This window comes from Coregonus lavaretus, assembly GCF_964263955.1.
Source record: "Coregonus lavaretus genome assembly, chromosome: 8".
NCBI lineage: Eukaryota > Metazoa > Chordata > Actinopteri > Salmoniformes > Salmonidae > Coregonus > Coregonus lavaretus.
The window spans coordinates 40,765,831-41,048,428 of NC_139995.1; the positions used below are offsets into that span (position 1 = coordinate 40,765,831).

At 43.5% G+C, this 282,598-nt stretch overlaps 2 protein-coding genes across 5 annotated transcripts in view; one reads left to right on the plus strand and one right to left on the minus strand.

Moving 5' to 3' along the window:
- Window positions 1-13,745: 13,745 nt before the first annotated feature.
- Window positions 13,746-242,883, plus strand: LOC311134172 (receptor-type tyrosine-protein phosphatase gamma-like). Its single transcript, XM_084167783.1, has 29 exons — window positions 13,746-14,245; window positions 63,767-63,868; window positions 157,478-157,657; window positions 171,853-172,001; window positions 199,353-199,448; window positions 201,972-202,038; window positions 205,733-205,890; window positions 208,064-208,262; window positions 211,106-211,290; window positions 215,909-216,017; window positions 216,155-216,204; window positions 216,449-217,217; window positions 218,757-218,895; window positions 232,541-232,632; window positions 235,888-235,979; window positions 238,079-238,175; window positions 238,289-238,371; window positions 238,510-238,644; window positions 238,858-238,992; window positions 239,308-239,480; window positions 239,697-239,832; window positions 240,022-240,168; window positions 240,389-240,482; window positions 240,765-240,841; window positions 241,241-241,369; window positions 241,519-241,665; window positions 242,099-242,241; window positions 242,324-242,459; window positions 242,729-242,883. Exons 1-29 carry the CDS (start codon window positions 14,161-14,163, stop codon window positions 242,873-242,875), a joined length of 4,251 nt encoding a protein of 1,416 aa, XP_084023909.1. The 5' UTR covers window positions 13,746-14,160; the 3' UTR covers window positions 242,876-242,883.
- An 11,779-nt stretch (window positions 242,884-254,662) lies between these two features.
- LOC311133706 (calcium-dependent secretion activator 1) overlaps window positions 254,663-282,598 on the minus strand; it is a gene marked incomplete at its 5' end in the record, with an annotated part of 153,962 nt that continues 126,026 nt past the window's right edge. The window contains 17 exons of one of the 4 annotated variants that reach the window (XM_084167241.1): window positions 254,663-256,011; window positions 256,489-256,593; window positions 260,244-260,351; window positions 260,721-260,753; window positions 260,897-260,980; window positions 261,144-261,218; window positions 261,328-261,475; window positions 261,727-261,882; window positions 263,185-263,349; window positions 264,675-264,816; window positions 265,249-265,405; window positions 268,407-268,513; window positions 277,998-278,121; window positions 278,325-278,388; window positions 278,502-278,603; window positions 279,606-279,793; window positions 280,670-280,806. In XM_084167241.1, coding sequence (XP_084023367.1) covers window positions 255,835-256,011; window positions 256,489-256,593; window positions 260,244-260,351; window positions 260,721-260,753; window positions 260,897-260,980; window positions 261,144-261,218; window positions 261,328-261,475; window positions 261,727-261,882; window positions 263,185-263,349; window positions 264,675-264,816; window positions 265,249-265,405; window positions 268,407-268,513; window positions 277,998-278,121; window positions 278,325-278,388; window positions 278,502-278,603; window positions 279,606-279,793; window positions 280,670-280,806 — 2,072 coding nt within the window. In that variant the 3' untranslated portion in view covers window positions 254,663-255,834. Of the gene's footprint in view, window positions 256,012-256,488; window positions 256,594-260,243; window positions 260,352-260,720; window positions 260,754-260,896; window positions 260,981-261,143; window positions 261,219-261,327; window positions 261,476-261,726; window positions 261,883-263,184; window positions 263,350-264,674; window positions 264,817-265,248; window positions 265,406-268,406; window positions 268,514-275,142; window positions 275,212-277,997; window positions 278,122-278,324; window positions 278,389-278,501; window positions 278,604-279,605; window positions 279,794-280,669; window positions 280,807-282,598 lie in introns of all 4 variants that reach the window. The other 3 variants (XM_084167242.1, XM_084167243.1, XM_084167244.1) reach the window with 3 other exon arrangements.

A 282,598-nucleotide genomic window follows, 5' to 3' on the forward strand; every position in this document is an offset into this window, starting at 1 on the left:
CTGAGACAAGGATACATACGGCCGTCCACTTCCCCCGCGTCCTCGAGTTTCTTTTTCGTGAAGAAAAAGGATGGTGGTTTGCGCCCATGCATCGATTACCGTGGTCTCAATCAGATTACGGTGAAGTATAGTTATCCACTCCCGCTGATTGCGACCATGACTGAGTCGTTGCATGGGGCGCGTTTCTTCACGAAACTAGATCTCAGGAGCGCGTACAACTTGGTGCGCATCAGGGAGAACGATGAATGGAAAACAGCCTTTAGTACCACCTCGGGCCATTACGAGTATCTGGTCATGCCATACGGGTTGATGAACGCTCCATCAGTTTTCCAATCATTTGTGGATGAGATCTTCAGGGACATGCAGGGGCAGGGGGTGGTGGTGTACATTGATGACATTCTCGTGTACTCACCTACCCGTGTCGAGCATGTAGCCCTGGTGCGCAAGGTGTTGCGGAGGCTGGTGGAGCACGACCTGTATGTGAAGGCAGAGAAGTGTCTGTTTTTCCAGGAGTCGGTCTCCTTTTTGGGTTATCAGTTGTCTGCGTCAGGGGTGAGGATGGAGGTAGATCGAGTGTCGGCCGTGCGTAATTGGCAAACACCAACCACTGTGAAGGAGGTGCAGCAGTTCTTGGGTTTTGCAAATTACTACAGGAGGTTTATCCGGGGGTTTGGACAGGTGGCAGCTCCCATCACGTCTCTGTTGAAGGGGGGTCCGGTGCGTCTGCAGTGGTCGGCCGAGGCGGACAGGGCGTTTGGGAGGCTGAAGGACCTGTTTACCTCGGCCCCAGTGCTGGCGCACCCGGATCCCTCTTTGCCGTTCCAAGTAGAGGTGGACGCGTCGGAGGCCGGGTTAGGAGCCGTGCTTTCACAACGATCTGGCGCGCCACCTAAACTCCGCCCCTGTGCCTTTTACTCTAAGAAGCTCAGTCCGGCGGAGCGGAACTATGACGTAGGGGACAGGGAGCTGTTAGCCGTGGTACAGGCTCTAAAGGTGTGGAGGCACTGGCTTGAGGGGGCTCAACACCCTTTCCTCATTTTGACGGACCACCGTAACTTGGAGTACATCCGAGCGGCGAGGAGGCTGAACCCTCGCCAGGCAAGATGGAGTATGTTCTTGACCAGGTTTACGTTTAAGATCACGTACATCCCTGGGTCACAGAATGGCAAGGCAGATGCGCTGTCTCGGCGGTATGACGCGGAGGAGAGGTCCGTGGAGCCCACTCCCATACTGCCTGCGTCGTGTCTGGTGGCGCCGGTAGTGTGGGAGATCGATGCTGAACTCGAGCGGGCGTTACGCACCGACCCTAGTCCATCACAGTGCCCGGAGGGTCGGAAGTACGTTCCGCTCGAGGTTCGGGATCGATTGATTTATTGGGCTCACACGTCACCCTCCTCTGGACATCCGGGTATCGGCCGGACAGTGCACTGTCTTAGTGCCAAGTACTGGTGGCCCACGTTGGCTAGGGATGTGAGGGTTTATGTTTCCTCTTGCTCGGTGTGCGCCCAGTGTTAGGCGCCTAGACATTTACCTAGGGGTAAGTTGCTACCCCTGCCCGTTCCACAACGGCCATGGTCCCACCTCTCAGTGGACTTTATAACAGATCTTCCCCTCTCCCAAGGGAATACCACCATCCTGGTCGTTGTGGACCGGTTCTCTAAGGCCTGTCGTTTGCTCCCCATGCCGGGTCTTCCTACGGCCCTGCAAACCGCAGAGGCACTGTTTACCCATGTGTTCCGGCACTACGGGGTGCCCGAGGACATTGTGGCTGATCGGGGTCCCCAATTCACCTCCAGGGTCTGGAGAGCGTTTATGGAGCGGTTGGGGGTCTCGGTGAGTCTCACCTCGGGCTACCACCCGGAGAGCAATGGGCAGGTGGAACGCGTAAACCAGGATGTGGGTAGGTTTCTCAGAACATACTGCCAGGACCGGCCGGAGGAGTGGTCAAGGTACGTTCCCTGGGCCGAGATGGCCCAGAATTCCCTACGCCATTCCTCCACGAACCTAACCCCATTTCAATGTGTGTTAGGTTACCAGCCGGTTCTGGCACCCTGGCAGCAGAGCCAGATCGAGGCTCCTGCGGTGGATGAGTGGGCGCGGCGCTCGGAGGAGACTTGGAACGCTGCACACGTCCACCTGCAGCGGGCCCTCCGACGTCAGAAGGCGAGCGCTGATCTCCACCGCAGTGAGGCACCGGTGTACGCACCTGGTGATCGAGTCTGGCTCTCTACCAGAAACCTGCCCCTCCGCCTGCCCTGTCGGAAACTGGGTCGGCGGTTTGTAGGGCCATTTAAAGTCCTGAGGAGGTTGAACGAGGTTTGTTATAGATTACAGCTACCTGTGGAGTATAAGTGTGTTAACCCCTCGTTCCATGTGTCCCTTCTCAGGCCGGTGGTAGCGGGCCCACTCCAAGACGATGAGATCTTGGAGACTCTTCCGCCCCCGTTGGACATCGAGGGGGCACCGGCGTACTCCGTGAGATCCATCTTGGATTCGAGACGTCGGATGGGGGGTCTCCAGTATCTAGTGGAGTGGGAGGGGTACGGTCCGGAGGAGGGGTGCTGGGTGCCGAGGAGAGACGTGTTGGACCCATCGCTTCTGACGGAGTTCCATCGGAGGCATCCGACGCGCCCTGCGCCGCGTCCCCCTGGCCGTCCCCGAGGCCGGAGTCGGCGCGCGTCTGGAGCCGCGCGTCAAGGGGGGGGTACTGTCACGGTTTCGGCCGAGGCTGCCTCTCCTCCTTGTTCGGGCAGGCTTCGGCGCTCGTCGTCTCCGGAATTCTAGCTGCCACCGATAGATGTTTCATGTTCGTTTGCTTTTGTCTGTTTGTGTCACACCTGTTTCTGTTTTACGTGATTAGTGTCCTATAAGTTTCTCGTTGTGTTTGTCATGTGTTGTGTATGATTGTTTTTCGTCAGTGTTGTGTTTGCTTGGTTGAGCATATTCTCTCCACTGCGCTGGAGCTCGATTGCACTTGTTTCGTGCACTACTTCATTTTGTCGCACCTGTTTGTGCGCATTTTGCCTATACGCCTTGTGCGTAGTTTAGCTGTTGGGCTTAGTTGCCCTGTTGCCTGTGTTTGGGCCGGAATACAGCATTTGGAACCTACCGTCTGCGTCCTGCATCTGATTTCCTACACTACACCTACACACGCCCTGACAGTGAGAGCCAAGGTACGGAGGCAGGCTTTTAGTAGAGGAGGAGGCAGATGGCCCACATTGAAAGCAGAGGGCCCTCGTGATAGTCCTCAACAGCCCCGCAGAGAACAGGGAGGAATTTAGATTCCTCAAATTAAATGTCCTGCTGATTTCCACCTTTTCCTTCTCTGCGTCTGTGCCTGCATCCCAAATGGTCCCCTATTCCCTATGTAGTGCACTTCTTTTGACCAGGGCCCCCTATATTGACGCATCCTCTATCTGTGGTGCTGTGGACCTAGGGTGTGTCACACTGTGCCTCAGAGACCTCTCTGATCAATATCCACTCATACCTGATTATAGTCAGGGTGATAAATGCTTATAATGTATTCCATTTACAGCTCTGAAAGTGGGAGACTGGGAAAGGAAAGGACCATCACACTATGGGGTCTCCTGAGGGTCATATTCAAAGCGTCTGCTAAATGACTGTAAAAAAAAAAAAAAAAAAAAAAAAAGGGTTATGGGTGGGAAGAAACACAGAAGCACCACTAGGAAACATTACACTTTCACTCCAAGATGTTACACTATAGTGATATAACAAATGAGGTGTAATTGAATTACCTAGCATTCATCAACACATTCTCCCCCAAGGAATATTGGTATTGAGGACAGTGTGGACCATGTCAGGTAAGACAGTAGGATGAAGGACATTGCAGTGTGTAAATTAATTGATTTAAATGATTTTGGACTCCAAGATTTCAAACGGCATTACTATGAAAACTAGATGACACAGACGGCAGAATAATACTAGCTCTGATGGAAACCAAACATTTTGAATGTGATATCATTGTTCTAAATATATACATTTTAATAATGAGTGTGCATCTGTGTAACCACCAGTAGGAATTATCCTGGCCTTATTATTGCCACCACTGCAGCCATAAACTCATTATTTGACAATCAGCTAAATGACAAACACACAATGTCAAACAATTAATTCATTACGGATTTCTAATAAACTATAAATTAGGCCTACTATTAACCAAACTATAATCATATTTTTTCATGTCACTTGGTATGGATCGACATGGTTTACATTCCAGACTTCTCATGTAAACTCTGGAGAAAAATGTATACATTAACATAGCTTTAATGTTCACAATTACATTGCTCTGATGAGGCTTCTGTTTGAACAGTTTAGTTTAAGTTTAATTTTAGTTACATTTATTTGCACCAAAGAAAACGGTGTGCAGGTGTAGTTGGAAGTCCAAGGGCTTCTATGAAAACCACACCACAAAAAAACGATATACAGTGGGGGAAAAAAGTATTTAGTCAGCCACCAATTGTGCAAGTTCTCCCACTTAAAAAGATGAGAGAGGTCTGTTATTTCCATCATAGGTACATGTCAACTATGACAGACAAAATGAGATTTTTTTTCTCCAGAAAATCACATTGTAGGATTTTTAACGAATTGATTTGCAAATTATGGTGGAAAATAAGCATTTGGTCAATAACAAAAGTTTCTCAATACTTTGTTATATACCCTTTGTTGGCAATGACACAGGTCAAACATTTTCTGTAAGTCTTCAGAAGGTTTTCACACACTGTTGCTGGTATTTTGGCCCATTCCTCCATGCAGATCTCCTCTAGAGCAGTGATGTTTTGGGGCTGTCGCTGGGCAACACAGACTTTCAACTCCCTCCAAAGATTTTCTATGGGGTTGAGATCTGGAGACTGGCTAGGCCACTCTATGACCTTGAAATGCTTCTTACGAAGCCACTCCTTCGTTGCCCGGGCGGTGTGTTTGGGATCATTGTCATGCTGAAAGACCCAGCCACGTTTCATCTTCAATGCCCTTGCTGATGGAAGGAGGTTTTCACTCAAAATCTCACGATACATGGCCCCATTCATTCTTTCCTTTACACGGATCAGTCGTCCTGGTCCCTTTGCAGAAAAACAGCCCCAAAGCATGATGTTTCCACCCCCATGCTTCACAGTAGGTATGGTGTTCTTTGGATGCAACTCAGCATTATTTGTCATCCAAACACGACGAGTTGAGTTTTTACCAAAAAGTTATATTTTGGTTTCATCTGACCATATGACATTCTCCCAATCCTCTTCTGGATCATCCAAATGCACTGTAGCAAACTTCAGACGGGCCTGGACATGTACTGGCTTAAGCAGGGGGACACGTCTGGCACTGCAGGATTTGAGTCCCTGGCGGCGTAGTGTGTTACTGATAGTAAGCTTTGTACTTTGGTCCCAGCTCTCTGCAGGTCATTCACTAGGTCCCCCCGTGTGGTTCTGGGATTTTTGCTCACCATTCTTGTGATCATTTTGACCCCACAGGGTGATATCTTGCGTGGAGCCCCAGATCGAGGGAGATTATCAGTGGTCTTGTATGTCTTCCATTTCCTAATAATTGCTCCCACAGTTGATTTCTTCAAACCAAGCTGCTTACCTATTGCAGATTCAGTCTTCCCAGCCTGGTGCAGGTCTACAATTTTGTTTCTGGTGTCCTTTGACAGCTCTTTGGTCTTGGCCATAGTGGAGTTTGGAGTGTGACTGTTTGAGGTTGTGGACAGGTGTCTTTTATACTGATAACAAGTTCAAACAGGTGCCATTAATACAGGTAACGAGTGGAGGACAGAGGAGCCTCTTAAAGAAGAAGTTACAGGTCTGTGAGAGCCAGAAATCTTGCTTGTTTGTAGGTGACCAAATACTTATTTTCCACCATAATTTGCAAATAAATTCATTAAAAATCCTACAATGTGATTTTCTGGGGAAAAAATTCTCAATTTGTCTGTCATAGTTGACGTGTACCTATGATGAAAATTACAGGCCTCTCTCATCTTTTTAAGTAGGAGAACTTGCACAATTGGTGGCTGACTAAATGCATTTTTTCCCCACTGTACATTACACAAGTACAAAAATAAAAAATGTTTGTTAAAACAGAAAACAAAACCTACTAATTCTGAATGTAGAAATGAATTGATCAGTAATCACCAAAAAAATAACAAATAAAAAAGGTTTTGTTTAAATGTGTGTGTGCATGTGTGCATGTGAGAGTGTGAGAGTTAGGCTATATGGAGGAGATTACTGAGTAGTTTGGTTCATCAGGCTGACCCCCAGTCTTCGCTTGAAGTTATTGAGGGATGATGATGTTTTGGCAATGTGAAGATAAGAATTCCAGAGTATGGTACCTCTGTATCTGATAGAGAATTGACTATGTGAGGTGCGACAGTTGGGAGGGTGAAGGTTATCGCAGTGTCTTGTGTTATATACTGTAGATGGATTTCAGAGTTAACCTGGAAGAATCCATTCAAGGGTTTAGGTGAACTGTCTGGGAGGTATGAGTATTTGTAGATGAAAGTGCATAATTGGCGTACATTAATGTCGTAAATAGACAAGATATTGAGTTTCTTAAACAAAGGTGCAGATGGAGCCAGGTAATTAGAGAAGGTGGCTAGTCTTGCAAATGTATTTTGTATGATGAGTAATTTGTGTAGGTAGTGAGAAGTAGAGAGAATGCCAAGAGTGTGCAAAGCTGTCATCAAGGCAAAGGGTGGCTATTTGAAGAATCTCAAATATAAAATATAACTTTTTTGGTTACTACATGATTCCATATGTGTTATTTCATAGTTTTGATGTCTTCACTATTTTTCTGCAATGTAAAAAATAGTAAAAATAAAGAAAGACCCTTGAATGAGTAGGTGTGTCCAAACTTTTGACTGGTACTGTATATACGTGTTTGTTTTGGGCTTCGTCCCCGTCATTGTTCATGACGTCCCTTGTGTTGGGTGGAGAAAATAAAACCCCTATTATGTATTCCTGTGCCTGTCTTCAAATCCTTATACAACGTGACAGTGTGATAAAATCAAATTGGTGTCATCAGCAAAGAGAATGGAAACTACGGTAGAAGACACAGCAGCAAGGTCATTGATATAGATTAAGAATAACAAAGGTCCAATTATCGAACCTTGTGGCATGCCACAGGATATCTTGGCTCTGGTAGATGCACAGCTGTTTGCATAAACAAATTGTTCTCTATCATAAACATAACTATATAACCAATTATATGTATAATCATGAAAACCGTAATAATGCAATTAAGAAAGTAATATTTCATGACCGTGTCAAATGCTTTGGATAAATCTAAAAAGATGCCAAGAGCGTATTCATTGTTGATCAGGGCTGTAAAGATTTTATCCACAAGTTGCAAAAGAGCCATATCTGTGGAGTAGTTTTTATGAGAACCATATTGGTGCTCACATAGAATACAGTGTTGAAACCATATTGGTGCTCATATAGAATACAGTGTTGAAACCATATTGGTGCTCATATAGAATACAGTGTTGAAACTATATTGGTGCTCATATAGAATACAGTGTTGAAACCATATTGGTGCTCATATAAAATACAGTGTTGAAACCATATTGGTGCTCATATGGAATACAGTGTTGAAACCATATTGGTGCTCATATAAAATACAGTGTTGAAACCATATTGGTGTTCATATAGAATACAGTGTTGAAACCATACTGGTGCTCATATAGAATACAGTGTTGAAACCATATTGGTGCTCATATAGAATACAGTGTTGAAACCATATTGGTGCTCATATGGAATACAGTGTTGAAACTATATTGGTGCTCATATGGAATACAGTGTTGATTTAAATGTTTCAACATTCTCTTATACACCCATTTTTCTAGGATTTTAGAAAACATGGTAGTACAGATAATGGGCGATAATTTGTAAAATATCTTGCATCCCCAGATTTATAGAGGGGGGATAACTTTGGCAATTTTGTAATATTTTGGAACAATACCAGTTTGCATAGATTTGGTGAAGATATACATTAGAGGCTCAGTAATCGAGGAAGACATTGATTCCACCAAAGAGGAACCAATCTCATCATGACCTGCTGCTGATATCTTTAAGTTATCAATTACCTCCATCACCTCCATTACATCAGGAGGATCAAACTGAAGCAGACATAGGAAATGTCCCTTAATGTAATCCAAGGGATTTCCATCAGTTTTCTCAATTATTTTCTGACAGAGAGGAACCCACATTCATAAAAAGGTTATTTAATTCACATGAAATAACATCAGGATCGCTATAAGGCCTTATTTCCAACAATACATTGAGATGTGATAGTTGTAGATGCCTTTTTCTTATTCAACAGCTGATAGATGATTTTCCAAGTTGACTTTATATAATTTAAGGATTCTTGGAATTTGTTAGTAAAATATATTTTGGGGGATATCCAAAGTAGATGAGTAAATTTGTTCTTATACTTTTTTTAATTTACAGAATTCAGGGGAGTGGGATTTGTGAGAAACTTTTTTACAACTTGTTTTGTTTAACTGAGGATTTTTTGAGACCGGTTGTAAACCAAGGTTTCCAGAACCCTTCCGCTGCTCTCTTACGTGATTTAACTAAGAGAAAGCAGTGGTGAAATACAGAATTGAAAGATGTGAGAAAAGTCTAGTAAGCAGACTCCACATCGGCCTGATTATAAACATATACCCATGAAACGTCATCAATCAACATCTTAAAGCGCTCACGATTACCTTTGTTAAATATTATACATGTAATGCTACTAATCATTCCCATCTGTTCATTTCCAGCTGCCAAAGAGAAGTGGAAAATTGGAAAGTGGTCAGAAATGTCAGTATAAAGTATACCTGTATTAGCCACATTATTAGTCAAAATATTATCAATAATTGTGGCAGATGAACTGGTCACTCTTGTGTGCTTATAGATGAGGGGATACAGGTAGCTGGAGTATAAAGTATTCCAAAAGTAATATGTCAGTGAGTGGTTCATACATTTAAATACGTTTATGTTGTAATCACTCAATAGAAAACTCATTTTATCTTCATTATTAATCAAATCCAAGGTTGATGCAAGGATTTCAATGAAACTACATTTGTCCGAATCGGGTGGCCAATAGATGCATCCAATTACCACTTTTTTACCACCAAAAAATTAACAGGAGGGAATTTCTATGAAAAGAGATTCAACATCAATCAAGTGTGAGGTCCTCTCGTACAAAGAATTTAAAACGTTTATGAACAAAAATGGACACTCCTCCCACTCTTGATGTTCTACTGTGGTGAACAACATTATAAGGAGACTTCTCTTCAGTCAACCATGTTTCTGAAAGGGCAACAATGGAAAATTAATGACTTAGAGAAGACAGACAATGAACAAGGTGGTCATGATTTTTAGGAAGACTGTGAACGTTCAACAGTGTTGAAAACAGTTTGTGCCTAATCATTTTCGTCTGTTTGACAATGTAAGAACTCTGGTCAATTCACCCGTCAATGGAAGTTGATAAAATGTACTCATATAATATTTGCAAAGGTTTCATTAACTTTTTGAATGGCATGTTTTGTTGTGGTATTTTCTGCTGTTCCTTGCAGAATAAGATCATCATCATTACATATGTTTATCGTAGTAATTAGTACACGCATGCACGCGCACACACACACGCACACACAAACCCACACACAGCAGTCTTACCACCCCCCACCACAACGCGTCAGCGTAGCTCCCGAACTCAGTGGCTCCATTGCTGTCCACAGCATCCTTCTCTGCCAGGTACACAAAATAGGAGGAGAAGATGAGCCCAAGGAAACCAATGTACAGCGTGGTGATGAGCTCCTGGAAACACACACACACACACACACACACACGAGAGACAAGTTATTAAACATAGTTATCTAGGAGGAATAAAGTTATTAATAACAAACAAAACAATTGACGCTCAAGTGTTCAGCATTAAATTACGAGTGTGTGTGTTAGTGTTTGTCAAGTCTGTTTCTCAGTGAACAACTCATAATAATAAGAATGCATGTTATTTATACGGCGCTTTTCAGGGACCCAAACTGACCTGCCTGTGGATGAAGACCACAGAGCCCAGCAGACGCCACGTCCCTCCCTGCCGGTCCACATGGAGCATACGCAGGATCTGCAGGAAGCGAATCCCTCTGGAACAAACACACACTCTCTGTCTCATGATCGGGACTCCAGACAAACATTTTCACCTGGTGGAACTGCTGGCACCAATTTCTTTCCCGCAGCATCACACAATAGAAAAAAAATGTTGTAATCATCTTATAAAGTCATTCAGTTATAGACAGACTACTGAGATGATATTCAAGAAATAAGTTGTTTCATCTAACATGTCCATGCAGGGATGCATGATTCAAGATATTTTAAAAAATAATTTAAAAAAAAAACGAATCCAGTGATGTCATGAATTTTGGGACAAATAGGGTATTGTTGTTACATTATACTGTTGAAATACGGCTCCAAAATGTCCAGATTTTTATTTTGTTCAATAGAGATACAATAATGTGCAATAATATCATAGGCTTATTTATTTGGGGCTATTTCACCACCTGAGTAAGTAGAAACTCAAAACACAATAGCTAGATCACTAACTTGTTGATTATGGGCTTGTAAGTCAGCATGTCACCCTAATGTCTACACCTGTTGTATTCGGCGCATGTGGCAAATAAAATGTGATTTGATTTGATTTGAACTCTAAACATAATACCCACTGCTGGTGGCAATGTATTAATCTAACAGTAAATTCAATGTCCTAAAAAAACATTGCAGTTGTAACCTACTACCCAATAAGGCTATGCACTCACAATGGCCGAAGCGCAATTCTCAAGCTGCATATCTCAAAGCCATATCAAATATCTTGGTTGTAAAATAGTTGTGCTATAGAGCTGAATACTGAGAGCGGAGAAATATAAACTATATCTACAGAAAGCTGAGAACCTCCTCTCTTCAACAGGGACAACAGCGACAACCATAGTGGCTTCCAAAGCTGTGTATTACCCACAATTTGATTTTGAAATGTTACAGCCTATACAATCAGAAGAAAATAAAAAATATCCCGGAATGCGGGGAGAGAGTGAGTGAGTGGCTAACTCATTACAGCAGCAGGCCCCAGCAGAACAGGCACAGGGGCAGAGCAGGCACAGGGGCAGAGCAGAGACCTTCATTACAGGAATCATTTGACCAAATCATGGTTTTAGCCTCCTAAAAAGGAAGTTTGGAGTGCGGTGACCATGTAGAATGTGCAGCTTGCACCAATTCGACCAATAAAAAATGGCACTCCCAATAGCCAAGTCAAAGGGTCGCAAAATGCAACTAAATGGTTGCAGTCTGGAGCCCTGCATAATAATGTTGTAAACTTAGAAAACGTTGGACATGAGAGTCGAGGGCCAGTGTCTTACCTGACAGCAGACGTGGCAAACATCTGTCCATTGGAGCCTACTACCAGCACGATGATGGAGGCCACCACTACAATCAAGTGGAACCCTTTCCCTAATACAAGGAACCCTTTCACCACTAAAATGTTCTTAGTATAACCTTTTTCACCACCAAAGGGTTCCACCTGTAACCAAAAAAGCTTATCCTATTGGGACAAACGAATAAGAGTGTACCTCACTGTGTGACTGATGAACAAACAGTATCTTTCCACCTGATTACTCCTGACACTTACACTCACTGTGTGACTGATGAACAAACCGTATCTTTCCACCTGATTACTCCTGACACTTACACTCACTGTGTGACTGATGAACAAACAGTATCTTTCCACCTGATTACTCCTGACACTTACACTCACTGTGTGACTGATGAACAAACAGTATCTTTCCACCTGATTACTCCTGACACTTACACTCACTGTGTGACTGATGAACAAACAGTATCTTTCCACCTGATTACTCCTGACACTTACACTCACTGTGTGACTGATGAACAAACAGTATCTTTCCACCTGATTACTCCTGACACTTACACTCACTGTGTGACTGATGAACAAACAGTATCTTTCCACCTGATTACTCCTGACACTTACACTCACTGTGTGACTGATGAACAAACAGTATCTTTCCACCTGATTACTCCTGACACTTACACTCACTGTGTGACTGATGAACAAACAGTATCTTTCCACCTGATTACTCCTGACACTTACACTCACTGTGTGACTGATGAACAAACAGTATCTTTCCACCTGATTACTCCTGACACTTACACTCACTGTGTTACTGATGAACAAACAGTATCTTTCCACCTGATTACTCCTGACACTTACACTCACTGTGTGACTGATGAACAAACAGTATCTTTCCACCTGACACTTACAGCTGGTAGGGCGAAGAAGGAAATGGCAAAGACTGAGAAACATGATGCAATGGTCTTGCCGATCCATGTCTGAGGCACCTTGTCTCCATAGCCTATAGTGGTGACGGTCACCTGCGAAACAAAGACTGCTAGAAAACTCATCCCAGACACCCGCCCTGTTAAGTGAAGCCAGACACACACACACACACACAAACACACACACACACACATACATGCAAACACACACACACACACACACACACACACACACACACAAGCAAACACACACACACACACCAGTGGAGGCTGCTGAGGGGAGAACGGCTCATAATAATGGCTGGAACGGAGCACATGGAAACCCTGTGTTTGATGTATTTGATACCATTACACTCATTCCTCTCCAGTCAATAGAACGAGCCCGTTCTCCCCAATTAAGGTGCCACCAACCTACTGTGACATACTGTATCATCCATTTCAATGGCAGTTGCTTTAGTTGGTATTTATTCTCCCTCTAGTGGGCAAAGTTTGCACATACTGGCCCCTGCAGAAGCCAGGGCATTCATACTTCTTGCGCTTCGCCAAGCAGCGCAGAGCTGTTGAGCAGAGCTCTTGTGAGGGAAGTTGTCAAGGAAGTGAGTTTGTGTTTATACAGGACCTCCTGCCCTCACCTACTGTCAACCAATCATGTCAATGTGGAGCTGTATGGAGCCCTCCACATTGTTAGAGACAATGTATGCTTGATCCGAAAAATGTGGTCAAAGTGTCCATATGGAGGGTGTGACGCAGTTGCATGTCCTCCAAATTTTGTAACAATGCTCTCACTTCCTACACAACAGCTCTGCTCAACAGCTCTGGACTGTCCCGCAAGAAGTGTGACTGCCATGACTTCTGCAGAGGCTGTTTCACCGTAAATGCTGCATGGCCAATGCAGATTCAAATTGACCATGCAGCACCTTTTACAAAATTCCATCCACAGGGTAGGGAAGTCCCAAGGGATCACTGATAGTGGGCTAGTACAGTACTAGGTGGAATAAATAACTGGTATTCAAATTCTAGCCTAAAGCCAAAGATGTCCATAAATAATTTCACTTTTCAAAACTATTGACAACCCCATGTCTATTATGGATATGTGGAATAGACAATAAACAAGTTTAGGACAGAATTCAAATTATCCAAAAGAGGCATATGAGGCATATATAACAAACCACTCAACTGACAGAGCCAGTTTACATTTTTTTTTTTGTGAAAAATAAGAATTTGACACAATGTTTTAGTGCTGCTGTAGGCTTTTTGGCGCACGAAGTACGGCGCTAGGATCCAGCGTCCCGAGCTCTGATTTTCCCTCCCGCCCGTGCAGCTCGCTCTATTCTGAACGGTCCGCCAGAACCCTTACATGATTGCAGCTACTTCCTGGATGGAAGAATGGAACGCTTCCAGCACTGCCTTTGCCTTTGCAACATTCTCTCTACAATCAATCTAAGTGACCCCGCGAGTTACCGCTGAATGGACGAACACATACAATCAGTATTATTCGAACACTTTCTCTTCAAGTTTACGAAATTGAGTCGGACTCGTTTACTTTTACCTCTAGGATTCACTTTTTCTCCGTGAAAAGAAAGCCTTTCTGCATGTGGCCGACTATTACAACTATTTTTCTGCGGTCCGCAGCCATAGATATTCCTTGAAACAGATGCTGAATTGGTTTCAAGTGAATTGCCATCAAACTAAACTCCATTTGGGGCTGCAGTTGCGTTCACATTCTATGTGGTTTACGTGTGTTTTCTGCAATCAAGTTTATGTAATTTTGTAGATCTCAAACTTTGTCACCCGTTGCCTTCTTGTTGCTCTCGATGAGTATTCTGACATGCGGCGAATACTGGAACCTAGTCACCGGTGGACCTTATCCTTAATGTTTTCAGCCTTGACGGTGTTTACCCACTGCTATCCTGGTAAGTTGTTGCATGATTTGCAATATTGTATAATATTTGACAATGTTCATTGCAGTGTGTGTCGTACATATGTAGGCAACAGTGTTCTTATATTTGTCATGTAATCAAGGGGAATAACATTGCCGATGTTATGATACCCCAATCACGAAAAGATAACAGGACGAGAAGACTTGCTGCTGTAGCCACTGCCGCATGGAAGAGATGACATTCATCCTAAATACATAATGTGACTTAATGAAATGGGCTACTCCTGCCATCAATTCAACATGGGCAGAAATTAAAATAATGACATTAGTTCGAATGGAGAAGAATGAGTCTATGCGTTCATCGTGTTTAAACTAGGGGAATATTAGGCTATAAAATGTTGCAATGGTTTCAGTAAAGCACCCGAGCAGATTTTGCGCGATTCTTAGCTCATGTAGGCTACAGAAGGTGACAGGGCGGCGGTGTCTGTCCGGTGCTTTCGCAGGTCTGACCGATGCACACATACAGTATGTAGACAGTGATGTAACAGTGGGACTGGAACCTGACCGGTGTCCAGAGAACGAATCGAGGGATCACTTCTCCTAAATTCCTTCGCTCCCACGCATGGCCGTCCAGAGCCGAGGTTTTAATGCACCATCAAAGCCTACGACTTTGATAGGCTAGACTATAATTCTGAGTGCAAAACATAAATAATGGCATTTTTGAGTGCATATAGCCTTTAAGTACACAAACAATTAATGGAGCAGTTCAGTCCTTTACTCGTGTGAATGGTGAAGATGATTTCACAGCCTAGATAATACTAGTCATTCAGAGAAAAAAAAAAGCCTACTGTTGGTCTCCATGTAATTCAGCGCTAAAGGTCAACAGTGGTTTTCGAGTATAGACTTCTTAACGTGAGAATGTGGTTGCACACCAAGGGGATGCACTCATGCCATGACATTACATTGCTGCAACTTGTGGTTTCTAGATTAAACAGTGTAATATATCATTGTTGATGACCTTGATGGAAAGTTACAAACTCCCATTATGAACTTTAAATGAAACATGCCTGTCAGCTTATTACAGCTTCATAGCTACATTGTTATAACATTGTAATCATGTTTTTAATGCAGTGACCTGTTGTCTGCACAGCTGCACTCTGAGTTAAACTCTGCTCTTCTTTGCTCGGTCTCCTCAGTATAGGAGGCAGAAGAAGTCACATATTGAGATTCAGTCGTCAATCATGTAATAGTTTTCCAATGTGATTGTAGAGTTGGTCCCAGAGGAGCTATTCAGGCAGAGGGGTGAGAGATGAAGAAGTGAGGGATGAGAGAGAGAACACTAATGACTTTTTAGAGGAAAAATCAGGGAGGGGCCCAGCCCACTGGACAGACACTAATGATGCTGCTGCCATGGATATGCATATCTTAAACAACATTACTCAACATTCGTCACACAGCATAGTTACATGGTTGCAGTTTCCATATGTTGTGTCCTGTCTGTCACAGGTTCTATTCAGCAGGTCACTCACAGCCACATAGAACTGAAGTTCAACCATCCAGAATACTTGTATGTCAAGATGATCGCCATATCCCCCTGGTCACATCTGGTTTGCACCGTCCCCATCCCATCACCTGTCCAATCAGAACCCAAGCTACAGAGATGAGGAAGAAAAGCAGGAGGATTCTGGTACTGTCTGAGACACATTCAGATTAGATCCCGTTTTCATAAAGTGTCTCAGAGTATGAGTCCTCAACCCCCTGTCCATATAATCTTGTTTATGATGATCTAAAAGGTCAAACTGATCCTAGATCATTCAGCACGCCTACTCTGAGACACTTTATACAGGTCCAGATCTCCAGTGATAGTGAGAGAGGAGAGCCATACTCTAGCCAGGAGAACATGCTCTGTGTTCCATCCACTCTCCTCCGTAAGCTTCATTAGAACAGTGATGAATGTCCAGGCAATAAGGCACTCTTACTAAAGGACCAATACTGCTGCACTCAAGGACTCAGCCATATCAATAACTGTCCCCGTTCTCTCCATCCCCTCCTCCATGCTTCTCTTAAACAATCTCTCCCTGACGTGAGCTATCAAGTTAGCTGAACTTACGGCTGAAGAGTCAGTAGCTACTACTCTGTGCAGGTAGAGGGCAGTATAGAGAGTCTAAAGGCTAATTCTCTGGCAGGGTTTTACCTAATATACATCCTGCCCTTTGTCTGTCCCCTCATGTTATCTATTTACTGTGATTTTAAATGTGCTATTGTTGCCGTCATTCAATCACTGTAGATTGCCCTTGGCATTTTAAAGACCTAGTGCCCATAAAAAGTGTGTTTTGTTATTGTGGGCATATCCCTAATGGATGGGTAATGTTAATGTGTTCATTTTCAATGTGTGTGAGCTATATGTTACAGAATGTGTTGTTGTGATGGAATGCTATGGGGAGATCGCACACAGCACTTCAAAGTTCAAACAGTCTCAAAAAGAGGCACATTCTTGTCACTGATGATGTTTACTCTTCTGCTACTGTAGGCTATTGTCTTTCTCTGCAAGACCCTCTCAACATATTCTTACACAGTAACCCCTCTATTGATTTGAATTAGATATATATACTCTTTCTCACTATATTATTAGAGCAAAGCTGAAACCAAGCTACAGTATTTCATCCCATGTTTAAACAAAGCAGGGTTCATGTCTGAAGTCCTTCACTGGTTACACAACACGTTGACCTCCCCTCACACCAAACAATGGAGTGATTGAAGGGACATGGAGGAGTTGGTACTCTCAGTAATCCAAGCTGTTCTCTGTATGGATGAGAGCAAAAAGTAAGGTTTTTTAAATACTGACACAAATACAAATCAAGGGGCCAGTCATGTAGGAGTACAGTACATACAAGCCCTGTCTTATAAATGCATGTCTGAAGTGAAAAAGGCACATCTTATATTTTGGCTTTTTTCAAGGTTACTACTGTTTTGCCTCTGTTGATATGATCGACCCTATGTTGTCCTGGGATGCAACAGTCCCTTGATGTTGGCTGTGTTTAGAAGGTTCCAGAGTCTTTTTGATATGGCCCAGCTCTGCTGAGAGAGTTGAGCACAGTGAAGGGCCTGTCTGCTAATGTAACTCTCAACACTGAATCCGTTTCCCACATGTTTAAAGGAGGCTAGAACAAAATGGAGTGTTGTTGGATTATTTTGTCAAGGAAGGGTTGGGTTTTCCGATGACATGATTCTCCTTTGTTTTGGAATACTGTTTGTGTTCCATTGTTATATTTTTACATGACATGAGAGTTTCTTATGTAAATCGCATGAGAAAGTGATATTTAAGGAGATTTGGAAATTCAAAAAGTGTGCTTTATATAGTATACATAAAATTAACCTGATATTGTGCATGTGTGTGTAAGACATTGTGAAGTGTTTCCGTGTGTGTGCCCGTGTGTGTACAGCTGTGTGTCTGCGTGTGCTCTCCGTCCTATGATTGTGTGTGTGTGTGTGTGTGTTCTCCATCCTATTAGTTGTTGACAGGAAAAAGGCTGAACCTGTACAGAGTGTTGTGATGTGTCAGTCTGACAGACTGATAGCTTAGACGGCAAAATAGCCTCACATGCTGACCACACCGTGCGCGAGCGTTGCAAAATAAATGTACACATACATGTTATTCAATCATTGCACCCACACTGCTCGCACGCGTAAACGAGCATCTGCGTAGCCAGGCGCTGCAAGTCCTGCCTCTCCCATCTCCTCATTGGTTTTTAGGAGCATATACCCATGTGGGTGATTGAAAGATGAACTGAGGTCCACACTCCAGTCCAGTTGGTAGTGGTAATGCAACTTAAAGTTGGTTGCCAACCGCCATATAAAGTCCAAAGAAGAAGAAAAAGAAGCCTGAAGGAGGAGAGATTACTAGAAACGAACTCGGTTTACCCTTTTATCTGTGGATTAATTGTCATATTAGAGGACCTTGTGCATTTCAGGTAAAATAACAACCCAATGTTTATATCCCAGGACAAATTAGCTAGCAACAGCAAGCTAGCTAGCTAAATTGCCATACATGTTTAATGCTTTTCGACCTGTCCCCAAATTAATATAGTTGGTTCAGAGTTCGTTTTGATATTTCAACGTGCGTGTCCTGATCGCGTCTGGTGTGGGTGGACAAAATCAATATGCGCGCGATGGCACGCGGACGGTCTGGTCAGCATGTTACACACACACACACAATACCTTGAAGCTTAATGGTGAAACTGCCACGTTCGTTTGCGATATTACAACAACAAAGAGGTTACTGCAAACAACGAACACTGTTTTTTCCCCTCAGACAACATTGCACACGCGATAGAACATCACAATATGTACCGTATTTTCCGCACTATAAGGCGCACTTAAAAGCCTTTCATTTTCTCAAAAAACGACAGTGCGCCTTATAATCCGGAGCGCCTTATGTATGGATCAATTGGTTAATTGGTTGATCCATACTGGTTGTACACGGCGCTCAAGGTGCTCTGTCAAAATGTTTAAGTATGAAAAACCAATAAAAACAATTTAATAATAATGAAATGTTTCAGTACGACTGGTAAACTACAAAGCCGCACCACTTGCAGCATTACGGTAGCCAGTACACACCGGTATTGTGCTTACTCACAGTCCCACACCACTTGTGTGTGTATAAAGACCCCAAAATGGCACCTTTCAAGAGACACGCTTACGACGCAGAGTTCAAGCTCAAGGCTGTCGGTCATGAAGTAGAATATGGGAATAGAGCAGCAGCGAGAGAATTCAACATTAATGAATCAATGGTACGGAAGTGGAGGAAGCAAGAAGATGACCTGCGCCAAGTAAAGAAGACTAAACAGAGTTTCCGCGGGAACAAAGCGAGATGGCCACAGTTAGAGGACAAACTCGAACAGTGGGTTGTTGAACAGAGAGCAGCAAGTAGAAGCGTCTCTACAGTCACTATTCGAATGAAGGCAACAGCGCTAGCACGGGACATGACAATCGATGAATTTCGAGGCGGTCCTTCTTGGTGCTTTCGTTTTATGAAAAGACGTAATCTCTCCATCCGCACACGAACTACCGTCTCGCAGCAACTGCCAAAAGATTACCAAGAAAAGCTGGTCACTTTCTGCGCATACTGCAAAAATAAGATCACTGAAAAGAAGATCCGGCCAGAGCACATCACCAACATGGACGAGGTTCCACTCACCTTTGATATTCCCGTGAACCGCACTGTGGAGAAAACGGGGACCAGTACGGTGTCTGTACGTACCACAGGGAATGAGAAGTCATCCTTCACTGTAGTTCTCGCCTGCCAGGCTAATGGCCAGAAACTTCCACCCATGATTATTTTCAACAGGAAGACCTTGCCAAAAGAGAACTTTCCAGCCGGCGTCGTCATCAAAGCTAGCCCGAAGGGATGGATGGATGAGGAAAAGATGAGTGAGTGGCTGAGAGAAATTTACGTCAAGAGACCGGGTGGCTTTTTCCACACAGCTCCGTCCCTATTGATCTACGACTCAATGCGCGCCCATATCACCGATGCTGTCAAAAAACAAGTGAAGCAAACTAATTCGGAGCTTGCCGTCATTCCGGGTGGATTAACTAAAGAACTCCAGCCGCTAGATATTGGTGTCAACAGGGCGTTCAAAGCTAGACTGCGAGCTGCGTGGGAGCAGTGGATGACAGAAGGCGAACACACGTTCACCAAGACGGGGAGACAGCGCCGGGCGACTTACGCCACTATCTGCCAATGGATCGTGGATGCCTGGGCTGATATATCGGTCTCAACTGTGGTCAAAGCTTTCACGAAGGCAGGAATAATATCTGAACTGCCAGGCAACAGCAGCGACACTGACTCGGATAATGACGAGAGGGAGCCGGGCAGGTTGGATGCCGTAGTCGCCCAACTGTTCAATTCGGACACTGAAGAAGAAGAATTCGAGGGGTTCGTGGATGGGGAATGAACTGAAAAAGTGAGCTTTACGTGTTATATGTAACTGAACAATGTTGAGTTATGCACTAACGTTTGATTTAGTGGTATCAGACTGTTTCTTTTACTACGTGTTTACTGAATCAGGGAAAGGTTCCCCTCCACGTTTGGGAGAAGAGTGAGCAAGGCTGGGAGATATTGTTAATATGCACATTAACGTTTGAACAACATTACCATGGGAGTGAACGGAGTTGTCAGAACGCTTAATAAAGTTTGACTTTATCTGACTGTTTTGTTGACATTCCTTTTAGCACAGCTCCATCTAGTGGATGCATAACGCAACCCCAGTCAATTCGTTTGACTACAGTATCTTCTATTCTATGCGCCTTATAATCCGGTGCGCCCTATATATGAAAACAGTTCTAAAATAGGCCATTCATTGAAGGTGCGCCTTATAATCCGGTGCGCCTTATAGTGCGGAAAATACGGTACTGCATTTTTTTTACCATGCTGCGTGATGCTTGGCAACAAAAACAATAACAATGGTGGTGGGGCGGCCAGTGGCGCTGATCTTTCGCGGATCTCAGCTTTAAGGAGCTCTTGTAAACAGCCTACATACATTCTTTGTGTAATGCAATACTGTGTATTTCAGTCTTTGGAGTGTCTGCTTCCCTCATGCCTAATGAGACCTAAGCTCCGTTGTGTTTGAGTGGCTGCCAATATAATGAAATCAGAAAGGGGTCGTTCTTCCTCCCATCCCATCTCTGCCTCTCTCTCCTCTCCAATCCCTGACCTGCATATTGAGAGGTAGTAAATCATTTAACTGAAAGCCAAAGGGATCTATAAAACAAAGGCATTAAAAGTAATTGGACACATTGATCGAAATGCACATTTTTCTATCAGAGATCAGTTGGTCATTATTTTATGTCTCTTCCATGCTGAAACAGAAACACCATTTACCATACTTTATCAGTAGGAACATCAAAGAGATGCACCCAAGCTCTCCGTCTTTGGAACAAGATTGTGGTCTGGTGATTTATGCTAACTATTGTTGTGTTCCCTCCAGAACAATGGATTTTCCAAAGACTGGCTATGAAGGTTAGTGACACCTGGACTCACCTTGTTGAAAGCAAGTCTTTTCAGGAATATCACAGTCCTCTTAGAAACCGTTTCAAATAGTTTGCCTTGCCTTAGCAAACTCTACTTGTCTTTGTGGAGCCAGATGAGAACCCCTGATCTGGACAAGTGGAAAACCCTGCATACTCTGCCTATTTGATTTGAATTAAAATAAATATTGCCAAGGCAACAGTGGACCTAGAATTGCTCAAAGTATCTGTAGGCTACTCGTTCATTTTCAAAATTTGACTACGCAGTGTATATGTATTAACCCCAGAACACACAGATTAATTAAAGATTCTGTTCAACATGAGGTTATGGCACTCAAGCACACTGTCACCTGATGGAATATACAGTAGGCCTATCTTTCACAGAATGATGCAAGATGGGAGTTGGAATGAAGTGTAGAATTATCTCGCTGAAAGCTATAAGCAATGGAGTACACAGTTCAGTAGCTAAGTGCATTCCTCCCCAACACAATTCATGAGTGTTGCATGAGGGACAGGTGTAATGAAATAAGCATCTTAGCCTGAGACCTCGAGCCTGGCATGTCTCTGACTGTACACCACAAGCAAAAAAAACTGAGCTGATTTCTGTTGATTTGATGTCCTTGTTTTCCTAGTAGAAGGCGTATGTATAGAGCAGCAAGCAAAGCGTCTCACTCCGACAGTGCAGCCTCTCTTAGTCCGAGTGAACAGCCTCCTCATTAAATCCTAGAAGTGATGTTTGTTTTTACCACTTTAAAGGTCCAATGCAGCCGTTTTTATCTCAATATCAAATCATTTCTGGGTAACAATTTAAGTACCTTACTGTGATTTTTTTCAATTAAAATGGTCAAAAAGAAACAAATAGCTTCTTAGCAAAGAGCAATTTTTCAAGCAAGAATTTTGCTAGGACTGTCTGGGACTGGTCCGAGTGGGGAGGGGAAAACTGAAAAATAGCTGTTATTGGCAGAGAGGTTTAGAACACTCTTTCTTATTGGTCTATTAACTAATTTACCATCTAGTGATAGCACCAGGCAGGCCAAAACTCCATCCCACCAAAACAGGCTGAAATTTCAGGCGGTCTTTTAAAAATTAACATTGCACTGTGCTTTGAGACATATCTGTCCCCGAGGGCCTGTGGTACTTCCAAGGCTGAGAGACTTTACCTTGGAGAGGTATTATTTGTTGCATGCTTTGTAAACAACAGGTGTAGACTAACAGTGAAATGCTTACTAACGGGACCTTTTCCAATAATGCGGAGTTAGAAATAGTGAAGATTTTTTTACGATCAGCCTAGAAAAACCCCCACACAAAATAGCAGAATTGGTCAGGAGCCAGTAAAGGCGTCGGCATGCTTCGGTTCGGGTGGCACCTAGCCGAGTGTGCTCGCATACTCCCTTAAAAGTGAATGAAAAAAAGGGCGGAAAGGGGCAATATTACCCCAGGACAGTAGAGGGCGATGAGTTGGTAATAGCCATCTACGGTCAAACAAGGAAGTGACAACACACCCAAACAAGGAAGAGACGTGCGGGAGAATATAGTAGTGTACACAGAGAGACACTTGACTGGCGAGGAAATTGAAGTTGTGCGAATTGCCCGGGATCTACAAGATTTGCTTTACCTAGCAAGACATAGGTGTGAGATGGAGACTGATGTAGGGGCATGCAGCCGAGAGAGCGATGGTGGAGTGTTTCAAGAGTTATTTTGGATCCAAACTGTTGCAGAAGACCCTCAATTTACCACCGCGAGCTGTCCTGCCAGGGACCACACCGCCAATTCAAATGTTTTCCTGGGAGATGCAGCTTTCCCCTACATGCGAACCTCATACGCCCTTATCCAGGTATGTTGATAATAGTGTTTGAATCAATTTCACTTTTTCTCTTTCTAATTTCCCTTGTTAATGCATAATGTATGCAACTCTATATGGGATATTCTATTTTATCAAGGCTTTTGGAATATGGTTCTTGGAAAAGGGTATGGTGTTTTCTTGTTGTTGACCAAATAGGCAATATTTTATATCTGACATATATTCTCTTGTTACCTTTCATTCACAGATGTCCATCTCAATGAACCTGGGCGTACCTACAACTACCGCTACGGTCGTTTTTGGAGAGTCAGAGAGAATGCATTCGGCATCATGGCTGCAAGGATGAAGCTTCTTGGTCGGCTGATCGAGTGTACCCCTGAAAAGGATAAGGACATTGTGAAGGCATGTGTGGCCCTCCACAACTACCTGTCCTCCACGGATAAAGCTCATGAGCTGAATGCCCCTCCCTTCTGGCAACTACCAACCTGAAGGGTGGAGGAGGGTTGTGGCAGGGGACAACAATCTCTAAGAGCCAGGAAGAATCTCTTGTGCCAGGGCGACACTGCTTGCAAGTGAAACAAGAAACAAGCTCAGGGACTTCTTCCTCTCCCCCCCTGGACCTGTGTCATGGCAGGAAGACATGGTAAGGAGAGGACAACTCAACCCAAGGCCAGCCAATCATGCAGAAAAGGCCTTTGTTTGGACTGCTCACACACCCCCTTGATGGACACACACAGACTCACAGTTCTTATTTGTGTGCACTGTGAACCAAAGTACTTTGTACTAAAATGTAGAGTTTTAATCTTGTTAATAAAATGAAACTTGATCCTATGATGTCTCACTGTGCTTTAATTAAGATTAGATTGAACTACACCACACAAGTAGAAGAATGCCTGTAAAGTCTGTGGCACACAGCTCTTCTCCACGTTGTCAGCACTTGATGTTCAAATAGAACACATTGAAACACCTTGTATTGAGATGAAGAAACAGAGGTTTTTCAGCAGACAAAAAAATAACTTTATTCTTGCATCTGGGCTATGAAAGTAAACCACAATACAATACAGAAGTGTCTGCTAAGAACAGACATGTAAACAACACGTGTCAATTACATATAATTAAAGTGTCAGCCAAATGTAATTATTTGTACAATACAAATGTCTGTGAAAAACAGACATGTAAACAACAAAAGTGTAAAACATGAAAGTGTTTAGTGTCTGACTCTTGAGATGTCTGAACAACACCAGAGCATGTTGTTCATTTCACTGTGGTCCCAGTCGTTTGTTCCATGTCCTCTTCCTGAAGTCATGCTTGAAGTCATTCAGCTGGTGATAGAATTCCTCACAGAGTTTTTGTGATAGTTCATCCATTAAATCAGCTGTAGGTGCCATGGCTCTGTGAAGAGTGGGGGAAATTAGAGGAGTGTATGTGGAGAGCAGTGTGCATTATGAGGAAAGGGGATCAGAGTAAAGGAGGAGAGTCTGAAATGTTTTACCACTGGGACAAGCTGGCTCGGTGCATGACGTTCTCCAGATCTTGATCTGTCTACAGTCATTTGCAATGCCTTTGCGAGTGATGTGTCAAGGCCGGAGTCTGCAGCTCTTTTCTTCCTTCTTCTCACACCCCTGCTACTACTGCTGCTGCTGCTGCTCTCTTTGTGGCATTGGTGAGGAGTAGGTCTTGGAGGTAGGCCCAGGATAGAGCTTCCCTGGTCCTGCATGGAGATGGTTTCCCATTCTGCACTGCAGCTCAGTGCAGGATATGGGCTGGGGGGCGGTGAACAGGCAGTGCTGGGGCGCAGAGATCAAAAGCTGGTGCTGTCCCCATTCACTGGTGTTTGCCTTTTTGAAAAATAAAAAGGTACAGGGCTATTTAGTACACATATCCAAACCATCCAAAACGATCAATGAACCACATATCAAATATCATTAACTGAGACTACAATAGACTACAATGTTGCAAACGTTTGAGAAGAGTTGAGTAGGCCTGGCCTAGTTAGCTGGACCTGGCTACTGAACTTTGACTTCGGTGTTACCAATGAGGGAAGCTTATGATTTTCTTTCTCTGACAAAATGTTTTTAAAATCTTTAGGTTAGTTGGTTGGCTTGCTTTCTCTGCATGCGTATGCTGCTATGCAAGCTAGCCAGCCAAGTAGCTAGCGCTAGCTATTGTTAGCAAACAAATATTTTCCTCGACTACAATAAAAATACAACATACCTCATCCTCTGGTGAAGACTGCATGTTGCTTTCCTTCTTCCCATGCTTCACATGCCGAACAAGCCAGGGAAGCTGCAGCGAACATTACCTCACTTTTTCAAACAAGTGACTGGGTCCGAACCCAGCGTCTCCGCAATCTCCCTCCATCAATTGGACTTTACATGCTGGTCTTTATATAATGCATGGCTAGAATCGTAGTGATGCAGGTGTAACCGGTGTGAAATGGTTAGCTAATTAGCGGTGCGCGCTAGTAGCATTTCAATCGGTGAAGTCACTCACTTTGAGACCTTGAAGTAGTTGTTTCCCTTGCTCTGCAAGTGCCACAGCTTTTTTGGAGCGATGGGCAACGATGCTTCGAGGGTGACTGTTGTCGATGTGTGCAGAGGGTCCCTGGTTCAAGTCCAGGTTGGGGCGAGGAGAGGGACGGAAGCAACACTGTTACACAGGTACTTCTGTACCTCCTCCGCCAAGCGATGCTCGATGTTGTTGTCATTTGCCATGTGGAATCAAATCAAATCAAATTCTATTTGCCACATGCGCCGAATACAACAGGTGTAGATCTTACAGTGAAATGCTTACTTACAAGCCCTTAACCAACAATGCCGTTTTAAGAAAATAATAAAAGTGTTAAGTAAAAAAGAGATAAGTAAAAAATATGAATAGCAAATAATTAAAGAGCAGCAGTAAAATAAAATAATAGTAGGGAGGCTATATACAGGGGGTACCAGTACAGAGTCAATGTGCGGGGGCACCGGTTAGTTGAGGTAATTGAGGCAATATGTACATGTGGGTAGAGTTAAAGTGACTATGCATAAATAATAAACAGAGTAGCAGCAGTGTAAAAGAGGGGGTGGGGGGCAATGCAAATAGTCCGGGTAGCCTTGATTAGCTGTTCAGGAGTCTTATGGCTTGGGGGTAGAAGCTGTTAAGAAGCCTTTTGGACCTAGACTTGGCGCTCCGGTACCACTTACCGTGCGGTAGCAGAGAGAACAGCCTATGACTAGGGTGGCTGGAGTCTTTGACAATGTTTAGGGCCTTCCTCTGACACCGCCTGGTATAGAGGTCCTGGATGGCAGGAAGCTTGGCCCCAGTGATGTACTGGGCTGTACGCACTACCCTCTGTAGTGCCTTGCGGTCAGAGGCAGAGCAGTTGCCATACCAGGCGGTGATGCAACCAGTCAGGATGCTCTCAATGGTGCAGCTGTAGAACTCTTTGAGGATCTGAGGACCCATGCCAAATCCTTTCAGTCTCCTGAGGGGGAATAGGCTTTGTCGTGCCGTCTTCAAGACTGTCTTGGTGTGTTTGGACCATGATAGTTTGTTGGTGATGTTCCACTACAGCCCCATCGACGAGAATGGGGGCATGCTCAGTCCTCTTTTTTTTCCTGTAGTCCACAATCATCTCCTTTGTCTTGATCACGTTGAGGGAGAGGTTGATATCCTGGCACCACACGGCCAGGTCTCTGACCTCCTCCCTATAGGCTGTCTCGTCGTTGTCGGTGATCAGGCCTACCACTGTTGTGTCGTCGGCAAACTTAATGATGGTGTTGGAGTGCAGTCACGGGTGAACAGGGAGTACAGGAGGGGAATGAGCACGCACCTCTGAGGGCCCCCCGTGTTGAAGATTAGCGTGGCAGATGTGTTGTTACCTACCCTTACCACCTGGGGGCGGCCCGTCAAGAAGTCCAGGACCCAGTTGCAGAGGAAGGTGTTTAGTCCCAGGGTCCCTAGCTTAGTGATGAGCTTTGAGGGCACTATGGTGTTTCGGGCTGAATCGAGAAAAAGAAACTTGCGTTACCCGAACTGTTGACCAATCACCGCCGAAGGGGTGTAGACTTCGGCTACCGAACTTTGGCTTGCCTCAAGAAATGTTTTTGTGTGCACCAAAACAAACAAAAAACGTAAAATGTCGTAAAAATACATTTTGGTTTGTTTTGGTCTTCGGCAAGGTTTTAAAAAAAGTGTTCGTGCACACAAAAACATTTCTTGAGGCAAGCCGAAGTTCTGTAGCACAAATTGTTACGAACTGTTTCGGATAGGAAGCATGCTGACGCCTTAAGACTGCTGCTATCCACTGCAGCACCCTCTTTTGTGTGTGTGTGTACGTGTTTGTGTGTGTTGTTACTGTATTTGTGTATGCCTGTGTGTGCGTACTTTGCGCCAGTCACTGTGAACAGCTCAAGAGTGGAGAAAGTTTGTGAACATTTATAGACGCACATTTCAGATGGCAGTCATCACAGTGGGGAAGTCTGGAGATGTAAGCAGCAAGGCATTTGCGTGATGTCATGATATTATCACAATGACATCATATCACAGGAAGTAACTACAGTTAGATGGACCACACCTTTTCCTGGACGAGTTGGACCCAATGCCTGTCACTTAGTAGATTTAGAATTCTCTTTGAGAAGTTAACTTTTTGTTTAGTTTTTGTGTAATATAACTTTACTGATGATGAAGTTACAGTAAAATATTATATAACCATGAATGACAATAGCCTCTGTTGTGAATATTTGTGTCCAAATTGTTAGGGAAGAAGTGCTGAGTGAGTTAATTTTTGAGGCAGAGAGAGCAGTGTTTAGTGTGCAGCAGAGAAGGTTCCATATCCATGCTGTTGACAACCCCTTATGGAGATAATGCAAATGTTTCACTTCCCCCAACACAAACATCCAACCCCCCTCTGGTAGCAGCCATAATTAACCAGACATTTGAATATCATGGCCTTTTCTTCTGACATTTTCTTATTTCAATGACATTTCAAAAGACAGCTCTCATTTATTGTCAAACTGTCAAAACGTGGCAGTTGCTAACCAAAAAATGGGATCTGGATTCTGGAAGTGAAATAGTAGAACAGTAAGACTTTGAAAGAAGCAACCTGTTTTGTAATCCTTACTTCATATCCAGTTCAGAATAAGCCTGACACCAGATTATGGGGGGACAAGTAAGCAGGTTGTTAGTCACATCTCTGTGTGCATCGCTCCCTGCCTTCCCATCACACTGTTAGAGGAGCTACTGGCCTGATAGTGGACCTCTGTTGTTGACAGGATTAGTCCCCAGTCATGTGACACGTTTGTTTATCACAGCAGAGACAACCTCTCCCCTCCCCAGCCAGATGATTACCTAGCTAGGGGATTCTACACACACACACACTAACGTCAGTGTTGAAACCTATGGGCTGTTAAAACACAGTGGTGGTTCATTGAGGTGTATTGAATGAGCTGTATTAAATGGGTCTCTTTCTATTTCTATTTCTTAATTGGTCACGACGGTCGTTGCCTTTCACAGTGCTACTGTCCTTTAGAAATGGAGCAGGGAGGTCATTGCTCTTATAGAAATGAAGGCTGTCAACTCTCCAGGGTCGAGGTATAATAATTTTACATTTTACATTTACGTCATTTAGCAGACGCTCTTATCCAGAGCGACTTACAAATTGGTGCATTCAACTTATGATAGCCAGTGGGACAACCACCCAATTTGTTTATTTATTATTTTTATGGGGGGGTAGAAGGATTACTTTTTTACTATTCCAGGTATTCCTTAAAGAGGTAGGGTTTCAAGTGTCTCCGTAAGGTGGTCAGGGACTCCACTGTCCTGGCGACGTGGGGGAGCTTGTTCCACCATTGGGGTGCCAGAGCAGCGAATAGTTTTGACTGGGCTGAGCGGGAACTGTGCTTCCGTAGAGGTAGGGGGGCTAGGAGGCCAGAGGTGGATGAACGTAGTGCCCTCGTTTGGGTGTAGGGTCTGATCAGAGCCTGAAGGTAAGGAGGTGCCGTTCCCCTCACAGCTCCGTAGGCAAGCACCATGGTCTTGTAGTAGATGCGAGCCTCAACTGGAAGCCAGTGGAGTGTGCGGAGGAGAGAGGTGACATGAGAGAACTTGGGAAGGTTGAACACCAGACGGGCTGCAGCGTTCTGGATAAGTTGTAGGGGTTTAATGGCACAGGCAGGAAGCCCAGCCAACAGTGAGTTGCAGTAATCCAGACGGGAGATGACAAGTGCCTGGATTAGGACCTGTGCCGCTTTCTGTGTAAGGTAGGGTCGTACTCTGTGAATGTTGTAGAGCATGAACCTGCAGGATCGGGTCACCGCTTTGATGTTAGCGGAGAACGACAGGGTGTTGTCCAGGGTCACGCCAAGGTTCTTTGCACTCTGGGAGGAGGACACAATGGAGTTGTGAACCGTGATGGCGAGATCATGGAGCGGGCAGTCCTTCCCCGGGAGGAAGGGCAGCTCCGTCTTGCCGAGGTTCAGCTTGAGGTGGTGATCCGACATCCACATCATCAACTCTGTGCGCTGAGATCTCTGTCACTTTGGCTGTTCTCTTCAGGCCAGCCCACCCATGGCAAGGTCAGACCTTTTAATCTGGAACACAATCGAGTCCAGGAGGATCTAGAGCTCTCATCCCTCTGCTCTGCTATGATCAACTAACTGAGCCATTCACCTCTCAGGAGCCATGGTGCATCAGACATGCAATTCATTCAAGATTCTTGGAAACATTTAAAAGCTAATTTTGTAGCCTCGTGAAAGGATGGAGGGATCGGGTCAAGGTTTCTGTGATTAGTCTGGATGATGAAACAGTGAAGCACAGTCTCATTATACACTGAACAAAAATATAAACGCAACATGTAAAGTGTTGGTCCCATGTTTAAAAGATCCCAGAAATGTTCCATACGCACAAAAAGCTTATTTCTCTCAAATGTTGTGCACAAATTTGTTTACATCCTTGTTAGTGAGCTTTTCTATTTTGCCAAGATAATCCATCCACCTGACAGGTGTGGCATATCAAGAAGCTGATTAAACAGCATTATCATTACACAGGTGCACCTTGTGCTGGGGACAATAAAAGGCCACTTTAAAATGTGCAGTTTTGTCACACAACACAATGTCACAGATGTCTCAATGTCACAGTCATGCTGACTGCAGGAATGTCCACCAGAGCTGTTGCCAGATAATTTAATGTTAATTTCTCTACCATAAGCCGCCTCCAACGTCATTTTAGAGAATTTGGCAGTACGTCCAACTGGCCTCACAACTGCAGACCACGTGTAACCACGCCAGCCCAGGACCTCCACATCCGTCTTCTTCACTTACGGGATTGTCTGAGACCAGCCACCCAGACAGCTGATGAAACTGTGGGTTTGCACAACCGAAGAATGTCTGCACAAACTGTCAGAAACCGTCTCAGGGAAGCTCATCTGCGTGCTCATCGTCCTCACCATGGTCTTGACCTGACTGCAGTTCAGCGTCATAACTTACTTCAGTGGGCAAATGCTCACCTACGATGGCCACTGGTATGCTGGAGAAGTGTGCTCTTCATGGATGAATCCTGGTTTCAACTGTACTGGGCAGATGGCAGACAGCGTCGTGCGGTCGAGCAGTTTGCTGATGTCAACGTTGTGAACAGAGTGCTCTATGGTGGCGGTTGGGTAATGGCATGGACAGGCATAAGCGATGGACAATGAACACAATTGCATTTTATCGATGGCAATTTGAATGCACAGAGGGACCGTGACGAGATCCTGAGGCCCATTGTCTTGCCATTTATCCGCCGCCATCACCTCATGTTTCAGTATGATATTGCACGGCCCTTGTCGCAAGGATCTGTACACAATTATTCGTAGCTGAAACTGTTTTAGTACTTCCATGGCCTGCATACTCACCAGAAATGTCACACATTGAGTATGTTTGGGATGCTCTGGATCAACATGTACAACAGTGTGTTCCAGTTCCCACCAATATCCAGCAACTTTGCACAGCCATTGAAGAGGAGTGGGACAACATTCCACAGGCCACAATCAACAGCCTGATCAACTCACGAAGGAGATGTGTCGCGCTGCATGAGGCAAATGGTGGTCACACCAGATACTGACATTTTTTTTTTCAAGGTATCTGTGAGCAACAGATGCATATCTGTATTCCCAGTCATGTGAAATCCATAGATTAGGGCCTAATGAATTTATTTCAATTGACAACGATGAGACAGCCTATAGGGAGGAGGTCAGAGACCTGGCAGTGTGGTGCCAGAACAACAACCTCTCCTTCAACGTGATCAAGACAAAGGAGATGATCGTGGACTACAGGAAAAGGAGGGCCGAGCATGCCCCCATTCTAATCGACGGGGCTGTAGTGTAGCAGGTCGACAGGTTCAAGTTGGTGTCCACATCACCAACAAACTATCATGGTCCAAACACACCAAGATAGTTGGAAAAGGGCACAACAACGCCTATTCCCCTCAAGAGACTGAAAAAATGTGGCATGGGTCCTCAGATCCTCGAAAAGTTTTACAGCTGCACCATCGAGAGCATCCTGACTGGTTGCATCACCGGTATGATAACTGCTCGGCATCCGACCGCAAGGCGCTACAGAGGGTAGTGCGTACGGCCCAGTACATCGCTGGGGCCAAGCTTCCTGCCATCCAGGACCTCTACACCAGGCGGTGTCAGAGGAAGGCCCTAAAAACTGCCAAAGACTTCAGCCACCCTAGTCATAGACTGTTCTCTCTGCTACCGCAAGGCAAGCGGTACCGGAGTGCCAAATCTAGGTCCAAAAGGCTCTTTAACAGCTTCTACCCCTAGGCTATAAGACTGCTGTACAGCTAATTAAATGGCTACCCGGACTATTTGCATTGACCCCCCCCCCCTCCTTTTTTACGCTGCTGCTACTCGATGTTTATTATCTATGCATAGTCACTTTACCCCTACCGACATGTACATATTACCACAATTACATCGACTAACCTTGACTCGGTACCCCCTGTATATATAGTGCATTAGGAAAGTATTCAAACCCCTTGACTTTTTCCACATTTTGTTACGTTACAGCCTTATTCTAAAATGGATTAAATTAAATGTTTTCCTCATCAATCTATTGTCCGTAGAGCTCCGAGACAGGATTGTGTCGATGCACAGATCTGGGGAAGGGTACCAAAAAATGTCTGCAGCATTGAAGATCCCCAAGAACACAGTGGCCTCCATCATTCTTAAATGGAAGAAGTTTGGAACCACCAAGACTCTTCCTAGAGCTGGCCGCCCGACCAAACTGAGCAATCGGGGGAGAAAGGTCTTGGTCAGGGAGATGACCAAGGCCTTTCTCCCCCGATTGTTCAGTTTGGCCGGGCGGCCAGCTCTAGGAAGAGTCTTGGAAATGCTCTAGGAAATGCCGATGGTCTCTCTGACAGAGCTTCAGAGTTCCTCTGTGGAGATGGGAGAACCTTTCAGAAGAACAACCATCTCTGCAGCACTCCACCAATCAGGCCTTTATGTTAGAGTGGCCAGACGGTTTTCTCTGGTCTGATGAAACCAAGATTGAACTCTTTGGCCTGAATGCCAAACGTCACGTCTGGAGGAAATCTGGCACCATCCCTACGGTGAAGCATGGTGGTGGCAGCATCATGCTGTGGGGTTGTTTTTCACCAGCAGGAACTGGGAGACTTGTCAGGATCGAGTGAAAGATGAACGGAGCAAGGTACAGAGAGATCCTTGATGAAAACCTGCTCCAGAGCGCTCAGGACCTCAGACTGGGGCGAAGGTTCACCTTCCAACAGGACAACTATGCTAAGCCCACAGCCAAAGCAATGCAGGAGTGGCTTCAGGACAAGTCTCGGAATGTCCTTGAGTGGCCCAGCCAGAGCCCGGACTTGAACCCGATCGAACATCTCTGGAGAGACCTGAAAATAGCTGTGCAGCGACACTCCCCATCCAACCTGACAGAGCTTGAGAGGATCTGCAAAGAAGATTGGGAGAAACTCCCCAAATACAGGTGTGCCAAGCTTGTAGCGTCATTCCCAAGAAGACTCAAGGCTGTAATCGCTGCCAAATGTGCTTCAACAAAGTACTGAGTAAAGGGTCTGAATACTTATATAAATGTAATATTTCATTTTTTTATTTTTAATACATTTGCAAACATTTCTAAAAACCTGTTTTTGCTTTTTCATTATGGGGTATTGTGTGTAGATTGATGAGGGAAAAAAGCTGCACTCCTCTCACTAAGAGATCCTTCTTTCTTTTTACACTTGCTCATGTTTATTTCCCCTTCCTTTGTGTGTGTGTGTGTGTGTGTGTGTGCGCGCATGTGTGTATGATGGATATTAACTGTGATTTTCAACATTGGCATTCATGTCCAACATGCACCCTGACCTTGTCTGTGTTGATGTGTTATTGATGTAGACATCCTTCATCGATACACCTTTTGAAACTGTACAATTTGCGCATCGATGAATAGGCCTGGATTAGAACATGGGCTTCCTTCCTTCAGACATGCAGCCATTCAACATTATCAGACACTCAACAAGAAGGTCTGATTTCATTATTACTGAAAAAGGATACAAGTGGGAAATATAAAGATCCAGTCCATTTAACCTTATTCTAGCAAAATGTATAGCGCATATAATTAAAAAGGTTGTGTCGGACATTATTCATCCTAATCAGACAGGGTTTTTACATGGACGATACATTGGAGATAATATAAGGCAAGTACTGGAAACAATAGAACACTATGAAAAATCAGGGAAACCAGGCCTGCTATTCATAGCTGACTTTGAAAAGGGTTTTGATAAAGTACGACTGGAGTTTATATATAAATGCCTGGAACATTTCAATTTAGGAGAATCTCTTATAAAATGGGTTAAAATCATGTATAGTAACCCTAGGTGTAAAATAGTAAATGATGGCTATTTCTCAGAAAGTTTTATACTGTCAAGAGGAGTAAAACAAGGTTGTCCACTATTGGCATACCTATGTATTATGGCCATCGAAATGTTAGCTATTAAAATCAGATCAAACAATAATATCAAGGGATTAGAAATCCAGGGCTTAAAAACAAAGGTGTCATTGTACACTGATGATTCATGTTTTCTCTTAAATCCACAACTTGGATCCTTCCACAGCCTCATAGAGGATCTAGATAAAGGTTCTAACTTCTCTGGATTACAACCAAATTATGAAAAGTGTACTAAATTACGTATTGGATCACAAAAAAATACAACCTATACATTACCGTGTAGTTTACCAATAACATGGTCTGATGGTGATGTGGATATACTCGGTATACATATCCCAAAATAAATAAATGATCTCATTCCAATACATTTTAATAGGAAGTTAGCAAAACTAGAAAAGATCTTGCTACCATGGAAAGGTAAATACCTGTCTATTTGTGGAAAAATCACCCTGATTAACTCTTTAGTAATATCGCAGTTTACCTATTTGCTTATGGTCTTGCCTACACCTAGCGAACAGCTTTTTAAATTATATGAGAAAAAAATATTCCATTTTATTTGGAACGGCAAGCCAGACAAAATTAAACAGACCTATTTATATAATGAATATGAATTTGGAGGGCAGAAATTATTAAACATTAAAGCATTAGACTTCTCACTAAAGGCTTCAGTCATACAAAAGTTATACTTAAATCCGAACTGGTTCTCTAGCAAATGAGTAAGAATGTCTCACCCTATGTTCAAGAATGGCCTTTTTCCCATTATTCAGATTACAACCACTCACTTTCAGTTATTTGAAAAGGAAATAATCTCCCAAATATCACTATTTCTGAAACAAGCTATAGAAAGTTGGTTTCAATTTCAATTTCATCCACCAGAAACGACAGAACAAATAATACAACAAATATTGTGGTTAAAGTCAAATATACTAATTGATAAAAAATACATTATTTTTGGATAAAAAAATAAATAAAAGGTATAATCTTCGTAAATTATATCATCGGTAGGACTGGTGGAGTTATGTCGCACATGCAGCTAACAAAAACATATGGAAATGTCTTCTCTAGCCAAACTTACAACCAACTAATTGCAGCATTATCGCAAAAATGGAAGAGGAAAGAGGAAGAGGAAAAAAGTAAGGAACTTGTCTGTCGGCCCTGCATTAAATACCATAATTTGTTAAAGAAAATTGTAATAAATAAAAAAGTATACCAGTTTCATTTAAGGACCAAAAAATTGAAAATAGTTGGGAAGAGATTTTTGACGTACCGATTCGATGGCACATGGTTTATGAACTGATACGCAAAACGACGCCGGATTCAAAACTTAGAATTTTTCAATTTAAATTGTTATACAAAATTCTTGCAACCAATATAATGTTATTTATATGGGGAATACAACCTTCCCAGCTCTGCAGGTTTTGCTGCGAAAAGACAGAATCATTAGATCATTTGTTTTAGTACTGTCCATATGTAGCTTTTTTTTGGTCACCTGGAGCTAACCCTGGAGAAAGCACTACTGGGTGATCTGAAAAGTCATAGTCAATCGATTAATACTTTTAGTAAAAATCTTTATTTTCAATTTATAATCTGTAGAAACAATGAGAATAGAAAGGTTCAGAACTTTTATGAAACATCACAGCAGAGTTGAAAAATATATGGCAAATAGAAATCCAATATGGATGGTGTTAAGAGAGAGGGGAGGGGTTGAATGGAGCTGAAGGTTGGGACTAATAACAACTAATAACAACAAGATAACTAATATAAAACATACTTTGTCCGTAAAACGTATATAGGTTAAGAACTGTTATGAAAGAGCACAGTTTGAAAGATATGGCAAATAGAAATAAAATCGGATGGACATCAGAAATAGATGGGAGAGGTTGAGGGTAGAGGAAGGACAGGAGTAAAAACAAACCAAATAGAAATATTGTAAAATAGACTGTGTCCATATAATGGATATAGTATGTATAAGCTGGAAGTAGAGGCCTAAGCATTGTTGTTTACTAGTTTACTCCAATTAGGGGAGGGGTAGTAGGGTTAGAAAGTAATAAAGGATTATTATTTTTTTTTTTAAGGATATGTACAGTTGAAGTCGGAAGTTTACATACACTTAGGTTGGAGTCATTAAAACTCGTTTTTCAACCACTCCACAAATGTTTTGTTAACAAACTATAGTTTTGGCAAGTCGGTTAGGACATCTACTTTGTGCATGACACAAGTAATTTTTCCAACAATTGTTTACAGACAGATTATTTCACTTATAATTCACTGTATCACAATTCCAGTGGGTCAGAAGTTTACACTAAGTTGACTGTGACTTTAAACAGCTAGGAAAATTCCAGAAAATGATGTCATTTAGATTTTTTACATTTTAGTCATTTAGCAGACGCTCTTATCCAGAGCAATTTACAGGAGCAATTAAGGTTAAGTGCCTTGCTTAAGGGCACATCAACAGATTTTTCACCTAGTCGGCTCGGGGATTAGAACCAGCAACCTTTCGGTTACTGGCACAACGCTCTTACCCACTAAGCTACCTGCCGCCATGTCATGGCTTTAGAAGCTTCTGATAGGCTAACTGACATAATTTGAGTCAATTGGAGGTGTACATGTAAATGTATTTCAAGGCCTACCTTCAAACTCAGTGCCTCTTTGCTTGACATCATGGGAAAATCAAAAGAAATCAGCCAAGACCTCAGAAAGAAAATTGTAGACCTCCACAAGTCTGATTCATCCTTGGGAGCAATTTCCAAACGCCCGAAGGTACCACGTTCACCTGTACAAACAATAGTACGCAAGTATAAACACCATGGGACCACGCAGCCGTCATACCGATCAGAGATTAACGTACTTTGGTGCGAAAAGTGCAAATCAATCCCAGAACAACAGCAAATGACCTTGTGAAGATGCTGGAGGAAACAGGTACAAAAGTATCTATATCCACAGTAAAACGAGTCCTATATCGACATAACCTGAAAGGCCGCTCAGCAAGGAAGAAGCCACTGCTCCAAAACCGCCTTAAAAAAGGCAGACTACGGTTTGCAACTGCACATGGGGACAAAGATCATACTTTTTGGAGAAATGTCCTCTGGTCTGATGAAACAAAAATAGAACTGTTTGGCCATAGTGACCATCGTTATGTTTGGAGGAAAAAGAGCATGGCTTGCAAGCCGAAGAACACCATCCCAACCGTGAAGCACGGGGGTGGCAGCATCATGCTGTGGGGGTGCTTTGCTGCAGGAGGGACTGGTGCACTTCACAAAATAGATGGCATCATGAGGAAGGAAAATTATGTGGATATATTGAAAGAACATCTCAAGACATCAGTCAGGAAGTTAAAGCTTGGTCGCAAATGGGTCTTCCAAATGTACAATGACCCCAAGCATACTTCCAAAGTTGTGTCAAAATGGCTAAAGGACAACAAAGTCAAGGTATTGGAGTGGCCATCACAAAGCCCTGACCTCAACCCTATAGAAAATGTGTGGGCAGAACTGAAAAAGCGTGTGCGAGCAAGGAGGCCTACAAACCTGACTCAGCTCTGTCAGGAGGAATGGGCCAAAATCCACCCATCTTATTGTGGGAAGCTTGTGGAAGAATACCTGAAACGTTTGACCCAAGTTAAACAACTTAAAGGCAATGCTAACAAATACTAATTGAGTGTATGTAAACCTCTGACCCACTGGGAATGTGATGAAAGAAATAAAAGCTGAAATAAATCATTCTCTCTACTGTTATTCTGACATTTCACATTCTTAAAATAAAGTGGTGATCCTAACTGACCTAAGACAGGGAATTTGTACTAGGATTAAATGTCAGGAATTGTGAAAAACTAAGTTTAAATGTAGTTGGCTAAGGTGTATGTAAACTTCAGACTTCAACTGTACAGTACCAGTCAAACGTTTGGACACACCTACTCATACAAGGGTTTTTCTTATTTTTTAAAAACTATTTTCTACATTGTAGAATAATAGTGAAGACATCAGAACTATGAAATAACACATATGGAATCATGTAGTAACCAAAAAAGTGTTAAACAAATCAAAATATATTTTTTATTTGAGATTCTTCAAATAGCCACCCTATGCCTTTATGAAATCTTTGCACACTCTTGGCATTCTCCCAACCAGCTTCACCGGGAATACTTTTCCAACAGTCTTGAAGGAGTTCCCACATATGCTGAGCACTTGTTGGCTGCTTTTCCTTCACTCTGCGGTCCGACTCATCCCAAACCATCTCAATTGGGTTGAGGTCGGGGGATTGTGGAGGCCAGGTCATCTGATGCAGCACTCCATCACTCTCCTTCTTGGTAAAATAGCCCTTACACATCCTGGAGGTGTGTTGGGTCATTGTCCTGTTGAAAAACAAATGATAGTCCCACTAAGCCCGAACCAGATGGGATGGCGTATCGCTGCAGAATGCTGTGGTAGCCATGCTGGTTAAGTGTGCCTTGAATTCTAAATAAATCACAGACAGTGTCACCAGCAAAGCACCCCCACACCATAACACCTCCTCCTCCATGCTTTACGGTGGGAACTACAGATGCGGAGATCATCCGTTCACCCACACCGCGTCTCACAAAGACACGGCGGTTGGAACCAAGAATCTCCAATTTGGACTCCAGACCAAAGGACAAATTTCCACCGGTCTAATGTCCATTGCTCGTGTTTCTTGGCCCAAGCAAGTCTCTTCTTCTTATTGGTGTCCTTTAGTAGTGGTTTCTTTGCATCAATTTGACCATGAAGGCCTGATTTACATAGTCCCCTCTGAACAGTTGAAGTTGAGATGTGACTGTGACTTGAACTCTGTAAAGCATTTATTTGGGCTGCAATTTCTGAGGCTGGTAACTAATGAACTTATCCTCTGCAGCAGAGGTAACTCTGGGTCTTCCATTCTTGTGGCGGTCCTCATGAGAGCCAGTTTCATCATAGCGCTTGATGGTTTTTGCGACTGCACTTGAAGAAACTTTCAAAGTTCTTGAAATGTTCCATATTGACTGACCTTCATGTCTTAAAGTAATGATGGATTGTCGTTTCTCTTTGCTTATTTGAGCTGTTCTTCTCACAACACAACTGATTGGCTCAAACGCATTAAGAAGGAAAGAAATTCCACAAATCAACTTTTAAGAAGGCATACCTGTTAATTGAAATGCATTCCAGGTGACTACCTCATGAAGCTGGTTGATAGGGTGCCAAGAGTGTGCAAAACTGTCATCATGGCAAAGGGTGGCTATTTGAAGAATCTCAAATATAAAATATATTTTGATTTGTTGAACACTTTTTTGGTTACTACATGATTCCATGTTGTGTTATTTCATAGTTTTGATCTCTTCACTATTATTCTACAATGTAAAAAATTTTTAAAATAAAGAGGAACCCTTGAATGAGTAGGTGTGTCCAAACTTTTGACTGGTACTATATATATATATATATATATATATATATATATATATATATATATATATATAATACCATTCAAGTCTCCCTTAAACTTCTTAGAGAATGTGTAATGGAAGTTATTGAACGTCGTAGACAACTGTGCTCGGTGCCCACTGCCTAGAGGTTACTGGATCTGTAGAATACTTCAGCTCTGTAAAGGTACATGTAAGCTATGCTCTGTGGTGGCATGCACTGAACATGTGTGATGATGCAGAAATATATACTTCCTGTAATGTTCACCATGTAATATTCACAATATTCAACATAACAGTTTAAGAAAAGGTTACTTTTGCCAGGGCCTAAAACAAACTGTTTTGTCTACCAGCCACTGTGATAAAAGAAATGTACCAGCCACTAGATTCTTTACGAGCCAAAATATATTTTTCACTTTAATTACACCACAAAATTAAATGAATGAGTATGCTTAGTAATGTTTCTAAAACAAGGAATGTATTACTAGTAAAAATTAATGTGGTATATTGCTGAATTAAATTGAATATCTTGTGACCTGAGTCTTTTAACCAAAATATCCAATGAGACAAAAAATGTCAACTGCCCCGTTAAGGTTAAGGTGGGAACGGGGCCACTCAAGTCTTCATGTGTGCCTGTGAGAGTCTGAATAGTAGTGGCCGAAGACGTCTCTTCTCTTCGCTAGCAGTGGAAGCATTTTCAAACTTTGAAAAATAACCTAACTTGTGATCAAAACAATATAAATAATCAAGAAAGACGAGGATAAAGTCTCAGTTTAGTAGTTAGACCAACTTGTATGCCTTGCTTCTAAAAACGAGTCTTTCAGCACTTCAGTGACAGTGCACACAGCCCCCCAGCCAGGCAGTGCTGCTGAGCGAGGTGGGATAGTTATAACGTTAGGATTCCTATTTCTTTGTGCATTACCAGATATGAAACAAAACGGCAGAAATACTTTGAAAACAACTACTGCAGCATTTATTTTGCTATAAATCACTACTCGCACATGTGCCCACACTTGACTTTTGATTATTTTAATGAAATGCTCGCACTGTAGAGCCCTGAGTGTGACAAAGATGAAAGGACAGTACTGTAATTACTGTCACTGCTTAGCGTACTGAAATAAATATATTACTCGCTGTGAAGAGGATCTCGTATGTTCTTTCTTTCAGAACATAATGGCTCCTTCCCTTTACACAACATGCGTCATACAAAGGGCGTTCAGTGGAACGTTCAATTTACACGTACATTTTTTTTGTTGTTGTCATTTAGCAGACGCTCTTATCCAGAGCGACTTACAGTTAGTGAGTGCATACATTTTCATACTGGCCCACAGTGGGAAACGAACCCACAACCCTGGCGTTGCAAGCGTCATGCTCTACCAACTGAGCTACAGGGGACTTGAATCAGCTGGAGTGGTTAGTGCACACTGTAGGCCTACAGTAACTGCCTTCAGTACAGAGCTGTACAGAGCCATCAGTTGAATCCCTCTTCATGGTTATATTTATCGTGGCCATAAGCCCAGCCATGCAGTATCAATTCTCCACTAACATCAAAGGCCAGTTAAATAGGAAGGGAGGAGGGCTGCAGGGCAGGCAGGCATAGTGAAGAGAGATAGACTGACAGTGTCCCAAACGGCATCCTATTCCCTATATAGTGCACTACTTTTGACCAGCGCCCATGGGCTCTGGTCAAAAAGAGTGCAGTATGTATAGAACTGTGTTGGACTCTTCTACTGTATTGGTATTGTATTATAGTATGTATGGCCATAATTGTAATGTAAACATTTTGCCAGTTGGCAGCCAGGCTAAATACCTCATCAGCAGCAGCAGTGGAAAAAGAGAGGCTGTACTTGAGGAAAACATTTCTTAAATAGATTCAATTAGCTTTTTAAGAACCACATAATTTAGTGTTACTGCAAGGTCCAATTGGCTAGATGGTGCTACAAGTTGCTAAAGGAATAGGCTATAATGAGGAAAGAAAAACCTGTAATTGACCAGTTTCACATTTGGTATAGTGGACTGGCTTAAACGTTGCAATGATAATGAAGAATGAAAGTGTAATTGGCAAACACAAGGGCCTGTTGTGGGTGTTATTGACTTTCCTTATTTATAGACAGATGCCTACAGTATTTACAGTTTTCGTCATTAATGTCAGTCGTCCGGGTTAATCATAGACTGCAGGCGTCAAGAACATCTCAAAGATGTGCTGTGGATGTGTGATATTATTCACTATAGGGTAGTCGCTACAGCAGAATTATTTTCTCAATCGATAGCTGTACAATTCACACAGGGGGCCATAACTCCTGACAATGGCCCGAGAAATGACCTGGGAAGCACCCAGCACTTTAGCACTGTAATTGCTACACTTTGACAGCATCATTTTACTCCCGATAAATTCACTGTATGTGATGCTGTGTACTGTACGTATGCCCAGGAGCATGGACTGTATCCCTCTACTGTGTGATGATGATGGGGGACACAGAACAGGCTAGGGAGTGTACTGTACAGTACAGCACAGTTAAGCCCAGGAGAGTTCAGTACAGTACAGTCCAGTAGAGACCTGTAGAGTTCACTAGTAGAGAGCCTGCTGAATGATTCTGGGCGGTTCGCACATTTTCTGACATAAGACACTAGTTTAGGATTTAAATATTTTATAATGATCTATAATTGTCTATGACTGCGAGATCAATAAAACCTACTACTACCTACTACTACTAGAGTCCAGTAGAGTCCACAGTACATATAGTGCTGGGCGGGCTGAAGTGCTTGTTTTGAATGAAAGCAGGGAGATGTATGTGACTTGTCATTACCCCCCTCTGTGTCTAATCTGGTTAATGGCTTTCACCAAAGCCCCCGATACACTTAATCACCGAGCTGAGCACAGCACACCATTAAAGCGACAGTTTGGGATTTGCGAAGCTGTTCAATGGTAATTTTAATCAGTGAGCAAAACAAACTGGCCTTTTAGCTGTGGCTGAATGAATCCACTGGGTGGACCAACGGCTGATGCATATCGTTAGTTAGTTATATGACTGCAAGTCAAGACCAGGAGACGTGGGGTCCTTTAATATGTTAGACCACTATCAGTAGATACGCAGTGCATATTTAAACAAGTATGTTCTGTTTTTAGAGTACACATTGAAGTGTGTAGTTTAAATATAACTTAGTTCAACATTGACTTCTCCTCCGGGTCGTTCCATGTCATTTCAGCAAGCCATGACACCCACCATCTCAGATTGTTCTGAAATCATTTCTGTAGTTAGAAACATATAATATTAGTATTGCTGCAACATTATTTTGTTGAAATATAATTTGACCTCTTAGAAATTAAGCTAATTGATTGCACCGAAATTGGCAATTTTAAACCCTCTTTCTTGTGCTTTTTGAGGTGGAACGACCCCTCAGGAAGTCTTACAGTGGGGCTGGACAAAAGAGGTCAAGTGTTTCCTCAGTCACACAATGGAACACTGGGTCATCCACAGGACCATGATGAATTCAGAGGAAAAGACAGGATGTTAGGGCTTTTCCCACCACACTGTGTGGAGAGGGGAGAATGAGCTTGCTGGAGACTACATTACATGACTTACATACCAGCAGAATGTTCTGGAATGGACACCTTTTGGGTCTCCAACAGGTCTCCTATTGGGTCTGATGGATGGACTTGTGATGCTCCTGGTGTGAATTAGATCCCTGTCAGAGAGATTTAGTTTCAGAGTAGTAAATCTGGTCATTGTTTACAAAAAGTGATCTTCTCAGTAAATGTATTTTGTAAACAATTGTCTTGACAGTGGAACTAATCTAACATTCTCTGAGGAACAACAAAGCTGCTGCTTTGCCCTAGTGATCTTTGACCGGTCAGTCACTCCTGACCTGGGGTTAATCCCTAGTGGAGGGCAACCATACTAGGGATTGGTCAGGTAGCAAACGTCCAGGTCAGGGATTGGTCAGACGCCCAGCTCAGCTCGTGTCAGCTCTGTGTGTCGTTGAGGTGAAGATGTAACACTGATCTGAGTGGTTGACTAGCTTACTAAACTTCTTCTTTCCTGAAGCTTGATCTTCCACAAACAACAACAGATGATGGATCTCAAGAAGGGATAACAGTATCTATAAAATAATGTAACGTAATATAATAAATACTATGACTGTGACCAAGACTGTTTCTTTACAGCATTGAACCTGTTTCCATTGAGGTTGGTTGTGAGAGCCGTTTAGTGTTTATTTGACTATTAATTCATTGTGGTTTATGTATAAGTCTTGGGGCTGTGTTCCCATCGCCACATCTTTGGCTGATCTCAGCAATCTCGGCTTTCCTGGCAGGCCTATGGCTTGTATAGTTCTGAGGGTCAACACATACACCGTCTCCAGCTGGAGATGGAGAGGAAGAGCCTGAGGAATGAGAAAAAGCACACACACTTCTTTTGGCATCTCCTTCTCCCCTCAACTCACTCACTGTTCATCATACCGTGTTCTCACTTTTCAGCTCAGTGAGGTTTTGTCTGTGGAAATGCATGGGATTTAACATAGTGGCCTTTCCTCTTATAAACATTTACCAAAGTACAGTAAACACAAGCAGACAGTTTCTAACCATGCAAAAATATAGACTGGGAACTTTGCCATGTAAACCTGTGCTAGCTGGATGTGATGTGCTGTAGCATTCGGTGTGTGAGTTGTTCAAAGCACAGTGGGCATTCTTCATTGGAGACAAACTGGGATAGCAGCTAGGCTAGCCACACAGACAGCAGCTGCCAGCCGGCCTGGGTCTACTGCACATCTGTTCTCCACATGGTGCCCAGGAATTCAACAAGAGCAGTCTCTCACAGTCTGATGCTTTCACTAAACATCTAGCAATGTTCTGTGGAGAGGAAGCTATGTATGTCTCTGGTTGGTAGGCATATATGTATGTTTGGATTTAAGTCAGTTCTTAAGTCAGGAGAGTACATTAAACTTGATACACAATAATTAGACCTGATTTCCATCATGGTAACACTTTATTTGAACACATAAGCTAACGTTTACGTACAGAACATAGGGAATGCTATTGTCTGATGTGTTTTTAAAGGTTTAGCTTTTGGGGAGATATCCTCTCTTCCTCTGTGTTTGGCTCACACAGAGTCTGTAATGTAATTAAGTAATGACATCATAGCTGGAGATGCTGCTCTCAACTGGATCATGTCAATCATGGTAGGTTAGAAGTGTCCAACAGAACTACAGACAACCAACAAACCTCTTAGAAGCTTAAAGCTTTGAATGAAGGAACAGTGCCTGTGGGTATACGTACAACATGACCTACCACCCTGTACAGTATATGACTGTCTAAAACATTGTAGTGGGTGGGAAAGACTTTGATCATGGTACATGATGCTGCTTGCTATACTATAGCTGGAAGGCTTCAAAGCCACTACTGAGTTATTCAGACAGCAGCTTGATGTGATTCTAGCTGAGATGGAAGAGAGTTGGATGTGGTTATGTGAACATGAAGGATTGAGAAGCAGCACACACATGCGCACACACACTCAACTCTGACTTTCCTTTGGCCTTGTTGTTTTGGGATATTATTTTAATTGTAAACAGTATTACAATGGAGATTTACCCTACAGAGGACATCAACTAAATATAAACCAGTAGATTTTTGACATGTCCCCATAATACACTCTGCAGTCCACTAAGCCACTACTGTTGCAAGCCAGTGTACTGTAACTAAAGCAGATTATTGTGCCAGTTTTTACCATGCAGATTCAAACAGAGAAAACAGAAGTCAACTCTATCTGTTGTATTATTTACTGTATGATCACATGCTCCCTCCCGCTTTTACAGGGTGCATCCCAAATGGGTACTCGAGGACTGGAGTTGGGAAACACTGATAAGGTATAGGGTGCCATTTGGGACACAGCCTTGCAGTCATGCCCTCAGGATCCCCCTGCAAGGCTAATACTTAATTAAATAATCCCTGCCATGGTAGAAAGTGCTTACTCATAGCAGGCACCATGCTGAATATTTTGTAGAGATGTATTCCTGGGCGGGCTGAAGTGTTTTGTTCTGTATTTGTACTGTATTCCTGACATTTTCTCTTCCTGGTCCTGAGTGTTGTGAATTCCCTCATTGGAAGGGAGAGCAGAGCTTGCTTTGGAACACTGGCACTGTGTAAATGTCTTTGTTAATATTCAGAACTGCTTGAGTTCAACTGAATACGATTTGTGAGGCGGGGTGAGAGGTAGACTAGGGGATGAGCATGGTCATCATACCCCTCAGGTCCATGCCCACTAGGCTATACCTGGTAACCATGCTCATGGTTAAGAGAGGGAAGTATGGCCTATTATGGATAATGAAGGTGTAGTGGTCCCGTGGTGGCTTTACTGAGGTATTTGTTCTCCTCTCCAGGGTAACGCTGCTTGTTTTTGAACACAGTGTGAGGTCTACAGGGAGAACTGTGTGGAGCTGGAAATAGAAAGAGATAGTTGGATAAATGGTTCAGGGGAATAGGAGGAAAATAATGAGTGTGTGAGAGATACTCTGTGTTCATGAGTTGAAGTTTTGTTCAGGAGTTGTTGTGTTTTGTCTGTTTTCCAGTCTATAAATCCTGCATACTGGTATTTAATGGGTTGCACGTTGCATCACAAAGATTCTCTTGAGGACTGGTGCCCGCCAGACTGAATGTTCTACTTGAAGGATTCTCATTTAATCAAGTGCACTAGAGTGTCTTGGAAACACGATGACATCTCAAAAGGAGGTAAATAATTAGTATGGAAAGCTTTTGTCATCTTTGTGATGTCATCAGATTGACATAAGATGCAGTATAACTTTAGCTAGCTAGCTAAGTTTGAGGGGAGAGCAGCGGATTTTAGCTAGCCAAAGTTAGCATTGCTAGCTATTTTTGACAACATTTGCTAGCTAATGGCAACATTGCCATCTCTCTAAAGTAAATTTGATGACATCAAAATAATGGCAAAGTTGTTTCCTACTAATTATTTGCTTACTTTTGTAATGTCATGGCATTTTCAAGCCACTAAGTAATTTAGACAAAACAATCATTAACCCCCTTTTAAGAATGACCGGGCACCACTCAACCTTCAGGAGTAACTATGGCTGACACCCTGACCAGACAGGCCGTGCGCTGTGTTGATTTTGTCTATTTACACCAGACGTGATCATGGCACACAGGTTAAAATACCAAAACCAACTGGGAATCAATTATATTAATTTGGGGGCATGTCAAAACAAACATTAATGGACATTTAGCTAGCTAGCTGTTTGGTAAATCCATTTGAATTCAATCACTTTTTGACAGCCTCCATTTTGATTTAAACAAAACTTTCCGTACTTGTTTGCCCATGGAAGAAGTGGTCAGAAAGTGAATTTTTTGACCTGAATGCCAGAATATTCAGGAAATAAAGGTGCTCAAAGTTGACCCATTTTGCATACCCCACCATACCATGAGACATCCATGTAAAACACTTTTCTAAAAATCGAAAGTAATCCGACGATGGGTAGTTTATGCACGCCACCATGTTTTTTGTTTTGTGTCAACTAAAGATAAGAAGAGAAGTCAAGATGAATTTGGTCTGTTTGCAGTATGCATGTTGAAGGGGGTGTGTCGTCTACGATCATTCACTTCCCTTTTTTCACTTCTGGAAGTTTACTCGAAAGATGAGTGAACCATTGCTTCACCTCATTTTGTTATAACATCTTTAGTCTGACAGACGTTTACGTGACACCCAGAATGCATTGTATAATGTCAATAAACATGGCACCACACATAGCTGGCAAATAGCTTACCATTATCTCATCATAATCAGTACAACCTTCAAGAAAATATTTTACACACATCATAGGTGTCCATTACAATCTATGCAATAATCAGAATGCATGATTTGTCACCAGTACTTGAAAACGTGAATAAAACAGTAAATACATACATACATACAGTGGGGGAAAAAAGTATTTAGTCAGCCACCAATTGTGCAAGTTCTCCCACTTAAAAAGATGAGACAGGCCTGTAATTTTCATCATAGGTACACGTCAACTATGACAGACAAAATGAGAAAAAAAAATCCAGAAAATCACATTGTAGGATTTGTAATTTATTTATTTGCAAATTATGGTGTAAAATAAGTATTTGGTCAATAACAAAAGTTTCTCAATACTTTGTTATATACCCTTTGTTGGCAATGACACAGGTCAAACGTTTTCTGTAAGTCTTCACAAGGTTTTCACACACTGTTGCTGGTATTTTGGCCCATTCCTCCATGCAGATCTCCTCTAGAGCAGTGATGTTTTGGGGCTGTCGCTGGGCAACATGGACTTTCAACTCCCTCCAAAGATTTTCTATGGGGTTGAGATCTGGAGACTGGCTAGGCCACTCCAGGACCTTGAAATGGTTCTTACGAAGCCACTCCTTCGTTGCCCGGGCGGTGTGTTTGGGATCATTGTCATGCTGAAAGACCCAGTCACGTTTCATCTTCAATGCCCTTGCTGATGGAAGGAGGTTTTCACTCAAAATCTCACGATACATGGCCCCATTCATTCTTTCCTTTACACGGATCAGTCGTCCTGGTCCCTTTGCAGAAAAACAGCCCCAAAGCATGATGTTTCCACCCCCATGCTTCACAGTAGGTATGGTGTTCTTTGGATGCAACTCAGCATTCTTTGTCCTCCAAACACGACGAGTTGAGTTTTTACCAAAAAGTTATATTTTGGTTTCATCTGACCATATGACATTCTCCCAATCCTCTTCTGGATCATCCAAATGCACTCTAGCAAACTTCAGATGGGCCTGTACATGTACTGGCTTAAGCAGGGGGACACGTCTGGCACTGCAGGATTTGAGTCCCTGGTGGCGTAGTGTGTTACTGATGGTAGGCTTTGTTACTTTGGTCCCAGCTCTCTGCAGGTCATTCACTAGGTCCCCCCGTGTGGTTCTGGGATTTATGCTCACCGTTCTTGTGATCATTTTGACCCCACGGGGTGAGATCTTGCGTGGAGCCCCAGATCGAGGGAGATTATCAGTGGTCTTGTATGTCTTCCATTTCCTAATAATTGCTCCCACAGTTGATTTCTTCAAACCAAGCTGCTTACCTATTGCAGATTCAGTCTTCCCAGCCTGGTGCAGGTCTACAATTTTGTTTCTGGTGTCCTTTGACAGCTCTTTGGTCTTGGCCATAGTGATGTTTAGAGTGTGACTGTTTGAGGTTGTGGACAGGTGTCTTTTATACTGATAACAAGTTCAAACAGGTGCCATTAATACAGGTAACGAGAAGAAGAAGTTACAGGTCTGTGAGAGCCAGAAATCTTGCTTGTTTGTAGGTGACCAAATACTTATTTTCCACCATAATTTGCAAATAAATTCATAAAAAATCCTACAATGTGATTTTCTGGGGAAAAAAATCTCAATTTGTCTGTCATAGTTGACGTGTACCTATGATGAAAATTACAGGCCTCTCTCATCTTTTTAAGTGGGAGAACTTGCACAATTGGTGGCTGACTAAATACTTTTTTTCCCCACTGTACTGTATGCTTCAGGAGAAACGACAACACGATATACAGAAAATAAGGCACTTACTTTGATAGGAATGCACACATGTCCAAAGTTATTATTTGTAAGGAAAACAACAATGAAGGCAATGCGAGCGCCAGCCAGAAAATGTGCCAGGGGGAAACAGTTTGTGCAAGACTGTGCAATTGTCTGCATACTTGATCGGCGAAAACACTGGGGAAGTGCTTGGGCTCTTCTCGAAGAGAGAAGTTTGTCCGGCTCAGTAAAGCCTCAAACATAAATTGTCCGCAACATTGAAATGGGCTACTTCTATGTGAATTAATGAGGAGGTGGAACACACGTCAATTCAAACTGTTGTTAGAAATTATTTTTTGTTAGAAAATATTTAGAAATTGACAAGTAGAAACATAGCCTATAGATAATTAGCAGGCAGTGTGTCTTGGTTTGAGGGCAGCGCAGGTTACTGTCCTGTTGCGTAACAATCACATTTTGGAACAGTGAGTGCATTCTGACATCACGTACATAAAAAAACTCACGCTGGGGCGACCGTTAGAGATATTTGAAACTCACACGTTAAAAGATGAGACACAATAATTATAATCAGAAGATAATATTGGTAACAGAATAAATGGCAGAAGAGTACTGCAGATTAAATAATGCTATAGTTTAAAATTGTACACCCAATGTAGTCTACTGCCCCTTTAAGAGCTATTATTGATTTTGTACCATATGTTGTGATTCTAACCAAATATGTTGTGGTCTTCTCACACTATTCAAACCCCACAATCGAATAAACAGCATATGAAGCTGTCTTAGCCTATAGATCACATATTGCAAACAAATAATCTATACATCGTGTCAGTACAAAACTCTACACATATTTTGGAATTTCTGTGCATCCTTGACAATTGCTAATCAATATCCAAAAATGGCACACGTTGTTTCCACAAACCTGCACATCATCATGTGGCACCAATGTGAGGAGTTATAGCAGGGGAAACGGTGCTGCAGTCTAGTGTGTGGTGCGATAATAATTACAAGCGAACCTTTTTTATTTTTTATTTTTTATTTCACCTTTATTTAACCAGGTAAGCCAGTTGAGAACAGGTTCTCATTTACAACTGCGACCTGGCCAAGATAAAGCAAAGTAGTGCAATAAAAACAACACAGAGTTACATATGGGGTAAAAAAAAAAACATAAAGTCAGAAATACAACAGAAAATATATATACAGTGTGTGCAAATGTAGCAAGTTATGGAGGTAAGGCAATAAATAGGCTATAGTGCAGAATAATTACAATAGTATTAACACTGGAATGCTAGATGTGCAAGAGATTATGTGCAAATAGAGATACTGGGGTGCAAAAGAGCAAAATAAATAACAATATAGGGATGAGGTAGTTGGGTGGGCTAATTTCAGATGGGCTGTGTACAGGTGCAGTGATCGGTAAGGTGCTCTGACAACTGATGCTTAAAGTTATTGAGGGAGATAAGAGTCTCCAGCTTCAGAGATTTTTGCAATTCGTTCCAGTCATTGGCAGCAGAGAACTGGAAGGAATGGCGGCCAAAGGAGGTGTTGGCTTTGGGAATGACCAGAGAGATATACCTGCTGGAGCGCAGACTACGGGTGGGTGCTGCTATGGTGACCAATGAGCTAAGATAAGGCGGGGATTTGCCTAGCAGTGATTTATAGATGGCCTGGAGCCAGTGGGTTTGACGACGAACATGTAGTGAGGACCAGCCAACAAGAGCGTACAGGTCACAGTGGTGGGTAGTGTATGGGGCTTTGGAGACAAAACGGATGGCACTGTGATAGACTACATCCAATTTGCTGAGTAGAGTGTTGGAGGCTATTTTGTAAATGACATCGCCGAAGTCAAGGATCGGTAGGATAGTCAGTTTTACGAGGGCATGTTTGGCAGCATGAGTGAAGGAGGCTTTGTTGCGAAATAGGAAGCCGATTCTAGATTTAACTTTGGATTGGAGATTCTTTATGTGAGTCTGGAAGTTGAGTTTACAGTCTAACCAGACACCTAGATATTTGTAGTTGTCCACATACTCTAGGTCAGACCCGTCGAGAGTGGTGATTCTAGTCGGGTGGGCGGGTGCTAGCAGCGTTCGATTGAAAAGCATGCATTTAGTTTTACTAGTGTTTAAGAGCAGTTGAAGGCTACTGAAGGATTGTTGTATGGCATTGAAGCTCGTTTGGAGGTTTGTTAACACAGTGTCCAATGAAGGGCCAGATGTATACAAAATGGTGTCGTCTGCGTAGAGGTGGATCTGAGAGTCACCAGCAGCAAGAGCGACATCATTGATATACACGGAGAAAAGTGTCGGCCCAAGAATTGAACCCTGTGGCACCCCCATAGAGACTGCCATAGGTCCAGACAACAGGCCCTCCGATTTGACACACTGAACTCTATCTGAGAAGTAGTTGGTGAACCAGGCGAGGCAGTCATTTGAGAAACCAAGGCTATTTAGTCTGCCAATAAGAATGCGGTGGTTGACAGAGTCGAAAGCCTTGGCCAGGTCGATGAAGACGGCTGCACAGTACTGTCTATTATCAATCGCGGTTATAATATCGTTTAGGACCTTGAGCGTGGCTGAAGTGCACCCGTGACCAGCTCGGAAACCGGATTGCATAGCGGAGAAGGTACGGTGGTATTCGAAATGGTCGATGATCTGTTTGTTAACTTGGCTTTCGAGCGTGTGCTAGCGGGCCAGGAACCTGGGGAGCTTTGTGTTCACATTGCCCTAAAAAAGGGAACCGGACCGCGGAATTCAAGCGAACTGAACTCAGACCACCTCTTGAGATGGTCTCTGTTCAGTTTGCTTCGAGGGCTTTTTTCAGGGGTCTGAGTTCTTTTGGAGTGTTCACACTGCTCAAAAAATGTATGAACCACACTGAGTTCACAAAAAATTGGCTGAAAGGGACCAAGTGTGATCTTCCATGCACCTACGTTGGTTTGTATGCTCGTGAAAACCAATGAGAAGATGGGAGAGGCAGAAGGCTGCTGCGCATCTAACGTCTTAAATAGAAGCAAGTTATATTTTAGCGTTCGTCAACTCAGACGCTCGCTGACTAGGGCTGGGAATTGCCAGGGACCTCACGATATGATATTATCATGATACTTAGGTGCCGATAGAATATGTATTGCATTTCTCACAATTCTATATGTATTGCGATTCGATATTGCGATTTGATGTTCCAAACATATTGCTCACTCTATGTCTGCTGCAGAGAGACAAGAGAGAGCACAACAAAACGAGTTTTGATCAATCAGGGAAGTAAAAGTGCTGAAAACATGTTGGCTAACTATTTAAAAAATGATATGGAAGACAAGTTATAAGATGAAAAATACCGTAGCTTGTGCGCAGGTACAGCCGACTATCGCTAGCTAATGCTACCGATAGTAGCAAAAAAACTAACACATACAGTGCATTCGGAACGTATTCAGACCCCTTGACTTTTTCCACATTTTGTTACGTTAAAGCCTTAATCTAAAATGGATTAAAACAAATTATAAACTCATCAATCTACACAAAATACCCGATAATGGCAAAGCGATAAAATGTTTGCAAATGTATGAAGAATAAAAAACAGAAATACCTTATTTACATAAGTATTCAGACCCTTTGCTATGAGACTTGAAATTGAGCTCAGGTGCATCCTATTTCCATAGATCATCCTTGCGATGTTTCTACAACTTGATTGGAGTCCACCTGTGGTAAATTCAATTGATTGGACATGATTTGGAAAGGCACACACATGCCTATATAAGGTCCCACAGTTGACAGTGCATGTCAGAGCAAAAACCAAGCCATGAGGTCAAAGGAATTGTCCGTAGAGCTCCCGGACAGGATTGTGTCGAGAAACAGATCTGGGGAAGGGTACCAAAAAATTACTGCAACATTGAAGGTCCTCAAGAACATAGTGGCCTCCATCATTCTTAAATGGAAGAAGTTTGGAACCAAGACTCTTCCTAGAGCTGGCCGCCCGGCCAAACTGAGCAATCGGAGGAGAAGGGCCTTGGTCATAGAGGTGACCAAGAACCCGATGGTCACTCTGAAAAAACTCCACAGAGTTCCTCTGTGGAGATGGGAGAACCTTCCAGAAGGACAACCATCTTTGCAGCACTCCACCAATCAGGCCTTTATGTTAGTGGCCAGACGGAAGCCACTCCTCAGCAAAAGGCACATGACAGCCCGCTTGGAGTTTGCCAAAGGGCACCTAAAGACTCTCAGATCATGAGAAACAAGATTCTCTGGTCTGATGAAACTAAGATAGAACTCTTTGGCCTGAATGCCAAGCGTCACGTCTGGAGGAAACATGACACCATCCCAACGGTGAAGCATGGTGGTGGCAGCATCATGTTTTGGGATTTTATTTCAGCAGCAGTTGCTGGGAGACTAGTCAGGATCAAGGGAAAGATGAACGGAGCAAAGTACAGAGAGATCCTTGATGAAAACCTGCTCCAGAGCGCTCAGGACCTCAGACTGGGGCGAAGGTTCACCTTCCACCAGGACAACGACCCTAAGCACACAGCCAAGACAACGCAGGAGTGGCTTCGGGACAAGTCTCTGGATGCCCTTGAGTGGCCCAGCCAGAGCCTGGACTTGAACCCGATCTAACCTCTCTGGAGAGACCTGAAAATATTGTGAAATTTACATGGTGAACATTACAGGAAGTATATATTTCTGCATCATCACACATGTTCAGTGCATGCCACCACAGAGCATAGCTTACATGTACCTTTACAGAGCTGAAGTATTCTACAGATCCAGTAACCTCTAGGCAGTGGGCACCGAGCACAGTTGTCTACGACGTTCAATAACTTCCATTACACATTCTCTAAGAGGTTTAAAGGAGAGTTGAATGGTATTATATATATATATATATATATATATATATATATATACAGTACCAGTCAAAAGTTTGGACACACCTACTCATTCAAAGGTTTTTCTTTATTTTTACTATTTTTTACATTGTAGAATAATAGTGAAGACATCAAAACTATGAAATAACACATATGGAATTATGTAGTAACCAAAAACATGTTAAACAAATCAAAATGTATTTTATATTTGAGATTCTTCAAATAGCCACCCTTTGCTTTGATGACAGCTTTGCACACATTTACATTTACATTTACGTCATTTAGCAGACGCTCTTATCCAGAGCGACTTACAAATTGAACTTGTGGCATTCTCTCAACCAGCTTCATGAGGAATGCTTTTCCAACAGCTTGAAGGAGTTCCCACATATGCTGAGCACTTGTTGGCTGCTTTTCCTTCACTCTGTGGTCCAACTCATCCCAAGCCATCTCAATTGGGTTGAGGTCGGGTGAATGTGGAGGCCAGGTCATCTGATCCTGGAGGTGTGTTTTGGGTCATTGTCCTGTTGAAAAACAAATGATAGTCCCACTAAGCGCAAACCAGATGGGGCGGCGTATCGCTGCAGAATGCTGTGTTAGCCATGCTGGTTAAGTGTGCCTTGAATTCTAAATAAATCACAGACAGTGTCACCAGCAAAGTACCCCCACACCATCCCACCTCCTCCTCCATGCTTCATGGTGGGAACAGCACACGTGGAGATCATCCGTTCACCTACTCTGCGTCTCACAAAGACACGGCGGTTGGAACCAAAAATCTCACATTTGGACTCATCAGACCAAAGGACAGATTTCCACCGGTCTAATGTCAATTGCTCGTGTTTTTTGGCCCAAGCAAGTGTCTTCTTCTTATTGGTGTCCTTTAGTAGTGTTTTCTTTGCAGCAATTTCACCATGAAAGCCTGATTCACGCAGTCTCCTCTGAACAATTGATGTTGAGATGTGTCTGTTACTTGAACTCTGTGAAGCATTTATTTGGGCTGCATTCTGAGGTGCAGTTAACTCTAATGAACTTATCCTCTGCAGCAAAGGTAACTCTTGGTCTTCCTTTCCTGTGATGGTCCTCATGAGAGCCAGTTTCATCATAGCGCATTTGAAGAAACTTCAAAGTTCTTGAAATTATCTGTATTGACTGACCGACATGTCTTAAAGTAATGATTTCGTTTCTCTTTCCTTATTTGAGCTGTTCTTGCCATAATATGGACTTGGTCTTTTACCAAATAGGGCTATCTTCTGTATACCAACCCTACCTTGTCACAACATAACTGATTGGCTCAAACGCATTAAGAAGGAAATCAATTCCACAAAATAACTTTTAAGAAGGCACACCTGTTAATTGAAATGCATTCCAGGTGACTACCTCATGAAGCTGGTTGAGAGAATGCGAAGCGTGTGCAAAGCTGTCATCAAGGCAAAGGGTGGCTACTTTGAAGAATCTCAAATCTAAAATATATGTTGATATGTTTAACACTTTTTTGGTTACTACATAATTCAATATGTGTTATTCCATAGTTTTGATGTCTTCACTATTATTCTACAATGTAGAAAATAGTAAAAATAAAGAAAAACCCTTGAGTGAGTAGGTGTGGCCAAACTTTTGACTGGTACTGTATATATATTTTTTAAACAAATCGTATAACTTCTACTTGTGAATATGTTGTACCTGTGATAACTTGTACACGCTCGCTCACACAATGCAACCGGTCTGGTTAGGGTGTGAGACGTCTTTAGAACGTTCATAGCAAAGACGACTGAGTGATGGAGGTGCAATCCATGAATAGGTATATACTGTTTCAGGTGTGTAAAGATGTATGGCCGTAGCATGCCGTACCATCCTTTCCCAGGCCTATAAACCTAAGCCAGTGTGTGTCAGGGGTGTTGAGGTAGGTGTATAAAGGTTCAGGGTCTATGTGTGCTCTACTCAGGCGTCTGCAGGCCTAAGCCCTGAGCCCTGTGTTGTTGTCTGCTCTGCTCTATGGCTCCAGCTGGCTGCTTTAATCCTGGGGCCACAGGGGACTCCCTCCCGGCTGAGGCTGACAAGGATGAGTGTAAACTGTTGACATGGTGCTGTCTCACTTCAGCTCTGCTCTCTAAGACTGACTGGCTGACTGGCAGGAACCCTCCTGTTCTGTTCCACTACCTGCCTGTTGCCTTCAAGTAACTATGCTGCTGCTGTTTCGCCGGCGTGCAATCCTCCCACACAGACGAACCTTCACTCTCTTTCTTTACCTTTATGTCTGTGATCTCTCTCTCTCTCTCTCTCTCTCTCTCTCTCTCTCTCTCTCTCTCTCTCTCTCTCTCTCTCTCTCTCTCTCTCTCTCTCTCTCTCTCTCTCTCTCTCTCTCTCTCTTCTCTCTCTATTCATCTTGCCATACTATCATTTTACAATAAAACATTTGCAGTAAACATTACACTCACAAAAGTTCCAAAGGAATAGAGACATTTCAAATGTCATATTATGGCTATATACAGTGTTGTAACGATGTGCAAATAGTTAAAGTGCAAAAGGGAAAATAAATAAACATAAATATGGGTTGTATTTACAATGGTGTTTGTTCTTCACTGGTTGCCCTTTTCTTGTGGCAACAGGTCACAAATGTTGCTGCTGTGATGGCACACTGTGGTTTTTCACCCAATAGATAAGGGAGTTTATTAAAATTGGATTTGTTTTTCGAATTCTTTGTGGATCTGTGTAATCTGAGGGAAATAAGTGTCTCTAATGTGGCCATACATTTGGCAGGAGGTTAGAAAGTGCAGCTCAGTTTCACATAGCATGTCATCTCTTGAGAGCCAGGTCTGCCTACGGCGGCCTCTCTCAATAGGAAGGCTGTGCGCCCGCTCTTCTCTCTCTCTCTCTCTCTCTCTCTCTCTCTCTCTCTCTCTCTCTCTCTCTCTCTCTCTCTCTCTCTCTCTCTCTCTCTCTCTCTCTCTCTCTCTCTCTCTCTCTCTCTCTCTCTCTCTATTCATCTTGCCATACTATCATTTTACATAAGCTGCTAGCCCTTTCACCTCCCTTCATCACAGACAGGAGACATGATGTGTCATGTTCAGGATGTTTCAAAGGAAGGCACTTTCTGACACCTGTCAGAATGTCTGAACATCTAAGAACAGTCTTGATCACTGACATCTGTCTGTCTGTCTAAAGTGCTAGGTAGCACTAGCACTTTAGCATACCAACTGCTTTGTACCCCTCATATGCTCATTAATGCTAACAAAACATTAGTCATAAATGTTCTTATTCATATTGAATCATTGACTTTCCCCCAGATCAGCATTGTGGTGCTAAAGTGCTAGTGCTACCTTTTTGATGATAACAGAACAGTGCACCACCTGAAGCCAGAGAGAAGAGTCTTAATTAATCCCACTTCTAATGATGCAACTATTAGTAATAACTGAGCTGGGCAGAGGAGAGGCAGCTGTGGTGTGTGTGTGTGTGTGCCATCCTTTCCCCTTAACCAAGCTAAAGCTATGAGTCACTCTCAAGAGGGGGCTGTAGAATAATAAAGGAATCCCCCTCTGACTCCTAAGGCTAAAGTTACAATCTGCCCCCTACTCCCCAATGACACAGTACTGGAGAGGAGTGGGTGTTCTCAATCAATAGGCATGGTTACACTTCCACAGCCCTATCCTGGGTACATAAGCTGCCATTTGTAGGAGGGGTGGTGGGTGGTATTATTATAGTTCTAAATGTTCTTGGCAGATGGAAATGTTTACCAAGTTGCAGCAGGCAGCTAAGCTGTTTGGGTCTCTGAGTGCGTGTTGGCCTCGATGATCTTTGGTATCTGGTAATTGGGCTGAGGTGGGCGAGAGAGGAGCTACTGAGAACAGAGCATTAAAGGTTGCAGGGGAGGATGGATGAGTGTATTTGATGACTGATTCACTGTAACATGGAGGCATTCTGATATTGCCTACCTACACCACTACTGTAGTATTGAGCTCAGTTGAGGGAGAGAGAAGTCAGATACCTTTGTATAACACAGATACACACACCCAGGGTAGGCTCTCAGAGAAAATTTAAAATATTTACTGTGTCTGTGGCTAGTCTTTCAAACTTAGGGATGGACAGCTTCCCCTGTGTCCTCTCTCTCAGTGGATAACCTGGTTCAATGAGGTACATGGTAAGAGCATACCACCCCCTCACATGCAAGTTCATAGCCTACGCCAGAAGAGCCCAGCATCTCTGTTACTGGTGCACTCTGGGAGATGTGTTGGGCTACAGTGTATCTCTCCTTCTCCCTCCTGCAGACAGCAGCAAACAAACAGTACCTGACCAAAAGTATGTGGACATCTACCTGTCGAACATCTCATTCCAAAATCATGGGCATTAATATGGAGTTGGTCCCCCCTTTGCTGCCATAACATCCTCCACTCTTCTGGGAAGGCTTTCCACTTTTGGAACATTGCTGCCGGGACTTGCTTCCATTCAGCCTCGAGCATTAGTGAGGTTGGGCACTGATGTTGGGCAATTAAGCCTGGCTCTCAGTTGGCGTTCCAATTCATCCCAAAGATGTTTGATGGGGTTGAGGTCAGGGCTCTGTGCAGGCCAGTCAAGTTCTTCCACATCGATCTCGACAAACCATTTCTGTGTGAACCTCGCTTTGTGCACGGGGGCATTGTCATGATGAAACAGGAAAGGGCCTTCCCCAAACTGTTGCCACAAAGTTGGAAGCACATAATTGTCTAGAATGTCATTGTATGCTCTAGCACTAAGGGGCCTAGCCCGAACCATGAAAAACAGTTGGCACTGTGCATTCGGGCAGGTAGCGTTCTCCTGGCATCCGCCAAACCCAGGTTCGTCCGTTGGACTGCCAGATGGTGAAGCATGATTCATCACTCCAGAGAACGCGTTTCCACTGCTCCAGAGTCCAATGGCAGCGAGTTTTAAAAGACTCCAGCTGATGCTTGGCATTGCGCATGGTGATCTTAGGCTTGTGTGCAGCTGCTCGGCCATGGAAACCAATTTCATGAAGCTCCCGACAAACAGTTGTTGTGCTGACGTTGCTTCCAGAGGCAGTTTGGAACTCGGTAGTGAGTGTTGCAACCGAGGACAGACGATTTTTACGCGTTTCAGCACTGAGTGGACCCGTTCTGCTCCTAGACGTTTCCACTTTACAATAACAGCACTTACAGTTGACTGGGGCAGCTCTAGCAGGGCAGATATTTGACGAACTGACTTGTTGGAAAGGTGGCATCCTATGACTGTGCCACATTGAAAGTCACTGAGCTCTTCAGTAAGGCCATTCTACTGCCAATATTTGTCTATGGAGATTGCATGACTGTGTGCTCGATTTTATACACCTCTCAGCAACGGGTGTTGCTGAAATGGCCGAATCCACTCATTTGAAGGGTTGTCCACATACTTTTGTATATATAGTGTAGCTTCTCAGCCTGTAACTGGGCATAGTGAATGGACAGTAATCTAAAACTCCCTAAACAAGCTCTTTCACCTTATCAGAAAGAAAAAGCATGGATTCGCTTTTTCTATTTGGATATTACCAAATTGCAGTTTATATTTCTGCGCACAGTACATCCTCCTCATCAATTTCCAGAATACAGTTTGTTCAGGAAATCCAGGCAACGTCTGAATGCAGTTGATGGATGATGAGTGTATGTGAGAGCGGCCTCAGAGTATCAAAGGGCTCTGAGGGTTTTCAGATAAACTATTCCTGTTGTTGTTCCACATTCCCCTTGGATCAACCCTGATGGTGGTGATCATTACTTCTGATTAAGGTCCACACAGAGGGAAGACATACACATACTGTAGGTTAAATGATCCACACAGGAGGCAAGTTGTGTGTAGCAATGATGACACCTGGGCTGTGGTTACTGGGTAGGCTGGTCTCGTGGGGGACTGGGGGGCAGTCTTTTCCTGCTTTTGCTGGTAAGGCCTGTGAGCCAATCAATCTATCATATGGTTCTCCAGGTCTCTGGCTGTATACCCCCAGAGCCTGTTCTGTTTCTCCAGGTCTTTGGCTGTTTAACACCAGAGCCTGTTCTGTTTCTCCAGGTCTTTGGCTGTTTAACCCCAGAGCCTGTTCTGTTTCTCCAGGTCTTTGGCTGTTTAACCCCAGAGCCTGTTCTGTTTCTCCAGGTCTGTGGCTGTATACCCCCAGAGCCTGTTCTGTTTCTCCAGGTCTTTGGCTGTTTAACCCCAGAGCCTGTTCTGTTTCTCCAGGTCTTTGGCTGTTTAACACCAGAGCCTGTTCTGTTTCTCCAGGTCTTTGGCTGTTTAATCCCACAGCATGTTCTGTTCTGCCCTAACTGAACTCTCTCCATCTCACTCTCCCTCTATCACTACAAAATGGATGGCAAAGTAGGGTTATTTCATCAAAGGGGAGTTACAGAGAAAGTGCATAGAGTATATATTGTTTGGTTCACCTTTGAGTCAGTGGATGATATACAAGAAGTACAGTATCCTATCCGTGTTTTGTTGCACCACAAACCCCCTAAAAACCTTTGACCTCTCAGGAGTTATCCCACCCAGACCCACCTACAAGCTCAACTGTTCATAGTTGTGGTGTAGAGGCTCACAGAGTGGTTTCTTTCTTTCTTTCTTTCTTTCTTTCTTTCTTTCTTTCTTTCTTTCTTTCTTTCTTTCTTTCTTTCTTTCTTTCTTTCTTTCTTTCTTTCTTTCTTTCTTTCTTTCTTTCTTTCTTTCTTTCTTTCTTTCTTTCTTTCTTTCTTTCTTTCTTTCTTTCTTTCTTTCTTTCTTTCTTTCTTTCTTTCTTTCTTTCTTTCTTTCTTTCTTTCTTTCTTTCTTTCTTTCTTTCTTTCTTTCTTTCTTTCTTTCTTTCTTTCTTTCTTTCTTTCTTTCTTTCTTTCTTTCTTTCTTTCTTTCTTTCTTTCTTTCTTTCTTTCTTTCCTCTTCTCTTCATCTCTTTGGATGTTTGCCCAGACTGTTCTAGCTCCTACTCAGCAGATTTGCTTAATTGACCTGCCTGAGGCTGAGATGGCAACATCTATCCCATTCCCTAGAGTTAAACATACAAAGACCTGGAACACTTCTTTAGTATTTTATAACTTTGTATTGCTGTTAGAATTATATATATATTTTTTATTAATCCTAACGAAAGATAGTTTTTTTCTGAAAGACTTGTTGAAATACTGTAGATCCCAAAACATATTTTTTATACAAGTCCATTCAATGTAAATACAGCAAATATTAGACAATAGGATAAGTGTACCTATTAAGCCCACCAAATTCTAAGTTTAGACATTTCTAACATACACTGAGTATACAAAACATTAATCCCCTAAGGTCGATATCCGCACCCCTGTTGGAATCTAATTAACGTAATAATAAAAATCCCCATAAAATCTGTCAGTTTAAGCTAGAGATATTAGTAAGTAACACTTCCGCATTTGCGGTGAAAGGTGATAGAGCAAGAGCTGTGTTTTTCAGACCATGAGACAGCCCGAAAATCGGTCTTCTCACAAGATCATCTGTAGCGTCCAAACTATTATAACCCCTCTATGGAAAGATGAGACCCTCACGAACACGATGGTGTTCTCCGTTTGGCTCAAGGATGCCCACAGGCCTCACAAGACTCGTCTGAATGTCCCCATGTCGGTACCAGTTGAAAAAAATCATGGAAGTATACAGTATATGGAGACTGTTTCGTGACAAAAATAAGGGGTTAATTCCATGTAAAAAAATAAATAAAAAAATAGAAAAATAATCCTGATCTTTCTTATTTCTCTCAGATATACAGTAGGATAGACACTTCAGAACAAACTTCCTTTAGAGTTTTTTTGGGGACTGTCTGTTGTTCCATGTAGTGAATCTTTTATTCAATGCATTTGTATTGGCAAAATGAAAATGTTCATCAAATAATTGTTTATATTTGTTTTGCTTAGTAGAACCTCCTCCCTGGCTTAGAAAGGTCTTAGACAGTTTAGTGCCAAAAATAAGGGTTAAATACATCTCAATAAATAAAATTTTTTCCTGATCTTTGTTATACACTACAAAGTATGTGGACAACCTTTTCAAATTAGTGGATTCTGCTATTTCAGCCAAACCCGACAGGTGTATGAAATCGAGCACACAACAATGCAATCTCCATAGACAAACACTGTCAGTAGAATGGCACGTACTGAAGAGCTCAGTGACTTTCAAGGTGGCACCGTCATAGGATGCTATCTTTCGACCAAGTCAGTTCGTCAAATTTCTGCCCTGCTAGAGCTGCCCCGGTCAACTGTAAGTGCTGTTATTGTGAAATGGAAACTTCTAGGAGCAACAACGGCTCAGCCGCGAAGTGGTATGCCACACAAGCTCACATAACGGGATTGCCGAGTGCTGAAGCGCATGGCGCGTAAAAATTGTCTGTCCTCGGTTGCAACACTCACTACTTAGTTCCAAACTGCCTCTGGAAGCAACGTCAGCACAACAACTGTTCGTCGGGAGCTTCATGAAATGGGTTTCCATGGCTGAGCAGCCGTACACAAGCCTAAGATCACCATGCGCAATGCCAAGCGACGGCTGGAGTGGTGTAAAGCTCAATGTCATTGGACTCTGGAGCAGTGGAAACGCGTTCTCTGGAGTGATGAATCACGCTTTCACCATCTGGCAGTCCGACGGACGAATCTGTGTTTGGCGGATGCCATGAGAACGCTACCTGCCCCAATGCATAGTGCTAACTGTAAGGTTTGGTGGAGGATAAATAATGGTCTGGGGCTGTTATTCATGGTTCGGGCTAGGCCCCTTAGTTCCAGTGAAGGGAAATCTTAACACTATAGCATACAATGACATTCTAGATGATTCTGTGCTTCCAACTTTGTGGCAACAGTTTGGGGAAGGCCCTTTCCTGTTTCAGCATGACAATGCCCCCGTGCACAAAGCGAGGTCCATACAGAAATGGTTTGTCGAGATTGGTGTGGAAGAACTTGACTGGCCTGCACAGAGCCCTGACCTCAACCCCATCGAACACCTTTGGGATGAATTGGAACGCCGACTGCGAGCCAGGCCTAATCGCCCAACATCAGTGCCCGACCTTACTAATGCTCTTGTGGCTGAATGGAAGCAAGTCCCGCAGCAATGTTCCAACATCTAGTTGAAAGCCTTCCCTAAAAAGTGGAGGCTGTTATAGCAGCAAAGGGGGGACCAACTCCATATTAATGCCCATGATTTTGGAATGAGATGTTTGACAAGCATGTGTCCACATACTTTTGGCCATGTACTGTATCTCTCAGATATAGGAAAGACTCTTCAGAACAAACTTCCTTTTGATTTTTGTTTGGGACTATCTGTTGTTCCGTGTAGTGAATCTGTTATTCAATGTGTTTGTATGGGCCAAAAATAATTGTTAATCAAATCATTTTTTCTGATTTCTTGGGGTTACTTCAAGGGGTCTTAAAATTCAAAATCAAATAGCAAAATGATCCTTGGTATGCCTTTCTTAAAACAATTCCATATATCTTAGTAGTACTCCCACAGCTTAAACAGGGCTTAGACTCTTATGGGTTAAGAACACCTGCTCTTTCCATGACACAGACTGACCAGGTGAATCCAGGTGAAAGCTATGATCCCTTATTGATGTCACTTGTTGAATCCACTTCAATCAGTGTGGATGAAGGGTAGGAGACATGTTAAAGATATTTTTTAAGCCTTGAGACAATTGAGACATGGATTGTGTATGTCTGCCATTCAGAGGGTGAATGGGCAAGACAAAAGATTTAAGTGCCTTTGAACAAGGTATGGTAGTAAGGGCCTGGCGCACCGGTTTGAGTATGTCAATAACTGCTATACTGCTGGGTTTTTCACACTCAACAGTTTCATGTGTGTATCAAGAATGGTCCACCACCCAAAGGACATCCAGCCAACTTGACACAACTGTGGTAATCATTGGAGTCAACATGGGCCAGCATCCCTGTGGAACGCTTTGGACACCTTGTAGAGTCCATCCCCCGACGAATTGAGGCTGTTCTGAGGGCAAAAGGGGATGCAACTCAATATTAGGAAGGTGTTGTTCTTATACATAATTTTTTACCACTAACCTCTGTCTCTCTATTTCCCTCAGCTCTACAGGGTGGCCAGTTGGGGCCAGTAGGAAAGGAGCATCATGGGAGCATGGTGAGGGAGAGGAGGGCGGCAGGAGGAGACTCTTACTGGGCTTATTCAGGTGAGTCATTTTCTACTCCATAGAAATATAACTATGTCCCCAGGCACGGTGGTGTAACTCGTGCCACAGATTCTAGCCCTAATTCTTCTCTAGGATTCTGTCTCTTGCTCTACTCTGATCAATTAATGAGATGGGTCAAAGCTAACTGGACTGTGGCGAGGGAGGGAGAGAGGCTGGCGCTCTATTGCTGCAGCTGCGGAGGGGGCGGTGTGTGTGAGATGGGAGCGAGCCATACAGTCATTGGAGGGAGCAGACTGAGGGAGAGAGCGAGATGCCAAGGAAACTCGGCTACAGCCAAGACTAGCTAACTTTTAGTAGCCAAAATGTTATTTATCATCCCATATACAGTGGCTTGCGAAAGTATTCACCCCCCTTGGCATTTTTCCTATTTTGTTGCCTTACAACCTGATTTTTGGGGGGGTTGTATCATTTGATTTACACAACATGCCTACCACTTTGAAGATGCAAAATACTTTTTTTTGTGAAACAAACAAGAAATAAGACAAAAAAACTGAAAACTTGAGCGTGCATAACTATTCACCCCCCCAAAGTCAATACTTTGTAGAGCCACCTTTTGCAGCAATTATAGCTGCAAGTCTCTTGGGGTATGTCTCTATATGCTTGGCACATCTAGCCACTGGGTTTTTTGCCCATTCTTCAAGGCAAAACTGCTCCAGCTCCTTCAAGTTGGATGGGTTCCGCTGGTGTACAGCAATCTTTAAGTCATACCACAGATTCTCAATTGGATTGCAGTCTAGGCCATTCCAAGACATTTAAATGTTTCCCCTTAAACCACTTGAGTGTTGCTTTAGCAGTATGCTTAGGGTCATTGTCCTGCTGGAAGGTGAACCTCCGTCCCAGTCTCAAATCTCTGGAAGACTGAAACAGGTTTCCCTCAAGAATTTCCCTGTATTTAGCACCATCCATCATTCCTTCAATTCTGACCAGTTTCCCAGTCCCTGCCGATGAAAAACATCCCCACAGCATGATGCTGCCACCACCATGCTTCACTGTGGGGATGGTGTTCTCGGGGTGATGACAGGTGTTGGGTTTGCGCCAGACATAGCGTTTTCCTTGATGGCCAAAAAGCTCAATTTTGGTGGGCGGTCCTCTCTTGGCAGGTTTGTTGTGGGGCCATATTCTTTCAATTTTTTAATAATGGATTTAATGGTGCTCCGTGGGATATTCAAAGTGTCCGATATTTTTTTATAACCAATCCATGATCTGTACTTCTCCACAACTTTGTCCCTGAACAGGTGTACAGTGAGGGAAAAAAGTATTTGATCCCCTGCTGATTTTGTACGTTTTCCCACTGACAAAGAAATGATCAGTCTATAATTTTAATGGTAGGTTTATTTGAACAGTGAGAGACAGAATAACAACAACAAAATCCAGAAAAACGCATGTCAAAAATGTTATAAATTGATTTGCATTTTAATGAGGGAAATAAGTATTTGACCCCCTCTCAATCAGAAAGATTTGTGGCTCCCAGGTGTCTTTTATACAGGTAACGAGCTGAGATTAGGAGCACACTCTTAAAGGGAGTGCTCCTAATCTCAGTTTGTTACCTGTACAAAAGACACTTGTCCACAGAAGCAATCAATCAATCAGATTCCAAACTCTCCACCATGGCCAAGACCAAAGAGCTCTCCAAGGATGTCAGGGACAAGATTGTAGACCTACACAAGGCTGGAATGGGCTACAAGACCATCGGCAAGCAGCTTGGTGAGAAGGTGACAACAGTTTGTGCGATTATTCGCAAATGGAAGAAACACAAAAGACCTGTCAATCTCCCTCGGCCTGGGGCTCCATGCAAGATCTCACCTCGTGGAGTTGCAATGATCAAGAGAACGTTGAGGAATCAGCCCAGAACTATACGGGAGGATCTTGTCAATGATCTCAAGGCAGCTGGGACCATAGTCACCAAGAAAACAATTGGTAACACACTACGCCGTGAAGGACTGAAATCCTACAGCTCCCGCAAGGTCCCCCTGCTCAAGAAAGCACATATACAGGGCCGTCTGAAGTTTGCCAAATAACATCTGAATGATTCAGAGGAGAACTGGGTGAAAGTGTTGTGGTCAGACGAGACCAAAATCGAGCTCTTTGGCATCAACTCAACTCGCCGTGTTTGGAGGAGGAGGAATGCTGCCTATGACCCCAAGAACACCATCCCCTCCGTCAAACATGGAGGTGGAAACATTATGCTTTGGGGGTGTTTTTCTGCTAAGGGGACAGGACAACTTCACCGCATCAAAGGGACGATGGACGGGGCCAGGTACAATCAAATCTTGGGTGAGAACTTCCTTCCCTCAGCCAGGGCATTGAAAATGGGTCGTGGACGGGTATTCCAGCATGACAATGACCCAAAACACACGGCCAAGGCAACAAAGGAGTGGCTCAAGAAGAAGCACATTAAGGTCCTGAAGTGGCCTAGCCAGTCTCCAGACCTTAATCCCATAGAAAATCTGTGGAGGGAGCTGAAGGTTCGAGTTGCCAAACGTCAGCCTCGAAACCTTAATGACTTGGAGAAGATCTGCAAAGAGGAGTGGAAAAAAATCCCCCCTGAGATGTTTGCAAACCTGGTGGCCAACTACAAGAAACGTCTGACCTCTGTGATTGCCAACAAGGGTTTTGCCACCAAGTACTAAGTCATGTTTTGCAGAGGGGTCAAATTCTTATTTCCCTCGTTAAAATGCAAATCAATTTATAACATTTTTGACATGCGTTTTTCTGGATTTTGTTGTTGTTATTCTGTCTCTCACTGTTCAAATGAACCTACCATTAAAATTATAGACTGATCATGTCTTTGTCAGTGGGCAAACGTACAAAATCAGCAGGGGATTAAATACTTTTTTCCCTCACTGTATATATACTGAGATCATGTGACAGATCATGTGACACTTAGATTGCACACCGGTGGACTTTATTTAACTAATTATGTGACTTCTGAAGGTAATTGTTTGCACCAGATCTTATTTACATATGCACGTACCACTTTTCCGTTATTAAAGTTTTTATTTTGTTTGAAACAATATATTTTTTTCATTTCACTTCATCAATTTGGACTATTTTGTGTATGTCCATTACATGAAATTCAAATAAAAATCCAATTAAATTACAGGTTGTAATGCAACAAAATAGGAAAAACGCAAAGAGGGATGAATACTTTTGCAAGGCACTGTAACAGTTTCTGTCTTGACTGGAGTAGCTTATAGAGGCTAGTTAGGCTAAATGAGGCCACATGCTGCGCTTTCTCTCCAACCCCATTCAGTTAACACAACAGCCTACCTGTTGGTTGCTCGTTGTAGCCTACTCCTTCTCATTTCGCTAACTTTTAATCCTGTAATTATATTCCATCTTGCATTAGTGAACTCTCACTCCACTTGCAACACAGTGAGCCTCTTTGCCGCTTTGATTGGCCAACATAAACAACAAGCTACACACATGAATGCTACTGGTCGGCTACCAGTCCTTTTATGGTGAGCATGGTGCATGTCATAAAAACTAAATTGAAAAGTTTGTTTTATTTAATTAATACTTTGAAATGTCTTGGTATATCTTTCTATGTAACAATGTCACATTAATATTTTTATTAATTTAGAAAAAGCCTTTTCAGTGTTAAAATAGGCCTATATATATATATTTATCTCAAATGTATACTCACACAAGTACTTGAGGACTAACATCCGTTTGGATATTCAAATAACCGCACACATCCCTAGCTAGAGCTAAATTAGCACATTTTACAGTACAGTTGGGCCCAGAAAACTTTCACAAGGTCTAATGATGAGTTTTATGTTGCAGGGCAGCCTTAAATAAGGTTTCACATCATGCATACATTTACTTTTTGCCTTTGGTTATTCACGACATGCCATGTTGTGGGTGGGTGTATGTACTGTATGTTTGTGGGTATGTACGCTCCAGCAGTGTTTGTGTGTAGGCCAATATGTGATTCATTCACTGAATATGTTGTTTTTTTTAAAACCATTGTGCTGCTAGCCAGCTACCTCACTGTGATCCTCAAAAGCAGTGGCTTGAATTTATATCGAAAAGCTAGAAGTAGTGTCCCTGGTGCTATTGATATCCACTAACTGTGCAAATTTCCCATTAGATGAGGACATGAACAGAGTGCTCTCGGCCATCTGAGTAGGACAAGGCTGAAGTGAGATGGAAATTGGTGATATTCTGCCTCTCTGGATTGTATATTATGCTTGAAAAGTCACTCTCACTACCTCCCTCCTGCTTATTTTAGCAACGCCTGCAGTCCTGTAAAAATCACTCATATTTAAAAATATTTAAAAAGGAAAAGATCACTAAAAAACATTTTCAAACCTCTTTCACATTCCACTTTGCCTTTGTGGAAAGAGCTATCCAAATTAACTGATTTAACGGTTATGTTCCAAATGCTGTTTCCCCTGGAGAGTAAAGTAGGAGGAAGTTAGTCTTTGTACCCTTCCTCTTCTCCTTAATCTCGGTTAACCCAGAACTAAAGTGTTGTGTAATTGGTCAGGTGCTCGATTAAGTTCTGGGTACATTTTAACCCCTTACACTCGTGGGAATTGGCTATATAGATAGGGCTAAATTGAAATGTTTCTAACAGAAGAAATATGGAAATGCATAACCATGATAGCAATCAAAGGGAACAGTTTGGAGAATATGGGAAAATTATTAGACTAAAGGTGAGGACAAAACACTTAATCTGACTCAAGACTGAATCCAAACGTTATACTGTAAATTTTATATGCATTTTACATTTACTGTACTTTTTTGCCACATTTGTTGATAACGAAATCTGAAAATACTCTGGATACATTCAATAACATGATAAGAATATTCATGGACCATTTGGGGTAGGTGCAACATTAGATCAAAAGAATGACAAGGGTTTGAGTGAGAGGACTAACTGGTGTCTCCAAGTAGCCACACATCTCTCCAAAGTGCCTATGTATTTTCAATGCACTTTTATGACTCAAAGAAGAGACTTCAACTATAAGGTGCTATTTTGAGCTCTCCTAGCTGTGCTGTTGAGGAACTAGAGCAAGCAGACTTGTATTTGTTTTCTTTGGAACACAGCCCTGCATCCCCGCCATCACACAATTACTGTTGTTGTTTACGCATTCCAAAAACAATGTTAGTGTTAGGCTTTCACAAGGCAATTCAGAGAAGCAGATCATAATTTTGGTGCACATAGAATAGAGTCACAAGTAGGGCTGGGCGAGTCACAAGTAGGGCTGGGCGATATGGCCTAAAAATCATATCTCGTTTTTTTTTTTTTTTTTTTTTTTAAATAAGCTTTGTTGCACAATTAAAGGTCAATACACTGCATTTCAAACAGTCAGGAATACTGTAATCTAATACATCCAGGGCTTGTAAAATTATACCTATGCTAAATATAAGCCTTCCACCATAAGACAGGTGGTAATCATTTTATTATTTTATCAAAATAGTTGAACCTGCTTTTTTGCAATAATCACTGATCTGGCTGTCAAGTCTATGAAAATGCCCATTTTGTTACAAATGTAACCAGAACCATACACAAAGCACATCCACCAATAATGACCAACTTCTGGTATCAGGCATTATAGAAAATAAACAATCTCACAAGCACAAGCCCACTGCTAGTGAGTAGCCAGCTAATCATTATATTTAAAGGCTAGCCAACTTGGATCTATTTGCTTGCTAGCTAGGTAGAACAGTTGAACTGTTTATGAATACACCCTCCTGTCCGTCTCCAACTGTTTTGAACAACAGCCTGTTCACTTTGTTTAGATGTTGAAATCAAGTGGCCTAGCTACCTGGATAAGATTGAATTGCTTATTTCTCAGAATGAGATCGAGTTGCCAATTCTTATACAAATGCATATTTTAACGCTCACTGCACATTTATAAACACAGAATACACAGCTAGCACATAATAGTCAGTGGCTAAAATGTTGGTAGCGGTACAACAATGCCGCGCTCGACAGAAACTGAGCATTCATTTTCCACAATCATGTTCATTGTTGATACTCCCGTCTTAGTAGGGTCTGCTCTGTTCTAAATTCTGGGAGTTGAGACATAAAAAGGGTATCGTTACAAAGGTTAAGTTATCATCTATTACAGTAAAATAATGTGTTTCGGTGTCCATATGACCATTTATGTCTGACCAAACCTCAAATGGAAATTGCGAGTTGAAACTGCTTTTTGTCAGAAAGGAAGAAGTGATCTTTCGTCTCTTTGTTGTTGTGAGTGGCAGGGGCTTGGTTTCTGTGTGCGAGTGGGAAGGTGCACAGTGCACACAGCACAGAAGGAGTGAAGGAGACAAGACCAAAAAGACAAACGCTCATAAAAAATAAAATTACAAAATAAACTTCATTCTTGCAATACAGGCATTTGGAGCATCGTGCTAAAACATACATTTGAGTTAATCAAAATAATTTGATATATCACCCAGCCCTAGTCACGAATAAATTTAGATGCGTGTTCCCTGCCAAATGTCTTCACAATACAACAACCATAGGCTCATTCTGTTCAGAACAACCCAGCGATGGCGCCATGTCATCTTGTAACTGTATATCAAGCATAGTGATCATAAATGTTGACACCGTATATTACATGAGTTTTATGATATGGAAATGTAAAGACTAACAGGTGTTTGGCTTGCTTGTGTGAAATCAAAGCTGTATTTATTATAATCCTCAACGTCTCATCTTTCAAAATACATCGAGTCCTCTTTATTTACAGCATTTACCTCACTCAGACAACAACACATTTGCAAAAGTTGCCCAGTTAGTGTGAGGGATGGGGGCAACTTGTTGTAGCGTGCAGGGTTCATGTTCAGAACCGCTTTCATTCAAAACCAATACTTTGCTGTGAAGCGGAGACCTTGAGTTTTGACGTCATGTATAGCATGTTACTGTACATCCACTGCGTTCCAATTTAGGCACTTATCTATTTCAAAATCTGCTATTTTGAACCCGTATACGTGTACAAGTGTAAAGTGTTAAGAGAAGGGATCAAGAAATGCTAGAACGAGGATCGGAACCGGAACAAGGAGCTCTACCCTCTCTCTTTGCAAGTTACAGGCTGAATGTCCCCTCCCCTTCTGAAATTCAAAAGATGGTAACAAATAAACAGTGAAGAAAAACCCAAACACTGGAAATATGCTACGCATCCCGTTCAATCCTGACAGATTCTACGCTACCAGTTATGTTTGTAGATCTGTCCATGAGAGATTATCTTCTCCTTGATGCTGTACCTCCTAGGAAAGGAGATAACCTTTATTTGGGAAGTCCCATTGAGGTCAGAATACCTATTTTACAAGGATCACTACCCATAGATCTTTGATAGTAGCTTTTACTCACATTTCCATGTGTTACATTTACTGCTGTAGTGTCAGCTCAGGGGGTGACTGTAGTTATTGTCCACACTGTTCTGACATTCTTTGTCTAATACACCTAAACACTTAAATAACGTTTTTGGTTATGTAGCAGTTCAGAATATGGAAAAGATAGTTTCACTGTAACTGTAATTGCCTTTGTAGTCATAACACTTAGCACATAGCACATAGCAACCCCTAACCTCTGCAGCCTGTCTGCCAGGCCTCTCTCTGTGCTCTCTGAACTTTTAATGTGTCATGCTCTCTATTCAAACCTGTCTTAGTGCTTTGACACTGAACCTGTGTTGACACTGAGCTATAGGGATTCAGACAGCTAAAATGTATTTTGCCTCAGTGTGCTTGGTATTGTTAGGGGGAATATGTAGTCAGAAGCACTGTGAGTAAATGACAGCAGGGTTAATGGTGAGGCAGCTGGCTCATTGTGATTGAGGTAAATGGAGCCATTGAAGAAAGGGAAGACAGAAGAGAAATGTTACCCAGTGTTGCTTTAGAGAAGTAATTAGTGTCTATGGGCTGTGAATGGGGGAAGGACAAGCGTGCCATAGCAGCTAAATGGTTATTAAGAGCCACGTGGGAGTGAATGGAGATGTATACAGGCAGTGTAGCAGCCACTACATGCTAGGTCTTCCTTTAGAAGAGGTATGTTGGCCCTAATGCGTCCACCTGGTGAATAAAGGTTATAAAGAATTAAAAAGGACAGACATGGTTGGAATAACTCACTTTCTCTCGTATGCTGTAATTGACTCCAGCCAGCCTCCATCCTTTCCAAGGCCTTTGTGCCATTCTCCTGTAGTAGTGTTCCTCTGTGAAGAGCCCTTAGCTCTCTCACAGTGGTGGGGCAAGCTAGCATCTGTTACTACTGTTACTACGGTGTCTCTCTGTGTTCAGCTTAGGGTTGTCACGATACCAGTATCGCGATACCTGATTTTCCATGGCAAAAAGGAAAACAACAAAGCAGACTAAACTATTTGGTCCTTTACAAAAACCAACAGTATGTAACATATTGTGTGCTATTGCTTGGAAAATAAACCTGTGATTCTGGGTGACAGCATACAGTGAGGGAAAAAAGTATTCGGTCCCCTGCTGATTTTGTACGTTTGCCCACTGACAAATAAATTATCAGTTTATAATTTTAATGGTAGGTTTATTTGAACAGTGAGAGACAGAATAGCAACAAAAAAAGAAAACGCATGTCAAAAATGTTATAAATTGATTTGCATTTTAATGAGGGAAATAAGAATTTGACCCCCTCTCAATCAGAAAGATTTCTGCCTCCCAGGTGTCTTTTATACAGGTAACGAGCTGAGATTAGGAGCACACTCTTAAAGGGAGTGCTCCTAATCTCAGCTTGTTACCTGTATAAAAGACACCTGTCCACAGAAGCAATCAATCAATCAGATTCCCAACTCTCCACCATGGCTAAGACCAAAGAGCTCTCCAAGGATGTCAGCGTCAAGATTGTAGACCTACACAAGGCTGGAATGGGCTACAAGACCATCACCAAGCAGCTTGGTGAGAAGGTGACAACAGTTGGTGCGATTATTCGCAAATGGAAGAAACACAAAATAACTGTCAATCTCCCTCGGCCTGGGGCTCCATGCAAGATCTCACCTTGTGGAGTTGCAATGATCATGAGAACGGTGAGGAATCAGCCCAGAACTACACGGGAGGATCTTGTCAATGATCTCAAGGCAGCTGGGACCATAGTCACCAAGAAAACAATTGGTAACACACTACGCCGTGAAGGACTGAAATCCTGCAGCGCCCGCAAGGTCCCCCTGCTCAAGAAAGCACATATACAGGCCCGTCTGAAGTTTGCCAATGAACATCTGAATGAATCAGAGGAGAACTGGGTGAAAGTGTTGTGGTCAGATGAGACCAAAATCAAGCTCTTTGGCATCAACTCAACTCGCCGTGTTTGGAGGAGGAGGAATGCTGCCTATGACCCCAAGAACACCATCCCCACCGTCAAACATGGAGGTGGAAACATTATGCTTTAGGGGTGTTTTTCTGCTAAGGGGACAGGACAACTTCACTGCATCAAAGGAACGATGGACGTGGCCATATACCGTCAAATCTTGGGTGAGAACCTCCTTCCCTCAGCCAGGGCATTGAAAATGGGTCGTGGATGGGTATTCCAGCATGACAATGACCCAAAACACACGGCCAAGGTAACAAAGGAGTGGCTCAAGAAGAAGCACATTAAGGTCCTGAAGTGGCCTAGCCAGTCTCCAGACCTTAATCCCATAGAAAATCTGTGGAGGGAGCTGAAGGTTCGAGTTGCCAAACGTCAGCCTCGAAATCTTAATGACTTGGAGAAGATCTGCAAAGAGGAGTGAGACAAATTCCATCCTGATATGTGTGGAAACCTGGTGGAAACGTCTGTCCTCTGTGATTGCCAACAAGGGTTTTGCCACCAAGTACTAAGTCATGTTTTGCAGAGGGGTCAAATACTTATTTCCCTCATTAAAATGCAAATCAATTTAAAACAATTTATAATGCGTTTTTCTGGATTTTTTGGTTGTTATTCTGTCTCTCACTGTTCAAATAAACCTACCATTAAAATTATAGACTGATCATGTCTTTGTCAGTGGGCAAACATACAAAATCAGCAGGGGATCAAATACTTTTTTCCCTCACTGTAAGGCTGTTTGTTTCCAACATTAGGACTGTTTTCCTCAGGAAATTCTGTCCGCTTCATGTTTTGTATCTTTTCCACGATACTTCTGAGTATCGCGATACTGGTACCATAACAACCCTAGAAACTTCAGCTGTAGCTTTAGTACATTGGGGAGTGGAGACCATGGATAACACCAGGTGCAACTGGAGCATATCAGTTTGGATTGCAGGCTAATTGATAACTGCAGTGAGAGGAGGAGTGCCTTCAGGAAGGATACTGCACCCTCACCCTGTTTATCTTTCTCACACAGCTCTCTCACTTGCCTCTTTCCCTACCTCTTCACCTTACTCTCTCCATTCCTTCCTTCTTCGCTCTTACGCTCCGGCTTCACCATTCCCCCCTTCATGCCCCCTACAGTTCTGTTCTCCTAATGAGCTTTGATCTGGACTTTCTGCTATGGAGACTTGACTATTGTAGAAGAAGCAGTATTCCTCAGCCACTGTTATGGAGAGCTAGCACGCCTCCATCTACCTACACAAACCTTTCAGTCATTCACCCAATGGTGTGCCTAGTTATTGAATAGGATTCCACACAGTCTGAGTTAGACAGCCATTCTTGCCTATGTAGTGGACATGAGTTGGACTCATGGTCTCATGAGGTAAACCCTGCCTTGGATGGTATAGTGTCTGTCATATGTTGTGATTCATATCACCTGACACCAGAGTTTGAGCCTCCTCTATATTCCACTCAGTTCTCAGGAGAATCCTTGTATTATTTACCAGTCCGTATCCAAGGTTCTATAGCTTTTTAGCCTTTACACTTTCAATACACCTCTCTTGTGTTGTGTAAGTCATTCACTGTGTCAATCAGAGATCTATATTTCACATTTTTTATGGACTTTTTCTCTGCCAGGGAGACTGCCTAATGCCGATACAGAAAGTCGCAACGTTGCAGATGCAAATGAAAGGATAGAAAATGTACAGATTTTAATATTCTAATCTACACTTTACAACATTAAGAGAAGGTTAACCTAAACTACTTCTAAATCTTTCATATTTGCTGTACAGAAGAGAGAGATGTACTGTGTCTCACTCTCCTGCAGTGTGTGTACTTTAGTTACGAAACACTAAATAAGTTAAACAGAAACCCACACCCTGGAATGTGATTAAAGGTTATTCAAGGCGTGTGTGTGTGTGTGTGTGCCTGTGTGTGTGTGCTCGAGCGTAGGCATTTTTCATAAGAGTGATGATATCTCACACCACCAGACCCCCGCAGGAGCTCAGATCTGCATCATTTATCAGTTTTTTTGTTTTTACTCTTTCTGCAGCTTTTTCATTATCCCCCTTTTCACTCTCTCTCTCTGTGTTTGTTTCTTGTTTGCCTCTGGCTCTGAGTGTGTAGATCTTACTTTTTATTCTGAACTTTTATATTGCCCCACATTGGATGAAACCAGTTGGATTTGACATTAAAGTCATATTTACGTAGACATGGCATCTGTCTCTTGATACGTTGATGGGCATGTATTCCATTTCTGTATCCAGGCACTGTATTGTGATAAAAGCTAGCTACATTAGCCTTGGTGTAAGTAAATTAACAGAATGATTCATTTTCCTAACACTCATTCAAAATGGTGCTGAATTCTTCTGTACAACCCTTGAGTCCATGATATACAGGTAACTGCCAAAATACAGGGCTTCACCTCCACTCCACAGGGCTGAGTGTAACTTGGCTTAGCATGGGGCTCCCTGCTGGCTACATCTGACTCTAATTGGGTGGCTCCTAATCTGGGAGAGGAAGGGGGAGAAGGGGAAAGGGGGGGTCTTGCTTACAGCTCTGTGCCCCCTGCCGAAGGTGAGGCGGGGGGTGGCGGGGGAGGGAGTGAACAGGGGAAAGGGAGAATTGGGTGATGTTGACATGCCCACCGCATGAAAGGAACTGTGCTTCCTGAAGTTAATGATTTGAGGAGAGGAGAGGAGTTGCTCTGCTCTGCTTTGCTCTGCTCTGCTTTGCTCTGCTCTGTTTTGCTCTGCTCTCTCCGGGCCTGGGCCTCAACTCCCCTCTGCAGAGAGAGGTACAGTGGAGCACTAGGCTCCTCCGCTCCTCCTCCATTACCTTAGAGAGAAGTACAGTTCTCTTCTTCTGCTCCTAGGAGACTCAGGAAGGGAATGTGCCTCACAGTTAGCAACCCCTCACCTCACTTGGTAATGCAGTACTAATAGAACTGCCAATTCTTATGGCTAGTGTCCAACTACCTACAGTGCCTTGCAAAAGTATTCATCCCCCTTGGCTTTTTTCCTATTTTGTTGCATTACAACCTGTAATTTAAATGGATTTTCATTTGGATTTAATGTAATGGACATACACAAAATAGTCCAAATTGGTGAAGTGGAATGAAAAAAATGACTTGTTTAAAAAAATTATAAGAAATAACGGAAAAGTGGTGCGTGCATATGTATTCACCCCCTTTGCTATGAAGCCCCTACATAAGATCTAGTGCAACCAATTACCTTCAGAAGTCACATAATTAGTTAAATAAAGTCCACCTGTGTGCAATCTGTCACATGATCTCAGTATATATACACCTGTTCTGAAAGGCCCCAGAGTCTGCAACACCACTAAGCAAGGGGCACCACCAAGCAAGCGGCACCATGAAGATCAAGGAGCTCTCCAAACAGGTCAGGGACAAAGTTGTGGAGAAGTACAGATCAGGGTTGGGTTATAAAAAAATATCAGAAACGTTGAACATCCCACGGAGTACCATTAAATCCATTATTAAAAAATGGAAAGAATATGGCACCACAACAAACCTGCCAAGAGAGGGCCGCCCACCAAAACTCACGGACCAGACAAGGAGGGCATTAATCAGAGAGGCAACAAAGACACCAAAGATAACCCTGAAGGAGCTGCAAAGCTCCACAGTGGAGATTGGAGTATCTGTCCATAGGACCACTTTAAGCCGTACACTCCACAGCACTGGGCTTTACGGAAGACTGGCCAGACAAAAGCCATTGCTTAAAGAAATAAATAAGCAAACACGTTTGGTGTTCGCCAAAAGGCATGTGGGAGACTCCCCAAACATATGGAAGAAGGTACTCTGGTCAGATGAGACTAAAATTGAGCTTTTTGGCCATCAAGGAAAACACTATGTCTGGCGCAAACCCAACACCTCTCATCATCCCGAGAACACCATCCCCACAGTGAAGTATGGTGGTGGCAGCATCATGCTGTGGGGATGTTTTTCATCGGCAGGGACTGGGAAACTGGTCAGAATTTAAGGAATGATGGATGGCGCTAAATACAGGGAAATTCTTGAGGGAAACTTGTTTCAGTCTTCCAGAGATTTGAGACTGGGACGCAGGTTAACCTTCCAGCAGGACAATGACCCTAAGCATACTGCTAAAGCAACACTCGAGTGGTTTAAGGGGAAACATTTAAATGTCTTGGAATGGCCTAGTCAAAGCCCAGACCTCAATCCAATTGAGAATCTGTGGTATGACTTAAAGATTGCTGTACACCAGCGGAACCCATCCAACTTGAAGGAGCTGGAGCAGTTTTGCCTTGAAGAATGGGCAAAAATCCCAGTAGCTAGATGTGCCAAGCTTATCTAGAGACATACCCCAAGAGACTTGCAGCTGTAATTGCTGCAAAAGGTGGCTCTACAAAGTATTGACTTTGGGGGGGTGAATAGTTATGCACGCTCAAGTTTTCTGTTTTTTTATCTTATTTATTGTATTTTGCATCTTCAAAGTGGTAGGCATGTTGTGTAAATGAAATGATACAAACCCCCAAAAAATCCATTTTAATTCCAGGTTGTAAGGCAACAAAATAGGAAAAATGCCAAAGGGGGTGAATACTTTCGCAAGCCACTGTACCTATCCTCAGACAGAGAGAGGTTGTACTATTGTCTGTTTCTCTGTGTTTACCTCTTTAAAGCAGCCATTACATGTTGTTGCTGTTGTTGTGGATGAGAACATGCAGAATGGCTCCACAGATCAGACTACCTTCAGGAAGCTAGTTTTGTCCTAGAATGCAACAGAGCATGTGCCAACGTGTGTTGGCTCCTTCTCTCTCTTCACTCTTTTCTTGTTCTCTCTCTCTCTCTCTCTCTCTCTCTCTCTCTCTCTCTCTCTCTCTCTCTCTCTCTCTCTCTCTCATACACACACATTCTCTCTTTCCTGTATCCCCTCTCTCCCCACATCACCCTTGTTTCAAGCCCTTTATCTCTCCTCCTCCCTCCTCTCTCTCTCTCTGATGGTGGTGCTGCAGTGGTCACTGAGCCAGGAAAAACCAAGCCGTGGCAGAACAGAACAGAGAGGAGAGGAGGCAGACTACCTGCTCTGTTTAAACCCTGTTCCCCCTTATGGACTATGGAAGGCCAGTTAAAGGGGGGTTCCATACAGCCCAGTCAGACAGGGAGCTCTCTCTCTCAGGGTAAGGGACTGAGGTAATTCTCAGCTCCCTGGAGAGAGGGGAGACGTATTCACCTGTCTGAGAATAAGGCAGCCATGGCGGCCGTGCTCCAATGTGCATTTACAATCACACTCTGTGGCTCAGACACACACGGCTCCCCGTGATGATATCAGCTTAACACCTGTCGTTTATAACCCTCCGGTGTGTGTCATTGGTGTGTGTGTCTGTCACTGATGATGTGAATTATCAACCAAATAAAATCAAATAACATTTTATTTGTCACATGCTGTCACGATCGTTGAGAGACGGGTCAGACCAAGGTGCAGCGTGAAAAGCGTACATGTTTATTTAACTCAATAAACAAAACAAGAAACAATGTAACGTGAAGTCCTCAGGCTATACACATACAAGCCTAACACAGAACAAGATCCCACAACTAAGGTAGGCAAACAGGCTACTTAAGTATGATCCCCAATCAGAGACAACGAGCGACAGCTGTCTCTGATTGGGAATCACACCTGGCCAAACATGGACACACAACCTAGAACTGCAACATAGAAAATATAACATAGAAACTCACGCCCTGACCAAACCAACTAAAGACAACAGGCCTCTCACGGCCAGAGCGTGACACATGCATTGTAAAGAACAGGTGTAGACCAGCAGTGAAATGCTTACTTACGGGTCCTTTTCTAACAATGCAGAGTTAACATTTAATACAAAATTGAAATAGTGACACAAGGAATAAATACACAGTGAATAAGGAATAACAATAAGGAGTAAAAGTAACTTGGCTTTATACAGGAAGTACCAGTACCGAGTCCATGTGCAGGGGTACGAGGTATACAAGGTAGCTATTAACATATCGGTAGTGGTAAAGTGACTAGGCAACAGGATACAGTGGGGGGAAAAAAGTATTTAGTCAGCCACCAATTGTGCAAGTTCTCCCAATTAAAAAGATGAGAGAGGCCTGTAATTTTCATCATAGGGACACGTCAACTATGACAGACAAAATGAGGAAATTTTTTTTATTTTATTTGCAAATTATGGTGGAAAATAAGTATTTGGTCAATAACAAAAGTTTCTCAATACTTTGTTATATACCCTTTGTTGGCAATGACACAGATCAAACGTTTTCTGTAAGTCTTCACAAGGTTTTCACACACTGTTGCTTGTATTTTGGCCCATTCCTCCATGCAGATCTCCTCTAGAGCAGTGATGTTTTGGGGCTGTCGCTGGGCAACACAGACTTTCAACTCCCTCCAAAGATTTTCTATGGGGTTGAGATCTGGAGACTGGCTAGGCCACTCCAGGGCCTTGAAATGCTTCTTACGAAGCCACTCCTTCGTTGCCCGGGCGGTGTGTTTGGGATCATTGTCATGCTGAAAGACCCAGCCATGTTTCATCTTCAATGCCCTTGCTGATGGAAGGAGGTTTTCACTCAAAATCTCACGATACATGGCCCCATTCATTCTTTCCTTTACACGGATCAGTCGTCCTGGTCCCTTTGCAGAAAAACAGCCCCAAAGCATGATGTTTCCACCCCCATGCTTCACAGTAGGTATGGTGTTCTTTGGATGGAACTCAGCATTCTTTGTCCTCCAAACACGAGGAGTTGAGTTTTTACTAAAAAGTTATATTTTGGTTTCATCTGACCATATGACATTCTCCCAATCCTCTTTTGGATCATCCAAATGCACTCTAGCAAACTTCAGACGGGCCTGGACATGTACTGGCTTAAGCAGGGGGACTCGTCTCGCACTGCAGGATTTGAGTCCCTGGCTGTGTAGTGTGTTACTGATGGTAGGCTTTGTTACTTGGTCCCAGCTCTCTGCAGGTCATTCACTAGGTCCCCCCGTGTGGTTCTGGGATTTTTGCTCACCGTTCTTGTGATCATTTTGACCCCACGGGGTGAGATCTTGCGTGGAGCCCCAGATCGAGGGAGATTATCAGTGGTCTTGTATGTCTTCCATTTCCTAATAATTGCTCCCACAGTTGATTTCTTCAAACCAAGCTGCTTACCTATTGCAGATTCAGTCTTCCCAGCCTGGTGCAGGTCTACAATTTTGTTTCTGGTGTCCTTTGACAGCTCTTTGGTCTTGGCCATAGTGGAGTATGGAGTGTCACTGTTTGAGGTTGTGGACAGGTGTCTTTTATACTGATAACAAGTTCAAACAGGTGCCATTAATACAGGTAACGAGTGGAGGACAGAGGAGCCTCTTAAAGAAGAAGTTACAGGTCTGTGAGAGCCAGAAATCTTGCTTGTTTGTAGGTGACCAAATACTTATTTTCCACCATAATTTGCAAATAAATTCATTAAAAATCCTACAATGTGATTTTCTGGGGGGTTTTTTCTCAATTTGTCTGTCATAGTTGACGTGTACCTTTGATGAAAATTACAGGCGTCTCTCATCTTTTTAAGTGGGAGAACATGCACAATTGGTGGCTGACTAAATACTTTTTCCCCCCACTGTAGATAATAGACAGTAGCAGCAGCGATGTGTTTAGTGTGAGTGTGTGTGTGTGTGGCGTCAGTATGCACATGTGCGTGCTATGTGTTTGTGGGAGTATGTAGTGTGTATGTATGTGTGTGTTGGGATGTCAGTGTATGGGTAGAGTCCAGGGTGTGTGCGTAGAGTCAGTACAAGAGATTCAAAAAAGTTTCAATGCAGGTAGTCCGGGTAGCCATTTTATTAGCTATTTAGCAGTCTTGTTTAGTAGTCAATCAATCAATCACATTTATTTATAGAGCTCTTTTTACAACAGCAGTTGTCACAAAGTGCTTATACAGAAACCGAGCCTAAAACCTCAGAGAGCAAGCAATGCAGATGTAGAAGCACGGTGGCTAGAAAAAATTACCTAGAAAGGCAGGAACCTAGGAATAAACCTAGAGAGGAATCAGGCTCTGAGGGGTGGCCAGTCCTCTTCTGGTTATGCCGGGTGGAGATTATAAGAGTACATGGCCATTTAGGCCAGATCGTTCTTCAAGATGTTCAAACGTTCATAGAAGATCAGCATGGTCAAATAATAATCAGTGGTTGTAGAGGGTGCAAGAGGTCAGCACCTCGGGAGTTAATGTCAGTTGGCTTTTCATGGCCCGGGGGGGGGGGGGGGAGCCCGGCCTCAGTGAGGTACTGGGCCGTACTCACCACCCTCTAGTGCCTTGCGGTCGGATGCCTTGCAACCCCTTCTACCTACCTGCGCTTATTTCCTGTAGAAGAGACTCCGAGGTGCTCGCTGGAAGTGAACACTAATTATTAAAAATGAATTCCTCCGGCGCTGGCACTTTGCAAGCTGACACAGGATAGGAGGATCCATCTTGGTTATCGCCGGTCAGATCAGATCAGCCCATTGTGGAGCTGTGATTGGTCCATCCATCTCTGTCTCTGTCCTGGGTGTCGCACACACACACACACACACACACACACACACACACACACACACACACACTACACACTACACACTACACATCACACACACCACACTACACATCACACACACAGTCTGTCCTGACTGGGTTCCTCTTTCCTCTCCTGACAGATGTGCCAATATGGCTGTCGGCCGCTCAGGTTCTGGTGTGTGTGTGAGGTGAGACCTCTTAATTCTCCATGATGTATCACCCTGGCAGGAACTAATTTGTGTGCAGAATCTCCTAATCATCTTCCGTCTCTACCTGCCTGCCTTTGACAGTCTGTTTCCTCTCTCTCTGGATGCAGTAAATATATTAGGGGTGTAAATACATTGGGGATCTGTGTGTGAGGACACTGAGCTAATGTTGTTGAGGAGTTGTTTTGGTGGCTGATTGATTGATTGGTTGCAGTATTGCAACGAGGGCATATTGAGATGAATATTCTGGGCCAGTGCTGCCTAGCCGAGCATCCAGTAATGTAGATCACCTCATAGCCTGAGCTGATGTGGGTAACTTGCCTATCTTAACACTGGCTGGCTGAAAACTCCAGTTTAGCCTAAAATAATCTGTCAATAAAACTGAAACATTGCTTGAGGAATAAGCTTGTTATATGTGGATAGTGAGTCGATTGCTGTTTTACTGTAGTGGCTATATAGAGTATTGAGACCTCAGCCTCTATATTAGTATAGTGGGTCTGGAGCATTGAGGTGTCAGTGGCAGACTAGCTGTTGGTGCCGTGCCATTACTCCAGTCTAATAGATGAGGACATGCCTGGTCTGATGGGATGGGTAATAAGGAGAATGTGGCTCAGATTGCCAGCCCACAGTGATGATGATGTGATGGCCCGATGGGATGGTAATGGCCCGATGGATGGTAACATTGTGATTGCCAGCCTGAGCACACAAGTTCTCTCTTCTCTGCTCTAATGTTGTTATGCTGTCTGAACTGCAGATGAAATATATGAAATAACATTTGCTACCTTATTGTGGTTATAAGAGGCCTAAGGAGGAGCATTATGATAACAGAGACGTCTTCATCATAAGAAATGTGGCATAAGTGCTGCATAATGCTGTCATAAGAGTGGCATAGGCTAACTCTGCCACTAGAGATCCTGGTTCGTATCCAGGCTCTGTCGCCGCCGGCCGCGACCGGGAGACTCATGGGCGGCGCACAATTGGCCCAGCGTCGTCCAGGGTAGGGGAGGGAATGGCCGGCAGGGATGTAGCTCAGTTGATAGAGCATGGCGTTTGCAACGCCAGGGTTGTGGGTTCGATTCCCACGGGGGGCCAGTATAAAAAAAAAAAAATATTCACTAACTGTAAGTCGCTCTGGATAAGAGCGTCTGCTAAATGACTAAAATGTAAATGTAATGTAAACTCTTTATGGATCATTAGCTCAGCGTCCTTACACACGAATCCCCCATGTATTTACATTCCTAATATATTTACTGCATCCAAAGAGACACAGACTGTCAACACCTGCAAAATGTGAAACTTGTTGAATCCCTGTTGATCATTGTATGAGTCACCTTCATACCTCAACCTCTATTGCATTCACACCTGCTAATGTACAGTACTGGAGAATGGCAGTGACTAAAATAAACTTATTGGAGGTGTCATCTGTAGCTTTAACAGGTACTGTAGATATTTATCGACCCAGATGGCAGTGTTCTTAGTAAGACGTAGGCTTGGTGGGATTTAGTTTAGGATGACTGCTTCCTGGCCTGCATCTTCATCCCTTTTACCACGTCTTGATACCTTCCTCTGTTCATTATAGTCGTTTTTCCTTCCTCTGTTATCTCTGGCTAAGTGAATTACACCACTAACTATCGATTTGTGGTTCGAAATTAGCAGGATGCTCCGTGTGTAAACCTGAAGCAGCCATTGTTGTCCACGATTACCTTGCAGGACCAGAGTAGGAGTGCTAATCAGGTAGCAGTTTTGCCTTTGAGATCATATTGAAGAAGATTGTTATGGATAGGGAGGACCTGATCCTAGATCAGCACCTAGAGACGCTTGATAAATACAGGCCCTTGACAACAGGCTATAGTCCACAGCATGTAGAGACTGGAGGAGTACTCTGATCTGTTCTTAAGTCAGTGGTTTGGGGGACTGTAGTTTGTACCGATGGAGAGTCTTGTAATGGCACTTACGGGCTGTACTGAGATGATGTGTGATGACTGTCATTGTAATAAGATGATCGTTTGTTATGATTACAGTATAGCTCACTAGTATAGCTCTTCCTCTTTTTCTCGTTTGGGGAATAAATTTTTTTTATTTAATTATGTAACCACCTCCCACTCCTTCTGTTCTCCTCCTTCTCCTCCCCAGATTTCAGAAGCTCTTCTCATACCTCGTTCTTAATGCAGACCTTATCTAGATTCAGAGCAGGGTGTACAGTGGGGAAAAAAAGTATTTAGTCAGCCACCAATTGTGCAAGTTCTCCCACTTAAAAAGATGAGAGAGGCCTGTAATTTTCATCATAGGTACACGTCAACTATGACAGACAAATTGAGAGAAAAAAAATCCAGAAAATCACATTGTAGGATTTTTTATGAATTTAATTGCAAATTATGGTGGAAAATAAGTATTTGGTCACCTACAAACAAGCAAGATTTCTGGCTCTCACAGACCTGTAACTTCTTCTTTAAGAGGCTCCTCTGTCCTCCACTCGTTACCTGTATTAATGGCACCTGTTTGAACTTGTTATCAGTATAAAAGACACCTGTCCACAACCTCAAACAGTCACACTCCAAACTCCACTATGGCCAAGACTAAAGAGCTGTCAAAGGACACCAGAAACAAAATTGTAGACCTGCACCAGGCTGAGAAGACTGAATCTGCAATAGGTAAGCAGCTTGGTTTGAAGAAATCAACTCTGGGAGCAATTATTAGGAAATGGAAGACATACAAGACCACTGATAATCTCCCTCGATCTGGGGCTCCACGCAAGATCTCACCCCGTGGGGTCAAAATGATCACAAGAACGGTGAGCAAAAATCCCAGAACCACACGGGGGGACCTAGTGAATGACCTGCAGAGAGCTGGGACCAAAGTAACAAAGCCTACCATCAGTAACACACTACGCCGCCAGGGACTCAAATCCTGCAGTGCTAGACGTGTCCCCCTGCTTAAGCCAGTACATGTCCAGGCCCGTCTGAAGTTTGCTAGAGTGCATTTGGATGATCCAGAAGAGGATTGGGAGAATGTCATATGGTCAGATGAAACCAAAATAGAACTTTTTGGTAAAAACTCAACTCGTCGTGTTTGGAGGACAAAGAATGCCTAGTTGCATCCAAAGAACACCATACCAACTGTGAGGCATGGGGGTGGAAGCATCATGCTTTGGGGCTGTTTTTCTGCAAAGGGACCAGGACGACTGATCCGTGTAAAGGAAAGAATGAATGGGGCCATGTATCGTGAGATTTTGAGTGAAAACCTCCTTCCATCAGCAAGGGCATTGAAGATGAAACGTGGCTGGGTCTTTCAGCATGACAATGATCCCAAACACACCGCCCGGGCAAAGAGGGAGTGGCTTCGTAAGAAGCATTTCAAGGTCCTGGAGCGGCCTAGCCAGTCTCCAGATCTCAACCCCATAGAAAATCTTTGGAGGGAGTTGAAAGTCTGTGTTGCCCAGCGACAGCCCCAAAACATCACTGCTCTAGAGGTGATCTGCATGGAGGAATGGGCCAAAATACCAGCAACAGTGTGTGAAAACCTTGTGAAGACTTACAGAAAACGTTTGACCTGTGTCATTGTCAACAAAGTATTGAGAAACTTTTGTTATTGACCAAATACTTATTTTCCACCATAATTTGCAAATAAATTCATTACAAATCCTACAATGTGATTTTCTGGATTTTTTTTTCTCATTTTGTCTGTCATAGTTGACGTGTACCTGTGATGAAAATTACAGGCCTCTCTCATCTTTTTAAGTGGGAGAACTTGCACAATTGGTGGTTGACTAAATACTTTTTTTCCCCACTGTATGTGTACACATCATGGGTTTATGTGTACACATTATGGGTTTATGTGTACACATCATGGGTTTATGTATACACATCATGGGTTTATGTTTATACATCATGGGTTTATGTGTTTCAAGGGTTTGTGTGTATACATCATGGGTTTGTGTGTATACATAATGGGTTAATGTGTTTCATTGGTTTGTGTGTAGATGGACATCTAGGGCTCTACAGTGTGACCATTTTACTCGTGCATAAATATTTTGCTGTGCAACCTGGAATCGAAATTTAGGAGCATCAGTGCACCTAGAAACATTAAGGAGTTTAGCTTGAATACCTCATATTGTGCTACATTTCTTTGTGTGCGCCTACATTTTTCAACTTAGGCGTACACGTGCTCCTTGTAAAAAAGGTCAGCGTAGAGCCCTGACATCATGGGGGTGGGGATTGGACGGGACAGGGGCAGCAGGGTTTAGACTGGACTGGGTAGCTGTAGTAATTATCCAGGGATGTGGTTTGTGGGTTTTGCTTGTCTGTGATTTGTGGCCTAATTAGCTGTTTTGGGGCGCCCCAGGCTGAAAACCTGCACTGTTTCCTTTCCGCTTCTGCTGCCCACTCTCTCCTCTCCTCCTGTCCTCACTTCCTCCCGGTTTCCTCCTATTCCCCCACCATTCGACACACACACACACACACACACACACACACACACACACACACACACACACTCCTCTCCTGGCCAGCCGCCAAATGACTGGCTGCTGGAGTAAATAAACACACTGCTGATTTGTTTGCGTGTGTGTGTGTGTGTGTGTGTGTGTGTGTGTGTGTGTGTGTGTGTGTGTGTGTGTGTGTGTCTTCAAACACAGTTCTCCTTACCTTCCATCACTGATGACCTCGTTGTTTTTCCTCGTCTTCCTGTCCTGTCTCTTACCCTCCTCCCTCTGTCACTTGTCCCCAAATACCATGACCACCTGCTGCATGTGTGCATTTGTGTGTGCGTTTTTGTGCATCTGTGCGTATGTGTATGGATTATAATGGAATGGAATGGCTGCTAAGCCTGTTTGAGATAATCAGATTGTCATAGTTCTGAATAGAGTTCCATCAATCCCAGAACCCTCTTTGTCTACCTGTTCATTTTCCAGCTGGCCTGGTCGGGCCTCACTGAGCCCAGCTCTGCTTTGTGATGAGAGACGCACGGCTCAAATCAGTTACAGCATCGGCCAGACTGACTCTCTTATCCAATCAGTTAACGCATACCTGGCAGACTCTCTTATCTAATCAGAGAGTTTACTCACCTAGCGAGACTCGGGGAAAGCTGTGGAGACAACTGACATTCTAGTTGAGAGACGATTTTAGAGCCGATTGTCTGGACAGGAGAATCTGCTTCATATGCCTGGCCTGATGTGTCACTCCCTACCTAGGTGTCACTGTGTGTGTGTGTGTGTGTGTGTGTCACTTTGTGTATGTGTGTGTCTCCTGTGACCCGTGGCCCTCTCTCCGGTGTTATCGCTGTGTCCCCAGGGCAGGGGCCCCTGCTGCAGGCATGCACCAACGCTCACACAAACCCTCTCTGAGTGGCAGGTGCTCCAAGTTAATATTCACACTTGCACTGCAGAAAGCACACCTCAGTGGCAGACAGACAGACAAACAGATGGACGGACAGATGGAGAGGGAAGAAAAAGAGGGGAGGGAGGGTGGGAGAGGGGATGAGGAGGGATAGAGAGAAATGTGGATGTAGCAAAGTGAGAGACGGAGTGTGAGGAGAGGGTGGGAGAAAGTGAGGGATGCGCAGAGAGATAATGGCTGACAAATAGAGATATTACAGAGCTAAAAAAAAGAAGGGATGAGGGAAAGTAGAGGGATTGAGAGAAAGGAAGAGACAGGTGGATATGGGAAGGGATGGAAAGCTAGTCACACCTTTGCACTCTCCTGGTTCATTCGCTACCACACACGCACACAGTTAGAGAACAACTGATATTCGGTCGGGCCGATACTTTTGCCGCAGCCGATGTCCCCTATGAAGTGTGAGCGCACAAGCCGGTGCCACTCACTCATTCATTACTAGTTGTCCTCAAGGAACCTCTGGCTGGACTGCATCTTGTTAGCTACTCACTCATGCTGCATATAATTTAGCTGCTAGCACACTTAAATAATGAGACTCAAACAGATTGAAAGTCTTCATTAATTTACTGTTCGGTCAAACAATGTCCATAACAGGTTACAGAACTTTACAAAACAAGATTCCGGTAGCCAGGTAGCTAGCAAAATCGGTTATATTCAGTCACAGAAAGCTAACCTTGCTAGCTTACAGCTGAAGCTAACGTCAGTTCACTACCTTAGAACTTTATTTGTAATAATATGCAAATCATGACGCCAAGCTTGCCGATTTCAAAGCTGATTGTCTTCAAAAATGTTCACTGGGTTAAATGAGTCGTCTTTGTTGATTAACTGTTTGCATGTAATGTGAGTGATTTGTGGTCGTGAGTGACTGGTCTGCACAAGTCTTAAAGATACTTTTTTTATAAAGGAAGAGATGAGGCTGCTTATATGTGAATGTTGTTGATCAGTAGGCTAGTATATAAGTCCTAAATGGAAGGGCAACAGATTGTTTGTCATCTGTACCCCAATAGACTCCACTGAAATCAGCCAAAACAATAACTCAACCAGCTCAATAAGTCAATGCATGCACACAATCCTATTGAATATGCATTCACCTGTATTGTGAGTAGGCCTATGCCATCTTGATTTACCCAGTTTATCAAGAGATTAACCATTAAAATGAAATGATTACCATTGTTATTTTATGTAATTTAGATTGGCAAAACAAAGACAAATTAAATGTATGATTAAAACATTGATTCATTAATGCATACATGGCTGTCTCTCAGAAAGGTTGTTATCGAAATGTTCAAGTTTAATGATATTGAATATCAGCATAAAATATTGGCCTCTTTGACTTCCAAAAATCAGCCCTAAAACATTCCATATCAGTCGTTCTCTACACACAGTAGCATGGGAATGGATTGCTGCAGTATTCAGGCTGGTTGGTTTATTCTCTCTGCCCTCCATCCTCCCACCCCATTCCAGTGACCAAAGTCCCCCAAACATATTCAAATGCAAACCTCTCTCTAATTATAGTATTATATGTGGTAATGTGGGAGCAGCACAGACAGAGGAACGGAACATAACTACAGATCTTTGTCTCAACATACATTTTCCCTTTGTAAACAGAGAAAAAAACAATCCCACTGATGAAACACTTGTCAATAATTTTTTTCTCACTTTTTATGGTAATATTACAATAAGAATAACCCGCTTTTATATTCTAAATTCTACAATCCATCACACTTCAGGATAGCTTCAGGATATTTGCTTGTGAACACTTAGGTAAGGTTAGCTAGCTGCTTGGTTTCCATGTGAAACATGCTCTTTGTTGATGTGAAACAGTTCCCCTTGGACAGGGAGAGGTAAAGTAGAGTTGCTAATCAGCGTCTCACTCCGCGGCTCCATCACACACACACACGCACATGCACACATGCACACACACACACACACACACACACACACACACACACACACACACACACACACACACACACACACACACACACAGGAGGCAGGAGATCTGTGTTCTGCTTCACAGCATTCACCTCTCTCCACCTTTTACAATTAGCAAGAGCTTCCCTTGCACTGATATGCAAAATGTGCCTGTCTAATAGCCTAGTCTAGGCCCTACACTGTTAAACTAACTAACATTGTGCCAACAGTGGCTCCTGGCTGATGGCTGATAACACAATGTGTATCAGTAGAGGGGGTCCTGATTGCCTGTGCCCAATATGATACAGTGTGTCTGCAGTAGCCTATGCACCTTGGCATAAGCAATGTAATTCAAACTGCACATCTGTGTACTCTACATAGTACATTTACATTTACGTCATTTAGCAGACACTCTTATCCAGAGCGACTTACAAATTGGTGCATTCACCTTATAGCCAGTGGGATAACCACTTTACAATATGTTTTTTAAAAACATTTTTGGGGGGGTGGGGTAAGGGGGGGGTAGAAGGATTATTATTATTATTACTTTTTGTTTATTTACATATTTTAAACTTTGAAATAAAAAATGAAGAGGAACAATGTAATTGTCTGTAATTGTCTGAGATTGTGTAGCTCAGTTGGTAGAGCATGGTGTTTGCAACGCCAGGGTTGTGGGTTCAATTCCCACGGGGGGCCAGTATGAAAAAATGTATGCACTCACTAACTGTAAGTCGCTCTGGATAAGAGCGTCTGCTAAATGACTAAAATGTAAATGTAATGTAAAATTACTTTATCCTATCCCAGGTATTCCTTAAAGAGGTGGGGTTTCAAGTGTCTACGGAAGGTGGTGAGTGACTCCGCTGTCCTGGCGTCGTGAGGGAGCTTGTTCCACCATTGGGGTGCCAGAGCAGCGAATAGTTTTGACTGGGTTGAGCAGGAACTGTGCTTCCGCAGAGGTAGGGGGGCCAGCAGGCCAGAGGTGGATGAACGCAATGCCCTCGTTTGGGTGTAGGGTCTGATCAGAGCCTGAAGGTACGGAGGTGCCGTTCCCCTCACAGCTCTGTAGGCAAGCACCATGGTCTTGTAGCAGATGCGAGCTTCAACTGGAAGCCAGTGGAGTGTGCGGAGGAGCGGGGTGACGTGAGAGAACTTGGGAAGGTTGAACACCAGACGGGCTGCGGCATTCTGGATGAGTTGTAGGGGTTTCATGGCAAAGGCAGGGAGCCCAGCCAACAGCGAGTTGCAGTAATAATAATAATAATATAATAATAATAATATGCCATTTAGCAGACGCTTTTATCCAAAGCGACTTACAGTCATGCGTGCATACATTTTTTTGTGTACGTGTGGTCCCGGGGATCGAACCCACTACCTTGGCGTTACAAGCGCCGTGTTCTACCAGCTGAGCTACAGAGGACCACACGTAATCCAGACAGGAGATGACAAGTGCCTGGATTAGGACCTGTGCCGCTTCCTGTGTAAGGCAGGGTCGTACTCTCCGAATGTTGTAGAGCATGAACCTACAGGATCGGGTCACCACCTTGATGTTAGCGGAGAACGACAGGGTGTTGTCCAGGGTCACGCCAAGGCTCTTTGCACTCTGGGAGGAGGACACAACGGAGTTGTCAACCGTGATGGCAAGATCATGGAATGGGCAGTCCTTCCCCGGGAACTGCCTAGTACTGCCTAGTCATACATACATTTGAAGTCGGAAGTTTACATACACTTAGGTTGGAGTCATTAAAACTCATTTTTTAACCACTCCACACATTTCTTGTTAACAAACTATAGTTTTGCACGACACAAGTAATTTTTCCAACAATTGTTTACAGACAGATTATTTCACTTATAATTAACTGTATCACAATTCCAGTGGGTCAGAAGTTTACATACACTAAGTTGACTGTGCCTTTAAACAGCTTGGAAAATGCCAGAAAATGATGTCATGGCTTTAAAAGCTTCTGATAGGCTAATTTACATCATTTGAGTCAATTGGAGGTGTACCTGTGGATGTATTTCAAGGCTTACCTTCAAACTCAGTGCCTCTTTGCTTGACATCATGGGAAAATCAAAAGAAATCAACCAAGACCTCAGAAAAGAAATTGTAGACCTCCACAAGTCTGGTTCATCCTTGGGAGCAATTTCCAAACGCCTGAAGGTACCACGTTCATCTGTACAAACAAAGTATAAACACCATGGGACCACGCAGCCATCATACCGCTCAGGAAGGAGACGCGTTCTATATCCTAGAGATGAATGTACTTTGGTGCGAAAACTGCAAATCAATCCCAGAACAACAGCAAAGGATGCTGGAGGAAACAGGCACAAAAGTATCTATATCGACAGTAAAACGAGTCCTATATCGACATAACCTGAAAGGCCGCTCAGCAAGGAAGAAGCCACTGCTCCAAAACCACCATAAAAAAGCCCGACTACGGTTAGCAACTGCACATTGGGAAAAGATTGTACTTTTTGGAGAAATGTACTCTGGTCTGATGAAACAAAAATAGAAGTGTTTGGCCATAATGACCATCGTTATGTTTGGAGGAAAAAGGGGGTTGCTTGCAAGCCGAAGAACACCATCCCAACCGTGAAGCACGGGGGTGGCAGCATCATGCTGTGGGGGTGCTTTGCTGCAGGAGGGACTGGTGCACTTCACAAAATAGATGGCATCATGAGGAAGGAAAATTATGTGGATATATTGAAGCAACATCTCAAGACATCAGTCAGGAAGTTAAAGCTTGGTCGCAAATGGGTCTTCCAAATGGACAATGACCCCAAGCATACTTCCAGAGTTGTGGCAAAATGGCTTAAGGACAACAAAGTCAAGGTATTGGAGTGGCCATCACAAAGACCTGACCTAAATCCTATAGAAAATGTGTGGGCAGAACTGAAAAAGCGTGTGCGAGCAAGGAGGCCTACAAACCTGACTCAGTTACACCAGCTCTGTCAAGAGGAATGGGCCAAAATTCACCCAACTTATTGTGGAAGGCTACCCGAAATGTTTGGCCCAAGTTAAACAATTTAAAGGCAACGCTACCAAATACTTATTGAGGTATGTAAACTTCTGACCTACTGGGAATGTGATGAAAGAAATAAAAGCTGAAATAAATCATTCTCTCTACTATTATTCTGACATTTCACATTTTTAAAATAAAGTGGTGATCCTAACTGACCTAAAACAGGGAATTTTTACTAGGATTAAATGTCAGGAATTGTGAAAAACTGAGTTTAAATGTATTTGGCTAAGGTGTATGTAAACTTCCGACTTCAACTGTACAAACAGAGCGTTATATCCATAAACCTTTACTTTATGAAATCACAAGTTGAACCAGACTGTAGTGTCAGACACAATGTTTATCTCCTGGGGGTCTGAGGCGTTAGCAGCTAGCCTGACAGGTCCTGGATAATGGTGAGTCTACTGGCTGACTGAACCTGGCCAGGTGTGGATAGATAGGATATAAAGCCCCATGTCAGAGCAACAAAAGGCTGTTTTAATGTGGATGGATGGATTATTCATGAAGCCAGAACATTGCCTGGATGAAATTTACATTTTACATTTTAGTCATTTAGCAGACGCTCTTATCCAGAGCGACTTATAGTAAGGTAGTGAGTGCAAACATTTATTTGTATTTATTTTTTTATACTGGCCCCCCGTGGGAATCGAACCCACAACCTTGGCGTTGCAAGCGCCATGCTCTACCAACAGAGCTACACGGGGCCCAATCTAGCAGTAACAGTAGACACATGGGTCTCATATAGCCTGAAGGTGACTGAGGATAGGGACCAGGAGACATTTACTGTGTATGTGCAGACACATGGGTCTAGTCTAGTTCCTCAGACCAAGCTAAGCCAGAACATTATAGCCTTGAGGAGATAGCGGCTCAGTCACAGTAACAGGAGACATTTACCGTTGACAGACATATGGGTTAAGTCTACTTCAGCTCAAGCTAAGCCAGAGCATAGCCTTCAGGTGACTGAGGGAACAGTAGACTTTATGCGCATTGGTAAAGTCGTTCTAACCAAGCTGTTCTGTATGGATCTCCTGTAGTAAATTAATATTTCCCCCACTGGGCCATTCCTTTCACCACATCTATAGTCACATTTCTGTTTGAGCTCTACCTGCTCTACCTGCGCTACCTGAAGCCATTTTATTGGCCAGTTTGACATACAGTAGTTTAGGGTGTCCGATCAAAAACGCATCTTTTGACTAATGGGTAAAATAGTATGTTCATTGTGTAGATAATTCTATGAAAACCAATGGTCCAAACCTCATGTCTGTATCATAATCCGTTCAAAACGTATTGAAGTTTTTACCCTGGTTGGTCAAAAAAATGTTTGCCCAGGATGGTCAAAATTAGAGCGACTAAATCAATGGAGACCAGTGGGGAAAAAAGTGGTCAAATCACGGAAATAGCATCGCTACCTGACAGGCTTACCATTGAACTCGCCATCTTTCTTTTCAAATCCGGAGAACATAAAACAATATAGAGGTAAGATATCGATTTTGAGACAAGATGTAATATTTTAGTAATATTTCATATTTTAATGCAAAGTTCCTGTTCTTTTTCGAAGACTTCTCAGCGTATCTCTGTGAAATGTCAACAGAGCACTGAGCGTACCGCAAACTTTTTATTTTCAAAGCCTTTTGCATTTAATTCAGCTGGTGTCATGATAATTTTTATATATTTGCGACCCATGGAAACAACTTGGAAGAAGACGACCACAAAATGTAAAATCCTCTAACGTTTCGGCGAGAAACTGCACCGCTCTGTCAACAGAACTCGGTGCTTATTATCGGATGTGTTAGGTTACGAAATCCGACTTTTTGGATATAATGTTAATGATATGTTAGATAAAGACCCCACTGAACGATTCAGAACATAAAGAATCATATTTGTCTTGGTAAAATATTTTATAACATAAGGAAGTGAAATGTCATCACCAAAGCGCATTTTCACCCAATCTGGGCAGAGTGGGTAGACACCCTAATTAGTTAACTATTAACTTTAGTCAGTCCTCCTACTCTGTACCTCTCTGTTCCTACATACCTCTACACGTCTGCTGCTCTGACTGCACTTATTCCACCTGTTTTGTTTTTGAGTATATAGATACTCCATTTCCTCATTTCCCTCCATTGCAATATAATTTCTTCTATATCTGCTCAAACCATACAATCCTTCTGCATGCTTATTTCAGCGCCTGTTTCATACATTTGTGGTTTATTGAAGAGACAGTCTTTGATCTACTGTAGCTCAGAGCTTACTGAAAATGTATGTCTCCATTCCATTCATCTGAAGCCTTCAGTTCACTTTTCCATAAGGCACTGAACAATTACACCAGATGAAGAGAGATTTAAGGTAATCTTTTTTTTAAGCATCTTTATCTCAAGCATGTTTTTGTCCTGTATGCTATTACTGCAAAATAAAGTTAATTTGTTGGCTTTGTATAACCATGAGTTGTAGATTGAAACAGTGATTAAGGAAATCTAACGTTTCCTAACAACCATTTGCAGGAAGTATGTAACTAATATTTCCCAGGAGGACTACATTTGCAGGAAGTATCGTAGCTAAGAACTGCCATTGGTTTAATACGTCTCATAAACTTCCTCTACGATTGCTTTACAAATGTTACTTGTTACATACATTTTATAGGCCCTGTAATATAGGCAACCGGTTCATTTTATTGTGCCCTTATAGACAAAACTTGTAATATTCACAGTTTGAGACACTGCCAGTTTGTCTCAGAGTGCTAATAAATCCCCAAACCATCTGAAGAGTGGTGACGAATAATCACGTGCGCTAGCTAGCTACTTGATTTGATTCTGGGGCAGAAATGTTCAAATTTGAACTAACCAAAAAAGTTATTTATTTATGTTGATGTTAAGTCTGTCATGAGAGACTAAATTAATATGGCCTCTAGTCGAAAACCACTGAACACATTAGAAGTGATCTTCCTCGACATATCAAAGGGACCTCCACATCTTTAAAGTGATAAACACATAATTAAAGTGATCTCCACATTGGCAGACATTGCCTGGGAGACTGATTGACTGACCTGACTGAAATGAATGCCATTAAGCAGATGCTGTTATCCAAAGCGACTTTACAGTCATGCGTGCATACATTTTCCATATAGGTGGTCCCAGTGGGAATCGCACCCACAATCCTGGAGGAGAAAGCTCCATGCTCTACCAACTGAGCCACTGCTGACACATGTTATTACACATGCTAGAACACATGTTATTACACATGCTAGAACACATGTTATTACACATGCTAGAACACATGCTAGAACACATGTTATTACACATGCTAGAACACATGCTAGAACACATGTTATTACACATGCCATTAGACATATCATTACACGTGTGTTCAGACAGAGATAGGTCATCTCTCAAATGTTTGCTTCGAAAAGATGACCAATATCTCAATATACAATAAACATATTTATCATACAAATGTTTCAAATGTTTACTCGGCGAAGATGTCCAGCTGAATACATACGTTCAATACAGTGCAGTGCCCACTTATAGCCTGAGCTCTCACCACCTCCCTTCCACAAAGATGTACTTCAGTACTTTTCCATCACCCAGAATTTCTCTGTGCTCCTCCACTCCTCCGTGTATATCACAGCATTTCTTATCAATCATGAGAGGCCTTGAGTTATTGGAGTACACATTCCTACAGTCCACTGCAGTCCACTAAATAATTACTCTTCTCATACATAAAGAGCTTCAACCAAACACTACTTTCAATCTCTAAAACAATCTATTCATACTAAGAGAATATAATAATATAAAACGGTAATATAAAACAGTAATTTACAATCAGTCCCCCCTTTTAAATTATATTCTTTATTGTTTCAACTTTTGATGCAATAGGCAATAACATTCCAACTGGAGCTTTTGACCTTTTACTCCTCCTTCCGTCAGGGATCTTAGAGTGTAATAGCAGAAACGGAGATATGTGAATCCAGGCTTTCTTTCCCATAACCTTCACGGCCGTGTCGGTCCCCATTAGGATTGTATGGGGTACGGTCCACCTGGGTTCGAGGCTTGCCGGCTGATGGACCTTCAGGTACACATCTTCCCCAGGGAGCAGTGTGTGTAGCTTCCAGTGGGCCTTTCTCACCTGTGAAGACATAGACCTAAATACCAGAGTGAGTTGAATACAGTAGTTCAAGAGTCTATCTCCCATCACCTGGAGATCACACTCTTCCGTCTGAGATATGAGTGCCCCTGGCACTCTCATGGGTCTGCCCATAGCTATCTCAAAGGGGGATAAATGTGTTTTGGCATTTGCTGCTGCCCTGATGGCCATCAGAACAGCTGGTAGATAATCTACCCAGGAGCCCTGCTCCATTAACGCCTTGGAACGTTTTTTTCTTCAGATTCCTGATTTCATGACCCCAGATGCCTGCGGGTGATATGGGGTGTGAAAATATTTTTTGATCTTTAGAGCGCGACACACTGCCCCTGTCAGTGCCCCAGTGAAATGTGTACCACGATCAGAGTCCAGGGATTGGGGAACTCCCCATCTGAGGATGATGCCCTTTAGCAGAGTGGCCTCTACATTCTCTGCTGTCGCTTTAGACATAGGAAATGCCTCGACCCACTTAGTGAAGGTGTTTACACACTCCAGCACATTTATTTAAATGACTCCTTGGAAATGGCCCGATTAAAACACTCCACAGCTCCTGGTGTAGTCTTTAAACTTTGCTTGGGCCCCCGGCGCCCACCAAGTGTGTTTGAACTTAGTCATTATGCTAGTAGGGATCTCATTAGCTATTCCATGATGATTCCATCACATCTAATCCTAATATAGTTTATTTGACTGGAGCTATTCTTGATTGAGCTGTCACTGCCACATAGCTGGGACAGTGATCTGTGCATTTTGTGGCACTCCTGAAACCCCATGAAAGGGTGCTTTAGCGTCAAATTCGAATGCATATGTGATGGAGTTGTGAGGTATGAGTGAAAATTCAGCACCTGTGTCTATAAGGAACTTGAATGTAACACGGCCTCCAACGTTACCTTCCATATAGAAGCCATCTGTGCCTTTTGTTACCACTGATCTTAGGCCAGACACCCCTATGCATATGCATAATTTCACCTGCACCCAACAGGGCCTTTTGCTGTGCTTTTGGTAGGCGAGCGAACTGTTCCACCAGTCGGCTTCAGCTTTTGGGCCTCTGCATGAGGGCAGTTCAGATTCTGATGTCCTATATCCCCACACCAGAGGCAACCGTCGCCCTGTCCCCTAGTGTGCTCCCCCCCCCCCCCCCCCCCCCCCCCCCCCAGTACCGATTAAGCAAACACTGCAGCCGCCACTATTTCTTCCCACCCATTCAAGGTGTCTACCACCCCAATGATTGCTGCCTTAGTGTTTGGTAGGAGACAGCGATAAACTGTGACTTCCCTACCACAGTGTTAGTGTCGTCAATTCAAAGGTATGTTCTCAGAGTGTTCTGTAGGCAGTCAGCATATTTGTTCACCCACTCGTCCTTCTTTTGTATACATGCCGTAACTTTATTGGGAACCGGTCTGCACAACAGGATACAAATATTCTTAACATCCCAAGGACTGAATTGGTTGATGCACAGCAGCCTGATGTGGATGGTATTGGATGGGAGTACCTTGAGAGATAGTGGCAGCTCCCCCGGGTGGAATCTACCCCGGCCCATAGTTTAACATATGGGTTGTAAATCACACTGGACGGACAGCCCCCCCTTTTGAATCATACCCACCATAAATCCTCTGGTGATTAGCAAGAGTTCCTGGTTGTGGGATATTAGGGCTGTTTTTGTTGCTTCGCCTATACACTCTTAGAAAAAAGGGTTCCAGAAGGGTTATTTGGCTGTCTCCTTAGGAGAACCCTTTCTGGTTCCAGGTAGAATTATTTTGGGTTCCGTGTAGAACCCTCTGTGTAAAGGGTTCTACATGAAACTCAAAAGGGTTCTACCTTGAACCAAAAAGGGTTATTCAAAGAGTTCTGCTATGGGGACAACTGAATAACCCTTTTTTTCTAAGAGTGTATGGTTCATCAACATAATCGTCTCCTATTATTGAGAGGACATGTGGGCTAATCCCATGGCCGGCTTTAGGTCCGGCCCCAGACCCCAGGGCAGTTGGTGCGTCCAACACTGGCCCATACTTTGCTTTGAGTGCTGATAAGTCAGGATAGTGGACAGGCGGGGCACTTTGTTTCCTCTGCTGGCTGCAGAGCACGTCTCCCCTCTTCAATCGCATTCCACTTATCCTGTGTAATGACCTCCAACTCCTTCATCAACGTTTTAGCCTCTTTCACTATCTCCTAACGCTTTATGCATGGTTTCCAGTTTTGTTTTAGTCTCTTTTAACGCTTGGGTGCCGTGGGTGTTCTTTTGAATTGAGAAATGTTTCAAATGTAACAATTTATATACAGTGGCTTGCGAAAGTATTCACCCCCCTTGGCATTTTTTCTATTTTGTTGCCTTACAACCTGGAATTAAAAAATATTTTTTATATCATTTGATTTACACAACATGCCTACCACTTTGAAGATGCAAAATATTATTTTTTCGTGAAACAAACAAGAAATATGACCAAAAAAACAGAGAACTTGAACGTGCATAACTATTCACCCCCCAAAGTCAATACTTTGTAGAGCCACCTTTTGCAGCAATTACAGCTGCAAGTCTCTTGGGGTATGTCTCTATAAGCTTGGTACATCTAGCCACTGGGATTTTCGCCCATTCTTCAAGCCAAAACTGCTCCAGCTCCTTCAAGTTGGATGGGTTCCGCTGGTGTACAGCAATCTTTAAGTCATACCACATATTCTCAATTGGATTGAGGTCTGGGCTTTGACTAGGCCATTCCAAGACATTTAAATGTTTCCCCTTAAACCACTTGAGTGTTGCTTTAGCAGTATGCTTAGGGTCATTGTCCTGCTGGAAGGTGAACCGTCCCAGTCTCAAATCTCTGGAAGATTGAAACAGGTTTCCCTCAAGAATTTCCCTGTATTTAGCGCCATCCATCATTCCTTCAATTCTGACCAGTTTCCCAGTCCCTGCCGATGAAAAACATCCCCACAGCATGATGCTGCCACCACCATGCTTCACTGTGGGGATGGTGTTCTCGGGGTGATGAGAGGTGTTGGGTTTGCGCCAGACATAGCATATTCCTTGATGGCCATAAAGCTAGATTTTAGTCTCATCTGACCAGAGTACCTTCTTCCATATGGTTGGGGAGTCTCCCATATGCCTTTTGGCGAACACCAAACGTGTTTGCTTATTTTTTTCTTTAAGCAATGGCTTTTTTCTTGCCACTCTTCAGTAGAGCCCAGCACTGTGGAGTGTACGCCTTAAAGTGGTCCTATGGACAGATACTCCAATCTCCGCTGTGGAGCTTTGCAGCTCCTTCAGGGTTATCTTTAGTCTCTTTGTTGCCTCTCTGATTAATGCCCTCCTTGCCAGGTCTGTGTGTTTTGGTGGGCGGCCCTCTCTTGGCAGGTTTGTTGTGGTGCCATATTCTTTCCATTTTTTAATAATGGATTTAATGGTGCTCCGTGGGATGTTCAAAGTTTCGGATATTTTTTTATAACCCAACCCTGATCTGTACCTCTCCACAACTTTGTCCCTGACCTGTTTGGAGAGCTCCTTGGTCTTCATGGTGCCGCTTGCTTGGTAGTGCCCCTTGCTTAGTGGTGTTGCAGACTCTGGGCCCTTTCAGAACAGGTGTATATATACTGAGATCATGTGACAGATCATGTGACACTTAGATTGCACACAAATTGACTTTATTTAACTAATTATGTGACTTCTGAAGATAATTGGTTACACCAGATCTTATTTAGGGGCTTCATAGCAAAGGGGGTGAATACATATGCACACACCACTTTTCCGTTACTTATTTTTTGAATTTTTCATTTCACTTCACCAATTTGGACTATTTTGTGTATGTCCATTACATGAAATCCAAATAAAAATCCATTTAAATTACAGGTTGTAATGCAACAAAATAGGAAAAACGCCAATGGGAATGAATACTTTTGCAAGGCACTGTAACAGCATAGGGGCTCAATTTTACTGCGTGTTTTAGACTCTGGAACATAACATCCCACAATCACCTCTTTTAACACGTCCTCTGAGACGTCCTCTGCTGTCTCTGGAAAAGCCGGAATCTTACTGTGACAACCTTTATACACACTTTTAAACTACTCTTCTGCTTGCTCACACAATTGATTCACCGTTTGTGCCCACCGGTCGGTGGATTGGGAGGCAGGAAGAGCCATTTCACCACAAAGCTCTCTGTCCTTGCCTCCACCTACAGTATAATACAATACCAATATAGTAGAGGAGTCCAACACAGTTCTATACATACTGCACTCTTTTTGACCAGAGCCCATGGGCGCTGGTCAAAAGTAGTGCACTATATAGGGAATAGGATGCCATTTGGGACACTGTCAGTCTATCTCTCTTCACTATGCCTGCCTGCCCTGCAGCCCTCCTCCCTTCCTATTTAACTGGCCTTTGATGTTAGTGGAGAATTGATACTGCATGGCTGGGCTTATGGCCACGATAAATATAACCATGAAGAGGGATTCAACTGATGGCTCTGTACAGCTCTGTACCGCAGGCAGTTACTGTAGGCCTACAGTGTGCACTAACCACTCCAGCTGATACAAGTGTAAATTGAACGTTCCACTGAACGCCCTTTGTATGACGCATGTTGTGTAAAGGGAAGGAGCCATTATGTTCTGAAAGAAAGAACATACGAGTTCCTCTTCTGATCTCATCAACCAAAAATATCAAACAACCAGGGAGAAAAGGTAAAATTAACACACGCCAAATGCAGGTAGATTTTGGTATTGGGGGGTAAGAATGTCTAATTCACCAGTCCCGTTGGCGGGTGGTCACACTCAGGGCTCTACAGTGCGAGCATTTCATAATAAAAATAAAAAGTCAAGTGTGGGCACATGTGCGAGTAGTGATTTACAGCAAAATTGATGCTGCAGTAGTTTTTTTTTTTTTTTTTTTTCATATTTAGTCATTTAGCAGACGCTTTTATCCAGAGCGACTTACAGTTTAGTGAGTGCATACATTTTTCAAAGTATTTCTGCCGTTTTGTTTCATACCTGGTAATGCACAAAGAAATAGGAATCCTAACGTTATAACTATCCCACCTCGCTCAGCAGCACTGCCTGGCTGGGGGGCTGTGTTCACTGTCACTGAAGTGCTGAAAGACTCGTTTTTAGAAGCAAGGCATACAAGTTGGTCTAACTACTAAACTGAGACTTTATCCTCGTGTTTCTTGGACATTTCTATTATTTTGTTCACAAGTTAGGTTGTTTTTCGATGTTTGAGTTTGCTTCCAATGCTAGCGAAGAGAAGAGACGTCTTCGGCCTCTACTAGTCAGATTCTCACAGGCACACAGAAGAGGCAAGAAGCGCCATATCACCACAAAGCTTTCTGTCCTTGCCTTCACCTACACTGAACAAAAATATAAACTTATCATTCAACAATCTCTAAGATAGAAATAAATTCATTCGGCCATAATCTATGGATTTCACATGACTGGGATTTAGGGCTGTCGGGAGTCGTTCTGAGAGTCGTCTGTTCTTTCGACCAATCGATTGGTCGACATTTTAAAACGCGTGTATTTTCATGTATAGACACACCCTATGTTTGAATAAAATCAACTATATGTAGGCTACTGAGCTTGTTAAGACACTAAAGATGGCGCCAGAGATCAACATAGCATAACCAGAAGTAAGAAACCTGTTCCCGATCCCGCTGCCAGCTGTGCTGGCCATCACAGATTATGCGGTTATTCTCCTGAAGTTGCTGGTAATAGGCTCCACCAGCGGTCGCAACCTTTTCCATTTGGAATGCCAAGTTATCGTACCATTTCTACTGATCTGCATGCCAGTTATGATTTTCATATGCACATTTTCGTGGAACAGTTTAATTGATAAAGTGTTCATATCTCAAAATCAATGTCATGTGTTTAATCAAAATTATATCTAAATGAAATGATACAAATCTAAATGTAACTTCTATTGCCATTGTCAATATGTAAAAATAGCCTACATAAAGCCAACAAGTAAAAACATTGCAGCCTGCAGGTAGAAAATATCCTGATAAATATAAATATCCTATAAATCACATTGGCTACGCATGGCCTGTCTGCAAGGAACTTGAAACATTGTATCAACTATTGTATTAACTTGGTCTGGCGCGAAGCTCATGCTAGCAAACTTGCAGCATTGTAGAAAATATTCTGGGCACTCAGAGTTTCCAGCGCCAGTGAGCTCCGGACAGACATACACTGCTGTAGGCTATTTTGCGCAAGGGATAAGAAGTAATCGGGTAGGCCTATTTTATGAATTTCCACCGGATCAGAGCATTACATTTTTCCCCCTTTCATGCTGAGTGGTAATCGAAAGGGAGAGAGCTGAATTTTTTTTTCAAATAGGCTACGTTGAGGAACTATTGTCATTCTCAATGGATGTAAAAACAGACTTTGTTTACTTGCTGTTTGAGGCGAAGAACAAATTACTTTGAGAAGCTCCACAGTGATGGTGATCAGAAATAGTATCAGATCCCCAAAGGGGCACATTTATAGGCCTACATTTGCGCGCAGGCCAGGTAGACTAGTCCTACTTCTATATGCGAAATCAGGTGCGTGTCCTTACTCAAGATTGACAGGAGCGCTCCAAACAAAAGACAATGAATATATTCACAACTCATAAATGGAATGATCGCTCTGCAAGCTACGTGTCCACTCCTACAATGACAACGGTAAGACTGTAATAATAATATATTGAATGCATTAACAGAAATTAACCAAACAAACATTGTAGATTAGAAATTATGTGAATTAACGATATATTTGCTACTGGTGATACTGGTGTGGCATCCCAGTGGCCTCCGCAATGGATTAGTCCACTCAGACAGTCATGAATCAGACAGGTGTCTCGTGTGCCATAATTGTTTTAATATATATTTGCCACTCCTCAACTAAAAAAATCTTGGTCGACCAACAGCCTATCGACCAAACAATCGACTAGTCGACTAAATGTGGTCAGCCCTACTGGGAATACAGATAAGCATCTGTTGGTATCAAATACCTTTAAAGAAAAAGTAGGGGTGTGGATCAGAAAACCAGTCAGCATCTGGTGTGACGGCGTGACCTCCTTCGCATAGAGTTGATCAGGCTGTTGATTGTGGGATGTGGAATGTTGTCCCACTCCTCTTCAATGGCTGTGCGAAGTTGCTGGATATTGGAGGTAACTGGAACACACTGTCGTACATATCGATCAAGGACATCCCAAACATGCTCAATGGGTGCCATGTCTTGTGAGTATGCAGGCAATTGAAGAACTGGGACATTTTCAGCTTCCAGGAATTGTGTACAGATCCTTGCGATATGGGGCCATGCATGGCGGCGGATGAATGGCACGACTATGGGCCTCAGGATCTCGTCACGGTATCACTGTGCATTCAAATTGCCATGGATAAAATGCACTTGTGTTCGTTGTCCATAGCTTATGCCTGCCCATACCATAAACCCACCGCCACCATGGGGCACTCTGTATACAGTCGTGGTCAAAAGTTTTGAGAATGACACAAGTATTGGTCTTCACAAAGTTCGCTGCTTCAGTGTTATGAGATATTTTGATTATATGGTATACTGAAGTATAATTACAAGCATTCCATAAGTGTCAAAGGCTTTTATTGACAATTACATTAAGTTTATGCAAAGAGTCAATATTTGCAGTGTTGACCCTTCTTTTGCAAGACCTCTGCAATCCGCCCTGGCATGCTGTCAATTAACTTCTGGGCCACATCCTGACTGATGGCAGCCCATTCTTGCATAATCAATGCTTGGAGTTTGTCAGAATTTGTGGGTTTTTGCTTGTCCACCAGCCTCTTGAGGATCGACCACAAGTTCTCAATGGGATTAAGGTCTGGGGAGTTTCCTGGCCATGGACCCAAAATGTCGATGTTTTGTTCCCCGAGCCACTTAGTTATCACCTTTGCCTTATGGCAAGGTGCTACATCATGCTGGAAAAGGCATTGGTCGTCACCAAACTGTTCTTGGATGGTTGGGAGAAGTTGCTCTCAGAGGATGTGTTGGTACCATTCTTTATTCATGGCTGTGTTCTTAGGCAAAATTGTGAGTGAGCCCACTTCCTTGGCTGAGAAGCAACCCCACACATGAATGGTCTCAAGATGCTTTACTATTGGCATGACACTGGACTGATGGTAGCGCTCACCTTGTCTTCTCCGGACAAGGTGTTTTCCGGATGCCCCAAACAATCGGAAAGGGGATTCATCAGATAAAATGACTTTACCCCAGTCCTCAGTAGTCCAATCCCTGTACCTTTTGCAGAATATCAGTCTGTCCCTGATGTTTTTCCTGGAGAGAAGTGGCTTCTTTGCTGCCCTTCTTGACACCAGGCCATCCTCCAAAAGTCTTTACCTCACTGTGCGTGCAGATGCACTCACACCTGCCTGCTGCCATTCCTGAGCAAGCTCTGCACTGGTGGTGCCCCGATCCCACAGCTGAATCAACTTTAGGAGACGGTCCTGGCGCTTGCTGGACTTTCTTGGGTGCCCTGACGCCTTCTTCACAACAATTGAACCTCTCTCCTTGAAGTTCTTGATGATCGGATAAATGGTTTATTTAGGTGCAATCTTACTAGCAGCAATATCCTTGCCTGTGAAGCCGTTTTTGTGCAAAGCAATGATGACGGCACATGTTTCCTTGCAGGTAACCATGGTTAACAGAGGAAGACCAATGATTTCAAGCACCAGCCTCCTTTTAAAGCTTCCAGTCTGTTATTCTAACTCAATCAGCATGACAGAGTGATCTCCAGCCTTGTCCTCGTCAACACTCACCTGTGTTAACAAGATAATCACTGACATGATGTCAGCTGGTCCTTTTGTGGCAGGGCTGAAATGCAGTGGAAATGTTTTTTGGGGATTAGGTTAATTTTAATGGCAAAGAGGGACTTTGCAATTGATTGCAATTCATCTGATCACTCTTCATGACATTCTGGAGTATATGCAAATTGCCATCATAAAAACTGAGGCAGCAGACTTCATGAAAATTAGAATTTGTGTCATTCTCAAAACGTTTGACCATGACTGTACACACTGTCATTAATTTATTTAGATATATTTTGTATATGCACAATATACGCTGAGTACACAAAACATTAAGAACAGGTGAAATCTATGATCCCTTATTAGTGTCACTTGTTAAATCCACTTCAATCAGTGTAGATGAAGGGGAGGAGACCGGTTAAAGAATGATTTTTAAGCCTTGAGACAATTGAGACATTGATTGTGTATGTGTGCTATTCAGAGGGTGAATGGGCAAGACAAAATATTTAAGTGCCTTTGAACGGGGTATGGTAGTAGGTGCCAGGCGTTTGTGTCAAGAACTGCAACGCTACTGGGTTTTTTACGCTCAACAATTTCCATACAGTGCATTCAGAAAGTATTCAGACCCCTTGACTTTTTCCATATGTTACAGCCTTATTCTAAAATGGATTAAATTGTTAATTTCCCTCATCACTCTACACACAAAACCCGATAATGACAACGAAAAACTGGTTAAAATGTATTAAAAATAAAAAACTGAAATGACATTTACATAAGTATTCAGACCTTTTACTTAGTACTTTGTTGAAGCACCTTTGGCAGTGATTACAGCCTGGAGTCTTCTTGGGTATGACGCTACAATCTTGGCACACCTGTATTTGGGGAGTTTCTCCCATTCTTCTGAGCAGATCCTCTCAAGTTCTGTCAGGTTGGATGGGGAGCGTCGCTGCACAGCTATTTTCAGGTCTCTCCAGAGATGTTCGATCGGGTTCAAGTCTGGGCTCTGGCTGGGCCAATCAAGGACATTCAGAGACTTGTCCCGAAGCCACTCCTGCATTGCCTTGGCTGTGTGCTTAGGTTTGTTGTCCTGTTGGAAGGTGAACCTTTGCCCCAGTCTGAGGTCCTGAGCGCTCTGGAGCAGGTTTTCATCAAGGATCTCTCTGTACTTTGCTCCATTAATCTTTCCCTTGATCCTGACTAGTCTCCCAGTCCCTGCTGCTGAAAAACATCCCCACAGCATGATGCTGCCACCACCATGCTTCACCATAGGGATTCTGCCAGGTTTCTTCCAGATGTGACGCTTGGCAGTTAGGCCAAAAAGTTCAATCTTGGTTTCATCAGACCAGATAGTCTTGTTTCTCATGCGGAGAGTCCTTTAGGTGCCTTTTGGAAAACTCCAAGCGGGCTGTCATGTGCCTTTTACTGAGGAGTGGCTTCCGTCTGGCCACTCTACCATAAAGGCCTGATTGTTGGAGTGCTTCAGAGATGGTTGTCCTTCTGGAAGATTGCATCTGAGCTGAATTTTGAGTCTCATAGCAAAGTGTCTGAATACTTATGTAAATAAGGTATTTCTATTTTTTATTTTTTATAAATTTGCAAAACAATCAAAAAACCTGTTTTTGCTTTGTCCTTTTGGGGTATTGTTTGTAGATTGATGAGGAAAAACATTAATTTAATTAATTTCAGAATAAGGCTGTAACCTAAAAAAATGAAGGGGTATGAATACTTTCCGAATGCACTGTATGTATCAAGAATGGTCCAACACCCAATGGACATCCAGCCAACTTGACACAACTGTGGGAAGCATAGGAGTCAATATGGGCCAGCATCCCTGTAGAACACTTTCGACACCTTGTAGAGTCCATGACGCCCCAATGAATTGAGGCTGTTCTGATAGCAACAGGGGGTGTAACTCAATATTAGGAAGATATTCTTAATGTCTTGTTCACTCAGTGTATGTGTGCAGCGAAATCACTGAGTGTTCGTTCGACATAGCGAATTAACAGCTTCAGGAATCCATCTGTTTTTCTATAATTTTATATAGCCTAAATTAAAAATAGCATACAATATTTTTTGATCGACAGGCCCGGATGGTTTCCAGAACCTCCTTTGCATGTAGAATCCTGACACACACAGACCGGGACATTCCCATGCCATTGTTGCCTCATTTTTGTTAATTGCATATTACTGTTTGAATAATTCATGATTATAAAAGAAAGCTAATTGTGATCCAAAATCTAACGTGACCAGGTACATTTTTCTCACTGGCACTCTTGCTACCAATTAAAATTGTGTGTCGCACTACCAAGTCAAATGGTCGCAAATGTGACTCTTTTTGTCGCAGTATCGAACCCTGCAGTAGCATAGTGAGCAGGGATCCACAGTAGGATTATACTCTTCACTAAGATCTAACTCCGTGCCATGCTTTAATGCTTTCAATGCACAGCTCCCAAATGCATTTACTCTGAGGCACGATACACTCTGAAAATGTAGGCCTATGCGTGTGTGTTTGATGTGTGTGTCCGTGAGTATGTGAATAAGAGTGTGTGTGTGTGTGTGTGAGTGAGTGCAACTCAGTGTTAGAATGTTTGGGTTACTCAGTGTATTCTCCTCCAGTGGGAATCTGTGTTGGATACAATTCGCACCTAGAACCATACGCTGTTAAGTTCTAAATACACAGGCTACTATGATCCCTTATTAGTGTCACTTGTTAAATCCACTTCAGTCAGTGTAGATGAAGGGAAGGAGACCGGTAAAGAAGGATTTTTAAGCCTTGAGACAGTTTAGACATAGATTGTGTATGTTTGCCATTCAGAGGGTGAATGGGCAAGTTAAAAGATTGAAGTGCCTTTGAACGGGGTATGGTAGTAGGTGCCAGGCGCACCGCTTGGATTGTATCAAGAACTCCAATGCTGCTGGGTTTTTCACGCTCAACAGTTTCCCGTACGTATCAAGAATGGCAAAAGGGGGTGCAACTCAATATTAGGAGGTGTTCCTAATGTTTTGTACACTCAGTGCGTAATATAGGCTTATTTACGCCACCGTGGTCAAATAGCCGATATTGATTGTTAAGGGACCTTCTAGTAGGTAGCACCTACCAATAACATGGGAATATTTTACCCCGCTCAATCTATACGACTTCAAACTAATTTTTCAGTGAGGTCCTGCCCCAGAACACCTTCCCTAAAACATTTCCCCACCCAGAGCTATCACTGCCACTGATAGATATGTACCTTACATGGGTGACTCCAGTCACTAAGACCACGCCATATAGATTGTTTGGTAACCTTCTCATAGGTAACACCTAAACATGGGAATCAATCACACTGCCCGCTCTATATGAAGTGTCTGTTTCGGGGGAGGCTTGTTGATGTGTCTCAACAAATTCCCCACTCCAGAACGATGCCCATACGAGTTTTTTTTTTTTCCCGGTTGAGCGTCCTATACGAGTACGTCCCGACCCCTAGAACTATGCGACAATAGACTGGATCGAGGGCCTCTATCCTCTCGGATTTAGTAACGATGGCTCTATACACCCATTACCGACAGAATTAATCCACCTATCACACACATACAGGATGTTTACTAAATGGCCATATGTAAGATTTGCTTAAACATTTCAAACTTCACTCTCTCAAGATACTTTGATTCAGCAATATCAAGGCTCACGACTAGTTGACAAACCGAATGCGTAGATAGCCCTTAAGGTACAAAGGAGGAATTGGTAAGAACATGCTTACCTTTATTTTTTGGCCAGCCTCCTACACTACTGATTCTCCATCCTCCCAAATCTGTTCCTTAAGCGTAATATCCTGCCGACAACGCCAAATGATAGGATGACCAATATCTCAATATATAAATAAACATATTTATCATACAAAAGAGCCCAAATGCCGAGCGATGTTTCACATGTTTACTCTCTGTGCTCCTCCGTGCACATCACAGGACTTCTTATCAGTCAGGAGAGGCCTTGAGTTATTGGGAGTACATATTCCTACAGTCCACTGCAGTCCACTAAATAATTACTCTTCTCATACATAAATAGCTTTAACCTAACACTACTTTAAATCTCTAAGGATATAAAAACAATCTATTCATACTAAGAGAATATAGTGATATAAAACAGTTAAGATATAAAACAGAAATATAAAAGAGTAATTTACAATCTATCAGCTTTCATACCTCACTTTATCCTATTGAAAGGCTCACAATTGCCTCCCCAGAGGAGAAAATAAAACACAATCGTTGATAATCGAAAGACAGCTTATCACCTCATTCCTTTTCCATTTCTCTGCTCCAGAGGACACAGACACACAGGGCCATTGATGATGGGTGGAGATTAGTCTTCTCTCTGATAGATATGACCTGGTTTTGTTTTGTCAGAGAACCTTTAAGGTTTTGTCATTGTAGAGGGAGATCTCAGAGGTGACTATGAAGGTCCTGACTGCCATGTCACATGGGCCTGATTGGTCTGACCTGGTTTAGCCGTTGATATGGAAGAGGCTGGAGTTGAAAAGTGTAATGACCAGGTTTTGAAGAGGTTGCAGAGACCATTACTTTTTCTCAGTTCATCTTTCCTCAAATCTTCTCTCCTCACCTCCTCAAAATGTGTTGGAAAAGAAGGTACGAGGGGAGGGACATTGGACCTTTCCCTACAATACGGTTGAGAAGGAGGCGAGGAGATGATGAGAGAAATCATGCACAGCCTAAATGAGTTAGAGCTCATGAGTACTTCACTCTGCCATGGAGAAACCTCCCTCTGCCTCTGAAGCTCCTCTACTTCCTCACTGTTGTCCTGGCTCTAGGCTGGAGGAGGGAACTGGAAAAAATGTATTCCTGGCCCCCTTTCTCCTCCTTTCTCCTCCTTACCCTTATACAAGAGGCTCGCTGGGCTCTGAGATTATTTTTGCAGACCGACCAGGGGATGTTGAACATTGAAGTTTGAACATGTTCTGTGGCCAACACCCTGGAAAAGGAAGCCACAGTTTCCATGAAAGTCTGTTAGATGGAAGCAGATAGCACCAAGGGAAAACAATATTTTGTCTGGAGCTGGTCGGGCTGGCCAATTAGGCTCCGATGGCTGTTTGATTTAGAGCTTCCTCTCTCTCTCTCTCTCTCTCTCTCTCTCTCTCTCTCTCTCTCTTTCTCTCTCTCTCGCTCGGTCTCTGTGTGTGTGTGTGTGTGTGTGTGTGTGTGTGTGTGTGTTTGTGTGTTTCAGGCTAATGTTCTAGAGCACGATGAGCTCTGATTAAAGACTGAGCTCAGAACTCTGAGACGGAACTGCCAAGGCGCCACTCTACTCTTATCTGATGGCAGACTAGGACTCCTAGTACTACAGTAGTACTCCTAGTACTGCCTAGGACTCCCAGTACTATAGTAGTACTCCTAGTACTGCCTAGGACTCCTAGTACTACAGTAGTACTCCTAGTACTGCTCCTAGTACTTCCTAGGACTCCTAGTACTATAGTAGTACTCCTAGTACAGCCTAGGACTCCCAGTACTACAGTAGTACTGCCTAGAACTTCCAGTACTATAGTAGTACTCCTAGTACTGCCTAGGACTCGTAGTACTCCTAGTACTGCGCCTAGGACTCCTAGTGCTAAAGTACTCCTACCTGTCATCAACCAGACCCCCAATTATTACATACACTGGTAATACCATAGGAATAGAAAACTATTTATATGGGTCATTCTGTATTTGAAGGGGTTTACTTTATGCCAGTAATTTACTTTGCTTTTATGATGACTGACAACTTTACAGTATGCACTGGTAGCTGTAAACCATTGTCTGAGTTACAGAGGAAATGGCATGCCAAGTCAATTCCAATGTGAGAAATCAAACCCACGCAGTTGACAAATTCTCACTTTCTGTGACAGGATTATAAAGGCAAGATCAAGCCACTTAGTATAACTATAATTTCTGAACGCTTTCATTGGGTGTTCTATTAGATTTTCTTTGACATCCTCTGCGTTTACAGTTTCAGAAGTAAATGCTCAAGTAAATTAAGCTCAAGCTTTACTCTGAAGAAATGAGAATCATTTTCAAGTGGCAGCTAGGGGAATGTGTTCTTTTTAAAGAGCAATCTAAGAGGTATCTCTCTCAGGAAGGAAAGATATACTACTAACTGAGGAGGCTAGATCAATGTTGTGTTGTCAGTGTGTCAATAACTACCACAGCACTAAGCCAGTCCGGTGTCTTTGTAATAAGCAAGGTAGAGAACAGTGCACACAAGTCAGCAGCATACTGTACTGCCTGCCCATAGTTCAGATGTATTCACTGCCTAGTATCCTTTGTCCATTGAGACATTTCCTGGTTGCTCCTGGTGGGGAAGTGACATTTGACTGTGCCCTACTAACCTCCAGGGTGCTTGTCTTTTTGAAATTGGGGCTCTAAGCTCCACTTCCTCAAGCAGAGCTATCACTCTGGTCATCATTCTGTCACTATGGATACATGCCATGATTGGTTTAACAGTCTGTGTGCCAGAATAATGCCCATGTCAAGCCCATGTATAGACTGCCCCATTCACCCACATAATGTGATTGTCATCATCATATTGGCCTGGTTTGAATATGAGACGGGAGATACTATGTGGAGGTTTGGGTTGCCCCCCCCCCCCTCATTCCTCTCCTTACCCCTTCCTGATGTACTGAACTACAGTCTGACTAATTGGTCATTAGATTGCAGTGACATGCCAGAGAGTGTAAAATTAAGTCACAGTTAGAATAAGTGGAAATCTCTCCATATTTGTCTCTCTATGGCTGCTTTCCAAATAGCACCCTTTTTCCTATATAGTGCACTACTTTTGACCGGAACTCTATGGGGTGCCATTTGGGATGTAATCTATTTATATTAGTAATATATGCCATTTAACAGACAATTTTTTCCAAAGCAACTTACAGCCATTACATTTACATTACATTTACGTCATTTAGCAGACGCTCTTATCCAGAGCGACTTACAAATTGGTGCATTCACCTTATAGCCAGTGGGATAACCACTTTACAATGTTTTTTTTTTTTTTTTTGGGGGGGGGGGGGGGGTAGAAGGATTACTTTATCCTATCCCAGGTATTCCTTAAAGAGGTGGGGTTTCAAATGTCTCCGGAAGGTGGTGAGTGACTCCGCTGTCCTGGCGTCGTGAGGAAGATTGTTCCACCATTGGGGTGCCAGAGCAGCGAACAGTTTTGACTGGGCTGAGTGGGACCTGTGCTTCCGCAGAGGTAGGGGAGCTAGCAGGCCAGAGGTGGATGAACGCAATGCCCTCGTTTGGGTGTAGGGACTGATCAGAGCCTGAAGGTACGGAGGTGCCGTTCCCCTCACAGCTCCGTAGGCAAGCACCATGGTCTTGTAGCAGATGCGAGCTTCAACTAGAAGCCAGTGGAGTGTGCGGAGGAGCGGGGTGACGTGAGAGAACTTGGGAAGGTTGAACACCAGACGGGCTGCGGCATTCTGGATGAGTTGTAGGGGTTTAATGGCACAGGCAGGGAGCCCAGCCAACAGCGAGTTGCAGTAATCCAGACGGGAGATGACAAGTGCCTGGATTAGGACCTGTGCCGCTTCCTGTGTAAGGCAGGGTCGTACTCTCTGAATGTTGTAGAGCATGAACCTACCGGAACGACAGGGTGTTGTCCAGGGTCATGCCAAGGCAAAGAGGATCGGAGGATCGGATGTCGTCAACCTTCTTTTCAAAATGGTTGACGAAGTCATCCACAGAGAGGGAGAGGGGGGGATGGGGGGATTCAGCAGGGAGGAGAAGGTGGCAAAGAGCTTCCTAGGGTTAGAGGCAGATGCTTGGAATTTAGAGTGGTAGAAAGTGGCATTAGCAGCAGAAATAGATGAAGAAAATGTAGAGAGGAACGAGTGAAAAGATGCCAGGTCCGCAGGGAGTCTAGTTTTCCTCCATTTCCACTCGGCTGCCCGGAGCCCTGTTCTGTGAGCTCGCAATGAGTCATCAAGCCACGGAGCTGGAGGGGAGGACCGAGCCGGCCGAGAGGATAGGGGACATAGAGAGTCAAAGGATGCAGAAAGGGAGGAGAGGAGGGTCAACCAGGACTCAGGAGATTGGAGGGAGAAGGATTGAGCAGAGGGAAGAGATGATAGGATGGAAGAGGAGAGAGTAGCGGGAGAGAGAGAGCGAAGGTTGCGACGGCGCATTACCATCTGAGTAGGGGCAGAGTGAGTAGTGTTGGAGGAGAGTGAGAGAGAAAAGGATACAAAGTAGTGGTCGGATGCCATGCGTGCATACATTTTACGTATGGGTGGCCCCAGCAGGAATTGAACCAAGACCTTTGGCGTTGCAAGCACCATGCTCTACCGACTGAGCCACACCAAAGCTGACCCTGTCCAGTCATTTATTTGTTTATTTGGAACCCCATTAGCTTTTGCAGAAACCACAGCTACTCTTCCTGGGGTCCACAGAAAACACAAAACATGACAAGTAACAAAACACTTATACACTGATAGACAAGAACAGTCACACACATTTTAAATACAATGATATACAAACAGTACAACAACAAAATAATACAAACAATGCAACAACAATGTATGTGTGTGTGCGTGTGTTTGTGTTTGTCCCCTCACAGTCCCCGCCTTTCCATGAGATGTTGTTTAATCAGTTTTCTTAAAGGTCATTTTACTGTTTGCTGAGTTCCATGCGATCATGACTCTGTATAATACTGTGCATTGCTGTGAATTCGTTTTGGACTTGGTGGCATGTCTTGTGGTGTATGTACAGTGCCTTCGGAAAGTGGACACCCATCTCTGCAGCACTCCACCAATCAGGCCTTTACGGTAGAGTGGCCAGACGGAAACCACTCCTCAGTAAAAGGCACATGACAGCCCGCTTGGAGTTTGCCAAAAGGCACCTGAAGACTCTCAGACCATGAGAAACAAGATTCTCTGGTCTGATGAAACCAAGATGGAACCATTTGGCCTGAATGCCAAGCGTCACGTCTGGAGGAAACCTGGCACCATCCCTACGGTGAAGCATGGTGTTGGCAGCATCATGCTGTGGGGATGTTTTTCAGCAGCAGTTGCTGGGAGTCTAGTCAGGATCGAGGGAAAGATGAACAGAGCAAAGTACAGAGAGATCCTTGATGAAAACCTGCTCCAGAGCGCTTAGGACATCAGACTGGGTCGAAGGTTCACCTTCCAACAGGACAACGACCCTAAGCACACAGCCAAGACAACGCAGGAGTGGCTTCGGGACAAGTCAGATCCCGGACTTGAACCCGATCGAACATCTCTGGAGAGACCTGAAAATAGCTGTGCAGCGACGCTCCCCATCCAGCCTGACAGAACTTGAGAGGATCTGCAGAGAAGAATGGGAGAAACTCCCCAAATACAGGTGTGCCAAGCTTGTAGCGTCATACCCAAGAAGACTCAAGGCAGTAATCGCTGCCAAAGGTGCTTCAACAATGTACTGAGTAAAGGGTCTGAATACTTATGTAAATGTCATATATCAGTGTTTTTATTTTTTATACATTTGCACAGAATTCTAAAAAACTGTTTTTGCTTTGTCATTATGGGGTATGTTGTGTAGGTTGATGAGGGGAAAAAACAATTAAATCCATTTTAGAATATGGCTTTCATGTAACAAAATGTGTAAAAAGTCAAGGGGTCTAAATACTTTCCGAATGCACTGTTTTGGTGTCTAAGCTGACTGTTATTTGATTATGCAGACAATCTGGAATTTTCATCACAGTAATATTTCTCATAAAAAGTAGAAGAGAAGCAGTTCATCTATCGTCAACCCTCAACCGTTAAAGGCTGGCATGCATGCTGTTGATGTTAGTTCTGTGTAGCGTGCTTCTTTGTTCTGAGCCAGTTGCAGCTTTGCTAGATCTTGCTTTGCTGCACTTAACCTTATTACTGGACAGTATTCAAGATGGGACAAGAACAGAGCCTGTACAACTAGAACGTTAGATGTTTGTGTCAAAAAGGCAGAACATATTTTTATAACAGACATTTTATCACAACAACTTTGTCAATATGACTTGACCATGATAATTGACCATCCAATGTAATACAGTACCTAGGAGTTTAGCTTCCTCAACTTGCTCAATGGTCACACGCTTAATGCACAAATACAATGTTTTTAGTTTTAGATGTACTTCAGACCAATTTATTATTGATCACCCATTCTGATACTGACTAACTCCTTATTTGGAATTTCAGTGAGCTCACAGACATGTTGAGTGTGGAATCATATGCATACATAGTCATTCTAGCTTTGTGTAAGACCAGTGGAAAATAATTTGTAAAAATAGAGAAGAGTAACGGCTCAAAGCAACTGCCCTAAGGGACACCACACTGTACATATGTGAGGTTAGAGAAGCTTCCATTGAAGAACCCTCTCTGGGTTCTATTGGATAAATAACTCTACAACCCTGTGATGGCAGGTGGTGTAAAACCATAGCAAGTGAGTTTCTTCAATAACAATTTATGATCAAGAGCATCAAAGGCTGCACTGAAATTTAACAATGCAGCTCCAACTATCATCTTATTATCCATCTATTTTAACCAATCATCTGTCATCTGAGTCACTGCAGTACAAGTTGAGTGCCCTTCTCTATATGCATGCTGAAAGTCAGCAGTTAACTTCTCTAAAAAATAGCATTGCATTTGGTCAAACACAATTCTCTCCATCAGTTTACTAAGCACAGGCAGGAAACCGATTGGGCGGCTGTTAGAGTCAGCAAAGAGTGCTTTACTATTTTTAGGCAGTGGAATTACTTTAGCTTCTTTCCACGCCTGTGGACACACACACCCATTTAGGCTTTGGTTAACGATATAGCAAAAAAGGGTGGCAATACAGTCTGCTACCATTCTTAATAGTTTCCCATCAAGGTTGTCTATACCTGGTGGCTTATCATTATTGATGGTTATCATTATTGATGAATACCAATAGTTTATCCACCTCTCCCACACTAACTTTACCAAATTCAAAATAGCAGTTCTTCTCTTTCATTATTATATATTTTATACAAAAATATGATGGTTCACTGTTCAATGTTGTAATTTCACATCTGAGTTTTACTAGTGACATAGTCATTTAAATGATTGGTAATATCGAAAGGTTTTGTTATAAATTACCCATCTTCAATGAACGATGGATATGAATTGGGTTTTCTGCCCATGATATCATTTAAGGTACTCCAAAGTATTTTTCCATTGTGTTTTATGTCATTTATCTTGGTTTGGTAATATCATTTCTTCTTCTTTTTGTTGTTCAGTCACAACATTTCTCAGTTTCTCAGTATGTCAACCAATCAGCTGAGCAGCGTGACTTTTTTCAAATCAAATCAAATTCTATTTGTCACATGTGCCGAATACAACAAGTGTAGATCTTACGTGAAATGCTTACTTACAAGCCCTTAACCAACAATGCAGTTCAATAAATAAAGTTAAGAAAATATTTACTAAATAAACTAAAGTTAAAAAATTTAATAAATCAAAAAGTAACACAAGAAAATTACATAACAATAACGAGGCTAAATGGGAGGTGAATGTAAATAGTCGGGGTGGCCATTTGATTAATTGTTCAGCAGTCTTATGGCTTGGGGGTAGAAGCTGTTAAGGAGCCTTTTGGTCCGAGACTTGGCACTCCGGTACTGCTTGCCGTGCGGTAGCAGAGAGAACAGTCTATGACTTGGGTGACTGGAGACTTTGACAATTTTTTGGGCCTTCCTCTGACACCGCCTAGAATGTAGGTCCTGGATGTCAGAAAGCTTGGCCCCAGTGATGTACTGGGCCGTACGCACTACCCTCTGTAACACCTTACGGTCAAATGCCGAGCAGTTGCCATACCAGGCGGTGATGCAACCGGTCAGGATGCTCTCGAAGGTGCAGCTGTATAATTTTTTGAGGATCTGGGGACCCATGCCAAATATTTTCAGTCTCCTGAGGGGGAAAAGGTTTTGTCGTGCCCTCTTCACAACTGTCTTGGTGTGTTTGGACCATGATAGTTTGTTGGTGATGTGGACACCAAGGAACTTGAAACTCTCGACCCGCTCCACTTCTGCCCCGTCGATGTTAATGGAGGCCTGTTCAGCCCTCCTTTTCCTATAGGCCACAATCATCTCCTTTGTCTTGCTCACATTGAGTGAGAGGTTGTTGTCCTGGCACCACACTGCCAGGTCCCTGACCTCCTCCCTATAGGCTGTCTCATCGTTGTCGGTGATCAGGCCTACCACTGTTGTGTCGTCGGCAAACTTAATGATGGTGTTGGAGTCGTGCTTGGCCACACGGTCGTTGGTGAACAGGGAGTACAGGAGGGGACTAAGCACGCACCCCTGAGGGACCCCAATGTTGAGGATCAGCATGGCAGATGTGTTATTGCCTACCCATACCACCTGGGGGCGGCCCGTCAGGAAGTCCAGGATCCAGTTGCAGAGGGAGGTGTTTAGTCCCAGGGTCCTTAGCTTAGTGATGAGCTTTGTGGGCACTATGGTGTTGAACGCTGAGCTGTAGTCAATGAACAGCATTCCCACATAGGTGTTCCTTTTGTCCAGGTGGGAAAGGGCAGTGTGGAATGCGATTGAGATTGCGTCATCTGTGGATCTGTTGGGGCGGTATGGGAATTGGAGTGGGTCTAGGGTTTCCAGCATGATGGTGTTGATGTGAGCCTTGACCAGACTTTCAAAGCACTTCATGGCTTTCGACATGAGGGCTACGGGGCGGTAATCATTTAGGCAGGTTACCGTCACTTTCTTGGGCACAGGGACTATGGTGGTCTGTTTGAAACATGTAGGTGTTACAGAATCGGTCAGGGAGAGGTTGAAAATGTCAGTGAAGACATTTGCCAGTTGGTCCATGCATGCTTTGAGTACACATCCTGGTGATCCGTCTGGCCCCGCAGCTTTGTGAATGTTGACCTGTTTAAAGGTCTTGCTCACATCGGCTACGGAGAGCGTGATCACACTGTCGTCAAGAACAGCTGGTGCTCTCATGCATGCTTAATTGTTGCTTGCCTCAAAGCGAGCATAAAATACATTTAGCTCGTCTGGTAGGCTCGCGTCACTGGGCAGCTCGCGGCTGGGTTTCCCTTTGTAGTCTGTAATATTTTTCAAGCCCTGACACATCTGACGAGCTTCAGAGCCGGTGTAGTAGGATGCAATCTTAGTCCTGTATTGACACTTTGCCTGTTTGATGTTTCATCTGAGGGCATAGCAGGATTTCTTATAAGCGTCCGGATTAGTGTCCCGCTCCTTGAAAGCGGCAGCTCTAGCCTTTAGCTTCTGGTTAGGAAATGTACGTACGGTCACTGTGGGGACGACGTCGTCGATGCACTTATTGATGAAGCTGGTGACTGAGGTGGTATACTCCTCAATGCCGTTGGATGAATCCCAGAATATATTCCAGTCTGTGCTAGCAAAACAGTCCTGTAGCGGAGCATCCTCGTCATCTGACCACTTCCGTATTGAGCGAGTCACTGGTACTTCCTGCTTTAGTTTTTGCTTGTAAGCAGGAATCAGAAGGATAGAATTATGGTCAGATTTGCCAAATGGAGGGCGAGGGAGAGCTTTGTATGCATCTCTGTGTGTGGAGTAAAGGTGGTCTAGAGTTTTTTTCCCTCTGGTTGCATATGTGACATGCTGGTAGAAATTAGGTAAAAGAGATTTAAGTTGGCCTGCATTAAAGTCCCTGGCCACTAGGAGCGCCGCTTCTGGATGAGCATTTTCTTGTTTTTTTATGGCAGGGTTCTTCAATTCCGGTTCTGGAGGGCCGAAACACTTCTGTTTTTTATTTCTACCTGGTAGTTAATTGCGCTCACCTGGTGTCCCAGGTCTGAATTAGCCCCTGATTAGAAGGAGAGGATGAAAAACAGAGGTGTTTCGGCCCTCCAGGAACGGAATTGAAGAACCCTGGCTTATGGCCTTATACAGCTCGTTGAGTGTGGTCTTAGTGCCAGCATCTGTTTGTGGTGGTAAATAGACGGCTATGAATAATATAGATGAGAACTCTCTTGGTAGATAGTGTGGTCTACAGCTTATCATGAGGTATTCCACCTCAGGCGAGCAATACCTCGAGACTTCTTTAATATTAGACATTGTGCACCAGCAGTTATTGACAAATAGACACACACCCCCGCCCCTCGTCTTACTAGACGTAGCTTCTCTGTCCTGCCGATACACAGAGAAGCCAGCCAGCTCTATATTATCTGTGTGGTCGTTCAGCCACGTCTCGGTGAAACATAAGATCAAATCAAATCAAATTGTATTTGCCACATGCGCCGAATACAACAGGTGTAGACCTTACAGTGAAATGCTTACTTACAAGCCCTTAACCAACAATGCAGTTTTAAGAAGAAAAAAAGTGTTAGGTAAAAAATAGATAGGTAAAAAATAATTAATCAGCAGCAGTAAAATAAAATAACAGTAGGGAGCCTATATACAGGGGGTACTGGTACAGAGTCAATGTGCGGGGGCACCGGTTAGTCGAAGTAATTGAGGTACTGTGTACATGTGGGTAGAGTTAAAGTGACTATGCATAGATAGTAAACAGAGTAGCAGCAGCGTAAAAGTGGTGGTGGGGTGGACAATGCAAATAGTCCGGGTAACCATGATTAGCTGTTCAGGAGTCTTATGACTTGGGGGTAGAAGCTGTTAAGAGGACTTTTGGACCTAGACTTGGTGCTCCGGTACCGCTTGCCGTGCGGTAGCAGAGAGAACAGTCTATGACTAGGGTGGCTGGAGTCGTTGACAATTTTTAGGGCCTTCCTCTGACACAGCCTGGTATAGAGGTCCTGGATGGCAGGAAGCTTGGCCGCAGTGATGTACTGGGCCATACAATATTACAGTTTTTAATGTCCCGTTGGTAGGATAGTCTTAATCGTAGATCATCCAGTTTGTTTTCCAATGATTGCACATTGGCCAAGGGAAGTGGTGGTTTACCTTCTCGTCAGCTAATTCTTACAAGGCACCCCGCCCTCCTCCCTCTTTTCCTCTGTCTTTTTTTTCATGCTGATGACGGGGATTTGGGCCTTGTCTTGACAAGGCAGTATATCTTTCGCGTCGGACTCATTAAATAAAAAATCTTTGTCCAGTTCTAGGTGAGTAATCCCTCTTCTGATGTCCAGAAGTGCTTTTCGGTCATAAGAGACGATAGCAGCAACATTATGTACAAAATGAGTTACAAACAATGCGAAAAAAAATAGAAAAATAGCACAGTTGGTTAGGAGCCCATAAAACGGCAGCCATCCCCTCCAGCACCATTCTCAATCTCCTCTTTTGCATCATTTATTTGAACCATAAAATGTTTCAATTCATCATCAATCCAGGGGGCTCCAACAGTTCTCACAGTTCATTTCTTAACAGTTGGATGCTTGCCAACAATTGGCACGAATAGTTGTACAAATACTTCCAGTGCTGCATCTGGATTCACTTCCTTAGGTCAACCTTGTTCCAGACAGAGTATTTATTTAGCTGTTAGTGATCTAATTGATGATTATATACTGTGAAGACAATGTATTGGTTATGTTGAAGTGGGTGTTACAGTTGTGTTTTACATATTTTGAGCCACACAAAGGCCGTGCTTCTGAGCAGTTAGATATGTAATCCTAAAACCATAGCTATCTTTTGCATTTTGCACTAACATTCCATGAACTACGTGAACCGATGGTTGTATGCACCAAATGGAAGAAAACAGATTGAAACAGGGATGGACTGCATGGACTAGACCACTACATGGACTAATTTTCGTTTTCCATTTTAAAGCGATTTCCTTTGCTTGCCCTTATGAACATAACCCAGTAGAATAATAGTTGGCCATATTGGGTGTGTTTGTGTTTTCTGAGCATTAATTCAGTGTTGTAATAGATCAGACTGTTTGGGTCACGACCCCGCCCAGCTAATGAGGCTGATTTAATGTCTGTCCGGGCGGAGCACCACTCTTTCGTACACGCACACACACATCAGGAAACGGGCGGAGGCCGGAAAACTACTGCTGCGGCTTTAATTTGAACTGAAAGGGGAGAAACAATTAAGCAACCTCTTGTCTTATCACATCGGTTGATGCTGAAATCTAAAATAACAAGCCTCTGATTATGCAAGCTGTTAATTGAGCTGTTTACGCAACGCAGCTGCTGGACGGCAGGTCATTGGGTGACTCTGAGAGGACGAGGATGCCATGAAACCAAAACAACACTTTTTAGCTGTATTTTGGGCCCATATTCATAATTTGTCTCAGGGTAGGAGCACCTACCTGGCAACATTTATTCTAGATCAACACTACCCCAGACGCATGATACACTTTCCCTTCTCTGCAAGGGTGAGAATTTTGTAGCTTCAGGTTTTCACATGGGGAACATTTTTCTCCGACCTACCTTGGGGGCTACCTCTCTCATCCGACCACCTCTGGCGGCGATGTCTCTCACCCAGACAGCTCTACCAGACGTCTAAGCACCTGCCACAGAGTTGCTCTCTAGGTCTGACCTCCAAGGCAGCTGCCTGGATATGTAGGGCTACTACCTGTGTGATATGATGAAATGTCGCTGCTATCCGGCTGATGTTTTATCAGGTGCTAAATCTGTTACTGCACTATCTTCCTTTATATGCTTCTGCTATGTACAGTAGAGTAGTCATACGCAACATTATAACAGCAGTGCCAAGTAAATCTACTTCATGTTAACTTTTATTTGACAAATGATTATTACTCTCCCTGACAGGTTTCATAATACCTCCTAATAGAATAGTGTTTTATATGAGCTATTAAGCAAATAGCTAAAACTGATAGATTGCCATAGTCTTATATTCATTACTTTGTCAGATTGAAAGCAACAACAACAGTACGTCTCCTCGTATCTAAACAATCGTATCTAATGTAGAATCAACTGCCATTTACCAAATGACACAGTGTGAAATGTCATAATGTAACACAATAAAAAAAGTATTTTCGCATGGCCTCAGTCCCTCATAAGTTTAGTCAATTTTTTTACATTTTTGGGACTCAGTCCCTCACATCCAGAGATGGTGAATATGGGTGATATTATGTTTCTACTGTGTGCTGTCTGATATAAGCAGGCGGTGTACAGTATATCTTCCTGTTGTGTGAAAGATGAAATATTGGGGTAAACACACTTGTTTATGAGCTACATCTTTCACTTTCTGTGGATGAGACTCAATTTGGCGACCCAGTTTTTGTTAACTGGTGCCTTATTCAATGTGTAAATAACACGCATACAAACAAGCTGAAAACAACAATGACTGGAACCATATTTTCCTCCTTGGCTCGGAAGAGATTTATTTGCAGCTTTAGAATCCAAATCCATTTTTCATTCTTCACTCACAGGAGAATAGTTGGATTTTCTAAATATACTGAAAAGTGACTGTACGGTACAATAACTCTAATCAGATATTACCTTGCATTTTCATATTACCTTGCCATTTTCACACCTTCCACCCCCATGATGATATAACCTGCTATGTTTTAGTAGAGCTAAGGGCCATTATAGTTGTCCTCCGAAGAGGAGGTGGAGGTTGGGCTGAAAAAGGAAAATAAAAAAAGGTATTTATATAGAGAGAGAGTTAAGTCCCACTACAACACACTGTTCTACACTAAATCATCCTCCCGATTCAGGCTGAAGCTGTTTCTAATTAATAATAAATTAATTTCCATCTTCTCCAAATGGTGTTCTCACTTCTCACTCTCGCCTCTAGCTGAGCCAGCTCAGTCAGATTCTGGTGATTCATCGAGGAGGTGTGAGGGAGAGGTACCACAGACTCGCACGCAAAGGCCACACAGCATAAGACACAGATAATATATTAAAGACACTTCCTCCAGTTACGCTCAGTTCCATCCTGGTGGAAACGTAGGAAGAGATATGTATTATTGACAAGCATATACAAGTTTTCTCCGTGCAAAATATATGTGCTCATGAATTCTATAGATTGCATTGTGGTGATAACATTGAGGTTGTGTATAGATTGAGTTGCTATGGCACAACCTTATTTCTCTGTCCCCTAATTGTGTTTCAATAAGTTCAATGGGCATCTATGATATGAATTAAAACATAAAACTATTGGAAGAGGTTATTCCAAGGTTGTTTTGTAAAAAACATTTAGGTGCTGAACTGACAAGGTCAAATGTACACTTCATATTGTGGAGGGAGCGTACGCTGTAACTGTAGCTTCAGACTTCCATGTGCTCTTTACTCTCCATGAGGTTGTGTTGTTTGTGATGACAGGGCGATGTTAGGCTGGCATGCACCCATGTTTCTGTCTAAGACTTCTCTGTTAAGAGCCGTGGTCTCAGGGAGATATCCCAGAAAGGTATCTGTTAAATCTCTACACATTATTTTCATTTTGACTGCTTCGTACTGTTTTCTCCAAGAACAGAACGGAAATGGATTTGACATATTAGTCATTTCTGACAGAGGCTCTTGTCCAGAATGACAATTAGGTTATTAGTCAAGAAATGCATGCTAAGCATAAAGTATAAGCTAAGTAGATTTTATTCATTTTATTATCATATTCTTGTTTTGATTTATTCATAGGTTGCACCTCTTGCCAGTCGGTCGCGTCGTGCCATTGTTATGAACGTTCTCAAGCCGCGCTCCACCATAGTGGTACTCTGTAGCTCAATTGGTAGAGCATGGCGCTTGTAACGCCAGGGTAGTGGGTTCGATCCCCGGGACCACCCATACGTAAAAATGTATGCACACATGACTGTAAGTCGCTTTGGATAAAAGTGTCTGCTAAATGGCATATTATTATTATTATAGTGGTGCCCAAAAGTCGTGATAAACCCAGTCATTCTGAATGGAGTCTAATTACTTTTTAGTCTAAATCACACAAAAGTGGCCTGGAAATACATTGACATTGATAAAGTAGGCAAATATTTAGTAGGAATCAACTTTGCCATCAATATCCTGTCGTTAAATGTACTTAAAGGTGCAATATGCAGAAATCACTCTGCCATTTCCTGGTTGCTAAAACTCTAATAGTTAGCCTAATTTCAGTTTATGTGACAAAACAAGCAAGTATGGTGTAGATAATCATTGCACCATCTAAACCGCTGCAAAACATATTTCCATAACCAAACATATTGAATTTTCAGCTGTTTGAAGCTGGTGTACAAAACCGAAAGTAGAAGACACAAAAACAAAACTTAAGAACATGAAGCATAGAAATGGTGCACATAGAACAGATGTACCGCTTCTTAGACTTGCTTTCAATGAGAGTGACAGATCTATAACTCACATTTCTATATTTATTTGGTCGGGTCACCCAAAAAGTTACATATTGCAAAGTCAATCTGGCGACTTCAAAATTATGACAAAAGTTTTTCCTTCTAATTATTTGCCTCCTTTTGAAATGTCGTTATATTTACAAGCCACTGTAATGCACTTTTGATGAAATCTTCATCAGTGCTAATTTACAATGTATTGAGTAGAATGCTCAGTCAAGAATCCATCCTTAAATCCCATGTATTATTATCTTATCCATCAGATATCCAATTTTCCTTCGCCCGCTAGCCTTTGAAGCCCACTGAACTGTTAGTTGTGCTTGCTGTACATGTATCTATTGTCCAATGATGATTTACTCTACTCATCCGAAGCAGCCGGCCGATAAGACTCTTGCTCCTCATCTCTTTGAAGGTGCAGGGCTCTCTGAATAGAAGATCAGACTCACACCGAGAAGGTTAATTAAGCTATCACAAGTAGCGAAGAAGAGATTCCCTTTCATAAACATATTAAATGTTTTTCCTTCTTCACCTTCTAAGTCACTCTCTTTCTCCCTGTTTGTCAGAGGTAAGTCATCTGAGGTTACTGAAACTTTACAGATGAAAAGAGGAGAGATTTCCTGGTTTGATTTCCCAGACTGCTGTGCTTGTTTAGTGCTAGTTAAACAGGGTGGTATTCATTAGGGCACTTAATAGAAACATATTTTTCAACAGAAAATGAAGATGAGGGTTTCTTATTGGACAAGTTCATGTAGTCTCCATGTTTCAGTCAGTTTCCTTCCATTTGATGCTAAATTAATACATCCCTGGAAGAGCTGTGGTCCTCTGTAGCTCAGCTGGTAGAGCACGGCGCTTGTAACGCCAAGGTAGTGGGTTCGATCCCCGGGACCACCCATACACAAAAATGTATGCACGCATGACTGTAAGTCGCTTTGGATAAAAGCGTCTGCTAAATGGCATATTATTATTATATTATAAGAGCTGTAGATTTGACTCTGAGTGAGGTAGGCCTACATGGCAGGGTGAAGTATGTGCGCTCCCAGGGAGAGGGAGAGCCAAGTTATAGTAATTTGTTATTTGTACACTAATCAGCTGCTTGGTTGTTGATGAGCTGAAGGGATTAGTGCTGTTTGCCTGAGCCCACTATTCTAAAGTAATACTGAGTCTATTATTCTAAAGGTGTACTGTATGGGGAGACACTCTAAACAAGATTCTGATGTCTCCTCTGCCCAGGCCTCATTTACATGACCCATCAGTACTATACATCTTTTTTTACTGATTAAATGCACAGTAATACAGCCTATTTCAGTTATAACACACCCACATGTTATGAAGCTCTTGGTTTACTAATATGACAAAACCTGATGTACTGAATGCCTGTGATAACATTGTCTCTGTGATATCATTATGGTTAAACCAGAATTAAAATCCTGTTTAATGTTTATTTTTACTTAGTCAGTCAATGAGAGATTATTTAGGCCTAGATTTCATAGTGTGCCTCCTCCATGAATGATCCAGACAGGTAAAATAAGAGCAATTTTCTTTCTGTGAACACTATAATAATAATAAAACTATAATAGTCAACACTGTTTTCAGTGAGGCACAGCAATGAGTGTATATATGAATGGACAAAGCCATCGGTCATGTGACACCATTCATTCCTATGTGAAGACTCAATAGCGCATTGAAGCCAAATTAAGTTGGTTAAGATGGCGTCTCATGGAGCTACTCCAGAAAGTGAGGTTGCAAGCTAGCTCAGTGCTGCCTCCTCCCATTGAGTAACTGAAGTTGAAGGTCCACTGGGGTACTGCAGGCTGCCATTAGCAACTAAATTCTTATAACTTCTTCTTTGTGTGATTTTTAGATAATTGGTTCAAGGACATACATCTGGTGTATTAGAAGCAATTATTGGTACCATGATTGTCTTCAAAAAAATGTTTTATGATTGACCACGAAGATTGCCATTTTTCCATTCACTATAATGGGGGATCCTGTTTTCTGCTAACAATGCCAGCAGTACCGCGGCCGGGCATGAACTTCTGTGGCTTCAATGAGATGGGGCAGTCGTTCTCCCCTGAGGCACAGGCAGGCAGACAGAATTTAGTTGACTAAGCTGTGTATTGAGCCTGTGCTCTTATCGTCTCTTCCTGCGTCACATTCTACTCTGTCACACCAAAGAGCTGCCTGACAGAAAGCATGTAAAGAGATACGCACATCAGAGGTGGGAGGGATAGAGAGCGAAGGAGGGATGGGGAGAGTGGCGGGAGGGATGGATGGTTGAGAGGAGGGGGAGAGGGGGAGAGAGAGAGGATGTGGGGGGTGGGCACTCTGTTGTAAAAAAAAGCTGTAAAAAAGCCTATATTGTGACAGGCTATCTGACGCCATGGAAACCGCCGCCTGCCTGAGCGAGAGCTAACTGAGAGTGGATGGCCAGCCCTGCAGCATGTCGTACAGCCTCAAACACATCCTGCTGGGTTTCTATTGAGCTACTGTCACTGTTGACATCGTAGAAAGTTCCGATGGAATCTCATCACCTAGCAAACATGATGTAGACACCTCAGGCTTCTATGTGTCAGTATTGAGTAATAATAATAATAATTATTAATTATTATTATTATTATTGAGTACTGTGGGGAATAATGGTCTAAAATCAGTCTGTCACATAATCCGGTTATAGAATTTGCGTCTCCCTCTGGGACTGTGGGACTATAGATAGAGGAAGGGACAGACAGGTAATTTTACCTCTGTTTGGAAACATGACCTGTGAGAGGGAGTATTAATGCGCATGCCCCACCCACCTAAGGATCTGTCTTTTTCAGCCATCTGTTTCCTGTGTCACTTAAATCTCACTGGAGTGATTGCGTTCATTTTACTCCTGTGACTTTCATACTCTTGTTTGTACCTGTTGTTGTTTTTCCCGTAAACGTTACGACCGTGGAAATGTTTGTAATGACCTGTCAAACACACCACAGTAATGGCTGAAATGGGCGCAATGGAATACGTTGTTTTACAGTTGAATCTATAAGAACGCTAAAGCTTTGTTGTGGATTTTTACGCACTGTCTCGACACTTACATCACAAGAAAGAGAAGAAAGATGGGTGTTAATTTTTCAGTAGAATTGAAAAAAGTAATAATTTTATACAGTTTACATTTTTACAAATTAGATACTCTGAAATGAAAGCAACTTCTGAAAATGAACACTTGGATTATAGTGATTATGTCTGATATCGCAAACAATGTGAAGTATCTTTAGATGTGTAATCTAGAGCCAAGCTTGTTGATTTTTAACCCGGGGGTATCCTACTATTGACACACTTGTTGAATTATGCAAGAGAATGTGATAGCAACAGTAATTAATGAGGCAGTTTAGACAGCGCAGGTAGGGTAGACAGAGAAAGTGTTTGGTGGATGCAGCCCTGTTCCACTCCTTTATGTTAATTAATTCAGCTATGCAAATACAGCCAGTGTATTTTTATGCAAATGAGGCACATATAATTTTATTGATTTTAACACACTGATACCTACACTACCAGTCAAAAGTTTGGACACACCTACTCATTCAAGGGTTTTTCTTTATTTTTACTATCTTCTACACTGTAGAATAATAGTGAAGACATCAAAATTATGAAATAACGCATATGGAATCATGTAGTAACCGAAAAAGTGTTAAACAAATCAACATCTATTTTATATTTGATATTCTACAAATAGCCACCCTTTGCCTTGATGACAGCTTTGCACACTCTTGGCATTCTCTCAACCAGCTTCACCTGGAATGCTTTTCCAACAGTCTTCAAGGAGTTCCCACTTATTCTGAGCACTTGCTGGCTGCTTTTCCTTCACTCTGCGGTCCGACTCATCCCAAACCATCTCAATTGGGTTGAGGTCGGGGGATTGTGGAGACCAGGTCATCTGAGGCAGCACTCCATCACTCTCCTTCTTGGTAAAATAGCCCTTACACAGCCTGGAGATGTGTTGGGTCATTGTCCTGTTGAAAAACAAATTATAGTCCCACTAAGCCCAAACCAGATGGGATGGCGTATCGCTGCAGAATGCTGTGGTAGCCATGCTGGTTAAGTGTCACCAGCAAAGCACCCCCACACCATAACACCTCCTCCTCCATGCTTTACGGTGGGAAATACACATGCGGAGATTATCCGTTCACCCACAAATCTCCAATTTGGACTCCAGACCAAAGGACACATTTCCACTGGTCTAATGTCCATTGCTCATGTTTCTTGGCCCAAGCAAGTCTCTTCTTATTATTGGTGTCCTTTAGTAATAGTTTATTTGCAGCAATTCGACCATGAAGGCCTGATTCACACAGTCTCCTCTGAACAGTTGATGTTGAGATGTGTCGGTTACTTGAACTCTGTGAAGCATTTATTTGGGCTGCAAATTCTAAGGCGTGTAACTCTAATGAACTTTTCCTCTGCAGCAGAGGTAACTCTGGGTCTTCCGTTCCTGTGGCGGTCCTCATGAGAGCCAGTTTCATCATAGCGCATGATGGTTTTTGCGACTGGACTTGAAGAAACTTTCAAAGTTCTTGACATTTTCCATATTGACTGACCTTCATGTCCTAAAGTAATGATGGACTTTAATTTCTCTTTGCTTATTTGAGCTGTTCTTGCCATAATATGGACTTGGTCTTTAACCAAATAGGGCTATCTTCTGTATACCCCCCTACCTTCTCACAACAAAACTGATTGGCTCAAACGCATTAAGAAGGAAAGAAATTCCACAAATTAACTTTTAAGAAGGCACACCTGTTAATTGAAATACATTCCAGGTGACTACCTCATGAAGCTGGTTGAGAGAATGCCAAGAGTGTGCAAAGCTGTCATCAAGGCAAAGGGTGGTTATTTGAAGAATCTCAGATATAAAATATATTTTGATTTCTTAACACATTTTTGGTTACTACATGATTCCATATGTGTCATTTCATAGTTTTGATGCCCTCAGAACAGCCTCAATTCTTCGGGGCATGGCCTCTACAAGGTGTTGAAAGCATTCCACAGGGATGCTGGCCCATGTTGACTCCAGTGCTACCCACAGTTATGCCAAGTTGCCTGGATGTCCTTTGGATGGAGGACCATTCAAATCAAATCAAAATCAAATCAAATTGTATTGGTCACATACACATTTTTAGCAGATGTTGTTGCGGGTGTAGCGAAATGCTTGTGTTTCTAGCTCCGACAGTGCAGTAATATCTAACAATTTCACAACATATACCCAATTCACACAAATCTAAGTAAAGCAATGGAATTAAGAATATATAAATATATGGACTAGCAATGTCAGAGCGGCATAGACTAAGATACAGTAGAATAGTATAGAATACAGTATATACATATGAGATGAGTAATGCAATATATGTAAATATTATTAAAATGACTAGTGTTCCATTTATTAAAGTGGCCAGTGATTTCAAATCTATGTACATAGGCAGCAGCCTCTAATGTGCTAGTGAAGGCTATTTAACAGTCTGATGGCCTTGAGTTAGAAGCTGTTTTTCAGTCTCTCGGTACCAGCTTTGATGCACATCTACTGACCTCGCCTTTTGGATGATAGCGGGGTGAACGGGCAGTGTCTCGGGTGGTTGTTGTCCTTGATTATCTTTTTGGCCTTCCTGTGACATCGGGTGCTGTAGGGGTCCTGGAGGGTTGGTAGTTTGCCCCCGGTGATGCGTTGGGCAGACCGCACCACCCTCTGGAGAGCCCTGCGGTTGCGGGCAGTGCAGTTACTGTACCAGGTGGGGATACAGTCCAACAGGATGCTCTCAATTGTGCATCTGTAAAAGTTTGTGAGGGTTTTAGGTGCCAAGACACATTTCTTCAGCCTCCTGGCACCACACTCCCAGAGCCCTCACCTCCTCCCTGTAGGCTGTCTCGTCATTGTTGGTAATCAAGCCATTCTTGATACACACAGGAAACTGTTGAGTGTGAAAAACCCAGCAGCATTGCAGTTCTTGACACAAAACGGTAGGCCTGGCACCTACTATGATACCCCATTCAAAGGCACTTAAATATTTTGTCTTGCCTATACACGGAGTGCATAAAACATTAGGAACACATTCTTAATATTGAGTTGCACCCCCTTTTGCCCTCGGAACAGCCTCAATTTGTCGGGGCATGGACTCTACAAGGTGTCGAAAGCGTTCCACAGGGATGCTGGCCCATGTTGACTCCAATGCTTCCACAGTTGTGTAAAGTTGGCTTGATGTCCTTTGTGTGGGGGACCATTCTTATACACATGGGAAACTGTTGAGCGTGAAAAACCCAGCAGCGTTGCAGTTCTTGTCACAAAACGGTAGGCCTGGCACCACCTATGATACCCCATTCAAAGGCACTCAAATATTTTGTCTTGCCCATTCACCCTCTGCATGGCACACATACACAATCCATATCTCAATTGTCTCAAGGCTTAAAATCCTTCTTTAACCTATCTCCTCTCCCTCATCTACTCTGATTGAAGTGGATTTAACAAGTGACATCAAAAAATGACCTAGATTCACCTGGTAGGCTGTCGTGGAAAGAGCAGCTGTTCTTAATTTTTGTACACTCAGTGTATATACCCAAGTTATCGTTACTGTGTATATACCCAAGTTATCGTTACTGTGTATATACCCAAGTTATCGTTACTGTGTATATACCCAAGTTATCATTACTGTGTATATACCCAAGTTATCGTTACTGTGTATATACCCAAGTTATCGTTACTGTGTATATACCCAAGTTATCGTTACTGTGTATATACCCAAGTTATCGTTACTGTGTATATACCCAAGTTATCGTAACTGTGTATATACCCAAGTTATCGTTACTGTGTATATACCCAAGTTATCGTTACTGTGTATATACCCAAGTTATCGTTACTGTGTATATACCCAAGTTATCATTACTGTGTATATACCCAAGTTATCGTTACTGTGTATATACCCAAGTTATCGTTACTGTATTTCTTCTCCGTGTTATTATGTTTTCTATTATTATTATTATTTTTTTCTCTCTGTATTGTTAGTCTACACCTGTTGTTTACAAAGCATGTGACAAATACAATTTGCTTTGACTTGATACAATTAGAACATTTATATGAAAGCATATATTTTTTTAATATTTGACAATAAATTGAATACATGAATTACCACCAAAATCCCTGAACTCCATTCATTATTAATCTGTGCCAATGAATTATATATATATATACATTTGAAGTCGGAAGTTTAGATACACTTAGGTTGGAGTCATTAAAACTAGTTTTTTAACCACTTTCTTTTTAACAAACTATAGTTTTGGCAAGTCGGTTAGGACATCTACTTTGTGCATGACACGAGTAACATATTATTTCACTTATAATTCACTGTATCACAATTCCAGTGGGTCAGAAGTTTACATACACTAAGTTGACTGTGCCTTTAAACAGCTTGGAAAATTCCAGAAAATGTTGTCATGGCTTTAGAAGCTTCTGATAGGCTAATTGACATCATTTGAGTCAATTGGAGGTGTACCTGTGGATGTATTTCAAGGCCTACCTTCAAACTCAGTGCCTCTTTGCTTGACATCATGGGAAAATCAAAAGAAATCAGCCAAGACCTCAGAAAAAGAATTGTAGACCTCCACAAGTCTGGTTCATCCTTGGGGGCAATTTCCAAACGCCTGAAGGTACCACGTTCATCTGTACAAACAATAGTACGCAAGTATACACACCATGGGACCACGCAGCCGTCATACCGCTCAGGAAGGAGACGCGTTCTCTCTCCCAGAGATGAACGTACTTTGGTGCGAAAAGTGCAAATCAATCCCAGAACAACAGCAAAGGACCTTGTGAAGATGCTGGAGGAAACAGGTACAAAAATATCTATATCCACAGTAAAACAAGTCCTATATCGACATAACCTGAAAGGCTGCTCAGCAAGGAAGAAGCCACTGCTCCAAAACCGCCATAAAAAACCCAGACTACGGTTTGCAACTGCACATGGGGACAAAGATCATACTTTTTGGAGAAATGTCCTCTGGTCTGATGAAACAAAAATAGAACTGTTTGGCCATAATGACCATCGTTTTGTTTGGAGGAAAAAGGGGGTGCTTGCAAGCCGAAGAACACCATCCCAACCATGAAGCACGGGGGTGGTAGCATCATGCTGTGGGGGTGCTTTGCTGCAGGAGGGACTGGTGCACTTCACAAAATAGATGGCATCATGAGGAAGGAAAATTATGTGGATATATTGAAGCAACATCTCAAGACATCAGTCAGGAAGTTAAAGCTTGGTCGCAAATGGGTCTTCCAAATGGACAATGACCCCAAGCATACTTCCAAATTTGTGGCAAAATGGCTTAAGGACAACAAAGTCAAGATATTGGAGTGGCCATCACAAAGCCCTGACCTCAATCCTATAGAACATTTGTGGGCAGAACTGAAAAAGCGTGTGCGAGCAAGGAGGCCTACAAACCTGATTCACTTACACCAGCTCTGTCAGGATGAATGGGCCAAAATTCACCCAACTTATTGTGGGAAGCTTGTGGAAGGCTACCCGAAACGTTTGACCCAAGTTAAACAATTTAAAGGCAATGCTACCAAATACTAATTGAGTGTATGTAAACTTCTGACCCACTGGGAATTTGATGAAATAAATAAAAGCAGAAATAAATCGTTCTCTCTACTATTATTCTGACATTTCACATTCTTAAAATAAAGTGGTGATCCTAACTGACCTAAAACAGGGAATTTTTACTAGGATTAAATGTCAGGAATTGTGAAAAACTGATATTAAATGTATTTGGCTAAGATGTATGTAAACTTCCGACTTCAACTGTGTATATATATATATATATATATATATATATATATATATATGTGTGTGTGTGTTATATATATATATATATATATATATATATATATATATATATATATATATATATATATATATATATATATATATTACACTGCTCAAAAAAATAAAGGGAACACTTAAACAACACATCCTAGATCTGAATGAATGAAATAATCTTATTAAATACTTTTTTTATTTACATAGTTGAATGTGCTGACAACAAAATCACACAAATATTATCAATGGAAATCAAATGTATCAACCCATGGAGGTCTGGATTTGGAGCCACCCTCAAAATTAAAGTGGAAAAACACACTACAGGCTGATCCAACTTTGATGTAATGTCCTTAAAATAAGTCAAAATGAGGCTCAGTAGTGTGTGTGGCCTCCACGTGCCTGTATGACCTCCCTACAACGCCTGGGCATGCTCCTGATGAGGTGGCGGATGGTCTCCTGAGGGATCTCCTCCCAGACCTGGACTAAAGCATCCGCCAACTCCTGGACAGTCTGTGGTGCAACGTGGCGTTGGTGGATGGAGCGAGACATGATGTCCCAGATGTGCTCAATTGGATTCAGGTCTGGGGAACGGGCGGGCCAGTCCATAGCATCAATGCCTTCCTCTTGCAGGAACTGCTGACACACTCCAGCCACATGAGGTCTAGCATTGTCTTGCGTTAGGAGGAACCCAGGGCCAACCGCACCAGCATATGGTCTCACAAGGGGTCTGAGGATCTCATCTCGGTACCTAATGGCAGTCAGGTTACCTCTGGCGAGCACATGGAGGGCTGTGCGGCCCCCCAAAGAAATGCCACCCCACACCATGACTGACCCACCGCCAAACCGGTCATGCTGGAGGATGTTGCAGGCAGCAGAACGTTCTCCACGGCCTCTCCAGACTCTGTCACGTCTGTCACATGTGCTCAGTGTGAACCTGCTTTCATCTGTGAAGAGCACAGGGCGCCAGTGGCGAATTTGCCAATGTTGGTGTTCTCTGGCAAATGCCAAACGTCCTGCACGGTGTTGGGCTGTAAGCACAACCCCCACCTGTGGACGTCGGGCCCTCATACCACCCTCATGGAGTCTGTTTCTGACCGTTTGAGCAGACACATGCACATTTGTGGCCTGCTGGAGGTCATTTTGCAGGGCTCTGGCTGTGCTCCTCCTGCTCCTCCTTGCACAAAGGCGGAGGTAGCGGTCCTGCTGCTGGGTTGTTGCCCTCCTACGGCCTCCTCCACGTCTCCTGATGTACTGGCCTGTCTCCTGGTAGCGCCTCCATGCTCTGGACACTACGCTGACAGACACAGCAAACCTTCTTGCCACAGCTCGCATTGATGTGCCATCCTGGATGAGCTGCACTACCTGAGCCACTTGTGTGGGTTGTAGACTCCGTCTCATGCTACCACTAGAGTGAAAGCACCGCCAGCATTCAAAAGTGACCAAAACATCAGCCAGGAAGCATAGGAGCTGAGAAGTGGTCTGTGGTCACCACCTGCAGAACCACTACTTTATTGGGGGTGTCTTGCTAATTGCCTATAATTTCCACCTGTTCAGTGGCGGCTCCTGAAAAAATTCTCAGGAGGGGCAATTTTTCTGATGATTTAGGTGACCTACACACATTTAAAAAAAGATATGTCCAGCAACAACATGAAGACAGGGGCAGCATATAAGTCAATACCAGAAGCATTTATTGACTGATCTCAAAAGTGTTGGCTTACCAGGGTTGGTGGAGCCCTCAGTTTCATCTTTGCCTCGCAAAGCTAACTCAAACACTCCGCAAAACTTCACACACTGGATTAGCCGGCTGAGGATGTGGCGGTTCTTGCTAATGTCGTAGTAAATATATTTGTTATAGTGAATATGGAATATGATATGTTGAGTAAAATGTTGTGCTAAGATCTATTTAGGTCAGGAGCTGGTTATAAGTTCTGTTCCTATCCAATAACAATGGACAAAAGGGTCCTATCTTGTCAGCCTTGTCAGCAGGTGGCCAAGGACAACACCCACGCCATAGGCCTCTCAGTTCTTCCAACTCACGAGTTCTTGCTCTGAGGACACACACACACACAAACACACACACACACACATCATCACTGTTAAACACACACACACACACACACATCATCACTGTTAAACACACACACACACACACACACACACACAAAAATCCCCTCTCTTAGGCTGAACATTTGAAGACAGAGAACCCGACTCAGAGCCAATGCAACAGTGACAGTAGCCTGCAGGGGACCTCGCCCAACTCATCAGGACCAATCAGAAGATCAGAACTTCTAGATTGAACCTACTTCATTTATTGCATAAAATGTCTGCACACAATGTTTCGGGGCTCTCTTCAGATAATAATAATAATAATAATAATAATAATAATAATATGCCATTTAGCAGACGCTTTTATCCAAAGCGACTTACAGTCATGCGTGCATACATTTTTGTGTATGGGTGGTCCCGGGGATCGAACCCACTACCTTGGCGTTACAAGCACCATGCTCTACCAGCTGAGCGACAGAAAGTGGATACTCATGGATGCGCATTGCAATTGTAAAATGTCAACACAATTGGAGACACCACGTCATTTTTGGAGACATGTTATTGACAGTAAACTATTGTAGATGCGACTGCTAACTAACTAAAACATTTTAGCTGGCTAGCTAATCATCTTAGCTAAATGTGGGGCAAACAATTCAGTTATTTACCGTTAATTTGAGGGATTGGGGTGAAAGAAATCAAGTTACATAGTGATACTTTACGATATACTGTATTGACAATATCGCAATATTTTAGCGCTAGTTGGCTGTACCTGCACCAAAACACCATTATTGTTCCTTCATAGCTTGTTCTCAATCTTTTCACATTGGGAGCCAATTTGTTTTCAGCACTTTTATTTCCATGACTGATCAAAACTCGTTCTCATGGCTTTCTGATCCCTCTGCAACAGACATATGGTGCGCAATAAAATCACAGTATCGAATCGCAATACGTATAGAATCATGAGACTCGCAATGCTGATGCATATATCTTATCGTGAGGTTCCTGGCAATTCCCAGCCCAAGTTCATTTGCCACAACAAATCTCTTCGCTAGCAAACGCGATGTCTTCTCCAAAACGGCAATGTGTCTCCAGCAATGTTTACTTTTTTGACGTTCTATGGCATCTCCACTTTCCAAGCATATATGACCACATGTAATATTTTGGTAAGTGATGCAAATAGTGAACTATGTAGGGCCAGGATGTAAAATATATGTAGCTGCAGCAATTTCTCTTATCTGATATGGTAAGTAATGGGGCTTAATTTATAGCTCCCTAAGAGTTTGACGAACGGGTCCGTGAACGCGATTCCAGATATATTTACCTCTGAATAAACTGCCTTTATTACACCATATCCACATCCAGTAAACTTGTGATTATCAACACTAACCTCATCGTTGTGGCGGCGGACAGCTAGCCTGTATCCCTCGTCATCCAGTTGAGTGAGTGGCAATGTCTTTTTTCGTTCGTACCAATTTTTGGAAAATCCTCGGGTGTAGGACTTTCCGCCTTTAGTAGAAACCTGTTGAATTATTAAATTTGGTCTGGGAGGTCCTAATTGTTTCGTTGCCAATTTATCTTCATTTGTTCGCCGACAAAAAGGAACTTCTTTCAAACAATCCACTCTTTTCTCAGTTACGTTCATGGTTACGTAACGTATGACGAAAGCGCGTAAGTGCAAGCCCACAGACACCCATTGAGATTGTATTGAAGGCTCTGAAATTTGAAAAAAATAGATTTTACATGGGAGTCTATGACAGAAGTTCTGGGCGATTTTCAATCTGACTGAAATCGCCCCAAAAGGGGGTGGAGCCATTTGAAGCACGACTTTAGCCTGATTCGACATTTAGTGGCAGTGTGGCACTGTGGCAGATCAGACGTATAGATTACAACACTGATAACTACTGTTGCCGTGATATAATTGATTAGAAAAAAAATCCCTTCCTTTTCCCGTTTGGCAGTGCGTCGCCCATATCGCCCTATTGAACAGGCCGTCCCTGCACCTGTTGGCTATTCTATTTGCACAACAGTATGTGAAATGTATTGTCAATCAGTGTTGCTTCCTAAGTGGACCGTTTGATTACACAGAAGTGTGATTGACTTGGAGTTACATTGTGTTGTTTAAGTGTTCCCTTTATTTTTTTGAGCAATATATATATATACACAGTGGGGAAAAAAAAGTATTTAGTCAGCCACCAATTGTGCAAGTTCTCCCACTTAAAAAGATGAGAGAGGCCTGTAATTTTCATCATAGGTACACGTCAACTATGACAGACAAATTGAGGAAAAAAAATCCAGAAAATCACATTGTAGGATTTTTAATGAATTTATTTGCAAATTATGGTGGAAAATAAGTATTTGGTCACCTACAAACAAGCAAGATTTCTGGCTCTCACAGACCTGTAACTTCTTCTTTAAGAGGCTCCTCTGTCCTCCACTCGTTACCTGTATTAATGGCACCTGTTTGAACTTGTTATCAGTATAAAAGACACCTGTCCACAACCTCAAACAGTCACACTCCAAACTCCACTATGGCCAAGACCAAGGAGCTGTCAAAGGACACCAGAAACAAAATTGTAGACCTGCACCAGGCTGGGAAGACTGAATCTGCAATAGGTAAGCAGCTTGGTTTGAAGAAATCAACTGTGGGAGCAATTATTAGGAAATGGAAGACATACAAGACCACTGATAATCTCCCTCGATCTGGGGCTTCACGCAAGATCTCACCCCGTGGGGTCAAAATGATCACAAGAACGGTGAGCAAAAATCCCAGAACCACACGGGGGGACCTAGTGAATGACCTGCAGAGAGCTGGGACCAAAGTAACAAAGCCTACCATCAGTAACACACTACGCCGCCAGGGACTCAAATCCTGCAGTGCCAGACGTGTCCCCCTGCTTAAGCCAGTACATGTCCAGGCCCGTCTGAAGTTTGCTAGAGTGCATTTGGATGATCCAGAAGAGGATTGGGAGAATGTCATATGGTCAGATGAAACCAAAATAGAACTTTTTGGTAAAAACTCAACTCGTCGTGTTTGGAGGACAAAGAATGCTGAGTTGCATCCAAAGAACACCATACCTACTGTGAAGCATGGGGGTGGAAACATCATGCTTTGGGGCTGTTTTTCTGCAAAGGGACCAGGACGACTGATCCGTGTAAAGGAAAGAATGAATGGGGCCATGTATCGTGAGATTTTGAGTGAAAACCTCCTTCCATCAGCAAGGGCATTGAAGATGAAACGTGGCTGGGTCTTTCAGCATGACAATGATCCCAAACACACCGCCTGGGCAATGAAGGAGTGGCTTCTTAAGAAGCATTTCAAGGTCCTGGAGTGGCCTAGCCAGTCTCCAGATCTCAACCCCATAGAAAATCTTTGGAGGGAGTTGAAAGTCCGTGTTGCCCAGCGACAGCCCCAAAACATCACTGCTCTAGAGGAGATCTGCATGGAGGAATGGGCCAAAATACCAGCAACAGTGTGTGAAAACCTTGTGAAGACTTACAGAAAACGTTTGACCTGTGTCATTGCCAACAAAGGGTAAATAACAAAGTATTGAGAAACTTTAGTTATTGACCAAATACTTATTTTCCACCATAATTTGCAAATAGATTCATTCAAAATCCTACAATGTGATTTTCTGGATTTTTTTCTCATTTTGTCTGTCATAGTTGACGTGTACCTATGATGAAAATTACAGGCCTCTCTCATCTTTTTAAGTGGGAGAACTTGCACAATTGGTGGCTGACTAAATACTTTTTTCCCCCACTGTATATATACAGAGCCTTCGGAAAGAACTCAGACCCCTTGACTTTTTCCACATTTTGTTACTTGACAGCCTTATTCTAAAATTGATTGAATAAAACAAATTCCACAGCTATCTATGCACAATTCTCCATAAAGACAAAGCAAAAACAGGTTTTTAGAAATTTTTGCAAATGTATTAAAAATTAATAACAGAAAAACATTTACATTACATTTACATTTAAGTCATTTAGCAGACGCTCTTATCCAGAGCGACTTACAGTTAGTGAATACATATTTTTTTTTATACTGGCCCCCCGTGGGAATTGAACCCACAACCCTGGCGTTGCAAACGCCATGCTCTATCAACTGAGCTACATCCCTGCCGGCCATTCCCTCCCCTACCCTGGACGACGCTGGGCCAATTGTGCGCCGCCCATGAGCCTCCCGGTCGCGGCCGGCTGCGACAGAGCCTGGATTCGAACCAGGATCTAGTGGCACAGTTAGCACTGCGATGCAGTGCCTTAGACCACTGCGCCACTTACATCAGTATTCAGACCCTTTGCTATGAGACTTGACATTGAGCTCAGGTACATCCTGTTTCCATTGCTCATCCTTGAGATGTTTTTTCAACTTGATTGGAGTCCACCTGTGGTAAATTCAATTGATTTTACATAATTTGGAAAGGCACACACCTGTCTAGATAAGGTCCCACAGATGACAGTGCATGTCAGAGCAGAAACCAAGCCATGAGGTCGAAGGAATTGTCCGTAGAGCTCTGAGACAGGATTGTGTCGAGGCACAGATTTGGGGAAGGGTACCAAAATATTTCTGCAGTATTGAAGGTCCCCAAGAACAGAGTGGCCTCCATCATTCTTAAATGGAAGAAGTTTGGAACAACCAAGACTCTTCCTAGAGCTGGCCGCCCTGCCAAACTGAGCAATCAGGGGAGAAGGGCCTTGGTTAAGGAGGTGACCAAGAACCCAATGGTCACTCTGACAGCGCTCTAGAGTTCCACTGTGGAGATGGGAGAACCTTCCAGAAGGACAACCATTTCTGCAGCACTCCACCAATTAGGCCTTTATGGTAGAGTGGCCAGAAGGAAACCACTCCTTAGTAAAATGCACATGACAGCCCACTTGGAGTTTGATAAAAGGCACCTGAAGACTCTCAGACTAAAGATGTTCTGGTCTGATGAAACCGAGATTGAACTCTTTGGCCTGAATGCCAAGTGTCACGTCTGGCGGAAACCTGATACCATACCTACGGTGAAGCATGGTGGTGGCAGCATCATGCTGTGGAGATGTTTTTCAGCGGCAGGGACTGGGAGACTAGTCAGGATCAAGGAAAATATGAATGGAGCAAAGTACAGAGAGATCCTTGATGAAAACCTGCTCCAGAGCACTCAAGACCTCAGACTGGGGCGAAGGTTCACCTTCCAACAGGACAACGACCCTAAACACACAGGCAAGACAATGCAGGAGTTGCTTCGGGACAAGTCTTTGAATGTCCTTGAGTGGCCCAGCCAGAGCCCGGACTTGAACCCGATCGAACATCTCTGGAGAGACCTGAAAATAGCTGTAACCTGACAGAGCTTGAAAGGATCTGCATAAAGAAGAATGAGAAACTCCCCAAATACAGGTGTGCCAAGCTTGTAGCGTCGTACCCAAGAAGACTCGATGCTGTGATCGATGCCAAAGGAGGTTCAACAAAGTACTGAGTAAAGGGTCTGAGTACTTATGTAAATGTGATATTTCTATTTTGTATTTTTTATAAATTAGCTAAAATGTCTAAAAACCTGTTTTTGCATTGTCATTATGGGGTATTGTGTGTACAGTCGTGGTCAAACATTTTGAGAATGACACAAGTATTGGTCTTCACAAAGTTTGCTGCTTCAGTATTATGAGATATTTTTGTCAGATGTTACTATGGTATACTGAAGTATAATTACAAGCATTCCATAAGTGTCAAAGGCTTTTATCGTCAATTACAGTACGTTTATGCAAAGAGTCAATATTTGCAGTGTTGACCCTTCTTTTTCAAGACCTCTGCAATCCGCCCTGGCATGCTGTCAATTAACTTCTGGGCCACATCCTGACTGATGGCAGCCCAATCTTGCATAATCAATGCTTGGAGTTTGTCCGAATTTGTGGGTTTTTGTTTGTCCACCAGCCTCTTGAGGATCGACCAAGTTCTCAATGGGATTAAGGTCTGGAGGGTTTCCTGGCCATAGACCCATCATTTTGATGTTTTGTTATCCGAGCCACTTAGTTATCACTTTTGCCTTATTGGAAGGTGCTCCATCATGCTGGAAAAGGCATTGGTCGTCACCAAACTGTTCTTGGATGGTTGGGAGAAGTTGCTCTCGGAGGATGTGTTGGTACCATTCTTTAATCATGGCTGTGTTCTTAGGCAAAATTGTGAGTGAGCCCACTCCCTTGGCTGAGAAGCAACCCCACACATGAATGGTCTCAGGATGCTTTACTGTTGGCATGACACAGGACTGATGGTAGCGCTCAACTTGTTTGGATGGCCCACACAATCGGAAAGGGTATTCATCAGAGAAAATGACTTTACCCCAGTCCTCAGCAGTCCAATCCCTGTACCTTTTGCAGAATATCAGTCTGTCCCTGATGTTTTTCCTGGAGAGAAGTGGCGTCTTTGTTGCCCTTCTTGACACCAGGCCATCCTCCCAAAGTCTTCGCCTCACTGTGCGTGCAGATGCACTCACACCTGCCTGCTGCCATTCCTGAGCAAGCTCTGCACTGGTGGTGCCCCGATCCCACTGCTGAATCAACTTTAGCAGACGGTCCTGACACTTGCTGGACTTTCTTGGCGCCCTGACGCCTTCTTCACAAAAATTGAACCTCTCTCCTTGAAGTTCTTGATGATCCGATAAATGGTTGATTTAGGTGCAATCTTACTAGTAGCAATATCCTTGCCTGTGAAGCCCTTTTTGTGCAAAGCAATGATGACGGCACGTGTTTACTTGCAGGTAACCATGGTTAACAGAGGAAGAGCAATGATTTCAAGCACCACCCTCCTTTTAAAGCTTCCAGTCTGTTATTCTAACTCAATCAGCATGACAGACTGATCTCCAGCCTTGTCCTCGTCAACACTCTCACCTGTGTTAACGAGAGAATCACTGACATGATGGCAGGTGGTCCTTTTGTGGCAGGGCTGAAATGCAGTGGAAATGTTTTTTTGGGATTAAATTAATTTTCATGGCAAAGAGGGACTTTGCAATTAATTGCAATTCATCTGATCACTCTTCATGACATTCTGGAGTATATGCAAATTGCCATCATCAAAACTGAGGCAGCAGACTTTGTGAAAATTAGTATTTGTGTCATTCTCAAAACTTTTGACCACGACTGTAGATTGATGAGGTAAAAAAAACAATTTAATCAATTTTAAAATAAGGCTGTAACACAATGTGGAAAAGGTCAAGGGGTGTGAATACTTTCCGAAGGCACTGTATATATATTTAAAATATAAAATGTATATGTTTTTCCTTTTAACCCCTTTTTTGTGATATCCAATTGGTAGTTACAGTGTTGTCCCATCGCTGCAACTCCCATACGGACTCGGGAGAGGCGAAGGTCGAGAGCCATGTGTCCTCGAAACATGACCCTGCCCAGTCGCACTGCATCTTGACACACTGCCCGCTTATCCCGGAAGCCAGCCGCACCAATGTGTCGGAGGAAACGCCCTACAACTGGCGACCGAAGTCAGCGTGCATGCGCCCGGCCCGCCACAAGGAGTTGCTAGAGCCCGATGGGATAAGGATATCCCGGCCGGCCAAACCCTCCCCTAACCCGGACGACGCTGGGCAATTACGACCAGTTACGTTGTCAGTCAACACTGCTTGTTTGTTTGTTGTCGCTGGTCGTCTTGCATATGGCCTTATTGGACTGGATGTGTGAGAGTTGCTGTGCCAAATGGCCATCATGAGGGGGCCCCTGCCAGGCAACCAGGCTGTGTGTGTGGAAGTTACGAGGGAGGCTGTGAGTCTCTACATGTCTGCTCATGCCCCCCCTCATTGCCTGTTTTACTTCAGCAAGAGACACAGCGGCTGATGTCACGTCAGACTAAACCACTTTGATCTGACACTGAAAGTAGCTACTTGGATCAACAAATACTCTCTTGCACATCAGTACTTAAGTGCCATTTTTAGGTCTTTCTCTGTCGGATGATTTCTCCTCAGTACTGAATTCATTGGGTTGGCTACACTTCCAGGACTACAATCTAGCTAGCTAGTTAACTTGGAGGTTTCTCGGACGATCTGATGTTGTAACTTGTCACTCATCCTTAAAAGCGTGCCTCGGTGCGCCACTGCTAAATTAATATAGGGGAAACAGTGGAACTGAATAGGTGTGGTATACTTTGCGAAGACACTTTTTCTAATAAATGTTTTGCTATAACATTATCTCCTGCATGTGAGTTCGCATGTATGAGGGGGACACAGCTACTGTATATTCACAGTAGGAGTAAATTACTACATCCCAGCATACCATACATTAGAGATAAAAACATGTATAAAGTAAATTGCAAACTATGTTATCTGTAATTCTTGAATCTAGCCTAATTGTAAATTACTGTGTTTGTGCTATAGAAGCAAGCCAGGTAATTATTAGATTCCTGTCTCTCCTCTAACCTCTCAGTGAAAACTCTGACTGGGTAATGGGCTATTTACATGGATATGGCTCATTGCTGCTGATACTGTATGGTAATGACAGAGGTCATATGGAAAATGTGCAAATACAATATCCCCCTGCAGAGCAGAGTGTGGTACCATAGCTGTGTGACCATGCTCATGTAGCCTGCTGCTGTATGCCTAAACCATGGCCTAATAATAATATTAGGTGTTTTTTTCACAAAGGCAAAGTAACAATGCAGCACATCAGACTTTTCTGAGTCAGTCATGATCATACTCTGTGTGCTTAAAAAAGGTGTGTGTGTGTGTGTGTGTGTGTGTGTGTGTGTGTGTGTGTGTGTGTGTGTGTGTGTGTACGTACGTGTCTGTGCATGTCTGTGCTTGCGTGTGTGCGGGTCTATGTACACAGTAGAGCTGGGCGATATGGACCAACATTCATATTGTGATAAATTCCCAGCTCTAGTACACGGTACACGTGTGTGTGTGCAAGTGCGTAAGCCTGTGTGTTTGCACACCCTTGTATCAGTGTGTAATTGACCATGATATGATGGTAGATTTGTGGTATCATGACGCCCTGTGAGGACCTGTCTCACCACAGCCCAGCCACAGCCCAGGGGTTCTCCTCATCCAATCGCCATCTCAAGCTGAATTATCCACACCATTTACAGCTTACTCTGGTTCACCGGTACCATGACAGCATCCCAAATGGCACCCTATTCCCAATATAGTGCACTAATAGGGTGTCAATAGGGTGTCATTTGGGATGTGGGTTGTGTCAAACAGGGAGGGGAAGGGAAGGAACCAGCTGCAATGGAGCCCATCGTCGTTGCCTACGGTTATAGGAAAGGCTCATTGCATGGTTCACACACAGCATTCTACATGAAATATGCTGTGGGACTGTTCCCTTCCACCATTTAGTGTGGTTCAGTGCCACTGTGTCATCAGGCAGGTATAGGGGAGAGGATAGGTATCAGTGGCCCAGGGTGGTGAAGTAGGGGTGGGGGGCAGTGGCAGCAAGGGTTGGGGGGTAGTAGTAGGACAAAGGGTGTTGTGTCATCATGGTTTATGAGGATGCTGCACTATCTCCATTCTACATGAAATATGAGTGTACATGGTCCCTTATTCCATCTAGAAATACTCTAGAAATGATCTAAGTAATAGTATTAATTTATTAACTTATTAAAATGACACATTTAAAATACTGTATATGTTACATTACTTGTAGGCCTAGGTGTTTTGCAAAGTTAAGTGTAGTAGAATCATGTTTTAATTTGTGCACATTTGTTTACGTCTGTCTCTCCAGGAATCAAGGAATGTATCAGTCAAGTTAATTAGCCTGGGCTATCAATAATGAAATAAATTACAGCTGTGTCAAGTTCTGGTGGCGGCCAAGGAAATCATGCTTTCATGTGTTGCTTGGTGGTGGAAGGACCAATGTAAAAACCCAACAGCATTGAGTAACATAACATGAGTCAATCATTGAGTTAAGTCTTCTTACCCATCACTTGGCCAAGGATTAAAAGCTTGTGGCAAGGTACAGAGAGACATTTAAGTATTTAAGACACTGACTGTGTCAGCTGTACTATACAGTGGGGAAAAAAAGTATTTAGTCAGCCACCAGTTGTGCAAGTTATCCCACTTAAAAAGATGAGAGAGGCCTGTAATTTTCATCATAGGTACACGTCAACTATGACAGACAAAATGAGGGAAAAAAATCAAGAAAATCTCATTGTAGGATTTTTAATGAATTTATTTGCAAATTATGGTGGAAAATAAGTATTTGGTCAATAACAAAAGTTTCTCAATACTTTGTTATATACCCTTTGTTGGCAATGACACAGGTCAAACGTTTTCTGTAAGTCTTCACAAGGTTTTCACACACTGTTGCTGGTATTTTGGCCCATTCCTCCATGCAGATCTCCTCTAGAGCAGTGATGTTTTGGGGCTGTCACTGGGCAACACGGACTTTCAACTCCCTCCAAATATTTTCTATGGGGTTGAGATCTGGAGACTGGCTAGGCCACTCCAGGACCTTGAAATGCTTCTTACGAAGCCACTCCTTCATTGCCCGGGCGGTGTGTTTGGGATCATTGTCATGCTGAAAGACCCAGCCACGTTTCATCTTCAATGCCCTTGCTGATGGAAGGAGGTTTTCACTCAAAATCTCACGATACATGGCCCCATTCATTCTTTCCTTTACACGGATCAGTCGTCCTGGTCCCTTTGCAGAAAAACAGCCCCAAAGCATGATGTTTCCACCCCCATGCTTCACAGTAGGTATGGTGTTCTTTGGATGCAACTCAGCATTCTTTGTCCTCCAAACACGACGAGTTGAGTTTTTACCAAAAAGTTCTATTTTGGTTTCATCTGACCATATGACATTCTCCCAATCCTCTTCTGGATCATCCAAATGCACTCTAGCAAACTTCAGACGGGCCTGGACATGTACTGGCTTAAGCATGGGGACACGTCTGGCACTGCAGGATTTGAGTCCCTGGCGGCGTAGTGTGTTACTGATGGTAGGCTTTGTTACTTTGGTCCCAGCTCTCTGCAGGTCATTCACTAGGTCCCCCCGTGTGGTTCTGGGATTTTTGCTCACTGTTCTTGTGATCATTTTGACCCCACGGGGTGAGATCTTGCGTGAAGCCCCAGATCGAGGGAGATTATCAGTGGTCTTGTATGTCTTCCATTTCCTAATAATTGCTCCCACAGTTGATTTCTTCAAACCAAGCTGCTTACCTATTGCAGATTCAGTCTTCCCAGCCTGGTGCAGGTCTACAATTTTGTTTCTGGTGTCCTTTGACAGCTCTTTGGTCTTGGCCATAGTGGAGTTTGGAGTGTGACTGTTTGAGGTTGTGGACAGGTGTCTTTTATACTGATAACAAGTTCAAACAGGTGCCATTAATACAGGTAACGAGTGGAGGACACAGGAGCCTCTTAAAGAAGAAGTTACAGGTCTGTGAGAGCCAGAAATCTTGCTTGTTTGTAGGTGACCAAATACTTATTTTCCACCATAATTTGCAAATAAATTCATTTAAAATCCTACAATGTGATTTTCTGGAGAAAAAAATTCTCAATTTGTCTGTCATAGTTGACGTGTACCTATGATGAAAATGACAGGCCTCTCTCATCTTTTTAAGTGGGAGAACTTGCACAATTGGTGGCTGACTAAATACTTTTTTTCCCCACTGTAGCAGAGAAAAATGCTAAGTTAAACTGGCCAAGTTACTCTAACGTGACTAAGCACTGAGACATTAACTTTTTAAGAAACCAGGCCTACTTGTAGCAGAAAAAGTCTTGAATCTAGTGAAAATACGGTATAATTCTCTAGCATACAGAAGAGAAAGCCTTTGTGGCCTTAACTTTCTTTCAGACATACATGAAGAAGCTGGTGAAAAGGCCTATTGTTGTTTAGACTGTTAGACAGAATCATTCTAGCTACCATCTGTGCTGCTCATACAGGGGATGTTGATGCTGAGTAGGCTTGGGCGGTATACCGTATATACAGTATACCGTGGTATAAAAGAATAATGTGCAAATATTGTACAGTCCAGGTGTGCAAAGTCTTAGAGACTTAACAGCTGTAATCACTGCCAAAGGTGATTCTAACATGTATTGACTCAGGGGTGTGCTAATGTAAATTAGCTATTTCATTTGCAATAAATTTGCAAACATTTCTAAAAACATGTTTTTACATTGTCATTATGGGGTATTGTGTGTAGATTGTTGAGAAAACAATATATTTAATCAGTTTTGAATTCAGGCTGTAACACAACAAAATGTGGAATAGGTCAAGGGGTATGAATACTTTCTGAAGACACTGTCAGTATTGTGATAATGTCATATTGTAAGGTCCCTGGCAATTTCCAGCTCTATCAAAGAGTCCAACAGCATACTGCACTTCATGGAATTATATAACTGCAGATGCTTAGTTCGCACCACAGTATCATATAGTATATTATGGATCTAGTTTTCTCACTAGATCTCTCTCTAGTTGAACTTGTGTAATTAAGCGTAGCGCTTTGGTCTTCTCGACTGCAATCAGGTTAGCCTGTCTTTCCCATGGTAACTAGTCACTTAGCAGGAGCCACACACACAGAGAGAGAGAGAGAGTATGTTAACAACTGCAATTTCTTCTACATTTCGGAGGACTTTCAATCTCTTTGCATCTCCCTATAGACGGTGAAACAGGATATGATATAGACGTTTTAACAAAAGAGCTGTTTCATAGTAATTCACGTCATTTGAGGCACCAAGGACCTCGATCTGATTCTGGCCTTGGATCAAGATTTACGTCAATGGTGGACAATGCTGAAGAACAGTGAGGTGGTTCTGGGAATGGCAGAGAGGCGTCAAGTCAAAAGTCAATGATAGAGAAAATGAGGAATTGAGAAGTGGCTTTTGTGTGAAACTTTCAAAATTATTCAAGGGAAAGAGAAAAGGTGAGTTTGGGGATAAGTCTGCCAGACAGAAAATTAAATGACAGAAATATTTTCTCAAGTCTCTGCCCAGATAGCAGACCTGTTTCTTCTTATGGGTAATGTCACATTCCCTTAACAGTGTGAACGTTTTGATACTTGTAAAGTTTAAACAGCCAGGCACTCCTCAATTTTAATCTTTCAACACCAATAGAGTGTTGCTTGTTCCCTACAAGGGGATGCTTACATCAGCAATAGCCTCTCTACTGACACTGTAATTTATCTCGTGCTGTCCAATTGCATGATTGGCCATACTTGAGCCTTAGCCTTTGTGTACCAACCCTGATCTGTCTTTATATGATGTCTAGGGATAATAATAAACCAAATATATTTGTGACAGTTTGAGATCTTTCATAGAGTATTCCTCAACAGCTAGTGGTTAGGATTCCTCAACAGCTAGCAGTTAGGATTCCTGGTTTTCACCCAGACGGCCTGGGTTCAACTCCCGGTCTGGGAACTCACATTCAGTGCGGCAGGTAGCCTAGCGGTTAGAGCGTTGGGCCAATAACCGAAAGGTTGCTAGTTTGAATCCCCAAGCCAATAAGGTGAAAAAAAGATGTCTGTGCCCTTGAGCAAGGCACTTAACCCCTAATTGCTCCAGGGTCGCTGTTGATAATTGCTGACCCTCGCCTTGACCTCACTGTCTGAGGGTGTCTCAGAGGTAGTTGAGATGTGCAAAAAAACATTTCCAAATAGGACAAATATAAGCAACCACCAGATTAGTATTATTGTAACAGTCTAGTGAGATTGATTGGTTAACTCAGTGTGACAGGATTACGTGACTTGGAAAATCCAACTGTTTGGAGGGCAAGTGAGGATCCAAGGAAACCATAGCATTTTCTCTCTCCCTTTAGTCTCTCTGTACAATTCTGATATACAAATTCAGTTTGACTGCTCCCAAAAACTAAACAAAATCCCCTTGAGCTCTCGTGATGCCAATCATGTTCACTGAATGGTCTGGCACACAAACTGCACCAGGTCTGTTCACATGCCTTCCAGTGGACTTGACAAGACTCTTCCAGGACCCAGAATGCCATCATGCTAATCTCTTTGCCAATCCTGATCAAATTAAGGGGTTAACCGACTTCATACAGGCCTGCAAGTTCCCTCACAGTCTCTGTGCCAATCCAGATCACATTCTTCCGGTGTGAGGAGTGAACAGACTTGACAGTTTCCTGACAGTTAGTCATGCCTCCGACAGGATTCTCTGTCTCTCTCAGCCCAATAAATGATGGAGCTGGAGGATAATGTTTCTGGCTTATCGGAGGTAATCCCGAACGGATGAACAAACACACACACACATATAATGTTCCTGTCATATCGAAGGTTCTTCAACAGATGAATTCATCACACCAAGAACTTCCCTAACCTCAACATTTCCCCTTTCCTTGTTCTTTGAAGCTACACTTTCTCACATAATATATTTAAAATAATGTAAGAATATTATCTAGGTGGAAGGGAGATATTATGTGGTTAAAAGCCCTCTTCCATTTTTCATCAAACTACTAACCACTGTGGTTTCCACTCTAGGCTACAGGTGAGTTGTTTGAGAATACTGAAATCAAGATGATTTAGTCATTTATGCTACATTCGGATTCCTGAGTGGCGCAGTGGTCTAAGGCACTGCATCGCAGTGCTAGCTGTGCCACTAGAGATCCTGGTTTGAATCCAGGCTCTGGCGTATCGCTGCAGAATGCTGTGGTAGCCATGCTGGTTAAGTGTGCGTTGAATTCTAAATAAATCACAGACAGTGTCACCAGCAAAGCACCCCCACACCATAACACCTCCTCCTCCATGCTTTACTGTGGGAAATACACATGCGTAGATCATCCGTTCACCCACACCGTGTCTCACAACGACACAGCGGTTGGAACCAATAATCTCCAATTTGGACTCCAGACCAAAGGACAAATTTCCACCGGTTGAATGTCCATTGGTCGTGTTTCTTGGCCCAAGCAAGTCTCTTCTTCTTATTGGTGTCCTTTAGTAGTGGTTTCTATGCAGCAATTCGACCATGATGGCCTGATTCACACAGTGTCCTCTGAACAGTTGATGTTGAGATGTGTCTGTTACTTGAACTCTCTGAAGCATTTATTTGGGCTGCAATTTCTGAGGGTGATAACTCTAATGAACTTATCCTCTGCAGCAGAGGTAACTCTGGGTCTTCCATTCCTGTGGTGGTCCCCATGAGAGCCAGTATCATCATAGTGCTTGATGGTTTTTGCGACTGCATTTGAAGAAACTTTCAAAGTTCTTGAAATGTTCCGTATTGACTGACTTTCATGTCTTAAAGTAATGATAGACTGTCGTTTCTGTTTGCTTATTTGAGCTGTTCTTGCCATAATATGGACTTGGTCTTTTACCAAATAAGGCTGTCTTCTGTATACCCCCCCCCCCCCCCCCCCCCCCACACACACACACACACACTTTGTCACAACACAACTGATTGGCTCAAAAATCCACAAATTAACTTTTATGAAGGCACACCTGTTAATTGAAATGCATTCCAGGTGACAACCTCATGAAGCTGATTGAGAGAATGCCAAGAGTGTGCAAAGCTGTCATCAAGGCAAATGGTGGCTATTTGAAGAATCTGATTTGTGTAACACTTTTTTGGTTACTACATGATTCCTTATGTGTTATTTCATAGTTTTGATGTCTTCACTATTATTCTAAAATGTAGAAAATTATAAAAATTAAGAAAAATCCTTGAATGAGTAGGTGTGTCCAAACTTTTGACTGGTAGTGTACCTTCAGAAGTCACATAATTAGTTAAATAAAGTCCACATGTGTGTGCAATCTAAGTTTCACATGATCTGTCACATGATCTCAGTATATATACACCTGTACTGAATGGCCCCAGAGTCTACAACACCACTAAGCAAGGGGCACCACCAAGCAAGCGGCACCATGATGACCAAGGAGCTCTCCAAACAGGTCAGGGACAAAGTTGTGGAGAAGTACAGATCAGGGTTGGGTTATAGAAAAATATTAGAAACTTTGAACATCCCACAGAGCACCATTAAATCCATTATTAAAAAATATTATGGCACCACAACAAACCTGCCAAGAGAGGGCCGCCCACCAAAACTCACAGACCAGGCAAGGAGGGTATTAATCAGAGAGGCAACAAAGAGACCAAAGATAACCCTGAAGAAGCTGCAAAGCTCCACAGCGGAGATTGGAGTATCTGTCCATAGGACCACTTTAAGCCGTACACTCCACAGAGCTGGAGTTTCCGGAAGAGTGGCCAGAAAAAAAGCAATTGCTTAAAGAAAAAAATAAGCAAACACGTTTGGTGTTCGCCAAAAGGCATGTGGGAGACTCCCCAAACATATGGAAGAAGGTACTCTGGTCAGATGAGACTAAAATCGAGCTTTTTGGCCATCAAGGAAAGCGCTATGTCTGGCGCAAACCCAACACCTCTCATCACCCCGAGAACACCATCCCCACAGTGAAGCATGGTGGTGGCAGCATCATGCTGTGGGGATGTTTTTCATCGGCAGGGACTGGGAAACTGGTCAGAATTGAAGGAATGATGGATGCCGCTAAATACAGGGAAATTCAGTCTTCCAGAGATTTGAGACTGGGACAGAGGTTCACCTTCCAGCAGGACATTGACCCTAAGTAAACTGCTAAAGCAACACTCAAGTGGTTTAAGGGGAAACGTTTAAATGTCTTGGAATGGCCTTGTCAAAGCCCAGACCTCAATCCGATTGAGCATCTGTGGTATGACTTAAAGATTGATGTACACCAGTGGAACCCATCCAACTTGAAGGAGCTGGAGCAGTTTTACCTTGAAGAATAGGCAGAAATCCCAGTGTCTAGATGTGCCAAGCTTATAGAGACACCCTCTGTAGCTCAGCTGGTAGAGCACGGTGCTTGTAACGCCAAGGTAGTGGGTTCGATCCCCGGGACCACCCATACACAAAAAAATGTATGCACGCACGACTGTAAGTCGCTTTGGATAAAAGCGTCTGCTAAATGGCATATTATTATTATTATTTATACCCCAAGAGACTTGCAGCTGTAATTGCTGTAAAAGGTGGCTCTACAAAGTATTGACTTTGGGGGGTGAATAGTTATGCACGTTCAAGTTTTTCTGTTTTTTTGTCTTATTTCTTGTTTGTTTCACAAAAAATATATATTTTGCATCTTCAAAGTGGTAGGCATGTTGTGTAAATCAAATGATACAAACCCCCAAAAAATCATTTTTCATTCCAGGTTGTAAGGCAACAAAATAGGAAAAATGCCAAGGGGGATGAATACTTTCGCAAGCCACTGTATGGTCCTTCGAGCCAGATGGTTGAGTTGGCTTGACTGGGTTTATTGCAGCTTGATTAGATCTTGCACATCCAAGTCCTCTTTACTATAGTCTTTCTGCCCGAAGGGTGACTGTTCCTTCCATCCATTTACTGGCAGCAGAGGCAGAGCCAGTCACTAGTATTATAATCAGCCTGATGAATGACATTGAGAAGGATTAACCGACTTTTTCACAACCCTCAGTTATCTGATCCCAGCGCGACTCCTCCCTTTCTCTGTTCCTTTTAAAGACCCAAATTATCCCAGCGCTGGTAAATGGAATGGAATCTATTTCTGATGGAAAATTAACACCAGATTAGACCCTCTTGCTAGTTGCACTTGGACAAAACTGACACGCGTGAAATTAGTATTTGAGTTGTTCCAGTGTTTGGTTTATTACACTCATTTATTTATTTGTATTGGCACTAACCAGCAATAAATGTTTCTCTCCTGCTGAAGAGATGGGCTGTTGGGTAAACATGGTACCAGTCTCTTAGGACCTCTAAAATAGAACTGGAAAAGAGACAGTTACTACATGGAACTGGAATAGAGACATTTCTAACATGGAAGTGGAATAGACAGTTCTAACATGGAACTGGAATAGAGACAGTTCTAACAAGGAACTGGAATAGAGACAGTTCTAACATGGAACTGGAATAGAGACAGTTCTAGCATGGAACTGGAATAGAGACAGTTCTAACATGGAACTGGAATAGAGACAGTTCTAACATGGAACTGGAATAGAGACAAAGGTATTGGAGGCTTGTCAATCAGGTGTGGGCGTGGCATGAAAACACTTGTTATTTGTCACGCCCTGGCTCTGGGTCTCCGTTATGTTGAGCCAGGGTGTGTTGTTTCTATGTGTTTTGTGTTCTAGGCTGATTATCTAGCTCATGTGTTTCTGTGTTGGCCGGGGTGGTTCTCAATCAGAGGCAACGAGTATCAGCTGTTGCTTGTCGTCTCTGATTGGGAACCATACTTTGGCAGCCTGTTTTCCACAGTGTTTTGTGGGATCTTGTTCCGTGTATGGTTTGTGTCTGTTACCTAGGACTTCACGTATCGTTTTGTTGTTTTGTTTCGTGTGGTGAATCAAAATAAAGTATGTTCACTCATCACGCTGCGCATTGGTCCACTTCTATCGACGATCGTGACATTATTTGAGTTAAGCTCTGTCCAGAACATGGTGCATGAACATACTTTGTCTCTTACAATTCAGTATTTTTAAGAAAAGATACAATAGCTATTTCAGCTGCTCGCGAAACAGTGAGCAAATATAAAGAAGTCACAGTGAGTAATATTTGAGGCATTGTACTGTACCTCCTCCCAGTTTTATCAAAGACTAGTATTTGCAAACAGACAAATGCAGGGTGGAGAGTGAGTCACCCTCAACTGTAACACACACACAGATATAACTGTATTTACAGCCTTGAGGCTGTTCTCCTCTTTATGAGCCAATAAACCGGGGAATAATGCAACAGCTTTCAACAAACAGTGGTTTCATCCTGACAGTGCTAGCTACCATCCTTTATTGTTAGAGAAGAATACATGTTGATTCAGCCAACAGCATTGTACTGTAATACAGTGTCTTCACATTCAGATGAGCCTTGTTGCCTCTTTTCCCCCTTTTCTAGTTAATTTAACATGTCCCTCCCCCTTTAACCAACGTACTGGAGAAATCCTTTCTTTCACCAGAATTAGTATTTTCCTTTTCAGCTAAAGGTGTTATATTATCTTTCTACAGTGTTAAGTAGGAATAGGTAAATGTGCAGAGTAGGACAAGGTCTATGGTTAATGAGGCGTGGAAAGCCATTCCTGAAAAGACATAGCCTATTCATTTATTCCTATACCAGGGCATGTACTCTATCACCCATTGTTTTAGACCATCGTTGTTTCATGTGGGTGAAATAAATACTAGCCTGGATTTCCCGGCTTCTCCTCGATCACAGGATGATGGTGTCTGGCTATGCAAGACTAGCTACAATGCCAACTGTGTCATTAACGTTCTATAACATGTCTGTCACCCAGCCCAACTGGACATATCACCTGTCTTTGTCCACATTGTTCACTGGTCCAGTAAATTGTCTCTCTGGTGTGACGGTCAAACAGTTACAAGCCACTAGAGTTAGCGGCAGGTGGACGAGCAATATCCACCGTCGTAGTACGGATGAAACCTGAGCTGGAATGTGAATCTAACTGAAGCTGGTTAGCTTTAGAAAACCCTGAGTAGATCTAGCTTGCTTCGAGGATCAGTCATGCTGATTCACAGTGTTTGGCTCTATGTCACTGACCTGGGCCCATCTGATCTGGGGTGACATGGGGATGGCGGCAGGGGCTGGCAGGGGCTTCCTGCTGGCTGGGGAAATTGAGTCAAACTCCTGTGGATTGGAAAGGCCAGAGGGCCTCATAAGAAAACAGTGGGACGGGGAGAAGCTCATGGATGGTTATTATAATGATTATATATTAAACAAAAAGGCCAAATACCCATTGTGTATACTTTGCTCATCGGTACAGTAAACGTTTTGTAGCCACGTAAGCCAAGATTGTAATGAATACATATAATTACCCATTGTTTAATCATGTCAATTGCCATGCTGTGAAGAAATTGCAGCAATGGTGAATACATAGTCAATATAATATCTGTAAAATAAATTCCCTCAACATTAGTCTTACATTTCTGTAAAGATGAGGTGGAAAATGATTAGGTAACTATTAGGTATGATTGAGGTTGGATACATAAATGTGCTGTAACTCTTCATGATGAGTGTGTGATGTTTCCTCGACTAACCGGTGCCCCCGCACATTGACTCGGTATTGGTACCCCCTGTATATAGCCTCGCTATTGTTATTTTTACTGCTACTCTTTAATTATTTGTTACTTTTTATTTCATATTATTTTATATTGTATTTTTTTGTGTTTTTTGTTGTTGTTGTTGGGTATTCTTTCTTAAAACTGCATTGTTGGTTAAGGGCTTGTAAGTAAGCATTTCACTGTAAGGTCTACACCTGTGGTATTTGGCGCATGTGACAAATACAATTTGATTTGATTGGATTTGTTGTTGACTGTGAGGAGGGGCATCAGGATTTGAGGCTGCAGTCAGAACTGTTTTCATAAAGCTGCAGGTTGTTTACCAAGTAAATTGCCGACAAATAATACAGAAGTGGAAAGCTCTGAGCTAGCTTTTGATCAGGGATTGCGTTCCAGAAAGGTGAACTCGAGGCTACAGCTCGAAAAAGCAAAAAGCATTTCAAGTTTAAGTGTGTGTAATTACGTTTCTGTGGAGTTTTTTCTCCGAGCGTATTATTTATTTTTATTTTTTCATAAATTAGTTTATATCTGTGGTGTGGTTATATTATGTGCCTTCCTGAAAACATGGGTTTTACATGGAATTAGGTTGTTTATTATTTTGAAGAAAACCGATGTGTTCATAAAGCATTAGATTTGTGGTTCCACCTGCTATAGTTAAGTGGATCAGGGTAGAGAGAGAGAGAGAGGAATATGTCAAACCAAGATGAGGTTTTATTTACAGAAGTAGAAAATACATGACATTTCCTCAGAGCCTGCTCTCTCTCACTACTGTAGCCTATACACGGGGTGTATAAAACATTTGGAACACATTCTTAATATTGAGTTGCACCCCCTTTTGCCCTCAGAACAGCCTCAATATGTCGGGGTATGGACTCTACAAGGTGTCGAAAGTGTTCCACAGGGATGCTGGCCCATGTTGACTCTAATGCTTCCACAGTTGTGTAAAGTTGGCTTGATGTCCTTTGGGTGGTGGACCATTCTTGATACACACGGGAAACTGTTGAGCGTAAAAAAAACTTCTTGACACATTCAAACCGGTGCGCCTGGCACCTACTACCATACCCCGTTCAAAGGCACTTAAATATTTTGTCTTGTCCATTCACCCTCTAAATGGCACACATACACAATCCATGTCTCAATTTAACCTGTCTCCTCTCCCTCATCTACACTGATTGAAGTGCATTTAACAGGTGACATCAATAAGGGATCATAGCTTTCACCTGGTCAATCTATGTCATGGAAAGAGCAGGTGTTTCTAATGTTTTGTGCAATCAGTGTATAAACAGTATCCTGTTGAGTGGGAAGCAGCTATCATTTGTTATTGCTATGGCTGAAGTGTGGGGGGATGTTATTTTACTGTGTGAGAACTACTGATTTTCTCTTGCTGTATTGAGACACAAACAGTGTTCTTTAGTCTGCACACTGTTGTGTGGCAAGCATATTTCCTTTATCCGCTCTTATTACTATGGCAAGACGTGTGTGTGCGTGTGTGTGCGTGTGTGTGCGTGCGTGTGTGTGCGTGTGTGTGTGTGTGTGTGTGCGCGTGCGCATGCTTTTCTTTAACTGTGTGAGATATTAGAGTGGCACTGGTACATACAGACACAAGCGATGACTGATGACTTCACTCCAGCTTGCTGATGCAGCTATTAGTGAGGAACACAGCCCAGATCCATAACGGCCGCTCTTCCATGGAATCCAGACCTGTCCAATCAATGCACGCTTCCAGGCGGTATGTGGAACGGGGAGAAGACGATTCATCCTAATTTAACTCGATGGACAAATCTGTAGCACTCAGGGGTCTAGTTTACTGCTTCAGCATGAGAAACTGGTGAAAAAATAATCTGAAAAATGCATGACTGCAGTGGTTTGCTCCTTGTGTGTGTGTGTGTGTGTGTGTGTGTGTGTACGTGTGCGTGTGCGTGTGCGTGCATGCGTGGGGGGGGGTCTAAGGTGACCACTTGAAAAGCTGCCTCATACCTTTAGGGAATGGCTTCATAGATGTTGTGTTAACATAGAAAAGTGTTTGAGTCTGCATACTGTACCTCTGCCTGTGATCCTGCATGCTTTTGTAGTTCCATTGGTCCCATTGTAGCGGTGAACAGATCAAGAGCAGCCTCGTCTTTCGATTAGGGATTATTCTGTAGGGGGAACTAGAGAGGATTAGAAGAGCAGACAGTGGATCAGGAAGGGTACTGCAGGGGGAAGTAGATTTTTCTACTGGCTCTACTGTCTCTTTCACTGCAAAGAGAGAGGTGGGAGGTGGGGTTTCACTCTCTGTCTCTGTTTAGGAACTGTAGTACTCTGAGACGCTTTTAAAATACAGGCCCAGATCTTAGTGCTGTGGATGGTATAACTGACTCTGTCTCTTCCTGTAGGGACCCACGGGTCTGGGGGTTGGGCCTCCTCCTACCCTGAGTGTGTGGAGAGGAACCAATCACCAGTGGATATTTCAGATGAGGATGCTCAGGTGTCTCAGGAGTACCAGGAGCTGACCCTCAATGGGTTCAACGCTGAGTCGTCCAACAAGACCTCCATGAAGAACACAGGGAAGACAGGTCAGCGTGCCCTCATTCATTCATTCATTCATTCATTCATTCATTCATTCATTCAGCACTCTTTGAATTCAACAGATTTTCACTTCCTTAGCAGGGTGAAACAGAGGTGGGTGCTTTCCTCAATGTTCAGGTCAGAAAACAGGTCAGCATTCCTTCACTTCAACAGAACTATTGGAGTAGAACAGGCTTAGGTTTTTAATTCTTTATCAGGGTGGGTCGAGACGATACATAAATACACACTATTCGATTATGATGTGTGAACGTTCAGTTTTGGCTTTACATAGTGTTAAACTTCACCTTGCATGTTTCTGCCGACACTTAAGCACAAAGGGTCTAGATCTTAAAAGTTGATCCTGATTGATTTTACAACTTTCCCTGCATGGTGCCTTGAACCACTTTGGCTTTAAACTGTGTTTGTCTGTGTATGTGTACGTATGTAGTGTATATGAATGTGTGTGGGAGTGTCAATGTAGTGTGTGTGAGGTTTATATGGTATGTGTATACAGTTGAAGTCGGAAGTTTACATATACTTAGGTTGTAGTCATTAAAAGTCGTTTTTCAACCACTCCACAAATCTATTGTTAACAAACTATCAGTTAGGACGTCTACTCTGTGCATGACACAAGTAATTTTTCCAACAATTGTTTACAGACAGATTATTTCACTTATAATTCACTGTATCACAATTCCAGTGGGTCAGAAGTTTACATACACTAAGTTGACGGTGCCTTTAAACAGTTCGGAAAATTCCTGAAAATGATGTCATGGCTTTAGAAGCTTCTGATAGGCTAATTGACATAATTTGAATCAATTGGAGGTGTACCTGTGGATGTATTTCAAGGCCTACCTTCAAACTCAGTGCCTCTTTGCTTGAAATCATGGGAAAATCAAACAGAAATTAGCCAAGACCTCAGAAAATAATGTGTAGACCTCCACAAGTTTGGTTCATCCTTGGGAGAAATTTCCAAATGCCTTTTCGAAGTCTGCTATGAATAGCAGGCCTGGTTTCCCAGATTTTCCATAGTGTTCTATTGTTTCCAAAACTTGCCTTATATTATCTCCAATGTATCTTCCATGTAAAAAACCTGTCTGATTAGACTGAATAATATCCGACAATACCTTTTTAATTCTGTGCGCTATACATTTTGCTAGAATGTTTGCATCAAAACATTGAAGTGTAAGGGGCCTCCAATTTTTTTTATGGACTGGATCTTTATATTTTCCACTTGTATCCTGTTTCAGTAATAATGAGATCAGACCTTCTTCTTGAGTATCAGATAATCTACCATTTACATAGGAGTGGTTAAAACATGCTACTAACGGTCCTCTTAGTATATCAAAAAGGTTTTGGTATACCTCGACTGGTATGCCATCCAACCCTGGAGTTTTCCCGGACTTAAAGTCTTTAATTGCATCCAGAAGTTCCTCCTCTGTAATTTCACCTTCACATGGCTGTTAATTTTACATTATCAATAGAAAAAAATCTCTACAATTAGCTTCAGTTAGAGGAGATGGAAGCGACTGAAACAAAAACATATGCTTAAAGTTCTTTGTTTCCTCCTTCAAAATATAATTTGGTGAATCATGGGTGTAACCAGTTTCATTAAATTATTTTTGGTAGCATTCCTATGTTGAAGATTAAAAAAGAATTTGGTGCATTTTTTCCCCATATTGCTTTACTTTTATAATATATTACACTTGATCTTTCTTGAATAAGTTTCTCAATTTATTTTTGTTTTTCCTCTAATTTATTCTGAGCCTCTATGTTACCGGTTTTATTGCCATCTATCTGTTCTGTTAGACTTTCTATTTCCTTTGTTAGTATAAACTCTTTTGACCTGAATTGCTTTTGTTTTCGAGATGAGTACTGAATTGCATGGCCTCTAAAGGCACATTTAAAGGTGTCCCATACAATAAGGGGATTTGTTGTACCTATGTTATGCCGGAAAAAGTCAGTTATAAATTCCTTTGTCCTAGTTAAAAATAAATTATCATCCAATAGGCTTTGATTAAATTTCCAATATCCTCGCCCACGTGGAAATTCAGTAAGAGTAATGTCTATGCCAATTATATGATGGTCCGACCGCATTCTGTCCCCTATAACACTTTTTAAACTTTTGGTGCCAACGAGAATGAGATAAGAAAGAAGTCAAGACGACTAGCTTGATTGAGTCTCCGCCATGTATATCTCACTAGATCAGGATATTTAAGCCTCCATATATCTACTAGTTCTAATACATCCATGAATTTCACAATTTCCTTAAGAGCATGTGGGTGATTGTTTGTGGTGTGATTTCCTTTACGGTCCATTGAGCTATTTAAAACAGTATTATAATAATATAATAATTTTGTCTTGAATTGCTTGCAGGGTTGATAATTTATTATATATATATTGTCAAAGAAGTGTGCACCATCATTATTTGGTCCGTAAAGGTTAATGAGCCATATCTGTTTATGGTCCAATAACGTATTTAAAATAATCCATCTACCTTGCGTACCAATAAAAAATACCGTAATGATTGAGTGTCCATATAGCTGTACCGTGATATTTGCATTGCTACTAAGTAACCCTTCAATTGTTCTCCACTAATTCCCCCGCTAAAGCCCCTCCCCATCTCAAGTTGAGTCGTCATCCCAGTGATCAGCATCCCACCCACGTCCCTCCGGATCCCTAGGGCCCCGAGAGGCCAGGACCCATCCATCGAAAACAGCACACAGTGCCACCCACAAAACAGAAGCAGATTAACCGCCAAAAGCATTTCCAATGCTGTCACCTCTCTCTCTCTCTCTATATATATACAGTCATGGCCAAAATTGTTGGCACCCCTGAAATTTTTCCAGAAAATGAAGTATTTCTCACAGAAAAGTATTGAAATTACACATGTTTTGCTATGCACATGTTTATTTCCTTTGTGTGTATTGGAATAACACAAAAAAAAACAGGAAAAAAGCAAATTTGACATAATTTCACACAAAACTAAAAAAATGGGCCGGACAAAGTTATTGGCACCCTTTCAAAATTGTGGATAAATAAGTTTGTTCCAAGCATGTGATGCTCCTTTAAACTCACCTGGGGCAAGTAACAGGTGTGGGCAATCTAAAAATCACACCTGAAAGCAGATAAAAAGGAGAGAAGTTGACTCAGTCTTTGCATTGTGTTTCTGTGTGTGCCACACTAAGCATGGAGAACAGAAAGAGGAAAAGAGAACTGTCTGAGGACTTGAGAACCAAAATTGTGGAAAAATATCAACAATCTCAAGGTTACAAGTCCATCTCCAGAGATCTAGATGTTCCTTTGTCCACAGTGCGCAACATGATCAAGAAGTTTGCAACCCATGGCACTGTAGCTAATCTCCCTGGACGTGGACGGAAGAGAAAAATTGATGAAAGGTTGCAACGCAGGATAGTCCGGATGGTGGATAAGCAGCCCCAAACAAGTTCCAAAGAAATTCAAGCTGTCCTGCAGGCTCAGGGTGCATCAGTGTCAGCGCGAACTATACGTCGAAATTTGAATGAAATGAAACGCTATGGCAGGAGACCCAGGAGGACCCCACTGCTGACACAGAGACATAAAAAAGCAAGACTACAGTTTGCCAAAATGTACATGAGTAAGCCAAATTCCTTCTGGGAGAACGTCTTATGGACAGATGAGACCAAGATAGAGCTTTTTGGTAAAGCACATCGTTCTACTGTTTACCGAAAATGTAATGAAGCCTTCAAAGAAAAGAACACAGTACCTACAGTCAAATATGGTGGAGGTTCAAAGATGTTTTGGGGTTGTTTTGCTGCCTCTGGCACTGGGTGCCTTGACTGTGTGCAAGGCATCATGAAATCTGAGGATTACCAAAGGATTTTGGGTCGCAATGTAGGGCCCAGTGTCAGAAAGCTGGGTTTGCGTCCGAGATCATGGGTCTTCCAGCAGGACAATGACCCCAAACATACTTCAAAAAGCACCCAGAAATGGATGGCAACAAAGCGCTGGAGAGTTCTGAAGTGGCCAGCAATGAGTCCAGATCTTAATCCCATTGAACACCTGTGGAGAGATCTTAAAATTGCTGTTGGGAAAAGGCACCCATCCAATATGAGAGACCTGGAGCAGTTTGCAAAAGAAGAGTGGTCCAAAATTCCGGGTGAGAGGTGTAAGAAGCTTATTGATGGTTATAGGAAGCGACTGATTTCAGTTATTTTTTCCAAAGGGTGTGCAACTAAATATTAAGTTAAGGGTGCCAATCATTTTGTCCGGCCCATTTTTTGAGTTTTGTGTGAAATTATGTCAAATTTGCTTTTTTCCTGTTTTTTTTGTGTTATTCCAATACACACAAAGGAAATAAACATGTGCATAGCAAAACATGTGTAATTTCAATACTTTTCTGTGAGAAATACTTCATTTTCTGGAAAAATTTCAGGGGTGCCAACAATTTTGGCCATGACTGTATATATATATATATATATATATATATATATATATATAACTATTTAAAAATATATATCTATTCAAATATCTTGCATATCTTATTTTCAATCATTATGAATTAATATGCGTAATAATGTCGGCAGTTCATGCGTAGGATTTTAACATGTACCCCGGATTGCCATTGTATTACATTTAATTTATTGACAAGCAATTATTATCCTAGCAAACAATTACCGTGGTCCATCCCATACTCCCCCCAACATCCCCACCCCCCCCACAACAGATGCGGGACAAACACACACGCACATACTCACATACTCCAACACACTCAACCCCCTTCCTCCACAATCAACCATAAAATCAGATGCTCAACGGTTGTTACATCCCAGAGCCCAACTCTGCATAGAAGTTAACACACTTGAATAATGCAACACGGCATGTAGAAATGTTTTAACTGTTCATTACAGTTCGCAAAACAATGTAATTAGAGGTCAGAACACTTTTACAATGCAAGACCAATACCGGTAGCTTCCAGCTTTAATTGTAGGCTAACCTTCCTTGTTAGTTTACAGCTGAATTCACTACCCATGAAATCAGCTAAAACACGCTCAATAACCCAATGCATGCACACACTCCTATTAAATATAATGCATTCACTGGTATTGTGAATAAACCTAGGCTACATCTTGCTTTACCCTGTTTTTTTCATTCAAATAAATGATTACCGTTATGTTATTTTGTAGGTTGATTTGAAGTTTAAAAAAAAGTATAATTGATTAATTAATGCATACATGGCTGTATCAAAAAAATTTGACATAAAAATGTTTAAATGTATTGACACTTAACTCAAAAGATGCCCAACGATAGAACAGAGCAGTAGCTGAGTTTATCTGTCTGGATGAAGTGCCATTCTGTGACTTTGGCTAAAATGTCTTTTTTTTGTTTGTTGTGGTGTCGTTTTGGAATCAAGTATCGTGATGGTATCCGGATGTGATACTAAACCTGGTATCGTGGCAACACTACTCTCCACTCATCTCCTCTTCTGTGTGCTTCTGCGTGTGTGTGTGTGTGTGTCTTTGTATATGTATGTGTGGGTGACTGTTGTCTATGACACTATCCATAGCAGGGGGATTGGTTTTCAGCTGTGGGGCTGTATGTTTTCAGTGTGCTTTAAGGAGCTTGTGAAAATCTCCTGAATCTGGGGCCTTTTCACTGCATGCTGAGCCTCTTTAGCTTAACAAACCCTAGCCTGGTAGACATGTACAGCCAGCTCCTCTCTCTGCTCTGCACAGGAGCTCAGCTCAGCCCACTACACACATCAAGTCCCCTCTACACATTCTCTCTCTCTCTCTCTCTCTCTCTCTCTCTCTCTCTCTCTCTCTCTCTCTTTCTGTCTTTCTTTCTTTCTGTCTTTCTTCTCTCTCTGTCTCTGTCACTTTGTCTCACACTCTTTCCCCTCATTCATACTGTCCATCTCTTCCACTGTCTTTTGTCCTGTCTACCTCTCTCTCTTTCTCTCTTTCCCTCTCTCCCTCCATCTCCCCTCTCTCTCTTTCTCTCACTTTCTTCCCCCCCTCTCTCCCTCCTTCCCTCCCTCCATCCCGTGACACTGCTTGTTCCACAGCTGTTTTTTTTACAGTCACTCTGGGTTTGTTTGTCCTCATGCTCATCCTCTCCTCTCCTCTCCTCTCCTCTCCTCTCCTCTCCTCTCCTCTCCTCTCCTCTCCTCTCCTCTCCTCTCCTCTCCTCTCCTCTCCTCTCCTCCTCAGTTGGCTTTGTTAATAAAAGAAGCCTTGCTGTAGCTGCATCTCATCTGGAGGGTCCAGCTAGGCTTAATCCACCTATAACAGTCAGGGGGATTCAGGGGCCTAATCTCGCTAATAATATCAGCTAGAGAGATGTTCAAGGGTTATGGATTAATCGAAACATGCACAGAGCACACTCACTTAGCTACCACGCCACAGACAGACAAGGGAAATGTCAGAGTTGTTCACATACGATGGAGTTTCAGGGCCTGTATTCATAAAGCGTCTCAGTATAGGAGGAGTGCTGTTCTAGGATCATGACCCCCCTGTCCATATAATATTTTTCATTATGATCTAAAAGGCATAACTAATCCTAGATCAGCACATCACTCTTCTAATATAGGCCCAGGTGTTGTGTGACTCAGACAAACTCAGCGGGACTACTAGAAATCCAGCATCAGTGTTTAGTGTTTACACCACACACAGCCTTTACTTATAATTGCATTTCCAAACTCCAACTCCTGAAGGGGGAATACTTCAACAAGACAAGCTGTAACTAACTTCAAAGCAAACTGCAAAGTCATGTTTTGTCTGTCCTCTTGCTTGCCTCATGATGAAAAAAAAATAGTGAATCATTAATGCTAATTAAACTGTGTTTGATAATGTATTTAAATGTAAAAAGCCCAGGGAAGGCTGTAGCCAGCAAGATGGTCCAAGCCCCTTTGATCGATCACAGATATCTTTTGACAGAGCGTGTTTACTGTAGGTTGCAGGGGTTAATTGATGGCTTCATTTTGTATTAAGGATCCCCATTCAACAGCTACTCCTCCGGGGTCTAGCAACATTAAGACAGTTATATACAATTTAAAATATTACATGACATTACATTTCATGACACTTTACCCAATACATTTAGTGTGTTCCCTCAGGCCACTACTCCACTATAACATATTTACCATGTGTACGTGTCTGTAGAGTGCGTGTCTTATCATGTGTATGTGTGTCTGTGCCTGTTTGTGTGTCTCTTCACAGTCCCCACTGTTCCATAAGGTGTATTTTTATCTGTTTTATAAATCTGATTCTACTGCTTGCATCAGTTACCTGATGTGGAATAGAGTTCCATGTAGCCATGGCTCTATGTAGTACTGTGCGCCTCCCATAGTCTGTTCTGGACTTGTGGACTGTGAAGAGACCTTTGGTGGCATGCCTTGTGGGGTATGCATGGGTGTCCGAGCTGTGTGCTAGTAGTTTAAACAGACACCTCGGTGCATTCAGCATGTCAACACTTCTTACAAAAACAAGTAGTGATGAAGTCAATCTCTCCTCCACTTTGAGCCATGAGAGATTTACATGCATATTATTAATGTTAGCTCTCCGTGTACATTTAAGGCCAATTGTAATTTTCCGAGGTCTCTCTTTGTGGCACCTGACCACATGACTGAACAGTAGTCTGGGTGCGACAAAACTAGAGCCTGTAGGACCTGCCTTGTTGATAGTGTTGTTAAAGAGGCAGAGCTGCACTTTATTATGGACAGACTTCTCCCCAGCTACAACATGTTTTGACCATGACAGTTTACAATCCAGGGTTACTCCAAGCAGTTTAGTCACCTCAACTTGTTACATTTCCACATTATTTATTACAATATTTAGTTGAGGTTTAGGGTTTAGTGAATGATTTGTCCCAAATACAATGCTTTTAGTTTTTGAAATATTTAGGATTAATTTATTCCTTGACACCCACTCTGAAACTAAGTGCAACTCTTGGTTAAATGTTGCAGTGATTTCACTCGCTGTAGTAGCTGACATGTATAGTGTTGAGTTGTCCGCATACATAGACACACTGGATTTACTCAAGGCCAGTGGCATGTCATTAGTAAAGATTGAAAAAAGTAAGGGGCCTAGACAGCTGCCCTGGGTCATTCCTGATTCTACCTGGATTATGTTGGAGAGGCTTCTATTAATGAACACACTCTGTGTTCTGTAAGACAGGTAACTCTTTATCCATAATATAGCAGGGGGTGTAAAGCCATAACACATACGTTTTTCCATCAGCAGACTATGATCGATAATGTCAAAAGACGCACTGAAGTCTAACAAAACAGCTCCCACAATCTTTTTATCATCAATTTCTCTCAGCCAATCATCAGTCATTTGTGTAAGTGCCATGCTTGTTGAATGTCCTTCCCTATAAGCGTGCTGAAAGTCTGTTGTCAATTTGTTTACAGTAAAATAGCATTGTATCTGGTCAAACACAATTTTTTCAAAAAGTATACTAAGGGTTGGTAACAGGCTGATTGGTCGGCTATTTGAGCCAGTAAAGGGGGCTTTACTATTCTTGGGTAGCGGAATTACATCTGCTTCCCTCTAGGCCTGAGGGCACACACTTTCTAGTAGGCTTAGATTGAAGATATGGCAAATAGGAGTGGCAATGTTGTCCGCTATTATCCTCAGTAATTTTCCATCCAGTCCCCGGTGGCTTGTCATTGTTGATAGACAACAATAATTTGTTCACTTCTTTCACACCCACTTTACGGAATTCAAAATGACAATGCTTGTCTTTCAGAATTTGATCAGTTATACTTGGATGTGTAGGGTCAGCGTTTGTTGCTGGCATGTCATGCCTAAGTTTGCTAATCTTGCCAATTTAAAAATCGTTAAAGTAATTGGCAATATCAGTGGGTTTTGTGATGAATGAGCCATCTGATTCAATGAACGATGGAGCTGAGTTTGCCTTTTTGCCCAAAATGTCATTTAAGGTGTTCCAAGGCTTTTTATTATTATTCTTTATGTCATTTATCTTTGTTTCATAGTATAGTTTCTTCTTCTTTCTCAGTTTAGTCACATGATCTCTCAATTTGCAGTACGTCTGCCAATTGGTTGTGCAGCCAGACTTATTAGCCATTCCTTTTGCCTCTTCCCTCTCAACCATAAAATGTTTCAATTCCTCATCAATCCACGGGGATTTAACAGTTTTTCCAGTCATTTTCACTGGAATAAGCCATTTCATAAATGTGTCAAGTGCAGCGTCTGGTTGCTCCTCCTCTGGTTGCTCCTCATTACACACCACAACATAGGAATCACTACACAACTTATTGTATGACCTCTTATACACTATATTAGACCCAGCCTTTGGAACTTTGCTTTTCCTAGTAATGGCTACTATATTGTGATCACTACATCCAATGGATTTGGATACTGATTTAAAGCAAATTTCTGCAGCATTAGTAAAGATTTAATTTATACATGTTTATTATTTAATTACGGTTCTGTTTGTAACTACCCTGGTACGTTGACTGATAACCTGAACCAGGTGGCAGGCAGTAGTTACAGTTTGAGTTTCTTGAGTGGGCAGCTTGATAAAAGCCAGTCAATATTTAAATCACCCAGAAAATATACCTCTCTGTTGATATCATATACCGTATCAAGCATTTCACACATGTTAGCCAGATACCGACTGTTAGCACTTGGTGGTCAATAGCAGCTTCCCACTAGAATGGGCTTTAGGTGAGGCAGATTAACCTGTAGCCATATTACTTCAACAGTATTTAACATGAGATCCTCTCTAAGCTTTACATGAATGTGGTTCTGAATACAAACGGCAACACCTCCACCTTTAGCATTTCTGTATTTTCTGTAGAGGTTGTAACCATGTATTGCTACCACTATATCATCAAAGGTATTATTAATATTTTTTTAGGGAGTAGATCAGCTTAATATTGCAGATAGATTGTAACTTCCATAAATGTAATTGTCTGCATCACTTCCAATCCCTGAATGTTTATACATATACACACATACATACATACATACATACATACATACATACATACATACACATACATATCCTTTATTTGTATTTTTTATATTCCCCTTTATTACTTTCCAACCCCACCACCCTTTCCCTAATTGGAGTAAACTAGTGAACAACAATGCTTAGGCCTCTACTTCCAGCTTATACTTACTATATACATTTTATGGACACAGTACATTTTACAATCATTATATTGTGTTTGTTTTTTCTCCTGAACTTCTTCTACTCTCAACCTCTCCGATTATTTTCATGATGTCCATCCAGTTTGCTTCTATATGCCATATCTTTCTAACTGTGCTCTTTCACAAAAGCTCCCAACCTACAACCTATATACTTATTATGGACACAGTATGCTTACATTATTAGTTATCTTGTAATCAGTTGTTGTTAGTTGTTATTAGTCCCATCCTTCAACTCCATTCAACACCACCCATCTATCTCTTAACACCATCCATATAGGATTTCTATTTGCCATATATTTTTCAACTGTACTGTGATGTTTTACAAAGGTTCTGAACCTTTCTATTCTCATTGTTTCTACAGATTGTAAATTGAAAATATTTTTTTTGGCTAAAAGTATTATTATATTATTGATCGATTGACTATGACTTTTCAGATCACCCAGTAATGCTATCTGCAAGGTTAGCTCCAGGTAAATATTGCAATCCTTTAGCCATTCCTGGACCTGTGTCCAAAAACAAGCTACAAATGGACAGTACCAAAACAAATTATCTAATGATTCTGTCTCTTCGCAGCAAAATCTGCAGAGCTGGGAAGATTGTATCCCCCATATAAATAACATGCTATTGGTAGCAAGATTTTTATATAATAATTTAAATGTAAAAATTCTACGTTTTGAATCCGGTGTCGTTTTGCGTATCAGTTCATATCATCAAAGGTATTATCTAAGTGAGTTTCAGAGATTGTCAGAATATGAATGTCATCTGTTACTAGCAAATTATTGATTTCATGAACCTTGTTTCTTAAGCTGTTAACGTGGGCTATTTTTAGTACTTTTCTGGGATGCTTGATTGTTTTCATTGCTTTACTGGGAAGGTTAGCAGAAATAGACATGCTCATGTTATTTATGTTAGTGCAGCGTGAGCTGCACACAGTGGACTTCCTACTAATGCACATCACCTCAGTGCTAACAGTATAACTCTGGTTCATAGGCACATGATTACTGCATACAATAGCTGTAGGATCAGCAGAGACATTCAGGGCATTTAGAGGGGCAGAAATCCGCCCACTCCTACCCCTCACACAATTCGCTGAACCTTTCACGGGCCCACGAGAAGCAGGATAGCATATGCCCGCTGCTCCCAGCGATAGGTCCAGACATCCCACAGCAGGCAGTGCCCCGTCAGATCCAAAGAGAGGAAAAGGAGCCAAACTTCGACAACCAAGCCGCTGCTGGAGTCAGCGTAGTTGGATTCAGCACAGCCGTCGCAGGCAATACCAGCGATGAAGGCGCGGGTAGATCAGGCACCAGTGCAAGGAAGCTATTCCTTATGTCAATCTGCTCCGAACCTCTCGCAGACGCTTTGGTCCGCTTAGCAGCATGCCGCTGCCTTCGGTTTCCACGACTTGTGACATGGTACCAGCGCTGATTGGAACAATCCTCTTGCTGTTCTCCGTCTACTCCACTACAAGATGGAGGAGGAGAAGCAGATGGATATGACTTCCTTGGCAGGCAAGTTCCAGGTAGCACAGGCCATTCGGATAGGGACAAATGACAAGGCGGGGATACATCCATCAGGCCCGAGCGGCGTCCAGCGACAGGAGTTGAGAATGAGAAAGTTCCAATTTGCGTTTTACCCATAAGTTCCCGCAGAATTTACATTTGCTTGCTAAGGATAACCACCTCATTCCTGTAATCCTCCGCAAGCAAACAATTGCCACATTGGAACTCCGGATTGTCAATATTGTCTCGGACAAGAGCGTAATAAACACAGCTTCTACAGCGCTGGAAACGTTTGTTAGCTATTCCAGGCGAAGCGGGCACCATTGCAACCTAGCTAGCTAGCTATCTGGCTAGCTGGTAGCAGGTGTTGACACAAACACTTAAGAACAAAATGTAAAAACTAAAAATACCACTTCGGAAACAACAGGCCGAAACAACAGGTCGAGGCGCAGGAGGTATCCGAGTTCGTGAAAGGAGTGTGTGGAGTTCGTGACAGGAAATTATGTCGTGGGGAGGTAATACCATAGAAAAGGGCCCGTATCCTTAAGACGCTGGGCAAAGCTCAATTTGTCACTGTAAGTGTTCAAAGCTTTCACATTCAGCTGAGGGTTTCTAGTTGAAGAGTTGGACTACAGTAACAAAGCCTTATGAAGCGTTGGAGCCTATTTAACACTAGATCCGCCAAGATAGTCAATCTGACCGTTTTAAATGTTGTGATTTCAATAACACAATTTCTATAAAAACCTTGAACCCACCTGTCCCTGACTTTTCCTAAATATGTGTATTTTACACTCTAGCAGTACTTTGAGAACATAATTACATTTTCATTAGTTTGTTATTGTAAGCTATATGTAAAAATGAAAAAATAAAAACAGATTTTTAAATGTTAAATACATTTTATTTGTTGAGTGCCTTTTTTACAACTATGAAAACAAATCATGTGCGTTGGAACACTATAAAAGCTTATTTTTATAACGACAAATCAAATAGAAATACCTAAACCACCTCAAGGTGAGGAGGAGGATAATTGAAGATACTGTTTGAAGAGGTAGGGTTTCAGATGTTTTCAGAAGATGGGCAGGGACTCTGCTGTCCTAGCTTCAGGGGGAAGCTTGTTCCACCATTGGGGTGCCAGGACAGTGAAGAGCTTGGACTGGGCTAAGCGGGAGCTGTCCTCCCTTAGGGGTGGGAGGGCCAAGAGACCTGAGGTGGCAGAACGGAGTGCTTGGGTTGGGGTGTAGAGTTTGAGCATAGCCTGAAGGTAGGGAGGGGCAGTTCCTCTTGCTGTTCTGTAGGTAGGCACCATGGTCTTGTAGTGGATACGAGCTTCAACTGGAAGCCAGTGGAGTGTGCGGAGGAGCGGGGTGACATTAGAGAACTTGGGAAGGTTGAAAACCAGGCAGGCTGTTGCGTTCTGGATAAGTTGCAGGGGTTTGATGGCACTAGCGGGGAGGCCAGCCAACAGCGAGTTGCAGTATTCCAGACGGGAGAGAACAAGTGCCTGGATTAGGACCTGCGCCGCTTCCTGTGTGAGGTAGGGTGGTACTCTACGGATGTTGTAGAGCATGAACCTGCAGGAGTGGGTCACTGCTTTGATGTTTGCAGAGAACGACACGGTGTTGTCCAGGGTCACCCCAAGGTTCTTTGCACTCTGGGAGGGTGACACTGTGGAGTTGTCAACCGTGATGGAGAGGTCTTTGAGTGGGCAGTTCCGTCTTGTTGAGCATGAGGTGGTGGGCCGACATCCAAGTTGAGATATATGCTAGACACACAGAGATGCGTGTCACCACCGGGTGTTAGAAGGGGGGAATGAGAAAAGTAGTTGAGTGTCATCCACATAGCAATGATAGAAGAGACCATGTGAGGATATGACGGAGCCGAGTGACTTGGTGTATAGAGAGAAGAGGAGAGGACCTAGAATCGAGCCCTGGGGGACACCAGTAGTGAGAGTATGTGGTGCAGACACAAATCCTCTCCACGTCACCTGGTAGGAGCGGCCTCGCAATTAGTCACGGAGCAGGAGGGGAGGGCCGAGCCGGCCGGGAGGAAAGGGGACAGTGCGAGTCATAGGATGCGGAAAGGGAGGAGAGTAGGGTCGAAGAGGCAGAATCAGGAGACAGAAGGGAGAAGGATTTAGCAGAAGGGAGAGATGATAGGATAGAAGAGGAGAGAGTAGTGGGAGAGAGAGAGCGAAGATTGCGACGGCGCATGACCATCTGGGTAGGGGCTGAGTGGTTAGGGTTGGAGGAGAGGGAGACAGAAAAGGAAACAAAGTAGTGATCAGAGACCTGGAGGGGGGTTGCTTTCCCTCTCCTCTTATCTTCTACCCTTATCTACTTTTTAGTCTCTTCCTCTCCTCCCCATGCCCTCTATCTATCTATCTAATCTATCTATCTGATGAAAGCTATTGACGGCCAAATTGTTATGTTTTTGATTGACGAAAAATAAATAATCAGCTTTTAAATGTGAGTGAGAGTCGCTTCTGTTTCTCTACTAATATTCCCTATACTCATTTGTATTCACTCTCCCATCTCTCCCCAGTGGCTGTGCTGCTGAAGGATGAATACTTTGTACGGGGGGCAGGACTGCCTGGACGCTTCAAGGCGGAGAAGATTGAGTTCCATTGGGGTCAGAGTAACGGATCAGCAGGGTCAGAACACAGCATCAACGACAGGAAGTTCCCCGTGGAGGTAAGAACAGATGGCCACAGAGGGCAGGGGCTGTAGGGGTTGGATCATATTGACACAGAGGACAGGGGGTGTAGGGGTTGGATCATATGGACAGGGGGTGTAGGGGTTAGATCATATGGACACAGGGGACAGGGGGTGTAGGGGTTAGATCATATGGACACAGGGGACAGGGGGTGTAGGGGTTAGATCATATGGACACAGAGGACAGGGGGTGTAGGGGTTAGATCATATGGACACAGAGGACAGGGGGTGTAGGTGTTAGATCATATGGACACAGAGGACTGTGGCCGATACGGAGAGAGTGAGAGACACAGTGATAGCCTACTGTGGCCGATACGGAGAGAGTGAGAGACACAGTGATAGCTACTGTGGCCGATACGGAGAGAGTGAGAGACACAGTGATAGCCTACTGTGGCCGATACGGAGAGAGTGAGAGACACAGTGATAGCTACTGTGGCCGATACGGAGAGAGTGAGAGACACAGTGATAGCTACTGTGGCCGATACGGAGAGAGTGAGAGACACAGTGATAGCTACTGTGGCTGATACGGAGAGAGTGAGAGACACAGTGATAGCTACTGTGGCCGATACGGAGAGAGTGAGAGACACAGTGATAGCTACTGTGGCCGATACGGAGAGAGTAAGAGACACAGTGATAGCTACTATGGCCGATACGGAGAGAGTGAGAGACACAGTGATAGCCTACTGTGGCCGATACGGAGAGAGTGAGAGACACAGTGATAGCTACTGTGGCCGATACGGAGAGAGTGAGAGACACAGTGATAGCTACTGTGGCCGATACGGAGAGAGTGAGAGACACAGTGATAGCTACTGTGGCCGATACGGAGAGAGTGAGAGACACAGTGATAGCTACTGTGGCCGATACGGAGAGAGTTAGAGACACATTGATAGCTACTGTGGCCGATACGGAGAGAGTGAGAGACACAGTGATAGCTACTGTGGCCAATACGGAGAGAGTGAGAGACACTGTGGCTGTCCTTTGCGATGCAGATAAATTCTCACCCCGATGGCAGGTGTGTGAATGTGATTAATCATTCAGACTGAGTCAGGAGTCAGAAGTGGAGAGAGACTTTCAGCATGTCAACACAGTGAACTTTCCAGCACCTAAAGCACTTAGCTTTGCGCTACCATTCAGTCTACAATGTTGAATCAGCTTCCTGTTTTTGAATCCTATGCATACAAGTGAAATAGAAGGGAGAGCTCTCCGTGTGTTACTTTTCTCTCTCCTGTCTCATAGACCTGGGAATTCTTTCCAGCTAGGTTTCTCTCTAGCCTAGGACTGTTCTTATAAAGCCTTCCCTCTGGCAGTCAGGGCCCGTATTCAATACGTTTCTCACATAAAACATTCCTTCCTTGTCTGTCTTTGTAGTGCTAGCTCTTTTCTTATAGAGCTTTTCTTCCCTACAGGCATGGTATGACTTCTGATTCTGAACGCCTGTATAATTACGATCATAATTATTTTCTCCTCACATCTTTCTGTGACAAATTAACCGTTAAAGGGCACTGGATGGATGATATACAGCCATTTTAATTTAAACAGTGCTCAGTGTGGCTCAGTTGGTAGAGCATTGCACTTGCAATATCAGGGTTGTGGGTTTGATTCCCACGAGGGGCCATAATGAAAAAAGTAAGTCGCTCTGGATAAGAGTGTCTGCTAAATGACTAAACTGTAAATGTATTAGCTGTTGTTCAAAAATCACTGGAGGATGTCTTTAAGTAGAGAGACTACTTTCTGGAGGACAATGCCATGCTGACTCACTTGCGTTTACATGTGAATTCTTAAAGAGATGGGTGAGCCTTAAGACGGTGTGAACGATGCTGAATGGGCGTAAACAAAGTAGAAAAATCTTTCATGGCCATTTCCTCCTACTTGTCTCCTAACTGGGATAACAAGTTTATCAACTGCAGCATCATTTTCCCATGTTTCCTCCAACTACAGTGATTGTGAAGCTCTGAGGCTTAAAAAGTAAAAAATAAAAAGCACAAAACTTGACTGAAGCTCACATAGATAAATCTGGACACATACAGTGCCGTCTAAAAGTCTTAACACTCCTGGACTTTTCACACATTTTGATGTTACAGCCTGCATTTAAAATGGATTAAATTTAGATTTTTTGTCACTGGCCTACACAAAATACCCCATAATGTCAAAGTGAAATTATGTTTTTTGAAATGTTTACAAATTAATTAAAAATTAAAAGCTAAAATGTTTTGAGTCAATATGTATTCAACCCCTTTGTTATGGCAAGCCTAAATGCATTCAGGACAAAATATTAGCTTAACAAGTCACATAATAAGTTGCAAGGACTCACTCTGTGTGCAATACTTGTGTTTAACATGATTTTTGAATGACTACCTCATCTCTGTACCCCACACATACTGTACAATTATCTGTAAGGTCCCTCAGTCAAGCAGTGAATTTCAAACAATGTCTCGCGAAGAAGGGTAAAAATCAAAAAGCAAACATTGAATATCCTTTTGAGCATGGTGACGTTATTAATTACACTTTGGATGGTGTATCAATATACCCAGTCACTACAGAGATACAGGCGTCCTTCCTAACTCAGTTGCCGGAGAGTAAGGAAACCACTCAGGGGTTTCATCATGAGGCTAATGGTGACTTTAAAACAGTTACAGAGTTTAATCGCTGTGATATGAGAAAACTGAGGATGGATCAACAACATTGTAGATACTCCACAATACTAACCTAATTGACAGAGTGAAAAGGAAGGAAGCCTGAATACAAAGTGTTATTTTTGGGGGAAATCCAATACAACACATTACTGAGTACAACTCTCCATATTTTCAGGCATAGTGGTGGCTGCATCATGTTATGGGTATGCTTTTAATTGTTAAGGACTGGGGAGTTTCAGGATAAAAGAGAAACAGAATGGAGCTAAACACAGGCAAAGTCCTAGATGAAAACCTGGTTCAGTCTGCTATCCATCAGACACTGGGTGATGAATTCACCTTTCAGCAGGACAATAACCTAAAACACAAGGCCACATCTACACTGGAGCTGCTTACCAAGTGTGGCCAAGTTACAGTTTTGACTTAAATCTACTTGAAAATCTATGGCAAGACCTGAAAATGGTTGCCTAGCAATGATCAACAACCAATTTGACAGAGCTTGAAGAATTTTGAAAATAATAGTGGGAAAATGTTCCACAATCCAGGTGTGGAAGGCTCTTACAGCCTTACCCAGAAAGACTCACAGCTGTAATCGGCGCGAATGGTGCTTCTACACTGAACAAAAATATAAACGCAACATGTAAAGTGTTGGTCCCATGTTTCATGAGCTGAAATAAAAGATCCCAGAAATTTTCCATATGCACAAAAGCTTATTTAGCTCAAATGTTGTGCACAAATTTGTATTTCATACCTGTTAGTGAGAATTTCTCCTTTGCCAATATAATCCATCCACCTGACAGGTGTGGCATATCAAGAAGCTGTTATAAACAGCATGATCATTACGCAGGTGCACCTTGTGTTGGGGGACAATAAAAGGCCACTCTAAAATGTGCAGTTTTGTCACACAACACAATGCCATAGATGTCTCATTTTGAGGGAGCGTGCAATTGGCATGCTGACTGCAGGAATGTCCACCAGAGCTGTTGCCAGAGAATTGAATGTAAATTTCTCTACCATAAGCCCCCTACAATGTCATTTTAGAGAATTTGGCAGTACGTCCAACCGGCCTCACAACCGCAGACCATATGTATTGTGTCGTGTGGGAGAGCGTTTTGCTGATGTCAACGTTGTGAACAGTGCCCCATGGTGGCAGTGGGGTTAGGGTATGGGCAGGCATAAGCTACAGACAACGAACACAATCGCATTTTGTTGATGGCAATTTGAATGCACAGAGATACCGTGACGAGATCCTTAGGCCCACTGTCGTGCCATTCATCCGCCGCCATCACCTCATGTTTCAGCATTATAATGCACAGCCCCGTTTCGCAAGGATATGTACACAATTCCTGGAAGCTAAACATTTCCCAGTTCTTCCATGGCCTGCATACTCACCAGACATGTCACCCATTGAGCATGTTTGGGGTGCTCTGGATCAACGTGTATGACAGCGTGTTCCAGTTCCTGCCAATATCTTGCAACTTCGCACAGCCATTGAAGAGGAGTGGGACAACATTCCATAGGCCAAAATCAACAGCCTGATCAAATGTAAGGAAATGTGTCGCTCTGCATGAGGCAAATGGTGGTCACACCCCCGAGTGGCACAGTGGTCTAAGGCACTAGAGATCCTGACTGTGCCACTAGAGATCCTGGTTCGAATCCAGGCTCTGTCCTAGCCGGCCGCGACCGGGAGACCCATGGGGCGGCGCACAATTGGCCCAACATCGTCCAGGGTAGGGGAAGGAATGGCCGGCAGGGATGAAGGTCAGTTGGTAGGCATGGCGTTTGCAATGCCAGGGTTGTGGATTCGATTCCCACGGGGGGCCAGTATGAAAAAATTAAATAAAAATAAATGTATGCACTCACTAACTGAAAGTCGCTCTGGATAAGAGCGTCTGCTAAATGACTAAAATGTAAAAAAAATGTAAATGTAATACTGACAGGTTTTCTATATATCATGGAAAAGTGGTGCGTGCATATGTATTCACTCCCTTTGCTATGAAGCCCCTAAATAAGATCTGGTGCAACCAATTACCATCAGAAGTCACATAATTAGTTAAATAAAGTCCACCTGTGTGCAATCTGTGTCACATGATCTCAGTATACAGTGGGGAGAACAAGTATTTGATACACTGCCGATTTTGCAGGTTTTCCTACTTACAAAGCATGTAGAGGTCTGTAATTTTTATCATAGGTACACTTCAACTGTGAGAGACGGAATCTAAAAAAAAATCCAGAAAATCACATTGTATGATTTTTAAGTAATTAATTTGCATTTTATTGCATGACATAAGTATTTGATACATCAGAAAAGCAGAACTTAATATTTGGTACAGAAACCTTTGTTCGCAATTACAGAGATCATATGTTTCCTGTAGGTCTTGGCCAGGTTTACACACACTGCAGCAGGGATTTTGGCCCACTCCTCCATACAGACCTTCTCCAGATCCTTCAGGTTTCGGGGCTGTCGCTGGGGAATACGGACTTTCAGCTCCCTCCAAAAATGTTCTATTGGGTTCAGGTCTGGAGACTGGCTAGGCCACTCCAGGACCTTGAGATGCTTCTTACGGAGCCACTCCTTTGTTGCCCTGGCTGTGTGTTTCGGGTCGTTGTCATGCTGGAAGACCCAGCCACGACCCATCTTCAATGCTCTTATTGAGGGAAGGAGGTTGTTGGCCAAGATCTCGTGATACATGGCCCCATCCATCCTCCCCTCAATACGGTGCAGTCGTCCTGTCCCCTTTGCAGAAAAGCATCCCCAAAGAATGATGTTTCCACCTCCATGCTTCACGGTTGGGATGGTGTTCTTGGGGTTGTACTCATCCTTCTTCTTCCTCCAAACACGGCGAGAGGAGTTTAGACCAAAAAGCTCTATTTTTGTCTCATCAGACCACATGACCTTCTCCCATTCCTCCTCTGGATCATCCAGATGGTCATTGGCAAACTTCAGATGGGCCTGGACATGCGCTGGCTTGAGCAGGGGGACCTTGTGTGCGCTGCAGGATATTAATCCATGACGGCATAGTGTATTACTAATGGTTTTCTTTGAGACTGTGGTCCCAGCTCTCTTCAGGTCATTGACCAGGTCCTGCCGTGTAGTTCTGGGCTGATCCCTCACCTTCCTCATGATCATTGATGCCCCACGAGGTGAGATCATGCATGGAGCCCCAGACCGAGGGTGATTGACCGTCATCTTGAACTTCTTCCATTTTCTAATAATTGCGCCAACTGTTGTTGCCTTCTCACCAAGCTGCTTGCCTATTGTCCTGTAGCCCATCCCAGCCTTGTGCAGGTTTACAATTTTATCCCTGATGTCCTTACACAGCTCTCTGGTCTTGGCCATTGTGGAGAGGTTGGAGTCTGTTTGATTGAGTGTGTGGACAGGTGTCTTTTATACAGGTAATGAGTTCAAACAGGTGCAGTTAATACAGGTAATGAGTGGAGAACAGGAGGGCTTCTTAAAGAAAAACTAACCGGTCTGTGAGAGCCGGAATACTTACTGGTTGGTAGGTGATCAAATACTTATGTCATGCAATAAAATGCAAATGAATTACTTAAAAATCATACAATGTGATTTTCTGGATTTTTGTTTTAGATTCCGTCGCTCGTAGTTGAAGTGTACCTATGATAAAAATGACAGACCTCTACATGCTTTGTAAGTAGGAAAACCTGCAAAATCGGCAGTGTATCAAATACTTGTTCTCCCCACTGTATATACACCTGTTCTGAAAGGCCCCAGAGTCTGCAACACCACTAAGCAAGGGGCACCACCAAGCAAGTGGCACCATGAAGACCAAGGAGCTCTCCAAATAGGTCAGGGACAAAGTTGTGGAGGAGTACAGATTAGGGTTGTGTTATAAAAAAATATCTGAAACTTTAAACATCCCATGGAGCGCCATTTAAATCCATTATTAAAAAATTGAAAGAATATGGCACCACAACAAACCTGCCAAGAGAGGGTCGCCCACCAAAGCTCACGGACCAGGCAAGGAGGGCATTAATCAGAGAGGCAACAAAGAGACCAAAGATAACCCTGAAGGAGCTGCAAAGCTCCACAGCGGAGATTGGGGTATCTGTCCATAGGACCACTTTAAGCCGTACACTCCACAGAGCTGGGCTTTACGGAAGAGTGGCCAGAAAAAAGCCATTGCTTAAAGAAAAAAATAAGCAAACACGTTTGGTGTTCGCAAAAAGGCTTATGGGAAACTCCCCAAACATATGGAAGAAGGTACTCTGGTCAGATGAGACTAAAATTGAGCTTTTTGGCCATCAAGAAAAATGCTTTGTCTGGTGCAAACCCAACACCTTTCATCACCTGAGAAAACCATCCCCACAGTGAAGCATGGTGGTGGCAGCATCATGCTGTGGGGATACTTTTCATCAGCAGGGACTGGGAAACTGGTCAGAATTGAAGGAATGATGGATGGCGCTAAATACATGGAAATAGTGAATAGTTATGCACGCTCAAGTTTTCTGTTTTTTTGTCTTTTTTCTTGTTTGTTTCACAATAAAATGTCACGCCCTGGCTCTGGGGACTCTTAAATGTTGAGCCAGGTGTGTAGTTTCTATGTTATGTTTTTCTATGTTGATGTTCTAGATCGTTTAGATCTATGTTGGCCAGGGTGGTTCCCAATCAGAGGCAGCTGTATCTCGTTGTCTCTGATTGGGGACAATACTTAGGCAGCCTGTTTGGCACTAGTCGGTGTGGGATCTTGTTCCGTAAAGGTTTGTTTTGTGTATCCTAGGACTTCACAAATAGTTTGTTTGTTGTTTTTGTTCGTGTTCAGTACTAAATAAAATGTACGCTTATCAAGCTGCGCCTTGGTCCGTATCTTCCATAAACAATCGTGACATAAAACATATTTTGCATCTTCAAAGTGCTAGGCATGTTGTGTAAATCAAATGATTCAAACCCCCCAAAATCTATTTTAATTCCAGGTTGTAAGGCAACAAAATAGGAAAAATGCCAAGGGGATTGAATGCTTTTGCAAGCCACTGTAAATCATTAGATCTGATTAATTTGATTCAATGCAATTCCATCTTTGAGGACTGCAACCATAGAAATACAATTTATTTATGCCTATTAAGCCATTGTCAACTTCCTTTCTGCTTATTTTTGCTGACAGCTCACTGTCAATTGCTCACTGACACCCTATGTTTACATATTAGGCTGTGGATTTCATACAGAACAAGTATTTGTTTGCAAATGCAACTGGGGCCATCACATCCAGGTGACTACCTCATGAAGCTGCTTGAGAGAATGCCAAGAGTGTGCAAAGCTGTCATCAAGGCAAAGGGTGGCTATTTGATTTTTTGGTTACTATCTGATTCCATATGTGTTATTTCATAGTTTTGATGTCTTCACTATTATTATACAATGTAAAAAATAGTAAAAAATAAAGAAAAACCCTTGAATGAGTAGGTGTGTCCAACCTTTTGACTGGTAGTGTATGATTATTGTTCCTTTTCTCAGAAAAGGGGCTTCAATTTTTGCTGCTTACTTGTCCTCCATTTTATCAAGTGCGCTCACTCACCGGCCTCCCTCTGAGCTATAGACTGATAGAGCCTCACCAACACAATGTCACAAATTAAAATAATGGCTTAGGGAGGGAATGGGTGGGAGATTCATTCCACTGTTGTGCCCCATTGGACACGGAACAAAGAAACAAAGAACCCAGATAAAATAAAGCCTAAACAAGCTGTATATTTGAATGTATAAGCTCTGAAGGGCCCTCGTGTGTGGGTGTGGGAATGTGGGTGGGTGGGGGTGTGGGTAAATGCGTATTCGCTACATAGCTTCTGGCTCTGGATCTTGTAGCTTCACAATGCAAACACCCAGGGGACATAGTTGTGTATGAGGATTTAACTTCAAACTCACTGACTTCAAAGTCTCGACTGTATACTGTAGCAGATCGGGGGGATAACTTTGTGAAGTGAGAGTATTTACAGACTGAGCTCATTCAGTGTCTCATTGGAATGATAAACGGATGGGAAATTGAAGTGTGTATCTGTGTGTGTGTGTGTGTTTGTGTGGTGTGTGCATGCGGGCGTGTGTATGTATCTGTGTGTGTGTGGTCGAGTGTGTGTGTGTGACCGTTATTCCTCCAGGAGTTGTCCAGTTTAGCATGGAACACTCAGCCCAGATAGGGCTGGCTGGGGTTCTGGCAGCTAAATCTACCCCTAAACCAGAAAGGGCTGTATGGGGTTCTGGCAGCAGGGATTGAGGTTCTGTTTAGCATGGAGCCCTCAGCCCAGAAAGGGCTGGCTGGGGTTCTGGCAGCTAAATCTAACCCAGATAGGGCTGGCTGGAATCCTAGCAGCAGATGGGGCTGGCTGGGGTTCTGGCAGCAGGGATTGAGGTGCAGTAAGTGCATGGGGAAATTACCCCTGACCTCTGGCACACAGAAAGGAAGAGAGGAAGTGCAATAGCAGTGGAATAAAGAGGAGAAAACTGCCTGTGGAAGCCACACCCACTGGATAAAGCACACAGACAAACACACAGACAAACACCCACACACACACACACACACACACACACAATTCACTGAAGTGAATTGAGTAGGAAAGCATTACTTTTTCCAAGGACTATTACAAAAAACCCAAGACTCCTGATACTCTCTATCAAGCACTCAAGATTGTCATCTGATGAATGTTCGGTCTTTTCCATTAATAAAATGTATCTAAAAGCTTTGAGCCATTTACTGTTTGACAGTCAAATGGCATATTTGTCATTCAATGGAAAATTGTCATTTTCATCATACGTTTTTCATTTTTGAGAATTTATAGATTGAATTGAGTCTGTAATACAGAGGACATATGTAAGTCATACAAGCGTGTTAACCCTCGCAAGGCTGCCGGCCCAGATGGTATCTCTAGCCACGCCCTCAGAGCCCTCATGTGCAGACCAGCTAGCTGTTGTGTTTTCTGACATTTTCTCTCTCTAGCTCCAGCTGTTATCCCCACCTGCTTCAAGAGGTCCACTATCCTCCTGTGCCCAAGAAAGGGAAAGTAACTGAACTGAATGACTACCGACCCATAGCACTCACTTCCATCATCATGAAGTGCTTCCAGAGGCTAGTCAAAGACCACATCACCTCCTCCCTCCCCGACACACTCGACCCTCTTCAGTTCGCCTACCGCCCTGACAGATCCACGGATGACGCAATCACCATTACACTGCACACTGCACTCACCCAACTGGACTAGACGAATGCATACAGTATGTGAGGATGCTGTTCGACTACAGCTCGGCCTTCAATACCATAGTGTCCTCTAAGCTCATCACAAAGCTCAGGAAACCTGGGACTGAACTCCTCCCTATGCAACTGGGTCCTGGACTTCCTGATGGACCACCCCCATGTGGTGAAGGTAGGCAACATTACCTCCTCCACTCTGATCCTCAACACTGGGGCCCCACAAGGGTGCATCCTCAGTCCCCTTCTGTACTCCAAGTATACCCACGACTCTGTGGCCTCACACAGTTCCAACTCCATCATCAAGTTCGCTGATGACACGACAAGGCCTGATTATCAACAACAATGAGACAGCCTAGAGAAAGGAGGTAGGCACTCTGACGGCCTGGTGCCAGGTAAACAACCTCTCCCTCAACGTCAGCAAAACAAAGGAGCTGATTGTCACTTCAGGAGGCCGCCGTGGAGACAGTCAAAAACAAAAAGCTGAAATGGTCAAACCACACAGACACTGGGGTGAAGAAGGCATGGCAGCGACTCTTCAACCTCAGGAGGCTGAAAAAACTTGGCCTGTCCCCGAGGGCCCTTACAGTGTTCTACAGGAGCACCATCAAAAGCGTACTGTCGGGCTGCATCACGGCCTGGTACAGGAACTCCACCACCGCTGACCGCAAGGCTCTACAGAGGGTGGTACGCTCAGCCGAATGCACCGTTGGGTGCTCACTGCCTGCCCTCCAGGACACCTACAACACCAGGTGTCGCAGGAAGGCCAAGAAGATCATCAAGGACCTCAGCCACCCGAGCCACGGCCTGTTCTCCCCACTTCCATCACTCAGTACAAGGGCAGTATAAGAGTATCATGGCAAAAACTATCAGACTGGCCAATAGCTTCTACCCCTATTCTATTATTTTACCAGGTAGAAAATAATTGACACAAATTAATTCAGAAACGGAGGAAGAAGATAGCTAGCTATAGCAAGCTAACGTTAGCAGCTGCCTCTTCAATAAGAAGCAACTGTGACAACATTGGTCCTAAGATCACAAAATAAAACTTTTCCATTGAGCCAAATCCACAATCCACCCCTCCAAAGAAAGCATGGCTCTGGGACTTCTTCGAAATGCCCCCAGATCCATGATCGAATCCATGGCCGAAGCGTTGCATTTCAGTTTAGTACGCACTCAGCAGGCTGTATAGAAAACTCTCCCAGAGCCACAAAATAGCCGATTTTACACAACAAGCAGCCCCCACAAACAACTTTAAAACTTGCTCGAATACAGTAACAGTGACCTCCATCGTAGAAGTACGTAAAATGTACATTCACTACTGTAAGTCGCTCTGGATAAGAGTGTCTGCTAAATGACTAAAATGTAAAAATTTTTTACAGCTGGCAGTTTACATTTGGTTAGTTTTATTAGTGTTATTTAGATGGAAGATGTGAGCTAAATGCAAAATAGCTAGCTAACATTAGCATGGAGGTAGCAAGCTAGCTCTTTCACTTAACCGATTCACTTCCTTTCTGACTGTCTCTGCTGGTGCTGCTGGCTGTTTGAGATGCTTTAGAAGCCTTATTGATGGTAGGGAGGTCATCCACTTTGAGAAGCAACTTTTTGCTGAAGCCCTCCTTCCATTGTTGATAGCTGTGGAAGTTCTCAGGGATGATATGTGCCCCGTAGATTGACGAGTAAACGCCCAATGCACCCGCCTCATTCTCACAAATGTATCCCACTTTTTGACAAGTTTTTCATTCATCGTGTGACGCTGACCACGGGGCATTGTGGGATTTTTTCCAAAGTTAGAGCTGATTTGGAGAAAACCTCAAACCCAACTTTTAGAACAACATTATAACAATTTATTTAAGAGTTTGTAAATTGGGAATGTTTTCTTGGGGTGCTCTGAGTTACTATTATATGTGTTTCTGGTGTTAGGAAATAAGTGCTACACTGCATTTTAAGTGTAAATCAGTCTTATTCACTTTCAGCCCTCAGGTGCATCCGTCTCATAACATACACCCATTACTGAAGAATCAAGCTATTGGGTTGAAGATAGACACACACACACACACACACACTCTAATCATCCGATTAGTTAGTCATTTGATATTGCCTGGCAGACAATCAGCACAGTAATCCTCGAAGACCTCCAGATCACCCCTGTCTTGTTTACATATCCTGACACACATGGACATGGTCCACCCCCTATGGTGATCACGGACCTGCACTGAGCTGCACTGAAACACACTGCCAAGTCGTGAGGCTGGCACTGGTGATTACTGAACCACATTGCCATATTGTGAGCAAGGCCGTTACGTAAAGACCAGTGGGCTGCACTGCCTGTGGCCCCTGGCTGATGTTCATGCTCTTTTTCAAAGCAGTGAAATGGTGGGATCAATAAATGGACCACCTGTTAGATCCCAGTCAGCACAGTGATTGATGAAGGAGCTATTTCCCCCACAGGAGGCCACAGGGATATCTGTTATGATAATGTATTAAAGTGTCACCTCTTGTTACATGCATTATACAAATATGAAATATGATATGAAATGTGATGTGTGCGTGCATGCTTGCATATGCTTGCAGCTACTATAACTGTTCTTGCGATGTGATTTCTTGTCCGTGTGTTGGTCTTGGTGTGAGCCTGTGCTTTGCTTTGTGCTCAAAGTGAACAACAAGGTGTCATTAACATTGCATATATTTCTGCCTCACCACCAAGTTGATTTACAACCAAAGTGTCTCATACGAGGTAGCACTAATCAGGCCGCTTGGGCACTTCCTGTTAAATGATAGAAGCAGGATGTTGTTTTATGGCTGTTGGTTCTCCCCTTGGCCCCACGGACAGTTATAATACATTGGTAGCATGGGAACACAACAGAGTATTAATACATGGGCAACATGGGAACACAACAGAGTATTAATTCAGGGACAACATGGGAACACAACAGAGTATTAATTAATGGACAACATGGGAACACAACCGAGTATTAATTCAGGGACAACATGGGAACACAACAGAGTATTAATTCAGGGACAACATGGGAACACAACAGGGAGTGTAACACAGACACATGAGAAGTGATGAATATCTAATGGACCAAATGAGGCAAATCACCCCAGTCTGTTTTTGTTTCACTTACCCAAAGAGTCTTGTCTTGATGTTTAGCTGTAACATCGACGTTAACCCACCGAAAACATCACCTGACTTCAACTTGTCCCTGAGTTGGAGTCCTTTTATGCCCTTTATTTGTCACGCCCTGACTGGGGACTCTTATTTGTTGAGTCAGGGTGTGTATTTTCTATGTGGTGATTGTCTATGTTGTATTTTCTAGTATTTGTATTTCTATGTTGGCCGGTGTGGTTCCCAATCAGAGGCAGCTGTCGCTCGTTGTCTCTGATTGGGGACAATACTTAGGCAGCCTATTGGCACTAGTGTGTTGTGGGATCTTGTTCCGTGTTAGGTATGTTGTTTGTGTACCTTGGACTTCACGTTTCGTTTATTGTTTTGTTGTTGTTTATTCGGTTCAAATAAACATGTATGCATATCACGCTGAGCCTTGGTCTTGACCCATCCATGAACGAACGTGACAGAAGATCCCACCAAACGAGGACCAAGCAGCTTGTCCAGGAGCAGACAGCCTGGACCTGGGAGGAGATCCTGGACAGTAAGGGATCCTGGACTTGGGAGGAGATTCAGGCTGGGATGGATCGCCGTCCTTGGGAGGAGACAGTGGAGGCCTGGTATAGAGAGGAGAAACGGCGCCAACAGTGCCGACGACGGAGACCCGAGAGGCAACCCCAATAAAAGTTTGGGGGGGGGGGCACACGGTGTGGACGACGAGACAGCAGGAGGCCGTTAAAGGGCGGGTCTGCAGGTTAGGAGAGGAGGCCACCATGTTACGGGGGCTATTGGTTCAGAGGGAGCAGGAGTTATTCGGTCAGAGGGAGGCGCTACAGGAGGCTAAAAGGGAGAAGGAAAGTGTAGAGGCACGGCGAGAGGAGCTGGTTAGGCAGCAGAAGGAGCGGGGGTTAATAAAGGAACCCAGTCCCGCTCCTCGCACCAAGCAAGTGGTGCGTGTCGCCAGTCCGGTCCGGCCCGTTCCTGCTCCCCGCACTAAGCCAGTGGTGCGTGTTCCCAGTACGGCCCGACCTGTTCCTGCTCCTCGCACCAAGCCAGTGGTGCGCGTCGCCAGTCCGGCCCGTCCTGTTCCTGCTCCTCGCACCAAGCCAGTGGTGCGCATCGCCAGCCCGGTCCGGCCTGTTCCTGTCCCTCGCACCAAGCCAGTGGTGCGCGTCGCCAGCCCAGCCCGGCCTGTTCCTGCCCCTCGCACCAAGCCAGTGGTGCGCGTTGCCAGCCCGTTCCGGCCTGTTCCTGCTCCTCGCACCAAGCCAGTGGTGCGTGTGTCCAGTCCGGCACGGCCCGTGCCTGTTCCACCGTTGCCTGGTTCGGCACCGGTCAGCTGCTCTACTCCGGAGCCGGAGCAGTCTGCTCCACCGGTGCCCAGTTCAGCTCCGGTCAGCTGCTCCACTCCGGAGCCAGAGCAATCCGCTTCACCGGGGTCCAGTCCAGCTCCGGTCAGCGGCTCCACTCCGGAGCCAGAGCAGTCCGCTCCACCGGTGCCTGATCCAGCTCCGGTCAGCTGCTCCACTCCGGAGCCAGAGCAGTCCGCCCCACCGGGGTCCAGTCTAGATCCGGTCAGCGGCTCCACTCCGGAGCCAGAGCAGTCCGCTCCACCGGTGCCCAGTCCAGCTCCGGTCAGCGGCTCGAGTCCGGAGCAGTCCGCTCCACCGGTGCCCGGTCCAGCTCCGGTCAGCGGCTCCAGTCCAGACCCAGACGTCAGCCCCTCTCCAGGTTCGGGGTCTCCCACACCAGGGTCCAGACAGGGCTTGGAGTATAGTGGGAGGAAGGAGAGGGGAAGCAACGCGCCGAGGTCTAGACCAGACCAGGGGCGCAACAGGGAGGCGAAGAGTGAGAGGTCGTCACGCCCTGAGCCGGATCCGCCTCCGAGGCGGAATGCCCACCCGGCCCCTACCCTGTTATGTATATGTTGTGCGGTCGGAGTCCGCACCTTTGGGGTGGGGTACTGTCACGCCCTGACTCTGGGGACTCTTATTTGTTGAGTCAGGGTGTGTATTTTCTATGTGGTGATTGTCTATGTTGTATATTCTAGTATGTGTATTTCTATGTTGGCCGGTGTGGTTCCCAATCAGAGGCAGCTGTGACTCGTTGTCTCTGATTGGGGGCCATACTTAGGCAGCCTATTGGCACTAGTGTGTTGTGGGATCTTGTTCCGTGTTAGGTATGTTGTTTGTGTACCTTGGACTTCACGTTTCATTTATTGTTTTGTTGTTGTTTATTCGGTTCAAATAAACATGTATGCATATCACGCTGCGCCTTGGTCTGACCCGTCCATGAACGAACGTGACATTATTGCTATATGTGTTGTGTTATAGGTGCCACAACAAGTCACAAATGACTCATGGCTTGAAGTTAGCTATAACATTGTTAAAGGGAAACTTTTAAAAATGTAATCTCCAGCACCACCCCAACATCAACATATGTGAGAATTGCGTGTTTCTATGTTTTTTAGTAAAAAAGATAGAGGAAGATAAGTGTTTCTAATGACATCATCGGTGTGCATTGTGTGATTTTGACCAATTGTGAGTAGGCATTGCCTACTGATTGTCTACTAATTGGTTGATGATGTCATTGGAAACACTTCTCTTTCTCTATCTTTTTTACTACAAAACATAGAAACACACCATTTTCACATATGCTGATGTTGGGCTAGTGCTGGAGACGATGAATATGAAGTTGAACATTTTTGAAGTCCTGACGTCAACTTCTCCTGAATCAGTGTGATTTTTATGTGCTTTATGTTCATTTTAGCATAATTAGTTGTGGTAGTTGCCCCATTTTATCACTATGAAAGTATGACACTGACATTTAGCTGTAACATCGACACTCTGCTTTCATACCTGACTGGAACTTTAACTGATTCAGTGTGACTTTTATGTTCTCTGTGTTCTTTATAGCTACATCGGTTGTGGTAGTTGCCCTTTTTATCGCTATGTAAGTATTTGATAATTGAGTATCAGGTGTGCTCTAAGTGTGCCCTCGACAGGAGTTGGTCTTGTGTGTGCCAGGCTTGGTGAGGGAATGAAGCCTGGGGGGGCTAAAGCAGAGCTAAGCTAATTGGCTAATGTAGCTAATAACGTTTGAATGGTGATGGATGGCTAGTGCCTTGCTAGCTGTGTGTGTGTGTGTGTGTGTGTGTGTGTGTGTGTGTGTGTGTGTGTGTGTGTGTGTGTGTGTGTGTGTGTGTGTGTGTGTGTGTGTGTGTGTGTGTGTGTGTGTGTGTGTGGACGTGTGGACGTGTTTAACTAAACTTGTGGGTACCAGAAGTCCCCACAAAAATAGTAAACAAACAAAAATTTGAGCAACTGGAGACATTTTGTTAATCCCCACAAGGTAAAATGCTATTTCTAGGGGGTTTAGGGTTAAGGTTACAATTAGTGTTAGGGTTAGAATTAGGTTTAGAGTTAGAGTTAGGGTTAGGAGCTAGGGTTAGTTTTAGGGTTAGGGTTAAGGTTAGGTTTTCTGGTTAAGGTTAGGGTAAGGGTACAGGTTAGGGTTAGGGGTTAGAGAAAATAGGATTTTGAATGGGACTAAATTGTGTGGCCCCACAAGGTTAGTTATACAAGACTGTGTGTGTGTGTGTGTGTGTGTGTGTGTGTGTGTGTGTGTGTGTGTGTGTGTGTGTGTGCGCGTGCGTGCGTGCGTGCGATAGATAGCCATTGCCCTGCTAGCTCTCAGACAGACAACAAATGGGTGCCATTAAGGACTGCAGTTAAAGGAACTTGAGGAAAGTGATTAAGTATAATTAGCTGGATTGGACCACTTGCCTTTGTACCTGTTATACTCTATGCATTGATTTACTGTTTATTTATTTTCTCCTCAATGCAATCTGTCATCAGCAGCAACCTTGGTTGTCAAGGGTATTGTTGGAGTGTTCTGTTGCATGTTGTCTGGAAGGTGCTTCACTAGGATATTGATGAATGAGCTTAGCTTGTATAGTGTGTGTTAGCTGTTAAGCTAGGTATAGTGTGAAGGCACCAATTGGTAGATGTGTAAATATAAAATAAGTTATTGATTAGGCTTTGAATGGTGTATCATTACACCCACTCAATACAAAGATACAGGTGTCCTTCCTAACTCAGTTGCCGGAGAGGAAGGACACTTCTCAAGGATTTCACCATGAGGCCAATGGTGATTTTAAAACAGTTACAGAGTTCAATGGTTGTGATATGAGAAAACTGAGGATGGATCAACATTTTTCTATTTTTTATTTTTAGTCATTTAGCAGACAGTCTTATACAGAGCGCCTTAGTTAGTGAGTGCATACATTTTCATACTGGCCCCCCGTGGGAAACGAACCCACAACCCTGGTGTTGCAAGCGCCATGCTCTACCAACTGAGCTACAGGGGACTACATTAATGAAGTTACTACACAATACTAACCTAAATGACAGAGTGAAAAGAAGGAAGGATGTAAAGAATATACATACTCCAAAACATGCATCCTGTTTGCAACAAGACCCTTCAGTAATATTGCAAAGAATGAACTTTTTGTCCTGAATAAAAAGTGTTATGTTTGGGGCAAACAACACATCACTGTGTACCACTCTAAATATTTTTAAGCATGGTGGTGGCTGCATCATTTAATTTTTTTTACATTTTAGTCATTTAGCAGACGCTCTTATCCAGAGCGACTTACAGTTAGTGAGTGCATACATTATTATTATTATTATTTTCATACTGGCCCCCCGTGGGAATCGAACCCACAACCCTCTACCAACTGAGCTACATCCCTGCCGGCCATTCCCTCCCCTACCCTGGACGACGCTGGGCCAATTGTGCGCCGCCCCATGGGTCTCCCGGTCGTAGCCGGATATGACAGAGCCTGGATATCATGTTATGGGTATGCTTGTCATCGGCAAGGACTAGGGAGTTGTTTTTAGGATAAAAAGAAACAGAATAGAGCTAAGCACAGGCAAATTCCTAGGTGAAAACCTGGTTCAGTCTTCTTTCCAACAGACACTGGGAAACAAATTCACCTTTCAGCAGGATAATAACCGAAAACACAAGGCCAAATCTATACTGGAGTTGCTGACCAAGACGACATTGAATGTACCTGAGTGGCCTAGTTACAGTTTTGACTTAAATCAGCTTGAAAATGGCTTTCTAGCAATGATCAACAACCAACTTGACAGAGCTTGAAGAATGTTTTAAAGAATAAGGGGCAAATATTGTACAATCCAGGTGTGCAAAGCTCTTAGAGACTTATCCAAAAAGACTCACAGCTGTAATCGCTGCCAAAGGTGTTTCTAACGGGTGTATACTTATCTAATCAAGATATATTAGTGTTGTATTTTTCATAAATGTTTTATAAATGTTAGAATTTGTCTTCCACTTTGACATTACAAAGTATTTTATGTAGATCGTTTACCAAAAATGACAATTAAATCTATTCTAATCTCACTTTGTAACACAACAAACTGCCGTTTGCGTCTTTGACAAACAAACATCTTCTGATGATGTGCCATAGCTTCTGTATAAGACACAACACCTTGTGTGTGTATTAATGCACCAGACAGAGGACCACTCTTGTGCATTATCTACTGTCCCTGAACAGTTCAAGGCTGTCTGATGGCTGATTCATCCAATTATTCCTGGCTGGAGAACAGCAGCACGGCTCAGTGCCTACTCATCTGATTAAAGAGAGAGGATAGACAGAGAGAGTGAGAGGGAGGGAGGGATAGAGGGAAGCAACAGTAGAGCAACAGACAAGTTCTGATACAAACACACAGGGTGAGATGGGGATGTGGCGGCTACAACCGTTTGATGAGGGGGTAGCTTTCATATTCAGTTTGTGTGAAGAGTTTGTGTTCAAAACTTTGGTTGCATTTTGATTCTGATTTTGTTGATGGCTAGCACCTCTTTGATGGTGCTGTTATCTCCCAGCATTGTGGTTGTATTTCACCCATTCACTCTCACACACACACACCAAACACACACACACACACACACATCAAGTACACACGCGCATAGGCCTACATTTTTAGACAGTATCGTGTCTCAGAATAAATGCATTTGGGAGCTGTGCATTGAAAGCATTAAAGCATGGCACGGAGTTAGATCTTAGTGAAGAGTATAATCCTACTGTGGATCCCTGCTCACTATGCTACTGCAGGGTTCGATACTGCGACAAAAAGAGTCACATTTGCGACCGATTGACTTGGCAGTGCGACACACAATTTTAATTGGTCGCAAGGGTGCCAGTGAGAAAAATGTACCTGGTCACATTCGTTTTTGGTTCACAATTAGCAATTTTTGTATCATCATGATTTATTCAAACAGTAATGTGCAATTAACCAAAAACAGAAAACAACTGCATGGGAATGCCCTTGTCTGTGTGTGTCAGGGCTCAATTGCACGGGAATGCTCCTCTCAAAAAGTGTCAGGGCTCGACATGCAGGGAAGGTTTTGGAAACCCTCCAGGCCAGTCAATGGAAAAAATATTGTAATAATGCTATTTTCAATCTAGGCTATATAATTGATTTAAAAAAAACATGTTGATTATTCAAGTGACATCAATAAGAGATCATAGCTTTCACCTGGATTCACCTGGTCAGTCTATGTCATGGAAAGAGCAGGTGTTCATAATGTTTTGTACACTCAGTGTATAGCCTATAGATAATCTGTTGGGCAGAGAGAGCACACAGCGCTCAAACATCTGGTTGTTGCGTGTAGCACCTTACCGAAGACCGACAGCGGTAGGGGTAGGAGACAAGTTATGATATCTACCAGTAAATGCTGAGGCAAGAATGGGTATGCAAAGCAAGTATTTAAAAAGTTAAGTCTGTTGAATATTTGCGATGCGCAATTCAGTCATCATGGAATAGCCTACCTTGACAATCAGACATTTCCTCTAGGCTATACGGTCCTTGAAAAGTCATTGAAGTTATGGTAGCCAAAGCTCTACTCCTCCAATATAATGATTCTGTGATTTCATTTCTGATCAGTTTTTATGAGAGATGTAGCCGCTTTCGTTTGTTTCCCGCCGTTTCAATTGAAGGGTGTTGCGCTAGTCTGTTGTGTTAGTTGCGGTAAAACCATGTGAGGTTATTATGAGCAAGACAACATCGAATGTTGGCTTCAACTTGGGTTTCCATACAAAGCATTCCATTACAAAGGGAACCCTGTTTTTGGTCGCTTTCTCATTTTAAAACATAATACAATAACACATCAATAACTCTTCAACATCTAAAATGCGAGACTGAGTAGCTACCACATGGACAGACTTCATTAGTGTGTTTGTGTCGGGAGCATGCTGTCTATTTAGTTAGGCAATGCCCACATTATTCAGACATATTTTAGAATATAAAAAGTACATTTTGGGGGGAGTTTTTTCTTCTTCTAGGCTATTACAACAATTAAATATAACATATAGGTCCTTGAAAATTACAATTAAGTGCTTGAAAAAGTCCTTGAAAGTCCTTGAATTTGACTTGCCAATGTCTGCATGAACCCTGTATAGGCGACTTGCTCAGCCCGCAAATGAAAGTTTAAATCACCTGCTATTAAAATGATGTACGCATCATTCGCTTTGCAGTCAGATCTAGACCCGGCCAGTATATTTTTCATTTGGGCCAGTAGCTTTCAGTTGCATGGTACTGGCAAATTTACCTGTACGCCGAGCCCTGCTGTGTACGGTGTTCGTAGGGCCTATATGTCTACCACTTTGTTTAGCCGTTAGCGATGCTAGTGATAGCCTTTGGGTAGATGGAAAGAACATATAGCACATGTTGCACTTTATTTTAACAGTCTCTTTTCTTTGCTGTTACAGCAAATCTATCCAAAATAATGTAATAACACAACGGCATGCTAATTTAAAAGATCGCTAGTCATTATTAGCCTGGTTCTGTATGGAATGCAAGCACATTATGGGACACAGGCCAGGTGAATTTTAATAATTTTAATTTTAAAAAATAGTGCGACCAAATCATGTGCTGGTGCCACCAACTGAAAAAGTTAATAGCACCAGTGCCACCAGTGGAAAAAGATACAACAGCCCTAATATTTTCCAAGCTATAGCACACAATATTTTACATACAGCAGGTTTTTAGGACCAAATAGTTTGGTCTGCTTCATGTGGAACAATGGGTGGAGAATGGCGCTGCAATGGATAGCAGCTGTTTTACGGGCTCCTGACCAATTCTACTATTTTGTTTGCGCTGATCTTAACTTTTTTTGTACATAATGTTTCCACCATCGTTTCCTATAACCAAAAAGAGCTCCTGGACATCAGAACAGCGATCACTTACCTCGATTTTGATGATGATTTCTACTTCAATGAGTCGGAGGCGCAGGACATACTGCTCCCTGCACCAGGCCCTAATCCCAGAGACTCGGAAAAGAAAAAGGCAGCGAAACTATGTCGGCAAGTACATAAACCGCCTCTACCCGAACGTATAATCACTGAACAAACTGGACAAGCTCTGATTAAGACTATCCTATCATCAGGACCTGAAGAACAGTAATATGCTGTTTCTCTGAGTCATTGGTTGAACAAGGACATAGATAATATACATCTAGCTGGTTTTTCTATGCATCGGCAGGACAGAACGGCAGCGTATTAGGGGAGGTAAGCTCAAGGGGGGAGGTGTGTGTCTCTTTGTTAACAGCTGGTGCACAATCTCTAATATTAAGGGAGTCTCGAGGTTCTGCTCACCTGAGTTAGAATACCTCATGATAAGCTGTAGACCATACTAGGCTTGAGCAGAATACCGCATATACGGTATACCGGGTTATTTGGAAATAGCCACGGGATGGTTTTTCAATACCGTTGAAACTATTTCTTTGAAGTTTGTCAATACATTTTAATATTTGCAGCTATGTTTTAAATAAATACCAGCAGTCAACTTGTGCAATGTGTTAGGAGATAAAGCAGATTGCGTTCTTATTTCACCTGTCACATTATTTTACATTATGAAGCTTACTTAGTTCCCCAGCACAGTTGAGCTAGTCACGTGTTTGTTTGTAAATAGCACAACAGAAGAAAGCGGTGTCCCGCTGTGTATTGACAGGGGTCGCGTTTTATATTGAAAGTCAACAGTGTTTCTTTGCTTCAATAGACTGATCAGGGAGTGCAACTATAGTTTTCCTTCACAGTAGTGCACCACATTTGGCATAAATTAGCTTCATTTTCATCAGATGACAACAGAAGTGCAACGCTATTTGGCTGGCAGCCACACAAGTAAATGAGCTTACAATGAAAAAGTAAAAACAGTGCATGGCCATCATATTTCTAATGTTTAGGCCTATCATAGAAAGAATGTAGCCAGCTACATTTCCTAATGTTTTGCTTAAAGTGAATCTTGCATTTTACCAAAGAAAAGTAGGATGGCTACACCGAGAAAAGTACCAGGGAAAAGTAGCTCCACATCAGTCAGAGTCTGTCCGTTGGTGAATTCTCTTCCGAGTTTAGAAGTGCAAATGAAGCACAAAATGAGTCTGATGCCAAGCAGAAATTACAATAAGAAGCATTTTAGATCTGTGTTTACAAAACGCAGCAAGATATTTCCTATGCGTTCTTATGCAGAATAATGTGTTAACATGACCCCTAGTTTAACTTGCTATCTAAGTAAATGGCTGAATTAATAAGGTGACAGGGCATCATATTGTGTTAGCTTTCTGCCGTGTTTGAGAAGGAAAAGCACTTTGGATGCGTTATTTGTACAGCTGCCACTGCTATCTTGATTTCCAGACATGCTGCTGGGAGAGCCAGTACTGCAGCGTCAAAACTTTGTTCATTTGCACAATGTCTCTCGTTCACATTTGCTTGTAAATGTCCAAAATCACCAAAAATGACATTCAGTAACTCCTACATATATATGTATAACTTTATGAGCTGGATTGCCTGTCTTTGCAAATTGTTTATTTTATTTTGCGCTTGTTAGCATATTTAGCTAGCATCCTCCATGGAAATGTGTTATTACTTGTGCAAAATGTGTTCACATTCTGGTAATAGACGGCCAATGTTTGTTTTTGCGTAATACCGTATATCCCGGGATGAGAAAAAGACGGTATGAAGATACGAAAATCTGGATACCGGCCTACCCTAGACCATACTATTTACCAAGATAGTTTTTATCTATATATTTTTTTAGCTGTCTACAGTATTTACCACCACACTAAGACCACACTCAATGAGCTGTATAGGGACATAAGCAAACAAGAAAATTCTCATCCAGAGGCTGCGCTCCTAGTGGCCGGTAATTTTAATGAAGGGAAACTGTAATCCGTCTCCCCTAATTTTCTACCAGCATGACACCTGTGCAACTAGAGGCGAAAAAACTCTAGATCACCTTTACTCCACACACAGAAATGCGTACAAAGCTCACCTTAGCCCTCCATTTGGCAAATCTGACCATAACTCTATCTTCCTGATTAAAGCAGATTGCTTTTGAATAATCTGTCCATATAACATTCTTCCAAGAGTCTTGATGATCATCCAGGTGCTTTCAGGTGCTTTTTGGCAAACTTGAGTAAATTTTTTGGACGACATAGGTCCCATTATACTTGGCGAAAACCAAACACTGCATTCCACAGTAAGAACCTCATACCAACGGTCAAGCATGGTGATGGTAGTGTGATGGTTTGCAGAACCTGGACGACTTGCCTTAATAAAAGGAACCATGAATTCTGCTCTGTATCAGAGAATTCTACAGGAGAATGTCAGGACATCCGTCTGTGAGCTGAAGCTGAAGTGCAGCTGGGTCATGCAGCAAGACAAAGATCCAAAACACACAATCAAGTCGACATGAAAAGCAACAAATTAGAAGTTTTGGAATGGCCTAGTCAAAGTCCAGACCAAATCCCAATTGAGATGTTGTGGCAGGACTTGAAACGAGCAGTTCATGCTTGAAAACCCACAAATGTCGCTGAGTTAAAGCAGTTCTGCATGCAAGAGTGGGCCACAATTCCTCCACAGCGTGTGAGAGACTGATCAACAACTACAGGAAGCATTTGGTTGCAGTCATTGCAGCTAAAGGAGGCACAACCTGTTATTGAGTGTAAGGGAGCAATTACTTTTTCACACATGAGAAATGGTTGTTGCGTAACTTTGTTAATTAAATTAATAAAATAAGTATCAATTTTGTTTGTTATTTGTAAAGTCGGGTTCCCTTTATCTAATATTAGGTTTTGGTTGAAGATCTGATAACATTCAGTATAAAAAAATATGCAAAAATAGAGAAAATCAGAAAGGGGGCAAATACTTTTTCACGGCACTGTATGAGTGAATGTTGTTTATTGACTACAGCTCATTGTTCAACACCTTAGTGCCCTCCAAGCTCATCATTAAGCTAAGGACCCTGGGACTGAACACCTCCCTTAGCAACTGGAACCTGGACTTCCTGACAGGCCACCCTCAGGTGGTGAGGGTAGGCAACAACACATCCGCCACGCTGACCATCAACACAGGGACGCCCCAGAGGTGCATGCTTAGTCCCCTCCTGTGCTCCCTGTTCACCCACGACTACGTGGCCGTGCACGACTCGGTCTGATCACCGATGACGATGAGACAGCCTATAGGGAGGAGGTCAGAGACCTGGCAGCAACCTCTCCCTCAACATCAGCAAGACAAAGGAGCTGATTGTGGACTACAGGAGAGCCGAGCACTCCCCCATTCACATCGACAGTGCTGTAGTGGAGCGGGTCAAGCGTTTCAAGTTCCACATCGCTAAGGATCTATCATTGTCCATACACACCAATACAGTCATGAAGAGGGCACGACAAAGCCTCTTCCCCCTCAGGAGGTTGAAAAGATTTGGCATGGGCCCTCAGATCCTCAAAATGTTCTACAGCTGCACCATTGAGAGCATCTTGACTGGCTGCATCACCGCTTGGTATAGCAACTGCTTGGCATCGAAACACAAAGCGCTACAGAGGGAAGTGCGTATGGCCCAGTACATCACTGGGGCCGAGCACCCTGCAATCCAGGACCTTTATACCAGGCGGTGTCAGAGGAAGGTCATAAAAATTGTCAAAGACTCCAGCCACCCAAGTTATAGACTGTTCTCTTTGTTACCGCATGGCAAGCGGTACCGATGCACCAAGTCTGGAACCAACAGGACCCTGAACAGCTTCTACCACCAAGCCATAAGACTGCTAAATAGTTAGTTAAATAGTTAACCAAATAGCTACCTGGACTATCTGCATTGACCCTCTTTGCACTAACTTTTTTGACTCATCACATAAGCTGCTGGTACTGTTTATTGTCTCTCACTTTATTCCTAGGTATATGTACCTCAATTACCTCGTACCCCTACACATCGACTCTGTACTGGTACCCCATGTATATAGCCAAGTTATCGTTATTCATTGTATATTTATTATTACTTTTGTTATTACGTGTTTTACTTTTCTATTATTTCTCTATTTTCTTTCTCTCTGCATTGTTGGGAAGGGCCTGTAAGTACGCATTTCACTGTTAGTCTACACCTGTTGTTTACGAAGCATGTGACAAATAACATTTGACAGATTATAATTTTTTGCCATGGAAGAAATATTGCCATACTGGGATCGTCCCAGCCCGAGTAGAACCCTGCTGCTACTGTCAGAACATCGGGATACAGTACAGCACTGGGATGGGAGATTATGCTACTGTAAGTACAGCGGCATACAGTATTACAGTACAGGGCTGGGATGGGAGATTATGCTACTGTAATTACAGCGGCATACAGTATTACAGTACAGGGCTGGGATGGGAGATTATGCTACTGTAAGTACAGCGGCATACAGTATTACAGTACAGGGCTGGGATGGGAGATTATGCTACTGTAATTACAGCGGCATACAGTATTACAGTACAGGGCTGGGATGGGAGATTATGCTACTGTAATTACAGCGGCATACAGTATTACAGTACAGGGCTGGGATGGGAGATTATGCTACTGTAATTACAGCGGCATACAGTATTACAGTACAGGGCTGGGATGGGAGATTATGCTACTGTAATTACAGTGGCATACAGTATTAAAGTACAGGGCTGGGATGGGAGATAATGCTACTGTAATTACAGCGGCATACAGTATTAAAGTACAGGGCTGGGATGTGTGATTGCAGTGGGTTTGAGAGAGAGAGAATGATAGAGAAGAGGGGGGAAAGAGAAACTAGTATTTTTCAACAAATTATTTTATAACCATTGAAAGTTGTACTGTTTATTTGCATAGCAACCTACTGAAAGGAAATATGATTTGTGTACCTGCCAGTGTTCGCTGCATTCTGTCCAAATAATTTATTTATTCTGACGCGCTAGAACCACTTAACTTAAGAATTAAATAAAGGTTAAATAAATAAATAAATAAGTAAAGAGTCACCTCTAATGTTCTGTCTGTTCTCTGTTCTCTCTCTCTCTCTCTCTCTCTCTCTCTCTCTCTCTCTCTCTCTCTCTCTCTCTCTCTCTCTCTCTCTCTCTCTCTCTCTCTCTCAATTCAGTTCAATTCAATTTAAGGGCTTTATTGGCATGGGAAACATATGTTTACATTGCCAAAGCAGGTGAAATAGATAATAAATAAACAATAACAAATTAACAGTAAACATTACACTCACAAAAGTTCCAAAAGAATAAAGACATTTCAAATGTCATATTATGTCTGTATACAGTGTTATTATGATGTGCAAAAAGTACAAAAGGGAAAATAAATAAACCTAAATATAGGTTGCATTTACAATGGTGTTTGTTCTTCAGTGGTTGCCCTTTTCTTGTGGCAACAGGTCACAAATCTTGCTGCTGTGATGGCACACTGTGGTATTTCACCCAATAGATATGGGAGTTTATCCAAATTGGATTTGTTTTCAAATTCTCTAATATGGTCATACATTTGGCAGGAAGTTAGGAAGTGCAGCTCAGTTTCCACCTCATTTTGTGGGCAGGGTGTACATAGCCTGTCTTCTCTTGAGAGCCAGGTCTGCCTACGGCGGCCTTTCTCAATAGCAAAGCTATGCTCACTGAGTCCGTACATAGTCAAAGATTCCCTTAATTTTGGGTCAGTCACAGTGGTCAGGTATTCTGCCACTGTGTACTCTCTGTTTAAGCCAAATAGCATTCTAATTTGCTCAGTTTTTTTGTTGTGAATTCTTCCAATGTTTCAAGTAATTATCTTTTTGTTTTCTCATGATTTGGTTGGGTCTAATTGTGTTGCTGTCCTGGGCACTGTGAGGTCTGTTTGTGTTTGTGAACAGAGCCCCAGGACCAGCTTGCTTACGGGACTCTTCTCCAGGTTCATCTCTCTGTAGGTGGTGGCTTTGTTATGGAAGGTTTGGGAATCACTTCCTTTTAGGTGGTTGTAGAATTTAACGGCTCTTTTCTGGATTTTGATAATTAGCGGGTATCGGCCTAATTCTGCTCTGCATGCATCTCTCTCTCTCTCTCTCGCTCTCGCTCTCCTCACAGATGCAGATCTACCTGTACAACTCCGATGACTTTGACAGTCTCAGTGCGGCTATCAAGGAGAAACGCATGATTGCTGCGATGGCTGTGTTCTTTGAGGTAAGACTGGGCTGTGTTTTTGTTTGAGAAGTTCTGTTGGTCTCAGTTGTTCCCAAACACAATGAAACAGGAGGGTAGAGGGTAGGAATACAGGACTCATTGGGAAATATGAACAACAGTAGTGGATACACTGATCGAAAGCTGCTTGCTCTCCTGAGGCACATCTTTCTTCCTTGTCCTCTCTTTCCTTCCAACTTCCCATATCCCTATTATACATACAGTGCATTCGGAAAGTATTCAGACCCCTTCACTTTTTCCACATTTTGTTACGTTACAGCCTTATTAAAAAATTGATTCAATTGTTTTTTTCCCTCATCAATCAACACACATTACCCCATAATGACAAAGCAAAAACGGAAAAATCACATTTACATAAGTATTCAGACCCTTTACTCAGTACTTTGTTGAACCACCTTTGGCAGTGATTACAGCCTCGAGTCTTCTTGGGTATGACACTACAAGCTTGGCACACCTGTATTTGGGGAGTTTCTCCCATTCTTCTCTGCAGATCCTCTCAAGCTCTGTCAGGTTGGATGGGGAGCGTCGCTGCACAGATATTTTCAGGTCTTTCCAGAGATTGGGTTCAAGTCCGGGCTCTGGCTGGGCCTCTCAAGGACATTCAGAGACTTGTCCCGAAGCCACTCCTGTGTTGTCTTGGCTGTGTGCTTAGTCTCGTTGTCCTGTTGGAAGGTTAACCTTCGCCCCAGTCTGAGGTCCTGAGCGCTCCTGAGCAGGTTTTCATCAAGGATCGCTCTGTACTTTGCTCCGTTCATCTTTCCCTCGACCATGACTCGACTCCCAGTCCCTGCCGCTGAAAAACATCCCCACAGCATGATGCTGCCACCACCATGCTTCATCGTAGGGATGGTGCCAGGTTTCCTCCAGATGTGATGCTTGGCAAGGAGTCTCATGGTCTGAGACTCCTTTAGGTGCCTTTTGACAAACTCCAAGCGGGCTGTCATGTGCCTTTTGCTGAGGAGTGGCTTCCGTCTGGCCACTAGTGCTGCAGAGATGGTTGTTCTTCTAGAAGGTTGTCCCATCTCCACAGAGGAACTCTGGAGCTCTGTCAGAGTGACCATCGGGTTCTTGGTCATCTCCCTGACCAAGGCACTTCCCCCCCTATTGCTCAGTTTGGCCAGGCGGCCAGCTCTAGGAAGAGTCTTGGTGGTTCCAAAGTTCTTCCATTTAAGAATGATGGAGGCCACTCTGTTCTTGGGGGCCTTCAATGCTGCAGAATTTTTTTTGTACCCTTCCCCAGATCTGTGCCTCGACACAATCCTGTCTCGGTGCTCGACGGACAATTCCTTCGACCTCATGGCTTGGTTTTTGCTCTGACATGCACTGTCAACTGTGGGACCTGATATAGACAGGTGTATACCCTTCCAAATCATATCCAATCAATTGAATTTACCACAGGTGGACTCCAATCAAATTGTAGAAACATCTCAAGGATGATCAATGGAAACAGGATGCATCTGAGCTCAATTTCGAGTCTCATAGCAAAGGGTCTGAATACTTATGTAAATAATCTATTTCTGTTTTTTATTTTAAATACATTAGCAAAATAAAATCCAAAAATCTGTTTTCGCTTTGTCATTATGGGGTATTGTTCTACAGCTGAGGATTTTTATTTTATTTAATCCATTTTAGAATAAGGCTGTAACGTAACAAAATATGGAAAAAGTCAAGGGGTCTGAATACTTTCCGACAGCACTGTAAAGTGTAGATAAACTATTCTACTATGTGGTTGTCTGATTCTTCTATTCATAACTCGTTTTGGTTCCAGAGGAAAAGTAAATATGGACTGTTCTAGCATCTTCATCTTTTTTTTTCATGTTCCATATTTTTGGGCGTGGTGGCTAGGATTTAGCCACAGTAAAGTGACTGCAGCGGAAACACTGGTTCTATTTCTATTATATTGATGTGGTCTATTACTTAGAAGCACTCTATCGTAACACTCAGGGCCACACAGACAAAGTGGCCGGGACCGTTCCTCTCTGACAGAGAGGCAGGCAAGTTGGAATGGGGACACAGGTGTTTCTAGGTCTGTGGATAGACAGTGACGGACCTTGTGTGTGTGAAGACCTAAATGCTACCACTGTGTTTCTGACAGCCCTGTCGCTTACAGCAATTAGCATCAGCGCGCGCACACATGTATCCAGCTGAAAGAGCAGGAAACACACATACACACAGACACACCAGTTTACCATATCTAATCGAGCTGCATTTGGGCTCCCTGAGGGTGTGTGAATGGTCACTAAGGGGTTCATGTTATTATCCACATTCAGCACTTAGTTACAGACTATTACTCTCATTGGACTGACCTGAATTAGGAATGGGAAGGAAGAGGAGGAGGAGGAGTGGTCCCCATGTCCCAACACGGTTTTATTCCCCCGTAGTGTAAATAGGACATTGGGAATGTTGGTAATAAATGTGATACGTGTACTGAACTGAGTGTGGGTACTGTAACTGCTGTTCTGGGCTGTCCTGTAAAAGAGCCTGTCTCTTGTTTGTTGTCTTCAGGTGGGGTGGAGAGACAATCCAGCCGTAGAGCCCATCATCCAGGGACTGAAACGGGTTGTACACCACGGTGAGTACACCTGGCACTCACACTACTACTGTCACTCTCTCTCTCTGTGTTCTTCTAAAAAGGACATTGGCTTTATCACTTTCGCTATAATTCATAATAATAATCTACCAACTGAGGTACTCAAAGCTCTTTACATAGTAATGGTGAAACTCACCTCATCCCCAACGACCATTTTATGTGCCAGAACGCTCACCACACATCAGGTGAGGAGTGATTTATACCAATTAGGAGGATTATTAGGTGGCCATGATGGAATTAAGTGGCCATGTCATTGGGGTTCACACCCCTACTCTTATGATAAGTGCCATGGGAATTTTAATGACCACAGAGGGTCAGGACATCCGTTTAACGTCCCATCCGAAAGACGGCACCCTACGCAGGGCATTGACCCCTTCACTGCTTTGGGATCTGCTTAGCCCTCCAACACCACTTCCAGCAGCATCTGGTCTCCCATCCAGCGACCGACCAGGACCAACCCTGCTTAGCTTCAGAGGCAAGCCAGCAGAGGGATGCAGGGTGGTATGCTGCTGGCTATAGAGGGCTTTCAGTCACACACAAGAGCACTCAATGAATGTCCTCAAAAAAATACAACTAAAAAAGAGACAGAGAAATGATTTCCCAAGGACATAGTTGTTGTTGTTTATGTTGTTTGTGAGGTTAATGTGAGGTGATTGCTTCAAACATCACACATCTCCCAGACTGTCTATCTTCAGACATCACACATCTCCCAGACTGTCTGTGAATAGAGATTCTGCACCTCTCATCTGGTCTTCCATCCGTTTGTTCAGGCTTTTGAAGATACTTAACCTTGGTGTTCATTATTAATCCCACATTAAAGTCTGACCACAAACTGTGAGCCCAGTCTTACATCAAGAGGAAGGCAGTACAGCGAGTTACCACCACTCCCTGCTTCTCTCTCTGTGTAGCGCTGCGAAGAAGAGACGGAAAAGTGAATTGCATCTAAACCTCAATTAGTCTCGTTCGCTCACACACACTAACACACACACACAGAGAATTTACACACACAGCAGCAGCATCAGATGCATGCTCGCTTGCACCATTAATGTTTAATGCTAGGGGGACACAGACAGACGTGCCTAGCTGTGATGTGTGTTGTCTGAAAGTGGAGTTAGCTGGTGTCACTACAAACATGAGTTATGCCGTGTCTCTACCAGCCCGTATCCGAATATGCTTTAGCATGTTTCCCTAATCCTCTGCTCCGTCTGCCTATACATACATACACACACACACACACACCGGCCTGAACAAATTGCCCCTCGGGGATTAATAAAGTTGTATTGTATTGTATACGGAGCCATGCCGCTGTGTCTATATGTGTGCGTGCACGCTTTGTGTGTACCAACACATACGGCTGGGTTAACAATGTGCTTCTGACGTAGATCTCTTTATGTGTGTCCACTCAGAGACAGACCGAGAGAAAACATATTAATGGAAGAAGGGAATAAACTGAGAGCATATGGTCTCTTTACTCATGCTGATTCATCTCACACAACTGGAGCTCCTCCGTGCTTCTCTGGGTCTTTCTCCAATTCATTACACTGACTATCTATACTGGATGATCTGCCATGGCTGGAACGGGGCTAGAATGGGGCTAGCAGGCAGGTGGTATTGCTAGATTTAGTGGACTAAAAAGCATGCTCAATGGAGAATCTCCAATGAAAGTGTTTTTTAGACAAGGAATAGGCCTATTCCTTAACTCCGGGAAACTGCCCTCTGTGTTGATCATTCAGACTTGTGTTGCATGTTTAATCCAGAGTCCCACGCTGTTGGGGGAAGGGTTGGGTTGTTGTTCTGAATGTCCAAGGGAGGCTCCTGGTCCTCTGGCTGGGTACTTATGTGAGTCCCAAATGTTACCCTATTCCCATAGGGCTCTGGTCAAAAGTAGTGCACTACATAGGTAATAGGGTGCAATTTGGGATGCACACTAATATCCTCTTCTAGCTAGTTGGAGGTGGCGGTGGTGGGCTTTCCGCCAGCTCGTTAGCTTCAGCCATCCATCCATCCATCCATTAGCAGGTCTGAGGCAGCACCACCATACGGCACTAGGCTGTGCTACTACTGAAACAGCCCACGATGTCGGGAACAGAAAGGGGCTGTGCTGTCTGAGGTCAGGTAGTAGAGATGCTGTGACTACTGAAACATCCCACGATGTCACGAACGGAAAGGGGCTTCCATTGGGACACGTCTGCTGTACAGTCACGTCCACTGTCTCGTCCCATGTCCCATCCACACTCCATAGTCCACAGTGTGGCGTCCTCTTTATCCTTCCATAGTAACCTACATGACTGTTAGTAGGATCTCCCTCGTACCTACATGGCATGGTTTATATCTTAACCCCAAGCTCAGAGTCCTGCTGCCACCACAGATTGTCTCCAGCTACCACTTTACTACCCCAGATTGTGACAGCAGCCTCTAAACACAGGAGTATGTATCTCCCTGTGGTTACAGCGGGCTACAGCTGCCCATCGATGGATTAGTTGTCAGAGCAGGAGACCTTATCTGATCGTCCTCTCCTCCTCTTCCTCTTCCTCTCCTTTCTGCTAAGCCCTGATGTTGCCAAACAAATGCCAGAAGGAGGTTTTTAGGCAGGAAATGTCCCTGTAAAACAGGATGCCAGCAGTAAAGCAGAAGGAGGTTTTTAGGCAGGAAATGTCCCTGTAAAACAGGATGCCAGCAGTAAAGCAGAAGGAGGTTTTTAGGCAGGAAATGTCCCTGTAAAACAGGATGCCAGCAGTAAAGCAGAAGGAGGTTTTTAGGCAGGAAATGTCCCTGTAAACATGATGCCAGCAGTAAAGCAGAAGGAGGTTTTTAGGCAGGAAATGTCCCTGTAAAACAGGATGCCAGCAGTAAAGCAGAAGGAGGTTTTTAGGCAGGAAATGTCCCTGTAAAACAGGATGCCAGCAGTAAAGCAGAAGGAGGTTTTTAGGCAGGAAATGTCCCTGTAAAACTGGATGCCAGCAGTAAAGCTCTTAGAGTGATGTTCCCAATAACTGGCAGTTGTAAATAAACACGGATCCTCCTACCTGATTTAAAATAAAATACTAGTCCTATGGGTGATTATGCACAGTAAATAAATTCCCCATACTCTAAACATTTGGGGATTGAAATAGGCGTAAAGATACAATATAATGTCAATATTTTCTATTGAATTATGTGGGAATAATTATACCTACACTTTGTTTACAGTGTGTGGGTCTCTGAGTGTGCGTGGGTCTCTGAGTGTGTGTGGTGTCTCTGAGTGTGCGTGGGTCTCTGAGTGTGTGTGGGTCTCTGAGTGTGTGTGGGTCTCTAGGTGTGTGTGGGTCTCTGAGTGTGTGTTGGTCTCTGGATGTGTGTGGGTCTCTGAGTGTGTGTGTGTCTCTGGGTGTGTGTGGGTCTCTGGGTGTGTGTGGGTTTCTGGGTGTGTGTGGGTCTCTGAGTGTGGGTGCGGCTGTGTTTGTGTGTTTCTCTGTGTTGATGTGTGCATTCCTGTGCTCTCTCTCCTCTCCCCTAAATAGAATGATGATATGTTAGTTTGTGTTTCTCTGTGTTAATGTGTTTCTTTGTGTTTCTCTGAGTTGATGTGTGTGTTCCTGTGCTCTCTTTCCTCTCTCCTCTCAAAGAGAAGGATGCTGTGTTAGTTAGTTTTTCTCCGTGTTTATGTGTGTATCTGTTCTGTCTCTCCCCCTTTCAGAGAAGGAGACATTCCTGAGTCCATTTATCCTGAGGGATCTGCTACCATCATTGTTGGGGAGTTACTACCGCTACACAGGCTCTCTCACCAGCCCGCCCTGCAGCAAGGTGGTTGAGTGGATCATCTTCTCCAGACCCGTCTTACTCTCCCACTCACAGGTCAGTTAAACATGCACGCACACACACACACACACACACATTTTGGGGAGTAAAAATATATTCCCATTCAAAATCCTATTTTCCCTAACCCTAAGCCTAACCCCTAACTCCTAACCCTAAACCTAGCCCTTAAGCCTAAAATAGCATTTTAACAAATTCAGGGCTTGAAAAAAACCTACCATGTCAGAACATTCTGGTGACTTGTTAGGATATTCTGGTCCTGATAAGGTAGGAAAACATGTACACACACACACACACACACACTATCATCTCGGCTTGGGCGGTATACCGCATATACAGTATATTGGGTATTTGGAAAAAGCCATGGGATGGTTTTTCAATACCATCAATACAATTGAAACAACATTTTTTCATTTCAACTGTAACATTATTTGAAGCTTACGGTAGTCCCCAGTCACATGGTGTTTGTTTACAAGCACACAAGGACAAGAGTCCTGAGCCTTGTGAGTGACTCATGGTTGTGCAGTGCCAGGTAATCTAATTACAGTATGGAATGAACAACTAAATGTTTACCAGCTAGATATCTTATAACTATTAAGTTAACTATCTAAAAGGTGCTAAATGCTCTGCAGTTGTGCATTTGGCTTGATTTAGTAGCTAGTTAGCTATCTAGCTGTGGTTAGCTTCTTCCAAAATCAAGCATTCGCTTGGTAACAGCAGAGAATCCCCTCCTGGATCAAGAGCCTTGCTGGCTAATATTTGTTTTGTGTGTGCAGCAAACTGTGAGTAGCATTGTTGAGTTACTTGTATACTTGTATAGTTTAGGTCAGAAACTGTACAATATGTTTGCAATGCGCTTGTTACCATTTAGTTAGCATTCTCTATGGGATTTGACATGTACTTGTTAGCATTGCTAAACTTCGGATTACAGAGTATCATTGGGGTTTGAACATAGCGCCCTTTGTGTTCAGTGCCGGTCTTACCGGATATTCTGGTATGGGACAAGGTTGATATGAAGGTATGACAATTTGGAGAAGCTTACTATCATCCCTCTGTTTCTATACACCAACCTGCTCCTCCCCTCTTCCCCTACTCCCTTCCTCCTCCTACCCTTCCTCTCCTCCCTCCTCCTTCTCTTCCTATGTGTATAAAACATTAACTGCCTATGTGGTGGGTGATTAAACGGGTGTAGCCAATTACTGCTACAGTATGTGAATTATAGTGGCTGTGAACACATGCAAACAGACTGGCTGCGGGCAGCTACAGGCTTTTAAATTCCTTCTGACACCAGGTTGACTATCACACTAAATACTGGAGGTGACTGCATATTTACTGCAAATGACCTCTCCTACCATTACCTACACATCACACCACGCAATCTCCCAGCTGCTTTATAAATATACTGCTGCTATAGAAATAATAAAATATAGCACATCAAGTGCTTGGCTTTGAATAATCCTTTCTGGGCGGCAGGTAGCTTAGTGGTTAAGAGCGTTGTGCCAGTAACCGAAAGGTCGCTGGTTCTAATCCCCGAGCCGACTAGGTGAAAAATCTGTCGTTGTGCCCTTGAGCAAGGCACTTAACCCTACTTGCTCCTGTAAGTCGCTCTGGATAAGAGCGTCTGCTAAATGACTAAAATGTAAAAAAAATGTAATAAGACATGGTCTTATGATCTTATTTCGATTATCTTACTATGTGCAACGCTTGGTTATATACACATATATTTACATATCTCCTTGAGTGTACATTGTATATTTGAAGAGCTCCGGACGAGATTTGTCCACAAACCTGCAGCAGAGGACAAATCCTTTGTTGTGTATTGGATCACTGGACGTAGAGTATTGACTGTGTACTGCAATGTTTCATGGCGTTCATAGATGGTCTCTTATGAATACATAATTCATTTTTCCGTGCGTCCATAGAAGACATTGATTCTAGCCAATCTTTAATGGTTAGTCATTACAATGCTCTGCAGGACGTCAGTCAAAGAGATCGATGGCAGCAACTTTGCCCCTTTGAAATGTTACACACTCCTGGAGCCAGTCGAGCAGAACAGAGGCACGTTTATGTCCTTTGCTTCAGGGACACACATACACATACACATGCACCCCCTCCACCCAACACACACACACACGAAACAATCACACGCACACTCACACACTGCTTCTGCCTTACTGAAACCTATCCCTCTCTCTCTCTCTTCTGTGTCTAGCTGGAGGCATTCTACTCCATCTTCACCACAGAGCAGCAGGACCATGTGAAGTCAGTAGAGTACCTGAGGAACAACTACAGACCACTCCAAGACCTGGACAACAGGGAGGTATTGAAGTCCGCTGTTAAAGACGCCTGGCAGAGGGACCTGACTGACAGCCTGGGATTGGGTACAGACGGCATCACAGACGCATCCAGAGGTACCACACTATACGCTCTCTTACAGTCAGTCAGTTAGTTAGTCACCAGACACATCCAGAGGTACCACTACACCTGATCTGATCTGACCTTACGCTACTTCTCACCATGTCACTCGGTCTTTCACTTAGTGCCTGTCATTTATCTATACCAGCATTTCCCAAACTCGGTCCTGGGGACCCCTAGGGGTACACATTTAGTTTTTTGCCCTAACACTACACAGCTGATTCAAATTATCGAAGCTTGATGATTAGTTGATTATTTCACTCATATTCACTCATAAGTTTATTAATTCAATCAGTCTTTCAGTTGTTTATTGCCTTTCTTTGTCTTTGTATGAAATATTTTTTCTTACTTTATTTTGCATTACAAACATTGTTAGTTGAGGCTCCGCTAAAACCGGTCGAGTCCATCCAGAAAGGCCCCTGCCTCTTTAAACATTGGCTGTCTTTGTTTTGAGTGTGGCTGGCAGAGAGAATTGAATGGGAGTGATTGTGATGAAGTGGTAGCTAGCGCTGTAATGGGCTACATGACTGAGTAATCATCATTAATATGCATACAAAAAATTGTCATACAAATGAAGTTGTGAAATCGCTCTGTCTCGCTCTCATCTTTCTTCCATTTCCTTTCCCATCTCCCTTTCTCTCATAATAGACGTATCCTCTCTGATCCCTGGGTCTAGTAATATATAGATATGTAGAGTATAATAGCCCTTCTCCTCCTCTCTGATCTCCTCTCCTCCTCTCTGCTCTTCTCTCATCCACTCTGCTCTCCTCCTCTCCTCTCTGCTCACCTCCTCTCTCCTCTCCTCCTTTTTGATCTCCTCTCTCCTCTCCTCCTCTCTGCTCTTCTCTCTACTCTCCTGCTCACCTCTGACCTCTGCTCTCCTCTCTGCTCTCCTCTCTGCTCTCCTCCTCTCTGCTCTCCTCCTCCCTGCTCTCCTCCTCCCTGCTCTCCTCCTCTGTCCTCCTCTGCTCTGCTCTCCTCTCTGCTCTCCTATCCACTCCTATATGCTCTCCTTGGCTCTCCTATCTTCTCTCTTCTCCTCTGCTCTCCTCTCATCTGCTCTCCTCTGCTCTCCTCTCATCTGCTCTCCTCCTTTCTGCTCTCCTCTCCTCTCTCCTCTTCTCTGCTCTCCTCCTCTCTGCTCTCCACTCTGCTCTCCTCTCTGCTCTCCTCTCCTCCTCTCCTCTTCGCTCCTATCCTCTCCTCCATCTCTCACCCAACCTAACCCTCTCCTCACACCCTACCTCCATTTCATGTATACATAATTCACACTATTTTCACATAATTTTTTCAGTGGAATAACGGAGCAATGTAAGACCGAAAATGTAGAGCTTCCTGCCTTGACACTGGTTGTAGACAGCCTCTGAATCCATTGTCTAGTCACTCAACACTCCATGCGCAGACAGACAGACATACTGACGGCCACATGGATACAGATGCCTTTCTGGTGACCATACTGTGGCCTACATCACCACCTTGAGGTTATGTATAGTACTGCAGCCATACAGTGTGTGAGTGAGTGAGTGAGTGAGTCATCCTCTGATCTATTCTCTAGTACCACAGATGAGACGACTGACTCACTTAAATATAGAACCACAGAAGATTACTAAAGTAGTCAACAACACCACACACGCCTGACTCCTGTTTCAGATGTATCATACACACTGGTCCCTCTATTCCTCCACCCCTCCAATCCTTCGTCCCACCTTCCTACATCCCTCTGTCTCTCTAGCCCTCCACCCATCCATCCCTACTTCCTCCATCTCTACATCCCTCTGTCTCTCTAGCCCTCCACCCTTCCATCCCTACTTCCTCCATCTCTACATCCCTCTGTCTCTCTAGCCCTCCACCCTTCCATCCCTACTTCCTCCATCTCTACATCCCTCTGTCTCTCTAGCCCTCCACCCTTCCATCCCTACTTCCTCCATCTCTACATCCCTCTGTCTCTCTAGCCCTCCACCCTTCCATCCCTACTTCCTCCATCTCTACATCCCTCTGTCTCTCTAGCCCTCCACCCTTCCATCCCTACTTCCTCCATCTCTACATCCCTCTGTCTCTCTAGCCCTCCACCCTTCCATCCCTACTTCCTCCATCTCTACATCCCTCTGTCTCTCTAGCCCTCCACCCTTCCATCCCTACTTCCTCCATCTCTCCATCCCTCTCTCTCTATCCCGCCATCCCTCCTTCCTCCATCCCTCTATCTCCGTCTCTCCATACCTCCATCCCTCTATCGCTCCATCCAGTACCCTAGAGACTGGTTGGTTGGACTATACCAGAGCCCTGTGTGTTGAGGCTCAAGGCTAGTGTCTTTATGAGCTTATGTTTTCTTTCAGTCTGGTTAAAGCTGGTCCTCTGGAAACCAACGGCTGGGTGAGTCAGCAGTCAGACAGTAATAAAATATGTAGTTTCTCCTCAGGCTGTCTGCCTGCGACCCACGCACGTAACACATACACACACCTTGCCATTATCAGATCAGACTGAGAGCTGGTGAGATGTAAACACAGCCTGCAGTCCGCCGCTCCGAGCGAGTCCTTTTATTTTTACCTGTTTGTTTGTCTGTGTCACCATCATCGTTTCATTAATCAGAAAAACACTTCTCAAGGCTCTCTCTCTCTCGCTCTTTCTCTTTCTTTCTCTTTCTTTCTCTCTCTATCTTTTCCTATCCTCTTCCGCCCAGGGTGGTTTTTATTGTCTTATAAATCATTTCTTTACCGTTTTCTCTCTCAATCCATCCGTCTCCTCATTCCTCTTCCCTCTCTTTCACCCCTCCTTCCCTCTCCATTCTGATTTTCCTCCCTCAACCCCTCCCTCCTTCCCCCCCACCTCCCTCCCTCACCAGTCTGCAGCAGTGCCCCAATCAACATGAAGATCCAGCCGCTGAACGGCACTGCCCTGGTGGTGAGCTGGCAGCGCCCGCTAGTGGTCTACCACCCGCCTATCACCAGCTTCATGGTCTCCTACAGCTGGGTGAAGAGCGACGTGGCCTACGAGAAGACCTTCACCAAGACTGGAGACCAGAACATGGTGAGACACACAGACAGAGAACACTGTACAGACTGTCAGTCAGTCACAGTCACCTGGCTGGAAATAGACACTCCAGGTCTGTCTGTCACAAATCAAATCACATTTTATTTGTCACATGCTTGGTAAACAACAGGTTTAGACTAACAGTGAAATGCTTCTTTACGGGCTCTTCCCAACAATACAGATATACATTTTTTTTTAGAAATAATAGAAATCATAATAACACATGAATACACAATGAGTAACGAGAACTTGGCTATACAGTATACATGGGGTACCAATTTGTAAGTCGCTCTGGATAAGAGCATCTGCTAAATGATGTAAATGTAAATGTACCAGTACCGAGTCGATGGGTACGAGGTAATTGGGGTAGATATGTATATATTCAGAAAGTATTCAGACCCCTTGACTTTTTCCACATTTTGTTACGTTACAGCCTGATTCTAAAATGAATTAAATAAATAGAAATCCTCAGCAATCTGCACACAATACCCATAATGACAAAGCAAAAACAGGTTTTTAGAAATGTTTGCTAATAAAAAACAGAAATATCTTATTTACATAAGTATTCAGACCCTTTGCTATGAGACTCCAAATTGAGCTCAGGTTCATCCTGTTTCCATTGATCATCCTAGAGATGTTTCTACAACTTGATTGGAGTCCACCTGTGGTAAATGAAATTGATTGGACATGATTTGGAAAGGCACACACCTGTATATATAAGGTCCCACAGTTGACAGTGCATGTCAGAGCAAAAACCAAGCCATGAGGTCGAAGGAACTGTCCGTGGAGCTCTGGGACAGTGTCGAGGCACAGATCTGGGGAAGGGTACCAAAACATTTCTTTAGCATTGAAGGTCCCCAAGAACACAGTGGCCTCCATCATTCTTAAATGGAAGAAGTTTAGAACCACCAAGACTCTTCCTAGAGCTGGCCGCCTGGCCAAACTGAGCAATCGGGGGAGAAGGGCCTTGGTCAGGGAGGTGACCAAGAACCTGATGTTCACTCTGACAGAGCTCTAGAGTTCCTCTGTTGAGAAGGGAGAACCTTCCAGAAGGACAACCATCTCTGCAGCACTCCACCAATCAGGCCTTTATGGTAGAGTGGCCAGACGGAAGCCACTCCTCAGTAAAAGGCACATGACAGACCGCTTGGACTCTCAGACCAAGAGAAACAATTCTCTGGTCTGATGAAACCCAGATTGAACTGTTTGGCCTGAATGCCAAGTGTCACGTCTGGAGGAAACCTGGCACCATCCCTACGGTGAAGCATGGTGGTGGCAGCATCATGCTGTGGGGATGTTTTTCAGTGGCATGGACTGGGAGACTAGTCATGATCGAGGCAAAGATGAACGGAGCAAAGTACAGAGAGATCCTTGATGAAAACCTGCTCCAGAGCGCTCAGTACCTCAGACTGGGGCGAAGGTTCACCTTCCAACAGGACAACGACCCTAAGCACACAGCCAAAGCAACGCAGGACTGGCTTCTGGACAAGTCTCGGAATGTCCTTGAGTGGCCCAGCCAGAGCCCGTACTTGAACCTGATCGAATATCTCTGGAGAGACCTGAAAATAGCTGTGCAGCAACGCTCCCCATCCAACCTGACAGAGCTTGAGAGGATCTGCAGAGAAGAATGGGAGAAACTCCCCAAATACAGGTGTGCCAAGCTTGTATCATCATACCCAAGAAGACTCAAGGCTGTAATCACTGCCATAGGTGCTTCAACAAAGTAAAGAGTAAATGGTCTGAATACTTATGTAAATGTTATATTTCTGGTTTTAATTTTGTATAGATTAGGAACATTTTCAAAAAAAACTGTTTTTGCTTTGTCATTATGGAGTATTGTGTGTAGATTGATGAGGAAAAAAATGTTTTAGTCAATTTTAGAATAAGGCTGTAACCTAACAAAATGTGGGAAAAGTCAAGGGGTCTGAATACTTTCCGAAGGCACTGTAGGTAGGGATAAAGTGACTAGGCAAAATAGTTAGTGCAAAAAAGGGTCAATGCAGATAGTCCTGGGAAGCTATTTTGTTAACAATTTGGCAGTCTGATGGATTGGGGGTAGAAGCTGTTCAGGGTCCTGTTGGTTCCAGACTTGTGCATCGGTACCGCTTGCCATGCGATAGAGAGAACAGTCCATGACACACACACTGCACTGAGACTCCCACAGTGATGTGTCTGATGGGCAAAACTCCCTCAAGTCTAATGTGTCAGTGAGAGGTGAAATGGTCTCATACCATCACTGTAACGTGTGATCTCAGTTAAATTTTCTTTTTAAAGCATGGCAGTCTTCTCATTCAGCCAGTGATTGTTGTTGATATAATTCATGCCTTCACGTTAGTTTCCAACTTGAATGTGTTGACTATTTAGACTTGCCAAATGGAGCCTAACGTGTCCAACTATGATGTGTCTAAATACACTATATATACAAATGTATGTGGACACCCCTTCAAATTAGTGTATTCGGCTTTTTCAGCCACACCCGTTACTGACAGGTGTGTAAAATCGAGCACACAGCCATGCAATCTCCATAGACAAACATTGACAGTATAATAGCCCTACTGAAGAACTCAGTGACTTTCAACGTGGCACCGTCATAGAATGCCACCTTTCCAACAAGTCATAGAATTTCGGCCATGCTAATGCTGCCAGGGTCAACTGTAAGTGCTGTTATTGTGAAGTGGAAACATCTTGGAGCAACAATGGCTCAGCTGTGAAGTGGTAGGCCACACAAGCTCCACAGAACGGGACCGCCGAGTGCTGAAGTGCGTAGCGGGTAAAAATTGTCCGTCCTCGGTTGCAACACTCACTACCGAGTTCTAAACTGCCTCTGGAAGCAACGTCAGCACAATAACTGTTCATCGGGAGCTTCATGAAATGGGTTTCCATGGCCGAGCAGCCGCACACAAGCCTAAGATCACCATGCACAATGCCAAGCTTCAGCTGGAGTGGTGTAAAGCTCGCCACCATTGGACTATGGAGCAGTCCGACCAATCTGGGTTTGGCGGATGCCAGGAGAACGCTACCTGCCCCAATGCATAGTGCCAACTGTAAAGTTTGGTGGTGGAGGAATAATGGTCTGGGGCTGTTTTTCATGGTTAGGGCTAGGCCCCTTAGTTCCAGTGAAAGGAAATCTTAACGCTACAGCATACAATGACATTCTAGACGATCCTCTGCTTCCAAGTTTGTGGCAACAGTTTGGGGAAGGCCATTTCCTGTTTCAGCATGACAATGCTGGGGCGGCAGGTAGCGGCAGGTAGCTTAGTGGGTAAGAGCGTTGTGCCAGTAACCGAAAGGTCGCTGGTTCTAATCCCCAAGCCGACTAGGTGAAAAATCTGTCGATGTGCCCTTAAGCAAGGCACTTAACCCTAATTGCTCATGTAAGTCGCTCTGGATAAGAGCGTCTGCTAAATGACTAAAAATGTAAATGTAAAAAAAAAAATGCCCCCGTGCACCAAGCGAGGTCCATACAGAAATGGTTTGTCGAGATTGGTGTGGAAGAACTTGACTGGCCTTGCCAAAGCCGTGACCTCAACCTCATCGAACACCTTTGGGATGAATTGGAACGCCGACTGCGAGCCAGGCCTAATCACCCAATATCCGTGCCCGACCTCACCAATGCTGTTGTGGCTGAATGGAAGCAAGTCCCCGCAGCAATGTTCCAACATCTAGTGGAAAGCCTTCCCAGAAGAGTGGAGGCTGTTATAGCAGCAAAGGGGCAAACTCCATATTATTGCTCATGATTTTGGAATGAGCTGTTCGTCAAGCAGGTGTCCACATACTTTTGGTCATGTAGTGTGTATATAAATGAAGCCAGACAGAGAAGGATTTGGCTGTGAACGATCATTTAAAAGGAATAAACATGGTCTGCAGGAAAACACTGTCTCAGGAGAGACGATGCTGAGACGTCCATCTCTCTTTGCCTACAATCAATCACCACCGTCTCGCTCTCTCTCTCTTCCTTTTGCCATATCGCCACACTCCCTCATTCTTCCCTCACGTCAGCCCCCTTTCTCCATTCTCTGCCCACTTCATTTCCATTTTTATTTTCAATCTCCGTCCTTATCTGGGTTATATCAGGGACCTGCAGGCATCCTGCAATCATAGTTGAATCAATTGAAAACCACTCAAGCCCTTAGTTTCACATCCCCTCTTCTCATATCCCCTTCGGCCAATGCAATAACCCTCCATTCTGGAGACCATCTGTGACATAATTAACTTTAACCAGAGTGGCCTCTGATGCATCAGACAGTGCAATGATGGACAGGTAAGGACACAGAACGGGTAGGTGAGGACACAGAGAGGAGTAGGGGGTAGGTGAGGACACAGAGAGGAGTAGGGGGTAGGCGAGGACACAGAGAGGAGTAGGGGGTAGGCGAGGACACAGAGAGGAGTATGGGGTAGGTGAGGATAGAACAGACGCTATGGATCCCTAGCATGGGCGTGAGCTGCCAGTATTGACACTCACTGAATGTAAATCATATGTGAATCGTTTCCTTAGGCCTTTGATGAAGTGTGGATGTCCCATATGTACAGGACTCAGTGACAGGGTGTGTCTATGTCTGTCTGTCTGACTCTCATTCTCTCTCTTGCTCTCTATGCCTCTCTGTCCATCCTACAGAAGGCAGTGATAACCCAAGTGTCTCCAGACATCCTGTATCTGTTCAGAGTCCAGGCAGTGTGCCAGAGAGACCTACGCAGTGACTTCAGCCAGACACTGCTCTTAAGAGGTAACCACACACCATACATAACACGGCATATACAGTACAACCCTATGGATGAAGTCACATAATCCTAAATACTAAGAACAAACTCTTGTCTTTGTTCCAAATGCATGTGTAACCTTTTCCTCTGTTTACTATTCTAGCTAACACCACCAGGATATTTGAGGGAACACGGATAGTGAAAACTGGAATGGTGAGTAAAGTGCAGATCATTTGTGTTGTCCAGAAGATGGCAGCATAACAATTTATTCTGTGATGTGCCAACATGATTTGAAATGGCAGGATACTGACTCTCTCTCTCTCTCTCTCTCTCTCTCTCTCTCTCTCTCTCTCTCTCTCTCTCTCTCTCTCTCTCTCTCTCTCTCTCTCTCTCGCTCTCGCTCCACCCCCCTACCCCTCTCCTTCCCTCTCCCCCCTCCCCCCCCTCTTTCCCCCAGCCCACCATCTCCCCAGCCTCCTCGGCAGACATGGCTCCTATCAGCTCAGGCTCCTCCACCTGGACCTCCTCTGGTCTCCCCTTCTCCTTCATTTCCATGGCTACGGGGGGCATCGGCCCATCCTCCAGCGGCAGTCAGGCCACAGTGGCATCGGTGGTGACCAGCACCCTGCTGGCCGGCCTGGGCTTCAGCGGAGGGGTCATCTCCTCCCTGCCTGGCTCTCTCTGGCCCACCCAGGCCCCTGCAGCCAGCCCTGGGTCTAACCCTGGCCCGGGTCCCAACCCCAGCCGCCAGCCTGCCCAGTCCCAGGCCTCCACTGAGCCCCCTACAGCCCCTCTGGGTGGTTCTGACACGGACACCCCCACAGAGGAGAAGGAGGCGGGGGTGGACAGGGAGGCCGAGGGGGAGGAGGGAGAGGGAGAGGAGGATGAAGGGGAAGACGACAGGAGGAAGAAGAATAACAAGACAGCGCCTGATGAGGTGGAGACGCAGCTGAACGGCACAGTGGTCAATGAGCCCTCCTCCTACACCCCCACCCCCACAGCCAAAGAGAAAGGACAGGGGCAGGGAGAGCCTGTGGCTAACAGCACCACTGTGCCTCCCAGTGTAAGGGAGGACCGACTGGTCAGAGTGGACAGTAGCTCAGGGCCCACGGTGCAGCCAAAGAACGACACAGCAGAGAGAGAGATGCAGATTCCCCAGAGCCCAACACGATCACCAAAGACTGGTGGGGAGGAGAAGAGCCTTTGGCCTTTCTCTGTCCACACTGGTGAGTAGAACTCTCCGTATAACCCATATATTTTTCCTCTTTTTAGCACAACTACACTGAACAAAATGATAAACGCAACATGCAACAATTTCAAAGATATAAGGAAATCTTTCAATTGAAATAAATTCATTAGGCCCTAATCTATGGATTTCACATGACTGGGAGTACAGATAGGCATCTGTTGGTCACAGATACCTTTAAAAAAAAGGGATCTGGTGTGACCACCATTTGCCTCATGCAGCACGACACATCTCCTTTGCATAGAGTTGATCAGGCTGTTGATTGTGGCCTGTGGAATGTTGTTCCACTCCTCTTCAATGGCTGTGTGAAGTTGCTGGATATTGGCGGGAACTGGAACATGCTGTCAATCCAGAGCATCCCAAACATGCTCAATGGGTGACATGTGTGGTGAGTTTGCAGGCCATGGATGAACTGGGTCATTTTCAGCTTCCAGGAATTGTACAGATCCTTGCTACATAGTGCCGTGCATTATCATGCTGAAACATGAGGTGATGGCGGCGGATGAATGGCATGACAATGGGCCTCAGGATCTCGTCACGGTATCTCTGTGCATTGAAATTGCCATTGATAAAATGTAATTGTGTTCATTGTCCGTAGAAATACGTTTTTTGTGAGTATGGAAAGTTTCTGGGATTTTTTATTTCACCTCATGAAACATGGGACCAACACTTTACATGTTGCACTTATATTTTTATTCATTATAGTTGTACAATGGAGATATTCTACACAATATTTAGACCTATAAAATGTAATTTTAGTTTGCTGGATCACCCTTAACCCCACTGCAGCCTGTCATGTTAAACAGGCTGTGTTATTATATATGGTCATATCAACAGTAAATATGAGACAGACAGGGCCTATTTTATACGTTAGCCTTGGGACCATCCCCAGCTTCAGTATGTGGCAATAGACTGAGACAAATAGCTCAATTTCTGAGTGCCACCATAATATCACAGAGAGAGAGCCCTTGAGAAAGTAATGGAACTATTCTACAGCCTGAGGGGCCATTACCTAGCCTGAAGGGCCATTACCTAGCCTGAGGGGCCATTACCTAGCCTGAGGGAGCATTACCTAGCCTGGGGGGCCATTAGTTTGGGGCATGCTCTGAGGCATATTTTCAGGAGCAAACTGCCTGCCTGCCTGCCTGCCTGCCAGCCTGCCAGCCAGGAAGAAAACAGAGAAAGTAAACCAGGGTATTTGTTTTATGAATAACAAAGTGTTTGTCGATGCTCCATTATAAATGTCCTTATTCATTCTGAATAAACTCATTTAGATGAGTCGCGCTCCAAGCCTCAGGGTTAACCTAGTCACTTATCCTACTGATGAGGCCATCACACTGAAATTATTATTATTATTATATAATTTTTCTGAAGTGGAACTGGTTGTTTGAAGGCTGAGATTTCCCTGAGTGGCCCAAATATTCTGACTTTGATTTGTGTTAAAGTGTTTTGGGTGTAGATGTGTGACACAGCCTGTGTGTATGTCTCCCCTTCCACCCCTCCACCTCCACCTTTCCAGACAGGACCAGTGTGTTCAACATGACCCGCAGCCCTCACCCTGGGGTGGGCAGGATGGAGTGGATCGTCCCTCTGGTGGTGGTCTCAGCCCTCACCCTGCTCTGCCTCATCATGCTACTAGCTGTCCTGGTCTACTGGAGGTATTATATATTACATTATATTATTATATTACTGGGTTACTAACCCTAACCCCTACTGACCCCTGGTGGTGGTTTCAGCCCTCACCCTGCTCTGCCTCGTCATGCATGCTAGGTGTGTGTGCATTTTCCAGACCCCACCATGTAAAAAAAGTTATGTAATCAAAGGCCAATATTTACCTTTTTAATTGGGGCTATGGCAGTCTATTACAATTCAGTTTAACAGTAGTTTTGACAGTATTTCAATCTGAAGGAAGTATGCCTTCAGAAAGTATTCACACCTCTTGACTTTTTCCACATTTTGTGTGTTACAGCCTGAATTTAAAATGGTTTAAATTAGTTTTTTTTTTGTGTCACTGACCTACACACAGTAAGTACCCCATAATGCCAAAGTGGAATTATGTTTTTTGAAATTTTTACTAATTAATAAAAAATAAAAAGCTGAAATGTCTTGAGTAAATACGTATTCAACCCCTTAGTTATGGCAAGCCTAAAAAAGTTCAGGAGTAAAACATTTCTTAATAAGTCACATCATTCGTTGCATGGACACTCTGTGTTCAATAATATTGTTTAACATGATTTTTTAATTACTACCTCATCTCTGTACCCCACACATAACATTTTCTGTAAGGTCCCTTAGTCGAGCAGTGAATTTCAAAAACATATTCAACCACAAAGACCAGGGAGGTTTTCCAATGTTGATGGGTAAAAATAAAAAAGCAGACATTGAATAACCCTTTGTGCATGGTGAAGTTATTAATGACGCTTTGGATGGTGTGTCAATACACCCAGTCACTACAAAGATAAAGGCAGTTGCCGGAGTGGAAGGAAACAGCTCATGGATTTCACCATGTGGCCACTTTTAAAACGGTTACAAAATGTAATGACTGTGATAGGAGAAAACAAAACATGCATCCTGTTTGCAACAACGCAGTAAAGAAATACTGCAAAAAATTTGGCAAAGCAATTAACTTTTTGTCCTGAATACAAAGTGTTATGTTTGGGGCAAATCCAATACATTACATTACTCTCCATATTTTCAAGCATAGTGGTGGCTGCAACATGTTATGGGTATACTTGTAATCGTTAAGGACTGGGGAGTTTTTCAGGATAAAAAAGAAACGGAATGGAGCTAAGCACAGGCAAAATCCTAGAGGAAAACCTGGTTCAGTTTGCTTACCAACAGACACTGGGAGATTAATTCACCTTTCAGCAGGACAATAACCTCTTGGGGTATGTCTCTATAAGCTTGGCACATCTAGCCACTGGGATTTTTGCCCATTCTTCAAGGCAAAACTGCTCCAGCTCCTTCAAGTTGGATGGGTTCCGCTGGTGTACAGCAATCTTTAAGTCATACAACATATTCTCAATTGGATTGAGGTCTGGGCTTTGACTAGGCCATTCCAAGACATTTAAATGTTTCCCCTTAAACCACTAAAGTGTTGCTTTAGCATTATGCTTAGGGTCATTGTCCTGCTGGAAGGTGAACCTCCGTCCCAGTCTCAAATCTCAGGAAGACTGAAACAGGTTTCCCTCAAGAATTTCCCTGTATTTAGCGCCATCCATCATTCCTTCAATTCTGACCAGTTTCCCAGTCCCTGCCGATGAAAAACATCCCCACAGCATGATGCTGCCACCACCATGCTTCACTGTGGGGATGGTGTTCTCGGGGTGATGAGAGGTGTTGGGTTTGCGCCAGACATAGCGTTTTCCTTGATGGCCAAAAAGCTCAATTTTAGTCTCATCTGACCAGAGTACCTTCTTCCATATATTTGGGAAGTCTCCCACATGCCTTTTGGCGAACACCAAACGTGTTTGCGTATTTTTTTCTTTAAGCAGTGGCTTTTTTCTTGCCACTGTTCCGTAAAGCCCAGCTCTGTGGAGTGTACGGCTTAAAGTGGTCCTATGGACAGATACTCCAATCTTCGCTGTGGAGCTTTGCAGCTCCTTCAGGGTTATCTTTGGTCTCTTTGTTGCCTCCTTGCCTGGTCCGTGAGTTTTGGTGGGCGGCTCTATCTTAGCAGGTTTGTTGTGGTGCCATATTCTTTCCATTTTTTAATAATGGATTTAATGGTGCTCCGTGGGATGTTCAAAGTTTCAGATATTTTTTTAGAATCCAACCCTGATCTGTACTTCTCCACAACTTTGTCCCTGACCTGTTTGGAGAGCTCCTTGGTCTTCATGGTGCCGCTTGCTTGGTGGTGCCCCTTGCTTAGTGGTGTTGCAGACTCTGGGGCCTTTCAGAACAGGTGTATATATACTGAGATCATGTGACAGATCATGTGACACTTAGATTGCACACAGGTGGAATTTATTTAACTAATTATGTGACTTCTGAAGGTAATTGGTTGCACCAGATCTTATTTAGGGGCTTCATAGCAAAGGGGGTGAATACATATGCACGCATCACTTTTCCGTTATTGATTTATTTATTTTTTATTCACCAATTTGGACTATTTTGTGTATGTCCATTACATGAAATCCAAGTAAAAATCAATTTAAATTACAGGTTGTAATGCAACAAAATAGGAAAAACACTAAGGGAGATGAATACTTTTGCAAGGCACTGTAAAACACAAGGCCAAATCTAACCTGGAGTTGCTTACCAAGAAGACAGTGAATGTTCCTGAGTGGTCGAGTTACAGTTTTGACTTAAATCTACTTGAAAATCTATGGCAAGACCTGAAAATGGTTGTCTAGTAATGATCAACAACCAATTTGACAGAGCTTGAATAATGTTTTTAAGAATAATGGGCAAATGTTGCACAATCCAGGTGTGGAAAGCTCTTAGAAACTTACCCAGAAAGACTCACAGCTGTAATCACTGCCAAAGCTGCTTCGACAAAGTATTGACTCAGGGATGTGAATATGTTTTCACTTTGTTATTATGGGGTATTGTGTGAAGATGGTTGAGAATGTTTTCTAATTTTATCCATTTTGAATTCAGGCTGTTACACAACAAAATGTGGAATAAGTCCAGGTGTATGAATACTTTCTAAAGGCACTGAACGTGTTTCTTTTAGTGATGGGATCATAATATTTTGTATCTTAAACAGTTCAAAAGATAGAGCCACATTTGTAGGAAGAAAACAGAGACCGCTCTGTTTAATACAACCTCATCTTTTCTCTCGCGACCACATTTCCAAATCAGGCGACCCCACATGGTGTCGCGACCCCTAGTTTGGGGAATAGCTCAGAAGAATTGTAGTACATTAACATATGTTTGATTTGCCACTATACGACAATCGAAGCCTTGTTGTCATGCATTCCTCTCCTCCACTTCCAGTGATAAGAGGCCCCTTTTATTTCCCCATCCCCACTGCTCTGCTCAGTCACAGCTGTCCATTAACCCTCTGTAACCACAGATACAGATAGCCCTCCTACCTAATCACACTGGCTCTTGACCCTAGCTGTCCTCACAGACACATACTCCTGTTGAGAGTGGGGTGACCTGTCCTCTTGTCCCCTGAGGAGTTTTCGGCCCATCTGCTGTTCTTTCCTGTGTGTGTGTGCGTTTCTGCATGCTGCTGGCCACCAGGAACCTACTGGGTGGAGGATGACTGGTATTTTGGCAGCCTTCCTTCCCTCCCTCTCTCCTCCTTCCCCTCCCTCCCTCTCTCCTCCCCCTCCCTCCCTCCATCCTCCCACCCCCCCTCTCTCCTCCCCCCTCCCTCCCTCACTCTCTCCTCCCCCCTCACTCCCTCCCTCTCCCCCCCCCCCCCCCTCCTTCCCTCTCTCCTCCCCCTTTCCTCCCTCCCTCTCTCCTCCCCCTCCCTCTTCTCCCCCCCTCCCTCCCCCCTCCCCCATCGCTCCCTCTCTCCTCCCCCTCCCTCCCTCTCTCTCCTCCCCCTCCCTCCCTCCCTCTCTCCTCCCACTCTCCTACCCCTCCCTCCCTCCCCCTCCCTCACTCCTCCCCTTCCTCTCTCTCTCTCCTCCCCTTCCTCTCTCTCTCTTCCCTCTCCCTCCCTCCTCCCCTTCCTCCCTCTCTCCTCCCCCTTCCCCCTCCCTCCCTTTTCCCTCTCTCCCTCCCTTCTTCCTCTCTCCCTCACGCTCTCCTCCCCCTTCCTCCTCCCTCACTCCCTTCCTCCCTCCTCCCACATCGTTTTCACACTCCTCTCTGCAGGGGGGCCAGCCAACAGGGGCCATGGGGCCGGGAGAGGGCCCAGCTGTGTGTTCATCTGCAGTGTGATGCCAATCTCACACACACACACACACACACACACACACACAAACACAGACACACACACACTTTCTCTCAGCCTCAGTAATTCCACAGGCCAGGCTAACAGCTGGCTGCATGTGCTGCCTAATGAGCTATACAGCACAATGGGATCATTACTAGAGCTCTGTGTTTAATGCTTTATATATTTATGCAACTCTGCCTTGAGCTGTTTCATAGAAGCAAAGGCTTGGCCCGATTTGACAGATTATTTTAGAATTTTACCACCTCATAGTGTGTGTGTACATTGCTAGACATGACTGCCTTGTTGACCTGATAGCCAGCGAGGTCAGACAAGTAGTCTCACCAACAGCACACATGCATAAACATTGTTGTGTAAGGGGAAGTTGGTTTGATGTTGATGATGATGTGTTTTTCTGTGTACCAAATACGCCAGATATTGTTGTTGTGGGGGGAGGCCAGGGGGAGGTGCTCATTTTGGAAGTGACTTCATGGATTCATGGAGCAGGCCTTTGCCGAGAAGCTGCTTAAATATCAGCCCCTTGTGGCACGCTTGGACAGCCTCGGGTGTAGGTGCAAGTGTGTGGGTAGTCCATTGAGTGTGCAAGAGACTCAGTGCAAAAAAAGGTCAATGGCAAATAGTCCGGGTAGCCATTTGATTAACTGTTCAGCATTCTTATGGCTTGGGGGTAGAAGCTGTTCAGGAGCTTTTTGTTCCCAGACTTGGCACTCCGGTACCGCTTGCCGTGCGATAGGAGAGTGAACAGTCTATGTATGGCTTGGGTGGCTGGGGTCTTTGACAATTTTCCGGGCCCTCCTCTGACACTGCCTAGTATAGAGGTCCTGGGATGGCAGGAAGCTCGGCCCCAGTGATGTACTGGGCCGTCTACCCCACACTGTGTAGCACCTTGCGGTCGGATGCCAAGCAGTTGCCATACCAAGCGGTGATGCAGCCAGTCAAGATACTCAAACTTAATGATGGTGTTGGAGTCGTGCACGGCCACAGAGCCATGGGTGAAGAGGGAGTACAGGAGGGGACTGAGCACTCACCCCTGAGGGGCCCCCGTGTTGAGGGTCAGCGTTGCAGATGTGTTATTGCCTACCCTCACCACCTGGGGGTGGCCCGTCAGGAAGTCCAGGGTCCAGTTGCAGAGGGAGGTGTTCAGTCCCAGGGTCCTGAGCTTAGTGATGAGCTCTGAGGGCACTATGGTGTTGAACGCTGAGCTGTAGTCAATGAACAGCATTCTCACATACAGTTGAAGTCGGAAGTTTACATACACTTAGGTTGGAGTCATTAAAACTCGTTTTTCAACCACTCCACAAATGTCTTGTTAACAAACTATAGTTTTGGCAAGTCGGTTAGGACATCTACTTTGTGCATGACACAAGCAATTTTTCCAACAATTGTTTACAGACAGATTATTTCACTTATAATTCACTGCATCACAATTTCAGTGGGTCAGAAGTTTACATAGACTAAGTTGACTGTGCCTTTAAGCAGCTTGGAAAATTCCAGAATATGATGTCATGGCTTTAGAAGCTTCTGATAGGCTAATTTACATCATTTGAGTCCATTTCCAAACGCCTGAAGGTACCACATTCATCTGTACAAACAATAGTACGCAAGTATAAACACCATGGGACCACGCAGCCTTCATACCACTCAGGAAGGAGACACATTCTGTCTCCTAGAGATGAACGTACTTTGGTGCGGAAAGTGCAAATCAATCCCAGAACAACAGCAAAGGACCTTGTGAAGATGCTGGAGAAAACAGGGACAAAAGTATCTATATCCACAGTAAAACGAGTCCTATATCGTCATAACCTGAAAGGCTGCTCAGTAAGGAAGAAGCCACTGCTTCAAATCCGCCATAAAAAAGCCAGACTACGGTTTGCAACTGCACATGGGGACAAAGATCGTACTTTTTGAAGAAATGTTCTCTGATCTGATGAAACAAAAATATAACTGTTTGGCCATAATGACCATTGTTATGTTTGGAGGAAAAAGGGGGTCCCTTGTAAGCCGAAGATCACCATCCCAACCGTGAAGCACGGGGGTGGCAGCATCATGCTGTGGGGGTGCTTTGCTGCAGGAGGGACTGGTGCACTTCACAAAATAGATGGCATCATGAGGAAGGAACATTATGTGGATATATTGAAGCAACATCTCAAGACATCAGTCATGAAGTTAAAGCTTGGTCGCAAATGGGTCTTCAAAATGAACAATGACCCCAAGCATGCTTCCAAAGTTGTGGCAAAATGGCTTAAGGACAACAAAGTCAAGGTATTGGAGTGGCCATCACAAAGCCCTGACCTCAATCCTATAGAAAATTTGTGGGCAGAACTGAAAAAGCGTGTGCGAGCAAGGAGGCCTACAAACCTGACTCAGTTATACCAGCTCTGTCAGGAGGAATGGGCCAAAATTCACCCAACTTATTGTGGGAAGCTTGTGGAAGGCTACCCGAAACGTTTGACCCAAGTTAAACAATTTTAAAGGCAATGCTACCAAATACTAATTGAGTGTTTGTAAACTTCTGACCCACTGGGAATGTGATGAAATAAATAAAAGCTGAAATAAATCATTCCCTCTACTAGGATTCTGACATTTCACATTCTTAAAATAAAGTGGTGATTCTAACTGACCTAAGACAGGGAATTTTTACGAGGATTAAATGTCAGGAATAGTGAAAAACTGAGTTTAAATGTATTTGGCTAAGGTATATGTAAACTTCCAACTTCAACTGTAGGTATTCCTCTTATCCAGGTGTGAGAGGGCAGTGTGGAGTGCAATAGAGTTAACGTCATCTGTGGATCTGTTGGGGCGGTATGCGAATTGGAGTGGGTCTAGGGTGTCTGGGAAGATGGTGGTGATGTCAGCCATGACCAGCCTTTCAAAGTATTTCATGGCTACAGATGTGAGTGCTACGGGGCGATAGTCATTTAGACAGGTTACCTTGGCTTTCTTGGGCACAGGGACTATGGTGGTCTGCTTGAAACATGTAGTCAGGGAGAGGTTGACAATGTCATTGAAGACACCTGCCAGCTGGTCAGAGTACCCGTCCTGGTAATCCGTCTGGCCCTGCAGTCTTGTGAATGCTAACCTTACTCACACCAGCTACAGCGAGCGAGATCACACGGTCGTCCGGAACAGCTGGTGCTCTCATGCATAGTTCAGTGTTGCTTGCCTCGAAGCGTGCATGGTAGTAATTTAGCTCGTCTGGTAGGCTCGCGTAACTGGGCAGCTTGTGGCTGGGTTCCCCTTTCTAATACATGATAGTTTGCAAGCCCTGCCACATCCGACGAGCGTCAGAGTCGGCGAAGTAGGATTTGATCTTAGTCCTGTATTGATGCTTTGCCTGTTTGATGGTTCGTCGGAGGTCGTAGCAGGATTTCTTATAAGCATCCGAATTAGTGTCCCGCTCCTTGAAACAAGCAGCTGTAGCTCGGTGCGGATGTTACCTGTAATCCATGGCTGCTGGTTGAGATATGTACGTACGGTCACTGTGGGGACGACGTCGTCGATGCACTTACTAATGAAGCCAGTGACTGATGTTGTAAATTCCTCAATGTTTTCGGATGAATCCCGGAACATATTCCAGTCTGTGCTAGCGAAACAGTCCTGTAGCTCAGCATCCGCATAGTCTGACCACTTCCATATTGAGCGCGTCACCGGTACTTCCTGTTAGAGCTTTTGCTTGTAAGCAGGAATCAGGAGGATAGAGTTATGGTCCGATTTGCCAAATGGAGAGCGGGGGAGAGCTTTGTATGCGTTTCTGTGTGTAGAGTGAAGGTATTTAGAGTTTTGTTGCCTCTGGTTGCACAGGTAACATGCTGGTAAAAATGGGGTGAAACAGATTTCAGTTGCCCTGCATTAAAATCCCCGACCACTAGGAGCGCCGCCTCTGGATGTGCATTTTCTTGTTTGCTTATGACCTTATACAGCTCGTTGAGTGCTGCCTTTGTACCAGCACTATCTCCTTTCTCCCTCTCCTCTCATCTCTCTCTTACACTCCCCCATCCCTGCTCTGTCAGAAGGGAAGGAGACAATCAATTTTTCAGAAAACTAGCTATTCCTAATGGAGTTATGCAAACATGGTCGTCATTAGGTAGCTTAGTGGTTAAGAGCGTTGTGCCAGTAACCGAAAGGTCGCTGGTTCTAATCCCCGAGCTGACTAGGTGAAAAATCTGTTGATGTGCCCTTGAGCAAGGCACTTAACCCTAATTGCTCCTGTAAGTCGCTCTGGATAAGAGCGTCTGCTAAATGACTAAAAAAATAAATAATTAGTTCAGCATCACTTTTTGTCACTTTTCACTACAGCGAATATTGTGATCACTGATTAGATAATAATTGTTTTCACCCAGACGCTCAGTTTGATGTCTCCATTGTCTCAGTAGGTTGTATTGTTGTTGGTCCACAGTAGATCTGAGTTTTGCATCAAAACGTTATTAAGACAATAATTGCTTTTAAAGGGGGAGATCCATCTGGAGGGCTTGAGGAGATGGTCATGGTTAGAGGGAGCTCAAATATGTCACACAGAGGTTTAAATGGGAAAATGATGAATCTATATTTAACTCCGGTAGGAGAGAGTGATTCTCGGTATCCACTCTGTCAGGGGTTGCTACGTCAAAAGTTAGGCCAGGCTGTTTGGAGGATAATTTTGTCCAATGAAAACATTTCATCCTTCTATCTCTACTTCTTTCCATACATCCCACTCTATCTCTGTTTCTGAATGAGGGCCCTCTTCCCCATCTATGGGGAAGCGTTGAGAGTTCAATGAAACCCCCCCCCCCCCCCCCCCCCCTCTCTCTTCAATGGGGTTCCCCCTCCCCCGGTGTAAAGGAGGTGTTGAGGGGCTGGTTAGTTAGCTAGCCACACCACACCTTCTCCGTCAGGGAGTCATTAGCCTGGGGAGCAGGGGTGGAGGGGGGCAGGGGAGACCCTCCCCTCATTTCTTCATTCTCTCTCTCATGCTTTCTTTCTTTCCCTCTCGATTTCAATTCATTTCCCTCTCTCTCTCTCTCTCTCTCTCTCTCTCTCTCTCTCTCTCTCTCTCTCTCTCTCTCTCTCTCTCTCTCTCTCTCTCTCTCTCTCACTCTCTCACTCTCTTTCTACAACTCCCTCCCCCTCTCTTTCTGCAAATTCTGATAGGCCACTCTCTTCTATTTTATTTTCCTTCCTCTCTCAACAAGAATGACCAGCATCTGCTCTCTCCTCTGCATCAAGTACAGGTAGGTAGGGGAACGTCAGTAGACATACTGGTAGGGGGACGGAACCATGGTAAGAAAAGCTGGTGTATACGGCATGGATTTGTTTCTGTGTGAGTGAAGGCTTTGTGAGGATAGAGAGTGACTCCTGCCACTGCAGTAGGCTGCAGCACTCCTTTTCTCCTTGTTGTCAGTCTTCCCTTCTCTCTCAGGCTTCTAGACACAGAAGAAGTTGGGTGACATTTCAAAATGCCTCTGACAAAATGAGAGCTTTAGAGAAATATGCCTAAATGCTAGACATTGAGTGATTGTGCGTACATGCAGAGAAAGACTGCCAGGGCTGTTTAAAGTCCTGCTGTATTTAGTCTGTTGTTTGTTATCTAGCCGTAGGAGTCATGGGCCAGGGCTAATAAATGCCATTCAGCAGACGCTTTTAACCAAAGCGACTAATGGTCATGCGTGCATACAGTTTACATATGGGTGGTCCCGGGAATCGAACACACTACCCTGGCGTTACAAGCACCATGCTCTACCGACTGAGCTACAAAGGACCACATGAAGCATTGTGTTGTTGTTTACCTGCTCCTATGGTCAGCTCACGGTGTGTTTTTACAGGAGGCTGTATGTGTTCACAGGGGGCTGTGTGTGTTTAACAGGAGGCTGTATGTGTGTACAGGAGGCTGTATGTGTTTAGTTTACAGGATGTGTGCGTGTTTAAAGGAGGCTGTGCGTGTTTAAAGGAGGCTGTGCGTGTTTACAGGAGGCTGTATGTGTTTACAGGAGACTGTGTGTGTGTGTGTGTGTGTGTGTGTGTGTGTGTGTGCATGTACCTTTTTCATCCCTAACAGCAGGCTGTTGTTGTGTACTCTGGTGTTCATCATTTATTAAGTAATTACTGTGTGGGCGGCAGGAAGCCTAGTGGTTAAGAGCGTTGGGCCGGTAACCAAAAGGTCGCCTGATTCGAATTCCTGAGCCAACTAGGTGAGAAATCTGTCGACGTGTCCTTGAGCAAGGCACTTAACCCAAATTGCTCCCCTAAGTCGCTCTGGATAAGAGCGTCTGCTAAATTACTAAAATGTCAAATGTAAATGACATCAGCAGGGTTCTAAATAGGGCTGGTTCTAACCACGCTGGGGCTTTTACCTGTAATTTAACTGGCAGCTCTGTCTGTTTAATTATATTCACCATCTTGCTGCAAACAACAACCTGAGAATGATGATGATGTGTTGTGTTAACACTAGAGGTCTTCTGAAATGGACCTGGGGCTTTCCCACCCGGACCCAATATGCATAAATACTTTTTTTTAATATAGAGACCTGTTACGAACGGACCAGAGGAAAACTACACCGGTTCCGTATAGACCTGGTCGGATCCAGACCCGGACCAATCCTAGTGAGGGAAGCAGCAGAAAATTCATTTTTTTAATGTACTTTATTAACCGGAGTGGATACAGCGCGAGAGGAGGGAGAGAGGTGCCACTCTAGCAGGCGGTACTGTGAGCGAGTGACAGAGGGCAGGGAGGAGGACAGGAGAGACGAGAGACAGCAACCAACCAAGCCAACTTGCGCTATAGTAGATTAATAGCTGCCATAGCTAGGTTTTAAGGTTATTTATCATCAAATATGACACACAGCATGATGTTAAAGGATAAGCAGTCCATAAACTCTGACATAATAACCCAACGGCAGGTGGCTTAGTGGGTAAGAGCGTTGTGCCAGTAACCGAAAGGTCGCTGGTTCTAATCCCCGAGCCGACTAGGTGAAAAATCTGTCGATGTGCCCTTGAGCAAGGCACTTAACCCTAATTGCTCCTGTAAGTCGCTCTGGATAAGAGCGTCTGCTAAATGACTAAAATGTAAATGTAAAATGTAAATAATAAGCCAGTACAGTGGCTTGCGAAAGTATTCACCCCCCTTGGGATTTGTTTTTGATTTTTTGGGGGTTTGTATAATTTGATTTACACAACATGGAAAATAGATGGAAAATAGTTTTTATTGTGAAACAAACAAGAAATAAGACAAAAAAACTGAAAACTTGAGTGTGCATAACTATTCACCCCCACAAAGTCAATACTTTGTAGAGCCACCTTTTGCAGCAATTACAGCTGCAAGTCTCTTGGGGTATGTCTCTATAAGCTTGGCACATCTAGCCACTGGGATTTTTGCCCATTCTTCAAGGCAAAACTGCTCCAGCTCCTTCAAGTTGGATGGGTTCCGCTGGTGTACAGCAATCTTTAAAGTCATACCACAGATTCTCAATTGGATTGAGGTCTGGGCTTTGACTAGGCCATTCCAAGACATGTAAATGTTTCACCTTAAACCACTCGAATGTTGCTTTTGCAGTATGCTTAAGGTCCTGCTGGAAGGTGAAGTCTCAAATCTCAGGAAGACTGAAACAGGTTTCCCTCAATAATTTCCTTGTATTTAGCGCCATCCATCATTCCTTCAATTCTGACCAGTTTCCCAGTCCCTGCCGATGAAAAACATCCCCACAGCATGATGCGGCCACCACCATGCTTCACCGTGGGGATGGTGTTCTCGGGGTGATGAGAGGTGTTGGGTTTGCGCCAGACATAACGTTTTCCTTGATGGCCAAAAAGCTCAATTTTAGTCTCATCTGACCAGAGTACCTTCTTCCATATGTTTGGGGAGTCTCCCACATGCCTTTTGGCGAACACCAAACGTGTTTGCGTATTTTTTTCTTTAAGCAATGGCTTTTTTCTGGCCACTCTTCCGTAAAGGCCAGCTATGTGGAGTGTACGGCTTAAAGTGGTCATATGGACAGATACTCCAATCTCCGCTGTGGTGCTTTGCAGCTCCTTCAAAGTTATCTTTGGTCTCTTTGTTGCCTCTCTGATTAATGCCCTCCTTGCCTGCTCCGTGAGTTTTGGTGGGCGGCCCTTTCTTGGCAGGTTTGTTGTGGTGCCATATTCTTTCCATTTTTAATAATGGATTTAATGGTGCTCCGTGGGATGTTCAAAGTTCAAACCCAACCCTGATCTGTACTTCTCCACAACTTTGTCCTTGACCTGTTTGGAGAGCTCCTTGGTCTTCATGGTGCCGCTTGGTCTTCATGGTGCCCCTTCCTTAGTGGTGTTGCAGACTCTGGGGCCTTTCAGAACAGGTGTATATATGCTGAGATCATGTGACACTTAGATTGCACACAGGTGGACATTATTTAACTAATTATGTGACTTCTGAAGGTAATTGGTTGCAGTTATTTTTTTTCATTTCACTTCACCAATTTGGACTATTTTGTGTATGTCCATTACATGAAATCCAAATAAAAATAAATTTAAATTACAGGTTGTAATGCAACAAAATAGGAAAAACGCCAAGGGGGATGAATACTTTTGCAAGGCACTGTACTTCTACAAATATAAATCTAAGAGTGTGCACTTAACTTGCAACAATTTTTGTGTACAATGTCATCTAATTGTACTACGTCATCCATTTTGTGTGATTGTTGGGAAGGACGCGTACGCAAGCTTGTCACGGTAAAGTCTACACTAGTCGTATTCTGCGCATGTGACAAATACAATTTGAATTTAATTTTGATATGTTACGAACCCAATTTGGGCAATATGTTACAAATTTGTTGTACTTAAGATCCCGGAGTGCATCTTTAAAGTGAAAAGGTTGATGTTGGGTTAAATGTCTTCTCTCCTCTGTGTGGTGATGTTGGGTTAAATGTCTTCTCTCCTCTGTGTGGTGATGTTGGGTTAAATGTCTTCTCTCCTCTGTGTGGTGATGTTGGGTTAAATGTCTTCTCTCCTCTGTGTGGTGATGTTGGGTTAAAATGTCTTCTCTCCTCTGTGTGGTGATGTTGGGTTAAATGTCTTACATTTACATTTTAGTCATTTAGCAGACACTCTTATCCAGAGCGACTTACAGTTAGTGAATACATTTTTTTTTTTTATACTGGCCCCCCGTGGGAATCGAACCCACAACCCTGGCGTTGCAAACGCCATGCTCTATCAACTGAGCTACATCCCTGCCGGCCATTCCCTCCCCTACCCTGGACCAATTGTGCGCCGCCCCATGGGTCTCCCGGTCGCAGCCGGCTGCGACAGAGCCTGGATTTGAACCAGGATCTCTAGTGGCACAGTTAGCACTGCGATGCAGTGCCTTAGACCACTGCGCCACTCAGGAGTACAAAAGGAAAGATACTTCTCTCCTCTGTGTGGTGATGTTGGGTTAAATGTCTTCTCTCCTCTGTGTGGTGATGTTGGGTTATCTCTCCTCTCTTCTGTGTTTCTCTACAGGAGGTTTTTCCAGACAGCTCACTTCTATGTGGAGGACAGTAGTTCTCCCAGGGTGGTGGCCAATGAGAACATCCCTGTCATCCCCATCCCAGGTAAGACACGCCTTCTTTCTTAACACACCTTACATTTTACATTTTACATTTTAGTCATTTAGCAGACGCTCTTATCCAGAGTGACTTACAGTTAGTGAGTGCATACATTTTCATACCTTAACACACCTGAAGGCCCAATTCAATCCAACTTGCTTTAGCAATATTTTTGTGTTTACAAACTATTGCCCACCCCTTCCTGGTAGGTTTTTATAGTAGCCACAACCATTATGTGACCATTTTCTTGTCAAAATGTTTTTGTCCACATATTTTTGAAAATATAGTGTATTTATTTAATATATATAATTTATATATATTTTTTCATCTTTGAAGCTGTGCCGCTCCATGTGGTTGAGTCTTGTTGAGACAAGTTACGCTCTCTGTTCTCTGGTCAGATGTAACACGTCGGATCCCTCTGGACAAGTATAGACCAGACTGAGCATTTCCTCTGAATGAATCAAGAACCATATCTTAGGAAGTCAAAGGAGAGAAAGAACAAATTCATCTAAATGGAGAACTAGCTCTGATATTCTCCCACTGATCTCCTCTCATTCTGCATGTGGTCTAATGGTTTATTTGGTCATTTAGAATCACTCTTTAAGTCAAACTGGCATCAACTTTATCTTTGTCAGTCATTATCTGCTCTTGTTGTTAAGGATAGGATACATTCTAGTGTGAGTTTAATACTTTTGGGCTTATCTACTTCTGTTTTATTCAGCCGCTTACCCACTCAGTGCATGTAAAGTTGCTTGTGACATGCTATATATGATGTGAGAGGGTTCTTCTCTGAGAGAACCCAGTGTAGAGGCAGCTAGTCAATAACACAATGAGAAGACTGCTGTGTGTGTAGTGCATAGCGTTCCTTTAAGAGAGCAGACACTCAGGGACTCAGAGGGACTATGGCACTACGGCCCCGTTCAAAGCAATGATGGTTAACGTAAAGAACCCAGCTGATGTCTGTATTGTCTCTCCATCCATTCGCTCTCTCTCCACCCTCCCTCGCTCTCTCTCCCCCCCCCCTCGCACTCTCTCCGCCCTCCCTCGCACTCTCTCCCCCCTCTCTCGCTCTCTCTCCCCCTCCCTTGCATTCTCTCTCCCCCCTCGCTCTCTCCCCCCCCCGCTCTCTCTCCCCTCTCCCTTGCTATCTCTCCCCATTCCTCCCTCGCTCTCCCTCCCCCCTCACTCTCTCCCCCCTCCCTTGCTCTCTCTCCCCCCTCCCTCCCTCCCTCGCTCTCCCCCCTCCCTCGCTCTCTCTCCCCCTCCCTCCCTCGCTCTCCCCCCTCCCTCGCTCTCTCTCCGCCCCTCCCTCCCTCGCTCTCTCTCCCCCCTCCTTCATGCTCTCTCCCTCTCGCTTTCTCTCCTCCCTCCCTCCCTCCCTCTCGCTCTCTCTCCCCCCCTCCCTCGCTCTCTCTCCCCCCTCCCTCGCTCTCTCCCCTCTCCCTCGCTCTCTCCCCCTTCCCTCGCTCTCTCTCCCCCTCCCTCACTCTCTCTCCCCCCTCTCACTCTCTCTCCCCCTCTCCCTCGCGCTCTCTCCCCCCTCCCTCGCTCTCTCTCCCCCCTCACTCGATCTCTCTCCCCCTCTCCCTCGTGCTCTCTCTCCCCCCTCCCTAGCGCACTCCCTCATGCTCTCTCTCCCCCCTCCCTCGCGCTCTCTCTCCCCCCCGCTCCCTTGCACTCTCTCTCCCCCCCGCTCCCTTGCAATCTCTCTCCCCCCTCCCTTGCGCACCTCCTCATGCTCTCTCTCCCCCCTCCCTCATGCTCTCTCTCCCCCCTCCCTCATGCTCTCTCTCACCCCCTCCCTCGCGCTCTCGCTCTCCCCCCCGCTCCCTTGCGCTCTCTCTCCCCCCCTCTCACTCTCTCCCCCCCCCCCCCTCCCTCGCGCTCTCGCTCCCCCCCGCTCCCTTGCGCTCTCTCTCCCCCCTCTGACTGGATCAGACACAGCTGGTGTAGTGTGTGTGTGCCTGCAGGTGCATATGGCTTTGTTCCACCTTGCATCATATCCCTTCTCTCCTGAATAAAGGGATGCAAAATGTGTGCACAGCTGCAAAGGACTAGTAAATCCAAATTTGCCCATAGTATTTTAATCAGCTCCATTGATTAGTTTATAAATGGAAGACGGTTGACAAATGGACACTTAAACAATCCCCCAATCACCTTTAACCATGGAACCATTGAAGTGAGTCAGGGAGTGCCTGTCTGCCAGTGGTCCCAGCTGGGAGTGTGTATTGGCTGTAATATCACACACCAGCACTAGCAGACAAACCCAGCAGCTGGTTCCTCTGTCCACACACACACACACACACACACACACACACACACACACACACACACACACACACACACACACACACACACCCTTTGTCCTGATGGCTCTCTCTGTGTGACAGTAGCTTCCCCATCACCTCTCCTCCCTAATTAATCATTTGGGACTGATGTGGCTCATCTGACACAGATGCCACCCCCCTCTAAACACCCATATTAGACAATTATGGCTCTTTGTCCGCCAGTGACTCGTCTAGCTATGGTGTGATTCCCATCGCGCTGTGTGACATGGCTAATAAGTGTTCTTCGCAACATAAACGACAACAAGTCTAGATGTGTCCACACAGTGATCCTTTTTATCTGTAAGAATATCGGTGGGGCATTTCAGTGTGTGATGAAGATGCGTTACATGTGTTATTCATATCTGTACTACTGGGGTAGTTATTAGTCTCAGTGGGACGCTGTGTGGGATGTGCTGATTTAGGATCAGTTTTGCCTTTTAGATAACAATGAATGAGATTTAATGGGCAGGGAGGACCTGATCCTAGAGCAACACTCCTACTCTGAGACATTTGGCCCCATATATGTTATTCTCTGAAAGTGTCTGTGGGAGAGGCAGTGAACACCTAGCAGATTGCTGGTTCATTTGTAATGCTGTGCCACGCTAGAATAGCGCAGTCTCACGTTGGAACTCTGAGGGATACAGGCTGAAGGGATATTAATATACCTGGCCTTTCATTTGTCAGTCTGAAATATGGAAGATGTTATAAACCTAGGGAGGTTTTAGACAGGATATTAATATTGTTATTTACAACGCCTTCAGAAAGTATTCACACCCCTTGACTTTTTCCACATTTTGTTGTTATAGCCTGAATTTAAAATGGATTTAGATTTTGTGTGTGACAGTGTGTTACACTCTCACTCTGCCAATGTGAACAAGGCTTAAGTGTGATATGTCCACGTGTGTCTTTCTAAGTGTGATATGTCTTCCTACAGATGACATGGACGCCATCTCTGTCAGGCAGTTCATCAAACACATCATGGAGCTCTACTCCAACAACTTGCACGGGTTCTCTGAGGAGTTTGAGGTAGGAAGAAACACAATACGTTTTTCTCTCTCAGCCTTTCTCCTGTTGTTGAGGGGGAGTGTGTGTCTGTGAGTCTATGGTATTCTCATTCTGGTTTATGTTGTCTGTTAATGTGTAGGTGTGTACATTACTGCCTATGTCTGTGTAAACACTATGAAATGTGTACAGGGCATGTGCAGTATATATACTGAACAAAAATATAAATGCAACATGCAACAATTTCAATAGTTTTACTGAGTTACAGTTCATATAAGGAAATCAGTCAATTGAAATAAATTCATTAGGCCCTAATCTATGGATTTCACATGACTGGGCCGGGGCTCAGCCATGGGTGGACCTGGGAACGCATAGGCCCACCCACTAGGGAGCAAGGCTCACCCACTGGGGAGCCAGGCCCAGCCAATCAGAGCGAGTTCTTCCCCACAAAAGGGCTTTATTACAGACAGAAATACTCCTCAGTTTCATCAGCAGTCCGGGTGGCTGTTCTCAGACGATCCCACAGGTGAAGAAGCCGGATATGGAGCTCCTGGGCTGGCGTGGTTACACGTGGTCTGCGATTGTGAGGCCTGATGGACGTACTGCCAAATTCTCTAAAACGACATTGGAGGCAGCTTATGATAGAGAAATTAACATTCAATTCTCTGGCAACAGCACCTTCATAGGGCGCTCCTCTGCAGCACGCGCACCTGGCATGGGCCCTGTCCTAGTGCACTGCAGGTATTTTTATTTTTTACATTTTTAGTCATTTAGCAGACGCTCTTATCCAGAGTGCATACATTATTTTTTGTATTTTTTTTTTCTTACTGGCCCCCCGTGGGAATCAAACCCACAACCCTGGCGTTGCAAACGCCATGCTCTACCAACTGAGCTACATCCCTGCCGGCCATTCCCTCCCCTACCCTGGACGACGCTGGGCCAATTGTGCGCCGCCCCATGGGTCTCCCGGTCGCGGCCGGCTACGACAGAGCCTGGATTCAAACCAGGATATCTAGTGGCACAGCTAGCACTGCGATGCAGTGCCTTAGACCACTGCGCCACTCGGGAGATACAATAGCTCTCTAGAAAAATATTGTTCTCTAAACATGGATTCCGCCCATGTTTACTGCAGAGAGGGCGAGGTTCTATCCTAGTGCACAAAATCATCTTCTTCATTATAAGAAGTTATCAGAAACACCACTAGTTTCATTGAAGTCTTGTCTAATCAGTAATACAGATCCTGCTATGGGTCTTCTGTGGTAGTTAGTAGGTAACGTGTTTTGGTTGTTTAGTGCTGGTGTCGGATGGACGGGGACGTAAAGCAACAGCTCTGGTGGTCATTCCTGCAGTCATCATGCCAATTGCACGCTCCCTCAAAACTTTAGACATCTCTGGCATTGTGTTGTGTGACAAAACTGCATATTCTAGAGTGGCCTTTTATTGTGCCCAGCACAAGGTGCACCTGTGTAATGATAATGCTGTTTAATCAGATTATTGATATGCCACACCTGTCAGGTGGATGGATTATCTTGGAAAAAGAGAAATGCTCACTAACAGGGAGGTAAACAAATGTGTGCACAAAATTTGAGAGAAATAAGCTTTTTGCGCATATGGAACATTTCTGGGATCTTTTATTTCACCTCATGAAACATGGGACCAACACTTTACATGTTGTGTTTATATTTTTGTTCAGTATATTTATGCTGAAAGAAGTGTGTGTTGTGGAGCAGATGGGTGAGTGTGAAGCAGGTTAATTAACAGAGGTCTAGTTGCTGGTTGGCTGGACAGGAACACTGTCTCTGTGACCAGGTTGAGGCACAAGGCTAATATCTCCCCAGAGGGAACACAATGCACACAGACACACAGAAACACACAGGTGGGTGCAGGTGAACATACATTATTCATACTATGTCAATCAAACAGAGAACAGACATACAGCCGCAACACTAGGCTAGCTGTCCCAGATGTGTGGGTACACACACAGAACACACACAACTATACAAACCCGTATGATAATGATCATGTTTCTAATGGAATTCAAACAAATCAATATTAACTGAACAGATAATTTGCTGTTTGAAAAATAAATAGTTTTCTCCCCCTCTTGACCTCTCTCTCCCTAGGAGGTCCAGCGCTGTACGGTGGACCTTAAGATCACTGCAGAACATTCTAATCACCCTGACAACAAGCACAAAAACAGATACATCAACATTGTGGCCTGTAAGTCCAACATGCTGCACACTCAAAACAACATTGACAGCCTGTTATATTCATGTGTGACGTTAAAAAGGCAATGCAGAATGAGACTAATATTCCTTTCATCTATCTCCCAGACGATCACAGTAGGGTGAAGTTACGACCCCTGGCTGGCAAGGATGCTAAACACAGTGACTACATGAACGCTAACTATGTAGATGTAGGTCAACCAACTGCTTTAGATGTATTTAGTACCTATTCTGTCTGTCTTTATATATGCTCTGGTAATCACCTTATGTGTACTTGCGCTCTGTGTGAGTGTACCGCTGTCACTGACCCCCTCGTCTCCTCCCAACAGGGTTACAACCATCCCAAGGCCTACATCGCTGCCCAGGGCCCTCTCAAGTCCACTTTCGAGGACTTCTGGAGGATGGTATGGGAGCAGAACACTGGTGTCATCGTCATGATCACAAACCTGGTAGAGAAAGGAAGGGTAGGTGGTCTCTCTCTGCCATTTAGTGTTGGACTGTAGGAGTTACTGTTGTGTTTCAGTATGGATGATATACAGCTGGCTTTATAAAGAGCATATCATATTGTTGTTTGACAGAGAAGATAAGATTAATAATGTTGCCTTTCACAGATGGAATTAGATTAATACTGTTATCTTTTTCAGAGAAAATGAGATGAATACTGTTGTCTTTCACAGAGGAAATGTGACCAATACTGGCCCACAGAGAGCAGTGAGGAGTATGGCAACATCGTGGTTACTCTGAAGAGTACTAAAGTTCACGCCTGCTACACACTGAGACAATTCCTCATACGGAACACCAAAGTCAAAAAGGTATGTCCCAATGCTTCTACAATACTTCTACAGTACTACTGAGATGTTTGTGCATAGTGCTCTTCCCTTGTGTTGGGGACACCTCCGCTTAGGGCTGGTTTCCCCAGACACAGATTAAGCCTAGTCCAGGCTAAAAACACTAAGAATCATGTTCAATAGAGATCCTCCATTGACATAGTTTTTTTGGACTAGGCCTAAGGAAATTGGCCCTTTAGCCAGCAGGTCTTCCCTTGTACGACAGCCTTCAATTTTTGCATCTGCCAAGTGGACATACTACTTCCAGTTCATTCTTAAATGTCATCCATGTTGTTTCAGGGTCAGAAGGGCAACCCGAAGGGGCGTCAGAACGAGCGGATGGTGATCCAGTATCACTACACCCAGTGGCCTGACATGGGCGTGCCGGAGTACACCCTACCTGTCCTCACTTTCATAGGGCGCTCCTCTGCAGCACGCGCACCTGGCATGGGCCCTGTCCTAGTGCACTGCAGGTACAATAGCTCTCTAGAAAAATAATGTTCTCTAAACATGGATTCCGCCCATGTTTACTGCAGAGAGGGCGAGGTCTATCCTAGTGCATCTTCCTCATTATAAGAAGTTATCAGAAACACCACTAGTTTCATTGAAGTCTTGTCTACAATCAGTAAGACAGCTCCTTCTATGGGTCTCCTGTGGTAGTTAGTAAATAATGTGTTTTGGTTGTGTAGTGCTGGTGTCGGGCGGACAGGAACGTACATCGTCATCGACAGCATGCTGCAGCAGATCAAAGACAAGAGCACAGTCGACGTCTGGGGCTTTCTCAAACACATCCGCACACAACGCAACTACCTGGTCCAGACAGAGGTAACGTGTGTGTGTGTGTGACAAATGACACCTCCGATATACCTACAAGTGCATACAGCTACAGTAACTGCCAAAGAGATTCACCAATGTAATCTCCTACGAAATGTTACGCTAGCTAGAGAGATCTTCTCCATAAGCTCAGTGTCCTCTCCAGTCTAATTCCTCCTCTGCCCTTCCCCTGGACTATAGGAGCAGTATGTGTTCATCCATGATGCCCTGATGGAGGCCATCCTGGGCAGTGAGACAGAGGTACCTGCCTGGCAGCTCCATGGTTACGTCAACAGCATCCTGACCCCCGGCCTGGGGGGCCGCACACGCCTCGACAAGCAGTTCAGGGTATGATGAACCCCAGCCTCCTTTGGTGTAGCATAGTGTAGTACATACTGTATGTCTTACGAACTATAAAGAATAGAGCCTTTTAGTTGAAGGGCTACAGTGTACTGAACACTGTAATACATGTCACATACACATTTAATAAACATCAGGTAAACATTAAACCCATTCACGTGAGATTTTTCTATCTCACACCACAGTCTTGCTTCCTCTGTCTCTCCAGCTGCTAACCCAGTGTAACGGTAGCTTCGTGGAGTGTTTCAGTGCCCAGAAAGACTGCAACAAGGAGAAGAACCGCAACTCCTCAGTAGTTCCATGTGAGGACAGTATTTCTATAGATACTATTCTAGGCTACATTATCAATTTCTCTGTCAATTCCCCACCATCTACTGCAGTGAGTGAGATAAGATGAGGTTTCATGCTTTGCCAGTTCGCCCCGAGACATTATAGAAAGAGTTTGAGTTTATTTACCCGGCCATCTTATTATGCCATAGGGAAAGTGCTGTAGTTGCAACAGTTATGTGCATTCTTATCTAGTACTGTATCATGGCACCCTAAGGCCAGGGATGTGATTGAATGTGTTTTGTCTCCCGCTCTAGCGGAACGAGCTCGCGTAGGACTGGCCCCGCTCCCTGGGATGAAAGGCACAGACTATATCAATGCCTCCTACATAATGGTATGATACTGCAATACCCCTCCCCCCAAACACACCACCCAACGCTCACCACACACACTCTGTCTAATGATATCTTCTGTTCCCTTGATGATTATAATTACCCTGCATTTCAAACTGTTATTGTGTGAAGCCTCTTACTGAATAATAGTCAATAATTTATTATAAGGAATAATTAATACTGAGACATTGAGGCAAAGGCCTGTACACAGTAATCCTCACGATCAGACCGTAACCTTTCAAACTCATTTAGATCAAACGTAAAACCTAACAGATACAATAAATTCCTTCTGATGTTTAGACACCGTAAAAGTAATTGGGCAATAATGTTATAGTAGATTTTGTGAGTTGTTGACTATGTATGAGTACTTACATATTGATCTTCAACCTTGGGCCACACAGGGTTACTACAGGAGTAATGAGTTCATCATTACCCAGCATCCTTTGCCCCACACCACCACAGACTTCTGGAGAATGATCTGGGACCACAATGCCCAAATCATCGTCATGCTTGCAGACAACCATGGTTTGGTGAGTAGAGTAGCTGGCCAGAAGGTTATAACATGAGTCTCTTATCCTTTTTATCCTACTATAATCAAGTAGAGCTCTACTGTTCTCGCCTGGTTACACACATATCATTACACACATCTAACCTTTATGTCTGTCGTATGTGTATCTAGGCTGAGGATGAGTTTGTGTACTGGCCAAGCAGAGAGGAGGCGATGAACTGCCTAGCTTTCACCGTCACCCTGATCAGCAAGGACAGACTGTGTCTCTCAAATGAAGAACAGATCATCATCCACGACTTCATCCTGGAGGCCACGCAGGTACGATAACCCTTCACTTTTGACCTTTCACCCTTCACAAGTAAACTCACCTCTCACCTGTGTGAGTGTATAAAACCCTATCAGACCCTGTCATACCTGTAAACAGATGGCAGGGCCATGTGTGTCCCAGAGTGATCCTTCAAGCTGGATAGGACCAGTGGGACTGGAGCCTGGTTGAGCCCATCCATTTTCAGATTTGCTCTAGCTATCCAAACTAATGGGAATAATAAACTTCTCCTAAATGTATTAAAACAGTACAGTACTAGAGTCCAGTACCGTAGTATTTGAATACATTTAGAGGTTTATTATTCCCATTAATACAAACTAAGTGTCATCAGATGGGCTTTAGCTAAACTACAGTGCTGGCCTGTAGTAGCGGTACTGTATTGTCAATGTCCTAGTTGTCTGTCTGTAATATCTCTGCCTCTAACAGGATGACTATGTCCTGGAGGTGAGACATTTCCAGTGCCCTAAATGGCCCAACCCTGACGCCCCTCTCAGCAGCACCTTCGAGCTCATCAACGTCATCAAAGAGGAGGCTATGACCCGAGACGGACCCACCATTATACACGATGAGTAAGTGTGTGTGTGTGCATGCATGCGTTGGTATATCAGGAGTATCTATGTGTGTTAACGTGTCCCTCCATGTCTCTGGTAGGTTTGGGGCAGTGTCTGCAGGGACTCTGTGTGCCCTCGCCACCTTGTCTCAGCAGCTGGAGAGTGAAGGGGCTGTGGATGTCTATCAGGTGGCTAAGATGATCAACCTCATGAGGCCGGGAGTCTTCACAGACATAGTGAGTTCACCCATGACCCAGTCAGGAGGATTGGTGCTGTCAGGCTTCATTAATCGCCAATAAGCAATAACTTCTTTAACTTCAGCAAAATCTCCAGTCAGTCATAGGAACAAATATCACTTGGTGGTTGTCAATGCTCATTCTGACATGTCAACAATCTTAGAATAGACCTAGAAGTAACATTTGAAGTCGTAACATTTGTCAGTAATTTACAGTAGTGTTAACCCGTCTCTCTGTCTTCCTCTCTCCCTGTGTGTCTGTCTCTCCAGGAGCAGTACCAGTACCTGTACAAGGCCATGCTGAGCCTGGTGAGCAGCAGAGACAGTGGGATGAGCCCCATCTACATGGACACTAACGGAGTGGTGGTCATCATGGACCAATCAGGTCCTGCTGAGAGCATGGAGTCGCTGGTCTGACTGACTGGTCGCTGGTCTGACTGACTGGTCTCTGATATGACTGGTCTGACTGGTCACTGGTCTGACTGGTCTCTGATATGACTGGTCTCTGATATGACTGGTCTGACTGGTTACTGGTCTGACTGGTCTCTGATATGACTGGTCTGACTGGTTACTGGTCTGACTGGTTACTGGTCTGACTGGTCTCTGATATGACTGGTCTGACTGGTTACTGGTCTGACTGGTTACTGGACTGACTGGTTACTGGTCTGACTGGTCTCTGATCTGATATGACTGGTCTGACTGGTTATTAGTCTGACTGGTCTCTGATATGACTGGTCTGACTGGTTACTGGTCTGACTGGTTACTGGTCTGACTGGTTACTGGTCTGACTGGTCTCTGATATGACTGGTCTGACTGGTTACTGGTCTGACTGGTTACTGGTCTGACTGGTCTCTGATATGACTGGTCTGACTGGTTACTGGTCTGACTGGTTACTGGACTGACTGGTTACTGGTCTGACTGGTCTCTGATCTGATATGACTGGTCTGACTGGTTACTGGTCTGACTGGTCTCTGATATGACTTGTCTGACTGGTTACTGGTCTGACTGGTTACTGGTCTGACTGGTTACTGGTCTGACTGGTCTCTGATATGACTGGTTACTGGTCTGACTGGTTACTGGTCTGACTGGTCTGACTGGTTACTGGTCTGACTGGTCTCTGATATGACTGGTCTGACTGGTTACTGGTCTGACTGGTCTGACTGGTTACTGGTCTGACTGGTTACTGGTCTGACTGGTCTGACTGGTTACTGGTCTGACTGGTTACTGGTCTGACTGGTCTCTGATATGACTGGTCTGACTGGTTACTGGTCTGACTGGTCTCTGATATGACAGGTCTGACTGGTTACTGGTCTGACTGGTCTGACTGGTTACTGGTCTGACTGGTTACTGGTCTGACTGGTCTGAATGGTTAATGGTCTGACTGACCACACCACCACACGAAGGAACTTAATTTGTACAACTCTGAGGAACAAAGAGAACTTTGGCGGACTTTCCTTGAGGCCTTTTTAGCCAGAACTATTGGTTAAATGAATAACCTGATTACCTTTTTTACACTGATATAAACTTTTTTGATATTTATTTTTTTCTTCATAATTGTTTGTCTTAATTGTTATCCTGCTGAGAGTTGTTAACTGTTAAATTGTTACACGTGAGGAAAAAGAAAGCGCCTCTGTCCAGTTTACACTACACTGTCGGTGTTACTGCCTAAAACCCTGTTAGATAATATAGTACCATTAACTAGACCCTGGCTCCACTCTACTCTACACTCATTGGATCTCTTTGGATTGTGGCAAAGAACATACTTTATGAGGACCAAGGACAACCCTGAAGGTCAACATGATCCAGTCCAATAGATTTCTCAATATAGACCATCCCAGTTCATTACAGTGTATGAGAGTACAGCTCACTTAACAAGCATTGCATCACTATCATCTGGACTTTATTTGCATAGTCCATCTGTAGATGCTCTACAGACTTATCAGTAAGATTTCAACTATCTACTAACCTTAGCCCTAACCCTTATCCTAATCCTAAACGTAACCCTTACCCTAACCCTTATTCTATACCTAACTGTAACCTTAGCAAGCAGTTGCTTATCAACATATTGTTGATAGTATGACCATCTGTAGAGCATCTACAGATGGACTATCAGGACTATCCAAATAAAGTGTACCCAACACTTCTTATTCAGTAAAACCCACCTTTTCCAAGGAGCATTTATAATCTGTAGATTATACATATTATTCCTATATTACCCAAATATCTCCATTCTATTTGTAAATTGTGCCCATTACTTAGATTTTTAAAAAGTGGTATTACAACAACTACTGTGAACATTTATTGCTTTATATTAAGATTTATATTGTTTTGTAATATATATATGACTATATACTGTATCATATTAAGCAGCTGGTTTTGTATACTCTGTAATTTCCCCTCTCTCCTTGTGTGGATCGGTGCTTGGACACACTGAGACCCATATTGTCCATTTTGTTTTAATAAATTACACTAGTTAGTTTCTAAACTGTGACTCATCTGGCATCAACTGTTCCATTACAACATAGTTTATTTCATATAAAACAAAGCGTTCATCTTAACAAATGAATGGAGTTCTTGGTCTTAACATAATCTGGAGGGTGATGTGTTTTACTTTCATTATAACCAAAGACATGGTTGAAAATTGCAACAAAGTTGTTTGCCCAAAATGTAAGCAAGTGTCACATCAAGCTTTTATCCTAAAACAACTGTCCAAAGTGTTAGTCCATACTGCACCATGTGAAATTGTTTTAACTGGGCTAAAAGGTTGTTTTTATCTAACCCCTACACCAAGCCACAATATCTACTTTACCCATCTATACGGTATCCTGTAGCTGTACCCTGTACTGATACGTACATGCTGTATTTTCCTATTTGTTCCTATTATTTGCCCTTCTCTCTCAACGAGGAGCTTGTTAAATGAAGTCACAACTCTCCAACATTTGGAGAAAGTCCTGATTTACAATGGCTGCATTTACACAGGCAGCCCAAGTCTTTTGACCAATCACAGATATTTTTACATCAGATCTTGTTCAGAGCTGATCTGATTGGTCGAAAGACCAATTAGTGAAAAAAAGATCAGAATTGGGCTGCCTGTGTGAACACAGCCTACATGCTCATTTGTCACAAAACAGCCTGTAACTTTTTAATTTATCTTTATATTATTATTGCTGTTGTTGTTATTATTATTATTATTATTATTATTATTATTATTATTATAAACTTAACGCTTTATACATATTTCATTTATAACATTAGTGTAATTTGCTATTTCAGTCATGTACATATTTACTTCAAGGATCAATCTTCTTGGAAGTTATAATCTATGCTGTGTGATCTTCATAGACCTTTATATTTTCATATGATGCTTTTTTCTTTAACATTATCCTCCTCTCACTCATTGTATTTGTGGTGAGTATTTAGGAATTAAGGGCTCTATTCAATCCGTGTCGCAGAAGTTCAGCTTCACAGCTTGATTGAAATTTAAAGGCAATGTTCCTGCGTTAGCAGAGACTGCATTCACGTAAACGCTGCATGTCGGAAATTACCTATCACGCAATCTGTAACGCTTCAGTGAATAGAGCCCCATGTCTCCATACAAACAAGTAGACCGACATCACATTCCAACACAAGTCCATGACTGTGTCTAAAATGGTACCCTATTTTCTATATAGTGCCATACTTTTGATGAAAAGTGGTGCACTAGATAGGGAATAGGGTAGCATTTTGGGCATTCACCATGATTATTTTTTGTTCTGTCGGGGTAAAGAATGTTATTCCTCCCAATTTGAATATAATACTTTTGTTATACAGTGCCTTGCTAAAGTATTCATCCCCCTTGGCGTTTTTCCAATTTTGTTGCATCACAACCTGTAATTTAAATTGATTTTTATGTGGATTTCATGTAATGGACATACACAAAATAGTCTAAATTGGTGAAGTGAAATGAAAAAAATGTTTCAAAAAATTCTAAAAAATTAATAACGGAAAAGTTGTGTGTGCATATGTATTCACCCCCTTTGCTATGAAGCCCCTAAATAACATCTGGTGCAACCAATTACCTTCAGAAGTCACATAATTAGTTAAATAAAGTCCACCTGTGTGCAATCTAAGTGTTACATGATCTGTCACATGATCTCAGTATATATACACCTGTTCTGAAAGGCCCCAGAGTCTGCAACACCACTAAGCAAGGGGCACCATGAAGACCAAGTGGCACCATGAAGACCAAGGAGCTCTCCAAACAGGTCAGGGTTGGGTTATAAAAAAATATCAGAAACTTGAACATCCCACGGAGCACCATTTAAATCCATTATAAAAAAATTTAAAGAATATGGCACCACAACAAACTTGCCAAGAGAGGGCCGCCCACCAAAACTCACGGACCAGGCAAGGAGGGCATTAATCAGAGAGGCAACAAAGAGATCAAAGATAACTCTGAAGGAGCTGCAAAGCTCCACAGCGGAGATTGGATTATCTGTCCATAGGACCACTTTAAGCCGTACACTCCACAGAGCTGGGCTTTATGGAAGAGTGGCCAGAAAAAAGCCATTGCTTAACCCTCCCGTTGTCCTAGGGTCAAAATGACCCGCCACTGTGTTGAACCAACTTTATTTAATTTTTATATTTTGGGGATCATTTGTGAGAAGGAGGCAGTGAGACTTTAAAGAAAGTATCACTGCCTCCTTCTCACAAATTATCCAAAAAATATAAAAATTAAATAAAGTTGGTTCAACACAGTGGCGGGTCATTTTGACCCTAGGACAACGGGAGGGTTAAAGAAAAAAATAAGCAAACACGTTTGGTGTTCGCCAAAAGGCATGTGGTAGACTCCCCAAACATATGGAAGAAGGTAGTCTGGTCAGATGAGACTAAAATTGAGCTTTTTGGCCATCAAGGAAAACGCTATGTCTGGTGCAAACCCAACACCTGTCATCACCCCGAGAACACCATCCCCACAGTGAAGCATGGTGGTGGCAGCATCATGCTGTGGGGATGTTTTTCATCAGCAGGGACTTGGAAACTGGTCAGAATTGAAGGAATGATGGATGGCACTAAATACAGGGAAATTCTTGAGGGAAACCTGTTTCAGTCTTCCTGAGATTTGAGACTGGGACGGAGGTTCACCTTCCAGCAGGAAAATGACCCTAAGCATACCGCTAAAGCAACACTCAAGTGGTTTAAGGGGAAACATTTACATGTCTTGGAATGGCCTAGTCAAAGCCCAGACCTCAATCCAATTGAGAATCTGTGGTATGACTTAAAGATTGCTGTACAACAGCAGAACCCATCCAACTTGAAGGAGCTGGAGCAGTTTTGCCTTGAAGAATGGGCAAAAATCCCAGTTGCTAGATGTGCCAAGCTTATAGAGACATACCCCAAGAGACTTGCAGCTGTAATTGCTGCAAAGGGTGGCTCTACAAAGTATTGACTTTGGGGAGGGTGAATAGTTAAGCTCGCTCAAGTTTTCTGTTTTTTTGTCTTATTTCTTGTTTGTTTCACAATAAAAACTATTTTCCATCTTCAAAGTGGTAGGCATGTTGTGTAAAACAAATAATACAAACCCCCCATAAATCCATTTTAATTCCAGGTTGTAAGGCAACAAAATAGGAAAAAATGCCAAGGGGGGTGAATACTTTCGCAAGCCACTGTAGACTACACCAGACCAATTTGTGCTATGGATGGAAAAGTTCCAGGGAGTCACTGAGTAAAGTTTGCTGCCTCAATCCATCTAAGCAAGTTCGGCATTCATTCTATTTTGTAAACTTGAAGATGAAGAAATGGTTTGGTCCATTTATTATATTCTGTCATTGTATGATAGTACCATGGTGTTGCATTACTATGGTACTGTGATGCGATATCATGTTATTGAAGTTTAATAGTGCTATTTAATACGTCAATTGTATTGCTATACATTAAATAAAGTATTGGTTTTGATGTACTTCAACCTGGTGTTGTTTATTTGTCAGATTGACCGAAGTATGAGGCAAGATTTGAATTTGGTTGTACTCTTATCAAATACAATTTTAATTGTCACATGCTTCGTAAACCATGTGTACACTAACAGTGAAATGCAGAATACAAATATATATTTTTATTATAATAAAAAAGAAGTAACACGTGGAATAAATACACAATACATATACATATACGTCATTTAGCAGACGCTCTTATCCAGAGCGACTTACAAATTGATGAGCAATGAGCAATGATAGCTAGGCTATATACACGGGTACCAGTGCAGAGTCAGTGTGCAGGGTTACGAGCAAATTACGGTAGATACAGTATATATAGGTAGGGGTAAAGTGTCTAGGCAACAGGATAGATAATAGACAGTTACCGCGTTCAAACAACTGGGAACTCCGACAAAAACGTGCTCCGACTGGGAAAAATAGATTTGAACGGAACTCGGGCCTCTTTCTAGAGCTCTGACTTTCCGACCTGAAGATAACTGACGTCATGATTTGACTTTTTCAGAGTTCCCAGTTGTTTTGAACTCGGCAAGTAACAGTAGCGTATGTGATGAGTGTGGAAGTGTGTGTGGCGACTGTGTGCTTGTGTGTACGTGTTATGAGTGAGTGAGTGTGTGTGTGTGTGTGTGTGTATGTGTTGGAGTGTCAGTGTACAGTCGTGGTGAAAAGTTTTGAGAATGACACAAGTATTGGTCTTCACAAAGTTTGCTGCTTCAGTGTTTTTAGATATTTTTGTCAGATGTTACTATGGTATACTGAAGTATAATTACAAGCATTCCATAAGTGTCAAAGGCTTTTATTGACAATTACATTAAGTGTATGCAAAGAGTCAATATTTGCTGTGTTGACCCTTCTTTTTCAAGACCTCTGCAATCCGCCCTGGCATGCTGTCAATTAACTTCTGGGCCACATCCTGACTGATGGCAGCCCATTCTTGCATAATCAATGCTTGGAGTTTGTCAGAATTTGTGGGTTTTTGTTTGTCCACCCGCCTCTTGAGGATTGACCACAAGTTCTCAATGGGATTAAGGTCTGGGGAGTTTCCTGGCCATGGACCCAAAATGTCGATTTTTTGTTCCCCGAGCCACTTAGTTATCACTTTTGCCTTATGGCAAGGTTCTCCATCCTGCTGGAAAAGGCATTGTTCGTCACCAAACTGTTCTTGGATGGTTGGGAGAAGTTGCTCTCGGAGGATGTGTTGGTACTATTCTTTATTCATGGCTGTGTTCTTAGGCAAAATTGTGAGTGAGCCCACTCCCTTGGCTGAAAAGCAACCCCACACATGAATGGTCTCAGGATGCTTTACTGTTGGCATAAACACAGGACTGATGGTAGCGCTCACCTTGTCTTCTCCGGACAAGGTGTTTTCCGGATGCCCCAAACAATCGGAAAGGGGATTCATCAGAGAAAATGACTTTACCCCAATCCTCAACAGTCCAATCTCTGTACCTTTTGCAGAATATCAGTCTGTCCCTGATGTTTTCCTGGAGAGAAGTGGCTTCCTCGCTGCCCTTCTTGACACCAGGCCATCTTCCAAAAGTCTTCGCCTCACTATGCATGCAGATGCACTCACACCTGCCTGCTGCCATTCATGAGCAAGCTCTGCACTGGTGGTGCCCCGATCCCGCAGCTGAATCAACTTTAGGAGACGGTCCTGGTGCTTGCTGGACTTTCTTGGGCGCCCTGAAGCCTTCTTCACAACAATTGAACCTCTCTCCTTGAAGTTCTTGATGATCCGATAAATGGTTGATTAAGGTGCAATCTTACTAGCAGCAATATCCTTGCCTGTGAAGCCCATTTTGTGCAAAGTAATGATGTGTTTCCTTGCAGGTAAACATGGTTAACAGATGAAGAACAATGATTTCAAGCACCAACCTCCTTTTAAAGCATTCAGTCTGTTATTCTAACTCAATCAGCATGACAGAGTGATCTCCAGCCTTGTCCTCATCAACACTCACCTGTGTTAACGAGAGAATCACTGACATGATGTCAGCTGGTCCTTTTGTGCCAGTGCAGAAATGCAGTGGAAATGTTTTTTGGGGATTAAATTCATGGCAAAGAGGGACTTTGCAATTAATTGCAATTCATCAGATCACTCTTCATGACATTCTGGAGTATATGCAAATTGCCATCATAAAAAATGAGGCAGCAGACTTTGTGGAAATTTGTGTCATTCTCAAAACTTTTGACCACGACTGTAAGTATGTGTGAATGTGTGGGTAGAGTCCAGTGTGTGCAGTGGTGTGTATTCATGGATGCCAAGAGTAGCCAGGCTAGCCAGACGATGTCTCTCTGTTTCATACATTTCCTTCAATTCGCAAGAGGCTGCTGAATGTATCTCACCGGAGAAAGCATCAGAGCGAATGAAACAGCGCCCCTCTGTCTCAGTATGTGTAGGGTATCTATCTGATGCTGTCTGGTCAGAAAGAGTATGACATTGTTGCTGCCAGTAGCATTGAATGTGAGGGAAGCCAGCGAGCATTTGACCACCCTTGATATTTTTTGGGAATAATAACAGCGTTGAGCTAAACTGAGTGATTTCAGCTACAGTGAGGGAAAAAAGTATTTGATCCTCTGCTGATTTTGTACGTTTGCCCACTGACAAAGAAATGATCAGTCTATAATTTTAATGGTAGGTTTATTTGAACAGTGAGAGACAGAATAACAACAAAAAAATCCAGAAAAACGCATGTCAAAAATATTATAAATTGATTTGCATTTTAATGAAGGAAATAAGAATTTGACCCCCTCTCAATCAGAAAGATTTCTGGCTCCCAGGTGTCTTTTATACAGGTAACGAGCTGAGATTAGGAGCACACTCTTAAAGGGAGTGCTCCTAATCTCAGCTTGTTACCTGTATAAAAGACACCTGTCCACAGAAGCAATCAATCAATCAGATTCCAAACTGGCCAAGATTCCATGGCCAAGACCAAAGAGCTCTCCAAGGATGTCAGGGACAAGATTGTAGACCTACACAAGGCTGGAATGGGCTACAAGACCATCGCCAAGCAGCTTGGTGAGAAGGTGACAACAGCTGGTGTGATTATTCGCAAATGGAAGAAACACAAAATAACTGTCAATCTCCCTCGGCCTGGGGCTCCATGCAAGATCTCACCTCGTGGAGTTGCAATGATCATGAGAACGATGAGGAATCAGCCCAGAACTACACGGGATGATCTTGTCAATGATCTCAAGGAGGCTGGGACCATAGTCACTAAGAAAACAATTGGTAACACACTACGCCGTGAAGGACTGAAATCCTGCAGCGCCTGCAAGGTCCCCCTGCTCAAGAAAGCACATATACAGGCCCGTCTGAAGTTTGCCAATGAACATCTGAATGATTCAGAGGAGAACTGGGTGAAAGTGTTGTGGGCAGATGAGACCAAAATCGAGCTCTTTGGCATCAACTCAACTCGCCGTGTTTGGAGGAGGAGGAATGCTGCCTATGACCCCAAGAACACCATCTCCACCGTCAAACATGGAGGTGGAAACATTATGCTTTGGGGGTGTTTTTCTGCTAAGGGGACAGGACAACTTCACCGCATCAAAAGGACGATGGACGGCACCATGTACCGTCAAATCTTGGGTGAGAACCTCCTTCCCTCAGCCAGGGCATTGAAAATGGGTCGTGGATGGGTATTCCAGCATGACAATGACCCAAAACACACGGCCAAGGCAACAAAGGAGTGGCTCAAGAAGAAGCACATTAAGGTCCTGGAGAGGCCTAGCCAGTCTCCAGACCTTAATCCCATAGAACATCTGTGGAGGGAGCTGAAGGTTTGAGTTGCCAAACGTCAGGCTCGAAACCTTAATGACTTGGAGAAGATCTGCAAAGAGGAGTGTGACAAAATCCCTCCTGAGATGTGTGCAAACCTGGTGGCCAACTACAAGAAACGTCTGACCTCTGTGATTGCCAACAAGGGTTTTGCCACCAAATACTAAGTCATGTTTTGCAGAGGGGTCAAATACTTATTTCCCTCATTAAAATGCAAATAAATGTATAACATTTTTGACATGTGTTTTTCTGGATTTTGTTGTTGTTATTCTGTCTCTCACTGTTCAAATAAACCTACCATTAAAATTATAGACTGATCATTTCTTTGTCAGTGGGCAAACGTACAAAATCAGCAGGGGATCAAATACTTTTTTCCCTCACTGTAAAAAAAAAAAAAGTGTCAAGGCAAGCCAGTTTGGATTTGGCTTCAAACCAATCACATCACAAGCCAACAAAACAAAATGGAATTGTTGCTTTGACTTGTGGTTTTACTTAATTCTCCGTACTGGCCAATGATTATAACGCCGATTCTGATCCAACCATAAATTCATACATTGTGCCCCTGGCCTGAGAGGATGCTAATGTTAACTAGCTGGCCTGGCCTAGGACAACAAAAACTAAAAGCATGTACTGTATGACAGAGTCATAGACCGTTTAGGCAACATGAAAGAGGAGGATGGCATTGGTGTTTCTCTACAAATAGGGTGAGTCAACATGTTTTTTCTTCTTGCAAACACACACACACACACACACAAACACACAGAAATCAGTACCATGGATAGCCACATCATATTTAGCTTACGTTGATTGGAGTAAATCATTTTTTGTATATTTTTGTTGTCACTGTATTAGACTAAGCATTGGTGATTAGATAATGTAGAAGTTGAAATGGTGCTGGAATAGTGGAGGCAGCTCCTATTTTCTTTGCAACTTGCGGTAACTCGCTGTGGTTCTAAATCAATAGTTGTTTAGTAGTCCAAAAATGTCGGAAACATAACCTTGCTTGACCATGCTGTAGGTCATGTAACTGTTTGTTACATGCAATATGCTTTGTGGACTTCACCAGACAGAGGTTACTCTCCAGTTTTGTAATGAAACAAATGTGTGGTTGAATTTATTCTACCACTGTGTCTTCTTATTGTCTCGGCCTTAGGCCTATATATCACGGTGTCAAGGCATATTAACTAATTATAGAGCAAATAATGCAATTATCACAACACATAGGTTGTAATATGGCATTTTTTTCTGGATTGGCTTCCCCAGTTATTTTACCTACGGACCTTTACTGAATGTGTGTGCATAGAGTCAAAAAGGGTTTGTGCAAAAAGGGTAAATGCAAATAGTCTGGGTAACTATTTGGTTAACTATTTAACAGTCATGGCTTGGGGGTAGATGCTGTTCAGGAGCCTTTTGGTCCCAGACTTGGCGCTCCAGTACCGTTTGCTGTGCGGTAGCCGAAAGAACAGTCTATGACTTGGGTGGCTGGAGTCTTTGACAATTTTAAGGGCCTTCCTCTGACACCGCCTGGTATAGAGGTCCTGGATGGCAGGGAGTTCAGCCCCAGTGATGTACTGGGCCGTACACACTACCCTCTGTAGCGCCTTGCAGTCGGATGCAGAGCAGTTGCCATACCAAATGGTGATGCAGCTAGTCAAAATGCTCTCAATGGTGCAGTTGTAGAACTTTTTGAGAATCTGAGGGCCCATGCCAAATCTTTTCAGCCTCTTGAGGGGGAAGAGGCGTTGTCGTGCCTTCTTCACAACTGTGTTGGTGTGTTTGGACCTTGATAGGTCCTTAGCAATGTGGACACCGAGGAACTTGACGCTCTCGACCCACTCCACTACAGCCCCATCGATGTGAATGGGGACGTGTTCGGCCCTCCGTTTCCTGTAGTCCATCATAAGCTCCTCTGTCTTGCCCACATTGAGGGAGAGGTTGTTGTCCTGGCACCACACTGCCAGGTCTCTGACCTCCCTATAGGCTGTCTCATCGTCGTTGGTGATCTGGCCCACCACCGTTGTGTCATCTGCAAACTTGATGATGGTGTTGGAGTCGTGTGTGGCCACGCAGTCGTGGGTGAACAGGGATTATAGGAGGTGATTAAGAATTTACCCCTGAGGGGCCCCGTGTTGAGGGTCAGCGTGGCGGATGTGTTGTTGCCTACCCTCACCACCTGGGGGCGGTCTGTCAGGAAGTCCAGGATCCAGTTGCGGAGGGTGGTGTTCATTCCCAGGGACTTAGCTTAGTGATGAGCTTGGAGGTCAGTTCTATTTTCTATGGTAACAATATCAGTAGTTGGTTGTCAGTAGTTGGTTTACAGTTATACCTAACCTCACCATTATGTACATTGTTCTGTCCCAGTGTGCAGATTTAAAAACATCTCGTCCCCTTTCCCTGGGTTAAATAGGTAATTGGCATACATTATATAAATAACACAAAGCAGAAAACAACTTTGTATTTGTACAGTAATTTTTATTTAGAGGCCACAGCTCTTGCATATTACAACTGTTGACTTTCATAAGGCAAAAGCAAGAATGATCCACCAGCTAATTTCACACAGAAAACAGAAAGCATTCAGAGGGTGGGGACCCACAGGCATGCAGCGATGGCTCAGAATGCAATATACAGCGTTGTATATACAAAACAACAGTGAGACCCAAGGAAATGCCACACAGCTCATCCTAATCAACTACGGAATCAAACAAAAAAGACGGGCCAACTTTAATTTAGGTAAATAAAAAAACATTTTCTTTTTAGTGCTCTTTTCTCTGTAAAAGTGCAACTCAATTTAAAATAGAGTAGAACCTGTTTCAAGGTCGTTTCAACAACGTAGAAATAAAAATATAATCTCCAACAAGATATCAAAATGGAGCTATGAGAATATTGCATTTCTAGAATACCCACTCATTTTAGTTCAAAATGGCTGCTGGACGATGTCTCGTTAGTGATAGGGTGAGAGATTATGAAGTCACAGAGCATTGACGCAGATGACGAAACGCAAGTTCTAGAACATACTATGGTGGTGAGAGTAGAGTGAGTAGACGAGAAGATGTTTATCCTAAACAGCTTTGAACTTAAATACAGAGGGTCATTTTCAGTTTGAAGCAGTTGGCATCCACTTAAAAGACAGACAATACAAAGAAAAGGGTACATACACTCATCGTCACGAAAATGTACCATTATAATGAATGTAGAATACGACAAAGAAGCGCCATATAGGTTTGCATTGGACAGGGACACACCTAATAATCTCACTCAACATTGTCAAACAAATGGTACTCCATATTGCTTAGGAACACATAGAAATGAATTTAGAAATCAATGAGACAAAGATATCATCGGTGCTATCTTCAGCATGACACAGCTAAACTGTCAATTATGGTTTATTTTTTCAACATGTTTCCTCAGTATAGTAATTACTATTTGTATTGTTTATTACAGGTCCTTCATGGGCATTTTGAGCTGACAAACAGGTCCTTGAGTGGATATGTGAGTAACAGAGTTGGTACATGCATTGGTTACCAGGCTAAGTCAAAAGTTGTGAGAGGAGGGGGTCGGGGGTGGGGTGTGGAGACAGGAGTCAGACGGGGGTAAAGGGAGGTGCCAGTTCCGGTGTTGGGTGGTGCCGGGCTCTAGTCGTCGTCTTCGTCCTCTTCGTCGCTGTCCTTCATGGAGATGCCCCCCATGCCTCCCTCCTTCATGGACGCGTTGGCCTCCTCCAGGGTCAGTCTGTTCCTCACCGTGTCATACATCTTACTGTTCAGGGTGGAGTCTAGCACCCCCTGCAGACGGAAGTCACGGTACTTTTTCTACAAGGAGGATGATTAATTAGTACATTGGTTAGCCGGTAAAGATGGATAAAGTAGAAGGATGGTTAATTAGTACATTGGTTAGCCGGTAAAGATGGATGAAGTAGAAGGATGGCTAATTAGTACATTGGTTAGCCGGTAAAGAGGGATGAAGAAGAAGGATGATAATAATGAAAGTAACTAAAGGCTCTAGAAAGAACGTGTTTCACCGAGTTAGAGGTAGACTACATGGTATGGAAATCAATGACAGTGATTATGAAGAGATGAGGGTCTCTCCAAACCCCATCTCCAGCACACTATAACCCCTACCACACCACTAAGCTACATTTTTCAACATATACTTTCAATCACATTCTCATCTTTCCATCACATAAAGCGACGCTAGTGTCAAAATAGTTTTAACCCCTGGGGTGCCAGTGAGTTACAGTACCTGGGTTACAGTGCAGGTTATTAACTCCTCCCCTGCCAGTGAGTTACCTTAACGATCCTGATGAGGATCTTGAGCTGGTAAACATGGAGCTGCTGGTCCATTCGCTCAGTGAGCCAGGTCCCCAGTAGGTTCATGGTGGCTGTGTACCATTGCTGCAACACACACAAACACAGCGTTCTCCAGCAAAACACACACAGGTAGATGAAAGCAAGCACAAACACATACACTCAAGCAAACTAGAGCTCTCTGCATATCAAGATGTAGCTTGATATGTTATCTAGTGAACACATACGCACGTCTTACAAGCAAAGCACACACACATACGGAAGTACTTTCTGACACTTAACACACACAAACATTCTCAGTATTCTCCAGGAAAGATGGGACAGACATTTCAAAACACACACACACACACACACACACAGAACACACAACTCTGCAGTGGTGAATAGAAGCACACACTGAACATGCATAAAATACTTATTTCAGAAAAAAGCACATTAATTATTTCATAATTCCCATTTCTCCAATCACTGCAGGACACTACGAAAATCTGAGGGAAACAATGAAATGATTAATACATTGCCAGGGTATACTAGTAGTAGACATTAGTATTAGTAGTAGACATTAAACTATAAAAATTTTATGTTTTCTGGCACAAACATTCTGGCTCCAGTACACTCAGGGACAGAATCTTACTCTGGTTTTCAATAAACTGAACATAATATGCCATACATCATTTGTATACTGTAAGGGTATCTGAATTTAAATAAGTAAATTATTTCCTTCAAATGTACTTCTAGACTAGCGCTAAAGCCCTATGAAGACTCTTCAATGCCTATTAGCAACACGACAATGTCTTAGAACATTCATTCTACATACTGTAACTCCACAGTGTCGTTTCAACTCGATCATTTGTGGAAATGAAATCATAATGAGAAAATGAGGAAAGCGTTAGGCAGGCAAGGAGCAGAGAGTTGTGCTATTTTCTTATACCTTTTCAGAAGAAAGTTTCATTCATTCAGAGTGTAGGATAAGATTGATCTAGATGATTCATATCAGAGATCAAGTTATAAGAGAACAGCAAACAAGAGAAGAGTGATCAACCAAGGAAGATAGGAAATAGTCGTCCTCCCTCGAACGTCCAGAAAAAAAGATAAACTTTGAGTAATGTGGAGTGAGTAGGCAGGGTCAGGGTTGAGGGCCTGGAGGGTCAGGAATGAGGGCCTGGAGGGTCAGGAATGAGGGCCTGGAGGTCAGGGTTGAGGGTCTGGAGGGTCAGGAATGAGGGCCTGGAGGGTCAGAAATGAGGGCCTGGAGGGTCAGGAATGAGGGCCTGGAGGGTCAGAAATGAGGGCCTGGAGGGTCAGAAATGAGGGCCTGGAGGGTCAGAAATGAGGGCCTGGAGGGTCAGAAATGAGGGCCTGGAGGGTCAGGAATGGACTTGGTTTGGTTGGTTTTTGGATGGTTTGATTGGTCTAATTGTCCTAGCTCTAATTTGATTGGACCCAGGTTTGTTTGTCCTGTAGAGATGACTGGTTGGTCAGGAGGTTTTTGATTGGCACTTGAGGTCAGATATCAGCGGATGGATGCCTGTCCACTTCACACAGTCAAGTTGAGCCTAAGTGCGTGCAGTGCATGCAGACCTGGAAGGCAGGTGGGTGGGTTGCTGGGTCTGTGTGTGCAGAGATTGGTTGGCTGTATGTGTTGTATAGTAGTATAGTAGTATGGTAGTATATTAGTATGGTAGTATACAGTAGTAGTATGGTAGTATGTTAGTATGGTTGTATACAGTAGTATGGTAGTATAGTAGTATGTTAGTATGGTAGTATACAGTAGTAGTATGGTAGTATGTTAGTATGGTAGTATACAGTAGTAGTATGGTAGTATGTTAGTATGGCAGTATACAGTAGTAGTATGGTAGTATGTTAGTATGGTAGTATACAGTAGTAGTATGGTAGTATGTTAGTATGGTAGTATACAGTAGTAGTATGGTAGTATGTTAGTATGGTAGTATACAGTAGTAGTATGGTAGTATGGTAGTATGGTAGTATAGTAGTAGGACTGAGGCAGAACTCTAAGAGGAGAAGGGTCATGCTAGAAGATGTACACAGGAAGATTATTTGACTTGAAATCATGCCATTCAACATAATGTGCTAAATCAATGCAACATTAGAGATAAGTGCCACTTTTTGAAGAGAGAGGAGGCGGCAGGAGTTATGGGGTTAATAAAGAAAGAAAGAAAGAAAGAAAGAAAGAAAGAAAGAAAGAAAGAAAGAAAGAAAGAAAGAAAGAAAGAAAGAAAGAAAGAAAGAAAGAAAGAAAGAATTGAGAGAGAGAAAAAAAGTAATTTTTTTAAAATGAATAAGTGAAAGATAGAAAGAGAGAGAGCGAGAGAGAGATGCAGCATTCGGGAGTTTTGCCGATACATGCAAAGAGATGGATGTAATATAATAGCATTAGGAGAAATAATAATGTTTATAAAACCACCAATCTAATCGTCAGACACTAACGGAAATACAAAGTTAAACACTGTTGCAACCAAAACATCCACAGCTCAAAAGACGTAAACAGTCAAACATGGTAGTGCCGGGTAGGGCCAGGTCAGAAGCAGCTATACTAACAGCCACACATCAGAAACAGTAGGGAGGTGGAGGTGGTACTGTTCAGCAGTGTAAAAACAAGAGACAGACAGGGACAGCCAGTGTTGACTTCAAAGACCAAAGCAAACATACTTCACAATAGTACTACACACCTCTCAAGCACAAAACACACACCACTCTAGCACATACAGCACACCTCTCAAACACACAAAGCCAACACACACAGTGACAGCGCAGGAACAGAATTCTATTGCACGAATAATACCTCTCAAACACACTAATAAACAACCAATACACATACTGAATCACTGTACCGCACACCTCTCAGACACACAAAGCCAACACACACACACACATCTGTGCACCACAATACTGTACAGTTTATACATTTCAGGGGTTTGAAGTAGACACACATCACTGTAGTACACCTCACGAAAATGGTGGACACATTATTTCAAATGTACCACATAAGGATTATGTGCTTGTAAGACAGTGCTCTCATATCCCTCGCTTTTGCCTGACCGATTCAAACATGAACGTGTACAGATGTAGAATCTTAATTTTATCACCCTGTTGCAGGAGAACGTTCCTGCAATGCATGACATTTAAACCTTTTAGAGTGTTTGAGGTTTAAAAAGGCTTCTGAAGTTTGTAATTTCCACTTTGACATTTCAGGCTTGATTTTTCCTTATGAAAAATCTATCAACCCCTACAAAAATGTCCATTAATTATAATCAACAAATTCAGATCTGACATCTGTATTGTAAAGTACTATATATTATTTGGGTTAGTTATTATGTATCCTAGTGTTGGAGTGAATTAGATTATCTGTACATAATCCCATATCTTTCTTTACCCAGAGAGCACTGCTTTCGATAATCCTGCCTGATGGTGCTTGTTTGGATTCTTTGCTTGTAAACAAAAGGGATCCAACCAATTCCCAAAGGTCCAAAAGCACTGTGGCAATGCACACCAGAATACAGTGGGCAGCAGCAGAGGAAGAAGAAAAGACAGAGTAGAAAAGCCACTAGAAGAAGATAATAAAACACAAGCCTCTTTTGTACCAGGCTGTGGAAGGTATACACACAGCCCCTGGTCTCAAAATGTGACATATCATATCCCTTCTCTGTCACAATTGTTTTGCCACATTTTGGAAACCCCCCTTCCTATTGGTCAGGAGGAGATGGCATCTTACTTACATCAAATAACCTTTCTATATACACCTCCTCATTGACCTTATCTCGCAGGATGTCCTGAGAGTGGCGAACACAGGTCACGTAACCGTCAGCAACATCCATCCCAGGCTTCTGCAAACACAACAGAAACAGAGACATTGTAAATCTGTCATTTGTATTATGTAAACATTTATTGAAAATATACTAAAGAATATGGAAAACTTTATGAATAAAATATTGAAAACTATGAAATGAAATAATGATATAATGTACTATATACCTACTCACACAGTAAAAAGTACTAAAGAAAATACATAGAGGCAGGGTTGGGAGGGGCAGAGGAAAGGGGTTATGGGACAAAAATGTATCTGCTCTGCACAGTACAGTAAAATCACCCCAAACACATAAGAATGTATTAAATTATATGTACTTCCTTTCAGATCACATAGCTTTACTGGTTTGACATTTTACAGAGATCAACTGGGACTGCAGCACACTTACAGGGACATCAACATACTTTGACGCAGCTTTCACCTGAAATTACAGACAGATTGTGACAAGAAAAGATGAGAATTGCATCATTTGCACAGTCACCAATATAACTAGAATAATTGACAGAAACATCGTTCCATCTGCCACGATATTGGAGGAGATACAGTAGAGAAGCCTAGTCTTACCGTGAACGACATGAAAGATGAGAAGAGAGTGCCTTCATCGTATCGGGAGATCTTGGCCAACAGGGCCTCCAGAATAACCACAAACTGAGAAGAAGTGAGACACACAAACAACAAATAAACAAACAACTAACAACAAGATCTATCCCAGACCACAAATCACCTTGTTCTTCTTTTCTAGCACCACAAAGCACTATGAGGCCAACCACAATATGAGTCACGTATCATTAGGAAGAAGAAAGAAGTGTACCTTAGCCACCATGAGTTGGATCATGTCCTTCACACTCTCCTCAATCAGTTCATCTATTTGGGCGTGGTACTGTTTCTGAAAGACCAAAATAACACACAGTTCATCTATTTGGGTGCTACATTTTCAAAAGTGCATGTGATTCCTTGTGGGAATTGAACCCAGAACCTTTGCGCCACATTCGTACCTCCTGGCCCATCTCCATGGCACACAGCTTGGCGGACTGGTCCTTCGCGTCCACCATCACATTGAACATGGTGCATATTGCTGCGGAGATGCGGAAGTCTGTTCCCCTGCTGCTCTTTGCCAGCTTGGACTCAAATGCCATCCTAGTGCTGCAATACACATCAGGGAACATCTCCATGTAATGTATCATATTTTGTTTGAGGCAGAGGCTCATGTCCAGCCACATGATCGAGAGACACACATCAACACCAACACGACACAACACTGCACACACACACACCCCAACACTGACACCCACATTACACTGATACCAACACAACACAGAGAAATACAAACATACAGAAACACACACACACTGACCCCACACACTGACCCCCCCCCCCCCCACACACACACACACCGTTTGACGCAGTTCTCGATCATGTCGCTGGACATGAGCTTCATGCGGTTCTCCAGGTGTTTGGCGAACTCCTCCTCGGGCCAGTGCAGGTCCCTGATGAAGGTCTGCAGCGCCTCCAGCTTCCAAAACAGGTCCTCTGATGTCCCAGAGCCATTGCTGCATCCAAACACAAACAGGTCAGAGGGCAAAGGTCATAGAAGACGGAGGGGTCAGGGGGGGGTAAAGGAGGATGCTGGTCCTCCACACCTCAACACTGGGGTCAAAGGTCCTTTATTCTGACCACACACCGACCGACTGTTCCAGAGTAATGTCCTTCTTATTAACTCAACTTATAAATATCAGCTCATCTCTTTAGACAGACAGTCAGTGTATGGGGGAAATAAAAGGTCAGGGTTGACTTCAACACTGAAATAACCATGCTGTAGCACATGGTTATTATTAACCCTTTAGGTGTGAAGTGGGATCATGCAGGATAGTCACTGCAGATATCTTACACACTGACTTGTGTCTACACAGAGCGGGGGAGGAGAGAGGTAAGGGAAGGTGTGCCTTGAAAAATGGCTATAATTTTGTGTTCAAAAATAGGTTTAATTGATCTCTATTGAACTTGATTTGTTTTGGGTATACATGATCAATCACAGAAAATACAACTCTTAAAGAGCAGCCCCCTCTCTCACCCCCCATGTCCTCAGGCTGGTAGTACAGGGTGGGTATACTACAGTATAGTAGCTATTAAACACACCATGCAGTCCTGTCTGAAGGTGCTCGGATGTTCAACTGTATATTCTATTAGCAATCAGTGGTACAGTCAACTATTCATGAGCAGTATGGACTAACTACTTTATTCTCTACAGCTAGTGCAATTATGAAAACTGTTGGAGAGAGGAGAGATACACATTGGACAGAAAATTCCAGATTAATTATGTCCACTGTTGCAATAGAGTTCAGTGCAACAAAGCCCAAAACTTCCAGTGAGAGATAAGTTTGGTTTGGATCTGTATCTCTGTACCTCACAGCTCAACTGCATGCGTGTTGAGGGGAAATGAGAAGGCATCAGACAGCCATTCATTTCAAGAACAAACAAGTCTAAACTCTAAACAAGCCTAAACTACTGTATTTAACCCCCTAGCAGTGCTCTTGGCATGAACATGAAAGGATCGGTAAAGACCGCTTTAATTTTTACCACAGATTTGATTTGAGGAACGTAATGGTAAAGTAGTCTTATCTGGAATGTGCGTGCCATGCACTAGCCTATGTAGTTGAGAAAAAAGGTATCTTCCCTTACATAATGTCTAAGCAGGTTGTTGGCAGAGACACTTCAAAATGTAAATCAATATTTTAATTTGATGGTCTTCAATTGTCAATGACCTGTGACATGGGGACCTAGGGGACATCTTCATACCAAGGCAACACGTTGCTGATGCACATAAATCTAAGGTGAACTAGTTGAATACACACTCAGGGACATAGATAGCAGCCATCCATGACGGGGTGGAAAAACTAGGCATTGTTGGAAGGTTAACTGATAGTCCTGCTACTGGCGGCAGATTTGGTACTTTGGGAATTTGGAGGTTGACATTTGGTATTTGGAGATTCACATTGGGCAGATTACTTGTTAAGCTCCTGCAGAAGAGACAGACAAAAAGAACAAAATAAATCCATAACAGTGGTAATGTAGACACTGCTGCAGATCAAAGCCATGTGACACTGTACAGTAAAAGTAATCAAATCCAGAACACAAGAGGAAAAGTCACACAAAGAAACCTCTTCTGACATGATACATAGTATGTAAATGGCACACGTAAACAAGACCAACAGTTAGAGAAGCAGTTTTTTTTCTGAAGCACATAGAAAAAGAGGACCTACTACATTTAGAATAAGCGGTGGATTTCAGAGACACAGAGACACATACAGTATAAAAGCAGCAGTTAGACAAAACTGCAAAGTTATATAAAAATAAGACCTATAGTCTAGAAATATGCATTTTCCTTTGAGGTTTAGAGCTTCGTAAAGAGCTTCCTTTATGAAGAAAGCAAAGCAAAATATAAATGACATGACAAATCAATAAGCATTACTTATAAAGTGAAAAAGAGCAAATTAGCAACACTAAATACACTGGACAGCTTCTGTCCTTAGCGACATTTCAAAGCACACACTATGAAGGTTAGTCCATAAAACAAAAAGGATGGACATTTTGGAGATTGACTTCAACTAAACTACATGTGACCTAATCATGATGAGGGTCACGAATGTGGCACAGTATCGCCCTCTTGCACTTTTGCAATTTTACAGAGCAATATCCGCTAAAGCTTGGAGCTTCTGATGACAAAACTAATATTTTTTAATAATACCTTATGAGTCATACCATCATATTCAGGTTGAATTTGTTTCTGAAGTTGGAATAACTCATTTCCAAGGCCTATGTATCCTAATAAAAGTTATATTAATGCCTATCGGGATATGTTTTCCTTATCAGAAAAGAAACTCCTTATCTATAACTCTCCTTAAATTGCTCTGACTGAGTGGCGCAGTGGTCTAAGGCACTGCATCGCAGTGCTAACTGTGCCACTAGAGATCCTGGTTCGAATCCAGGCTCTGTCGCAGCCGGCCGCGACCGGGAGACTCATGGGCGGCGCACAATTGGCCCAGGGTAGGGGAGGGAATGGCCGGCAGGGATGTAGCTCAGTTGATAGAGCATGGCGTTTGCAACGCCAGGGTTGTGGGTTCGATTCCCACGGGGGGCCAGTATAAAAAAAATATGTATTCACTAACTGTAAGTCGCTCTGGATAAGAGCGTCTGCTAAATGACTAAAATGTAAATGAGTGTGATGAGACAGTCAAATTTCAATAAGGAGTGAACAACATGAAGTATATTAGTTTTGTTGGAGTGTCTCTCTCCAGCCATCCTAAAGAGCAGACAGTTAGTGAGAGGAGGGACAGTTCCTTACTTTACAGGCACCCAGGACTCTCCCTCACACCCCCTGGTGATAGACTGAGCGATGGAGGACTCCATCAGGTCCACATATCTAACCACCAGGGGAGCATAGAGGTCCTGCAGGTGTTTGTGGAATTTCCCGTTGCACAGATGATCTAGAAGCAGAAGAAGAGAGAGAGAATAAAGAGATTATAGCTATATTGTTAATAAACATCACAGAGGGGCAGTGATCTAGGCAGAAGAGGGAGAGAGAGAATACAGTATTGATATTATAACCTAAACGTCACAGAGGGGCAGGACCAAGCAGTGTTAGTGTGGCACAGAACAGTATGTGTTTTTGAAAAGAATCTGGTCTGAATGGAAGAGTTGCCCAACTTATCTTATTTCTATCACTGTTTCTAAGGTGTTTCCTGGAGAAAAGCCACAACCACTTCTAGCTGTTTAAGATGGGTGAAAACGTTTGACTTTTGACTTGATGGTTATGCCCATTCACATTCCAAAATATGACATGAGTCTAACTTGCTCCTTAATGTTTATTGGATGGAGAAGGCCATTGGTGTATATAGGAAGAGAAACAGGAAACGTACAGTCAGTGCGGAGGAAGTCGTTGAGCAGCTGGAAGAGAGGGAAGCTGTCCCAGCTCTCAGGAGACTGGATCTCCAGGGCAGCGTCCATGTCCACAGCGTACATGGCCAGGAAGGTCTCAGCATGCTCCGTCATCAGGTCAGACCACCAGGCAAAGGCCTAGACACACACACAGCCCGGACAGGACAGAGACAGAACCAGGGAGGGGGTGAATGGTGAACACAAGCCCCAGTCAGGGTGTGAGGATATGGGATAGAGCAGGCTGGACAGAGAGGGGGCAGAGCAGACTGGGGAGGATCACACGTGTACTGGAGCTAATCAGAGCTCTAACAAACCCCACACCAGCAAAGCACTGTGGACTGATATTCTGTGTAGGTAGGTAGGCACAGTGTACTTGGATTGTTGGCCGTTAAATGTAGTGATTATATGTAGTTAACTGTAGTAATGGATGTATATAGCCTTGCAAACCCATGTGTTCTCCAATAATGAGTAAAACCAATCCACAGCTCTTGCTGGTGAAGACTAAAGGGATCTGGGCTGCTTAAAACCTTAGCTAGCCTCCCACCAACGTGAGATTAACTTTACAATACATTTATACACAAAGCCAAAAATAGCATAATAATATCATAAAGCTGAGTAATTATGTTCTATTCATTGATTATTGATCAGTTATCTCTAGATTGAGGGAGGGTCACAGCCTGGGGGGGTGCCTTTGGTACCTTTTCTCATGCAGACTGACGTGGAAAACTCCCTACATGCTTTGCTCTCCAGGATCAGGAATGAGCTCGGTTTTCCACCATTCACATCATTGCCATACCAACAGAACACTCCTCAGTAGATGTGAATGTGACACAGGTCATGTCCATGCACTGCACTTGGCCATATAATAGGAAGTAGGCACACTGACCGAAGACTGCAGCACATAGCTTCTCTACTAACTACAGGGTCTTTAGGGGGACAATTTGTGTACAAACCAAGTTACTTGATATGGGTTTCCCCAGTGATTTTCGGGATGACTAGTTAGGGTGAACAATGGTACTTAGTAGGTCAGAAAGAGGTATTTATCCATGTCTGTTTCCATTGACCTTTCTGCTTCTGTTGATGTTGCTCCTGTGCTCGCAGTCTTGGCTCTGCTTATTTGCTCATCTTTTGAAAAACTTGACATTTGACAAATTCCAAGAGGGGAAACTGATTAAACTGTGAAAAGCTTAATCCTTCCCGTTATGTTGCATGCTTTTATTCCATATCGAATCAATACCCCCTGAAAATCATCGGCCATTGGGGGACTATAGCTAGCCCAGCACAGGGGGATGGCATTGCAGTCAAGTCCTCACTTACCTGCTGTCTGCCCAGTTACCTGCCCACCCCCTCCAAGACTATTTACAACACTATAAATCATTAGTGCTATAGTACAGGCAGCAGACCAAGCTGTGCTCCATCATCATCATCATCATACACAGGGCAGGGGGAGTGAGTGTGGACTCAGGGAGAGGAGGTTATAGTTCCAGGAAGGAGGGATGGATGGACAGGTAAACTGGGGGCTCCATCCTACTGTATGTTGGGGGAGGGGATCTCAGGCAAGGCCCAGGCCTCTACTGCACGCCCAGGCTCAGTGCGCAGGCTCAGCCAGAGAGGGTACAGGCTCTAATGCTGCAGCAGGCACCATCATTCACAACAGGCTCAAAGAGCAGTCCTGGAGGACAGTACCAACACTTCAGAGAAAGGGGGCAGGGCATCCAGTGGACATGCACAAACCATTACAGGGTTAGAGGGGAGAGGGGGTTCTCATTCAACTGCACCACGTACCTCTTTGCCCTGCAGGGAGCGAATATCACCGATCACACAGACAGTGAAAACACAGGGAGATGTACAGGATAGTAAACAGTAATGTATCTACAGTATCAGGCATTCCTATAAAGGGTTTCTGAATGGTGGAACAATTCTTAGACGGAAGGAGGGACAGAGCGGAGAGATGGAAGAGGAGAAGCTGGAAGGAAGAGGAATGTTCTACATTTTTGAAGAGTGTGAACCGTGATTTGAAACCCAACTTAAAGCTGGATGGAGGGAGGAGAGGAGAGACACATTCATGGTAGTGTTTTGGATTCAATCAAACCCTAAAAGAACCACACATAGAATACTGTGGTATATCTCACTTCAACATGCTGCTAGAGAGAAGAAGACCAGTCTTTATGGCCCCATGGACATGCTCTATGATCAAAGTGATGTTGTGCAGCCTATAGTATTGTGGTGCTTTACAGATTCAGTGTGTTAGCTGATGTTTCTGCACTAACACACAACAGCCACCCATCCCTCTCTAGTGTATTCCCCTCAGCCTTACAACACTAAGGGCAGCCCTAGTCTCTGTGCAGGTCAACATGCGATACATAGGGAGAGGAGGTTTGTGATGGGACTGAAGAGAAAGATAAATAATTATACTGTACCGATTGATCTCCAGAACTTGTGACTGCAGCCTGTCAAGCATATGTCAGAGAGATAGAATAAATCTGCTTATCTGCATTAATCTTATCGATCCCATAGGATCGCCTATAGTAATTCTATACATGCTCATCATGCTGTTTTTTTTTACATTAGTTTATTATACTTTTAGGAAATACAAAGGAAAGGGAAAAGCTATTTAGTGCTGTTTCTATTTCATGTTCCAATTTCTCAGCTAACACGGAATGAGCATGCATCACCTACAGTTCAGTCCGACTAGGAGCACCTAGCCTACATTAGAGCTACCTATACTGTTCTGGTCTCTACTCTACTATACACACTGAGCTGAAATCATTAAGGCATTACCATCTTTCAAGGCAACCAATGTTTTATATAACATTGTACCACCAGGGTTATGAATGATGAATAAGTGAAGGGAACTGCACACTTCCTACTTTAAAATGCCTCCTCGGGTAGAAATAGTGACCTGGTACAATGTTAACATTCAGTATATCTTCCATTAAGGATTTCTGGCTGTATATTAACTCTTTGATTAAAAATGCACCCCATGCACAAAGACAGCGTTATATACAAACACAGGTGTCAGGATGGAATAGACTAGCTCCCTCCTCCATGCCGTGAAGGAGGTGTCAGAGGAGGTAAAGAAGTGACATAGACAAAGAGAGGAAGGAGAGAAGGAGGAGAGGAGGGGTTACCCACTCACCTCTGCATGATGTTCCTGGTTCTGCTGGAGGACCTCTATGACTAGCTCGGCCAGGCGAATAGTGTCCTCCAGTTTTTTGGCGGGCGTGACTAACCGGCCTACGTTCTCTGGAGCAGAAGGATGGGGGGGTTAATTAGGCAGAGAGGGGTAGCTAACAGAATCTGTTAGAATGGTGCTTCCCATCTATATCGTTAACTCCAGAAATATTTTAAATTAAAGACATAAGTGCTTTTGGTTCTCTCTCACGCACAAGGACCACACAGACCTCTAGCACTAAAGATGAGAGTATCATATGGTTTCTAAAGCATGCACCCAATGAACTGGTACTGGTGCATGGTGTGTAAACAGTCAGTGTGAGGAGATATGGGACAACACAGTCAGGTAGAATCAATGGACTAAATCAATCCCATAGAGAAAACAAATGCATTGTTATACTCATCATGCAAAATGCTCTTGTGCTCTTAATGCTTTTTCTGCTTCTGATTTTCAATGTTGAGTTTGTAACAGATATAGCTGGTAAGATCTAGGGCAGGGTTCTTCAATTCCGGTCCTGGAGGTGTCACGCCCTGACTCAGGGGACGCTTATTTGTTGAGTCAGGGTGTGTATATTCTATGTTGTGTAGTTCTATGTTTTCTATCTAGTATGTGTATTTCTATGTTGGCCGGTGTGGTTCCCAATCAGAGGCAGCTGTCGCTCGTTGTCTCTGATTGGGGATCATACTTGAGCTCCTGAGTGGCGCAGTGGTCTAAGGCACTGCATTGCAGTGCTAACTGTGCCACTAGAGATCCTGGTTCGAATCCAGGCTCTGTCGCAGCCGGCCGCGACCGGGAGACTCATGGGCGGCGCACAATTGGCCCAGCGTTGTCCAGGGTAGGGGAGGGAATGGCCGGCAGGGATGTAGCTCAGTTGATAGAGCATGGCGTTTGCAACGCCAGGGTTGTGGGTTCGATTCCCACAGGGGGCCAGTATAAAAAAAATATGTATTCACTAACTGTAAGTCGCTCTGGATAAGAGCGTCTGCTAAATGACTAAAATGTAAATGTATACTTAGGCAGCCTATTGGCACTGTGTAGTTGTGGGATCTTGTTTCGTGTAAGGTATGTTGTCTGTGCTACCTTGGACTTCACGTTTCGTTTCGTTTATTGTTTTGTCGGGTGTTTATTAAGTTAAATAAACATGTACGTATATCACGCTGCGCCTTGGTCTGTCCCGTCATTCAACGAACGTGACAGAAGATCCCACCAAACACGGACCAAGCAGCGTGCCCAGGAGCAGCAGACACCCTGGACACAGGTAGTGGAGCAGAGATCATGGACTTGGGGGGAGATAAGAGAGGATCTGGCCAAGCATATGGAAGCCCTGAAAGGGATGACGGAGAAGGAGGAGAGATTAGCCGATAGCGGACCCTGGGCGAAGGAGGAAGCCCAGGCAGGAGAGGTGAAACGGAGACCCGAGAGGCAACCCCAAGAACATTTTGGGGGGGGGCACACGGTGTGGACGACGAGGCAGCAGGAGGCCGTTAAAGGGCGGGTCTGCAGGTTAGGAGAGGAGGCCACCATGTTACGGGGGCTATTGGTTCAGAGGGAGCAGGAGTTATTCGGTCAGAAGGAGGCGCTACAGGAGGCTAAAAGGGAGAAGGAAAGTGTAGAGGCACGGCGAGAGGAGCTGGTTAGGCAGCAGAAGGAGCGGGGGTTAATAAAGGAACCCAGACCTGCTCCTCGCACCAAGCAAGTGGTGCGTGTCACCAGTCCGGTCCGGTCCGGCCCGTTCCTGCTCCCCGCACTAAGCCAGTGGTGCGTGTTCCCAGTACGGCCCGGCCCGTTCCTGCTCCTCGCACCAAGCCAGTGGTGCGCGTCGCCAGCCAGGCCCGGCCCGGCCCGTTCCTGCTCCTCGCACCAAGCCAGTGGTGTGCGTCGCCAGTCCGGCCCGGCCCTTTCCTGCTCCTCGCACCAAGCCTGTGGTGCGCGTCGCCAGTCCGGCCCGGCCTGTTCCTGCTCCTCGCACCAAGCCTGTGGTGCGCGTCGCCAGTCCGGCCCGGCCTGTTCCTGCTCCTCGCACCAAGCCAGTGGTGCGCGTCGCCAGCCCGGCCCGGCCTGTTCCTGCTCCTCGCACCAAGCCAGTGGTGCGCGTCGCCAGTCCGGCCCGTACCTGCCCCTCGCACCAAGCCAGTGGTGCGTGTTCCTAGTCCGGTCCGGCCCGGGCCTGCTCCTAGCACCAGACCAGTGGTGCGTTTGTCCAGTCCGGCACGGCCTGTGCCCGTTCCACCGGTGCCGGTCAGCTGCTCCACTCCGGAGCCAGAGCAGTCCGCTCCACCGGTGCCTGATCCAGTTCCGGTCAGCCGTTCCACTCCGGAGCCAGAGCAGTCCGCTCCACCAGTGCCTGATCCAGCTCCGGTCAGCGGCTCCACTCCGGAGCCAGAGCAGTCCGCTCCACTGGTGCCCAGTCCAGCTCCGGTCAGCGGCTCCAGTCCAGACCATGACGTCAGCCCCTCTCCAGGTTCGGGTCTCCCACACCAGGGTCCAGACTGGGCCTGGCGTATCGTGGGAGGAAGGAGAGGGGAAGCAACGTGCCGAGGTCTAGACCAGACCAGGGGCGCAACAGGGAGGCGAAGAGTGAGAGGTCGTCACGCCCTGAGCCGGATCCGCCTCCGAGGCGGAATGCCCACCCGGCCCCTACCCTGTTATGTTTATGTTGTGCGGTCAGAGTCTGCACCTTTGGGGGGGGGGGGGTACTGTGACGCCCTGACTCAGGGGATGCTTATTTGTTGAGTCAGGGTGTGTATATTCTATGTTGTGTAGTTCTATGTTTTCTATCTAGTATGTGTATTTCTATGTTGGCCGGTGTGGTTCCCAATCAGAGGCAGCTGTCGCTCGTTGTCTCTGATTGGGGATCATACTTAGGCAGCCTATTGGCACTGTGTAGTTGTGGGATCTTGTTTCGTGTAAGGTATGTTGTGTGTGCTACCTTGGACTTCATGTTTCGTTTCGTTTATTGTTTTGTAGAGTGTTTATTAAGTTAAATAAACATGTACGTATATCACGCTGCGCCTTGGTCTGTCCCGTCATTCAACGAACGTGACAGGAGGGCCGAAACACCTTTGTTTTTCATTCTCTCCTTCTAATCAGGGGCTAATTCAGACCTGGGACACCAGGTGAGTGCAATTAACTACCAGGTAGAAATAAAAAACAGAAGTGTTTCGGCCCTCCAGGACCAGAATTGAAGAACCCTGATCTAGGGTGTACCTGGAGACTTTTTTTCATATACATATTATCTGCTGACATAAAATGAGTTTGGACAATTGAATATGGTGAAATGAGGTATTCAGAACATTTACAATAATGTGGCAAAATGAGCAAAACATCAGGACATTTAATTGGACGGCTCAAATGAATTTGAAATAAGGAGTTAATACAGAGTTAATATTGGTAAATTATAATTTCATCATATCATGTTTATCATATATGTCTAAATGTTGAAAATATACTTTCAATGTAGCCTATTTATTCTCATAATATTTTAGTCACACGTCATTTACTCTATGCTAGGAATCATCAAGTATATTCAGCTGCGGACGATTTTTTCTGGAGCGGATGGTCGGGGGGGCCGGAACATAATTACAAATAATTTGTAGACTGCAAATTGACCACAAGAAGCCCAAACAGATATAATGTTTGACTAATCATTTCAAACCTTGCTTACATTTGTATATTATCACCTGTCTCTCTATTATGCGTGGAAATACTTGGGAACAGATTTCTTAAATTAAAATCACTTGGGGATTTCCTGGTGTTTTTACAGTCTTATTATTATTATTATTATTATTTTGTATTTTTTTTTGCTAAGAATACTTGGGGGGGCAAAATAAAACCACCTGGGCCGCCAGTTGGGGAACCCTGCTCTATGCTATGTACTACCTGGACTACTAAGTAGCCGTGCATGCCAAAAGGACCCTGGACCACACATCATACTTCACAAGGCTAACGAGAGATCATGCAGTGCCAGAGGAATGGCAGAGGACTCCTTACAGAGCCTTTATGTTGGTCCTTAGACCTTACACTGAAGTATAATCAGCAGAATGATAATGTAGTGATTATCATTGTATCATACTTCATCCATATCCAATGTGTTCAACTGTTTTATGAAATATATCATGTTATCAGAGAATGGACCCATCTCTTTTCTATACAAATGTAATAATTTTTAATAATTCAGAGTTTTCCTCATTGTGTATTTGAATACTGATAGCCAGGTATATTTAAGCAAACTCGTATTGCATTATGTCTCTCAACACATTGGAGATGCTACCTTTTATGTGCATATTTGTGAGAGATTGTTTTGCTTAAGTTGCTGATGTATTTTGCTTTATTCAATACATCTATCATAGCATCAGGAAAAACAATGGAAAATCATTTAATGAATGCATCTATATATTATCCCAGTATGTTGTTATAAAGTAGTACAATCTCTCCACAAATATTAATGTGCTAAATGTTGTCATGCCAAGACATGAGGGGGAATTTGAAAGGGTTTATGTGTGTTTAAAATGTGTATGTGGTTACATGATGTACAGTGAGGGAAAAGTATTTGATCCCTGCTGGTTTTGTACGTTTGCCCACTGACAAAGACATGATCAGTCTATAATTTTAATGGTAGGTTTATTTGAACAGTGAGAGACAGAATAACAACAACAAAATCCAGAAAAACGCATGTCAAAAATGTTATAATACCATTTGCATTTTAATGAGGGAAATAAGTATTTGAACCCTCTGCAAAACATGACTTAGTACTTGGTGGCGAAACCCTTGTTGGCAATCACAGAGGTCAGACGTTTCTTGTAGTTGGCCACACAGTTTGCACACATCTCAGGAGGGATTTTGTCCCACTCCTCTTTGCAGACACGGCGAGTTGAGTTGAGACATACGTTTTTCTGAATTTTGTTGTTGTTATTCTGTCTCTCATTGTTCAAATAAACCTACCACTAAAATTACAGACTGATAATTTCTTTGTCAGCGGGCAAACGTACTTTTTTCCCTCACTGTATGTATTGTATATGTTTACATGTGTGTGTGTGTGTGTGTGTTTAGGGTAGGTGTGTATTGGGGCTAAGCTAAAAGTCAAACAGGGCTTCACCTGGATCATTTGGATCTGGCTTTTTATCTTTCTCAACTTGAAAGAGAGAGAGAAAAGAAAGACAAAAAAGAGAAAAGAGGAGATATTTAGGTTTATAACACCATGGTTATTAGTTTATCTTCCAGAAGAGAGAGAAAATATGTTATGCTTTACGCTTCTCCATCTGACCTTTGACCTTTAGAGAGAACTCTGGAAACTTCCCAGAACTCTGGGGGAATGTGTTAGGTAGCTACAGTAGTTGAATATGTTAGGTAGCTACAGTAGTTGAATGTGTTAGGTAGCTACACTAGTTTAATGTGTTAGGTAGCTACAGTAGTTGAATGTGTTAGGTAGCTACAGTAGTTGAATGTGTTAGGTAGCTACACTAGTTGAATGTGTTAGGTAGCTACAGTAGTTGAATGTGTTAGGTAGCTACAGTAGTTGAATGTGTTAGGTAACTACAGTAGTTGAATGTGTTAGGTAGCTACAGTAGTTGAATGTGTTAGGTAGCTACAGTAGTTGAATGTGTTAGGTAGCTACAGTAGTTGAATGTGTTAGGTAGCTACAGTAGTTGAATGTGTTAGGTAACTACAGTAGTTGAATGTGTTAGGTAGCTACAGTAGTTGAATGTGTTAGGTAGCTACAGTAGTTGAATGTGTTAGGTAGCTACAGTAGTTGAATGTGTTAGGTAGCTACACTAGTTGAATGTGTTAGGTAGCTACAGTAGTTGAATGTGTTAGGTAGCTACAGTAGTTGAATGTGTTAGGTAGCTACACTAGTTGAATGTGTTAGGTAGCTACAGTAGTTGACAAAACTCCACAGACATACAGGTAGGTACAGACACTCTGAAACGCTGAGACATTAGCCTGAGGAGAAGTCAACATTAAAGAAGCAACAACAACAGGATGCAGTTAACAGTGACAGACAGACAGCTTTAGACCATCGTAAACTTAGACATAAGACGAACAACAGCTGCTCGAACCAAAGACAGGACACATTGACCGGTGGTGGATTGAGTTGAGCTGAGTTAAAACACATATTATAGGAACTCTGTATGCATACACCCAATCATTTCTGTCCTCCTGGTATTGTAGCTCTGCCTGCAGGTTCTGCTCTGTTCTACTGCCTCCATATCTGTCTCTGGCAGTGAAATAGCATCATACCTGTCTGTCCCAGCGCACAGCGCAGTGTGGCGAGCGTACCACTCACTGACACATGATCAGACGACTGAAGGAGATAACACAGAAGCAAAGTAAAAAATGCATTCAAGTCACATGGGTGGGCATGGGCATATGTCCAACCAAAAGAAAGAAGCTTACAGACCAGACCGACAGATCATTCATGTGGGTCACAGACATATGGGTAACTGTAGGTCCCTGGTAGTAGGGCTGCTGCAGTGCTGCAGTGGTTCCTCAGACAGATCTCCACAGACAAGACTGACTCTCTCTCTCCCCACTCGCTCTCACAGACATGAGCGATAGACTAAAAACAAGCACAGAGGAGGAAGGAGGAGTGGACATCGCTGAGGGGAGTGAGGGAGGGAGGGAAGGAGGGAGGGGGTGATGTGGTCAAAGAAGGTTGAAAGAGGGAGGGAGGAGAAACAGGGAGGATGAGGTAGGTACTCACGGATGGTTAAATCCATCACTTGTGACGCCAAGCAGAAGACAGGGTGCTCAAACATTTCCCTCTTTCTCCCTACAAAAGAGGAGGATTGGGACATGCAAGAGGCTGGGGTCAGAGGATAGGGTGAGAGGTTAAATGTCAGAGGAGATGGGAAGGCAGAGAATTGTCCTGGGTCATGTTCATTAGGACACACCATAGTAAAACTTTTTGTAACAGAAAACAAAACAAAACCTTTCTTATTGGACATGTCCGGGTACATCTTCGCTGTTTCAGTTTGTTTTCTTCCATTTGGTGGCCTAATGAACACAACCATGGGAGTATTGACTTGGTTGGGACTAGGGATGACTGGGTCCAATAATTAGTGTTTTAGCACTATTTTCTTGTCTACTTGATATATTTTCCAGATAGTAAGGGATAAACACCCTAGTATCTTTGGCACCCTAAGAATATCTTTCTAGGTATTGACTACACGTTTTGGTTCAACCTGTTGACATGCATGTCAATGCAAGCTATGCATATGACTTTGTAGGGAAACCAAAATGGTGTTATGCAAGCAAGAATAGAGTACTGTATATGGCATTTCCAAAAAGGCTGTTTCTAAAGGTAAATTGTGATATGTAGTGACTAGTCCATGCCTATGAAGACAAACCTTTCCATAATGTCCTGTAGCACATGCAGGTGACAGATGCTGGGTTGTCTTTGTCCAATCCCAGCATTCTTTTTCATTGGCTTCAAAACCAAGTATCACAGAAATGTGAGGTGATAAATGTGGTGAAGCCAATAAGAGGAGAGGGAGGAAGAGGACAGCAGAGGACTAGTGATAGGAGGGCAGTGGTCCGCTGGTGGAATAGGGGAAGGAAAGGGAGAAGGAGAAAGAGGGGGAAAGGAGAGGGAGAGAAGGACAAGGGTCCCTAGGAAAGGAGAAGAAGAGAGGCAGGGCCAAGTAAGATTTATTTTTATAAATCTTAGTTTGTAGGCCCTGGAGTCTAGGGTAACGATACGGTCAAAAAGGAGTAGTGGGTTAGGGAGGGGAGATCTGCTGTAGATCTATAATATATACTGCAGCTCTATACTGTTAAATCACCACATGCCAGAGGCCAGGATACAGCTAGAGTCAAGGTACAGAGAGAGGGGGGCCAGGCCAGTACATCAACAGGGCTTTAATCAAAAACTTTGGATTTGAATGCATTTTTACTCACAACACCTCTACAGAAAGCCAACTTCACCGACAGTACAGAAAATACAGTAGAGTACAGTACAGTACAGTTCAGTTCAGTAGAGTACAGTACAGTACAGTTCAGTACAGTAGAGTGCAGTAGAGTACAGTACAGTAGAGTAGAGTACAGTACATTAGAGTACAGTAGAGTACTGTACAGTACAGTAGAGTAAAGTACAGTAGATTACAGAACACCACAGCTAAAGCAGCCTGCCTGAAACAAAGGGGAGACAAATGGCTGAGTGACAAACAAGTGACAACCAATCTGTCAAATGGAAAAATACTGTATAAACTGCTCCTCTTGAATTTATCATGTGGGGAAAATGTAATCCACATTTCTGGTAAAAAAAAATTAAAATAAGATATACAGTGAGGGAAAAAAGCATTTGATCCCCTGCTGATTTTGTACGTTTACCCACTGACAAAGAAATGATCAGTCTATAATTTTAATGGTAGGTTTATTTGAACAGTGAGAGACAGAATAACAATAAAAGACACCTGTCCACAGAAGCAATCAATCAATCAGATTCCAAACTCTCCACCATGGCAAAGACCAAAGAGCTCTCCAAGGATGTCACGGACAAGATTGTAGACCTACAGAAGGCTGGAATGGTATACAAGACCATCGCCAAGCAGCTTGGTGAGAAGGTGACAACAGTTGGTGTGATTATTCGCAAATGGAAGAAACACAAAATAACTGTCAATCCCCCTCGGCCTGGGGCTCCATGCAAGTTCTCACCTCGTGGAGTTGCAATGATCATGAGAACAGTGAGGAATCAGCCCAGAACTACACGGGAGGATCTTGTCAATGATCTCAAGGCAGCTGGGACCATAGTCACCAAGATAACAATTGGTAACACACTACGCCGTGAAGGACTGAAATCCTGCAGCGCCCGCAAGGTCCCCCTGCTCAATAAAGCACATATACAGGGCCGTCTGAAGTTTGCCAATGAACATCTGAATGATTCAAAGGAGAACTGGGTGAAAGTGTTGTGGTCAGATGAGACCAAATTCGAGCTCTTTGGCTTCAACTCAACTCGCCGTGTTTGACCTCTGTGATTGCCAACAAGGGTTTTGCCACCAAGTACTAAGTCATGTTTTGCAGAGGGGTCAAATACTTATTTCCCTCATTAAAATGGAAATCAATTTATAACATTTTTGACATGCATTTTTCTGGATTTTTTTGTTGTTATTCTGTCTCTCACTGTTCAAACAAACCTACCATTAAAATTATAGACTGATCATGTCTTTGTCAGTGGGCAAACGTACAAAATCAGCAAGGGATCATATACTTTTTTCCCCTCACTGTATTAGTATGTTTCTTCAGTACTCGTTTTCTTGTCCAGGTTCATCTTGAAATTATTCCCACTGTAGGATGCTAAAATATGAATCAAAGTGTACAAGACAAGTCACTTCTAAAAGAGAGTAGAATGGTTGACTCACCTGTTCCACATAGACACCACCAGAATGACTCAAAAGTCACTAAAGTACTTAAAGAGGTCATTAATGAATAGTTACAATCATCAAAAGAAAAACAATCAGTCACAGGTTTCATAGCAACAACAACCAATCATTTACCAACAGAGGTAACTGCTATTGCATTTTGAAGGTATGTCTGTATATGTAAATGAGGGATAATTACCTTCGATTTGAGCATATTCTGTGATTTTTGCGTAGTTGAGCTGAGCTGCCTGCTCCAGACATTTACGGATGACTCCCTTCACTTCCTCTTGTGGGACGGGAGTCACAATGTCCTTCATCAGCACCTGAAAGTGAGAAACAGGGCAGGACAAGCCTTCCTTAGAGTCTAGCCACTGAATTACAGTTTAGCTTACAAGTTTTCATTTTCAATTTCCTTTTTCAAGCATATTTATGAGCTTATATGAGCAATGAGATGTGAATCATTCATGACCTGCAAAGTTTCTGTAAAATGAGAAAGAAAAGATTGTAGTCATCTAAATGTACAAACCCTTTCCAGCAAAGACAGAGTGGCCTTCAGCGCTCCCTCTGGACGGCCAAACGGGAAACAATATCTACAGGAAGATAAGCGAGTAGAATCACAATGAAATAAAACTCACTAGGGAAAAAATAACAATGATGAACAAAACAATAGATGAAGCCGGATGGATGGATGACCAGCAGGCACCTGAAGTTAGTGATCTGGTGTTCCAGGATCACCCGCAACCGCTCTTTGATTTCTTCAAAGCGCTCCTTCTCATCCACCTTCACTGTTCCCAGTCCATCAGGCCTGAGGATGACGTTATACAATACAAAAAAAACATAAACACAATGCAAACACAACATCAGCCCAGCCAATCATGTGGTTGCAGAGCCACCAGTTAGAGCCCATCAAAAAAGGAACAAGACAACAATTTGCACCAAAACAGTGTCATAATTTAGTTCTCCATGATTTTACTGCTGCTTGTGTGAGTGAAACAGAATCATTCTTTAGCATGTTTACCAACCTTCAATTTTTGTTCTTATACAGTACAGTATCGTACCTGATGGGCTCTTGGACGAGCTGCAATTTGGATTCCCTTTTCTTTCTAAACTTCATATATTTTCTTCCCCTTTTAGAGCCTGCAGCCCCTGGTTCTAGGGTCTGGGGGCCGCTTGGGTCCCAGGGTCCCCCACAACCCATCAGTGGCCCCCAGTAACAGCTGCCCTCTCTGACTTCATAGGAATGCATGGGAGGATGAGCAACATCGACATCATGAGACTGAACAAGGCAGCAAAAGACAAGGACGGAAAAGGAGAAAGAGAAGGGTGGAAACCAAAGTATATGTAACTGATTAGTAAAAAATTAGATAACAACATGATAACACACAGTACAAAATGATAACATGATAACACACAGTACAAAATGATCAAAATCATAATAAATCATATGCAAAACATTAATGACAATAACAATGGGAAATCATAAAACAATAAGAAAAGATGCTCTGATGCTTTTGAGGACTCTGACCCTTGTCTTCTCTCACTATAGCCAGCTCTTCTTTCCTTCCTTCCTTCTCTTCTGCTTTCATTTGAAGACCTCTGAGTGTGTATTTGAGATCTGAAGTTTAGCCATCTCTCTTGCCATAGACTATGGTGGTGATTTAGAATAATGCTCTTGTGAGGATGTAGCCCTGCCTGAGACATGTAAGCCCAGTGCCGCCCTCGGACCTTGAGCATTTCCTCTTGGTCTAATGTGAAGACTTTGGATTGGCGAGCAGGAGATCTGGGTTGAATGGGGTGTAGATGTTACCTGTTTCCGTGGACATGGGAGGCGCAGAAAGCAAAGCTGTAGTGCAGCAGGGTGGGGTCGATCATGGCTCCTCTGTCCGCCCTCTCCAGCAGGTCGCCTAGGTAACCCAGGTGTCTGTGACACCCCCGCACGCCATTCCTGGAGCAGTACTCATCCAGGACAAACACCTGGCCCGGGCTGAACCATCCCTACACACCAGATCAGAGAGGGGGGTTTAACACTTTAGATTTGAACCCCTAACCCGGGTTGAACCATCCCTTAAACACCACATAAGATAGTTTTTAGCATGTTAGCACCATGATCTGAATCACAAACAAATACCTGGCCCAAACTGAACCATGACCTTGGCCCTAGCATCACTCTGTGAGAGAATTTTTGCATTTAAAAAAAGGAACCTTTTAGTGCCCAGGGCCTGGTTTCCCGATAGCGATGGAACTTAGGCTTACGAGTGTTTTAACAATTACATCTTTCCTACAACGGTCGATGATGTAACGTGTTTCCCAAAACACCACGCATAGAGAACGTTTGCTAAGTGCGTCATTGAGGCATAGTGTTGATGCTGATTGGATCGAAAGAAAGGCATTGCTGCTCTCGGATCAGCTTTCTCCATTCAAATCTTACCTTAACATTATAATTATTCCACAATACTCACTACGGATCAGGTCCTAGAAAGATATGATCACTTATGGCTGCACATATTGAGGCAGCTTATTCTAATGCTTACCCTACAATAATGGACTAAATCAAGATTTGGCACATCATTGCGCACATGTTGTTACATATCATTAAATATATTGACAGTAGCCTACAATTAGCAAAACAGAACTCAATTGAATGCATCTAACGACGCACTTAGCAGTTCTATGAGTGGTCTGAGGCAGTCGGTAAATAATGAGCGTTTTCAAGTGCTACTTTAGTAACAATGGTTTTGGCAAACAGTTTGGAGATTTGCTCCTATGAAGGTTCTTACGATGAATTTAGCCTTAAGATGCTTTTGGGAAAACATTTTATTTATGTATTTATTGTCATTCCACGGTACTGTGGGTACGGAGAATGACACTCACCAGGCAGCAGAAGGTGTCATTGAGCCTGTGGTCCAACGTGAGCCTCTGGACGATCTCGAACAGTGAGGCGTGGTCAAAACTGCAGGGATTAGCCGAGATAAACTCATCCATGCCGTGCTTCTGAGCTCTGTCTGCGTCTGTGTGTCCAACCAGCCAACCAGCACAGGGAAAAGGACAGGATTCATAGGAAAAGGGCATCAGTGAAGCACAGAGAAATAGTATAGCATATCTCTCTACATCAACACAACACACAACACTGGGTGTGTCTGACTAGAGCTCCTGCTATGGCAAATTATAAACACTTACAGCTTTACATTGTCAACTTGCATCATATTAGACAGAGTCCATAGAACTGTTCTGGACTGTCCTACTGATGTGATTCTGTATCTAAGCTCAATGGGACCAGTGGTTTGTTGTACTGTAGTATGTGTAGGCTGGCATGCAGCTTTTTGCTGTATGTGTTGTTAACATTTAAATGGCTACCATTTTAGGCATATTAGATCCAAAATATTGAATAGGATGCAAATCTCATTCGTAATTTGTATTCAATAGATTCTGCCATTCGCGATTGATTGGTGAATGTCACTCAGTTCCTGACCAATGATGGGTCGTGTGCTGAAAAACAAAAACAGAAATCAGAGAACAGAGTGATTTCTTAAATTATTTAGATGAACAAATAGCTCTGTTTTAAGGATAAAGGCTAGTCGGTTGTAAGAAGAGTTTTCTATTCTACAGGGGGAAAAACGTTTTGATAAAGGTTGGGTAGCGGACAAGCTAGCCTCTAGGGAACTGCTTATCTTCTTATAAATGCATTCTGGGAGCTGGTCGAGTAACGAGTGCCCATGTTTTGACGGTATTTGGTTAGTGTTGTATGATTGTTAAATAGATTTTAAACTCCAGTGTATAAGTTGAGGACAGAGAACCATAAGAAAGCACAGGAGACGCTAGCATGTACAGTGAGGGGAAACAAGTATTTGATCCCCTGCTGATTTTGTACGTTTGCCCACTGACAAAGAAATTATCAGTCTATAATTTTAATGGTAGGTTTATTTGAACAGTGAGAGACAGAATAACAACTAAAAAATCCAGAAAAGCGCACGTCAAAAATGTTATAAATTGATTTGCATTTTAATGAGGAAAATAAGTATTTGACCCCTCTGCAAAACATTACTTAGTACTTGGTGGCAAAACCCTTGTTGCCAATCACAGAGGTCAGACGTTTCTTGTAGTTGGCCACCAGGTTTGCACACATCTCAGGAAGGATTTTGTCCCACTCCTCTTTGCAGATCTTCTCCAAGTCAATAAGGTTTCGAGGCTGACGTTTGGCAACTCGAACCTTCAGCTCCCTCCACAGATTTTCTATGGGATTAAGGTCTGGAGACTGGCTAGGCCACTCCAGGACCTTAATGTGCTTCTTCTTGAGCCACTCCTTTGTTTCCTTGGCTGTGTGTTTTGGGTCATTGTCATGCTGGAATACCCATCCACAACCCATTTTCAATGCCCTGGCTGAGGGAAGGAGGTTCTCACCCAAGATTTGACGGTACATGGCCCCGTCCATCGTCCCTTTGATGCGGTGAAGTTGTCCTGTCCCCTTAGCAGAAAAACACCCCCAAAGCATAATGTTTCCACCTCCATGTTTGACGGTGGGGATGGTGTTCTTGGGGTCATAGGCAGCATTCCTCCTCCTCCAAACACAGCGAGTTGAGTTCATGCCAAAGAGCTACATTTTGGTCTCACCTGACCACAACACTTTCATCCAGTTCTCCTCTGAATCATTCAGATGGGCATGTATATGTGCTTTCTTGAGCAGGGGGACCTTGCGGGCACTGCAGGATTTCAGTCCTTCACGGCGTAGTGTGTTACCAATTGTTTTCTTGGTGACTATGGTCCCAGCTGCCTTGTTTCTTCCATTTGCGAATAATCACACCA

What these genes read in the sequence shown, in the direction of transcription:
- LOC311134172 (XM_084167783.1), top strand. Translation starts at nt 14,161, where the DNA reads ATGCGGCGAATACTGGAACCTAGTCACCGGTGGACCTTATCCTTAATG. An exon ending in GCTGTCCTGGTCTACTGGAG is followed by an intron (nt 218,896 to 232,540) that starts GTATTATATATT and finishes GTTTCTCTACAG; the next exon opens with GAGGTTTTTCCAGACAGCTC. An exon ending in CAACTCCTCAGTAGTTCCAT is followed by an intron (nt 240,483 to 240,764) that starts GTGAGGACAGTA and finishes CTCCCGCTCTAG; the next exon opens with CGGAACGAGCTCGCGTAGGA.